Source organism: Schistocerca americana, chromosome 8 (assembly GCF_021461395.2).
Source record: "Schistocerca americana isolate TAMUIC-IGC-003095 chromosome 8, iqSchAmer2.1, whole genome shotgun sequence".
In the NCBI taxonomy this organism is placed as follows: Eukaryota; Metazoa; Arthropoda; class Insecta; order Orthoptera; family Acrididae; genus Schistocerca; species Schistocerca americana.
The window spans coordinates 55,954,040-56,197,832 of NC_060126.1; the positions used below are offsets into that span (position 1 = coordinate 55,954,040).

Sequence of the window (243,793 nt, forward strand, 5' to 3'; positions counted from 1 at the left end):
GTTGCTCGAATATGCAGTCACCTAGGGTAGTCTGATTTCGTTGAGATTAGGCACTCTATCTACATATACGTCTGGGAAAACCCCCTCCCTAGTCACAAGTGGAAACTTTTCCTCGTCAGCATATGCAGCTCGAGTTGCGGCGACGCGGTTCCCTTCATTCTTTACCTGCACCTACCAGTGAATTCGTTGCATAACATCGCCAGTAGGAAAGCCGAGCAGAAACCTACATCCTGCAACTCGCACCAGGCTGCATACAACGTAACTATTCCAAGGAGCGGGAAAAGGTCTTAATTTTGAATGAAAGGTGGAAATACTAGAAACACTTTGGTATATTATGAACCTTGATAATGTACACATTCACTGTCAAGCCCTTGCTAATCTTAACACAGTCATGCCCAAACCCTTTCATTCACATTAGATATTTTATTGTAACTTATTTCCCGAAATCTGAACAGCTACTAGTCACCGATTGATCTTAAATGAAAATCCTCGTCATACTATTAAGTTCACCAGTGTCTAATCCACACGACCGAACCATTGAAAGCTGGCTCCGACTACTTATACAGCTGTAAGAAAAGACACTTGAATAATACTCCGTTCTGATTGGTCAATTTTCTTTAAGGCCAATAGAAAAATATTAGTCTCTCGCGTTAGTCCACGTCTTTCATGATCAACCAATCAACAAATAACACACTTTCGAACTGTACTTTTTCCCGAAATAAATATTTAACATTCTGATATTTTATTTATACTTTACATTATTAACTATTTTCACTTGCACTCGAATTAGTTTTCCTTTTACCATAAACTTGCTTAACTTATTATGATCAAAATTCCCCCTCATCTCCTTTCACATTTTAATTAGTCACACTAGTTTGTACAGCGTTTATCGGTAGAACAATGATCTACATATTTACTTTAGACCACATTCACGCATCATTCACACTGCTAAAAATATATAAAAACTGTGTTGTTGTTGTTGTTGTGGTCTTCAGTCCTGAGACTGGTTTGAGGCAGCTCTCCATGCTATTCTATCCTGTGCGAGCTCCTTCATCTCCCAGTAACTACTGCAACATACATCCTTCTGAATCTGTTTAGTGTATTCATCTCTTGGTCTCCCTCTACGATTTTTACCCTCTACGCTGCCCTCCATTACTAAATTGGTGATCCCTTGATGCCTCAGAACTTGTCCTACCAACCGATCCCTTCTTCTTGTCAAGTCGTGCGACAAACTTCTCTTCTCCCCAATCCTATACAATACTTCCTCATTAGTTATGTGATGTACCCATCTAATCTTCAGCATTCTTCTGTACCACCACTTTTCGATAGCTTCTATTCTCTTCTTGTCTAAACTATTTATCGTCCACGTTTCACTTCCATACGTGGCTACACTCCATACAAATACTTTCAGAAACGACTTCCTGACACTTAAATCTATGTTAACAAATTTCTCTTCTTCAGAAACGCTTTCCTTGCCATTGCCAGTCTACATTTTATAGCCTCTCTACTTCGACCATCGTGAGTTATATTGCTCCCCAAATAGCAAAACTCATTTACTTTAAGCGTCTCATTTCCTAATGTGATTCCCGCAGCATCACCCGGTTTAATTCGACTACATTCCATTATTCTCGTTTTGCTTTTGTTGATGTTCATCTTATATCTTCCTTTAGAGACACTGTCCATTTCGTTCAGCTGCTCTTCCTGGTCCTTTGTTGTCTCTGACAGAATTACAATATCGGCGAACCTCAAAGTTTTTATTTCTTCTCCATGGATTTTAATTCCTACTCCGAATTTTTCTTTTGTTTCATTTACTGCTTGCTCAATATACAGACTGAATAACATCGGGGATAGGTTAAGACCCAGTCTCACTCCCTTGCCAACCACTGCTTCCCTTTCATGCCCTCGACTTTTATAACTGCCGTCTGGTTTCTGTACAAATTGTAAATAGCCTTTCGCTCCCTGTATTTTACTCCTGCCACCTTCAGAATATGAAAGAGAGTATTCCAGTCAACATTATCAAAAGCTTACTCTAAGTCCACAAATATTAGAAACGTAGGCTTGCCTTTCCTTAATCTGTTCTCTAATATACGTCGTAGGGTCAATATTGTCTCACGTGTTCCAACATTTCTACGGAATCCAAACTGATCTTCCGCGAGGTCGGCATCTACCAGTTTTTCCGTTCGTCTGTAAAGAATTCGTGTTAGTATTTTGCAGCCGTGGCTTATTAAACTGATAGTTTGGTAATTTTCACGTCTGTCAGCACCTATTCCTTTTACTCTTACAGGGCTGCTCTGCTGTCTCATTACGTTCTGGAGACTTGCAAATACCGAATTTGCCCCCAGGGGCTCAGCATTCAATTGCTGGGTACGGGCTTGGTGACCCTAGGGTCCCTGAGCTGGGCACTGGTAGGCACCACCAGTCCTCTATCCCCATAAGCTCTGAGCATACTTCAGCGACCACCGTGTGGCGCGGCGGTGGAACGTTGTGTGTCTCAGGGAATGGGGATCTTGGCTTGACCGCCCGGATGGCGATGATGGAATAAACCTCTATAAACAACCCCTCAATATCAAGGTGTGCTGCGCACTGATGAGATGCATAGCTGTTGAGGTGGAACAGTCGTTAGCAGGCAACCACTGGGGTACCTACCGCACCTCAGTTGTATAAGGCTTGCCTAGGCACGTGGGGCTCTGTCTAAGTGTAGTTGCCTAGCTGCTCGTGGGACCGAGATGGATCCTTTGAAATCCTCTTTTCCTCCTCCCAGCGGAAAGGGTGGGCCGCTGGAAGGTTCTAACACCCTGTCTCTCAAGAGAGCTCGTGCAGTCAGTCCCACTGACTCCGGCACTTCTTTGACAAGTAAGCTCTTTGGTAATAGAACGCATTCTGGTAATCAGAACGTGTTTCTCATTGTGAAACGGTAGGAGGGTAGTTTAGAAAAGGTTTCGTCCTTCTATATACAAAAGGGTTTGGAGGGAATCGGTGGCTCCTTAACATCAGTGAAGCGCTTGCGTAATGGGACCTTGCTAGTGGAAACTTCCACTTCCCAGCAAGCAACTAACCTCCAATCTGCTAAATGTCTTGGTGAGTATGCCATAGACACTGAACTACCTAGCACCTTGAATTACAGCAAAGGTGTTGTGACATGCCGGGATCTACTCGACATTCCCAGGGACGAACTGCAATGCGAGTGGGCACCAGAAGGTATTGTTGACGTCCAACATATCATGTAGAGGGTTGATGGAAATCTTGTCAAATCCGACTCCTTTATTCTGAACTTCAGTAGCATGAAATTTCCTCAACATCTTATAGCTGACTTCCTTCGCCTTAGTGTGAGGCCTTGTTTCCCGACACCAATGCGCTGTTTTAAATGCCATCGTTTTGGGCATACCACCTTAGGGTGCAAAGGCGAAGCGACTTGTGGCAACTGCAGTAAGGCTGCTCATGAAGGAGTTGGTTGCTCGTCTCCAGCCAAATGTATCAATTGCTCTAGGAACCATGCTGTATGGAGTAGGGATTGCCGAATATTTTTGGAGGAATGCAAAGTCCAGGAAATAAAAACAACCAAGCTTATCCCCTATGGTGAGGCCAAAAAGATCTACAAGTCGATGCAACCTCCCACATTTGCTGCGTCTTTTGCATCTATGGTTCAGAAGCCTACTCCAAAAGCCAATGTCTCTACACAGACAGAGGTGGTAAGTGTTGGCACAAACACCTGCCGATGTCAGTGCACTTGCAATGCAGCCAATGTTTCAGAGCCTGTAGCCCCTACTCGAACGACAGACAAAGGTACAGTGAAGGACTTGGGCCAGCCCCTGGCGCCCCCAACAGCTGAGGCTGTTCCGAAGCCCAGTACAGCCACTACCACTTCCACGTCAGCTCCCCCAAAGCCCACCAAACCGCAGAAAGCTTCTATACAGCAGCAACGGAGGGTCAAATCACGTGGTAAACCGTCTGACCATGCAGATGTCGTTTTACGTGAGGCTTCATCTGACTCTTCACCAGAGCTGATGGAGTACTACGTATGTGTGGGGCAATCATCTCGCCCAACACCTGCCCTTACACCTGCTGCAGTCTCCTCACCCCATCGGGGAGACAGGATGAAGGTGCTACCCCCGTCATAGATGGCTCCTATACTTCAGTTGAACTTACAAGGGTTCAGGACGCATATGGAGGAACTTTGTCTACTGTCTCAGGGTAGACCACTGTGTCTGTGTCTCCAGGAGACTTATTTCCATCCATTGTACTCCCCTGAGCTACGAGGCTATACACTCCACAAAAAGGACGACCTGCGTGGAGAGAGCTAGAGGAGGCATAGGTATTTTCGTCAGGATGGACTACCACTCCTCGCCTCTCTCGCTTACGACGACTTTACAGGCCGTCGCTGTGTCCGTGCACGTAAGTCATCCATTGACTGTCTGTTCGTTTTACTTGCCCCCACATGATGCATTTGATGAAGCGGCCCTCACCGACCTTCTTACACAGCTCCCCCAGCCATTCATTATTTGTGGTGATTTTAATGCCCACAATGTGCTTTGGGGCTCTGCAATTACCTGTCCAAGGGGTAGAGCAATTGAGAGTCTTTTCCTGTCATCCTGTGCCTACTTTCTCAATGGGGGGCAGAGCACTCACTTCTGCACAGCGACTGGGTCGTTCTCTGCTATTGATCTCTCGCTTTGCTCTCCAGCTCTTGCCGCCAGTGCTCACTGGGACGTGGTTCCTGACTTGCACGGCAGTGATCACTTCCCAGTCTGGATTCACCTGCTAGATGGCGTGGGCCCCGAAAGGAGAACACCAAGATGGGTGCTCAGTGGAACCGACTGGACACTTTATAGCCAGTTGGCCAGTTTGAACACTGTGCAAATGTTGAGGCGTGGGTGAATCATATTAGCAAAACGGTCCACCACGCCGCTGCAGCATCCATTCCACAGTCCACAGGCCACTGGAAGAGGCAACCTATCCCTTGGTGGAGTGCTGAATGCCGCTCTGCAATCAGGACCAGGCGTGCTGCTCTGCGTCGGTTCCAGTGTCGGCTGACTGCTGAGAATCTTGCAGCCTTACGGGTAGCGAGGGTAAAATGTCGCCACATTATTCGAGAGAGCAAGAAGAGGTCGTGGCAACAGTTCCTGAACACCATTAATCGTTCCAGCAAAAGTTCCATTGTGTGGGAGACCATCATGAAAATTTCTGGGAGAGAAGGGAGGTGCCCCATGGCTTCTGTAATGAACAACGGCACTCTCCACACGGATCCGCGAGACATTGCCCAGACTATGGCAGCGTATATTGCCATGGTTATTGTAACAACCAGTCAGGATCCGGGTTTCAAGCGCCATAGAGCGGTTAATGATAGGTGTAGTCTGGACTTCCAGTCCACCTCTCATGAAGTTTACAACTGCTCATTTTCTATATGGGAGCTGGATTCTGCATTGTCTGCAGCTTGTGACGCATCCCCTGGTCACGACAGAATCCATTACAGTATGCTACAGCACCTCACAAGGCTAAACAAAGATATCGTCCTAGCACTTTTTAATGCCATTTGGGTATCAGGTCACTTTCCTGACTCGTGGCGTGAGGCAGTTTTAATTCCTTTTTTAAAAGACGGCAGGAGCCCGAGTAGCTACCGTAGTGTTGCCCTCACTAGTTGCATGGGAAAGACGTTGGAGCGGGTGGTCAACCACCGCCTTGTCTGGATGTTAGAATCCCGGCAACTCCTTAGTCGCTTTCAGTGTGGGTTCAGGAGGTTTCGTTCCACCTTCGATAACCTTGCCCTCCTGGAGGCGGCTATACAACAAGCTTTCCTTCGCCGTCATCACTTTGTAAGTGTATTTTTTGACATCGAGAAGGCCTACGATACCACTTGGAGGCGTCTCATCCTGGAGCAGCTTCACGAATGGGGTTTTCGTGGTTGTCTTCCTCTTTTTATTCAGTCTTTCCTCTCGCCATGATATTTTAGATATTGAATTGGTGACGTCCTGTCTGACCGCTTTGAGCAGGAGAACGGTGTCCCTCAGGGTAACGTTTAAAGTGTGACTGTCTTTGCCATCGCTATTAATAACATTACCTCCATAGTGAAAAGTCCTGTCCAGTGTTCCTTGTTTGTGGATGATTTCTCTTTGTTTTGCTCTTCTTCAAGCCTTGCAACGACAACGCGTCAGTTGCAACATACTCTTAGAAGTTTGGATGACTGGGCGCAGAAGAGTGGTTTTACGTTTTCCACCGAGAAGTCCGTATGTGTTCTTTTTCACCGTTCTCGTTCGATTTTAACCTTTCCTGAGTTGAAGATGAGGGACACTATCCTTACTTTTAAAGACACGGTGAGATTTCAGGGTCTTATTTTTTACTCGAAGCTTACGTGGTTACCTCATCATAAAGACCTGAAACGACGGTCCCTTAAGGCCTTAAGCATTTTAAAATGGCTCAGCCACAGTACATGGGGAGCTGACAGGACTTGTCCGCTCGAGTTTTACAGGCGTTTGTGCGATCTCGGCTCGATTATGGGTGCACAGTGTATGGGTCCGCTAGGCCTTCTTACTTAAAGATGTTGGACGTTGTGCACCATGAACGGCTCGGTTGGCCACTGAAACATTCAGAACTAGCACAATACCAAGCCTCTTTGCTGAGGCTGGTGAACCGCCACTTCATATGCGGCGGCGGCTACTTACGGTGCTCCAGGCGTATAAAACTTTGTTCACACCATACACACCTGTAGACCATACCGTTGCTCAGCTTCCTCTGGCACTGCTATTTCATAACCGGCAACGAGCGACGCGGCCCTATAGGACTGCCTCTCTGCAATGGATATGGCTGGTCTTCATGTTTTCCGTCGCGGTTGGAGCAGATTTTCACCTTGACTCCTCCAGACACCCAGACTTATTTTACATTTGACTGATTTTAAGAAAGATAATACTCCAGATTTTACATTCCAATCTCTGTTTTTTAACATTTTAGATGTGCATCAAGGTTTTAGCTTCGTTTACACTGATGGCTCCAAACAGGAGACTTTCCTTGGCTGTTCTGTAGTGTTCCCCTATCATGTCACCCGGATTCACCTCCCTGATGAATATACCGTTTTGGCGACGGAGCTCTATGCTATCCTGAAGGTACTGGAGCGGATGAATCGTGTTCGGCGCAATCGATTTCTCCTCTGCTCCGATTCTCTTAGCGCCTTACAATCATTGCAGAATCTGTACCCAACTGAGGAGATGGTCCAGATGATATATGACCAACTGTACTTGCTCCAACGGCGGGGTAAAGAGGTATCCTTCTGCTGGGTGCCTGGTCATGTCGGCATATGGGGCAATGAACAGGCTGATCGGGCTGCCAAGGAGGCCTGCAGAGAGCAGGATGTGGTTCAGTGTCCTATCCCCTTGCAGTCAGTCATCGCTGCACTCCACAGGAAGTGCATGGAGTTGTGGGAGGACGAATTGCTGGCGGTGACGGCCAATAAACTGCAGTCGGTAAAGTCAACCACTCGGCCGTGGCGTTCCTCCTGCCGGCTGCTCAGGCGGGAGGAGGTGGCCCTCACACGTCTTCGGATCGGGCACTGTCCTCTCACACATAGCTTTCTATTACGGCGGGAGGATCCTCCGTTTTGTGATGCTTGTGGTGTGCAGATCTCTGTCCGCCACATTTTAACAGACTACATTCTATACCGTGATGAATGGGCAGAAGCACAAGTTGATGGGGATCTGCCCTGTGTTTTAGCTAATGATGACACGCGTGTGTTTAGGATTTTAAAGTTTTGTGATGTCTCTGGACTCTGGTCTAAGCTTTCAGGCTGGAGGTTTTAGTGTATTGCAGAGTGGCTGGCTCCTCCCTTTTTTCTTTGCGGTCAGCGAGCCACTTCCGACTACTACATTGTTTTAGCTCCCTCTACCACTTTCTTCTGTGTTGTCCATGTTTTACTGCTGACGGTATGCTTCGTCCCACGCTTCGGTGTGGGTACGCACATATTTTTCCAAGCTTGTTACCTGTGTTTTACGTTCTGTTTTATCTTACTGGTCTGAGTATTTTCATTTCACCCGTCTCAATCTGTTACTGAGCGGGCGCTGAAGACCTTGCCGTCGCGCGCCCCTACAACCCTCTCCATCGATCCATCCATCCAAATACTGAATTTCCTCCAGCTGCCTATATAGGTCGGCTAGAACTGTCGCTATATATATATATATATATATATATATATATATATATATATATATATATATATAGATACTTCCCTCTTTTTCTGAAAACTTACGTGATTGTTGGCGCCGTGTATTTGCTGCTGCTGAAGGCGGTTCCACAGCGTGGGGCTGATGTATTTCTCCAACCTCCAGCAGTGCCTCAATATCCTTCCGGATTTCCAGTATGTGAGCTATGTATAACACGAATAAGAAATAAACCGCCGATATATAAAAACTATTACGCTACTACTAAAATTTTTTTTCTTATACTCAAGTAGCAGTCCTAGGCGCTGGCTTTCCACATGAGAAATTCGCTGTGGTCCAGCCTCTTCTGCCTTCGCCTCCCTTCTACCCTCGCGGTCCAGCATGAACTCCTGTAATGGCACTGGAAAATAAAACTGCGTTACGAAAGGGAATGCTTTTTGCAATATACCAGTTTTTTTCCCAATTTAAGCCCTGTAAGCCTTAAATGGTAGTTCTTATTCTCCTTCTTCTTCAGCCTTTCTACAAGGCGTACTGCAACCACTGACGCTGGTGCTGGTGGTGCTACTGCTGCTGATCTTATTGATTGATTGATGAGAGAGAGAGAGAGGGAGAGAGAAACACACAGACGCAGACACAAAACTATACAAACGAACTGACGATGTCTGAATGAGACCTCGGGGGGGGGGGGGGGGGGGGGGGCGACAGGGTTCACATAGACTCACCGTTTTGACGGGAAGCAATGAGCAAGAGCAGTTGATAGGAACTCCTGAACAATATTTTCAGCAACTAATAGGCGTGCAGCCCTCTACCCCATCTGCAGGTGAGTGGTGGTCTGAGCACGGAGGAGAAGTTGGTGCTGGTCTGGCCGGTTACAGGTTTCGCCCGCTCGTGGATACAGCCGGAAAAAATCCTGGTTCCGGCCACCACTTCACACTGTGGGCGAGCTGCGGCTGCTATTGGACGCACGTCGCTTGGCAGGTCCAGAGTTAGGACCGTGTGTCGTGTAGCAATCTGCTGTGATTGTGTATTTAACAATATTTTTTTAACTTCAGCGTTTCAACGTTGTGTATTTGAGCTCATTTATTTTAGCGATGAATTTTTTTCGAGGGTGTTTTGGCATAATGTATTTCCGTTTCATGTGCACCTAGAACACAATGTAGTGTTTTGTGTGCGACTATATTTGAAATTTTTTCAACTTTTGCAACATACCACCACCGCCACGCTTGAACACGGACTAAAAATCCAACTGAATATGTCTCTAAATCCATTTTCAAAAAGATCTCTGCACAGTAGTTTGCTTCAATTTTGCTCTCTTTACCGCCACACTTGAACAAAGACTCTAAGAAAAGCACGCACACTTGTGAAACCTCTCAGTGTTCCTCCACTACTCTGGAACAGATTGGTTGATGTTTTTAATCAACCAATCTGTTCCAGAGTAGTGGAGGAACACTGAGAGGTTTCACAAGTGTGCGTGCTTTTCTTAGAGTCTTTGTTCAAGTGTGGCGGTAAAGAGAGCAAAATTGAAGCAAACTACTGTGCAGAGATCTTTTTGAAAATGGATTTAGAGACATATTCAGTTGGATTTTTAGTCCGTGTTCAAGCGTGGCGGTGGTGGTATTCGTCAGAAATGGGGAGCAGAAAGAGGAAAGCTACAAGCGTTTACAACACGACAGGAAGTATATGGCCACTCCTGTGGCTACCACGTTGCCGCGCCGTGAGCTGAAGCGTGGGCCCTGGGGATGGGAGCACATGCAACAGAATAAATGTCTTTCCACTTGTGCTTTGGAAAACTAACTGGACTTCTATCGAATAATGTACAGTTACAGCACATGCATTAATCAGTATGAATTGTAAAGTGTAACTTAGTCCCGCCCTGCTGCATCTTCATTATTTCATGAAGCGTATTCATCTTCACCAAATATCATTGCTATCGACACAGCCCTCAGACACATGATTGCAGCTAATATGCATGTTAAGCTCATAATTCTCCTGCACAGACATCTCATCCGTTGAACACAGTAAGCAGCTACATCCATCCTCCTTGTCCAGCAGCTAGATAAGACTGAGTCCTTTTACTGCCATTTTTCCCCAAACCTCCATCTTGGATTACATCATAGGTGGGCAGAGAGGAGTGGACCGACAGTGCCCTCTCGTGGTGATATTGTGAACTACGTACGTCAGTTAGACTCCAGTCCTCTTGATGAACACACTTGATGGAGCTGCTGTCTATGACAAATTGTTTAAATGAACAACGCATACTTTTGTCCAGCCCATCCAGCAGCCCAGCATGGACTGAGCCCCTTTCCCACCAATTTCCAGGTGGGGGAGGGGAAGGGTTGGGAACAATGCATGTAAAATAAATACTTATGTCCACCAAATCCGGCAGCCTGGCACAAACTGAGTTCTTTTCCTGCCAATTTGCAAATGGTGTGGGAAGGAGGGAGCAGAGGGGGACGGAAAGGGGGAGAGGGGTTAGGTTAGCGCCAAACTTTGAACTTGCCACCATGACGTCACTATGATGTTGCCACCTCTATGGCCGCTACCTTGGATCCGTCATCTGGAATAAATTTGTAAACAATGCAGAGGGGGGCCATATGAAGTTTGCACTACAACTGATGGGACCATCGGGATTCGACTGTCGATCAATTGAAACGTGTCGGATCTTCGGGTGAATGACATTTTTTTTGTACTAGGTCGATGGTCGTCTTCACACGGTCATGGAGGTGAACGGCAGCTTGAAGCGGGCAGTGCGTCACGGACACAGGCGGTTGGGAGCTGTGTCATGCCATATGAGACTGTCTCTCGTGCTTGCGTGCGACCTGTGGCGCTGACGTCTCCAAACCGCCTGTCTCCCTTCACGCTTGACGTCTTCCCCGACGGCGATGTCGTCATTCAGCAGTGTAATTACCCGAGTCTCGGAGCCAGAATCGTGCTACAGTGGTTTGGGGAGCGTTTTAGTGAGCTCACATTGATGTTTCGGCGGCCAGATTCACCTAATGTACATCCTATGGAACCCAAATGGATCGCTGTCTGGCGCTATCACTGCGTACGCAAATCAGCGGCCCGTTACTTACGCCAATTACATGGCGTGTGCATAGACATATAATGTCAGATACCTCCAAAGACCCACCAACAAACTGTCGGATCCCTAATACGCAGAAGTAATGATGTATTTCTTTCCAAAGACAGATAAACAAGCTATTAAGCAGTTAGTCAAATATTTTGGCTCGTCAGAGTAGATGTGGGTGTGGAACGCCATGTAACTGCAATGAATGTGGGCCGTTTCTGCTCACTACGGGTCACATATTCTTTAAGTGCCAAAGCGAGAGACACAGTTTGTGTGTGTGTGTGTGTGTGTGTGTGTGTGTGTGTGTGTGTGTGAAAGAGAGAGAGAGAGAGAAAGAGAGAGAGAATAATGATTTTGGAACGCTACAGTGATCGTAACAATACAGTATCACGTTAGAAAGTGTATAGACAAAAATGGGAAACAATTGTTCTACTTGCGAGTTTACACCTGTAGATAACGTTGATTGACGGCTGTCTGACAGCGTAAATCGGAATGAAAAGTTGAGACAATAGCGCGTGTCCATGAAGTCCACAAAAGCCGGAAATGACGCAGGATATACACCGCGATTCGGGCCTTGTGGGGGACGTGGGAAACTGCTTCATTGTAAGCCACACTTAATTGACTGTGTAACAGGCACTCGCGACCAGCGAGTGGAGAAAGAAGTCAGTGGGCCTAGCAAGCCGAGAGACTGGCTTTGTAAGTGAAGCTGATCTTGTAGTCGTTCACAAGAACTGAATTTACACAAAATTCAGCCATAGTTAGAGTTTACTGAACAATGAGGAGTTCTCGATGGATGTAGATTATAGTCATTCCGTCATTGTCCTGATTTTTATTCTTTTGCGTAATACATTTTAAAGAGGTTTTATTTAAATAAATTTCAACAGCTCTATTGAGTAATTCTTTCATTTATTCAAATTTTATTGTACACATAAAATCTGAAACTCTGTAACTGCGTGCTAGTACGTATTTGCAAGCGACTCACTGAGCCGCAACCGTAGGAACTGCTAAGCAGACCATTACCGTCCGCAATGCTACCAAGCGAGCAACTCCTCCCAACACAAAACTTCGTTACAGCCATTACCGCAACAACTCCTGACACAATGTAAAGCAAAGACTTATCTTACATACGAAGAAAGTGCAATACAAAAGATTACTTGTGTTGATATAAAACAATACTTTTTGTTTCTAGGTTTTTTTATACCTGTGCAACAATTTGATATCAAAAAACTAATTTTATGAAATAGAGTAATTATTCAGGAAGATTAGTATTCGATTTTGTAAATATACAAGGTAAGTGAATAAATACTAATAACTGGCTTTTGTCTACGAGAGTGTCGTATGTATTATCTATGCCAAACTTACACCAAAAAGAAATGAACACCTGGGCAGAAATTTTTACTAGGTACACATAACACAGTGGACTATTATAAACTAACAACTGTCGTTCTACATTTGTAGAGCATCTTATGCACATGGAACAGAGCCCAAGACACATCAGTACCCACTTGAAAATCCTCAAATGCACGTCGCAGAGGCTTTCAATAACTTACCTTGCTGTGACATTCAAATAATAACGGCGGTAAAATTCAATGAAACTTACGGCCCCGTAGCATATAAACGTTGGCTTTTTAAAGACAGATAATAGCATTCATGTTATACATGTCTATATGTGTCACTGTAAGATAGCCGACAATTAAATGTCTCCCGTGTACGGGAATGTACGTAAAGAATATACAAGTGTAGTTTGTAGACAAGTGATAAAGCGGCGGCTCGCGATAAGCGGGCAATCCGGGTTCGGGTTCCGGTCCGACATAAATTTGCACTGTCGGTATACCATTATAAAGCTGATGGTTGTCCATATTCGCAACTGCGAATACATTTCATGTATTTCATAAGGCTTTAGTCGTCGAAGTGCCTGTGTTCCTTCCGATATACACTACTGGCCATTAAAATTGCTACACCACGAAGATGACGTGCTACAGACGCGTAATATAACCGACAGGAAGACGATGCTGTGATATGCAAATGATTAGCTTCTCAGAGCATTCACACAAGGTTGGCGCCGGTGGCGACACCTACAACGTGCTGACATGAGGAAAGTTTCCAACCGATTTCTCATACACAAACAGCAGTTGACTGGCGTTGCCTGGTGAAACGTTATTGTGATGCCTCGTGCAAGGAGGAGAAATGCGTACCATCACGTTTCCGACTTTGAAAAATGTCGGATTGTAGCCTATCGCGATTGCGGTTTATCGTATCGCGACATTGCTGCTCGCGTTGGTCGAGATCCAATGACTGTTAGCAGAATATGAAATCGTTGGGTTCAGGAGGGTAATACGGAACGCCGTGCTGGATCTCAACGGCCTCGTATCACTAGCAGTCGAGATGACAGGCATCCTATTCGCATGGCTGTAACGGATCGTGCAGCCACGCCTCGATGCCTGAGTCAACAGATGGGGACGTTTGCAAGACAACAACCATCTGCAGAAACAGTTCAACGGCGTTTCCAGCAGCAGGGACTACCAGCTCGTAGACCATGGCTGCGGTTACGCTTGACGTTGCGTCACAGACAGGAGCGCCTGCGATAGTGTACTCATCGACGAACCTGGGTGCACGAACGGGAAAACGTCATTTTTTCGGATGATTCCAGGTTCTGTTTACAGCATCATGATGGTAGCATCCGTGTTTGGCGACATCGCGGTGAACGCACATTGGAAGCGTGTATTCGTCATCGCCATACTGGCGTATCACCCGACGTGATGTTATGGGGTGTCATTGGTTACACGTCTCGGTCACCTCTTGTTCGCATTGACGGCACTTTGAACAGTGGACGTTACATTTCAAATGTGTTACGACCCGTGGGTCTACCCTTTATTTGATCGCTGCGAAACCCTTCACTTCAGTAGGATTATGCACGACTGCATGTTGTAGGTCTTGTACGGGCCTTTCTGGACACAGAAAATGTTCGACTGCTGGCCTAGCTAGGACATTCTCCAGATCTCTCAACAACTGAGGACATCCGGTCAATGGTGGCCGAGCAACTGGCTCGCCACAATATGCTAGTCACTACTCTTGATGGTGGTATCGTGTTGAAGCTGCATGGGCAGCTGCACCTGTACACGCCACTGGGTACTGATTTCTCAGGATCTATGCACCCAAATTGCGTGAAGATGTAATTACATGTAAGTTCTAGTATAATATATTTGTCCAATGAATACCCGTTTATCATCTGCATTTCTTCTTGGTGTAGCAATTTTAATGGCCAGTAGTGTACATGAATCGCCGAAGAAATAGTGCATCGTACTTCTGGACAACACAGGCGCTGCAGTATCGTACGTTTCTACGTCGTGTGAGATAAGACGTTGCCAATGTTCAGAAGGCTTGCTGCTATTACACACTGAGCAGCACAGTTAATCGGTCACTTTCTTTGAAACCCCGTCATTTTCTCCCAGTGCGACACAGAAGTTTCAAATTTGGCTCGAAGGTGCCTGCAGCCTTTTTTTGTAATGGTGCAAAAATGTAGCACCCTGTGACGTCAGCCTCGAGCTCTGCAACGCTTCAAACGGCAGTATGACGACACATGTGAAGGAAAGGCCACACCTCAGTTCATGTGATCTATAAGGTGGGGTAATGCTGTCACATTGCGGACAAATTTCACCACAATTCTGACGTAGGCCACGGCGGGCTTGGCACGTGACACACCCCCTCTTACCCACGTTTCACCTCTTCTTTCGACGCCTCTGCGGTGGAAGTAAGGACAGAGACGTCGAGCATTGAACTCACGCTGATTCCTCATGGGTGATGGAGAAAAACATTGCAGACAAACCGCCGCTCTGAATTAACACGAAAAAAACTCAGAATGTCGCACAGAGTGCGTCAATAAAACTACCCCTTTCGTTGAGGAGTCCATTTACAAATATTTCGCGGTTTAAGATGACAGTTTTCAGTGCGATATGCAAGAGAAAGACGTTTTTGACAACCTGAGACACTACTGAAACCACCCGGATGACTCAACTCTAAGAACATACTAGGGCTGCAGTTCCATTGAACCTGACCTGTCTCCTTTGGAGTTCAATGCGACCGCATTTTTCCTGTAGTAGTCTAGGTGGAACTCCAAGGAACGTTCACAACCGTATGACGAAATTTGAACGCAATACGAAGCAGCAAAGGGTGTTGGCCTTTTCAGCCTTCCTGTTTTGCGCACTGCTGTGGCATCATTAGACGGAGGTGGGGCTGCAACATTCACAACTACATAAACAAACGAACAAATATCCCCTCCCCCAGTCTGGCAACATCCTCATTGCCACCCACGAACCTTTGATGAGCACTTGAAAAATATCCCTCTAGAGACATGTGTGTTCAAATGGAGCAAATGGCTCTGAGCACTATGGGACTTAACATCTGAGGTCATCAGTCCCCTAGAACTTAGAACTACTTAAACCTAACTAACCTAATGACATCACACACACCCATGCCCGAGGCAGGATTCGAACCTGCGACCGTAGCAGGCGCGCGGTTCCAGACTGAAGCGCCTAGAACCGCTCGACCACACCGGCCGGCCATATGTGTGTTCACTGACGACTATGTGCTAGAGGACTGTTACCTCCTGTGGCCTTACCGTGTTTATACTGTGCGGCAGTGTGTCTGAAATGTTTTCGTCCTCCATCCACAAGAAAATCATCAAATTTCAACGCTATGCGCCACCGTTCTGACCTCCACTGCTGAAGCGTGAAAAAAAGGGTTGGGATGTGGACAAAGAGGTGTGTGACGACCTTCACCTAGAGTGAGACGTCCGTGATGACGTTGGGCAGAATTTCGGTGCCAATGTGACAGCATTGGCCCACCTTACACTTCACGTGAACTTGTGACCTCTGGTCTTCTTCCGCACGTGTCGTGTCGACGCCTTGCTGTTTGAAACGACGCCGAGCCCGCGGGTGTTGCAGTGGGACGCCACGCTTCTGCACCATCACAGAGGATGGCTGTAGACACTTTCGAGCCAGATTTCTAACTTACGGGTCTCACTGGGTGAAAATGACGGGGTTTCAAATAAAGTGATCCTCCAGCTGTGTTGCGCTGTATAATTCTTACATTAACTGCGTGACACGCATACTTCTGAAAGTTCTGGATGTATATTTTTCAAATCCTGTTTTTCTGTGAGCTGCAATTTCTTTGACGTTGTGCAGAAACGATGTACTAAGCGATGAAGTATGATATTGTTACTTTCACGTTAAAACATTTTGTTCTTATTATAAATTAGCAGTTAATTATAAATCTGTTAGATTGTTCATTTATATTTTATTGCTTTTGTTATTAAAATCGTAGGTGTCTTTGGCACATTGCATATGGGCACTGACTACAAGTGATACACACTTGAAGCTGAAGCTGTTAACTGACACAACCAGCATGAGAAACCAAGCGGGACAGACACTGCTCTATACCGCTAGACAACTTCTTAGTGTTCTTCTACGGTAGACGCAACGTTCATACGTCAGAGACCACGCTGTTCGCTCCTCAGTACACGGAAAGGTCACGAAATACGGAAAGGATGTGCCGAGCTTCTCTTTCGACTCGAAATAGGTGCACTTCCGTGAGAATTGATTCAGTACCTCCTCATTAGTTTTGCGATCAACTCACCCAATTTTCAGCATTTTCCTCATTGTCATGTAGCACCACAATACAAAAGCTTCTGTTCTCTTTTTTGCGTCCACTTTTCGCTTCCATACAAGCCTACGCTGCAGACAAATAAATTCAGAAAAACTTCCTTGAATTTGATGTTATCAAATTCTCTTTTCAGAGTTGCATTTCCTGCTGTTGTTAGCCTGCATTCAACAACCTCTCTGCTTTCTTCCAGTGCGAGTTATTTTGCTGCCAAAATAGCAAAATTTAACTATCCCATTTAGTGTGTCACTTTCTAATTTTAGTCCCTCAGCATCGCCCCATTTGGTGCTACTACTACGTTCCATTACACTTCTTTACATTCGCTGATGATCACGTTATAACTTCTTTTCCAAAAATTCTTCTTTCTATTCAACTACTGATACAAGCCCTTTGTTCAAAAATGTTCAAATGTGTGTGAAATCTTGTGAGACTTAAATGCTAATGTCATCAGTCCCTAAGCGTACACACTAGTTAACCTAAATTATCCTAAGGACATACACACTCACCCATGCCTGAGGGAGGACTCGAACCTCCGCCGGGACCAACCGCACAGTCCATGACTGCTGCGCCTTAGACCGCTCGGCTAATCACGCGCGGCTTACAAGCCCTTTGTTTTGTCAACAAATTTACAGTCTCATTGGCGTATCTCAGAGTTTTTATTTCTTCTGTCTGAAATTTATTCTCCTTTCTGATGTTCTCTTTAGTTTCACTCACTGCTTTCTCCATGTACGAAATGAAAAACAACTGGGATTATGCTTCAAACTGTCTCATTCCGTTCTCAGCTACTACTCCCCTTCGTGTCTTTTCACTCGTAAAATTGCAGTCTGGTTTCTGTTCGAGTTGTATGTTCGAGTTGTGAGTAACCTTTCGCTCCCTGTATCGTATCCCTGCCACCTTCAAAATATCAGACAGTGTATCTGGTCAACACTGTCAAATGCTTTCTATAAATCTACAAATTTTGTAAGCGTAAAATAAGTAGTAGTATCAGTATTGCTTCATGCGCTCCTACTTTTCTCCAGAACACACACTAATTTTGTCTGCTAAGCATCACCGAGCTAAACATTTACGATTTTTAAAGGGCTAGTGCATCACTCTCTTGGTCTCATGAACACGATATTTTAGACTCACACACACACTGCGCGTTTAACCTTAAGGGAATACAATGAACTTCTTGTTTGGAGAAATTATTTTCTTGTGTGGTTCGAGTAGGAATAAGTACAATAAAAGATTTACATTCCCATGCTGTTAGTAACGCTATCGCTTCTCGTTTTCCAGTATCGTGACTGCAGTGCGCCTCTGCTATGTCGCGCTCGCAACATTCAGTTTTTCTGTGCGCTGCGCATTAGCGAACCATGAACATGGAGAAGACGGTGTGAAACCTGGGCTTCTCCCAGCGGGTCCACTTTATGAATTGTTAACAGTTGCTTTCCTCTACAACCACTGATATTTCGAGGGGAGAACATTCCAACATTTTCGAAGCACAAAAGCAATGAGAGATTGCTGCTAATGGCAGTTTCAACCCACATTGGACTGGATTCTGCCGACGCAAAACCAAAATGCAGTGTATTGAAACGAAACTGTTATTATAAGAAGTATGCGATGCAAAGAATCAGTGTAGCACCCGATACATACGTATTTCTCGATAATTTAGATTCTTTTTCGAAATTTCTTACATTTTCGTGAGGTTTTACGTAGATACTCGACACTTCTGGTTAATACGGGTAATAGGGGGATCTTGCTTTATCTTGTAATTATACATCGTAATTGGCGCAGTTAATTATATGCAGTAATTACTTCGTGACAACAAAAGAAAATTGACGAACACAACAAAAGCATCTTTGCTCTACAGCTCCAAATGTAGTTTCGTAGTTCTTTGTACATGGTGTAGATCAAAACATGAAAGTTCTCAGTTTCCTTTTCAACAATGTAGGATACCTTCCACATAAGTACGAGCGAGAATGTGGTAAGTTATCGATTTCAGATAGTTGCATGAATCTTACGACATAGGGTAGAGTGAGATAATATTATCCATCACCTAAGCCTTTCACTTTCACTTCTTATTTAATATCCTGTAACTGCCAGAATTTTACCGTATTCATCCCTCAACTAACTTTTACTTGATGGACGTACATAACTGTGAATTCCAGTATAGTCTGAACCAGGTGTTTCGTTCTCACACTAGTTTTGAAGAGACTCATCACCACATCTCAGCTTCTGTGGTCGATTTCCTTGGAAATCTGAAAAAGATACGCATATTAAATGAAATTATTTCCACACATGTTACGCGATTCTCGGTGGACGGTACTTTATTGTCATTTTAATTGCTTGAACTCTGGCTTCTTGGAGAAACATTGTATAGCCTATTAAATAAAGAAACACTATTTTCAGCATTGTTTCACAAACTATATTGTTACTATACAACCTAGGTTTCGGGTTATAAGGCCATTTCCTAGTACACAACTAATTCCAAAACTGTGATCCAGAAAAGATAAGCTTGATTTAAAACTCTAAAACTCATCTCCGTTGACAGTTATGACCTACCTGGAGAGGTTCCATGCGGTGGCCATAGCCGAATGCCAGCGCCGGCATCGTAGATATGCAATAGCAGAACAACAATGTTCTCGAAGCATATGCAATAGTGAAGAACCCGTCAGATGGAGACGCAGTTCCTGAGGGCAGCATTAGTGTCTTTTAGAGACATCGGCAGAAAGCCAGTAGTAAGCAATGGTGAAGCAATTTCTGTGTCCCTTCGTCAATGAGAGGGTGCCAGTGTTACTGTATACAAGCAGCAGTGCATAGGTTGCAAGCTACTGGACACCCAGGGGATGTTCCATGCCGTGACAGTAGCCGAATTCCAGCGCCAGTATCATAGATATAATTTACCAGAATGACTCTAAAATGTCCTTGGCGCATATACAATAGCGCAGCAGCTGTCTCACAGCAAGGCAATTATTGAGAGCAGCATTGGTGTGTCGGGAGACGTCTCCAGACAGCCAGTTGTACGCAATGGGGAAGCCATTACTGTGTCGCATCGTTAATGTGACGGTGTGGGGGTTCCAGTAAACCGGCAGCAGGGCATCTGTTACAACCTACTGGACACGCAGGATAGGTCTGTTGCAGTGACCATAGCCGGATGACGGTGCTGGTACTCACTAACAGAATGACTAAAACAATGTCCTAGAGCCATTTGCAATACCGCAGCACTCGTTTTATGGGGATCCATTTCCTGTGGGGAGGGTTATTGTCTTGGAGAGACGTCGGCAGAGAGCCTGTAGTATGCAATGGCGAGACAATTTGGGTGTCCTATCATCACTGTGAGGGTTGCAGTAAACCGGCAGTGATGCATCGGTTACAAATGAGGAGAGGTTCCAAGAGATAACCGTATCTGAATTCCAGCGCCAGTATCATAAAAATAAACGAGTAGAACGACTCCAATAAGTCCTCGAGGACAATAAAATATCACAGCGTCCCACTAATGGCAAATGAACTCCTCAGGGCGGTATTAGTGTCATTGAGATTCATCGCCAGAGAGCCTGCAGTATCTAATGGAGAAGGAATTTCTGTGCCCCATCGTCAACGTGAGGGTGTGAGGGTTACTGTAAACTGGCAGCTCTGCATTGGTTATAACCTACTGGACACCCAGGAGATGTTCCAATGTCATCGCCAGTATCACATTGATAAACTAGCAGTGTGTCTCCGACCATGTCCTCGAGGCACATGCAATAGTGTAATACCCATCTCATGGAATTTCAGTTCCTGAGGGCAAAATTATAGTGTCTCAGAGCCACAACCACAGAGAGCCTGTACTATGCAATAGCAAAGCAATTTCTGTACCCCATCGTCAATCTGAGTGTGTGAAGGCTACACCTAATTGGCAATGGTGCATCAGTTAAAAGATACTGGACACCCAGGGAGGTTTCTTGTGGAAACCATAGCCTAGTGATGGCGCCAGTATACACTAGCACAATGATCCCAACAATGTCCACAAGGCATATGCAATAGCGCAGCACTGATATGATGCTGATGCACTTCATGAGAGTAGCAGTAATGTAGCAGTAGTGTCTTGGAGAGACCTTGGCAGAATGCCTGTAGTATGCAATGGAGAAACAATTTCTGTGTCCCATCATCAATTTAAGTGTGCAAGAATTACAGTAAAAATGCAGTGATGCAACGATTACAAGCCTCTGAACACCAAGGAGAGGTTCCATGCGGTGAATGTAGCCGAATGCCAACGCCAGTATTATACAGTAGTTATACACTGGTAGAATGACTCCAACAATGTCCTCAAGGAATTTTCAACAGTGCAGCACCCGCCTAATGCTGAGTTAATTCATATGGACAGCATTAGTGTCTCGGAGAAACGTCGGCAGAGAGCATTCAGTATGCAATGGCGAAGCAAATTCTGTATCCCCAGTCAAGTGCATGTGCGAGGGTTACAGAAATCTCACAGCATTGCATCAGATACAAGCTACTGCATTCCCAGGCAGTCTCCATGTGCTAATCTTTCCGAATGCCAGCACAAGTATCATAGATATACACTAGCAGAATGACTAAAAATATCCACAACTCATATGCATTAACGCATAAGCTGTCTAACAGGGAGGCAGTTCCTGAGGGCAGCATTAATGTGATTGAGACATGTCGGCAGAGATCCTATAGTATGCAATGGCGAAGCTATTTTTGAGATCCAGCCTTGAAAGTGAGGGTGTGTGGGTTACAGTACTCTGGCAGTGGTGCATCGGTTACAAGCTACTGTCCATCCAAAAGAGGTTGCATGTCATTGTGGTAGATGAACACTGTCGCTACCATAATATATATAAACTAGCAGAATGTCTGCGACAATATGCTCAAGGATTATGCAAAATTGCAGCAGCCATATGATGGAGATGCAGTTCCTTTGGAGAGCATTAGTGTAGAGACGATGGCAGGGAGTATGCAATGGTGAGGCAATTACTGTGTCCCATCGTCAATGCGAGGGTTCGAGGATTTCAGGAAACCAGCAACGATGCTTCGGCTTCAAGGTACTGGACACCCAGGAGAGGTGCTATGCGGGTACAGCCATCGAATGTCATCGAAAGCATGATGTCTCCGACAATGTTTTCGGTGGATATACTGCAGTGGACCAACCTTCTGATAGAGATGCAGTTCCTGAGTTGCGCATTAATGTCTTGCAGAGACGTTGGCTAAGAGACTGTAGTATGCAAAGGCGAAGCAATTTCTGTGTACCACTGTTAATTTGAGCGTGCATGTGTTACAGTAAACCGGCAGCTGTGCATTGTTTGGAAGCTACTGGACATCTAGGAGAGGTTCCATGCGGTGATTGTAGCCGATTGCCAGATCCAGTATCATAGATATACAATAGCAGCATCATTTCAACAATTTCCTTGAAGCATATGCAATAATGCAGCACCTGACTAATGGCGAGGGTCAGCATAAATGTCTACGAGTGACATCGGCAGAGAGCCTCTAATATACAATGGTGATTCAATTTCTGTGCACCACTGTTAATGTGAGTGTGCGTGTGTTACAGTAAACCAGCAGCTGTGCATTCGTTATGACCTACTGGACGCCCAGAAGAGGTTCCATGTGGTGATCGAAGCTGAATACCAGCCCCAAAATCATGGGTATACACTACGAGCATGACATCAACAATGTCATCTAGGGCTAGGCGGAGTGGCCGAGCGGTTCTAGGCGCTATAGTCTGGAAACGCGAGACCGCTACAGTCGCAGGTTCGTATCCTGCCTCTGGCATGGATGTGTGTAATGTCCTTAGGTCAGTTAGGTTTAAGTGGTTCTAAGTTCTAGGGGACTAATGAGTTCAGTAGTTAAGTCCCATAGTGCTCAGTGCCATTTGAACCTTTTTTTTTAATCATCGAGGCATATGCCATAGCTTAGCTCCTGTATAATGGTGAGGCATTTCCACAGGGCAGAATTAGTGTCTTACAGAGATGTCAACAGGGAGCCTATAGTATGCAATGTCGAAGCAATTTGTGTGTCCCTTCACCAATGAGAGGGTGCCAGTGTTACTGAATACAAGCAGCAGTGCATAGGTTACAAGCTGCTGCACATCCAGGGTAGGTTCCATGCCGTGACAGTAGCCGAATTCCAGCAAAAGTATCATAGATGTACAATGGCATAATGACTCCAACAATGTTCTCAGGGCATATGCAATAGTTCAGCACCCATCTAATGGCAAGGCATTCCTGTGGGGAGTATAGAAGTCTTAGAGAGACGTTAGCAGAGAGCCTGTTGCATGCAATGGCGTAGCAATTTCTGTGTCCCATCGGTAATGTAAGGGTTCGAAGGTTACACTAAACTGGCCATGGGGCTTAGATTACAAGCTACTGGACAAACAGAAAAGGTCTGTTTCAGTGACCATAGCTGAATGACGGCATTAGTATACACTAGCATAATCTCTCCAACAACGTCTCCGAGACATATACGATAGTGCAGTACCCGCCTGATGGAGATGATATTCATGTACGCAGCATCAGTGTCTTGGAAAGACTCCATCAGAGAGCCTGTAGTAATCAATGGTGAAGCAATGTCTGCATCTCATCGTCAATAAGAGGACGCAAAAGTTACAGTAAACAGGCAGTGGTGCGTCAGTTACAATTTACTGGATACTAAAGAGAGGTTCCAACTGATAACCACAGCAGAATGCCAATTCCAGTCTCATAGGTATACAGTAGCAGAATGGCTCCAAAAATTTCTTCGGGGCTATGCAATAGAGCAGCACCCTTCTAATCACTAGGCAATTTCTGAGGGCACGATTAGTGTCTAGTATAGACATTGGCAGATAGCCTGTAGTATGCAACGGTGAAGCAATTTCTGTGTCCCATCGTCAATGTGAGGGTGCGAGGGATACAGTAAACCCCCAGTTTTGCATCAGTTACAAGGAGAGGTGCTATGCAGTTACTTCCTTGAATGTCATCGTCAGAATAGTATCACCAACAATGTCCGCGAGGGATAATCTATAGCAGACCACCCATCCGATGGAGATGCAGTTCCTCATGGCAGCATTAACCTCTTAGACAGATGTCAGCAGTGAGCATGTAGTATACAATGAGGAAGTAATTTCTGTGTCCAATCGTCAATGTGAGATTCCCGATGGTTACAGCAATCTGGCAGTGGTGCATCAGTTACACGCTACTGGAGAGCCAGGAGAGTATTCATGTGGTGACTGTGGCCCTATGCCAGCGTCAACATCATATATGTAAACCAGCAAGATGTCTCCGGCAGTGTCCACAAGGTAGAGCAGCAGCTGTGTGATGAAGATGCTGATCCTGATAGGTGTGTTAATGTCATTGAGACACGTCGGCAGTGAACCTGTAGTATTCAATGTTGATGCAACATGTGTGTCCCACAGTCAGTGTGCGGATGCGAGGGTTACAGTAAATTGGCAGTGGTGCTTCGATTACAAACTACTGGACACACAGAAGAGGTTCCATGTGGTAACCTTAGCCAATTGCCAACGCCAGTATCATAGACATACACTAGCAGAATGACTCCATGTCCATGAGGCATATGTAATAGCACAGAACCTGTGTAATGATAAAGCGTTTCTGAGGTCAGCATTAGTGTCTTCGAGAGACATCGGCAAAGAGCCTGTAGTATGCAATGGCGAAGCATTATCTCGTCCATTCGTCAGTATAAAGATACAAGGTTTACACTCAACCACCAGCAGTGCAGCGGTTACAGACTACTGGACAACCAGGAGAGGTTCCATGCGGTGACCATAGTCATATGCCAGTTCCAGTATACACTAGCAGAATGACTCCAAAAATGTCATTGAGGCCATGTAATAGAGCAACAACCTTCTAATGGCTATTCAGCATAGGTGTCTTGCAGAGCTGTCGGCAGACAGCCTGTAGTATGCAATAGCGAAGCAGTTTCTGTGTAGCATTGTCAATGAGGGTACGAGGACTACAGTAACCTCTCAGTGGCGCATCAAGCTACTTGACACCCAGCAGTGGTTCCATGACGCAACCATAGCCGAATAACAGCGACAGATTTACTCTAGCAGAATGACTCTAACAATGTCCTCCATGCACATACAATAGCGAGTACCCATCTAATGGTGAGGCAGTTCCTGAGGCCAGCATTACTGTCACAGAGAGAAGTCTACAGAGAGCCGGTAGTATGTAATGGCAAAGCAATTTCTGTGTCCCATTGTCACTGTAGGGATGAGAGGGTTGCAGTAAACCGGCAGCGTTGCACCCGTTACAAGGTAGCGGACACCTAGGAGAGGTTTCATGTGGTGACCATAGATGACTAGCAGAATGACTCGAAGAATGTCCTTTAAGACATATGCTATAGGACAACGTCTGATGAAAATGCAGTTCCTGAGGGGAGCGTTAGTGTCTTGGAGAGACATCGCACTGAACTTGTAGTATGCATTGACGCAGCAATTTCATTGCTACATCGTCAGTGTGAGGGTGCAAGGATTACACTAACCTGTCACTGATGCATCGGTTACAAGGTACTGGACATCCATTGAGTAATTCCATGAAGTCGCTGTAGCCGAATTTCATCGGCAGTCCGATATACGCTAGCAAAATGTTCCTACTATGTCCTCGATGTATATGCAACAGTGCAGTATCTGTCTAATGGCGAGGCAATTCCTAAGAACTGGATTAGTACGCTAGAGATACATCTGCAGACAGACTGTAGTATGCATTGGTGTGACATTTCCTGTGTCCCATGTTTGTGTGAGTTGCAGTGAACAGATAGCAGTGCACCGGTTACAGTCTACTGGACACCGAGGGGAGGTTCCATGCGGTGACCACAGCCGAATGCCAGCGCCAGTAACTTAGACATACACCAGCAAAATAACTCCATCAATGCCCACGAGGCATATGAAATAGTGCAGCACCCCTCTAATGGTGAGGTAATTCCTGGATTCAGTATTGGCATTGGTCAGAAAGCTTGCAGTATGCAACGGCGAAGCAATTTCTGTGCCCCATCATCAATGTCACTGTGGGAGTGTTACGCTAAACTGGCAGCAGTGCATCGGTTACAGCTTACTGGACACCCAGGAGAGCTTGAATTCAGTGCTCCAAGAAGCATATGCAGTAGCGCAACAGCCGACTAATGGAGATGCAATACATGAGGGGAGCATTAGTTAGTAGAGACGTCAGCAGAGTCCCTCTAGTATGTAATGACATAGGAACTTACATGTCACATCGACAGTATGAGGGTGCGAGGGATACGGTAAACTGGCAGTGTTACATTGGTTACAATCTACTGGACACCCATGGGATGTTCCATGCAATTACCGTAGCCATATGCCAGTGCCAATACCATACTAGCAGAATAACATCAACAATGTCCTCGATGCATAGGCAACAGCACAACACCCATCTATATGCGAGGCATTTCCTGTGCTGCATGACTGTCGTGGAAAGACGTCAGAAGAGAGTCGGTAGTTGGAATGGCAAAGCAATTTCTGAGTCCCATCGTCAATGTAAGAGTGTGAAGGTTCCACTCAACCAGCAGCATCGGCTAGAACTACTAGACACTGAGGAGGGGTTTCATGCGGTGACCATATCCCAATGCCAGAGCCAGTATCTTATATATACCCTAGTAGAATGTGTGTGATTATGTGCTCAGAGCATATGCAATAGCGCATCACCAGTCTCAAGGAGATGCAGTTCCTGAGGAGAGCATTAGTGTCTTGGAGAAACGTTGGCTATGAACCTATACTATGCAATGTCAAAGCAATTTCTGTGTCACATGTGACGATGCAAGGGTTACAGTAACTTCTCAGAAGTGCATCGGTTATTAGCTACTCCACTGCCAGGAGTGGTTCCAGGACGTAAAGATAGTCGAATCCCAGAGATAGTATCATAGATATACACTAGCAGAATGACTCTACCAATGTTGTCGTGGCATATGCAATAGCACTGCACCCATCTAATATGTTGTGGAGAGAAGTCAGAAGGGAGCCTGTAGTATGCAATGACCAAGCAATTTCTGTTACCCATCGTCAAATGTATTGTGAGAGGGATATAGAAATTCGGAAGCTGTGCATTGGTTACAAACTAGTGGACACCCAGGAGAAGCTCCATGCGGTGACCATAGCCGAATGCCACCGCCAGTAAAACATACATTTGCAGAATGTCTCCTACTATGACCTCAATGCATATGCAACAGCGCACCAAGCGTCCGATGTAGATGCAATTATGAGGAGAACATTTGTGTCGTGGAGAGACCTAAGCAGGGAGCAAATTCTATGTCCCATCGTCAAAGAGAGAATGCGAGAATTAGATAGTGTACGCTGACAGCGGTGCATCGGTTGTAGGGCAACTGGACACCGAGCAGAGTTTACATTCGGTGAACATAGAAGAATTCCACAGCCTCTACCATAGATATACACTAGCAGAATGTGTCAACAAGACCTCGAGGCATACGGAATTGCACAGCACCCATCTCATGGCGATGCAATTCCTAAGGGCACTGTCTTCCAGAGACATCAGCAGAGATCCTTAGCACATTGGCAATGCATTTTCTGTTTCTCATGTTCAATCTGAGGGTGCCAGGGTTACAGTAAACAGGGAGCGGTGCATCGGTTACAAGCTACTTTCTACTCAGGAGAGGTTCTTGCCCAGCGCCAGTACCATTTACATACACCAGCAGAACGATACGAACAATGTCCTCGAGACATATGTAACAGCACAGCACCTGTCTCATGGAGATGCAATTCCGGACTTTGGTGCATTGGTGACTTGGAGAGACGCAATATGGAAGCAATTTCTGTGTCCCGTCGTCAATGTGTTGGTGTGAGGGTTACAGTAAACAGGCAGTGGTGCGTTGATTACAAGCTACTGGACACCCAGGAATGGTTCCATGTGGTTACAGTATCCGAATGGCATCACTAATATCATCTATATATACAAGCAGAATGTCTCCAACAACGTCCTCAAGGCATATGAAACAACGTCACACCCATCTGCTTTAGATGCAGTTCCTGAGGGGATCATTAGTGTCTTGGAGAACCTTCGGCAGTAAGCCTTTAGTATGGAATGAGGAAGCAATTTCTGTGTCACATCGGCAATGTGAGGATGCGAAGTTTACAATAACCCACCACCAGTGCTTTGGCTGCCAGCTACTCGACACCCAGGAATGGTTCCATGACGTGACCATCGCCAAATGCCAGTGAAAGTATCATAGATGTACACTAGCAGAATGACTCCAAAAACGTCCTCGGGGAATTTGAAACAGCGACGCAATCCTGAAGGACGCATTTACGTCATCGAGGGAAGTTGGCTAAGAGTCTGTAGTATGCAAGGGCGAAGCAATTTTCGCTTCCCAAATTAAATATTATTGCGCAAGGGATACAGAAATCCGGCAGTGGTGCACCGGTTACAAGCTAGTGAGCACTCAGGAGAAGATCTACTCGAAAAACGTAGCCGACTACCAACGCCAGTATCGTAGCTCTGCGCTAGAAGAATGACTCGAATGTCTTAGAGGCTTATTCAATAGCGCAGCACCCGTCTAATGGCAAATCAGATCCTGAGGACACCATTAGAGTCTTTTAGAGCCGTCGGCAAAAGCTTGTAGTATGCAGTGACGAAGCAATTTCTCTATCCCATCGTGAATGTGAGGGTGCGAGGGTTACAATAAACCAGTAGCGGTGCATCACTTAAAAGCTACTGCACACCCAGAAGAGGTACCATGTGGTGACCATAGCACAATGCCAGCAACAGTATCACATGACTCCATTATTGTCGTCGCGCACATGCAATTCTGCAGCTACCGTTTAATGTCGAGGCAGCATTAGTGTCTAGGATAGATGTTGGCAGGGAGCCCGTATTACAAAATGGTGACATAATTTCTGAGTCCCGTTGTCAATGTGAGGGTGAGAGGGTTACAATAAATCGACAGCGGCGAGTACTTCACGAGGTACTGGACATGCAGGAGAGGTTCCATTCAATGACCGTTGCCGAATTCCAGCGTCTGTAACATTTACGTACTCTAGCAGAACCTCTTTGACAATCAGCACGAGGCATATGGAATACTCCACCACCCGTCTGATGGAAATGCAATTTCTGAGCGGAACATTAGTGTCTTGGAGAGACGTCGGTCGAGAGCTTGTAGTATGTTATTGCGAAACAATTTCTGTGTCCATTCGTGAACGCGATTCTGCAGGGGTTAACCAGGTGTAGTGCGTCGGTTACAAGCTAATATAAATGCAGATGTTTCATGTGGTAAGCATACGTGAATGCGAGAGCCAGGTTCCATGCGGCAGTATACCATAGCAGAATGACTCCAACAATTTCCTCGATGTGTACATAATAGCGCAGCACCCATCTAAAGGCTAATGGCAATTCCTGAGGGCAGCATTGGTGTCATGAAGAGTCTTTGCCAAGGAGCCTGTAGTAGACGATGGCGACACATTTTCTGTGAGCCATCGTCACTATGAGGTTGCGAGGGGTGCAATAAACTGTCAGCTGCGCATCGGTATAAGCAACTGGACACCCAGGAGAGGTTCAATACGGTGACCGTAGCAAAATTCCAGCACCATTATCAAAGATATACGGCAGCAGAATGACTCTAACAATGTCCTCAAGGCATATGGAATAGCGCGGCACCAATCTAATAGCGAGGACGTTCCTGAGAGCAGCAGTAGTACCTTGGAGAAATGTCAGCAGAGAGTCTGTAATATGCAATGGCGAATCAATTTCTGTGTCTTGTCACCAATGTGAGGGTTCGAGGGTTATAGTAAATTGGCAGCACTGCAATGGTTACAGGCCACTGGACACTCAGGAACGGTTCCATGCAGTGACCGTAACTGAATGCCAGCGAATATTAACTAGCCGAATGTCCCTGACAGTGTCCTCGGGACATATACAATAGCGCAGCACCTGTCTGATGGAATTGCAGAGGGGAATATTAGTGTCTTGGAGAGACGTCGGTATAGGGCCTGTAGTATGCAATATCGACGCGATTTCTGTATCCTATCCCCCATGTGGGGGTGCGAGGGTTACAGTAAACCAGTAGCGGTGAATCAGCTAAAAGGTTCCATGGTGTGACCGTAGCTGACAGCAAGTACCAGTACCATAGATACAAACTATCAGAATGACTCGAACTGATTTCTCGAGGCAAATGCAATAGCGCGGCGCCAGACTAACGGCGAGCTGTTCCTGAGGGCAGCATTAGTATCTTGATGTCGGCAGGGAGCCTGTCGTATGTAATGGCGAAGCAATTTCTGTGTCTCATCGTCCATGTGAGGGTGCAAGGGTTACAGCAAACCAGCAGCAGTCCATCGGATACAAAATACTGGAAGCCCAAGAGAGGTTGCCTGCGGTGACTGTAGCTATCCGTATGTCAGCGCCAGTAGCATAAATACACACTAGCAGAATGACACCAACAATGCCCTCGAGGCATATGCAACAGTGCAGCAGCCGTCTAATGGCGATTCATTTGCTGAAATCAGCATTGTTGTCTTGGGAAGCCGTAGGAGCTTATAGAAACAATGGCGAAGCAATTTCTCTATCACGTCGTCAATGCGAGCATGCGAGGTTTACAGTAAACCGGCAGCAGTGCATAGGTTACAATCCATGGACACCCAGAGGAGGTTCCATGGGGTAATCGTAGCCGAATGACAATGCCAGTATCATAGAATAACTCCAACAATGTTCTCGGGGCATATCCAATAGTGCAGCTCCAGTCTGATAGCGCAGCAAGTTCTGAAGGCAGCATTAGTGACTTGTAGAGAGGTTGGCAGAGAGTGTGTAGTATACATTTCGAAGCAATTTCTGTCTCCCGTCGTCAATGTGAGGGTGCGGGGGTTGGAATGAACCAGCAACGGTGCATCAGTTACAAGCTACAAAGCACCTAGGAGATGTTCCATGCGGTGACCGTAGCCGAATCCCAGCGCTAGTATCATAGATATACACTAAAAGAACGACTCAAACAATCTCCACAAAGCATGTGCAATAGCGCAGCACACGTATAATGGTCCGACAATTTCTGAGGGCAGCATTAGTCTTTGGAGAGACGTCAGCAGGGAGCTTGTAGTATGTAATGGCGAAGTAATTTCGGGGTCCCATCGTCAATGTGAGGGTGCGGGGTTACAGTAATCCGACAACGGAGCAATGATTACAAGCTAATGGACACTCAGGAAAGGTTCCATGCGGCAGTATACCATAGCAGAATGACTCCAACAATTTCCTCGATGTGTACATAGTAGCGCAGCACCCATCTAATGACTAAGCAAGTCCTGAGGGCAGCATTAGTGTCTTGGAGAGAAGTCGGCAGAGAGCCTGTAGCATGTAATTTCGAAGTAAATTCTGTGTCCCATCGTCAATGTGAGGGTTATAGTAAAACGGCAGCAGTGCATCGGTTACAAGCTATTCGACACCCAGGAGAGGTTCCAACACGGTAACCGAAGCCAAATGCGAGCACTAGCATCATATGATATACACTGGCAGAGTGACTCCAACACTATCCTTGACGCATGTGCAATAGCGCAGCACCCATCTAATGTCGAGGCAATTCCTGCGGGCAGCATTAGTGCATAGTAGAGGCATCGGCATGGAGCATGCAGTACTCAATGGTGATATAATTTCTGTGTCGCATCGTCAGTGTTAGGGTGAGTGGGTTACATACACTAAACTTGCAGTGGTGCATCGGTTACAAGCTACTGGACGCTCAGGAGAGGTTGCATACGACAACTATAGCTGTAAGCCAGTGCAAGCATCCGTCTTATCGTGAAGATATACCTAAGTGCAACTTTAGTGTCCTGGGGAGATGTCGGGAGAGACCCTGTAGTAGGCAACGCTGAAGTAATTTCTGTGTCCCATTGTCAATATGAGGGTTACATTAAAATGGCTGCGGAACTTCGATTAGAAGCTACTCGTCACCCAGGAGAGATTTTATGCGGCGACAAAAGCCGAATGCCAGTGTCAGTATTGAAGTGTTGGCAGAAGAGCCAACACCGTGTTGCTAGAGGAGGCCGAAATGCTCGCTTTTAAGCTCACGCAGATTGGCGTGAGGTCTGGAACAAGGTAAAGTAATTATCCTATAAAGAAAAGAACGTAGTTCCTGGAATACTTAACTTTAATCCACAATTGGAGAACATCGCTCTTGTTTAGACATTAATATAATCTCAATATAACTGGTAATGGCGCCTTGCTAGGTCGTAGCAAATGACGTATCTGAAGGCTATGCTAACTATCGTCTCGGCAAATGAGAGCGTATTTGTCAATGTAGCATCGCTAGCAAAGTCGGCTGTACAACTGGGGCGAGTGCTAGAACGTCTCTCTAGACCTGCCGTGTGGCGGCGCTCGGTCTGCAATCACTGACAGTGGCGACACGCGGGTCCGACGTATACTAACGGAGCGCGGCCGATTTAAAGGCTACCACCTAGCAAGTGTGGTGTCTGGCGGTGACACCACATTCCTCCCCCGCAAATCGGCGTACGGTTGTGTTATAAGGCTTCCGCCCGCCGTGGGGAGGACCCCATGTTGACGTATGCGACGAGGTGGGGAGCCTAACAACAGGCGAGGCTGTGCCACCCGCACCCGGCCATTCGGTCCGAAGGGAGCTAGGAAACGCCTGAAAACCTAGTCCAGGGTGCACGCCAACATGCGGTGTATGCGCCCGTAAAGAGACAGGAGGGGCCGAAGATTCGACCTCCATCGGGGCGGGGCAGCCGACGGGCGAAGACGATCTGGTCCGGAGCGGGCAAGAGGTTTGTGTCGGAGGACAGCTGGTCACGGGAAGCGATCGGCGGCGCGTGACCCAGGGAGGCGCTTGGCGGCTGCAGCGAAGCGTCCACTGCGGGCGTCGCCGGCGGGAGAACAGGCGGCGGCGGCGCGTCGCCATGGGGCAAAATGGAAGGCAGCGTCGGTAACACCTGGGACTGAGGCGAGCCAGTAGATGGGTTCCCAGGGCGCTGACCGGACGGCACCGTCGCTGAAAGCAGACGGGGAGCGGCAGAACCCGTGCGACGACAGAGGCGCAGCTGATTGAGATGCCGACGCACCTCACCAGAGGCCCCCAAAACCAGATACATAGCGCGGCCGAGGCAGCGAAGAATGCGCCCTGCGAGCCAACGCCGTGAACCTCGATAGTTGCGATAGCATACAACGTCGCCTGGAGCAAAAGCAGGTGGCTGCCGCTGCACAGGAACCTGATACGGTGGATGTAGCAAAGACATCAAGGTTCGATGAGGACGACCGTGGAGCAACTCAGCCGGCCAGCGACCATCTCGGGGCTGAGAGCGATACGAGGACAAAAAGAGCAATAACGCGTCCTCCCAAGAATGCGACTCTTTCAACTTCAACATCTGTGACTTGAAAGTCCGGACCAATCTATCAGCGGCACCGTTTGACTGAGGCGAAAACGGCGCTGATGTCAGATGTTGAATACCATTGGCCTGGCAGAATGACTGAAATTCTACGGACATGAATTGTGGGCCATTGTCGGAAACAATAGTCTCTGGAAGATCTTCTATGCTAAAGATAGCAGATAACGCTTGGATGGTGGCAGATGACGTCGTGGAAGACATACTGACAACAAAAGGAAAATTACTGAATGAATCGACCACAACCAACCATCGAGCATTCCAGAATGGAACAGCAAAATCTATGTGTAAGCGTTGCCAAGGGGAAGTGGCTTGTGGCCATGCAAAGAATTTCCGCGGTGGTGCGGATTGTTGTTTGGCACACGCCATCCAAGAAGAGCACATATTCGTAATCGCAGCATCGATTCCGAACCAAGTACAGTGCTGACGAGCAAGTTGTTTCGTTCGCACTATACCCCAATGTCCTTGGTGGAGAAGCCGTAAGACAGAGGACTGTAATGAACGTGGGACCACGACCCGGGACTGATCATTATCAGAACGCAACAGCAAAACACCACGTTGCACAAAAAGTCTCTCCTTGTGAGCAAAAAATCGGCGAACCAACGGATCCCCGATCTGTGACTTTGACAAGGGCCATCTAGTAGCAACAAAACGCAAAACGGTAGCAAGGACAGGGTCAGCAGCTGTGACTGAAGCTATACGACGAAAATCAATCGGAAACGATTCGACCACGTCATCGGTTTCCGCATCAACGAACAGGCAAGCAAGTTCGGAAGAATCGAATGCTCTATCCTCAGCAACAGGCAAACGGGACAACGCATCGGCGTTTCCGTGCTTAGCAGTGGTCCGATACAAGATATCGTAGCGGTACTGCGAGAGGAAAATAGATCAGCGAATGAATTTCTGTGCTGCACGTGGAGGTACAGGCTTGTTCGGATGAAAAAGTGACTTCAAAGGTTTATGGTCTGTGATGATGGTAAAGTGACGACCATACAAGAAATCATGAAACTTTGTAACACCAAATACGAGAGCCAAAGCTTCTTTCGCGATCTGTGAATAATTTCTTTGCGCAGACGAGAGCAATTTGGACGCAAAGGCAATAGGGCGATCGTGCGATCCATCTTTGTGCGCAAGCACAGCACTGATCCCGAAATCCGATGCATCCACCATCAACAAAAGCGGTTTCTGGGGATCGAATGGCGTAAGGCAAGTATTGGAAAGCAACGCCGATTTCAACTGGCGAAAGACGCGTTCGCATTACGTCGTCCAGACGAACGGAACACCTTTACGGCGCACGCGATGAAGCGGAGCTGAAATGGAAGAGGCATGGCGCACATAGCGACGATAATAATTAATTTTTCCCAGCACACTCTGTAGCTGCTTCAAATTCTGCGGTGAAGGCAAGCCTTGTATGGCACGGAGGTGTTCTGGACTGGGATGTATGCCCTGGGCATTGTGTACATGGCCCAGATAGGGTAAGTCCCGAGCAAAAAACACACATTTGTCCTTCCGCAATCGAAGACCATTTTGTCGCAAGACCTGAAATAATGTTCTGAGATTGGCTAAATGTTCGTCTTCTGTCTTTCCAGAGATCACAATATCGTCCATATAGTTTGCTGCAGTAGGAACCGAGGCACAAACAGTTTGCAGATATTGCTGAAACAATGCAGGGGCGGATGCACACCCGAATGGTAGTCTTTTGAATCGATACAAACCAAGATGCGTGTTAACCACCAAGACGCGCTGGGATTCGTCGTCCACTGGTATTTGCAAGTACGCATCTGCTAGGTTCAACTTCAAAAAATATTTACCTGGGCACAGTTTGTGAAAAAGATCTTCCGGGCGGGGTAAAGGAAAAGTAGCCATAACTAGTTGTGGATTCACTGTTGCCTTGAAGTCCACACAAAGTCTCAATTTTCCGGAAGGTTTTAGCAAAATTACTAAGGGTGATGCCCAGAGAGAAGCCTGCACACGTTCAATTACACCTTGTGATTCCAAATCGTGTAATGTTCTTGCGACCTCATCACGCAACGCGTGGGGAACATTGCGCGCTCTTAAAAATTTCGGTTGCGCGTTTACTTTCAGTTCCAAATGTGCTTGATAGTTCGTAGCGCAACCAAGGCCCGGTGCAAAAATGTCTGCAAATTCGTCACAGAGACGAGAAACACTGCCTGAAGGCACAGTCTGGTTCATGGATAGGACCTGATTGACTATAGACAAGTTAAACAACTGAAATAAATCTAAACCAAACAAGTTCACTGCAGAAGAAGAACGAAGGACGTAAACAGACACAAGTTTTGTTTGTCCCTTGTATGTTGCAAGAAGGCTGCACCATCCTAACACAGGGAGATTCTGACCGGAATAGCTAGTTAACTCAACATTTGCGGCACGCAACGGAGGTGTGCCCAGTTGTTTGTAAGTGTCTTTATTGATCAGAGAAACTACAGCTCCGATATCGAGCTGGAATGGTAACACGTGGCCATGAATGTCCAAGTCTACAAAAAGTTTATTGTCCTGCTGAAGACAAGAGCGACTATCTCGTGCAATTGGAACTGACACTGGTACAGAATCACTTGCGACTTGACGTGATTTCCGTCGATGTCGATGCACACTATTTGTGGGACGAACATAGTCACTGTGAGAGAGAGTGGCACTGGGCGGAGTGGAGTGAACTACATGAATTTCCATGGGCGAAGGTTCGCGAGCCTGAGTATTCTTGGTTCAATTCTGACACGAAGCAAAGGGCCTGGAATGGTTGGGAGTGTCCGACCGGAGCTTTTTCAGGCAAACGCTCTGAACATGTCCTTTTTTATTACAGAAAAAGCAAATAGCCTGACGTGACGGGCAATTCTCACACGAATGTCTAGTAGCACACCGCGGGCATGATTTTAGCATTGCATTTGCTTGCTGGCGCGGCAAACGTAGCGAAGAGCTTGGCGACAGCTGCGCGCCCGGCGCGAGGGCTGTTTACTGTTCTGTGCAGCGCGTCCGGCGGGCCGGTTAATGCGACACACGGCTGGCGAAGTTTCAAACGATTCCTGAGCAAAGACAAGTGTGTCCTGCCTATCCAATATGTCCATCACTTGTTGAAGGGAGGGATTGACTAGTTTCAAAATCTGTTCTCTTATACGAACACCAGAAACGTTCTGTGCAATTGCATCACGTACCATTGTATCTGAATAAGGGAGTCCACATTCACACTCAAAAGCACAATCCCTAGTAAGGCCTTGCAAAGTTACAACCTACTCCCAATTAGTTTGACCTGCCGTACGTTTTGTACGAAAGAAGGTATACCGTTTTTGCGACTACATTGACTGATTCTTTGAAATATGCATCTAATGCAGACAAAATTTCGTCGTAGGACAGAGTTGCTACGTCGCGTCGGGGAAATAATTTCACTATCACACTGTACGTTGGAGCCCCAACGGATGCTAACAAAAAAGGCTGCCGCTCATTACCTTGAATTCTGTAGGCGGCGAGATGGAATCCAAATTGGCGGGACCACTCCGTCCAGCTTTCCAGTGCTGCATCAAAAGGACGAAAAGGTGGTGCAACAGCATGTTGTGGCTGTGGTAGCGGTTTAGCGGCGGCTGCCGCATCGTTTAGCATTGCACGTTGACCCTGGACGAGCTGTCCAAGGGCATCCAATAAGGCCTGCGTCTGCTGATTTCGCAAGCAATAAAATTCAGACAGTACATCTGGAGATTGTGGCGAAGCCATGACAAGTAATTTAGGCAACATCAATTGGTACAAACTCGATTTAGCTCGTCGCCATATGAAGTGTTGACAGAAGAGCCAACACCGTGTTGCTAGAGGAGGCCGAAATGTACGCTTTTAAGCTCACACAGATTGGCGTGAGGTCTGGAACAAGTTAAAGTAATTATCCTATAAAGAAAAGAACGTAGTTCTTGGAATATTTAACTTTAATCCACAATTGGAAAACATCGCTCTTGTTTAGACATTAATATAATCTCAATATAACTGGTAATGACGTAGCTGAAGGCTATGCTAACTATCGTCTCGGCAAATGATAGCGTATTTGTCAGTGTAGCATTGCTATCAAAGACGGCTGTACAACTGGGGCGAGTGCTAGAACGTATCTCTAGACCTGCCATGTGGCAGCGCTCGGTCTGCAATCACTGACAATGGCGACACGCAGGTCCGACGTATACCAACGGACCGCAGCCGATTTAAAGGCTACCACCTAGCAAGTGTGGTGTCTGGCGGTGACACCACAAGTATCATATATATATACTAGCAGACTGTCTCTGATAATGTCCTCGAGGCATATGCAATAGAACAGCACCCGTCATACTTAGATGCAATTCCTGAGGGGAACATTAGTGTTTCGGAGTGATGTCAGCAGAAAGCCTATAGTGTGCAATAGCGAAGCAATTTCTGAGACCCATCGTCAATGTGAGGGTGGCAGTAAGCTGGCAGCAATTCATTGATTGCAAGCTACTGGATATGCAGAAGAGGTTGCATGCGGAGACCACAGCCGAATGCCAGTACCAATATCTCAGATATGCATTAGCAGAAAGACCTGAACTATGTCCTTGCGGCATACGCAATAGCTCAGCACCAATCTAATGGCGATGCATTTCTTGATGCAGCTTTAGTGTCTTCGAGAGACGTAAGCAGAGAGCATGTAGCAAGCAATGGCGCAGCAATTTCTACAGCCCATCGTCAATGTGAAGGTACGAGTATTAAAGCAAACCAGCAGCAGTGCGTCGGTTACAAGCTACTGGATACCCAGGATGGGTTCCATACGGTGACAGTAGCTGTATGCCAACGCGAGTATCATAGATATACACTAGCAGAATGAATCAAACAACGTCCACGAGGTATATGCAATAGTGCAGCAAATGGCTAATGGCGAGGCAGTTTCTGAGGGTAGAATTAGGGTCTTGGAGAGACATCTGTTGAAAGCTTGTAGTATGCAGTAGCGAAGCATTTTCTGTGTTCCATCGTCAAAGTGAGGTTGCGAGGGTTACAGTAAACTGTTAGCGGTGCATTGGTTACAAGCCTTGGGACACCCAGGACAGGTTCCATGTGATGATCGAAGCCATATGTTAGCGCCAATATCACAGGTATACACTAGCATACTGGCTCCATCTATGTCCACGTGGCATATGCCATAGCTCAGCACGCATCTAATGGCGGGGCAATTCCAGAGGGCAGCGTTAGGGTCTTGGGTAGATGTCGGCAGAGAGTCTTCAGTATGCCATCCCGAAGATTAGATTAGATTCAGCTTTCGTTCCATAGACATAAAAAATGTGGGAACACGTCAGAGAGTATAACATAAAAATGTAAAACTTTTGAATATAATATTTACTACCCTGATCATTTGTCAGGAGATTGTCGAAATAAGTGAATACAATGCGCCAGACTGGAAAAGCTAATATTTACAGAATTAACATGATGTCAGAATGAAACATTGTTATGCACTATTAATAAATTTATCATACACTAAATACCAAATCTTGACTGTTGTGACCAAGTGCTGTCAAAACTGAAATATAACAGACATTTTTACTTAAGCTGGCTTAACAGTCTCTGTTAAGATATTCATCTATAGAGTAGAAGGAGTTGCCTGTCAAAATGTCTTTAAATCTCTGTTTAAGCCGTGCTTTATCTGAAACCAAGTTTTTAATTGTTGCTGGCACATTATTGAAAATGTGTGTTCCTTAATATTGGACCCCTTTTCGGACCAAGGCTATTGATTTTAGGTCTTGATGTAAATTTTTCTTATTCCTAGTATTCATTCTATGATTTGAGCTATTGGTGGGAAATAGAGATCTATTACTTGCTACAAATTTCATTAAGGAATAAATATATTGAGAAGCAGTGGTTAGAATACAGCTTTCCTTGAACAGGTTTCTACATGATGTTTTTGAATTTTCACGACAAATGATTCTTATCACACACTTTTGCACCATAAAAACTTTTGCTCATTTTGATGAGGCACCTCAGAATATGACCCCGTATGACAATAGAATGAAAGTAAGCAAAGCATGCAAAGTATGACATTCTCACTGCAAATACATACATGTTCAGAAGCTTAAGCAATTCTGTGGTATACCCTTCCCAACTGAATTTATTATTAATTTGTAATCCAGGAATTTAATACTACCAACCTCTTCCATCTACATGTCTTTATATGTTATACATATGCTACAAGGAAATCCATTACAGGTTCTGAACTGCAAATATTGGGTCTTCTAAAAGTGCAATGACAGTGAATTAGCTTTAAACCATTTATTAATGATAGCAAAAATTTGATTAGCAGCTATTTCTAAATCTGAACTTCTCTTGCTACTTATTGCAGTGTTTGTATCATCTGCAAACAAAAAAACTTAGCATCTGGCAATGTAACAGACGACAGGTCGTTAATGTACATAAGAAAAAGCATATTCACTGGAATACGTAGATTTTAAGGATTTTATGATGGATGCTACTTCTTTTACTGAACTTATTTTTAAAGACTGCTCTGAGATATTCCATTGCACCATTCACCAAACCTGATACCCCCAAGCTGTATGTAACAGACATGAAGTACCTATTTAAGAGGTTTGCAACACTGAAGATGGCCTTGTAAGCCAAAAACCGGTTAACAATAAAAGTAATATTGTAGAACAAAAGCAAACTGGTGCTTTTCATTTATTAACAGTAAAAGCATTTGCTACCAAAGTCGCATTTAGTTTTAGAGATATCTGTTCCTCTTCCTTTTTGGCCCCACTTGTCTCTGTCTTCACTATATCCCATACAGTTTTTATTTTGTTGCCTCAGGTAATAATCTTTTTCTCATGATAAAGCTGCTTCGATTTATAGATTACTTCCTTCAATATTTTGCAGTACTCTTTGTAATGCATGCAATTCTAACACCAGATAGTAGATACAGTCTCCTTTTTGTCCCACATGATGTCTTTATTCCATGTGTAATGCATGCTTTACTTTTTGACTTCTGTGTGGTTTGCATTACCTTTAGGTGAAAACAACTTTCCAAAGAGGAGGTAACTTTATTAATGAATGCTTTGTATTTTCCATTTCAGTCAGAAGTATTGTAAACATCAATCCAGTTCATGTCATTGAGCGATTTCCTGAATTTCTCAATTTTTGACTAATTTACTATCGACCTGTGTTCAGCTTTAATAGATTTTTTATCCTGACAAGTTTCAACATTTAACACAAGATGCTGCATGCCAGGTTCAAATGGTTCAAATGGCTCTGAGCACTATGGGACTCAACTGCTGAGGTCATTAGTCCCCTAGAACGTAGAACTAGTTAAACCTAACTAACCTAAGGACATCACAAACATCCATGCCCGAGGCAGGATTCGAACCTGCGACCGTAGCGGTCTTGCGGTTCCAGACTGCAGCGCCTTTAACCGCATGGCCACTTCGGCCGGCTGCATGCCAGGATCAGATATCCCATTTACTATTGGTTTTGTGGTATGACTTCTTTCCCTACATTTGCCTACAAAGATATTATCAATAAGAGTCATGGAGCATTTATGTAACCTATCTGCAAAGTTCACAGTAGGAACTAAATTGAATGATATTGTTACTGACTGCAATAATTGTTCAGTGACAGAGATTTTCAATAAATCCACATTAAAATCACCTGCAACCACTATTTCCTTGTTTTCTACCATGAGATGGGACAGCAGAGCTTCCAGATTTTTTAAGAAAAGGTTAAAATTTCCTGAAAGTGATTTGTATATATGTGCTATTGTAAAGGACTTATTATGAAATACTACTTCTGCTGCACAACCAGCTAAGTACTGCTCTGAGCAAAATTTATTACTATCAGGATTCTTGAAATCGAATCAGTTTTTGACATATGTTGTAACTCCTCTTTCTCCATATTTTCTCTACAGAAATAAGAAGCTAACTTGAATCCTATAACATTTAACATATCTATACCAGTGGTCACGTGATGTGAGGCAGATTATATCAACTGGTTTGTTCAACTCTGATGCAATAAGGCTAACTGATTTAATGTACTGATTGAATTACAACTGGATGGACCTAATTTTCCTATCAATTTTTAAGTATCCCTAGTTTCAATCAGAGGCTGTCAGCATCAATTACATACTTTAAAATGTGCTTTCTAGGTGCCTGTTTTATCAATGTGCATGTCATTTTCAGCCTGTCTCTGAACATTTTTTGTTTCTGCCCTCTCTACCTCAAAAAAACCACTGATTTGTCACTTGTATCCACTGATACTTTACCACTTGTAACAGTGCCCCTCCTTAAGTTATTTTCTATTAGCTCAGACAGTTTCCCTTCCCTTTCCCGTTGAGGTGAAGCCCATGCCTAGTATAGTCCCACCTGCTGATAGAGTCAATAGGAACCACACTGATATGAGACCCCATACCTGATCCAAGCAGCCGTTTGACCTCGAAATTAACTCTCCTAACAGAAGAGTTCAAATGAGACCAGTCATGACGCCTTAGAAAAGACATAAGCCCAACACTACTACATCTCGCTGCTGAAGCTATCTTTACCAGGTCACTCTCAATTGAATAACTATGGTTCCTATCTGTGCTGCTGCCTGCCCCACCCACTATTTTCAAGGTGTCTTCTTTTGTGAAGTCTTTCCAAAATGAACCTACATCCTCCGCCACCTGACCCAGTGTGCAAGGTTTGAAAAAACTTGTGACCTGGTAACCCGACCCTAGTTCATCCTGCAACAGTTGGCCAACACCTCTCCCATGTGTACTACATAACAACAAAACTTTCTTCTACTTCACAACTTTTCCTGACGTCTTGCTTCTCAAACACTTTTTGAAAGTTTGTTGTGTCCTGTATACTGATACATCTACTTGTGGCTCATCAGTTTCCAGCTGTGACAACAAATCGAACCTGTCCCCTACATTCACAACCACACTGTCTGAGAACGTTCTATTCCTATTTCTTCTATAACCTGTTGTCACTTCCGACCTCTCTTTTCCATTCTCACCTCTTAACCTTTCCAGATCTTGTATCACTTTATATAGTTCCATCTGAAGAGCTGCAATCTTCTCCTCCTATTCCACTATCTTCCTATCTCTACAGCAAATCCAACACAACCAATGAGCCTCGTTTATTTCCCCAATTCCCACGCCACTGCAGTCACCCACATGAAAGAAACTGCAACAACCCTCTCACCACACCCCAGAACTAGCAATCCTACGGTGAGTCATACACTTCTCACTTATGGCAAATTAATTTTAGTTTTAGATTAGGGTAAAATAAAAATAACTTTATGGACTACTTAATTAATATATTAAATTTTTGGAATGTTATGGCCTTAAGTATGTATACTAATTCAGAACTTCTAGAGAAACAGAAACGATTTAACCTGTATTGTTTACATAATGAAACAAAAAGTAAAGCTGTTCCTGTGCCCCATCATCAATGTGAGGGAGCGATGGTTACAGTTAACCGGCAGCTGTGCACTGGATGCTCAGGAGAGGTTCCACGCGGTGACCGTAGCCAATTTCCGGCTCCAAAAACATAGCTGTCCACTTACAGAATGACTCGAACAATGTCTTTGAGGCATATGCACCCATCCAATGCCGAGGCAATTCCTGCAGGCAGAATTAGTGTCTTGGAGAGACGTCAACAGTGAGCCTGTAGCATGCCTTGGAGAAGCAAATTTGAGCCCCATCGTCAATGTGAGGTAGAGAGGGTTACAGTAAACTGGCAGAGGTGTAAAGCTTACAAGCTACTGAACACGCAGCATAGGTTCCATGTGGTTACTATAGCCAAATGTCAGCGGCAGTATTAGATTAGATTAGATTAGATTTACTTTCATTCCAATTGATCCGTAGTGAGGAGGTCCTCCTGGATGTGGAACATGTCAGAAAAACAACAATACATGACAAATATTTACAACTAAAACAAATAAACTAATGTACCATTCCACAGGTCCCAAGTGGAATGATCGTCATTTTTAATGAACACTAAGAGTCATTTTACAAATACTAATGCACTGAATTTAAAATAAAAAACGTTTTTTATTTATTTATAAGGTAATAAACATGTAATACAACTACTGTAATACTTATTTACAATGAACACATTACTGCACTGAAATGGTGCAGAAGTTAGATTATACTTACACACACACACACACACACACACACACACACACACAAATTTTCAGTGAACACATTACTGCACTGAAATTGTGCAGAAGTTATGTTGTACTTATATACAAATCAGTTGGTTTTACTAAGAAATTCATCAATGGAGTAGAAGGAGTTGGCCACCAATAAATCCTTTAGGCTTCTCTTAAACTGAATTTCATTGGTTGTTAAGCTTTTTATGGCTGCTGGCAAGTTATTGAAAATGTGTGTTCCTGAATAATGCACACCTTTTTGTACAAGACTAAGTGACTTTAAATTCTTGTGAAGATTATTCTTATTTCTAGTATTGATTCCATGAATTGAGCTGTTGGTTTGAAAAAGTGATATATTTTTAATGACAAATTTCATTAAGGAATAAATATACTGGGAAGCTGTAGTTAGTATCCCTAGTTCCCTAAACAGGCTTCTGCAGGATGTTCTTGAGTTCACACCACATATAATTCTTACTGCACGTTTTTGTGCCCGGAAAACTTTAGCTTGGCTAGATGAATTACCCCAAAAAATAATCCCATATGACATTATAGAATGAAAGTAAGCATAGTATGCCAGCTTTTTCATTTTTATATCCCCTACGTCTGACAAAATTCGCATTGCAAACAGAGATTTGTTAAGACGCTTCAGCAGTTCTGTGGTGTGCTCCTCCCAATTGAATTTATTATCAAGCTGTAATCCCAAGAATTTAACACTGTCCACTTCTTCTATCTTCTTGTCATCATATGTTAGACATATACTCTTGGGACACCCCTTACAAGTTCTGAACTGCATGTAGTGTGTTTTTTCAAAGTTTAGTGACAAAGAATTGGCTAGGAACCAGTGATTAATGTCCACAAATATTTTATTGGCTGATCTTTCTAAGACTACACTTGATTTGCTATTTATTGCAATGTTTGTATCATCGGCAAACAAAACAAACTTGGCATCTGGTAATGTTACTGATAAAAGGTCATTGATATACACAAGAAAAAGTAAGGGCCCCAAAATGGAACCTTGTGGGACCCCACATGTAACTAGTTCCCAGTTGGATGATGCCTGATAGACATGTATCAAGCTCTTTCCTAATAACACCCTTTGTTTCCTGCCAGAGATATAAGATTTGAACCATTTTGCAGCATTTCCTGTTACACTATAATATTCTAGTTTACTTAAAAGGATATTGTGATTTACACAGTCAAATGCCTTTGATAGATCACAAAATATACCAGTTGCCTGCAATTTTTTGTCTAATGAATTAAGCACATTTTCACTGTAAGTGAAGATAGCCTTCTCAATATCAGAACCTTTTAGAAATCCAAACTGTGACTTTGACAGTATGTTATTTGAGATAAGATGGTTATAAAGACGACAGTACATTACTTTTTCGAAAATTTTTGAGAATGCTGGTAACAGTGAAATTGGACGGAAATTTGATGCTATTTCTTTATCTCCCTTCTTAAACAGTGGCTTAACTTCAGCACATTTCAGCCATTCAGGAAATATTCCACTGATAAACGACTGGTTACACAGATAGCTTAATATGTTACTTAGCTCAGAATCACATTCTTTAATTAACTTTGTTGATATTTCATCATACCCACAGGTACACACTAGCAGAATGACTCAAAAATATGCTTGAGGCATATCCAATAGCACAGCACCCGTCTAAAGGCACGGATATTCCTGAGAGCAACATTAGTGTCTTGGTGAGATGTCAGCAGTAAGCAATGGCGAAGCACTTTCTGAGCCCCATCGTCAATGTGTGAGTGCGTACAATACAGTAAACCGGCAGCGGTGCATCAGATACAAGCAATGGGATACCCAGAAAAGATTCCAAGCAGGAACCGTAGCGGAATGCCAGTGACTGTATTATATATATATATATATATATATATATATATATATATATATATATATATATATATATATACTACCAGAATGTCTCTGACAGTCTCCTCAAGATATATGCAATAGCGCTGCACTGGTCTGATGGGGATGCTAATCCTGAGAAGGGCATCAGTGTTTTGTGTGGGCATTGCAAGACAGCCCTTTGTATGTAGTGGTGATGCAAGTCCTGTGTCCTTTCATCAGCGAGAGGGTGCGAGCATTACAGTAAACTGGCAGCAGTGCATCGGTTATAAGCTCCTGGACACCCTGGAGAGGTTCCATGCAGTGACCATAGCGGAATGCTAGAGCCAGTATCATAGTTATACCCCAGAAGAATGACACCAACAATGTCCTCGAGTCATATGCAATAGTGCAGAACCCTCCTAAGGGCGAGGCTGTACCTGTGGGCGGATTTGGAATAAATTCGGCAGGAAGCAAGTATCCAATGCCAAAGAAATATCTGTGTCCCATCATCAATGTAACGATGCGAGGGTTATAGTAACCCGGCAGTGGTGCGTCGTTTACAAGCTACTGGACATCCAGGAGAGGTTGCATGCAGTGACTGTAACCGCATTCCAGCGCCAGTATCGTATATATAAACTAGTAGAAAGTCTCCTACAATGTCCTCAAGCAATATGGAATAGCACAGCACCCGTCTCATGGAGATGCATTTCCTGAGGGGGGCAGTAGTGTCTGGGAGTGACGTCAGCAGACAGAGTATAGTATGCAATGGCGAAGCAGTTTCTGAGTGTACGTGGATAACAGTAAACCAGCAGCAGTGAATCAGTTACAAGCTACTGTACACCCAGAATAGGTTCAATGTGGTAACCATAGCCAAATGCTAGCGCCTGTAACATATATATATATATATATATATATATATATATATATATATATATATATACTAGCAGAATGTCGCCAACAACGTCCTTAAGACATATGCAATAAAGCTGCACACATCTGATGGAGATGCAGTTCCTGAGAGGAGCTGCGCCTATGTGGGTGCAAGGGTCACAGTAAACCAGCAGTGTTGCCTCAGTAACAAGTTGCATGCAGAGACCATAACCAAATCCAAGCGGAAGTATACACTAGTAAAATGACTCCAACAATGTGCTTGAGGAATATGCAATAACTCAGCACCTATCTAATGGCATGTCAATTCCAGAGTGCAGCATTAGTGTCTTGCTGAGACCTCAGCAGACATGCTGTAGTATGCAATGGAGAAGTTATTTCTCTGTCCTTTCGTCCATGTGTGGTTATGAGGCTTACAGTAATCCGACTGCCGTACATCTGTTGGAAGTTACTGGACACTCATAAGAGGTTCCAAGTGGTGGCGTAAGCCGCATGTCTGCGCCAGTACAATATACATTAACAGAATGTCATCAACAATGTCCTCATGGCTTTTGAAATAGCGCAGCTACCATCTGATGGAGATGCAATCCCTGAGAGGAGCATTAGTATCTTGGACACACGTCTGCAGAGCGCCTGAAGTATGCAATGGTGAAGCAATTTCTGAGTCCCATTGTCAATATTATCGTGCGAGTGTTACAGTAAACTGGGTGCGGTTCATCAGTTAGAAGCTACTGGACACCCAGTGAGGTAGCATGTGGGTACCGTAGCTGAATCACCAGTATCATATGTAACAGAATGTCTCCGACAGTCTCCTCAGTGCACATGCAACAATCCAGCACACATCAGATGGATATGTAATTCCTGAGGAGTGCGTTAGTGTCTTGGAGAGGCATTGGCAGAGAGCCTGTAGTGTGCAATGGCGAAGCAATTTCTGAGTCTCATCATCACTGTGAGCGTGGAGGATTACAGTAAACTAAGAGCAGATCAACAGTTACAAGCTACTGGACACAAAGGAGAGGTTCCATGCAGTGACAGTAGCCGAATCCGAAGGAAGTATACCCTAGCAGAAAGACACCAACAATGTCCTCAAGTCATATGCAATAGCACAGCGCCCATCAGATGCAGACACAGTTCCTGAGGGAAGCGCTGGTGTGTTGGAGAGACGTCGGCAGAGAGCCTGTAGTATGCAATGACGTAGCAATTTCTCTGTCCCATCATCAATGCGAAGGTGTACAGTAAACTGGCAGTGGTGCATGGGTTACAAGCTAGTGGGAATCCTGGAGAGGTTCCACGTGCTGAATGTAGCCGATGCCAGCGCAATTATTATTTATATACACTAGCAGAATGACTCCAACAATTGTATCGAGGCACTGGCAATACCGCAGCACCCCTCTAATGGCGAGGCAATTCCTGAGGGCAGCATGAGTGTCCTGTAGAGACGTCGGCAGTGAGCCTGTAGTATACAATGCCGATGCAGTTCCTGTGTCTCATCATCAATGTAAAGGTTAAAGAGTTTCAGTAAACCAGCAGCGGTTCATCGGATACAAGCAACCAGACACCAAGGAGAAGTGGCATGCTGTGACCGTAGCTGATTCACAAGGCCAGTATCATATATGTAAATTAGCGGAATGTCTCCAACAATGACCTCGAGGCATATACAATAGCACAGTATCCGTTTGATGATGATAGTATTCCTGACTGCAGCGCAAGCGTCTTGGAGAGACTTTGGCAGACAGCCTGTAGTAGGCGATGGCGAAGCAATTTTCGGTTTCCTATTGACGATGTGAGGGTGCGAGGGATACAGAAACCTGGCAGCAATGCAACAATCACAAGCGAGTGGCAGGATAAGTTCCATACAATGACCTCAGCCAAATGACTGCGCTAGTAAGATATTCCCTACCAGAATATCTCTGACTATGTAATCCATGCATATGCAATATAGCAGCACCCATCTAACGGCGAGGCAATTCCTGAGGGCAGCGCTAGTGTGCTGAAGCGACTTAAGCAGGGAACTTGTATTAGGCAATAGCGAAGGAATTTTTGAGATCCAACCATCAATGTAAGGGATTGTGGGTAACAGTAAACTGGCCATGCTGCATTGTTTACATGCTGCTAGAAACCCAGAAGAAGTTCCATGTGGTTACGGTAGCTGAATGCCAGTGCCAGTATCATTTACATACTCTAGCAGAATGCCTCCGATTGTGCTTGACGCATATCCAAAAGCGCAGGACCTGTCTGGTTGAGATGCAACTTCCGAGTTCGGCATTATAGTCTTGGAGAGACGTCGGTATAGGCAGCCTGTAATATGTAATGGCGACCAATTTCTGTGTCCCATAGTCAATGCGGCGACGTAGCCATCAGAAAGAGCCAGTATCAGATATATAAAGTAGCAAATCGTTTCCGACAACGTCCTCGAGGCATGTGCAATAGCGCGGCACCCATTTGATGGAAATGCAATTCCTGAGGGGGGCATTGGTGTACTGGAGAGGCGTCGGTAGAGAGGAAGGTTGTATACAAAGGTGAAGAAATTTGTGTGTCCCTTCGTCAACAAGTAATTGCAAGTATAACCTGCAGCAATGAATCTGTAACAAGGTACTGGACACCCATTAGACATTCCATGCGGTGACCATGGGTGAATGCAGAACGACTCCTACAATGTCCTCCTGGCATATAAAATAGCTCAGCACCCGTGTAATGGCAAAGGCAGTATTAATCTGGAGAGACGTCGGCGGAGAGTCTTAGAATGCCTTTGTGGAGCAATTGTGTTCCATCATCAATAAGAGGCTGAAAAGGTTACAGTAAACAGGCAGCGCTGCATCAGCTACAAGCAACTGGTCACTCAGGAGACGTTCCATGTGGGAACTGTAGCCGAATGCCAGCGCCAATATCATAGATATACACTAACAGAATGACTATAACAATGTCCTCGAAGCATTTGCAACAATAGCGCAACACCTGTCTAACGGAAATAGAATTCATGAGGACAGCGTTATTGTGTGGGAGAGACGTCGGCAGAGAGCCTGTAGTATACAATAGCGAAGCAATTTCTGTGCCTCAACGCCAATGAGAGTGCTCCAGGGGTACAGTAAACGCAAAACAATGCATCAGTTAGAACTCATGTTAGATGTTACAGTTACATGCGGAAACTGTAGCGTAATGCCAGTGCCAGTATCATACACAAAATGTCTTCGACAATGTCCTCAAGACACATGCAATTGCGCAGCTCCAGTCTGATGGTGATACAGTTCCTGAGGATATCATTAATGTGTTGGAGGGACGTCGGCAGCGAGCCTGTAGTATGGAATGGCGAAGCAATTTCTGTGTCCCATTATCAATGTGGGGATGCGAGGGTTACAGTGAAACGGCAGAGATAAATCGGTTACAAGCTACTGGACACCCAAGAGAGGTTCCACGCGGTGACCATAACTTTGGCAGTGTCAGTATTCACTACCAGAATGACTCCCACAATGACCCTGAGACATATGCAATAGCGCAGCACCCGACTGATTGAGAAGCATCTCCTAAGAGGAGGATTCTTGAAGACAAGTTGGTAGAGAGCCTGTAGTATGCAATGGCAATGCGATTTCTGTGTCTTATCATCTTATCCTCTGTGAGGGTTACAGTAACCCGGCAGCAGTGCATCGTTTAAAAGTTCCAGGAAACGGTCCATGTAGCGACCATAGCCGAATGCCAGCGCCAGTATCATAGATATCACTAGCAGGATGACTCCAACAATGTCCTCGAGTCATACGCAGTAGTAGCTCAGCACCCGTCTTATGTTGAGACAGTTCCTGATGGCAGCATTAGTGTCATGGACAGACGTCGGCAGAGAGCCGGTAGAATGCCTTGGCCACACAATATCTGTGTCCCATATTCCATATGATGGTGCGAGGGTCACTGTAATTCGGCAGCCGTGCATTGGTACACGTAACTGAGCACCCAGGAGAGGTTCCATGCGGCAACCGTAGCCGGATTCCAGGGCCAGTATTTTACATATAAACTAGCACAATGTCTCCAACAATGTCCTCGAAGCATCTGAAATAGTTCAGCACCAGTCGATGGGTCTGATGGAGACACAATTCCTGGAGGGAGCAGCAAGCCTGTAGTATGGAATGACGAAGTAGTTTCTGTGACCTGTCATAAATGTGAGCGAGTGGGGGTCACAGTAAACTGAAACTGGCAGAGGAGCATGAGTTACAATCTACTGGACACCTAGGAGTGGTTCCACACAGTGACCATACCCAAATGCCAGCGGCAGTGTCATTGATGTACAGTAGCAGAATGACTCAAACAATATCCTCGAGGGATATGCTACAATAGCGCAGCTCACGTATAATGCGAGGCGATTTCAGAGGGCAGCATTAGTGTGATGGAGAGACGTCGGATGAGATCGTGTAATATGCCTTGGCGAAGCAATTTCTACGTCCCATCTTCAATGTGAGGGTGTGAGGACTACAGTAAACTGGCAGCAGTGCATCGGCTTCAAACTGCTGGAAACCCAGGAGAGGTTCCATGTGGTGGGGTAACCGAATGTCAGCGCCGTTATCATAGATATGCACTAACAGAATTTCTCAAACAAGGTCCTCCAGGCATATGCAATCGTGCAGCACTCATCTAATGGCGCAGAAGTTCCTGAGGCGGGCATTAGTGTCTGGGATAGACGTCATCACAGAGCCTGTAGTATGACATGGAGAATCAATTTCTGTGTCCCATCGTCAATGTGAGGTTGCGAAGTTTACAGTAAACCGGCAGCAGTGCATAGGTTACAAGCTACTGGACACCCAGGATAGGTTCCATGTGGTAACCATAGCCGAACGCCAGCACCACTATCATAGATTAGCAGAATGACTCGAACAAAGTCCTCGAGCCATATGCAATAGCGCGTCATCCAACTAATGGCGAGAATGTTCCTGAGGGCAGCATTAGTGTCTTGGAGAGATGTCGGCAGGGAGCCTGAAGTATGCATTGACGAAGTAGTTTCTGTGTCCCATGTTCAGTGTAATGTGGCAAGCGTCACAGTAGCGGTGCGTAGCTTAGAAGCTACTGGATACCCAGTAAAGGTTCCATGTGTTGACTGTAGCTGAATGCCAGCTCCAATATCATAGATAGACACTAGCATAATTACTCCAATTATGTCCTCGAGGCTTGTGCAATAGCGGGGCACCCATCTGATGCAGAAGCAATTTGTTTCTTTTTTCCCACTTACCCTCTCTTTCACTCCTTTCTCTCCCCTGAGTCCACTTGCTTTCCACTCCACTGCCTTTCCTACTCCTCTCGCGTGCGCCTGTCTCACTCCTTTTCTGTGTCCTCTCCCTCCACCGACGCCCCCCTTTGCATTTCCTTTCCTCCCCCCTTTCGCTCCCTCTCCTGTCTGGGTCCTCCTCCCCGCTCCCATCTGCCTTCGTGTCCACTCTATAGTACAGTGTTTAAGTGATGTGTCAGTGTTGTGGGTCCCGCCGGCCAGAGTGGCCGAGCGGTTCTAGGCGCTACAGTCTGGAACCGCGCCACCGCTACTGTCGCAGGTTCGAATCCTGCCTCGGGCATGGATGTGTGTTAGGTTTAAGTAGTTCTTAGTTCTAGAGGACTGATGACCACAGAAGTTAAGTCCCTTAGCGCTCAGAGCCATTTGAACCCGTCCCGTTTTTCTTTACGTGTTGTGTACAGACAGCATCCTGTCACTTGGTGTGTTTTCTAACTCTCGCGAACAGACAGTCCCCGATATTTTAACGCTGTCTGTCTAATTATTATGTGATTTAATCAGCATCACCAATCCAGTGTTTTTATAATTTCACTCCCGCAACATTTCGCCATGTTCCAGTTTTAAACACTCACCGTTTTATCTCCTGTTTTTATTGTTTGTTTCTCTACTCATTATGTTTTTAACACTTCTGTGGGCTGCAGAGAGGCATTTTATCTGCTGCCAGCCCTTCCTGAGGGAGGGAATCTAAATTCAAAGCAGGAAGAAAAACCGAGAGGACTAGTGCACCAAGTTTGGGGACTGGCGGTAGCGTTGCTCCAAGAGGCGGTCACGAGGTCCGTGTGGCCGAAACCATGAGCTACGCAAGGAGGGCCTGCGCAGAGGGAAGATACCGGAGTACTTCACCGGGGTCAGCGTCTACTTCAAGCAGCAGGCCGACATCCCGTCGGTTGGTTGGCAACGTTTGTGTCGATAAACCACTCGTGGCCTGGCTGCCCTCTTCTATCTGGCTGTCATGGCTGTACGAGGCTGTACGAGGATGCCCCGCACCAAGGACGCCTCGCGCTGAGAAACGACGCCAGGCGCGGGCGGGGTCACATGCTCGGAGGCAGGGGTTGTGTAGCCGTATACAGGCAGCCACCGCGCGTACCTTATCGTTTGTTTGTGCGGCTGTAGGGTACGAGCCGTTGTGTGGCTTACTAAATTCAGGCAGCTCTGTGTCACTCCTTAATTACGAGTAGTTTATTGAAAATGGACACTTATGTAGATTATCTCCAGTACGTCCCTCGATTGAGAAATGTTGGGTGACCAATGGCCAAGCGTTCAAATGGTTCAAATGGCTCTGAGCACTATGGGACTCAACTGCTGAGGTCATTAGTCCCCTGGAACTTAGAACTAGTTAAACCTAACTAACCTAAGGACATCACAAACATCCATGCCCGAGGCAGGATTCGAACCTGCGACCGTAGCGGTCTTGCGGTTCCAGACTGCATCGCCTTTAACCGCACGGCCACTTCGGCCGGCGGCCAAGCGTTGCCTCTGTGTGGGGAACTGCAGGGAATTATTTCCGTGTGTCAATTTTCATTGCCTGTCAAGTTTGTGTTAGTTAAGGGACTGGTGTCTGACGTAATTCTGGGGCATCATTTCATCCGGTATGGTGCTAGATTTTGATACCCGGACCTTATATTTCAGATTTTCCCCCAACGATAGAATAGTCTTTTGTTCATGCGCTCATGTGGGGATGGGAGGTGACACCAGTAGTAACACGTGCCTGCTTGGGGTAGACCACTTCTCTAATCAACAAATGAAACAGTTAAGCGAACTTCTGGGAGACTTTCCTGACATACTTTGTGACAGGTTGGGAGTTACAGACGTCATTAGATACTATATTCATGTCGTGGATGACGTGCTGGTTCGCCAGTCTCCATATCGCTTGTCACCACCTAAGGTAAAGATATTGCGGCACAAAATTGAGGGCTCGTTGAAAGACGGAGTCATAAGGTCGTCCACCTTCCCCTATGCTTCCCCCATTTTCTTAGTACCTAAAGATCAGGGACAAAATTTTCGACCTGTGGTTGATTACAGGCTTTTCAATAAAAAGGTGATGTGGGAATCGGTGTCACTGCCTGATCTCCACAACTGTTTCACCTAGTTTTCTGGAGCATCTTGGTTTACGGTTTTATATCTTAATCAGGCTTATTACCAGACACTCTTAACGGAGGAATCTAAGCATCTCACCGCCTTCGTCACGGACTGGAATTGATGTGAGTCCAGTCGGGACCCGTCCGGTCTGTCAACTGGTGAAGCAGTTTTAACCCGTTTATTGGATAAAATATTAGGTGATTTAAAATTTAATTGCGTCTTAAATTATTTGGACAATGTGGTCATATTTAGTGCCTCCTTTGAAGAGCATTTAGAGCACATATAGAAGGTACTATCCAGGCTCAGGGATGCGGGGCTGACTGTGAAACTCTCAAAGGTAACCTTGGCTAAGCTCCAAGTGTCAGTTTTGGGTCACTTGGTGTTCGGGGACGGAATTAGCATTTATCAGGAACGCACTAAGGCGTTGAGGAATTTTCCGCAGGCACGAAATAATTGGGAGATTGCCCGATTTCTAGGAATGTCTAATTATTTCCGCAGATTTGTCCCAAACATGGCCCAACTTGCAGCTCCGTTAAATTTGGTACGCAGAAATAATGCGAAATTCATTTGGGCTGAAAGTCAACAGGAAGCTTTTGAAGGAATTAAAATTGAGATTGCCAAACCACTGGTTTTATTTAGCAGCACCTGACTTTAAGAAAAAATTTGTGCTCCAGACTGATGCTTGCAATACAGGTTTGGCGGCAGTTCTTTTACAGGAATATCAAGATATCAGGCGTCCATTAGTATTTGCTTCCCGATGTCTGGAGGGGTCTGAGCTCAATTAATCGGCATATGAGTGCGAAGCATTAGCTGTGTTATTTGACCCGTAAAAATTTCGGTTCTATCTCGAACATCGTGAATTTGACCTAGAGACAGATAATCAGGCCCTTAGTTGGGTCCTAGGAAGACAGGGCGTATCGCAAGATGGGCGGTCCGCAATTTGGCCCCTCATTTTAAGGTTCGGCACGTTAAGGGATCTGATAATCAGGTTGCTGACGCCATTAGCAGGATGTTCCAACAGCACGACCCTGATGAGGATATGCCGGACAGTCACCTAGTATGTACGATTCTTACGGAGGTACCCCAACTGTTTAATAATTCGAAAACCGAACAAGAACAAGACCCATTGTGGAGGCGCCTCAGGAAGCATACACTAGTTGGACAGGGATCCAGTGACAATTTTCTGAGCCGCGAGGAATTAGCGGAGAGGTCTCAGGTGCTGCAGTCATTGATAGCGTGGCTGGTCCCGGCGGAGGTTCGAGATCTCCCTCGGACATGGGTGTGTGTGTTTGTCCTTGGGATAATTTAGGTTAAGTAGTGTGCAAGCTTAGGGACTGATTTCACACACCTTTGAACATTTGAACAATCTTCTGAAGAATGGCATTCTGTGTAACCGCAGGGGTATATCTGGGAAAGCTAGAATTTGTCTCCCGCGAACCTTATTTATTCCGGTACTTCTCCAGTAGGAGGGCAATTAGGTCTTTATAAAACCTTAGAGAAGGTCAAGGAGCAGCTGACCTGGCCAATACTTTATACAGAGATTTAGTCAAACAGTGCCGAGACTGTAAGAAGGAAAAACCAAGTAACTCCCTGGCAAGGCGATTTCTGCAGTCAGAACATGAAGAGCATCCGTTGGACAAATTGTATGTTGATTATGTGGGCCCGCTTCCCCGGACGAAAAGGTAACTAACATTAGTTGCCGATGCCAACCGACAGCGTGGTGAAGAGATGCCGGGGCTGGATTTCAGCTAAGTAATTTTGTTCGACATGGTACCACGGCATTATAGATTTCAATTTTAGTGTTGACTGTGCTTTACTCTGGCATGTTATAGTAATTTTACGCTTCTGAAGAAGGCTAGATTAATTTAGCCGAAACCTGGTAAAGACCAAAAAAAAATTTGTGCAACTGAGGCTGATTCCGAAAAATATCAGTTGGTGACGGGGCAAGAATATGCTAAAAACGAAGATTAAATTCCATCGATATATGAGTTTTTATAAATCTGTTAAGGTGCTCCACAATACTTGTTTTCATGTGGGAGAGTGCTGAAGAGTGCTTTATTCCATATCGCTCCATAACCAACTCGAATCACTTGTTGTAAAATATGCCTCCTTGGCCAATTTACAGGATGTCGGGACATCATTTTGTTCAGTCTGCTACAATTTTTCAAGTACCAGTGCAAATTTCTTCTCAGTCTTTTCCTTCAAAGGAAGGGACCAAGCGAATATGGAATACATATCTATGATCATTAAAACCTTTATGCAATTGTACGATTTTTACCCTCCACGCTTCCATCCAATACCAAATTTGAGATCTCTTGATGTCTCAGAATGTGTCCTACCAACTGATCCCTTCTAGTCAATTTGTGCCACAGATTCCTCTTCTCCCCAATTCTATTCAGTACCCCCTCATTAGTTACCTGATTTGCCCATATAATCCTCAGCATTCTTCTGTAGCACCACATTTCGAAAGCTTCTATTCTCCTCTTGTCTAAACCAGTTATCGCCGATGTTTCACTTCCATTCATGTCTACACTCCATACGAATACTTCCAGAACACATTCCCTGACACTTAAGTCTATACTCGATGTTAACAATATTTTATTCTTCAGAAACGCTTTCCCTACCATAGCCAGTCCATATTTTATATCCTCCCTACTTCGACAATCATCAGATATTTTGCTTCCCAAATAGCAAAGTCCATTTACTACTTTAAGTGCCTCATTTCCTAATCTAATTCCCCCAGCATCGCCTGATTTAATTCGACTACATTCCATTATCCTCGTTTTGCTTTTGTTGATGTTCTTCTTATATCCTCGGTTCAACTGCTCTTCCAGGTCCTTTACTGTCTCTGACAAAACTACAATGTCGTCGGCAAACCTCGAAGTTTTTATTTTTTCTCCGTGGATTTTAATTCCTACTCCAAAGTTTTCTTTTGTTTCCTTTACTGCTTGCTCAATTGAATAACATCGGTTATAGGCTATAACGTTATCAACTACTGCTTCCCTTTCGTGCCCATGGACCCTTATAACTGCCATCTGGATTCTGCACAATTGTAAATAGCCTTACGCTCCCTGTATTTCTGTATTTCACCCTTGCCACCTTCAGAATTTGGAATAGAGTATGCCTGTCAACATTATCAAAAGTTTTCTCTATGTCTACTAATGCTAGAAACGTAGTTTTGCCTTTCCTTAACCTATCTTCTAAGAGAAGTCACAGGGTAAGTATTGCCACGCGTGTTCCTACATTTCAACGGAATCCAAACTGATCTTCCCCAAGGTCGGCTTCTACCAGTTTTTCCATTCGTCTCTGAAGAATTTGTGTTAGTATTTTGCAACCGTGACTAATTAAACTGACAGTTCGATAATTTTCACACCTTTCAAAACCTGCTTCCTTTGGGATTGTTATTATCGTATTCTTGAAGTCTGAGGGTATTTCCCCTGTATCATGCATCTTGCCAACCACATGGAAAACGTGTGTCGTGGCTGGCTCTCCCAAGGCTATCAGTAGTTCTACTGGAATGTCGTCTACTCCCGCGGCCTTTCAGTGCTCTGTCAAACTGTTCACGCAGTATCTTATCTCCCATTCAATAATATGTATTCTCAAAAGTCCACAGTGGCTGATATCATTTCGCTTTTATGGGCTGTATTCCTTGTGGTGGCTCGTGCCGTGAACTGTTGTAGTCATTCCATGATTTCTTTGGGGTCTTCATGATATGTATTACATTAATACAAGAATATTACAATTAATGAAGTAATGTGTTCAGCATAATAATGAATGCCAATGTCATCGCCTTCACTGCGCACGCGGGTTAACACTGCTCTGGTAATGTTAATGTGATTCCTACTGTTTGTGCTTTTTGGTCGCCCTTGTCGAGTGTCATCTGGTCTGTGAGCATTAGTCATATGTAGTATTTAGCATATGTTGAATTATTCCTGACCAACTAGAGTATTCTGTGCCTCAAACAGAAGATGTCAACTTTCATCTGACAGCCAAAGCAGAACTATTTCCGTATTTCATCATTGTTTTCCACCGCAAAATTGGAAAACACGATTATAGTGTTGTCTTTACTTTTCCATACGGTGGAATATCGCTACTATCGCTGTGTGTCTGGTACATTACTCTCCTGATGCTTTGCAAAATCTTCTGCAATAGCTGGCATCAGGGCTGGAACAGGTTTTTTGAAAGAAATATCTAGTGTTCCATTCAGGTCGTCTAACGATGTGTTAACAATGATAGTCATGTAAGGTTATGGTTAGGTGGTTTCTTCTTCTATGACTGAACACAACTGTGTAAGCTCTAATGACATTGTTTAATTTTGCAATCTTGTCACAGAAATACACGCTTTTACACGGTTCACAGTGTGACAATGTTAAGATAGTTGACAAAATGACGCATTTCGTCCTCTGAAAGTGAGCTAATCCTAAACACAACAGTATTAAATTTTAACTCTCAGAAAGTTAAATAAACCTAAACACAACATTATAAAACTTTAACTAGAAGTTTCATTACAAAATTATTCTTAATATTACGTTATGATTTTGGCCAGTACTACGATAAATCATCCGATTCCGGTTCAAAGTTCGGTACTGTTTTTAGGATGACAATCAAGTCTATGGAGGATGGTTAGTTTTGTGACAAGTTGAACAAAAGATTACCCAAGTCCGCTCGAGCTTACATTGGATGCAAGCTGGTGAACCAACAAGTTTACACCTCTGCACGCAGTATTTAAATGAGCTGTCATCTGACTGACTGCTCTCCCCTCTGAAATTCCTATAAGACTAATTAAACCTTTGCTGAATTTTCCAGCAGAAACTCTTCCTATGTTTCTTGATATGTAAGAAAACATGAACTCATCCCTACTCTCAGACCATATACATGTGCATGGCTGGGGCAGCGTGCATATCATATGTCCTCTCAGTGCTCCCAAGAACTGACTGGTTCGTTTCTCTAAAGTTGGAGCTGACATCCAGCTAATATTTAGCTGGATGTCAGCAGCTGTGAACGCAGTGTTCACACAAATTTCTCCGCTGCGTTGCACAGAGCGTTATGCTCCCTATTCTGTACTAGATGCCAGTTCAGAGAAGAGTCCCCCCAAAATTTCCATCTTATCTATATCATAGTGACAACTTAATAAAGACACCTACAGCTGTCCTTATCATTTTATTTTATTTTGTTACTACCAGTTCCAACGTTTCAGTGCTTCATCTTAAGGCTGTCTTTGATGCAATACAGGTTGATATGATCCGCACGCGTACCACATCTGTTGCCAGCATTACTGGATAAGCAGACAATGTGTCAGCATTCCAACCATCAACTGCCAAAATAAAATAAAATCATAAGGATGGCTGTAGGCGTTTTTATTTACTTTTCACGATAGTAAACCACTGTTGTCCCAGAGACCTCCTGCTAAGAGAATGGACATACAAAAGTTTGTCTTTCTCATAGTCGAACTGTCTCCCGACCCGTGTTCTTTCGTACTCCACATCACGGGTTTTTCGACCAATAGGAGCGTTCCTCTTATTTTTGGAAACTCTCTGTGTCAATTGCAAGGGTCCTACCACTAAACTGTGTCGAAATCTCGGCACTTTACTTCTTCCCAGTGCGTTTCCGATAGTCGGACGCTTCGTGCCTGCTCCAGATGCCTAAAAAGTTAGATGTGTCTATCACGTGTGTACCACTTGCAATTCATGTGATCGAATGCATCACTGGTTTTGTTTTTATCCATTTGGTATTCTGAATACAGTTTTCTAAAGAACTTCTAATATTGCAGCACGTCAGCATTCGTGAATAATTTAATGATTACAAAGAATCCGCCTCGACTGCAAATAGAAACCAGGTGTTGACCTAGGTTTCGGCGTGGATAACCACACTTTCCACGTGTTCCAATGAAGGCGTGGTTATCCACCCCGAAACCTAGGTCAACATCCGGTTTTTATTTGCAATCGAGCCGGATTCTTTATAATCATTACAATCATTAGTTTTCTAAAGCTTTTTCTGTCCTCCTCCGCCGGCTGGTGTGACCGAGCGGTTCTAGGCGCTACAGTCTGGAACCGCGCGACCGCTACGGTCGCGGGTTCGAATCCTGCCTTGGGCATGGATGTGTGTGATGTCCTTAGGTTAGTTAGGTTTAAGTAGTTCTAAGTTCTAGGAGACTGATGACCTCCGATGTTAAGTCCCATAGTGCTCAGAGCCATTTGAACCATTTGTCCTCCTCCTGATGGCCCGACCCGTTACTCTCTCTGCCATCCTAGTCACCTGGTCGATAAAAAAAAGTTTTCAACTAGCAATAATCGCACCTCGGATAAACCTCATTGGTTACGATATTGCCACTGCACGAAGGTTGGTCGGTTAGTCGTTGACTCTCAGCTGGGACGCCCCTTAAGTGGTTTGTGTGGTGCATACTGTGGCACAGCGTTCGCCTCTGTCCGCCCTTGCTACCAGACCAAAACGTTCCCTCTCACTGCTTGTTCCACATTCTGCTCATAGACATGCATTATATAGAACCGGTGTGTTAGTAACATCGATTGAGTGTCATACCTTTTTGCATTACATACTGATAGGCAAATTTGCTCATTACCACCGAATTAAGTTAGGTATCATATACACCTTACCATTGCGATGTATAAAGTCCTTATGTAAGGTGTGAAAATGACCTTCATTTATTCGGCCACCTTACATATCCGCCTCCTTCCGCATTCAATTTTGCGATGGGTCAATCAGACGCTGAGAAACTGATTGAAGTCAGTGCAAAATTGTTTGCAACTTCTGACTGTAGCAATTGACATATTCACCGAGCAACTTCCTATTTTAATATTTTGTATACCTTAAACAGTGGTTCGACCTAGTCTCCTTATCTTTTTATTTTATATTATACTCGATTTCCTGTCTACAGATTAGAGCCCTTAAGTTATTCCCTTTTTTCTTTTAAAATTTAACATTCATTGACTGATCGGCTTTTTGCTTATCTAATTTACGTTAAATTTTGATGAACATGTATTGAAGTTGAGGAAACCTTCATTTAACATTATTCTCACCTGTTTTATAATAAATTTTACTTTTCCCGAACATTCATATCAATCATAATCTATGAAATTTTCATTTCTTACCATCAAGCTTTTAGATTCAATTCTAAACTCAACCTCCCATAACATTACTGACATATTTCTATTCATAACCATGTATATATTCCCCAAAAATCTTAACTCTATACATTATAACTTTACAAAAATTTTCAAATTTGAGTTTCACAAACATATTAAATTACTAGTAACACTAATTACTTTACAAAATTTACATTGACATCATGCAAAAGCTAAACCCTCTCTTCAAGAGAGGGTGGAAAGCTACAAACAGCACCAACGTGAGCTGCAGCATGGCTCACCATCCATATTTGTCTCTCTTATATTATTGATGGACACATTACACACTCGAGTCTCAACCTCTCAGAAACGTTAATATTAGGTTTTCTTCATTTAAACGTGGTGAGAAATATAAAATACAAGGAAATATTATTGATATGTCAAGATGAAATTTCAAAAAAAGACATCGTTAATAAAGATCTATTGCTAACACATAAAAGTATTCAAATTCAAATATTTTTAAACACAATCAAAATTATCTTTTTTCAGTTTGTTCTGATTGTAGTCTGTTACAGACACTTCTTTCAGCTATATCTTTAACATGGTTCACTGAAATTTTCACTTTTTATTCATGCGTTTCGAAGTGTCTCCGTCGTAGATGGAATGACGGTCGCCTGTGTGCCTCGCCGCTTTTCCGTTGAGCATGGAATGACGGTCGGCATGCGGTTCGCCTCGTTTTCGCTGACCATGGAATGACCGTCGGCAGAGATAGAGGTTGCTGAAGGTCTGAGCGTGTCGTGAATGCGTGGTTGCCTTTGTTCCAGGTTCCATATGCCCATGGTGACGTTGTACTGGAGATCCATGTTTGGCAGAATAAAACTTTTCTTCATCATTCGTCGAATCTTTATGCCGGTTCACCGTTAGTCAATTCATCTGTAGGTACCCTTTCTCGCTATGACATTTGAAGGTGTTCCAATTTTCCATAAGGGATTTCGGGTATTTATGCTGTTATAACAGTTAAAGTGGATTCTCGTTGGTAGTTAAATGCAATAATGGTTTTGTATGGGAAGGGATTTGAAAGGGTTTCTTGATCCCTTCTGGTCCAGACTCCTTTGAAATCCTCTGCGTTTCATCTTCTGTTCTTGGAGCATCTTGCTGTCTTCTCACTTGTGTCTTCGTTCTTCTCTGTACCGGGAATTGGGATTGAAGACTTGTTTAACCTCGTTATCGTTAATCCGTTCTTATGGCGTCTTCTTTGAAATTGTTGCGCATTTTTTATTGCGAGCCATTGTATCTTTACTTTTCGAACTACCCTCGTATCTATTTCCCTCATATCACTATTTCAGTATCAGTTTGTGGTACCCTCCACAAATCATATATACTTCACATATTCCCCCACAATATCTCCTCAATTGTTTGTTCACCGTGCTTGACGGAACAAATTATACATGACTATCTCCTTCTCACCTAATTATCCATTTCCTTCTTACTTCTTTATTTCCTTTCGCCCACAAAACTCAATTTACTCCTCCTTCACACTACGTCTATAAGAGAGAATCTACTACTATTTCGTAAAATTGTCCACATGCTAATGTCTATCTTCCTTCTTTGTTTTGTATTTTTCCCCAGAACACATTTCGTCCGCATAAGAGTTACTTTAATTCTAACTTTCCTGTCTTTTCTATTTTCATTCTCCTTTCATCTTCCTACTAAATTAATTTCATTTAGTTAACCTGGATAAGTACAAGTTAAAAGTTTTATCTAGGTGCATTTTATTATCTTTCATGCTCTTTGATTTCTGGACATTTAATACAGCTAAATTCTAATGTGGAGTTACTCTTTTCTCTTCTGTATAGCCTTTATATAATTTTAAATGACTCAACATGGTGAAAACATAGTCATTTTCCTGTTTTTGGAGTAATCATTTTGACTGCATTTTCATGGACTACTTTATTCACTTCCGTGGGGCCTTTGTTAATAGAAAAGAATTTATGGCTCTGGTGTTTTTTCTTGCTAGCGAGAGGGTGGGTTTTTACTAGTACATTTTGTCCTAGTGTCCGCTCGGTTCTTTTTCTTTAACGCAGCAGCTTTCAAATTGCTCAGTGATAATTTTACTAAATGCTGATGTTGTACTCGGGGTAATGGTGGGAATTTAATTATTTCTCGGATTTTATCTGGTGCTGGTTTATTTTTGAGAACGATGATTGGAGGTAATAACGTACTGCTATGTGGCATTTCGTTTATAACATTTTGAAAATCAGACAAATGTCTGTCGCACGTATTATGCTGCTTGCTAAAATACAGAGGATTCCCAAATCCTTCATCGTTCGTTCAGCTCGTCAGTTGTGTCTCTTACCTGGGTTTGGTGGCCTCAACTCGACTTCCTGTACCGCTTCATTTCGCCTGTCTTGTCCTGCTGAAGCTTAATTTTCCCAACCTTTCTGCATTCTGACCATCGCATTTCCGCCTGCATAATCTGTATTTTGCTGCTGAAAATTTCTAAACTTTCTGGCTTCGTTTGCATGGGGGCTATAACTCGGATCATAGTTACCTTCATAGTTTCTAGGACCAAACCATAATTGTTATTTGACCTCTGTGCGTTTCCAAAACCATAATTATTATTGTTATCCCATGGGCGATTATCACTCCTTCTAAAACGATTACCATTTCCTACGTTATTATTGCCGTTGTAACTATTATTAAAGCCTGATCGGTTGCTGTTATTCTCCGTACTATTGTTTTCTCTCACTGTACGTTGTTTCTTCGCGTCATCTTCACTGAAAATGAATTCAAGTCCTCTTAACATTCCTTTAAATGTTTGTATATTATCTCCTCTCTTACCAACCAATGACTGCTGATAACGTACGGTAACTTCATTGTGCATATTCGTATCAGTTCCCCATCACTGTATGGATTATCTAAACACTGATTCTTTTTCCTCATTTCTTCGAAAAATCTAGTTTCTTTTCTCCTGAATTTTCGAATGACTCTTTCTGTAAGAACTCATACTTTGTTCTATTTTGGGTTTCTGTGGACCAGTATCGCTCCAAAAATGCGGATTTAAATTGCTCATACGATTGACAGTTTGCAGCTATTCTTTCCATGGTTTCCGCTATTGCGCCGTCCATATGCCCACAGATGGCAGTGGCCAATGCTCTGGTAACCCGATCTGGTGTTGATTTATGAACGTGCGTGGATGTAAGCCGTTCCTGCTTTCTTTGTAATGTTGGAATTTTCTGACTGCCAAAAAGTGATCATTGTCAAACTTTCCTCTTCCACCATACAGCGTTTGTGTTTTCAGAACATTAACCGTTCGCTTCAACAGTGTCATTTTTTCTGGTATTCGTTCTACCACATTTGGGTCTTGTGATGACGTATTTACGTCCCATATAGCATCGTATCTATGCAGTGGTGTGCAGTCATCTAAACCGTGCCGTTCCTCGTGTATCGGCCTGAAAGATTCATTTACATTTCCCGTTACTGGTTCAGTGTTTTGCCTTCCTATTTGATTCATATTGACTTAGGGTCTATAACCTGTTGCAACGTAACTTGGAAACGGCGGAATTTCTACATGTGTGAATTCTCAGACAGTAGTACCAATCGCGGAACTACCACCATTCCCTCTGCACTATCACTACGTTCCATTCCGTCACTCGCACTCGATACCTTTTGTTGAACATCAATCTCTATCCTGTCAATATCTTCAGTTCGACGTATCTGCGATACTCTCCGTTCTTCCGCCATCTCCGATCGTCTAACTAACATCTGTCTTTCTCGAACTGCGCGAGTTTGCGCTCTCGTCTTACACGTTTCCAAAATATCACAAAAAGTTTCTTACACTATGTACACATCATTATCAACGCTGTTCACTGTTTGTAGAATTTCAACCTAACTCAACACCGCCGTGGAAAACATGGAGTGCGTCAGCAAGATCATGCACAAGCTACTTTTACACCATCACAAACGGTATCCTACTTGTTAATACAGCTTTTCTACACTTCGGAACAAACATTTACTTACCACTATACATTTACATACATTGGGTAACCTCGCCACAAAAACAACAATAACAAAAAAATTTTCGATCTAAATTTTAATTTCTCTTTCAAATTTGACTAATTGCCAACTTCGCAGACCAGTTGCCATCCCAGCAGGGTCGCGATTTGCAAGGTTTTGATGAGATGGTTTCTTATTCTGTGGATGAACACAACAGTGTAAGCTCTAATGACATTGTTTAATATTGCACTCTTGTCACGGAAATACACGCTTTTACACGGTTTACAGTTTGACAATGTTAAGATAGTTGTCAAAATGACGCATCTCGTCCTTTGAAAGTGAACTAATCCTAAACACAACAGTATTAAATTTTAACTCTCAGAAAGTTAAATAAACCTAAACACAACATTATAAAATTTTAACTAGAAGTTTCATTACAAAATTATTCTTAAGATTACGTTATGATTTTGGCCAGTACTACGATAAATCATCCGATTCCGGTTTAAAATTCGGTACTGTTTTTAAGATGACAATCAAGTCTACGGAGGATGGTTAGTTTTGTGACAAGTTGAACAAAAGATTACCCAAGTCCGCTCGAGATTACAGTGGACGCAAGCTGGTGAACCAACAAGTTTATACCTCTGCACACAGTATTTACCTTAGCTGCGATGAGCTGTCGTCTGCCTGACTGCTCTCGCCCTCTGAAATTCTTATAAAGCTAATTAAACCTTTGCTGAGTTTTCCAGCAGAAACTCTCCCTATGTTTCTTGATATGCGAGAAAACATGAACTCATTCCTAGTCTCAGACTATGGCGACATACACGCGCATGGCTGGAGCAGTGTGCATATTATAATGCCCTTTCACTTCTCATCAGAACAATTAACTAACTGGCTGATTCATTTCTCCACAGTTGAAGCTCAAGGACGCTACAGCTAATATCTAGCTCGATGTCAGCCGCTGTGAACGCAGTGTTCACACAATTTTCTCCCCTGCATCGTACAGAGCGTTATGCGCCCCATTCTGCACTAGACGCCAGTTCAGAGAAGAGTCCCCCAAAAATTTCCATCTTGTCTTTCTCCTAACCGAACTGTCTCCCCACCTGGGTTGTTCTACACGTCACGGCTTTTCTCGACCAATAGGAGCGTTCCTCTTATTTTGTGGAAACTCTCTCTACCAATCGCAAGGGTCCTACCATTAAACTGCGTTGATATTTCGGCACTTTACTCCTTCTCAGCCGGACGTTTTGTGCCTGCTCCACACGCCTAAAAAGTTACACGTGCCTATCACATGTGTACCACTTGCAGTTCACGTGATCGAATGCGTCACTGTTTTTGTTTGTGTCCATTTGAAATTCAGAAATGCAGTTTTTATAGGCTTTTCCTGTCCTCCTCCTGGTTGTCCGGCCCATTACTCTCTCTCCCGCCAAGTCACCTGGTCAATCGGTCATTGACTCTCGACTGGGTCACCCCTTAAGAGGTTTCCATCGTGCCCCCTGTGGCGTGGCATTCGTCTCTGCCTGTCCTTGCTACCAGACCGAGACGTTTACTCTCGCTGCTTGTTCCACCTTCTGCTCATAGACATGCATTATACGGGATCGGTGTGTTAGTACCGCCGATTGAGTGCCATCCCTTTTTGCATTACACACTGATAGGCAAATTTGCTCATTACGGCCGAATAAAGTTAGGTGTCGTATTCACTTTCCCATTACGATGTATGAAGTTCTTATGTAAGGTGCGAACTGACCTTCATTTATTCCACCACCTTAGAGTCATACCACAATCTGACATTCCGACACAAAAAGTATTTATAGTATTGGGAATTAAAGACCCATACTTTATCTTCTTCTTCCAATTTCCCTTACCACTGCAGGACCAGTCTGTTACTACAAGACTCTTGTAATGAGGTTGCTTCTTCCACTCTGTCATGACGATGACTATGCACTTGCATTGGCATACATGGTATTTTATCGAGAACACACGTATGTAGATCATAAACATTTTGTTAATACACTTATATATTTCTGGATATAGAAACAGACTTGCCTATATCTGGCGTGATGTTCTCACACATATCTACTTCTAAAGATGTACAGCATGAATTGTAGTCATGTGAGTGTTTCTTCCAATGAGTGTAGAGTTTGCTGAGCTAATCCCAACAGTGTACTCTACAGTGTCTCGTACGATTAGCGAATGTTCGATTGCCACCTTAGTCGACATTCTACAGCATATTTTATAGCGCAACTTATCAGATTCTTAAATGTCTGTTCCTCTAGATTTATGCACTCTCTGCTGTGAACCCTTTTACCTGTTCCAGGAAAGTTTCCTGCTGTGACTGTGTGATCTCCCAGAGACCTGACAGAGTGTGGCTCTTCCTGTGGAATAAAGTAGAAGTCTGCAGTAATGTCTCACATAGTCGAACCATTCATCCATGTTTAATATCACTTTAGCATCACTAAATTATCGACTTTCAAATACAATCACCAGTTAGAGCTCCCAGTGTTGTGTTGGCCGAAGAGCCAACACCGTGTTACTAGAGGAGGCCGAAATGCACGCGTTTTAGCTCACGCAGGCTGGCGTGAGGAGGGAAGAACTACACTGACATGAGGTCTGGAACAAGCAAGGAATTAGAATTCAGAAAGCGGACGAATTTAGGTTGATACTTAACTTTAATCCATTAATGATGAACGTCGCTCTTGACGGTACATGAGTCACAGTATTATCTGTTCAGAACAGTAACTGAATATGGCGCCTTGCTAGGTCGTAGCAAATGACGTTGCTGAAGGCTATACTGAACTATCGTCTCGGCAAATGAGAGCGTATGTAGACAGTGAACCATCGCTAACAAAGTCGGCTGTACAACTGGGCGAGTGCTAGGGAGTCTCTCTAGACTAGACCAGCCGTGTGGCGGCGCTCGGTCTGCAGTCACTGACAGTGGCGACACGCGGGTCCGACGTATACTAACGGACCGCGGCCGATTTAAAGGCTACCACCTAGCAAGTGTGGTGTCTGGCGGTGACACCACACCCAGTCGGACAATATGCCCACACTGATGCATCTGGTGTTGTGTAAACTGTAGCTAATGTTAACATAATTACCACATCATGTGCCTTCTTCACCTCACTTGCTATGCGCCCTGACATCTTCACTCATTGCTGGGTCTCCCATGACTGGGTTAAATATTTATCGAACACTGTTAATATACGTTATTTGCAACAATGTAAGCAATATTTTTTAAATTATTAACTTTGGTTGCAGTTAAAAGCTGAATACGCTGATTTTTACTGCCAGTTCTCATCAGAACGAACGATTTTATGATCCTTTGCAGAGCGAATATGCTTCTCATTAATTTGTGTGAGGGTTAGTGAATGAATATTATAAGTTATATCTGCTGGTGTGTCAGTCCTCATCTCGCTACTAAGGAAGAACAGTGACTGCACAACTTTGCTGTATTCAAGAAACTGACTTGACTCATATGTTTTGGATATTCCTAAATATATTACAATGCATCAGCTGCAGGACTATGGTTTCCACGAGGAAGACGACGAGTGGCTGAAATGACGAAATACTTGTAATGTGCTTTCAAACATTTATAGAAAACTTACTGAAAGATGTCCCACTTCGAATGCTATAAACTATTGTTTGTTTCCTACGCAGCTTATACCTTTGCTATGTGACATTTCACTCAGAATTAACTTGCTGCTTCAAGTGTTGAAAAATTATACGCTTCTTTCTGTGTGTGGGTCCTATTATGGACATTGTGATTTAGATGCATAATGCCAGATTGATGAGCCTCAGCTAATAAAGTGCACTGTACTGGAGAAAAAAGACAATTTTGCAGTTTTAAAGTAATATGTGTAGGCAATGCAGATCAGCAAGTACGTTGGATTATGGCACAGTTTGGAATCAAAGATGCTACCCACTAATCCATAGTGTCTACATCTTTTCTTTAACACTTATTTCATGCTTTAATAAGGAGGACGCGATGTAGCTGAGTGTCAGCCCATCTGTTGATTTGTTGTGATTGGGCTGTGTGCCTATGGGTGACTGCTTAACCAACTCCCCCTTCCATCGCCCCCCCCCCCCTCCTCCCTCACCGCCATTAAGCTGTGGACCCGCGTTTCTCTGTCGACAATGCAACCTCTTATTGCACACTCAACCACAGGTGTTCTATGAGATTGGAAGCAGTAGTTGAGGTAAGAAGCTTATATTTTTTATAGTTAGTTGCAAAGGTCATGAGGGTGTGAAATAACAACAACAAGATTTATGCTGTGTTGTATTGGTTTATACATATTATATTATTCATAGATGTTATTTATGAGAAATTGTCGTATGTATTTCATAATCAAATTCAGTCCTCAGCTGCATAGATATTTTTAGCTCACTTTACTGGTTTCAAATATATTACATATAACTTCCTTATATGCTATAGACATACTTTTATATGCTCTTATATATCTTCCTTGCTGGTGACACAACAGCTTGACATGTACATAGATGTGATTCATTTATTGTAGATTATCGATCTGTCCATCTATGTTTACAATAATAACATACAATATGTACATTTTTGGACACATTATAGCATTATGCTTAGATGAAGAAGGTATTGACACATACTAAATCAATACTAAGTAATTTCAGTAATACATTTCCTATATTTTATGTAAATATGTATCCTAGCTCCAAAAATTTGCAAGATCCCTAATTTTGTAGGCTTCTGAAGACGACAAACTATTTGTCGAAACTACTAAAGTGAAATGAAAATAGCAACTGAAGAACAGTATTTTGATAAAGGCTGTATTTTATAACCCTTAAATTCGGCCTTTCCTTGAACTCAGTCTCAACAGACTTCACAGATTGCACACTTATGCATTTTGGTACAGGGAGAATACCGACACTGATACACTGTTCCAATTTGCACGTAGTTATACAATGTTTGAACAGATAGTCAACAGTCGCATAATACTCCCCTGTTACATATACACGCTAGCAGCAAAGTCTGCCTGTGGCAGTCCAAAACCCACTGTAGAGATATTTCAATTTTAGTATACTAGAATATTTTACGTAATTGTCGTGTCCCACGAGGTTAACTGAAGTATCTCCTCGCCATACATGTCAACAACAGAATCTTTCCAGCCATACATACGACTGTCGGTAGGAGTATGGATTGGATCTTATTCCTCTGTCATTTCCCCCGTATACGGGGCGACTCACCTAAAACTTGCACAGCAAATATTGTGGAAATGGAAAGTGCAATCGATATGCGGTTTTTAGAGTATCGATTAGTAGTCAGCGGCTCCTATTGTTAGCCCATAATAAAAAGATTTTCATAATACTTCGAAAATGTACTTTTTTGTGCAAACATATTCTATTTTAATTTTTTTATTTGCCATTAACAAACTGAATGAAGGGTAAGTTACAATGCTAGTGGTGTTTGTTGCACGTGTCTACCGCGAGTCGTTTACGAGATATAGTATTTTGATAAGCTTCCGAATAGACACTTGCACAGTACCTGTGTTAAGACACACTCAAGAACACCACAAGTACATACACAAGGTATGAGGAACCCACCAGTTACGAGACAACTGACCCTCACAGGTTGTGTTTAAAATGACCGCTGGCAGCGGTAATACATGCTTCCAGTGTGGTATCGAATAAATGATGCCGGACATGTGCTAGCATTGCGACGAGGATGCACTATAATGCTTCAGTAATATGTCATTGCATAGAATTGGGGGCAGTAAATTTGTCTTTGTAGGCAACGTCTATCAGCTTTCCCTACAGGAAAAAAAGTCTACAGGCGGCAGACCTGGGGAACATGCTGGCCAAGGCTGAATTCGGAAAATTCGTAAAGACATGCTGTAACATTTCGTTCACTATAGCCTGGACATTCAATATGTTTGGATCATACGTTCCTCTTAGCCCGCAGAGAAATATCTTGTAGCATCAGTGGAAGATGGTCTGTTAGGATGCTACGATACTTCTGCACGTTCAGTGTTCTGCCCATGAAAAAGAGGCCCATGAGTTGGTGGTTCACTATCACACGCAACATTTACGCTTCATAGGCGCTAACGTTCCTCCAGACGAAGCCAATGAAGATTGTCAACAAACCAATAGCGCATGTTTCAGCGGTTCACCTCTCCATTATTGGTAAATGTAGCTTCATCACTAAACAAGATATGTGGTAATTTGGAGTATCCTGTTTCAATGGCCATGTACAGAAGTTAACACGATTCACATAATCTCTCCCATGCAGCCCTTGATGGAGGGAAATATGATAGGGACGGGACCTATGTCACTGAAGAATAGGTAGGAGACATGCTGCTCATGCCAGTTCCTCGTGCGATTTCACGGGAGTTAATGTGTGGGTCAACTGCAACAGCAGCAAAAGCATTAATTTCCCGTCTTCTGTCGTCATTGTTTCCTTCTGTCACATTGTCGATATATTACACTACCACTTTCACGTAACTGATTGAAGAGGCTGATAAATAACTACCAAGATGGTTGACATCTATTGGGATATCTTACCGAATACACCATACAGGAGTAAACTGTATTCTTTATATCCGGCCGAAGTGGCCGTGCGGTTAAAGGCGCTGCAGTCTGGAACCGCAAGACCGCTACGGTCGCAGGTTCGAATCCTGCCTCGGGCATGGATGTTTGTGATGTCCTTAGGTTAGTTAGGTTTAACTAGTTCTAAGTTCTAGGGGACTAATGACCTCAGCAGTTGAGTCCCATAGTGCTCAGAGCCATTTGAACCATTTGTATTCTTTATAGGCTCTCCCTACATAATGAGCTTTTCGGCTGCTTTTGCATTGGTAGACCCCATCCTCCACTCAACACCTACTGCTTGGACTGTCACACTCTTTTCAGAATACGATATCTCGTAAACGACTAGCACTAAAATACTTCAACAAACACCACTGAGATTCTGATTTACCCTACTTTTAGTTTCTTTATGTCAATAGGCGTTATTCAATTTAAAAAGTATATGTTTGGAAAAAAATACAGTTTCTAAGTATTATTACAAATTGATTATTGGCTGAAAACACGATACCCAGACTATCAATCGATTCTGTGAAAACCGCACATAAGTAACACTTTCCATTTCCGCAGTATTTTCGGTGCAAGTTTCAGGTAACTCACCCTGTGTACTGGATCATGTTGCTCAGATATTCCCACTCGTACCATGACTAATTGACATTGGTAGCGAAATACTGCGCATTTTCAACTTCAGGCACCACACCAAAGTCATTATTTATTGCTAGGCCTACATTAGAGCGCTTAGCTCCATTTAGAATCAAGTTATAAGTGTTGGCGGACAGTGATACCCTGTACGACTTGCCTGCAGCTCGCTGAGCTGTGGTAGTTTCGAGAGCAGTGGCTGCTGCAGCTGTGGCAGTACAAACACCATGCCAATAAATCAGGAAGACTGCCCATGGGTTGTTGAGGCAGTGTGGCCAGGAGTACGTGAGTTTCCTCGTCCAGCAGTTCCATCAGGGGGACAGTGTGCTACTGGAAAAAAATAACAAAACTTAGGTATAGCCGAATATATTTATAGAATAACACTACTGATAATTGTAAGATATTATTAATAGATACTTACCTTCAAATCTAATAGTTCTCTTGTTATTATGCCTGGGGGTGCTAGTTGTGCTGATCCCTGCTGGCACTTCATCCATTCACTATTAAGAAAAGGCTTCAAATGGCAGCTGACTTCCTAATATAGTAAAGGGGTCTTCCCACTCAGCTGAGTGGTCAGACCATCTGACTGCCACACAGTGGGCTCGGTTTCGATCACCAGCTGGGTTTTAGATTTTCTATATTCAGGGACCCAGTGTTGCGTTGTCTTCATTATTTCATCACCGTCGACACGCGATTCGCCCAATGTGGCTTCAGCTGTCTGCTGTCAAAATTCCCCAGGTGGGCCACTATGGCCATCAATGCGCTATGGTCACTTCACAGGGCAGGGAGTAACTCAGTTCCTCTGGTCCCACACAGGTGTGGGAATAGCAGGGGACTAGAGGAGGGATCAGAGAGAAGGGAAGGGATGGGCGAGTCTATGGTCAGTCGCCGGTGGTTCCTTGGGAGGACGGGAGTGGGGCTAGCTCTGAAAACCGCACATAAGTAACACGTTTCATTTCCGCTGTATTTTCGGTGCAAGTTTCAGGTAACTCACCCTGTGTACTGGATCATGTTGCTCAGATATTCCCATTCGTACCTTGAATAATTGACCTTGGTATCGAAATACTGTCCACTTTCAACTTCAGGCACCACACCAAAGTGGGAGTGGGGCTAGCACAAGTGTGTAACCTGACAGTCCTTATCTTATCTCTCAAGAACAAGGTCATCTAGAACTTTCCCTCATAACCTACTAAAAGTGTCTGGTGGATTCAACAAAACAGCTTACTGTACATATGGGAACGAAGAAAATCAAGGGTACCAAAACAGCTCTGAGGTTTGTTCCAAACCTGTACGCAGCTGATTCATAGGAGTATTACACACTGCCAGCGGCCTCTCAAAGCACCTCATGGACAACGTACCACTATGTGTAGTAGCTATTAGCAACCATGCAGGCTGTTACGTATTTTGTTGTCCTGTTTCGTCGAAGTTTCTGTTACAGAACGATTCTAATCGCATGTCGTAACCACTATTCTATAGTAAATATCGGGCAATTAAACACGTTAATCCCTTTCGAAATTTTGTTCAGGATATATTTTCCCGTTTTTTCACTATGCAAAAAAGTTTATGTTCTAGGCATGACAGTAAGACAAGAAACTGGCATGAAGCATCTCCTCATTTGTGCCTTTAGCTGTGGGTCGCGTTGAATAAAACGGTTTGAGCTGCTGAACATATTCACCGTCAGGTGGCTTGCGGAGTGTGGATGTAGATGTAGAGTTTCTCATTATATATCTGCACAATGATTAGATGAACATTAAAGAAGAAAAAGGATGGCCGTGGAATGGAGCCTAATTGAATGAGTATGCTCAGTTGATCAGATCGGGAAATGGCAGACTGAAAGTGGTAGAGGAGCTGATGCTATCTGGACAGCAAAATAGCGAAAAATGATGGAAGTAAGGGGGATATAAAGATGTTGCTTTTCTGTAAAATGGAAATACTTTAACAGCCAATATGAATCTGGGTCTTAGTAAAACTATTCTGAAAGCATTCGTCTCGAGTGTAGCTTTATATGGAAGTCAAAAGCGGAAAATAAGTACAGGCAGGAACGAGTATGGAGGCTTTTGATATGCGGTGCTAGAGAAGGAACATATCCGACACATAATTTATATAGTTTTTGTTATATCCTAGCCAGTAATGCCACCCGAGCCCGCTGCCAAAAGGTTGGCAGCATCAAAGTCCGGACGCCGTCCGCATAAGCAGCGCCAGCGATACAGGAAATCGCACCAAGTCTGCGCGCGCCACCGCTGGCTTCTGGGTTCTTAAGCGCTGGAGTCGCGAGCGCTAGGAGAGTTCTGTATTCGCCGCTCAGTTGTATACTCGCCACCGATTTGTGTACTTGCTAGTCAGTTGTGTGTTCATCGCAGCAGAGTTGTTGTTTGTCGTCAGCCGACGCTGACCTAGCCGCTCCGACTCGAACTAGACAGATTTCTGTAGACACGGAGTTCACTACTGTGTTAATAAAGATAAGTACCGACTTTTATTTAATCAGAGTGTTTGGGTTTCATCTTTCTGTTCACTGTTCCGGCGGACCGGTCGGCCCGCTATTAAAAGTGTGGCGGTGACTTCGTAAGCCGTTTCTACAGCGAATTGCTTGTCGCTACGAACGCCGCCACAAAAGTTTTAATGGATTACTAGTGGACAGATATTGAACTAAACTATAGAAGAAAACAAACGCAATGTCCAGCCTAACTACAAGTAGGAGCTCCTTGGTTGCTGGGAGACATTCCGAGACGTTAAAAAGTAGTTAATTTGGCAATGGACTGTAGTGTAGGGGTTAAAAGTTGGAAGGAAGACTGAAGAAAGAAGCAATATTAGAGTTTTATCGTTTCTCTACCTCTGCCAGTGATTTGTTGTTGTGAAAATTCGAAATCACACTGTGCCTCGAAATCCAATTCAAAGTTCGGTAGTAGGCAACGAAATACCATGTGTAGTAGGACCATGCCGAATAAATCAATGTGGTGTTCAATTCCAGTTAACAGCAGCTCTCTATTGATCTTTCCTATTCTCCAGCATGAGTGAGCTCGAAACAGCCACATTATTGCTCCTAAGCCAAATGATGTAAAAACGAATCCTCGTTGGAGAAGGAAGTCTGGGAGTGGGAGGATGATGTTGGGTTGAAAAGCGGGACGTGTAAATGGAAGCTGGAAGAACGAGTGAGACTGGGTCAGGATGCTGGGAGAGCTGCTGTAGCCATGATCTGCAGAAAAGATATTGCGATCGTAGGACAGTCAACGAAAATCGGAAAAGGTCGACTGGTGGAACATTCATGTAGCCGCAGACTTTCGTTCAGTGGTATGGGGAAGTGTCGTGAACAACAGACTGAAAATCCTGCTCAGTGAGATGTAAGGGTGGAGTTGAGGTAGAGCGTTTGAAGGTCACTTTTTTATATATATTTATATATTTTTGGATATGTCGAAAACCACGGCTTCTATCGAAAATATTTGTCAACACAATATTGGTGTACTGTAAATTTTCTATAAAAATATCCCATTCATTTTCTCTCCAGGACTAACAGTTTCTGCGTTGCGGGGCAGAAATATGGCAGCTTATGAAAAACAGTGTTTTAGTTTTATAAAATTAACGTTTATTCTTAAATAAGGAGAGCTTCAACAAACATTAAATGTATGTACCACGTCTAAATGCAGTATAGTCGTATTAAGGGCTTAACTGTGGTCCGGGGGTGTAACAGAGTGGAAGGGGCAAGGCAGTGGAGATTAGAAGTGTGAGGGCAGAGATGTCGCCGGATTGTGGTCATGGACTTACCTTGTTTATACGAGAGTCATTCCGAAAGAAATGCACACTTTTCTTAATCCTTCTTTTATTCTACATGTATGAAAGTTTTGCAGTGTGTAGATACATCCTTTAGGAGCAATATTTTCATTTATCCACATAATTTCCATCCCTCTCAACTGCTTTACACGATCTTGGAACCAGTGTCTGTATACCCGCACGGTAAAATTCTGGACCAACCTGTTGGAGCCACTGTTTGGCAGTGTGCACAAGTCATCATCTTCAAACCTTGTTCCACGAAGAGAGTCTTTCAGTTTCCCAAAGAGATGATAGTCACATGGAGCCAGGTCAGGACTGTAAGGAGGGGGTGTTTCAGTGTTGTCCATCCGAGTTTTGTGATCGCTTCCATGGTTTTTTGACTGACATGTGGCCGTGCATTGTCGTGCAACATCAAAACATCCTGCTTTTGCCAATGTGGTCGAACACGACTCAGTCAAGCTTGAAGTTTCTTCAGTGTCGTCACATATGCATCAGAATTTATGGTGGTTCCACTTGGCATGATGTCCACAAGCAAGAGTCCTTCGGAATCGAAAAACACTGTAGCCATAACTTTTCCAGCAGAAGGTGTGGTTTTGATTTTTTTTTTCTTGGGTGAATTTGCATGATGCCACACCACTGATTGCCTCTTTGTCTCTGGTGAAAAATGATGGAGCCATGTTTCATTTCCTGTCACAATTCTTCGAAGAAATTCATCTCCACCATTCTCGTACTGCTCCAAAAGTTCGCTGCATACCGTTTTTCTTGTTTCTTTGTGAGCCATTGTCAGCATCCTGGGGACCCACCTGGCACAAACCTTTTTTAACGCCAACACTTTCAGTATTCTGCAAACACTTCCTTCCCCTATCGTGACAATTCGTTCACTGTTATGCATCTGTCAGCAGTCACCAATTCGTTAACTCTCTGCATATTGTGTGGAGTGTGTGCAGTACAAGATCTGCCGCTGCGAGGACAATCCTCAATATTGCCGTGCCAACTTCATCACGTAACCTGCTTGCCCACTAACTAACTTTACTGCGATCGACAGCAGCATCTCCATATACCTTTTTCAACCTCTTGTTCATGTTTCCACTGTCTCATTTTCACAGCACAGCACAGCACAGCACGTTGCTTCTGACGAACGTCAAGTGTAGCAGCCATCTTGAAGACATGCTGTGACGGCGCCACTCACGGGAACAGGTTGAACTAAATTTGAAAACAAGCAGGAAGGATGTATCTACGCATTGCAAAACTATCACGCATGCAGAATGAAAACTGTATTTTTACAAAAATAGTGTGCATTTCTTTTGGAGTGACCCTCATGGGTACACAAATTAAAGATCGAACAGGCAATTCCCCCTCTTTGTACCGTACTACGTTACACAATGGTGTTTCACGAAGCCCACCCAAAGCTCGCCTTAAGAATCAGTGCAGACATGCACAGATGTGCGTTAACACTATGTGGAATGCAGGTGTATATTACTAATAGCATAACAGAAGGAAAACATATGGGCAGAAACCATGTAAATCTCTGAGCACTGTTCTACAATGCTACGGACCCACTGGTTTACGGCAGGTGTAGAGTTGTTCAGGGACAGACAGCTTCCCCCACCAACAGTGCTAGTAGTCTGTCAGTTTAGAGACAGACTATACTTCTCCACTGTCTCCTGTCCAGCTCTGCTGTGTGATTTGAGAAAAAAACGTCACTGAGATTCATTTTACGCGTTATTCAATATAGCTTTAATTCACTTTGTGATCGATGGGTATATCTGCAAACTAGTTGTCAGTTAGGCAACCACTTCGACACACTTTAGGTGGGATTTGCGTTCCTTCAGGCGCTATAGCAACAGCGAGACTGCACTGTTGTCAAAGTTTCAGACAACAACATTTTTAATGTGCACAACAGAAGGTGCACGTGTGGCATCGACGGGTTTGCAGAACTGGGGGGTCTCGGAGGTATCCATTGCCGGTTTATTCATATGTTAATGTTGCATCCCCAAGTGATCGTGGCACAGGGGGGGGACGAAACAGTAGGGCTTAAAAGGCAATGCCGGCCGCTGTGGCCGAGCGCTTCTAGGCGCTTCAATCCCGAACCATGTGGCTGCTACTCTCGCAGGTTAGAATCCTGCCTCCGACATTGATGTGTGTGACGTCCTTAGGTTAGTTAGGTTTAAGTAGAATCATGCTCATAAATTAAGTATAATGCTGATACATGGTGAAACAACGCCCTGGTGGGCGGTTTGCGGGTTTCAATCACCTCGGGGAATGACCATGCGGTGTATTTGACCTGCAGTCGTCGCACGGTGGCGCTGGCAGCAGTTCACATATGCAGAGGTGTGTTGGTGCATGTCAGAGTACGGTGCAGCGAGTAAGTATGCAGATGTTTTCAGACGTGCTAATGGTGGCTGTGTGTTGAAAATGGCTCAAAGAACACATATTGATGACGTTGTGAGGGGTAGAATACAAGGGCGACTGGAAACTGGTCAAACGCAGCAGGTCGTAGCACGGACCCTCCGTGTACCACAAAGTGTGGTCTCAAGGTTATGGCAATGATTCTAGCAGTCAGGAAAGATGTCCAGGCGCTACAGTACGGGACGTCCACAGTGTACAACACCCGCAGACAGCCACAGAGTACTGCAGGTAACCTTGCTCGGGACCTTACCGCAGCCACTGGAACAGTTGTCACCAGACACACAGTCTACAGACGACTGAATAAACTTGGTTTATTCGCCCAGAGACCTGAAATGTGCATTCCTCTGACCCCCTGTCACAGGGGAGCCCATAAAGCCTGGTGTCAAGAACACAGTACATGGTCATTGGAACAGTGGTCCTAGGTTATGTTCACGGACGAGTCCAGGTATAGTCCGAACAGTGATTCTCACTAGATTTTCATCTTGTGTGAACCAGGAACCAGATGCCAACCCCTTAATATCCTTGAAAGGGACTTGTATGGAGGTCGTGGTTTGATGGTGTGGGGTGGAATTGTGATTGGTCCACGCACATTCCTGCATGTCTTTTGACAGAGGAACTGTAACAGGTCAGATGTATTGGGACGTCATTTAGCACCAGTATGTCCGCCTTCTCAGGGGTGCAGTGGGTCCCACATTCCTCGTGATGGATGATAACGCAAGGCCCCACCGAGCTGGCATCGTGGAGGAGTACCTTTAAACAGAAGATATCAGGCGAATGGAGTGGCCTGCCTGTTCTCCAGGCTTAAACCCCATCGAGCACGTCTGGGATGCTCTCGGTCGACGTATCGCTACACGGCTTCAAACCCCTACACTACTTCAGGAGTTCCGACAGGCACTGGAGCAAGATAAGGGAGGCTATACCCCAGCAGCTGCTCGACCACCTGATCCAGGTTATGCCAACCCGTTGTGTGGCCTGTGTACGTGTCGTGTGCATGGTGATCACATCCCATATTGATGTCGGGGTACATGCGCAGGAAACAGTGGCGTTTTGTAGCACATGTGTTTCTGGACAGTTCTATCGACGTATCACCAATACCGGGGACTTACAGATATGTGTCGTATGTGTTCGCTATGTGCAATGCTATTAGCGCCAGTTGTGTGTAGTACCACGTTGTGTGGCACCACATTCTGCAATTATCCTTAATTTATGAGCATGAGTGTAATTCTAAATCTAGGGGACTTATGACTTTAAATGTTAAGTCACATAGTGCTTAGAGCCATTTGAACCATTTGAACTTCAAAGGCATGTGTATCCTTTGCTGCTTCGTGTCATGTCCAGGTTTCATCGAATAGTTTTTTACGGTTCCTAGGCGTTCCTCCTGGTATACCAGGGAAAAATTGCGGTCGCACTATACTCTAAAGAGGTCAGATTACGCTCAATGCCGATGCAGCCCGACAACATCCTTAAAGTTGGGCTGAAAAGTCCGAGGGTGCCAGCAGTATCCAAAGATGTCACAAGGTCATCCTGCCGCTCATCGCACTGCGAAATGTCGAAAACGATATCTGGGGGAGGGGACCAAACAGGGAAGCCTTCGGTCCCATCGGATTAGCGAAGGATGGAAAAGGAAGTCGGCCGTGCCCTCACGAAGGAACCATCCCGGCATTTGCCTGGAGCGACTAGGGAAATCACGGAAAACCTAAATGAGGATGGCCAGACGCGGGTTTGAACCGTCGTCCTCCCGAATGCGAGTCCAGAGTGATGACCAATGTGCCACCTCGCTCGGTGCGAAATATGAGGGAGCCAACGCCCCAAGTGAAGGAGGGTTTCATTGATGCACGTTACGACGCTCCCTGAGGACTTTTCGTGTAGATTCGGCCACCCATAAGAAAACCGTGCTATTTCAACGCTGGACTTTGCGGTTGTAATTCCATCAAGAAGGGGTGAAACGTGCGCAAAAGGGGATGTGAAGACCTTTGTGGTGTCACCGCCAGACACCACACTTGCTATGTGGTAGCCTTTAAATCGGCCGCGGTCCGGTAGTATACGTCGGACCCGCGTGTCGCCACTGTCAGTGATTGCAGACCGAGCGCCGCCACACGGCAGGTCTAGAGAGACGTCCTAGCACTCGCCCCAGTTGTACAGCCGACTTTGCTAGCGATGGTTCACTGACAAATTACGCTCTCATTTGCCGAGACGATAGTTAGCATAGCCATCAGCTACGTCATTTGATACGACCTAGCAAGGCGCCATTATCAATTGCTATATATATATTGTGATGCATGTACCGTCAGACCGATGTTCACCAATTATGGATTAAAGTTAAATATTCCAGAAGCTACGTATTTTATTTGCTATTCTCAAGACATTGTCCTGTTCCAGACCTCACGCCATCCTGCGTGAGCTTTAAGAGTGCCTTTCGGCTACCTCACAGTGGCTTGGCTGTCTGGCCAAGTCACAACAATTTGACGACGAGGATTTTGCGTTCGTATTGATACAGACTAATTTACTTGCGTCATGGGTTCGCCACAATCTCCAGATGTACTGTCCGAATTTTATCGCCTTCAAAATCAGCAGACGCAGGACTTACTGGATGCCCTTGGACAGCTCGTCTAGGGTCAACATGCAATGCAAAACGATGCGGCGGCCGCCGCTCCACCGCTACCACAGCCACACAACGCTGTTGCACCACCTTTTCGTCCGTTTGATGCGGCACTGGAAAGCTGGACGGAGTGGTCACGCCAATTTGGATTCCATCTCGCCGCCTACAGAATTCCAGGTAACGAGCAGCAGCCTTTTCTCCTTTATTGCGTCGGAGTGACCACGTACCGTGTGATAGTGAAATTATTTCCCCGACGCGACGTAGCAACTCTGTCCAACGACGAAATTTTTTCTGCATTAGATGCATATTTCAAAGAATCAGTCAATGTAGTTGCAAAAAGGTATACCTTCTTTCGTACAAAACGTATGGCAGGTCAAACAAATAGCGAGTGGGTTGCAACTTAGCAAGGCCTTACTAGAGATTGTGCTTTTGAGTGTGAATGTGGACTCCCTTATTCAGATAGTATGGTACGTGATGCAATTGCACAGGACTTTTCTGATGTTCGTATATGGGAACAGATTTTGAAACTAGTCAATCCCTCCCTTCAACGAGTGATGGACATATGGGATCGGCAAGACACACTTGACATTTCTCAGGAATCATTTGCAACTTTGCCACCCGTGTGCCAGGTTAACCGGCCCACCAGGCGAGCTGCACGGAACAGTAAACAGCCCTCGCGCCCGTCTGTGCAGCTGCCGCCAAGCTCTCAGCTACGTGTGCCGCGCAAGCAAGCAAATGCAGTGCTAAAATCATGCCCGCGGTGTGCTACTGGACATTCGCGTGAGAATTGCTTGTCTACATCTACATCTACATTTATACTCCGCAAGCCACCCAAAGGTGCGTGGCGGAGGGCATTTTACGTGCCACTGTCATTACCTCCCTTTCCTGTTCCAGTAGCGTATGGTTCACGGGAAAAACGACTGTCTGAAAGCCTCCGTGCGCGCTAATCTCTCTAATTTTACATTCGTGATCTCCTCGGGAGGTATAAGTAGGGGGAAGCAATATATTCGATACATCATCCAGAAACGCACCCTCTCGAAATCTGGCGAGCAATCTACACCGTGATGCAGAGTGCCTCTCTTGCAGAGTCTGCCACTTGAGTTTATTAAACATCTCCGTAACGCTATCACGGTTACCAAATAACCCTGTGACGAAACGCGCCGCTCTTCTTTGGATCTTCTCTATCTCCTTCGTCAAACCGATCTGGTACGGATCCCACACTGATGAGCAATACTCAAGTATAGGTCGAACGAGAGTTTTGTAAGCCACCTCCTTTGTTGATGGACTACATTTTCTAAGCACTCTCCCAATGAATCTCAACCTGGTACCTGCCTTACCAACAATTAATTTTATATGATCATTCCACTTCAAATCGTTCCGCACGCATACTCCCAGATATTTTACAGAAGTAACTGCTACCAGTGTTTGTTCCGCTATCATATAATCATACAATAAAGGATCCTTCTTTCTATGTATTCGCAATACATTACATTTGTCAAAGTTAAGGGATAGTTGACACTCCCTGCACCAAGTGCCTATCCGCTGCAGATCTTCCTGCATTTCGCTACAATTTTCTAATGCTGCAACTTCTCTGTATACTACAGCATCATCCGCGAAAAGCCGCATGGAACTTCCGACACTATCTACTAGGTCATTTATATATATTGTAAAAAGCAATGGTCCCATAACACTCCCCTGTGGCACGCCAGAGGTTACTTTAACGTGTGTAGACGTCTCTCCATTGATAACAACATGCTGTGTTCTGTTTGCTAAAAACTCTTCAATCCAGCCACACAGCTGGTCTGATATTCCGTAGGCTCTTACTTTGTTTATCAGGCGACAGTACTGAACTGTATCGAACGCCTTCCGGAAGTCAAGAAAAATAGCATCTACCTGGGAGCCTGTATCTAATATTTTCTCGGTCTCATGAACAAATAAAGCGAGTTGGGTCTCACACGATCGCTGTTTCCGGAATCCATGTTGATTCCTACATAGTAGATTCTGGGTTTCCAGAAACGACATGATACTCGAGCAAAAAACATGTTCTAAAATTCTACAACAGATCGACGTCAGAGATATAGGTCTATAGTTTTGCGCAACTGCTCGACGACCCTTCTTGAAGACTGGGACTACCTGTGCTCTTTTCCAATCATTTGGAACCCTCCGTTCCTCTAGAGACTTGCGGTACACGGCTGTTAGAAGGGGGGCAAGTTCTTTCGCGTACTCTGTGTAGAATCGAATTGGTATCCCGTCAGGTCCAGTGGACTTTCCTCTATTGAGTGATTCCAGTTGCTTTTCTATTCCTTGGACATTTATTTCGATGTCAGCCATTTTTTCGTTTGTGCGAGGATTTAGAGAAGGAATTGCAGTGCGGTCTTCCTCTGTGAAACAGAGCCCATGTTCAAAGTGTTTGCCAGAAGAAGCTCAGATTGGACACTCACAATCATTCCAAACCCTTTGCTTCGTGCCGGAATCGGAAACGAACCAAGGATATTCAGGCTCGCGACATTTCGCCCATGGAAATTCATGTAGTTCATTCCACTCCGCCCAGTGCTACTCTCTCTCTCAGTGACTGTGTTCGTCCCACAAATAGTGTGCGTCGACATCGCCGGAAATCCCGTCAAGTCGCAAGTGATTCTATACCAGTGTCTGTTCACGTTGCACAAGACAGTCGCTCTGGTCGTCAGCAGGACGATAAACTTTTTGTAGATTTGGACTTTAATGGCAAAGTGATCCCATTCCAGCTCGATACCGGAGCTGCAGTTTCACTGATCAACCACGACACGTACAGACAGCTGGGCACACCTCCATTGTGTGCCGCAAATGTTAAGCTCAGTAGTTATTCAGGACAAGCAATCCCTGTGTTAGGACAGTGCAGCCTCCTTGCAACATACAAGGCACAAACAAAACTTGTGTCATTTTACGTCCTTCGTTCTTCTGCTGGAGTGAACTTGTTTGGTTTAGATTTATTTCAGTTGTTTAACTTGTCTATAGTCAATCAGGTCCTATCAGTGAACCAGACTGTGCCTTCAGACAGTGTTTCTCGTCTATGTGAAGAATTTGCACACATTTTTGCACCGGGCCTAGGTTGCGCTAAGAACTACAAAGCACATTTGGAACTGAAAGTCAATGCGCAACCGAAATTTTTCAGAGCGCGCAATGTTCCCCACGCATTGCGTGATGAGGTCGCAAGAACATTACACGATTTGGAATCACAAGGTGTGATTGAACGTGTGCTGGCTTCTCTCTGGGCATCACCCTTGGTAATTTTGCAAAAACCTTCCGGAAAATTGAGACTTTGTGTGGACTTCAAGGCAACAGTGACTCCCCAACTAGTGATTGCCACTTTTCCTTTACCCCGCCCGGAAGATCTTTTTCACAAACTGTGCCCGGGTAAATATTTTTCGAAGTTGGACCTAGCAGATGCGTACTTGCAAATACCGGTGGACGAAGAATCTCAGCGTGTTCTGGTGGTTAACACGCACCTTGGTTTGCACCGATTCACACGACTGCCATTCGGGTGTGCATCCGCCCCTGCATTGTTTCAGCAATATCTGCAAACTGTTTGTGCCTCGGTCCCTACTGCAGCAAACTATCTGGACGATATTGTGATCTCCGGAAAGACGGAAGAAGAATATTTAGCCAATCTCAGAACATTATTTCAGGTCTTGCGACAAAATGGTCTTCGCTTGCGGAAGGACAAATGTGTGTTTTTTGCTCGTGACTTACCCTACCTGGGACATGTAATCAATGCCCACGGCATACATCCCAGTCCCGAGCACCGCTGCCATACAAGACTTGCCTTCGCCGTAGAATTTGAAGCAGCTACAGAGTGTGCTGGGAAAAATCAATGATTATCATCGCTATGTGCGCCACGCCTCTTCCATTTCAGCTCCGCTTCATCGCTTGCGCCGTAAAGGTGTTCCGTTCGTCTAGACGACGGAATGCGAACGCGCCTTTCGCCAGTTGAAATCGGCATTGCTTTCCAATACTTGCCTTACGCCATTCGATCCCCAGAAACCCCTTTTGTTGATGGTAGATGCATCGGATTTCGGGATCGGTGCTGTGCTTGCGCACAAAGATGGATCGCACGATCGCCCTATTGCCTTTGTGTCCAAATTGCTCTCGTCTGCGCAAAGAAATTATTCACAGATCGAGAAAGAAGCTTTGGCTCTCATCTTTGGTGTTACTAAGTTTCATGATTTCTTGTATGGTCGTCACTTTACCATCATCACAGACCACAAACCTTTGACATCGCTTATTCATCCGAACAAGCCTGTACCTCCACGTACAGCGCAGAAACTCATTCACAGGTCTATTCTCCTCTCGCAGTACCGCTACGATATCTTGTATCGGTCCACTGCTAAGCACGGAAACGCCGATGCGTTGTCCCGTTTGCCTGTTGCTGAGGATAGAGCATTCGATTCTTCCAAACTTGCTTGCCTGTTCATTGATGCGGAAACCGATGACGTGGTCGAATCGTTTCCGATTGTAGTTACGGCCACAGCTTCTGACCCTGTCCTTGCTACCGTTTTCCGTTTTGTTGCTACGCAATGGCCCTTGTCAAAGTCACGGATCGAGGATCCGTTGGTTCGCTGATTTTTTGCTCACAAGGAGAGACTTTTTGTTCGACGTGGTGTTTTGCTGTTGCGTTCCGATAATGATCACTCCAGGGTCGTGGCCCCACGTTCGTTACAGTCCTCTGTTTTACGGCTTCTCCACCAAGGACATTGGGGTATAGTGCGAACGAAACAACTTGCTCGCCAGCACTGTGCTTGTTTCGGAATCGATGCTGCGATTACGAATATGTGCTCTTCTTGCATGGCGTGTGCCGAACAACAATCCGCACCACTGCGGAAATTCTTTGCATGGCCAAAAGCCACTTCCCCTTGGCAACACTTACACATCGATTTTGCTGGTCCATTCTGGAATGCTCGATGGTTGGTTCTGGTCGATTCCATCAGTAATTTTCCTTTTGTTGTCAGGATGTCTTCCACGACGTCATCTCCCAACATCCAAGCGTTATCCGCTATCTTTTGCATTGAAGGTCTTCCACAGACTATTGTTTCCGACAATGACCCACACTTTATGTCCGCAGAATTTCAGTCATTCTGCAAGGCCAATGGTATTCAACATCTGACGTCCGCGCCGTTTTCGCCTCAGTCAAACGGTGCCGCTGAACGATTGGTCCGGACTTTCAAGTCCCAGATGTTGAAGCTGCAAGAGTCGCATTCTCGGGAGGACGCGTTATTGCTCTTTTTGTCCTCGTATCGCTCTCAGCCCCGAGATGGTCGCTCGCCGGCTGAGTTGCTCCACGGTCGTCCTCATCGAACTTTGATGTCTTTGCTACATCCGCAGCATCGGGTTCCTGTGCAGCAGCAGCCACCTGCTTTTGCTCCAGGCGACGTTGTATACTATCGCAGCGATCGAGGTTCACGGCGTTGGCTCGCAGGGCGCATTCTTCGCTGCCTCGGCCGCGCTATGTATCTGGTTTTGGGGGCCTCTGGTGAGGTGCGTCGGCATCTCAATCAGCTGCGCTCCCCGTCTGCTTTCAACGACGGTACCGTCCGCTCAGCGCCCTGGGGACCCATCTACTGGCTCGCCTCAGCCCCAGGTGTTACCGACGCTGCCTTCCATTTTGCCCCATGGCGACGCGCCGCCGCCGCCGCCGCCGCCGCCTGTTCTCCAGCCGGCGACGCCCGCAGTGGACGCTTCGCTGCAGCCGCCAAGCGCCTCCCTGTGTCACGCGCCGCCGATCGCTTCCCGTGACCAGCTGTCCTCCGACACGGAACTCTTGCCCGCTCCGGACCAGATGTCGTCTTTGCCCGTCGGGTGCCCCGTTCTGATGGAGGTCGACCCTTCTGCCCCTTCTGTCTCTCTGCGGGCGCATGTTGGCGTGCACCCTGTACTAGGTTTTCAGGCGTTTCCTAGCTCCCCTCGGACCGAATGGCAGGGTGCGGGTGGCACAGCCTCGCCTGTTAGGCTCCCCACCTCGTCGCATGCGTCAACATGGGGTCCTCCCCACGGCGGGCGGAAGCGTTATAACACAACCGTACGTCGATTTGCGGGGAAGGAATGTGGTGTCACCGCCAGACACCACACTTGCTAGGTGGTAGCTTTAAATCGGCCGCGGTCTATTAGTACATGTCGGACCCGCGTGTCGCCACTGTCAGCACTGTCAGTGATCGCAGACCGAGCGCCACCACACGGCAGGTCTATAGAGACTTACTAGCACTCGCCCCAGTTGTACGGACGACTTAGCTAGCGATGCAACACTGACGAAGCCTCGCATATTTGCAGAGAAGATAGTTAGAATAGCCTTCAGCTAAGTCAATGGCTACGACCTAGCAAGGCGCCATTAACAGTTGCTATTATTTATACCGTACCGTCAAGAACGATGTATACAAATGATGGATTAAAGTTAAGTATTCCAGCAGCTACGTACTTTTCTTTATAGCATTCATTCCGTATCCTGTTTTAGACCTCACGCCAGCCTGCTTGAGTTTAACGCGTGTATTTCGGCCTTCTCTAGCTATACAACAGCATGTAGACCTATGTTCACCAATTATGGATTAAAGTTAAGTATTCCAGAAAGTACGTACTTTATTTGCTATTCTCAAGACATTGTCCTGTTCCAGACCTCACGCCATCCTGCGTGAGCTTCAAGCGTGCCTTTCGGCTACCTCACAGTGGCTTGGCTGTCTGGCCAAGTCACAACAACCTTCCCATCATGTGATACATGTAAGGTGGCGCAGAGCAGCGGTTTGGTGAAATTTGATGCCAATACGACTTCATTAACCCACCTTCAGCTCGCATGAACTTCTGTCGCCTGTGACGACACCTTCCTGTTTGTCGCCGAGCCCGAGGGTGACGTAGCATGGACCTACGTTTTTGCATCTTTACACAGGATGGTTGTAGGCAAATTTCAGTCAAATGCAAAATTATGTGTGGGAATTGCCGACAGTTATGGGATTTAGAAAAAGTGATCATTTAATTATGTTGCATTGCAGTATAATTTTGTTACGGTAAACGTTTTCGATGGAAGCAGCTGTTTTCAAGAAAAACATGAAAAAGTCGCCTTTAAAGCTCCTTGCCCTCTCCCACCTCGACCAACCAACGCCAAGCTCATAACCCATTGATAATGATGTTAATAGACTGTTAATTACAGTCTCCCCCACTACTTTACAAAAATTTGCGTCAACGCGAACTTTTTCCCCTAATGTTCGTTCCTTGACTGGAATAACGGGGAAGGGTCGATGCCAGGCTTGCTCGAGTTAACTTTCTGCCGCCACTCTACTGACCTCGTCCGCAACGTTTACATTGGCACGGCCTAGCCAGACCAGTCCACGCGTCAGGGCCTGACTGTCACCGCGTTGCGCGTGCGCCCCGCCACTTAATGCTAATGATATGCTCCGTGTGATTTACGTCCGGCCGCAGCTGTTAGCTCCGGACGTGAACGGCCGCCGGTGGGGGTGGCGACGGACGAGTCAGTTTGGTCAGTCCTACAGACCGACCCACGGCGCAGAAACAGCTCGCGCACTCTTGTCTGCAGGCAGCTCCGTTAGTAGGACACAGGTCGAGAACAACCCTTCTGGTAAGAGCAACGTACCTCGGTAAGCTCTTAGATAAATTATCTGTAAAAAACTAAAGCAATCATTGACGTTGGCTCAACGTACTCTATCTTTACGAGAAGTTAAGCAAACATTCCCGTTGGCTCAAGGTACTCATAGCTTTACTAGAAGTAATCCTGATGTGTTTGATGTTTGCTTATGTTCCAATAATTTGCCTGTTCTTTTGATTGTGAAGGTAAATGAAGATGAAAATTACACCTTCACAGCTTTCATGTACTGTTCTTTTTTTTTAAGAATTACAGTAACGTTTTCCGAAATACTAAAAACTGAATTTTATTATTAATCTTCTACGTGTTAAGCTCCATTGCAACTGTTTAGAAAACACTTGTTGTTGCGTCTGTAATTGTGAAGACTGGCATACCTCTACATAGTTTTTTTATCCTTGCTTGACGATTCTTCTACTGCCTTCCCTACTATGTACATTTCAGGGGTTCTCTTGTACAAGAGGTTGAAAAGGGCTATGCAGCTAAAAACCGTTGAGTTGGTGAAAGCAAAATGAAAGAGTATTTTAATCCAACTACTGGCAGCCAGCACGGAAGTTTCGTTTGGCTGTGTACCTTGCGAGGTGCCGGAGCTAGCAGTGTATTTAACACTAAATTCTTCTAGAATCTACATATGTAAATGATGCTCTAAGCCCCCCCTATTCTAACTCCGACTTTTGCTGTTGCACAAGGATTAAAAAAATTACGCGAACTGACTCTAATCAACCCTGCCAGTGGAGTAGAAGAGAGTTAGGCACCTGCAATAATTTAATTTGATAAATAAGTTAAATAAACGAAGAATTCATTAACATAGTGAGGAATGATAGGGTTGCTCTACCGATTAACAGAATGAAAGTTCTGTCCAAATGTCGGCGTCTGGAAAGCATTCACTCGACTCCCTCACACCCTTTCAAAATCAGCAGAGCCCGCCTGTCACCGGACCACCCGGGTGACGAGAGACGCTGCGTGGGAAGTCCGCGTGTGAAGGAATAGCAACTTTCCACCGCATGCAATTAGAGAGGAGAATCGTAAGATAGCATTTTAGATTGTAATTGGTGAGCGGTTGGCTCACTTAGGAGCAAGGTAGTGAGTCAATCGCCCAAGAACAATCTTGCAGACTGACTCCACATGCCGCCCTCAATAAAGAAAACCACTGCAACTGTAAAATGCAGCTCATAGAGGGAGGATTATTTATGATGTAGCCAACTTCACCTTCTTAATATGGAACTCTAACACTCACATCACACATCCATACCCAGGGAGCCCCTTCCAAACATCGATTCACACAGACTTTCACGCTCTAAATATGGCCCGGGCATGTGAGCCAAATATGGAGCAGTTTATTCTTTGCAATCAGAGTAGGAGCGCTCCGCAATTAAATGCCCAAGATGTTACAACAATTTGTATCATTAAACTAACCTGAACTCACTCACACATGATACTATTTAACTTAACAATCTCTTTGTGAGCTTTCAGAATCTAATTACAACCTCCGATTCATTCTGTCTCCCTGCAGCAAGAATAACCTTTACAAAATGTTCCCTGAACTGATGGTCCATTCACAATGACAATGGTGGTATTTGCTTCAGTTTATGGGGACTTCAGGCACACTGTTTGCATACACACAACAATAAATACAAAAATACAAAAAAAAAACATGGTGTGGAGAACAATACAGTAATTTGTAATTTGTGCGCCCTACTCTATCACTTACATAAGAATTACAGTGTAAAACACAAACACACGTAAGGTATAACATACATTACAAAAACAACAGTAGAGAAAGAAATTTAAGAAAAAAAACAAAGTTCATGGGGCATCAAGTTGTGCGTGCACATTGCACAGTCCTCACGACTGTGCTGAGAATGAGGCACTAAATCACATTGTTAGAAATATTCGAAGCACTTCACAAATTCCACAGTACTGACATCACATAGGGCTAAACGTCGGGTGTTGTTGCTACGTTGTTGCAACAGCAATAGGGTGTGCTGGAGCATCTGCAGTACTCTGTTGAGATTGCAGCAACACTCACGGATATGATCACGGCAGTACGGTAGGAAGACACAGTGATAGGTTCTCCTCACGTCGATTAATTGTCTCTGAGGTCTACTTGTTGGGATACATCACTAGTCTAGGTCTCTTCTCTCGCTGGACAGTACTTTACGTTTCCCAATATTGCAGTTCGACGAGGGATGATGGCACGTGGAGTGACTCCACAAGTGTGTGAGGTCATCCATACAGGATCGAACTAGTAGCGACGAGTGCTATAACTGCTCTCTAATAGAGAGGAGAAGTTAGAAATGAGACAATACATTTGTTAGAGTTTGTGGCACGATACTGCTTTGTGTATGCAGATCGGCCAATGCTAGTGAGTTGTATAAACCCAAACAGGTGAGTATATAGCGTCCCTTTCTGTCCTGAGGCACATGAGACGCCGGTTATGACACCATATGTTATCTTCTTCGTGTACTCACGACAACGTGGTCTGCCGCAGGGAATCCCTCCAAACAGCTGCCGCATCCGGAGAGCTAGCTGGCTGTCGCGTGTGGGTCGCATGTCAGTGTCAACGGCCAGCCTCACTTTCGCTTGTGGCCCGGCGAGGGCTATCTGCCGCCTAGTCCCTCAGGTATACGGCCCGGTGACTGTCGGCTTGTAGGACCGGATGCTCTCGCGCCCTTCGCGTCAGGTGGCGCGCTTACGCTCTCCTTGCAGGTAGCTGATGACCTCTTGTTTTTGCTCCGCCTGGCCTCTGCATTGCCACGATTCCCGTCATCTGCGCAGTTCTGACAAAAATCTTATGCCTAACTTTTTTCCCATGACCTTCTATGTTATAATAAATTTACATAACGATACATTGATGGTCTGTCATTTCAGACACTTACACTCCTGGAAATTGAAATAAGAACACCGTGAATTCATTGTCCCAGGAAGGGGAAACTTTATTGACACATTCCTGGGGTCAGATACATCACATGATCACACTGACAGAACCACAGGCACATAGACACAGGCAACAGAGCATGCACAATGTCGGCACTAGTACAGTATATATCAACCTTTCGCAGCAATGCAGGCTGCTATTCTCCCATGGAGACGATCGTAGAGATGCTGGATGTAGTCCTGTGGAACGGCTTGCCATGCCATTTCCACCTGGCGGCTCAGTTGGACCAGCGTTCGTGCTGGACGTGCAGACCGCGTGAGACGACGCTTAATCCAGTCCCAAACATGCTCAATGGGGGACAGATCCGGAGATCTTGCTGGCCAGGGTAGTTGACTTACACCTTCTAGAGCACGTTGGGTGGCACGGGATGCATGCGGACGTGCATTGTCCTGTTGGAACAGCAAGTTCCCTTGCCGGTCCAGGAATGGTAGAACGATGGGTTCGATGACGGTTTGGATGTACCGTGCACTATTCAGTGTCCCCTCGACGATCACCAGTGGTGTACGGCCAGTGTAGGAGATCGTTCCCCACACCATGATGCCGGGTGTTGGCCCTGTGTGCCTCGGTCGTATGCAGTCCTGATTGTGGCGCTCACCTGCACGGCGCCAAACACGCATACGACCATCATTGGCACCAAGGCAGAAGCGACACTCATCGCTGAAGACGACACGTCTCCATTCGTCCCGCCATTCACGCCTGTCGCGACACCACTGGAGGCAGGCTGCACGATGTTGGGGCGTGAGCGGAAGACGGCCTAACGGTGTGCGGGACCGTAGCCCAGCTTCATGGAGACGGTTGCGAATGGTCCTCGCCGATACCCCAGGAGCAACAGTGTCCCTAATTTGCTGGGAAGTGGCGGTGCGGTCCCCTACGGCACTGCGTAGGATCCTACGGTCTTAGCGTGCATCTGTGCGTCGCTGCGGTCTGGTCCCAGGTCGACGGGCACGTGCACCTTCCGCCGACCACTGGCGACAACATCGATGTACTGTGGAGACCTCACGCCCCACGTGTTGAGCAATTCGGCGGTACGTCCACCCGGCCTCCCGCATGCCCACTATACGCCCTCGCTCAAAGTCCGTCAACTGCACATACGGTTCACGTCCACGCTGTCGCGGCATGCTACCAGTGTTAAAGACTGCGATGGAGCTCCGTATGCCACGGCAAACTGGCTGACACTGACGGCGGCGGTGCACAAATGCTGCGCAGCTAGCGCCATTCGACGGCCAACACCGCGGTTCCTGGTGTGTCCGCTGTGCCGTGCGTGTGATCATTGCTTGTACAGCCCTCTCGCAGTGTCCGGAGCAAGTATGGTGGGTCTGACACACCAGTGTCAATGTGTTCTTTTTTCCATTTCCAGGAGTGTATTTTAATTTTATAGTTATCAATCTACGGCTATACCTTCGAGGACAGTTCAATAAGTAATGCAACACATTTTTTTTCTCGTCCAATTTTGGTTGAAAAAACCGGAAATTTCTTGTGGAATATTTTCAAACATTCCCGCTTCGTCTCGTATAGTTTCATTGACTTCCGACAGGTGGCAGCGCTGTACGGAGCTGTTAAAATGGCGTCTGTAACGGATGTGCGTTGCAAACAACGGGCAGTGATCGAGTTTCTTTTGGCGGAAAACCAGGGCATCTCAGATATTCATAGGCGCTTGCAGAATGTCTACGGTGATCTGGCAGTGGACAAAAGCACGGTGAGTCATTGGGCAAAGCCTGTGTCATCATCGCCGCAAGGTCAAGCAAGACTGTCTGATCTCCCGCGTGCGGGCCGGCCGTGCACAGCTGTGACTCCTGCAATGGCGGAGCGTGCGAACACACTCGTTCAAGATGATCGACGGATCACCATCAAACAACTCAGTGCTCAACTTGACATCTCTGTTGGTAGTGCTGTCACAATTGTTCACCAGTTGGGATATTCAAAGGTTTGTTCCCGCTGGGTCCCTCGTTGTCTAACCGAACACCATAAAGAGCAAAGGAGAACCATCTGTGCGGAATTGCTTGCTCGTCATGTGGCTGAGTGTGACAATTTCTTGTCAAAGATTGTTACAGGCGATGAAACATGGGTTCATCACTTCGAACCTGAAACAAAACGGCAATCAATGGAGTGGCGCCACACCCACTCCCCTACCAAGAAAAAGTTTAAAGCCATACCCTCAGCCGGTAAAGTCATGGTTACAGTCTTCTGGGACGCTGAAGGGGTTATTCTGTTCGATGTCCTTCCCCATGGTCAAACGATCAACTCTAAAGTGTATTGTGCTACTCTTCAGAAATTGAAGAAACGACTTCAGCGTGTTCGTAGGCACAAAAATCTGAACGAACTTCTCCTTCTTCATGACAGCACAAGACCTCACACAAGTCTTCGCACCCGAGAGGAGCTCACGAAACTTCAGTGGACTGTTCTTCCTCATGCACCCTACAGCCCCGATCTCGCACCGTCGGATTTCCATATGTTTGGCCCAATGAAGGACGCAATCCGTGGGAGGCACTACGCGGATGATGAAGAAGTTATTGATGCAGTACGACGTTGGCTCCGACATCGACCAGTGGAATGGTACCGTGCAGGCATACAGGCCCTCATTTCAAGGTGGCGTAAGGCAGTAGCATTGAATGAAGTTTACGTTGAAAAAAAATGTTGTGTAGCTAAAAGATTGGGGAATAACTTGGTGTATTTCAATGCTGAATAAAACAACCCCTGTTTCAGAAAAAAAATATGTTGCATTACTTATTGAACTGCCCTCGTATAACCAAATCTTGGTGTATCTAAGCTAGACATGGAAATAATCTATCTTGATATTTGTGTAGAGACCGATCTCACTACTGTACATGGTGTGTGACGCTATACTGGATGAACAATTAAATGTGCGGGCCCGCACTAATATTACTATTAATTATATAGATCGACAGTAGACATGCTCAAGAATTAACTACCATTTGCCAACGATCTACATTCTATGTCTTTTAATTAAATTATGTTGTTATGCAGGTCTAAGTTTTACTGTGCTATAAAGAACATGCAACTATTCTACTTTCGCTCGCCCGTCGTCCCTCCATCTCGGGTCTGTGGTTTGGTGACCTGAAAAATAGCATCCCAACAGGCGCGCGCCAAACACTTGTGGTAGAAAACCGCCACAATATTAACGATCTAGTTATTGTAAAATCCTAAAGTTTAATTTATCCTAGTATATGGTACTCTCTCTATTTATTTTTTTTTACCTTATACAACACTCTTACATAATTCCTGTTACGCTGAGATGTCTCGCTGCTCGCCGCTATTGACGACAGTGATGTGCGCGCCGTACGACATGGCCTCCGAGTTCTCACTACGCCTCACTGAAACTCCAGAGACTGGGTTAGCCATGGCTATACAAGACAATAAATTTATAGTTGCAACTTCTTTTTCTATGTTATGCAGTATTCGCGATCAAAGCACACCCTTCCAGAGGCAACGTAATATGACCAAGCCAGGACTGGTTCCTGTTGAGGATTCCGTCGCTCACCACACACCAGCTACACAGTATGTCACGAATTTCCAAGTATAATTCCTTGGTTATTCATCTGTGACAGTCACAAGCACGAACTTCTTTGTGTGAGAGATGTGGTGGAGTCCTATGGACTAGCGCCAATCCCTTGTCATACTCCCCCTTCTCTGACGTGCATTAGGATTTGCAGGTTAATTTCAATCCCCTGGTTCTCCTGCTGTCCTTGGTTTCGCTCTCTCCAATTACGGTCGCTTTGCCGTTCGTTATTCCTCCTCTCCCAGATTCCTTGTCTAGCATGACCCTGTTCCCTGACGTTCTGGTTTCCGTGTCTCTGGTTTCCATAACCTTGAATAGCGTAACCTTGATTTCCATAAGCCTGGTTTCCTAACTGACCAGTGCGATTATGCGATCTGTTGTCGCCTTCTTCCTGTCCTTTGCGTCTTGTTTATCAAAGACTACTTCGAGTTCGTGCAATAGACTCTTGAATGCTTCTATTTCACATCCACACTTCCCGACGAGTGTCTGTTGATACCTAACTGGCAATTTGGAAAAGCAAAATTTGATGACTTCTCCATTGCTATATGGACTATCTAAAAACTGATTCTTCTTGAGTAAATCATCAAAAAATTTGGTAGCGCTCCTATGCCCGGACACTTACAGTTCAGGACAAAATATTATTTTCTCTTTAATCCTGTCTTGCGTTTCCTTTGACCAGTAGGTCCTCAGGAATGCACCAACAAATTCCTGATAAGTCCGACACGTCGCTTCCACACCCCGCATCTTTTCCGCAGCTTGGCCTTCGATGTGTCCACACATGAATTCTAATTTTGCCTGGGTTGGCCATGACGACGGTAATAAATTTGTAAACTACATCACCCAGCTCTTTGGATGCATCGACCTTCCATTATCTTTGAACTTCTGGAATTTTAGTATCGACAGGAAGTGATTCTGATCAAAATCCTCTCCGATCCCCGCATTGGTGTTGTCACTCGTTTCCGATACTTGCACGTCTGTTGAGTGTCCTGATCTATCTTGCTGATAACTGTGATGTGCTACCTCTGTATCACAGTGGAAGTGGCACTCAGAATTCACTCTCCTAAGTGGACTACCATTATTTGAACTATTACTAGGTGTTTCTGCGTGTGCATTGTTAGTTCCGCACTCTGTCACTGGGCTGGAGCACGGCGGGCTTTTCCTCGGAGACACAATTCTGTGTACTCCATCATTGGTATCCGAACGCGCAGTACTCGTGTGCCCGTTTCGCTCTAGTTTTGCTATTCGACTCTCTAATTCTTTCATTCGTTTCGTGATGTTCGTAACCGCGATACTACCTCGGGTTTTTAAGAACGCTAGGGATTTTGAGTGGGCTTGTGTCGCACGTCGCAAGCGACCTGCGAGTTGAGAAGTTACTTTTGCGACTTTCATTGCCCCTGTTGCTGCCGTTTTGGCTAGGCCTGCTCCTTTTAGTGCTACCAGTGACATTTGTTTTGCTTCTCCACATTCTTTCTTTATTGTTAGTAATTCCCCACGAATTTTCCCTATATGCGAAATTATTGCCTGAGTGTCCTTCTTACGCTGTTCGTCAGCTTCTTCCTTCTCCTTCTTACGTTGTTCGTCGGCTTCTTCTTTCATTGATCGTAGGAAGCTTAGTATTGGGTTAATGTCATCACTTTGATCCTCGTCACACCTGGGTGATGTAACTCTGGACACCTGGACACTAGAGCTCTGACGTGACCGAGCTGGCCTCTGTCTGCACTCGTTCGTTTGATTATAAACTTCTGCTGCCGTCTCGACCTGTGTGCCTGTCTCTGTTTCATCCTCTACCTCACTATCATGGTCGCGACGTTGCTCTAGGATCGCGTCCAAATCACCTTCCTCATCAATGACCCTGTCGTCCTGTGCTGCTAAAAATATGCCCATCTCATCTCCGAACCTATCCTCGTCAGTAACCTGCCCCTTATCCATTATGCTATTCTCTTTTGTTTTAGTTTCGCTCGCTAATAGTCGTGCGTTACTTCTCGTGATCATTCTTAAAAAAACAAATTTATCTAAAACTCACAATAAAAATCATCTACTCCCAATATTTTTCCACATAGACATAAAATTTCAACAACGCCGTTCCAACATTGTAACTACAAACACAATTTGATGTGGTACAGAAACCGCACACAAATCCGACAAAGTGCGATGTGGTACGGACACCACATCAACGAAACACAAAAAACAATGAACAAAAAAAATATATACACGGAAAACAAAAACTGTAATCATGCGCCGCTACTTAAAAACTAATCGCGGAACTACAAGAAAAAGAACTTGGGTATTAATTATTAAAAAAAAGTAGAGAAAAAAAAATTGAATGTTCCTACTAAGAATCCTGTTTGCTTATCAGTGATTCACAGGAAAGATCCGAGGCTAAGGGTCGCCATTTTATGCGAGGTGCCGGGGCTAGCAGTGTATTTAACACTAAATTCTTCTAGAATCCACATATGTAAATGATGCTCTAAGCCCCCCCTATTCTAACTCCGACTTTTGCTGTTGCACAAGGATTAAAAAAATTACGCGAACTGACTCTAATCAACCCTGCCAGTGGAGTAGAAGAGAGTTAGGCACCTGCAATAATTTAATTTGATAAATGAGTTAAATAAACGAAGGTTTCATTAACATAGTGAGGAATGATAGGGTTGCTCTACCGATTAACAGAATGAAAGTTCTGTCCAAAATAACAATATGATTTATTAAGACTAAACACAAAATAATAAACAAAACCACATGAAACATTTATAATACATCAAATTGGCTCAAATTGGATACTCAAACAAACACTGTGAAGGTGAAATTGTCCCTAAACTAGATTGTGAGGTTTAAGACGAAGTGGTATGTGGAGCCAATTCCTTGCCACTCAAATCTTAAGAGGGACACACAGCTAACCCAACATTAATTGCTGCTACTCAAGACAGAACAAAGTTAGAAAAAGACGAACAGCCACGCTCTGCTGAGCTCTGATTACCACCTAGGAAAATCCCTATCTGCCGGTGCTGCGGACATACATTACCAAACTGTCTTCTTATCTGCCAGAACACGTTCTGGCGTACCGGAGGCGATGGCTGGTTGCTTCGACGTCCTCGACCGACAGGCGAGAGCCGACTACTCTAGAGTACCCGTACATGCTGAACACCGAACATTCCCGTCCCCACGACAGTGGCTGTGGTTAAACGTTCCAATCAGCAACTCGAAAACCGGCGGAAATTTCCACTCCATTGCCGGAGCACTACCATTCCACCAATGGAAATTCTTGGCGCCAATTTCTGATTTTGCTACGTCACGGAGCTATGCCCTGAGCAAGCCAATCACAGTTACTATTTTGCAGAAAGCGCGGGAATTTTCCCGCCACAACTGCCTGGGTACACAAGTCATTCCCACGCCTCGTTGGTAGCCCGCCAGAAAGTGTTTTCACTAAGTTTCTGCAAAGTAACGGAACCTCTAGCGCAGCTGCTACTTCAGGCCCCTCCGGGCGTGTCTTTTGACAATGTCAGCGTCTGGAAAGCATTCACTCGACTCCCTCACACCCCTTCAAAATCAGCGAGCCCGCCTGTCACCGGACCACCCGGGTGACGAGAGACCCTGCGTGGGAAGTCCGCATGTGAAGGAATAGCAACTTTCCACTGCATGCAATTAGAGAGGAAAATCGTGAGATAGAAATATGAGAGGGGGCTCATGCCACCTCTCAACCTCATTGCAACTAAAATGTTAAATATTAGATAACATCCTAGGATAATTCATATTTGAAGTGCAGAACACAAAGTTACTGATATGCCCTTTATCACTGAGAGATATTTATTTCATTTTCTTCCTTCATCTTTCTTCGTTAGGGTCATCTAAGGACCACGCACCAATTTTAATGCTTCCTTCTTTGTTGATCTTTCTTTTCCTCCAGGATTCATCTTTTCACAATGTATCTTTTTCTCTCCTTGGACCATTTTGACCCTGTCTTCTTCTCCCTCCTGCCTTGGAATACTTCCATTTACAAGACCTTCCCTCTTTCTGTTGCATTTGTTTCTTTCCAAATCTTCCCTAACTTCTTAAATCCAGGCTATTGTTGACTTCTTGTCCCAAAGATATTTAAAAATCTTTTTGGTTAACCTGTTGCCGTTCATTCTGTATAAGTGTCCAAAAAATACCAGTCGCCTCTTTCGTAGTGTCTCATTTATGTTTTCTATGTTGCGATAAACTTCTTCATTGCTTCTTAATTTCTATACCTCTGTATTTTTGGTGGCCCACGTATTTTTCGAATGATTTTTCTCTTTAGCACTTCTAGTTTGTGTAATTTGTAGCTCTGAACTAAACATTCACTTGCATAAAGACATTCTGGTTTTACTACCATGTTGTAGTGCTGTATCTTCAAATTTTTAGACAGTCATCTTTTGTTGTAGACATTCCTAGTTATTCCATAACCTCTCTCCATTTTATGTACTCTTTCTCTTACAGCGAATTTTTCTAAGCCTTTTTCTTGAATAATTTCTCCCAAATATTTAAATTTATTTACGTTCTTTACCTGGCCAATATCTGTTTCTAGGTATTCCGAAACATTTTTTCATATTTGTCAAATGTTTTGTTTTTTCTACAGATATTCTTAAACCTGCTTTGTTGCCTATTTCTTCGAAGAGATTGATTTATATTCCAGCACTTGTTAGGTTTTCAGAAAGAATGGCAAAGTCATCCGCAAATGCTAAACAGTGAAGTTCAATCCATTTGTTTTTAGTTCCCAGTCCGATTGGTGATAGCTTCTGTTCTATTAGTTTTTGTTTCCATTCTCTTACTATTTTCCCCTATTATGCAGTTAAAGAGGAATGGAGACAGGCCATCACCTTGCCTTACACTTGTTTTTATGTTGAATGCCTTCGAAATTTCACCCCGAAACTTTACTTTTGATTTGGTTTCTGTGAGCGTTTCACGAATAAAGTTCGCTAATTTAGATTTGATGCCAAATTCTTTGATCGCTTTATCTAGTCTTTCCCTATGAACCAAGTCAAATGCCTTTTCAAAATCTATAAATGTTACAAGCATATCTTTGTAAACCTGTGACGAATTATGGACTTTAGGTTGAAAATCTGTTCTGAGCAAGATCTGCTCTTTCTAAATCCACTCTGATATTCTCCCAAATGGCTATCAAGTGTTGCTTCTACCTTGTTTAGTAGTATTGTTGCAAATATTTTATAACCCACTGCCAATAAATGTATACCTCTGTAGTTATTTACATTTTGCTTATCTCCGTTCTTATGCAAAGAATGGATGAGAGACACTTTCGAGTCTTCTGGTGTCTTTTTAGTTTGCCATATTTCTTCGGCAGTCCACAGTGGCCGAGCGGTTCTAGGCGCTTCAGTCTGGAACCGCACGACCGCTAAGGTCGCAAGTTCGAATCCTGCCTCGGGTATGGATGTGTGTGATGTCCTTAGGTTAGTTAGGTTTAATTAGTTCTAAGTTCTAGGGGACTGATGACCTCAGATGTTAAGTCCCATAGTGCTCAGAGCCATTTGAACCATATTTCTTCAAACGTGAGATGAAGGTTAGTTATGATCTTTAGTTGAGACCATTTAATACGTTCAGCTATAATAGCCTCTTCTCCACTGGCTTTGTTGTTCTTCAGGTACTTACTCATTTTTTAATTTCTTCAGCTGAAGGTGGTGGATTTGCTTCTGTATTTTCATGGAGATCTGGAAATTCTATCTTACAGTTTGCTTCTTCACAGTTCAATAATTTTTCATAGTACTTTCTTAGTACTTCGCAGTTCTGCCTGTTGTTTACCATTTTCATCTGTCAAGCAAGTACTTGGAGCTTCGTTGCCCTTTAGATGACTTTTAAACATCTGTTGGAAATTCTGGGAGTTATTTTTTACAAAGTTGTTTTTATGTCAAGAAGCTGTGGTTCCTCAAAAGATATTGTAACAGTCTTTATTATTCTTGCTGTTTCTTCCTTTGCATTCTAAATTCATCAAGGTGTTCAGGCTTCCCAGAACATTTCAATTTCTTCGACTGTTTTGTTCTTTCTGTAACTGCTTCTTCACAGATTACATTCCACCAGATCTTCTTCTTCATTTTTGTTGTTCCAAACACTTTTTCGCTGCCCTGTTGATTTTGTTCGATATTTTTTCCCATTTCCCTGATTTAGTTACTTTAATTTCTTCCTGAAAACTTTTTATTACCTCTTTGGTGATGTTGAGCCTGCCTGTATTACATTTAATTAATTTTTGCTTTCGCTTTTGGGGTTTCTTTTTTGTGGAGAAGTTTAAAATTAAACTGAAACTTCTCTGACTAAAAATAGTCAGGTAATGATGAGAATCAAATTCCCTGTATCTTGCTACTTTTAGATTCATGATTTATTTAAAATTGCATTTAGATATAGCCACGTGATCTAACTGGAACTACCTTAGCAATGGATTCGGAGAGATCCATGTTTTTGCTTTTCTTGGTAATTTTTTGAAGAAGGCTGACACTACCTTCAACTGAAATATTCTACAAAGACTGATTAGTCTTGTGCCATTCTTCTTTCTTATTTTATGGGCTGGATAGTATCGTACTAATTTTCGAAACGATTTTTCCCTCCCCATTTGCGCATTAAAATCCCCCATTAGTATAACAACATTTGAGTTTGGAATTTTTGATATTTCTTCTTCTACAAGCTTCCAGAATGCTTGTACTTAACTCATTTATTACATTTTATTATTATTATTATTATTATTATTTGGCTTTAGTTTGACGAGATAGCGTGTTCCTGATTGTTTGCACAGGGTTACTAGTTGAAAGTTTCATTTTAAAAAAAATGGAAAAATGAAAATTAACCTTAAGGAAGAATCTACCATGCCTATTGTGTGAGGCACATTGGCTACTGAGATTTTTTTTTCTTTTTTGTTATTATGTAGTTTCATCAGGGGCATATTTATAAGGAGCTATTAAAAAGTTTCCGTTCGAAGGTCGTACAGTCCAGAATCGGTATTTTGATCAGACAAAATCTTGGTAAGCATTGAGGCAATCATCCCACCGGCGCACCAAGTTGAAGATACCCGTTTGGTCAAACACCGTGAAGAAGTCCTTAACTGCCTGCTGCACATCCTTGTCCGACAGAAATCGTGGACCCTCCAAGTCGAACGCATAATAATCGCATCGGGAGTGATGAGAACTGTTTGGAGGTTGATCGAGCGCCCCACATTAGAGTTGGCGTAACATTGTGTTACAATATTTGCGATATGGAGTGGTGCTCTGTCATGAATCAGCAACCTTGGCGCACCATTCCACAACGGTGATTTGGCAGACATGATGCCCCGTAAACAGTCTTTACTTTCTCCCAGTGTTTGTCCTCCGGCAGGCAAGGAAAGAATAACAGCAAGTTGGTCCCATTTGGACGTACTTTGTAACAACGTCGCCATAGGTCACGTTTCCGTATTTAGCGCACGCACATCGGAAGACATGGATGCAATAATAACTCCTTCCATACATGCAGGTGCTTATATGCTTGCATCAGAGTAACGCTGCGTACATCGTTTGCTGCAGCAACTTCCAAAACGGAAATAAGTTGTCCGTCCCCTATAATATAATTCTAAATAAAGACTGACGCTTAATATTCGTCGACGGGGATATTATTACACTCAGAGAACAAGGTAGGATTTGGAGAAGTGTCCTATGTAAAATCGCTAAGCGGGTCCCTTGTCGACCAGTCTGGTGTGACAGTTGAAGATAGCAAAACGAAAGCAGAAGTTTTAAATGTCACATTCAGGATAGAAGTCCCAAGTGACTGGAAAAAAGCGCAGGTGACTATAGTATATAAGAAGTGCAAAAAAAACGGACTGCAAAACTACAGACCAATATCCGTAACTTCGGTTTGCTAGAGAATCCTCGAACATACTCTCAGTTCCAATGTATGTCTGTCTTGAGTTGAACACGCTTATATACACGAATCAGCATGGTTTTAGAAAGCATAGCTCATATGAAACTCAACTTGCCCTTTTATCACATGCTATATTACGCAATATGAACGGAGGACAACAGCAGATTCCATATTTCTAGGTTTCCGGAAAGCATTTGAGTCGGTGCCCCATCGCAGACTGTTAACGAAGGTACGAACATATGGAATAAGTTGACAGATACGTGAGTGGCTCGAAGACTTCTTAACTTACAGAACGCAGTATGTTGTCCTCGACTGCGAGAGCTCACCAGAGTCGAGGGTACAGTCAGGAGTGCCCCAGGGAAATGTGATAGGATCGCAGTTGTTCTCTCTATACATAAATGATTTGGAGGACAGAATGGCCAGCAATCTGCGGTTGATTGCTGGTGATGCTGTGGTTTGTGGTAAGGTGTCGAAGTTGAGTATCTGTAGGAAGATACGATTTAGACAAAATTTCCAGTTGGTGTGATGAATGGCAGATAGCCCTAAATGTGGCAAAATGTAAGCTAAAGTGGATGATTAGGAAGAAGAAACTTCAAATGTTCGGATACAGTATCACTAGGGTCCAGCTTGACACAGTCAAGTTGTTTAAATGTCTGGTCGTAACGTTGCAACAAGATATGAAATGGAATGAGTATGGGAGAACTGTGGTAGGGAAGGGGAACGATCGACTTCGATTTATTGGGAGATTTTAGGAAAGAGTGGTTCACCTGTAAAGAAGACCGCAAGTAGCACGGTGGTGCGACATGTTCTTGAGTACTGCTCGAGAGTTTGGGATTCGTGCCAGGTCGAGCAGAGGCGGGCTGCAATATTTATTAACGGTAGGTTCGAACAATACTCAAGTATTACGGAGATGCTTCGCGAACTCAAATGGGAATTCCTGGAGGGAAGGCGACTTTCTTTTCGAGAAGCACAATTGAGAAAATTTAGAGGACCGGAATTTGAAGCTGACTGCCACATGATTCTACCACCGCCAACATATGTTCCGCTTAAGATAAGATACGAGAAATTAGGGCTCATACAGAGGCATATACAGTGCCGCTTTTCCTCGCTCTATTTGCGACTGCAACAGGAATGGACACGACTTGTAATGATATAGGATACACTCTGCCACGCACTGTCCGATGGCTTTCGGAGTATTGTATGTAGATGTAGAAGTATGGGTGAGGAGATCGGCGTTATTCTTTCAATGAAACCGTCACAGTATTCGACTTAAATAATTTAGGGTAACCACAGAGAATCTAAATCTTTGCGGCCAGACTGGGATTTGAACTGCCATCCTTCTAAATAATGATCCATTTTTCTACCACTGTGCCAGCTTTTCCGATATTATGCTTCTATTAAAACGTGTAGTAACATTGGTAATCCGCAGAACGGATAGTTGCTGGCTGATAGAGGTTACAAAAATCCACCATACTTCTTGTTAAGAGGGTTGCCCAGAAAGTAATGCACTGCATTTTTTTTTTTTCAGTCGAAACCAATGCTACGAATGCGAAACGTTACGTATGTATATTTGATGCCTCCTGAGTGAGCGCGCCAAGTTTACGTCACTTCCGATAGACAGCGTAGCTGCAGGACAGTTTCAAAATGGCGTCTGTAGGTGATGTACGCTGCAAGAAATATTCTGTCACTGAACTTCTAGCTGAAGGGAAACAAAACGCTCGTGCTAAGTCTATGGATCATCTGCTGCCGACAGAAGTACAGTTAGTCGCTGCACACGGAGAGTGACATCATCAGAAGGAGCTCCACGATTTGCATCGGTCGGGGAGACCATCCACAGCCGTCACACCTGACACCCCTGACCTAGTCTCTCGGCCTTCCACTCGTTTGGGCCATCAGAGGATGACATTCATTTAGAATTTTGAGGACGAGGAGGAGGTGATTCACACAGTGAAGAACTGTTTCCACATCCAGGACAAGTATTGGTACTGACAGGGCATACATGCCCTTGTTTCGCGCTGGAGGAAGGTCATAGAACGGGGTGGAGACTACGTGAAAAAATAGGGTGTGTAGATAATACACCGTTCTTTCGTGATTGTAATTCTCATTATGTTCAATAAAGAATTTTTGAAGAAAAGAAATGCGGTGCACTACTTTCAGGGCAGCCCTCGTACCAGGTGAAATTTAAAGAAATAATAATAATAATGCAAGTTTTTGAGAAGCGATATACTAGTAAGGAACAACAATGTGATTTCGTTTCTCCCTTTACAGCAGATATTTATGTACAAATGGTTCAAATGGCTCTGAGCACTATGGGACTCAACTGCTGAGGTCATTAGTCCCCTAGAACTTAGAACTAGTTAAACCTAACTAACCTAAGGACATCACAAACATCCATGCCCGAAGCAGGATTCGAACCTGCGACCGTAGCGGTCTTGCAGTTCCAGACTGCAGCGCCTTTAACCGCACAGCCACTTCGGCCGGCATTTATGTACAATCCAATATAAAAACTAAACGACGTACCACGAAGGAATAATTCGAATGGAGCTGAAATCGGTAGATGTATATGTATGCACTGATGGGAACAGCCGAATAAATACAATCGACTCAGTCGGACGTTGGAAAACAGCCGACTCGTTCAGTAGTAGTTTTACGTATCGGGTGAATCTACTATTCAGTCGTTTCTTTCACGTAAAACCAGTCTCTGGAAGCAACCGAATGAAAACGGTCGACACGATCCGGTGCTGTTCTGCGTACCGAGTAATTCACTCTTTCGTTTGAAGTGAAATGAGTCTTCAGCTGTTCTGTGAGTTGAAGCACGTATTCATTCGTTCATTCAACTATTTAGTGGTTTTTCTTATTGATCTCAAACCTAAGCTGTTTTTTATCAACAACTAGACAAACACTAGTCGCATTTCATTTACATCAGTTTACAATAGGTAACGAGCTACTAGACAGTTAATTTCGAGGATGTTTTTACTCATTAGTGATTTGATGTTCGTTGGCAAGGGAATCCGCATTTTTTCGTGTTTTTCCCACCGTTTATTTTGCATTTTGCCGACTGGTGTGGCCGTGCGGTTCTAGGCGCGTCTGTCTGGAGCCGCGTGACCGCTACGGTCGCAGGTTCGAATCCTGCCTCGGGCATGGATGTTTGTGATGTCCTTAGGTTAGTTAGGTTTAAGTAGTTCTAAGTTCGAGGGGACTGATGACCACAGATGTTGAGTCCCATAGTGCTCAGAGCCATTTGAACCACCGTTTATTTTGGTGTGGAGTATACTTAAAAGATGCCAACTCGAGGTGGTTAAGATCTATGTCGCCTTCTGGGTGTTCGCTGCATTTGGGAGAGTCTGTGACTCGGATGCTACAGACGGTTGCAAGGAAACATGCTTTTCACAACCTTATTTGAATAATTAATGTTACTCGTCCTCGCAGTTTCGTTAGGACAGAGCGCTGGACTGAAGCGAACGAGAAGCACTTTTCCCTCCTGCGATATTCGCCACTGATGTTCCCATTGCTCGTAGCCTCTTTTCTTGAAACGTGCAGAAAGTCGGAGCTCCCCCCCCCCCTTTTGATGCTGCCTTCCGTAAGGCCATATGCTACTTCATTCACCCGAATATATGAGTGCCCCTTAAGTTACTCTACATGGTGGTTATTTTTGGGTTTCATTAATTCCACTGGCCTACAATAATCCAAAATGAATACATATTTCATTGAGACTTGTTTTCTGATACTCGGCTAGAAAGATACTTTTCATCGATTCCTAATCATAACGCTACAATGAAAGCGTACAAAAAAAGCTGTTACGTAGTGTAGCACTGAGGGAAGACGGGCAGGCAAGCGAGACTCTTTTAGCCAGCTCGGTTTGAGCACGGCTTGGTTCGGAAGTGAGTAAAACAGGTTGCCCATTCTATATTCTATGGACAGAGTGCTGTGGCTTGCCTTTCCTGATAACAGGCAAGCAAGGGCAGGTTAAAAGTGGAACGTGTACACCTCTGGTCCGCTTCGTCTACCAAGTTGACGGCGGTGTTAACAATGTTCGTACTGTCTTGAAGAAGCATATACTTTCGTATCTGTATGTTGGTGGCATCCAGAAATCGCACAGTGGGCAGCCCCCACTCCGTCCCAACCTTCGCTCTTTTTGCAGGTCGACTGAGCACTTGCTGGCAAAGTGCAGTAAGCGCAGGCCGGCGCAACTTCGCGAAGCGAGCCAGACGCTGCCCCCAGTAGGCACACAGCTTCGCTGCGGTGCTCTCGTACGGTGTTCTGGTTGACGCGGCTGACACTGCTAGAGCTCCTACGTAACAGGCCGAATCGTCCGCCATTTTTCCCCAATCTGAGGATTCGGCAATGTTTCCCTTGTGGGTGGTTAACCTATTCACGAACTTTTTACAATATTTCCTATAATAAATTTGACACTGCATGTACTGAACAGTAACTGATGTGTATAGAGATATTTAGAACGACCTTTTGATATAACAGAAAAGTTCAAACATAATATTACACAGCTATAGAAGTGTAGGTTCGAAACTTGCATGGTAGTTTGAAAATATTAAATTTAACGAATTCGGCTTCAATGTCTTTAAATATGAGTGTTGTGCAATAACAACATGTGCCTATTTTTTATCCATAAGTAGATAATTTAAGAAATGCGCATTTTTTTACAAAGCTGGGAAAGTATAGTTCATGTTACAATGAAAAGACGCGCTGCTTCTTGGACTCGGGTAGGCGTGCCGTCCCCGGATCGAATCCGTCCAGCGGATTAATGACGAGAGCCGGTGTGCCGGCCAGCCTGGATGTGGTTTTTAGGCTGTTTTCCACATTATAATAGGTGAATACCGGACTGGTCCCCATGTCCCGCCTCAGTTACACGCTTCGCAGACATCTGAAAAACGTTCGCTCTATTTCATGATTTACACTGGACCCAAACAGCTGGGGTACACTAATTCCGTCCTGGAGGGTATGGGATGGAGACAGGAAGGGCATCCGGTTACCCCTTAAAATTAACCATACCAAATCCGACCTTAATCATGCCGACGCTACGCAAAATGTGGGCCAGAGCCACTAGCAAAAGAAGAAGAAGAAAAGAGTTTTTGTTAATAGTTTCATCTATAATTTAAGCAGTATTCACTTTGAGTTCTTAATGATTTATTTGTTGTATTGAGGTAAAAACTTTATTCTTTGAAGATTATGTTACTTGTGCAGGTTCCTTCGCAATGAGCGATCCACCATACAAATATCTTAATCATCACTTATCTTACCATACTTCTATAAGAAACGGGGATTTGTCTAGTTTGTGTAGGCGTGTTTATGATAACGACGTATAAATACATCACAAGTACTCCTCACCATTTTGCCGATTGCTAAAATATCCCTGGAATCTAAGAATTTTGAGACAAACAGCTTCAGTATAGCTTTCGAATGGGGAAGAAATGCAATTGTATACAATTCGTATCATGTTTAAAACTAATTTTATTAATGTATATACATACAAGAGCCAAAGAAATTGTAGGGTCCCCGCGAGCACGCAGAAGTGCCGCAACACGACGTGGCATGGGCTCGACTAATGTTGAAGTAGTGCTGGAGGGAACTGACAACATGAATCCTGCAGAGCTATACATAAATACAGCACGTTCAAGGTATCTCAGATATGTTCAATAATGTTCATGTCTGGGGAGTCTGGTGGACAGCGGAAATGTTTAAACTCCGAAGAGTGTTCCTGTGTTCCTGGAGCCACTCTGTAGCAATTCTGGACGGGTGGGATGTTGCATTGTTCTGTTGGAACCCCCATTGGACATCAATGGCTGCAGATAATCAGACATTTGATAAATAACGTGATATGGACTGAAGAATCTAGCTTCACTCGTGAAGGTATTTTCAGCCTCAGCGAGAGCCATTATTGGTCGGAACACAACCTACATGCAACCGATGAAGGGGGTTTTCAGGCATGCTTTGGCATAAACCTGTGGGCTGGAAGCGCGGGAGGATGCTTTTTGGCTCTTACGTATTGTTGGACTAGTTGACTGTGACCCTGAGTCATATGTGTCCTTGCAATACTTTATCTGACGCATTATAAAACGTTCCATTGGTGTTTGGTGACAGCTGGGGTTTCAGTATGATAATGCCCTGTCACACTTTGGAAGGAATGTGCGTGACTCTTTAAATGAAGCGTATCCAGGGAAATGGATGGTTGCGGTGGTCCAATGCTCTGGTCTCCATGTTCCCTGGGATCTTCAACCACTAGATTTTTATTTTCTGGGACACTTAAAGGAAAACGTTTATAGTACCCCAGCCATGGATGTACACTGCCTAATAGCTCGCGTGCATGTTAGTGTGTTGCATAGGGTCCAGCAGAGTATAATGTTTGTAAACGCAGGGTGGCCGCTTTGAACATCATCTCTAAAGCGAACGTTGCTCGTGCTTGTACGTACTGGAAATATAAGCGTCGACGTCAAACATACAGAATGGAATTGTTGTGCCTAGCATACATCTACATCTACATTTATACTCCGAAAGCCACCCAACGGTGTGTGGCGGAGGGCACTTTACGTGCCACTATCATTACCTTCCTTTCCTGTTCCAGTCGCGTGTGGTTAGCGTGACGAACGACTGCCGGAAAGCCTCCGTGCGCGCTCGAAACTCTCTAATTTTACATTCGTCATCTCCTCGGGAGGTATAAGTAGGGGGAAGCAATATATTCGATACCTCATCCAGAAACGCACCCTCTCGAAACCTGGACAGCAAGCTACACCGCGATGCAGAGCGCCTCTCTTGCAGAGTCTGCCACTTCAGTTTGCTAAACATCTCCGTAACCTTATCACGCTTACCAAATAACCCTGTGACGAAACGCGCCGCTCTTCTTTGGATCTTCTCTACCTCCTCTGTCAACCCGACCTGGTACGGATCCCACACTGATGAGCAATACTCATGTATAAGTCGAACGAATGTTTTGTAAGCTACCTCCTTCGTTGATGGACTACATTTCCTAAGGATTCTCCCAATGAATCTCAACCTGGCACCTGCCTTACCAACAATTAATTTTATATGATCATTCCACTTCAAATAGTTCCGTACGCATACTCCCAGATATTTTACAGAACTAAATGCTACCAGTGTTTGTTCCGCTATCATATAATCATACAATAAAGGATCCTTCTTTTATGTATTCGAAATACATTACATTTGTCTATGTTAATGGTCACATGCCACTCCCTGCACCAAGTGCCTATCCGCTGCAGATCTTCCCGTATTTCGCTGCAATTTTCTAATGCTGCAATTTCTCTGTATACTACAGCATCATCCGCGAAAAGCCGCATGGAACTTCCGACACTATCTACTAGGTCATTTATATATATATCGTGAAAAGCAATGGTCCGATAACACTCTCCTGTGGCACGCCAGAGATTACTTTAACGTCTGTAGACGTCTCTCCATTAAAAACAACATGCTGTGTTCTGTTTGCTAAAAACTCTTCAATCCAGCCACACAGCTGGTCTGATATTTATTTATCAGGCGACAGTGCGGAACTGTATCGAACGCCTTCCGGAAGTCAAGGAAAATGGCATCTACCTGGGGGACTATATCTAATATTTCCTGGGTCTCATGAACAAATAAAGCGAGTTTGATGCCACACGATCGCTGTTTCCGGAAGCCATGGTGATTCCTACAGAGTAGATTCTGGGTTTCCAGAAATGACATGATACGCGAGCAAAAAACATGTTCTAAAATTCTGCAACAGATCGGTGTCAGAGATATAGGTCTATAGTTTTGCGCATCTGCTCGACGGCCCTTCTTGAAGACTGGGAGTACCTGTGCCCTTTTCCAATCATTTGGAACCTTCCGTTCCTCCAGTGGCTTGCAGTATACGGCTCTTAGAAGGGGGCAAGTTCCTTCGCGTACTCTGTGTAGAATCGAATTGGTATCCCGTCAGGTCCAATGGACTTTCCTCTGTTGAGTGATTTCAGTTGCTTTTCTATTCCTTGGACACTTATTTCAATGTCAGCCATTTTTCCGTTTGTGCGTGGGTTTAGAGAAGGAACTGCAGTGCGGTCTTCCTCTGTGAAGCAGCTTTGGAAGAAGGTGTTAAGTAATTCAGCTTTACGCATGTCATCCTCTGTTTCAAAGCCATCATCATCCCAGAGTGTCTGGATATGCTGTTCCGAGCCACTTACTGATTTAACGTAAGACCAGAACTTCCTAGGATTTTCTGTCAAGTCGGTACATAGAATTTTACATTCTAATTCACTGAACGCTTCACGCATAGCCCTCCTTACGCTAACTTTGACATCGTTTAGCTTCTGTTTGTCTGAGAGATTTTAACTGCAGTGGAGCTCTCTTTGCTTTCGCATAATGTGCAATCTTATGTAGTCTACCGGTTGAATAGAAACTGTATCCACTATTATTTTCTGTTCGCTTTATGTCATGGACGAAACAAAGTGGTCTGTCAGAAGTACACGTTACGTCTTAATATTCAAATAAAGGTAATGTAGCACAGGATACGGCACTGTGAAGGTGTAAATGTTTGATGCTTTAATTGGCAATGTATATATATATATATATATATATATATATATAAAAGAAAGATTAGCACCAACGCGACTGGAGCATCGGAGACTGCATATCCATTCCTTATACCAATGCCTCGTCAACTATTTTTTTTAAATATATGAGTTATCAAAGGAGAGAAGGTTTACCTGTCAGGCTGACCGCATACTACACTTTTTTTGTGCGGTGGGGAGGCATGGATAGAAGGGCAGAGGGGGCAGAGTCCTGTCCACAATGTCCCCCTCGCTGTGAAGGTATTAGGAATGCTGAGGGGAATCAATGGTAGGAAAGGCCTTTTATTTTTTTCGTGTGTGTGTGTGTGTGTGTGTGTGTGTGTGTGTGTGTGTGTGCGGCCGCGCTTCGTACACGATGCAGAAGAGTCCGCCGCTACTCTCCTTGCATTTCACCATCCAGGCAAGTCTTCAGACATTTCGTATGTTATTCCACCGATAGTTAATCGTTTTCTTGTCAGCTCAGTCAGTGGGTATCTTCTCCTACCTGTTGATGATCCAGCTGCGGGGAGAGTCGCGTAGGGCACTCCCTAAGTGATTAGAAAAATGTTGCCTATATTTTGGGTTCTGTACAATCGTGCAGTGTAGATAGATCAAAAAGTCCAATACATGTTTAACGTCCGCCGTGCAATAAATATTACATCGCGTGTCCACGGAGCGCGGAAACACAGTTCATTCGGAAAAAGTGCTTCAGTCTGGAACCGCGTGACCGCTTCGGTCGCAGATTCGAAACCTGCCTCGGGCATGGATGTGTGTTATGTCCTTAGCTTAGTTAGGTTTAGGTAGTTCTAAGTTCTGGGGGACTGATGACCTCAGCTGGTAAATCCCATAGTGCTCAGAGCCATTTGAACCGGAAAAATTAGAAGCGGAGATGCGATACGTTCCGGGGTACCCGTAGCAAGTACAACATAATTTGTCGCACCAAGTGCCATACGTATTCTACCGCGCCAAATCTAAGACGGTGCTCGTCTGTGATTGGTACTCCGCAGTCTGCACAAGGAGGCGAGTCCGCCATATTTGTCTCGTGGAGGGGTGACCAGATTGTCTGTTTACCATTGACTGTAATATATCATGCTGATTGGACGTCTGCATCTAACAGTGCAACCGCCACACCACCTTCCTTGGCCTCCACGACGTTTGGTTGACGCCTCTGCTGTAGGACGCGATATATCTCCCATGCCGTCCATGGTACTGCGATACGAGCATAATTGTGTCGAATGTAAAAATTCCCAAAGTACTGGAAAGTTGGGATACGTCCTGCGTCATCAGTGGGCGCGCAGTGGTCGTCGGAACTAAGGACTCCAGCAGCAAACCCCTCAAATTTTCCGGGCAGCTTGATGTGCGAGCTGACAAACAGGGCCACCGCTCTGTCGTGGACATGGACCAGGCCAAGGCCTCACTTTTCTAGGGGGACGGGTTAGCCACTAGTAACTGACTTTGAAGAGCATGCCTGTACTGACGTAAGCTCCAAATGCCGCTAATATACGTCGACACATCAGCAACGATACTGGAAGGACACGCACTATGTGCGGAAGGCGCGATGCTAGGTAAACATTAACGAAGTGTGTCCTTTGAAGAATGTTGAGGGTCCGCAGACGAAAGTTGAAAATCTGGACCTGAATTAGTTGTAATGAACGGCGATAATTAAGGGCCGTAATGTGCCGTAAGTCCTCGTGAAACTCTCCTCCGAGACATCTGACAGTGCCACTAAGCTGTAGGGGGTCGACACACGCAGGGGTCATCCCGTCTCCTATGCTCATGCCGACCGATTTGGTGATGTTGAGGTTGAGACAGCTGCCTGAAGCCACACCGTATGTGGTAATCCATTCTAGTGCGCTCGTTACATCGTCGCGATCGCGTAGCACGAGAATCAGGTCGTCTGCATATGCTGTAGAGCGAAATTGGTGAGTCGTTGACCGAGGCCGCAGAGGGGTGGTTTCAGGGCCAGAGCATAGAGTAAGATTGACAGGGGGCAGCCTTGACGCACCGATCTGTAAATCTGGAAGGACTGCGTGAGACTTCCATTTACGAGCACCTTGGAGGTCTCCCCTCGGAGAAGGCGCTTCACGACGTCTATGAGTTGCTGTGGGTACTGCATGTCTGAGGGAACGGAGGTCAGGTACGCGTGATCCACACAATCAAAAGGTTGGCTAAAATGTAGTGATGCCATCGCTCCCGGGATGCGGCGTGCCTCGCTATTGCGATTTTGTCACGGTGTAAGTGCTGCGTCGATATTATTGATACCCCATAAGGAAGCCTGATCTGGTGAGATGACGTGAGGCAAGGTCGGTCGCAGCTGACGAGTGTCAACGGGCGGTAATCACGTTTCCGAGCGCCACCTGTCGGTTTGTGAACCGGTATAGCCATTCCTTCTATGTAGGCTGGTCGGAGCGGCACCGCGGGGGACAAACATCCCGACAGATGTCTGTCAACTTGGGAGCCAGTAAATACTGAAAAGTTCTATAAAACACCACAGGGACCCGTCGGGGCCAGGGACTTGTTCGCCGCTCCTTTACCTATGTCGTCGATAACTTCGTCTTCCGTAATTTCGTTCAATAATTCAGTTTGTAAGTCCCGTGTAACTGTGCCATGAAACAATCGTGAGACACCTGTCACCGGAACATTGAGCAAAATAAAGTCGTCCGTAATTATCGAAGAAGGTTGTGCCAATACCGCATTGTGTGGCGTGGCGAAAACCGTCTGCAGTGGTGATGGCCTGTATCATCACCCATCTTCGCAGTTTACATTCACGAATGACGTGATACGTGGTGGGTCGTTCCGTTGCTAGCCTAGCCTGTCACGTGTTCGTGTTCGGACAATCATCCCGTCGAGGTGACGGCGCGTATGGGGTACGATCTGTGATTTCATACGCTGTACTTTCATTTGTCCTTCCTGTGTGGGTGGAAAGAAGGCACATTCGCGAAAGACGGTGAAATAAAAATCGAGAGTGTGCCGCCTCCAAGCAGCGGTCTTCCGACTATACGTAATCAAGGTTCTCCGTAGGCTTGCTTGGCGCAGTTTAACCACCAACTGACGAATGTAGGGTACGTTGGGAAGCGGCAGACGCACGAACTCGCGTCCTTGATGGCGCGCCGACTATCTGGGAAGCGAGATGAGCAAGGTTTAGCGACCAGAGATGTCGGGTGACGGCACACATGTAGGCCTCGTGATCTCGAAAGGCCACTGGCTGCACCTCCGCGTCGCTCACTGTTGCCGAGAGAGAACGGGAGCCGTAACAAATATCAATGCTACTAGACGAGTGACTCATAAAATGAGTGAATCCCGGTCGTTTTCCTTGGACATGTTCCCACGTATCAACCAGCTAGACAGCGCCAATGAGTGTTCCAAGTCTGGGTGGCGTGGCAGCTGATCTTTAGGTGCCTGGGTGCTACTGAAATTGCCTGCAAACACCAAGTCGTCGTGCCTGCCCTAAAAAAAGCGGTGCTACTCCGAGTGAAGAAGAGCGATCGGTCGCGACGGCGATTCGTACCTCTAGGGGCGTACGCATTGACAAACTGGACGCCTAGCACCGTTGCGGTCTTTCCTCTAGCACCGGGAAGATATCGTACTTCGTCCGCCTCGAGTCCCTACCTGAGGAGAACTGTGACGCCAAAGTTAGTTGGTGATTCGTTGGTTTGGGGGATTAAAGGGACCAGACTGCTACGGTCATCGGTCCAGTTAGTTGGTGAGGCGTAGGACACATACCCGGGAAATCGTCAACGAAGATCTCTTGGGGAGAGTCGATGTCAACATCTGCTGCACTGAGCATGTCTTGGAGCAGCCACAAATTCGTACGTGTCTGAATGGTGTTAAAATTGATGGTCGCTAAGCGATATGTCTGTAGATCGTCTCCTGCAATGGGGGCCGCCGTCAGCTTCGACGTACATGTTGTGGTCTGTCATCTGCAGGATGCTTCCACGTCGTCATCTTCTGCTATTCGGGAGGGGCCGAAGTGTCTGAGACCCCTCTCCTCATCCACCACAGCGGGCATAGGATCGTCTTTGGTGTCATCCGCCCAAGGTCCGTAAGTTAACCGTGGCTGCAGTAGGAAACTTGTGAGCTGAGTGACCAAGGGTGAATCTGCAGTTGTTTCTGGCTGTGTACCGGTGGTTGGCGCTGTGCATGTGATCTGTTTGTCCGAGAGAGTGGAAACGTGTGTGTAGTAGTCAGGGAAAGCAACAGATGAAGACGACCTGCGTCATCTATTTTTCCCGTCTCGTCGGCCGTTCCTTGGTCACCTGTCGAAGGCGTCCGCAGGAGTAAATCATCTAAGGGTGTACGACGTCGGTTTTTATGTTTCCTCGGTGACCTCTGTTTGGGTTTCTGTGCCCGAAAGAGCTTGAGGTTTCCGTACCGTCTCCACCACAGGGGGAAAAGCAGAGATCGGTGCAACCCTAGCGTCGATTTCCATTCCTTCGTCCGAATCTCTCTGTTTAGTCTATGGGCGACTTTCTGCAATCTCTGTCAACTTTGCAAATGGTGTCACCGAACCCTAGACGTGCTGCGGGTGTGCAATCTAACGTTCCCCGTCTTCCAGGTGGTCTTCCGTCTGCCATGACGGTCGTCCGTGTCACCCCTGCGGAGCTGAGGGGAGAGGGCCATTATCGTAAGGGGTTCCGACGTGTCACCTAATGAGATTTGTGTAACCCCGACGTTGAATACACACCCAGCGTGCATGACCCACATGGCTGCAGCCAGAACAAGTACGAGGCTGTCCATCGTATATGACGATTGCTCGACATCCATATATGACTAGGTCGGACGGCACGTATTTTGTTAATTTGACTTTGACTTCTCGAGCGCCGTTGAGGACAGTGTACATTTCGGCCACGTGGATAATTACTGCCCCATACGTCGGAAAGCCGCGAACGGGAGTTCTAAGGCTCGTAGTATGTGTAAGCCCAATCCTGTGGTAACCGCCCCGATGTGACCATCGGAGTGTTTTAACTTGAGAGTGTTCGCGAATGAACATCTTGACGTAGACGACGCTATTCATGGTGGATCCCCGGCCGCTGTGGCCGAGCGGTTCTAGGCGCTTCAGTCAAGAACCGCGCTGTTGCTACGGTCGCAGGTTCGAATCCTGCCTCGGGCATGGATGTGTGTGGTGTCCTTAGGTTAGTTAGGTTTAAGAACTAAGTCTAGGGGACTGGTGACCTCAGATATTAAGTCCCATAGTGTTTAGAGCCACTTGTGGTGGATTGTTGGTTACCGACGGTGTGCTGTGGTGGTACTTGAACTTCATCAAAGATGAATCGTTCAATTTCAAAGGCTTGTGGTCTTACATGGTCGTGCTGAAAGCTAATATTGATGGTAGCTTTTCTGTATGAATGAGCCATAGCGACTCAATGTCGACGGACCCGAGTACTAACTGCGGCGAGGAAGTAAACGTGCTACGCGCATCGCAACTCTGCGGACGAAACGCAAACAAGACGTCCTCGCCTTTTATCTGCAGAGAGCAGATGCGTCTTTTGCCAGACACAAAATGTTTGCTAATACTACCCAGTGGCACTAGACATCCTTTAGAATTCGACGGACGTGGAATGACGAGGTTTCACTGACCTCGCAGGATGTCCTAATCAAGTGTGCATCGTACTACCTAGTCCAGTAAACTGGTGAAATGGTTTCTACCTAGAAAACAATAACAGCGAGTGCCTTAGTGGGGAAAGATATTTTAAAATCGAATAAGGAACTTCAGTTTTTCTCGGTTTACTACCTTTCATGTGCAGCAGATGACTGGATGATAGCCGGCCGGAGTGGTCGTGCGGTTCTAGGCGCTACAGTCTGGAGCCGAGCGACCACTACGGTCTCAGGTTCGAATCCTGCCTCAGGCATGGATGTGTGTGGTGTCCTTAGGTTAGTTAGGTTTAATTATTTCTAAGTTCTAGGCGACTGATGACCTTAGAAGTCAAGTCGCATAGTGCTCAGAGCCATTTGAACCATTTGAACCATTTGACTGGATGATAGGCAACATGCATTGCATACAAACACCGTCGACTGCCAACGCCCGGCTGTCTCTCAGGGGAATAACTAGTCTTAAATGACACAATTAGTCGCTGGGAACTGTCACCAGACATTCTGTTTCTAAAAAAAAATTGTTCCTCGTAAGATGGTCTATCACAACTAGACAACTATTGCGTAGACTTTGATATAGGATTTAGCTCTTCCTATGAAATCCCAGTTACTGAATTGTAAAATTATGAAGTATATGTGTATGAGATATGATCAAAAACTAAGAGGAATTTTTCTTTTTCTTGAGGAGTCTTTATTAATTCATCAACTTGTCCCCTTCAAAGCACTCCCCCTTAGATATAATACACTCGTCACAGCGCTTTTTTCAATGTTGGAAGCATTTCTACAACTCACTTTTATGTTTGCCAAAAGCAAACATTGAGGCATGTGCGGAAGAGGTTTCCACGAGTTGTTTTGCCACAATTCCGGTTGTTTTCTTCGGTTTCCACCACACAAATGGCGCATAATTTCCAGATAGTATTTGTTATTGACCTTACGACTATAAAGCAGCATTTCATAATGCGCTGTGCCATAGTAATCGAAGAAAACAGTGAAAAGAACCTTCACATGTGATCGAACTTGCCGATTTTTTTTTCTTGTCTATTCAGGCAATTTCTATTTGGACGTTAGGGGGCCTTGGCTAAGACGTTATTCCCTTATACCTATGTTTCATCATCTTTTATAGACTTCTTTAGAAGTCCTGGCTTGCTGTCGACTTCATTCAACAATTCCTGAAAGGATCCTGGCGACGTCGTTTTTGGGCGAAATTCGACTTCGGGAACAAACTTTACTGCTACACGTATCATGCCCAAAACATCCGGAAAAATTGTTTGCCATGGGCCAAAGGAAATGCTGACATCATCAGCAATCATTCTGTTCGTGATTTAGCGGTTTTCCAGAACCATTTTCTTTACTTCTTCCACGTTGTCGCCATTAATTGACGTTCTATGGCGTCCAGGACTGTCGTCGTCTTCTCGACACTCTTTGAAATATTTATACCAGTCTTAAAATCTTGTCCTGCTAATAATAGATTCTCCAAAAGCCGCGGTCACCATTTAGAATGCGGTACTTCACTTTATTTCATTTTACAAGCAAAATTTAATGTAAATGCTTCTTCTGTCGTTTTACGGCCGAGCGGTTCTAGGCGCTTCAGTCTGGAACCGCGCGACCGCTACGGTCGCAGGTTCGCATCCTGCCTCGGGCATGGATGTGTGTGATGTCCTTAGGTTAGGTTTAAGTAGTTCTAAGTTGTAGGGGACTGATGACCTCAGATGTTAAGTCCCATAATGCTCAGGGCCATTTGTCGTTTTACAAGTAAAAATTCGCCGAGCACTCGAAAACATGTGTAACCTTTTCCACTTTCAACAATGAGGTAAATATTCAAAACAGCTCAAAAAGCGAAAATACATCAGGAACATGTCTACCAACAAAATAAACAAATTTGAAAGTCTTATGTATAAAGCCCGTGAAATTAAAAATTTCCCGATACTTTTTGATCATATCTCGTATATAAAACTATTGTTGGTACACAAGTTCTTGACGTATGTTTGCATTTGCAGCCGTTTTGAGTATTTAATTTATTGTTGACAGCCTGAAAGGTTATACATGTTTTCGAATGCTCGGTGAACTTTTTTTTTACAAGGTGTGGACAACGATTCAACTTTGTAGGTGTGCAAATGTAACAAACACTTTTCACTGTCATTTTTGAACATTTTTACATATCACCCATGTTATCCCAAACGCCATCTTTATGGGGATCTTATCTCCAGGAATATTTTTTTTTTTTTTTTTTTTTTTTTTTTTTTTTTTTTTTTTTTTTTTTTTTACAAATAAGGCCTCATATGAGTACCAAATTTGTTTTAAATGGCTCCAGCGTTCCTAAGTTATACCTTCATGTCTCTCTCTCTTTACCACCAACCTCACCCCCCACCTCTTTGTGAGGTAGGTGATGGTTCCTATACCTACTGTATTTATTTCCAGATAGTAAGTGACACGTATACCAAGGTCAGTTCAATTCTACGAAACATATATACATACATATATACAACGATTTGTATGAATGTGTGGACAAGACATTTGTGACGACAGGGAAGAATAAGTAATTAGCTCTTCCTATTGGATACTGGTTACTAAGTTCTAAAATTGTGAAGTCCAAGCACAAATAAGTAACTGACATTTATTTGCATTTATTTATGGTGTGCAGTAAACACAAGGACAGTGCAGTTTCACACGCCACTAAATTTGAGAGAAATAGTTATTCATTGTTGCCACAGTATTATACATTTCAATTTATCTACATGAAGGGGCCATTAACACGTAACACACGATCACGCATCGTGGCCGAGATCTTTCACGCCAGAGCGCGCTCTCATTCTCGCAGTGGTTTCCTTTGTGACAACGGCGTCCACAACAATGGTTAAATGTCTACATAATTCTTAACGATTTCTGTTGAAAGCTACCCCATCCTAAGAGCGTATTAAGGCAATGCGAAAGCACTGGAACGTCACACATTTCTTCCTAGCAGGAGTATGGTTGTCACAAGTGTCAACTGTAGTTCCAAATTAATTTGATGAAAAGTTTAAGTACAGAAATCAGACACAAAGTGTGCGTGCGAAAGAGAGGGAGAGAGAGAGAGAGAGAGAGATGCGTGTTTCCTTGACTGCTTTAAGCATGTAGATATTTCTAATTAACGGCTTTCTACGGCACGATCGGCGACATTAAAATACACAAAGGGCGGAAGTCTGACAAGGAAACGGATCCAAGCTACAGGTCACGACAGCGGCTCCGATTGTGAAAGGCGTGGGAAACTGCGTCCTTGAAAGCTCTGCTGCATTGATTTCGGTGCACACGTTCACAGACTAAATAGTACGTCTAGTGATCAATGTCATCGAAATCGCCAGCCTACCGTGGGTCAGAATTCCAAACTAGAGGCCAAAATTGGAAACGAAATTCAGAGTTAGGAAACTGGCGCTAATATATCAAGTGCAGAAATGTCTGAGTTGTTAATAGACCCGCGAAAGAGTTGTAAAGCGCTAGCGGTTTCACCTGCTATCGGAAGCTCGCTTCGATCCGACCACACACAAACACACACATACACACACACACACACACACACGCCGGCCGCGGTGGTCTAGCGGTTCTAGGCGCCCAGTCCGGAACCGCGCGACTGCTACGGTCGCAGGTTCGAATCCTGCCTCGGGCATGGATGTGTGTGATGTCCTTAGGTTAGTTAGGTTTAAGTAGTTCTAAGTTCTGGGGGACTGATGACCACAGATGTTAAGTCCCATAGTGCTCAGAGCCATTTGAACCACACACACACACCAACGATTCACCAAGCAACTTGAACCTAAGGGACCGATGACCGTAGCAGTCTGGTCCCTTTAATCCCACAAACCAACCAACCAACTTGAGCCAATGTTTCGCACTCCACTGTGTAGTGAACTTTTTCTATGGAAATCGAATAACTACTTTGAGCACCTGATCTCAGTATATCGAGTAATAGTTGCCAGCCGGCTTGAGTGGCCGAGCGGTTCCAGGCGCTACAGTCTGGAACCGCGCGACTGCTACGGTCGCAGGTTCGAATCCTGCCTCGGGCATGGATGTGTGTGTTGTTCTTAGGTTAGTTAGGTTTAAGTAGTTCTAAGTTCCAGGGCACTGATGACCTCAGAAGTTAAGTCCCGTAGTGCTCAGAGCCATTTGAACCATTTGAATACTTGCCAAATATAAATAAAAAATCGGGAACTGAAATTTTTAAATTTATTTTCGCAGGCTTTTTTATAATTGTAAGCCGTGTATCTCATTCTACATTGAGACGAAATGCGTTGCTTACATCTTTCCAGCCGATATTTCGTAAATATATATAAAATTAGAGTGCAAGGTTTCGCGGCGATACGTACTAATAAGTCTCTCGAGTTTCCAGTTGCTTCAGGTACATTAACACTCACGAGCTCTCGGTCGAGTACTCCTGGGCCATTGTCTAGTGGTGACTGTCTTGGTTGCTGTTACCGTCCTCATATAGCCACTCTGCCTTCTGCGACGTCACTGGTGCCCGCTCCAGCGCCGTGTAGAGTACAACGAGGTTGCGCGCCCTCTTCAACCTTCCTGTGGACGGATCCCAAGCCGTGCTTAGCTGCAGAGCACCATCCTCATTGACGGTGTTTTCACAAGCTTTCATCTCGATCGTTTCTTTCATTACTCTCTCCCAGAAACTGTTAGTCCGTGTAATAACAGATGTCTGGTCGAATGCAATAGGATGTTCGTTTCCTAGAGCATGCCCTACTACCGCTGATTTCTCAGGGTACCGAAGGCGAACTCATCTCTCGTGTTCTACACAGCGTTGTTCAACAGTACACACAGTCTATCCGTCATAAAACTGTACATGCTCACAAAGTATTTTACACAAGCATAGTGTTCTGTGGCGTACATCGTCTTTCACAGGCCTCGTGAGCGGTCGAATTTTTGCTGGAACCCTGAAGACTGAATCGATTTTATGCCTCTTTAGGCGCCGGATAATCTTCTCTGTTACTGAGCCACCTTCTTCCTCTATATCATTCTGCTTACGTGTTTTAGGAAAGATAGGTTGAGAAATCTGGCGGTTGTTGTAACCATTGTCCCTGAATACTTCCCGCAATGGGTTCAATTCCTCCGGGAGGTTCTCAGCGTCTGAGACTGCTTCCGCTCGATGCACCAAGGTCCTCAGAACACAACGTTTCTGTGAAGGATGGTGATAGCTCCTAGCGTGAAGATTTCATTCCTTGTGGGTGGATTTCCAGTAAACGCTGTGGCTGAGACACTCACTTTCTTTATGACGGTCGAGGACGTCATGGAACGGAAAGACGCCATGTGTCTCCACCTTCATCGTGAATTCGACGTTGTCATGGATATTGTCGATGTGGTCCACAAATTCTCCCAGTCTTTCAGGATGAGAACAGACAACGAACGTGTCGTCGATGTAACGATAAATGCAACTAGGCTTTGCATTCTATGAGGTAATCGCATTTTTTGTATGTTGCAGAATATTTTAACCAGACGCACGGCGTCTCGATAGGGAGCCCATTAGTTCCAGTTACAGCCAATCTGTTTATGGTTTTGGGAACAATACAAAGTTCCATCAGGATTGGGTACATTTTAAAGAAGCTCCGCATCTTCCTCTAACATCGCGAGTCAACTCCATTGCAGTGATAGGCGATATTCAACACGTCTCAACAGCGCCATAGTTCACAGGCGGGAATCCGGAGTGCCTATGGTAAAACTAGAGCCCACGTCACGTAGGACGGCCCTTCCACTCATAGAGGCGGAGCGATAGGGACGCGTGGAGGGGATAAGGTTTGCGCACGCGTGGTGGCAGATATCGGGGAAACGAAGTCCGTTTTGCCGAAATGTGTTGTTGAAGACAACAAACAATTTCATTTGCCTTCGGTACATTGCATCATACGTTCAAATCTGTGGGGGAATAATACATCCTAAAACCGATTTAGAACAACCGTCTAAATGAGTTTTCAAAATGTCAAAAACAGAAGTATCGCTTTCAGATTCACATTTGAAAAAGTTATAAATACGGGACATAAACCTCCTCTACTGCTTGTGAAGCACTTACATCTACATGATGACTCTGCAGTTCACAATTAAGTGCTTGGCAGAGCGTTTATCGAACCACATTCAAGCTATTTCTCTACCGTTCCAACCTCGAATACCGCGCGGGAAACACGAACACTTTAATCTTTCTGTATGAGCTCTAATTTCTCTTATTTTCTTGTGATGATCATTCCTCCCTGTGTAGGCGGTTGACAACAATTTTTCCAGTCTGAGGAGAAAGTTAGAGACTTAAATTTCATGAGAAGATCCTGCCACAATGAAAAACGTCTTTGTTACGATGACAGCCACCCCAGTTCGCGTATCATATCCGTGGCAGATTCTCCCCTATTTCGCGATAACACAAAACGAGCTGCCTTTCTTTGAACTCTTTCGATCAATCCTATCTATAGTACTCCAGAAGAGGGCGGAAAAGCGTTGTGTAAGTAGGATCTTTAGCACAGCTGTTACATTTTCTAAGTGTTCTACCAATAAATAGAAATGTTTGGTTTGTTTCACACACAATGTTATCCATGTGATCGTTGCAACTTACATTATTATTATTCCGTAAGTATGTAGTGGAATTTACAACCTTTAGATTTGTGTGTTTTATCTCGTAAACCGAAATTTAGCGGATTCTTTTCAGCACTCATGTGGATGGCTTCAGACATTTAATTATTTAGAGTCAATTGCCGTTTTTCTCACGGTACAAATATCTTGTCTAAGTTGTTTTGTAACTTGTTTTAATCATCTGATGACATTATAAGAAGGTAAATCACAGTATCATCTGCAAACAATCTAAGAGGGCTGCTCAATGTTTCATAAAACGTTTATTAGATCAGGAACAGAGGAGCGTCTATAACACTTCCTTGCAAACGCTAGGTCTCACTTCTGTTTCAATGATTTTCCGTCGATTACGGCAGGAAATCACGAATCCAGTCCCTCAACTAAGAAGATACTCCATAGGCAAGCAATTTAATTAAAGTTGGTTGCGAGGAACTTCACTTGTATTGCTGTCATCTGACATATGCATTTGGAAATCACACTGAAACGTTTAAAAAACATACTCAGAGCTATACTGCTACATCAACATCTGAATGAATAATTCGGCGGCTCTGCGAATGAAACTGCATCGACGCGAAATATGGCAACAGTGTAGCATGCGGGAGAGAGATTCTCGCAGTCTAGTTTGTAACTCATGGCTATCCACTCGGTAAGAGAATGAATCTTATTGGCTGCTAGCAGTTAATGGTGGTGGATGCACAGAACGGCTGAAAAAAGGACGGCCATCCTACATGACGCGAACTATAGTTCGGCATATTAAGCTAACAGAATATGGTAAGATTAAATTCTACTGGGAAAAATTATGACCATAAAAAATTATGATCATTGTTCAACGAAGAGCCCTCGTAGGTTTAATAAAATCGAAGCATTAATGACAAATATTGCTTAAATGAACAATATCTATGAAAAATATTGCATTCAAAAATTTAAATGTGTCATTGTAAGTTTAGTAAATAAATCACAAAATATATGAACTTGAGACGTCCCTTTAGAACAATTATACATGACTGTGCTTAAACTGACACACAATATTTTTGGCGCAACGCAATCTGACTTTCAAAAATCCCTACAAAAGAATGGCCCTGACTAACATTAACCTATACCTTTCACAAATCACTTACCTCACCAAAAATCTTCGTTACTCGAACTACTGCAATACAGTGAGCGCCACTACTGCCGGCTAAATAAAAGATTCAAACTACGGAAGGCACTAACTACTGATAGGCATAGTTAGCAAATGAAAGATTTTAATAGAGAACAAACAATGTATTTACCTTAATAGTCATAATATATATAGCAGTTCATGACATTCAGTCTTACAAATTTCAAAACTCCGCCATCTCTCTCCCCACATCCACCACTGCTGACGGCTCACCTCCAACTGCACAACTCTACGCGCTGTTAACATCCAACTGCCCAACACTACAATGGCAGACAACATTACAAACCAGCCACTGACTGCACACAGCACAGCCAGTGACTTTCATACAGAGCGCTACATTGCGTTACCAATGAAGAAAACCTAAACAGCCTACTTACAAACTTTCTAAAGAAATGAAAGTGAAACAAAATCTATATTGTATTATTTAATGGTTTTATATATGGTTTATATATAATTTATACACTCCTGGAAATTGAAATAAGAACACCGTGAATTCTTTGTCCCAGGAAGGGGAAACTTTGACACATTCCTGGGGTCAGATACATCACATGATCACACTGACAGAATCACAGGCACATAGACACAGGCAACAGAGCATGCACAATGTCGGCACTAGTACAGTGTATATCCACCTTTCGCAGCAATGCAGGCTGCTATTCTCCCATGGAGACGATCGTAGAGATGCTGGATGTAGTCCTGTGGAACGGCTTGCCATGCCATTTCCACCTGGCCCCTCAGTTGGGCCAGCGTTCGTGCTGGACGTGCAGACCGCGTGAGACGACGCTTCATCCACTCCCAAACATGCTCAATGGGGGACAGATCCGGAGATCTTTCTGGCCAGGGTAGTTGACTTACACCTTCTAGAGCACGTTGGGTGGCACGGGATACATCCGGACGTGCATTGTCCTGTTGGAACAGCAAGTTCCCTTGCCGGTCTAGGAATGGTAGAACGATGGGTTCGATGACGGTTTGGATGTACCGTGCACTGTTCAGTGTCCCCTCGACGATCACCAGTGATGTACGGCCAGTGTAGGAGATCGCTCCCCACACCATGATGCCGAGTGTTGGCCCTGTGTGCCTCGGTCGTATGCAGTCCTGATTGTGGCGCTCACCTGCACGGCGCCAAACACGCATACGACCATCATTGGCACCAAGGCAGAAGCGACTGTCATCGCTGAAGACGACACGTCTCCATTCGTCCCTCCATTCACGCCTGTCGCGACACCACTGGAGGCGGGCTGCACGATATTGGGGCGTGAGCGGAAGACGGCCTAACGGTGTGCGGGACCGTAGCCCAGCTTCATGGAGACGGTTGCGAATGGTCCTCGCCGATACCCCAGGAGCAACAGTGTCCCTAATTTGCTGGGAAGTGGCGGTGCGGTCCCCTACGGCACTACGTAGGATCCTACGGTCTTGGCGTGCATCCGTGCGTCGCTGCGGTCCGGTCCCAGGTCGACGGGCACGTGCACCTTCCGCCGACCACTGGCGACAACATCGATGTACTGTGGAGACCTCACGCCCCACGTGTTGAGCAATTCGGCGGTACGTCCACCCGGCCTCCAGCATGCCCACTATACGCCCTCGCTCAAAGTCCGTCAACTGCACATACGGTTCACGTCCACGCTGTCGCGGCATGCTACCAGTGTTAAAGACTGCGATGGAGCTCCGTATGCCACGGCAAACTGGCTGACACTGACGGCGGCGGTGCACAAATGCTGCGCAGCTAGCGCCATTCGACGGCCAACACCGCGGTTCCTGGTGTGTCCGCTGTGCCGTGCGTGTGATCATTGCTTGTACAGCCCTCTCGCAGTGTCCGGAGCAAGTATGGTGGGTCTGACACACCGGTGTCAATGTGTTCTTTTTCCCATTTCCAGGAGTGTATAATGGTTTTAGTTGATGTAGCTGATCAATGAAATGAGGATGCAGAAGGAAATGGAAACCCCTTGTAGTGTAACGACATAAGTTTTGTATGAATGATTTTCTTTTGCAATATGACCATGTGCAGACTTTATCACCTACGTCAGTTACAACACACTTCAAAATTATTTAAACTCTTTTTAAATTGTCTCTGAATGGTTCTTGACCGAAACTGTAATTAAAACATCATCATTTGAGTCGTATGCGCAGAATTACGTCACTCAGTCCAATTGGTTTGCGCAAACTTTTTCAATTTAGATGTCGTTTGTTTCTTCTCAGAAATTATATTAATGCAAGTGATCTTATTTAATAAATATTACAACCACAGTGAATAAACTTTCAAGAATCAAACTCGCCATGAACGCTGTCAAAAATTAATAATCTTGTCAAATAAATTACTTAACATAATTCTTCATAAATAAATTCTCGGAACACGTATTTAAACTTTTGTAGGATCCACTAGTTTATTATCTTCCTACATATAAACGTGAACCTGAGCCTTGACAAGATAGAACTGAACATTTACAACATGATTAAACTTTCTACGACGTCATTGTTGTAGAAACATTACAAATTCTTAATTTTCAATTTTTAGAAGCACAACACAACAACTCGGTTTCAGGATCTTCTGTTGCTCTTTGGCTGTCGACCCGCGACGTATAGTGGCCAGCAATTTTCTCTCTGGTCCCGGCAGTTAAGATGCTGTCTCCGTTCGTTGCGCTGCCCTCTCCGTACATGAAACATAAAAAATAAACACAAAACTTTAGACAATTCACAACCATTACAAATATTACAAAAATACATAAACAAAAAACTAAATTAAACTTATATTCACCTGCAAACTGGGCTGACACTGGTGGATGGGTGACGCTTCAATTTCGCGTCCCACTACACCCTGCATTAAAGACAAATAATATGTATAAACAGGACATGTGAGCTGAAACAAAAAAGTACCATAACAATATCTCCATTGGCAAAAGATTCTGAACTAGTCCCCCATTCAGAACTCTCGGAGGAGACGAGCACCAGGGAGGTGACAAAGAGAAAAAGATTGAGTAGCCAGCGAGAGGACAACAACCTATGACTCAGTGTGTGGAATGTCAGAAGTTTGAACATAGTAGGGAAGCTAGAAAATCTGAAAAGCGAAGTACTAAGACACAGTCTAGATATAGTTGGGATCAGGGAAGTTAAGTGGAAAAAAAGATAAGGGTTTGGGTCACCCCTGAGTATAGGGTAATATTGTAACACACCACCTGTTGCTTGTCCGGATTTTGCGTGTGTTCGATAATGTTAGATTTCAATGTCGCCCAGTCACCCCTAATTAATCTGCAGTGGTAGTTTCGACGATAAATCACACCTATTTTCAATTCCAAACATGAACCATAACGAACACTTAGGGGGTTCAATGATATCAGACAATTACACGGAAATAAAATAAAGCAAAAGGTTAATTCAGGATCAAACTACTGAAAGTAAAAGCTCTACTGAATTAATAAATTTATTATCAGCTTCAGGCCGATGCTGAATAAAAAAAACAAATGAACCATTTACAAAACCCTCCTAGCTGGGATTAGCAGTGAATTGTGTCACAATCGGTACAAAACGCAGTCTCTCATAAATTGGCTGACCAACTGACATCGACACAAAACGAAAAATAAGAAGAATCACTACACCCCGAAGCATCGCGAAACCTCAGTGGAAACAGCAATTGCACGTGATCCAGTTGTTTAACGCTGCTCCTAACGCAGGCCGAAGCAGGAGCGATCTCACCATACTACTTGCTGCTGTGGCTGCGGTCTCCAGTGGACGATGGTACGGCTGTGGAATGTGGGTGCGGTGCCTCGCAAATCGCACTCCTACAATACTTGGACAACAGACTGCTGTCCGTAAACTTATCAAATTGCGACAATCTTCCCATGAGCACCTCTACTGTTTATCCCCTGTATGGAGACAGTGAATACGACTCACAGTCCCTCACTCTTGGTGTTTCCTATATGCTGGCGATGATTTACTGGCAAGCGAACAACGTGAAGACCTCCAGGAACAGATGCAGCAACGGTAACCCTCTGTATTTGCTCTAGTTTCTCTGGTTAATTTCTCTAATTTCTCTGGTCAATGTGAGAGATGTGTGTGTGTGTGGGGGGGGGAGGGGGGGGGGGAGGAAGTAATGTGTTACCTTACTCGTCCTGAAAAGTGCTTCATCATAGGCAACACTTGGTTTAAGCATCATGAAAGAAGTTGTATATATGGAAGACCCCTGGAGACACTGGAAGGTTTCAAGTAGATTATACAATGGTAAGACAGAGATTTAGGAACTAGGTTTCAAACGTAAAACGTTTCTCTGACCACAATTTATTGGTTATGAACTGTCGACTAAAACTGAATAAACTGCAAAAGGTGAGGATTTAAGGAGCTGGACCTGGATAAACTGAAAGAACCTGTGGGTTGTAGAGAGTTTTAGAGAGAGCATTAGGAGACGATTGACAAGAACGGGGGAAATAAATACAGTAAAGAAGAATGGGTAGCAGTGAAGGCAGCAGAGGGTCAAATCGGTAAAAAGACGAAGGCTAGTAGAAATCCTTGGGTAACAGAAGGGGTACTGAGTTTAATTGATGAAAGGAGGAAATCTAAAAATGCAGTAAATGGAGCAAGCGAAAAGGAATACAAACGACTCAAAAATGATATCGATAGGAAGTGCAAATGGCTAAGCAGGGATGTCTACTTCCCCCCATGAACCATGGACCTTGCCGTTGGTGGGTGGGTAGGCTTGCATGCATCACCGATACAGATAGCCGTACCGTAGGTGCAACCACAATGGAGGGGTATCTGTTGAGAGGCCAGACAAACGTGTGGTTCCTGAAGAGGGGCAGCAGCCTTTCCAGTAGTTGCAGGGGCAACAGTCTGGATGATTGACTGATTTGGCCTTGTAACACTAACCAAAACGGCCTTGCTGTGCTGGTACTGCGAACGGTTGAAAGCAAGGGGAAACTACAGCCGTAATTTTTCCCGAGGGCATGCAGCTTTACGGTATGGTTAATGATGATGGTGTCCTCTTGGGTAAAATATTCCAGAGGTAAAATAGTCCCACTTTCGGATCTCCGGGCGGGGACTACTCAAAAGAACGCCGTTATCAGGAGAAACAAAACTGGCGTTCTACGGATCGAAGCGTGGAATGTCAGATCCCTTAATAGGGCAGATAGGTTAGAAAATTTAAAAAGGGAAATGGATAGGTTAAAGTTAGATATAGTAGGAATTAGAGAACTTCGGTGCCAGGAGGAACAAGACTTTTGGTCAGGCGAATACAAGGTTATAAATACAAAGTCAAACAGGGGTAATGCAGGAGTAGGTTTAATAATGAATAAAAAATAGGAATGCGGGTAAGCTACTACAAACAGCATAGTCAACGCATTATTGTGGCCAAGATAGACACGAAGCCCACGCCTACTACAGTAGTACAAGTTTATATGCCAACTAGCTCTTCAGATGACGAAGAATTTGAAGAAATTTATGATGAAATAATAGAAATTATTCAGATTGTGAAAATGCAGTAAGTGAAGCTGGCAAAAAGGAATACAAACGTCTCAAAAATGAGACCGACAGGAAGTGCAAAATGGCTAAGCAGGGATGGCTAGAGGACAAATGTAAGGATTTAGAGGCTTATCTCACTAGGGGTAAGATAGATACTGCCTACAGGAATACTAAAGAGACCTTTGTAGAAAAGAAAACCACTTGTATGAATATCAAGAGCTCAGATGGAAACCCAGTTCTAAGCAAAGAAGAGAAAGCAGAAAGGTGGAAGGAGTATATAGAGGGACTATACAAGGGCGATGTACTTGAGGACAATCTTATGGAAATGTAAGAGGATGTAGATGAAGATGAAATGGGAGATAATATACTGCGTGAAGATTTTGACAGAGCACTGAAAGACCTGACTCGAAACATGGCCCCGATAGTAGATAACATTCATTTAGAACTTCCTTTAGAACTATTGACAGCGTTGGGAGAGCCAGTCATGACAAAACTCTACCATCTGGTGAGAAAGATGTATGAGACAGACGAAATACCCTCAGACTTCAAGAAGAATATAATAATTCCAATCCCAAAGAAACCAGGTGATGAGACATGTGAAATTTACCGAACTATCAGTTTAATAAGTCACGGCTGCAAGATACTAACGCGAATTCCTTACAGACGAATGGAAAAACTAGTAGAAGCCGACCTCGGGGAAGATCAGTTTGGATTCCGTAGAGATGTTGCAATAGGCGACGCAATACTGACGCTACGTCTTATCTTAGAAGATAGATTAGGGAAAGGCAAACCAACGTTTCTAGCATTTGCAAACTTAGAGAAAGCTTTTGACAATGTTGACTGGAAAACTCTGTTTCAAATTCTTAAGGTGGCAGGAGTTAATATACAGGGACCGAAAAGCTATTTAAAATTTTGTACTAATACCAGAGGGCAGTTATAAGAGTCCAGGGGAATGAAAGGGAAGGAGTGGTTGGGAAGGGAGTGGGACTGGGTTGTGGCCTATCCCCAATGTCATAGAATCTGTATATTAACCAAATAAAGGAAACAAAAGAAATCTTTGGAGAAGGGATTAAATTCCATGAAGAAGAAATAAAACCTTTGAGATTTGCCGATGACATTGTAATTCTGGCAGAGACGGCAAAGGACCTGGAAGAGCGGTTGAACGGAATGGACAGTGTCTAGAAAGGAGGATATAAGATGAACATCAACAAAAGGAAACCAGAAAAATTGAATGTAGTCGAATTAAATCTGGTGATGCTGAGGTAATTAGTTTTGTTACTCGGGGAGTAAAATAACTGATGATGGTCAGAGTAGAGAGGATATAAAATGTAGACTGCAATGGCAAGAATGCGTTTCTGAAGAAGAGGAATCTGGTAACATCGAGTACAGATTTAAGTGTCAGGAAGTCGTTTCTGAAAGTATTTGTATGGAGTGTAGCAATGTATGGAAGTGAAAAATGGGCGATAAATAGTTTAGACAAGAAGAGAATAGAAGCTTTTGAAATGTGGTGCTACAGAAGAATGCTGAAGATTAGACTTTTAGATCACGAAACTAATGAGGAGGTATTGAATAGAATTGGGGAGAAAAGTAATTTGTGGCACAACCTCATTAGGAGAAGGGACTGGTTGGTAGGGCACGTTGTGATGCATCAACGGATCACCAGCTTAGTATTGGAGGGAAGAGTGTAGGATAAAAATCGTAGAGGGAGATGAAGGCATGAATACACTAAGCAGGTGTTGGACGTAAGTTGCAGTAGTTACTCGGAGATGAAGAAGTTTGCACAAGATAGGGTAGCGTGAAGAGCTGCATCAAACCAGTCTCTGGATTGAAGACCACAACGCAATGAAAGGTAAAATATTCGTCCAGATGAGACGACATTACGCCATTGTTATCTTTATAATTTTTCAATTCATTTGAATGTGGAGTTAAGGTTTTTGAGATCCTGGTCTTCAATTCTTTCGACACGCTTACAACTTTGCTTGCTCACGGTCATATTTTGGTAGTTACAAATGCATGTTATTGCACGACCACAGCTAATGATGTTTTCCAATGCGTATTCACCTTTTTTCACATTCTGATCGATATGATATCTTATAAGCATTAACATATTTTGCACTACACTGTTAAGTGGATTTATCAAATGTTCGCTTTGACTTTAGAATTGGCTCTCCATTACTTTTGCCCAGACTTTGTGTAGTGTCTTGTATTCTGCTTGATTGTACATATTTTTCTTAAGCTACGTTTCGTCCAAATATTACCAGTCTGAATTGGATTGCAGATAGCATCCGAAACAGTTGTCGACTTCCATTATGATAGGGAAATGTTCGCCTAGGCGCTAAAAGCTCTTCGCTTTAAAACATTCTTTATTTAATAAACCGCATTAAGACCGCCGTGTCCTCCTTGACAATGTCAGGCTTCACTGTCAATTACTTGTAACAATTCAAGGAAAAAGCCGTTTTCCTATAGTGTGAAATTCCTGAATGGTTTCTGAATGTCAAAGATTCTGCACCACAGACAATCGATATATTATGAAGAAAATTTCATTTCGGACGTGGGAAGGTTCACGAAGTAGTCTCTGGTAGTCGTATTCTACAGTGCACAGAGCCGTACTATGAGTTGGATATAACTTCAGCAAAATGGTTGATGGAAAAGTCACCCCCTTCAGAGGATGGGCTCAGCTAGTGTATCTTTGTAAGTGATGGTGAATTGTATACACTCAGTTATTCCACATGAGTCATGTGTCATCATGAAGGGCTTCGAGGAAGTGAAGTGTACTAAAGACTAGACCTATTGCCAAAATATAACGTGCATCATGTTGAGAAGGGCTTCCCTCACTTCCTGCAGTCTGATCAAAATATGTGTCGACAAATATGAGCCAGTAACTCCTGAGTTAAATGTGAAGTTCTTGGAACAGTGGTCGCACGACTGCCATCTGCGAGATTTTGCAGACAACTTCAGTGAGAGCATTGGGCCTTCTTTTTGAATATGGAAGAAAATTAATGTTTTTGTATAATAAAAGTTTTTCTGTACTCCGACTGAAAACATGTGCTGACACGTTAACTATGATTTCAGGGTGTCAGCAATAATATGATTTATTGTTTGAAAATTCAAATAAAATTTACGCCTAGGGTGTTTTTGTTGCGTTTTCCCATTTCCCTTTGTAAATTAATGTTGATGCCTCGTTCAAGTAACGATTACTGAGAGATAGGGATAAGTGAAATTTCATACACACATTTTACTACAGTACGATACAGAGATAAGAAATTTACTGATGGGGCAGTAACGTATTTAGCACAAAGCTTGACAGAGAGAAACTTACTTATGAGATAATAGTTTAGATGCTTGTGTAATTTTGGAAACTATTACAGATGTGGAAATACAGTAAATTTTTGTTTGTGTGTGTGTGTGTGTGTGCTTGTTTGTCTTTAAATTTACTGCCCACTATCAACTCTAATATATTTATTTTTTAAATGTCCTACCAATATTTCCAATATTCTACATTCATCTCTCGATGGGTTCATCGAAAATATTAGTGTGCCATATGACCTCAAACTCACTGCGTCATCAAAAATGAGATATGCATTGATGACATCGTCGATAGGTCAATGACTGTCTGTGAAGGTCAGTGACCTAGGTTATGTAATGTTAACAATGTGACTAAGATGATCCAAAACTGACATAGCTATACTGTTTAACTATATTAATAACTATTGCTTTCACTTATTATTTTGTAGCTTAGTGGGAAAAATACCTATCTGAAACACACTGTATGAAAATTCTCGCTTCCGACTGCAAGTGATGAGATTTTTCTTTGTGGCAGGTGTCAGCAATGCGTACAGTGGAAGGAGAGGGCACCGACTCAAGTTCCCAGGTGGCCCAGTGGTTCGCCGGCAGGTCGGTGCTGGTGACCGGGGCCACCGGCTTCCTGGGCAAGGCCATCGTGGAGAAGCTGCTGCGGTCTTGCCCAGACGTCGGCACCCTCTACCTGCTGGTGCGGCCCAAGCGCGGACAGGACCCACACGCGAGGCTCGAGGCCTACACCTCAGACGTTGTAAGTCATGCAGACGGGCCAGGCTAGTTCAAGCCAACATTGTGTTGCGACATTTGTCTCTAAGTCGAGGATGTTAGCGCCCTGGGAGCAGAGGCGTTTCCCATCAAAAGATGCGTCAGCAACAGCTAAGTCTCTGGAACAATTTCTCTACTAATCCAATTACGTCATTTAGTGTTGCATTTTTTGAAAAGAAATTTTGCTGATGAGACATGCAGCGTATTTGGGCAACAAAGAGGTCACTGTCTTGGCATGCTCTGCTAACCCAGCGATGTTGGAGGTACGGACTTAGCATGGTCTGTTTACGCAGGTGTTAATAATTTCAGTGCTTATTTGGCGTAGCCAATAATTCCAGTTCTCATTTGTCGTAGCTTGACACTAAGCTAGGGAAGTAAGTACTGTGAACTATATTGAACATGGAAAATGAGATCGATACTAGGTCGATAGATGGAATTGAAGAGAAAGTGAACCTTACGTCTACATATAATGTGAGCCTAAATCATTATAATGAAGAAAATACAGAATCGTCTTATATGAAAACCAGACATCCAAAGGCGTTCCAGAATCATAGTCAAAGTTCAGAAAACGAGGTATTAGCTATATTCGGTAATCCACATATCTATGACTTTAATATCAAATTACAAACTAGTATATCTACCAACTATTCTGAGTATTTATTCACATTCGAGGGTTACTACTCATCTCCAAGTGACATTCTTACCATGATACTTCTGGTTTCAGCAGTTGGAGTCAGAACAATAAACTGTACAATCAGCCCCTTTCTCTGAGTCAGCCTTCATATCGCCTGTGCTGTGGATATTTCATTCCTCCTCCCTCTAACTAGCCCGAAAGGCCACTAGTGTCTGCAGGGGAATCAGGACCAGTCAAGTATGGGGCAGAGGAGATGGTTGTCACTGTCAGCTGCTCTGTGACGATTGTTGTTGTGGACATGGTACCAGTGACTTGGTCCCCAGATGGGAATGCGGCTTCCACAGCTGGTGGCAAAAGTATGACCTTCATAGGCGCCTCATAGTTCACAGCTGATGGTAGCAGTTTCAACTCCATAGTTGCTTCATAGCCCATAGAATGTGGTGGACATATTATGTGAGAGGTAGTCGCAGTGCACGTGAGGAGCTTCAATGGGTAATGTGTTGACATATGGAGGATAGTGGTCCCAACCTGGGACTTCCGAGAACACCGTCAGTAATTTTGACAGCCTCAGATGGGCACTTGAGGCCAAACAATGTAGTATCAGATAAATCCATCACGGCTGTCATTTCCCAATCACAGCCACAGCTGATTTTGATGCACCACAAGGTGCTCTTGCCCAGTTGCTATTTCAAACATTTGATTCCTGCTACGACCAGTGATGACCACAGGTCAAATCTGGTGTTTGTCCATATCTATGATTCCAGGTTACAGGGCCCATGCAGTAGGTAGTATGCGCTGGTGCAAAAGATTGGAAATTGCACACAGCCTGCGACCATGCGGCATTTTGGTCAGGGTATGGTCGTGTACAGGGGTGGATCTATAAAAGTGAGGTTCCTCAGAGGTTGACATTATCACCTTCAGTTTCATTTGAATGTTCTGGCCTCCTACTATGCTTTCAACTTTGATACACTGTCGAAATGATACACAACACACCTTGACAATGCCTTTCTTCTTGATATCCCCCTGAATGCGAGGATCTGAGACTTCAGTGTAGTCAAAGTATAAAGAGCCTTCAAATGAAAAGGTAGGAAACGTCGTAACAACCAAACTGGTTGAAATTCAGATATGTTACTTTGCGATAATGTAGTGAGACATCTAGGGGCGTGAATGCAAGATCTGGCGTGGTTGTACGTCTGTACATATTGAGAGGCCAATGTCAAAATACCCAGACTCGTGAAAAGAGGTCGATATGAGGTTCGTGAACTCACACCACTTTTTGCCCGAACCGCCCGTTTCTGAGCCAAAAATATCCTTCTAGAATGGGAAGAGTTACCCCAAAACATAACACCATACGACATAAGTGAATGAAAATAAGCAAAGTAGACTAATTTACTTGTCGAAATATCACTCACTTTCGATACCGTTCGAATAGTGAAAATGGCAGTATTAAGTCTTTGAACAAGATCCTGAATGTGGGCTTTCCACGATAGCTTACTATCTATCTGAACAACTAGGAATTTGAACTGTTCAGTTTCACTAATCATATGCCCGTTCTGTGAGATTAAAACGTCAGGTTTTGTTGAATTGTGTGTTAGGAACTGTAAAAACTGAGTCTTACTGTGATTTAACGTTAGTTTATTTTCTATAAGCCATGAACTGAGGTCATGTACTGCTCTACTTGAAACCGAGTCAATGTTGCACACAACATCCTTTACTACCAAGCTAGTGTCATCAGCAAACAGAAATATTTTAGAGTTACCCATAATACTAGAGGGCATATCATTTATATAAATAAGGAACAGGAGCAGCCCCAACTCTGATCCCTGGGGCATCTCCCACTTGACAGTACCCCACTCAGATCCCACATCACAGCCGTTATCAACATTGAGAATAATGACCTTTGGCTGCCTGTTGCTACAGTAAGAGGTGAACCAATTGTGAGCTACTCCCCTTATTCCGTAATGGTCCAACTTCTGGAGTAATATTGTGTGATCAACACAGTCAAATGCCTTTGTTAAATCAAAAAATACGCCGAGCGTTCGAAACTTTTTGTTTAGCCCATCCAGTACCTCACAGAGAAAAGAGAATATAGCATTTTCAGTTGCCAAACGACTTCTAAAGCCGAACTGTACATTTGATAGCAAATCGTGTGATGTAAAATGATCAATTAAGCTTACATACACAGCCTTTTCGATAACTTTTGCAAACACTGATGGCATAGAAATAGGCCTAAAATTAACTACATTATCCCTTTCTCCCTTTTTATAAAGCGGTTTTACTACTGAGTACTTTAATTGCTCAGGAAACTGACCATTCCTAAAGGAAAAATTACAAATATGGCTAAATACAGGGCTAACATATGCAGCACAGAACTTTAATATTCTACTAGACACTCCATCATAACAATGAGAGTCCTTAGTCTGCAGTGATTTGATTATTGTCTCAATCTCCGTCTTGTCTGTATCACAGAGGAGTATTTCAGACGTCAATCTCGGAAAGGCATTTGCTAAGAAATTTGTATGATTTCCTGTAGATACTAAATTTTTATTTAATTCGCTAGCAATGCTCAGAAAATGGTTGTTAAATACTGTACATATATCTGATTTATCAGTAACAGAAATATTATTACTGAAAACTGACTTTATATCGTCAACCTTGTGCTGCTGACCAGACACTTCCTTCACAACTGACCATATGGTTTTAATTTTATCCTGTGAATTAGCTATTCTATTTGCATACCACATACTTTTTGCCTTGATAATAACATTTTTAAGCACCTTACAATACTGTTTGTAACGGGCTACTGTAGCTTGATTGTGACTACTTCTAACATTTTGATATAATTCCCACTTTGTTCTTGATCCCACTAGTCAGCCAACCAGGCTGTCCATTACTACTAGTACCCTGTTTAGAATGTTCTAATGGAAAGCAACTCTCAAAGAGCATGAGAAATGTGTTATGGAAAGCATTGTATTTATCATCTATATTATCAGCACTATAGACATCTTGCCACTCTTGTTCCTTGACAAGTTTTGAAAAACTCTCTATTGCTGTTGGATTAACTTTCCTACGTAGTTTGTAATTAAATACGACATTGGTTAGAGTACAAAAACCTTTTAGTGTTAAAATTTGTGCATCATGGTCTGAAAGGCCATTCACCCTTTTACTAACAGAATGCCCATCTAGTAATGAAGAATGAATAAAAATATTGTCTATGACTGTGCTACTGTTCCCCTGCACCGTAGTTGGAAAAAACACAGTTTGCATCAGATCATATGAATTTAGGAGATATACCAACATCCTTTTTCTTGCACATTCATGTACAAAATTAATATTGAAGTCACCACATAGAACTACTTTCTGGTACTTCCTACAAAGCGAATCAAGAACCCTCTCTAGCTTAAGCAAAAATGCTTTGAAGTCAGAGTTAGGGGACCTATAAACAACAGCAATTAGAAGTTTAGTTTCACTAAATTCAACTAATGCTGCACAACTTTCAAATATCTGTTCAGTGCAGTGTCGTGATACGTCTATGGACTCAAATGAAATACTGTTTTTTACGTACAGAGCCACTCCCCCACCCCGCAAGGAACTCCTTGAGAAACAGCCAGCTAATCTGTAGCCCACTCACTGATTTTTTGACGATGAGGGCGATCACACAGGAATTTTCAAATGACTCTGTGACCAATGAGCGGATTTCTGTCACTAGAAATTGAACAATTAGTAGAAAGCTTGTAACACCTCCGTTCTTATCCCGACCTGATCTGATCGAATAGCAGCCCAATATTTATTATTAACATGACCGTGAACCTAATGGGGCTGGTAATCGGAATTGACTGCTACAGAAGTTGTTACTTTCCAGTTCGTCCTGTTCAATACTATAATACTGAATGTATGGTAATAAGGAACACCAACACAGTTTTACTAATTACGAAGTTATATTCTTCTCAAAACACAAAAAGGAGACAGCCACTGCATTCGTCATACGTACCTAATTACGGCTAATCTCAGCACAGGATTTCTTCATTTTCTATTGTCGTCACACGCTAATCCATCACTGCATCCAACACTGCAATCCAAGGTTAGACCGGCGCGGTAGACGCGAAACTAAATATCGGCACTAATAACGTCACTGATCACTTTTATAAAGATACTTCATCACTTTCCCGGTATTTATTAATTATTTAGGGGTCTAACCACAGCGATGGTGACACCCTTCTCGGTTGAAAACCCTGTATTCCAATAATGGCCTCCACACACACACCATTCCCGCCAACCACTCTGGCGCATCTCGACACTCGCTCTCGCAACACGTCACAATCGATTGTTCGCTCTATCGACCTGTGCCGGGTGCAGTGTTATAGTAAGGGCCTACAGACCCCTTACAAGCTCCAACCGTTATTTACAGGGACTTGGAGACTATGTTGAAAAATAGCAGATGTATCTGCATCACTTTGAATTGTAGTGCAGCGTTTAATAATACTGTGCAGCTTACTTTTTAAGCCTTCTCATAATATTTTTTCACATGAGAAAACAATGAACTTTTTGATATAAAAATAAGTAATAACAGACGGTGTCTCCTTTTCTATTGAACGATAATTCATCTGAGCAGCTGTTGCGAGTTTTAGTCTTTTATAGAATTGGTTGTTGAATGTCATTTCAATAATTGCTAGGCAGCATTGTGCCAGTGCCATAGTGTGAAGCATCTGCCATGAGGACTAAATGTCTGACGAGGGTAAATGTGCTCCACCGGGAAGCAGAATCTTCCGAAACCCCCAGCTACTTATCCATCACCCTATATGTAGCTAGTCGCTGACAACTCGCCAATAAATATTTTGGATAATAAATTGGTAGTTATTTATGTACCGTGACGATTAAATCTTTATGACTGGATCTATGTTTTATTATTATTATTTTAGGTGCATATGGACTCAGAGTTTCCAATTAGCTCTCATTTTTTCTCCATAGTTTCTTTTTCCATCTTCAGGCCACTTTGTCCCTGGTCTGGTGGTGACTTAATTCTCTGACAGCACTTCGCAATTGCTAAGCTTTGGTCTGTATAAGTTTCTGGATCTAAGATATGGCTTTAAGTTGTGTGCACGTCGCACTTTCGAGACTGCGTTTGTTTGGAGGGGGGGGGGGGAGTCTGTACGTATGCTAATGTGCTAATAATATTTCAGTCATGTTTTACTTACATCTGCCATGAGATTCGCTAGTTTTTATGTTGTTTTTAGAGACCGTCCTCTGTTCTTCTGCTCTTTTCTGGCCGAATGTCTTTGTTAGAATTCCGCGTTCTTCTTTTAGGATATCATCCACATCATGTCTGCTGTGGAGTGTAGCCGTTTTGTTAGTGTACAAGCCTACAGGACTGATAACTGTGTTACAGGCTATTATTTTCGGGCTTATGAGCATTCGTCTTTTGTTGTAGATGTTGCACATTTTGCCATAACTCGCATAAGTTTCTCCGTCCGAATTTTCTGTGCCATTTTTTCTCCCTCTGTTGCTGTTGTTGCTGTGGTCTTCAGTCCTGAGACTGGTTTGATGCAGCTCTCCATGCTACTCTATCCTGTGCAAGCTTCTTCATCTCCCAGTACCTACTGCAACCTACATCCTTCTGAATCTGCTTAGTGTATTCATCTCTTGGTCTCCCTCTACGATTTTTACCCTCAACGCTGCCCTCCAATACTAAATTGGTGATCCCTTGATGCCTCAGAACATGTCCTACCAACCGATCCCTCCTTCTAGTCAAGTTGTGCCACAAACTTCTCTTCTCCGCAATCCTATTCAATACTTCCTCGTTAGTTATGTGATCTACCCTTCCAATCTTCAGCATTCTTCTGTAGCACCACATTTCAAAAGCTTCTATTCTCTTCATGTCCAAACTATTTATTGTTCATGTTTCACTTCCATACATGGCTACACTCCACACAAATACTTACAGAAATGACTTCCTGACAAATCTATACTCGATGTTAACAAATTTCTCTTCTTCAGAAACGCTTGCCTTGCCATTGCCAGTCTACATTTTATATCCTCTCTACTTCGACCATCATCAGTTATTTTGCTCCACAAATAGCAAAACTCCTTTACTACTTTAAGTGTCTCATTTCCTAATCTAATTCCTTCAGCATCACCCGACTTAATTCGACTACATTCCATTATCCTCGTTTTGCTTTTGTTGATGGTCATCTTATATCCTCCTTTCAAGACGCTATCCACTCCATTCAACTACTCTTCCAAGTCCTTTGCTGTCTCTGACAGAATTACAATGTCATCGGCGAACCTTAAAGTTTTTATTTCTTCTCCATGGATTTTAATACCTACTCCGAATTTTTCTCTTGTTTCCTTTACTGCTTGCTCAATATACAGATTGAATAACATCGGGGAGACGCTACAACCCTGTCTTACTCCCTTCCCAACAACTGCTTCCCTTTCATGTCCCTCGACTCTTGTAACTGCCATCCGGTTTCTGTACAAATTGTAAATAGCCTTTCGCTCCCTGTATTTTACCCCTGCCACCTTTAGAATTCCCTCTGTATTTCATCTAAATACTTGAAGTGTCGAACATTCTAGATTTTTCCATATTCTGTGATCACGTTTTGAGTAGAATGTTTCGAGCAGGTGTACTTATATTTTTTGGAAGGATATTTCGAGGCTACCTCTTCAAGTAGATTGAATGAGAGTTTATGTTTAATTCTTGACGTTTCGTTGTCTGCTACTATTGAAATATCGTGTGAAAAAGCCAGCAAAGAAACTTGGATTTGACTTTTAGGTCCTTCAAGTCAGATGGGTTTCCAATACTTTAGGTTTTTGAGTTCTTTTTCTCACTCACGGATGACTTGGCCAAAACCCGATTAAGGGGAATAAGAGACACACCGCCGCCATATCAAACACCGGTTTGGTCGCTAATGGTTCTGATATCCCACTCATGGACTACGCTTTCTAGATTGCGTTGATGACTTTTTTCTTTGATGAGATTTGGGGTTCTCAGCTCGAGTCCTAGTTCTTCGGGAACGATAAAAAAGGGCTGCCAATCGACTGAATCATACGCCTTCTGAAGTCCACAAAGTAGTGTATGATTGGGCTATTCGTGATAGCTTTGTATTTTAATGTTGTTCTAAATTGAATGCTTGTTTTCTAAAATTCCGATCGGTGGAAGCCGGCTTGGTATTCGCCTGTTTTGTGAGCGAGCTGCTCCTGCGCTTTTTTGAGGATGCGTGTTGACAGTTTTGTCTGTAACTTGCGGAAATGAGATTTTTCGATAGTTATTTAAATCTGTTATTTACATCTGTTTGGTCATACTAGTTTGCACGGTAATTTATTCAGAGTGTGATGGGTATATGTGCTGACTTTTCTATTAGTCACTTAGAACGGTGTACTGAACAACGTTAAAGATTGGTTATACCTCCAAATACATGTGACAAGAGCAAGCCATTAATGCTCATTTTTCCTGGACAGCAGGTCAGGTCCCGAAGTGTGGACACCTGCACACCAAACGGTCGGTCTATACTGACAGGCGTAGTCCACGTAGTGGTGCAGTAACGACCATACAGGAAACCATCAGGTAGCAAAATACAACAGGTTTGTGGGATGACTGTTCACCACAGATGTGCGTACCTGTTAAAGGTACCACATATAAAAATATCTACACTTATACCCACTACACGTCGTGTACAACGACAGTCAGGAGGAAAGGTACTTGCTCTGAGCGGTCATAATATTAGTGGTTCAGAACAAAAACGTCATATGAACATTTGTCCTGTTCTTGCCAGGATATGAGAAAACCAATAAAAACAAGGGGGAACAGAACAAGTGCAGCTGACAGCAAATTTAACATTGTGATCTAACGTTTTGTTCAGTTGTGTACATTTCTCAGAAAAGATGTTGGAAAAGTTCGCTATCGACTACAGATAATTTTGCTGCTCTTGTAGACAGCTGTTGTGTTATTGATCTCAGCTCATTTGTATAGTCGTTTACTTGAGAACACACACTTAAGATAAGAGCCCGAAGTGTGCACTGAAATAGTCGGTAAAAATGATCATTGAAGACAACACTGTGTCGGTTAATGACAGTTCGATTGTATTCACATGTGAGTGCTGGTAAAGGGCATGAAACTGACGCCTATTCAGACAGCTATAGGTTGGATACGGTTAAGAAGAGGGCGTATGTTCATTTGAAGTTTGTTGTTCAGAATCACTAACACTATGACCTCCCAAAGAATATACCTTTCCTCCCAATTCATCCCGTACGTTGTAATGTTAACTTACTACACATGTCAGGTTAGATATAAGAGAGGGTTTATAACCCCCAATCATGCCTAATGAATAAATGTTGTTGTTGTGGTCTTCAGTCCTGAGACTGGTTTGATGCAGCTCTCCATGCTACTCTAACCTGTGCAAGCTTCTTCATCTCGCAGTACCTAATGCAGCCTACATCCTTGATGCCTCAGAACATTTCCTACCAACCGATCCCTTCTTCTAGTCAAGTTGTGCCACAAACTCCTCTTCTCCCCAATTCTATTCAATACCTCATCATTAGTTATGTGATCCACCCATCTAATCTTCAGCATTCTTCTGTAGCACCACACTTAGAAAGCTTCTATTCTCTTCTTGTCTAATCTCTTTATCGTCCATGTTTCATTTCCGTACATGGCTACACTTCATACAAAGACTTTCAGATACGACTTCCTGACACTTAAATCTATACTCGATGTTAACAAATTTCTCTTCTTCAGAAACGCTTGCCTTGCCATTGCCAGTCTACATTTTATATCCTCTCTACTTCGACCATCATCAGTTATTTTGCTCCACAAATAGCAAAACTCCTTTACTACTTTAAGTGTCTCATTTCCTAATCTAATTCCCTGAGCATCACCCGACTTAATTCGACTACATTCCATTATCCTCGTTTTGCTTTTGTTGATGTTCATCTTATATCCTCCTTTCAAGACACTGTCCATTCCGTTCAACTGCTCTTCCAAGTCCTTTGCTGTCTCAGACAGAATTACAATGTCATCGGCGAACCACAAAGTTTTTATTTCTTCTCCATGGATTTTAATACCTACACCGAATTTTTCTTTTGTTTACTTCACTGCTTGCTCAATATACAGATTGAATAACATCGGGGAGAGGCAACAACCCTGTCTCACTCCCTTCCCAACCACTGCTTCCCTTTCATACCCCTCAACTCTTATAACTGCCATTTGGTTTCCCTACAAAGTGTAAATAGCCTTTCGCTCCCCGTATTTTACCCCTGCCACCTTCAGAATTTCAAAGAGAGTATTCCAGTCAACATTGTAAAAGCTTTCTCTAAGTCTACAGATGCTAGTAACGTAGGTTTGCCTTTCCTTAATCTTTCTTCTAAGATATGTCGTAGGGTCAGTATTGCCTCACATGTTCCAACATTTCTACGGAAACCAACCTGTCTTTCCCCGAGGTCGGCTTCTACCAGTTTTTCCGTTCATCTGTAAAGAATTCGCGTTAGTATTTTGCAGCTGTGACTTATTAATGAATAAATACATAACTCAACTAAACAAGTATTGGAATGTACTATAAATCTGCAGTGCCATTGTCTCTGAGAATTACATGGCTGCGCTGCTGGTGGGTGCCAGCAGTCAACATGCCCTGCCCCAGCACGGTTTTCAGCATGTTTTTGCCATGCGCACCAGCAGTCAGTGCAGAGTACCGTCGGCGTTCCACAGGTGTTCTCGAAGCTGCGGGAGGAGCGGCCCGACTTCGCGCGCCAGCTGTCGGTGGTGGCCGGCGACCTCAGCGCGCCGGACTTCCGGCTGGCGGAGCAGGACATGGCAGCCCTGCGGCGTGACGTCAGCGTCGTCTTCCACAACGCCGCCAGCGTCCGCTTCGACGAGACCCTGCGCCAGGCCGTCACCACCAACGTGGTGGGCACCAAGCACATGCTGCAGCTGGCCGAGCAGCTGCCCAACCTCCAGGTGTGTCACCAGTCACCAGATGAGATGATGTTGGCTGGTCATAGAAGCCAGACATTTAAGGTTGCCGTTGCAGCTGAACGTCGCAAATGTTCTTGTCAGTCCCCTAATATCTTCTATACTTGTGTCCCTTACACAGCACTTAGGCTAAATGTACAAAAGAATGCACAGTTCCAAAGAGAGCGCAGCTTGTGTTCCTGACTGTTCACTAAACTGATCAACTAGCCACTGACGTAGTTGTGTTCAGAGTGGTATCAGAAACATCTGGTCGAAGTTGTGTGAAGAAATCCTGTGTTTCCAAAGTGAAACAGGTAAGAATCATGTTTCAGCTTTCTCGATGTATTTCTGGTACTTTGTGTGGTGTGCATACTGTAAGACCTTCGGTACACACACCATCAGATTATTTGACTTGTAGCTCTAATGAAGTAGGCGAGTGTTAGCAATATGTCTCATGGTCTTATTGTGGCGTGTTTATCTTCTGCCGTTAGGTCAGACGATAGAAATTCCACTTGCACGCTTAGAGTAGCAGATTGACGATGACCAACTTCAAACAGAACTTGATTGATTTTCACACACATTTATTAAAGTAATAAAAAGCGTAGATATTACGTAACTTGATTCTGGATGCTGTTTACAATTGATAATCTGAAGATCATTTGGCCTTGGTACGTTAATCTTATTCTCACATATCTCTGATACTTGACAAAGTGTCTATACATTTCTCTTCACGGCTATGTACAGGAATATGATAATCTTATTAGGTGCAGACTGAAACTTGACTATAGACTAATGCAGACTGATGCAGACTGACTAATCAGAAGTCTGTACACTCGTTATAATACCTCGAGCATTCAGGTATCACTGCGCGAGTGTGATCCGCGAGGAGAAAAGGTTCTACGTTGGCAGCAATCTCATTGGCTGCGTTACGTATGAATACGCGGATCGGCTGAAGCAGAATTTGGTCCGTCTCCAAGACAGCGCCATCTCGTAGTGCGGAGATGGACGAGCGCTGCGCCTGCGCTGTTGTGCTTAGCGGGGCGCGCTCTAGTGGGAAAGTTGTGTACGCGCTGACTACGCGGAAATATGTACACAACACTTTGTTACAACACTGTATCCAGTACACACGAGCAATAGCCTTTAATTCCTAACTGCATTTTGAAACGCTGGCTTGCAATCCATCATGCTGCATCCACATGTTTTGCAAATGTGACGTGTACTGCCATCTGTTGACTCCGCTTGGAATCATTGTTTCTGTACGAAGGAGCGTGCGTATAATGTCCCCAAAGAGTGCGTTTGTTCCTTTTATGGTTGGTTGGTCGGTTGATATGGGGGAGGGGACCAAACACCGAGGTCATCGGTTCCATCGGATTAGGGAAGGATGGGGAAGGAAGTCGACCATTCCCTTTCAAAGGGATAATCCCGGCATTTGCCTGAAGCGATTTAGGAAAATTACAGAAAACCTACATCACGATGGCTGCATGCGGGTTAAACCGTCGTCCTCCCAAAGTCCAGTGTGCTAACCACTGCGCAACCTCGCTCGATCTCTCTTTAGGGCAAAACAAATTTGTACCTCTTGAGTGTGCTCTGGAGTTTCAAGGATAGGTTTTTTTTCTGACTGACTTGAAATTAAATCGGACAGAGAGCTCATTAAACTGAAGAGCTGCTCAGTGAGGCCAGACAATGAATTGAAAATGGAGGAAGCAAACAAAGGTTGCCGCTGCTCTTGGTGCGAAGCAGTCTGCTTTAAGGAAAAAAACTGAAAGCTGTGAATAGCGAACATAAATTTTGGCGTATCCGGATGACTGGATCCAGTGCATCCAGATGGGGGCACGAACAGTGTTCTTCATTTGAGAGTGATATTGAGTTCATTTGTGACACCTGCTAAATGCCTACTCTTTGGGCATGTTTTGAACACTCTTAACCGCAGGTGAATGAAAGAGTGGGCATTTCCGGTTTTTTGTATTTTTGAAAAACTAAAAGTTATTAGCTCTCCGTTGCTATAGTTTTCTGAACACACGATTTTGTGTTAATAAATATAAACCTAAAATAATTTTGTTTTTCTGTTGATAATAACCCAGATATTTACGGTTATTCCTTAACTGCGCACTCTTTGGTATGGTTCCCCTATCACATGGTCATAGCTCTGTTGATAAGAGTCACCCTTGCTATAATGAAGATCACTACGATTTGAACAATTATGAGATTTTAGAGCTTCCAAAATATTTTTCATTAACTGCTATTGTGAACTGCGTACCACACTTAATCACAAGCAATATGAAAATAATGACATAACTGAAATAGAGTAAGCCACACTCTCATTCTACATACACCTTTCTTCCTCCGCGTCCACCCTCAGATATTATCTTCTCTGTCCTCAAATGTTAGTCAGTCAGAGGTCAGCAAAGACAACAAATTCTTACAATGATAAGCTCCAGACAGCCAGTGGTAGACGACAGAATGTATTTCTCAGTCGCTTCGTGTGATCAGCTATGCATCCAGTGCATGAGCACAGTGCAGTACGTTCTGCCCAGCTAACTTTATACCATATTGCACAATGTTACAGTTTCGATATACTGCGTTCTCTGGCACGACTAACTGTCTGCCAGTAAACTAACATAATTTCTGAGATTTATCAGATAACAACATAGGACCAGTTACCCAAAATATTATAACTTTCTGAGAGGGATATGACAGTTCTGTGCCTAAACAATATAAAATACACATTAAAAACTTTATGCTTGAAATTGAATCGTAAGGGAATAGTTGTAAATTAGAAACTAATTTGACTCGAACTACACATTCCCTTAATGCACTGAGTTGGTTTGATAATAAAGACTAAACTCTAGTTTTAATGTATAAATATTTACTGAGAATTTTGGCTCAAATTGTGACCTTCTAACTTGGACCTGTAACTATGCACAACAGCTGCTCTGTGAAAGTGTTCCACGTCTCATCGACTCTTGGAGCGACGAATTTACCTTACATGCTGAAAGAAAATACTGATGTTCGCAGTATGCATAGCATTAATTGTAGCAAATTATGCAATTACGAGTTTTTGGGACGATTGAACAGAAGATGTAGTATATTATTGGCTTAGGTCGAAAAACTGCTAAATACTCTTATGTACACTGTACTGTAAACAAAAATAATCAAAATCAATGGGGGCTACAACTGCAGATGTACACAAGGCCGACAGCTGAAGGCACACAGTGCACTGTGTTTCTGAGGCACCAGTCACACCAGGCTATACATCAGTCATAGTTAGAAAAGCACCAAGGGAGAGAAAGTATAAAGAAAGAACACAAGAACCAAGGACATCCATGTCGGCCTGAAAACTGTTAAATTACTAGTCAGCTGCTAACTAGGTTATGATTTAATTACAGAACTCACAGACACCAACTAATCCCAGTTCCACATCTATAATATGAACAAATCGTGGCTTTAGTTGTGGTCGTTAATTAACACAAAGAAAAGTGGCCAATACAAAAGATGCTGAATACACGAGACATTTACTAGTTCGAGAATACAGCCCATGGATTTGCCATGAAACAGCTGTAATATTTCGGTATCCAGCTCTTTGGACACTAGCCGACCTTTGACCTTTGGGTTCCCTACATTCACAGGCAGCTCTGTGGGAGCAAGAGTGGTGGCGTTGAGATACTTTTGTCAGAAACCTCACAGCTTCATCAGCACATACACGCACTATTTCACGCACAACCACCTTTTCCTCTTCCAATCACCAACCAGTATTTTACCATCATAAAAAATGAAATTCCAGTTACTATGTGCTCCTGGGCTACTATCTTGTTTTAATAGTTAACATTCACAAAACGCAAGAAGCTTCATCAGCAGCACATGCACATGTCCACACACACACCAACAGACACCCACACAAGACGCACACACACACACATTTTGTTCTTCATTAACAGTCCAATATTTACCGCCATTAGAAATGAAACGATCAGTATGCATTGCAAACTTCTCTGTTCCCAGTACCCCACTTGGCATAAAAACACTGGTTCAGTCTTTGTTCACACTTGGTACAAGACACCTCTGTCCCGCACATTAAAAATCGCATTATTTCCAGCTCTAAATTGTCTGTACTTAGGCAACAGCCTTCCCACAATGGTAACACTGGTTCCCGTGAGATTACCGAAGTTAACATCTGCAGTGGCTGGCTAGTCCTTGGGACCATCCAAGTCTGCTAAGCGCTGTTGGCAAGTGGGGTGCACTTAGCCCATCTAAGACTAACTGAGGGGCTACATGAGGAGTGATGGCTGCAGTCACAAAAACTGACTAAGTCCAGGAGAGCTGGGTGCTGACCACATGCTTCTCCACATCTGCATCCAGTTAAAGCAATCGGCTGAGGCCGACACGACGGTCGGTCGGTATCTTTGAGCACTCCAAGGCCTCTCGAGATGAGACCAAATTGACTGCAGTATTGTTCTACAACTGTACAGAACACATGTGGCTCACTTAATGGCACTACAGATTAAGTCACACTTGGCAATGTCTGTAATTTGATATATGTGCAGACGTAAAAAGCGTCCTTTAAAGAAATAGAAATTCGTCTGCATTATTTGCCAAAATACGTAAAGATTTGTTCTAAAACAGTACAGACCATGTGTGGCTCACTTATCGTGTATGAAGACAAAACTCAACTGTCGTTCAATCATTGTTCCCACTTGATGCATGGCACAATGGACCTTTAAATTAAGTGCCACAATGTTATTTCACATACGTAAATTGGCTGCATTTTTTATCAAAGAATCGGCTTAGTTTGGCTAACACCAACACAGTACCTGCCAGAGCCAGATGATCAGGAGGAGGAGGAGATTAATGTTTAACGTCCCGTCGACAACGAGGTCATTAGAGACGGAGCGCAAGCTCGGGTGAGGGAAGGATGTGGAAGGAAATCGGCCGTGCCCTTTCAAAGGAACCGTCCCGGCATTTGCCTGAAGCGATTTAGGGAAATCACGGAAAACCTAAATCAGGATGGCCGGAGACGGGATTGAACCGTCGTCCTCCCGAATGCGTCAGATGATCAGGGCCGGCATATGTGGTGATCAGTATACCACGGAACTGGAGTCTGTACAATGTTGGACACTGCTTCTACCCAAGAACATTCGGTAATTTTAATTTTGAGTATTATTTTCCATATAGTAATATTGTTACGACATTCTACATTATCGTGGGTGTAAAATGCCAACTCTTCCCCATATTATACCGGAATTTCCATTTTCCTTTGGTAAAATAATCGAACGCCAGTGATCACTATGTGTTCCTTAAACCCGTTAGATCAGTATCGCAAGCAAGTGAGCCACATGTGATCTGTACTTTTATAGAACAACAGTACAGACTATTTGCGCCTGGGTATAATGTTTTGACATTCTATTTGAAGGTCCATTGCATCTAGCACCAAGTGGGTACAAAGACAGAAGAGCAGTCTTTTCTGAATTGCAAGTGGCACACAGAGACAGGACAGCTTTGGAATACATAATAATTGTCTGTTAGGTTTTAAGGGAAGTACAATTCTCTGCTGTCTTGTGAGTGAGCGAAATATATATATATTTGTGTGTGTGTGTGTGTGTGTGTGTGTGTGTGTGTGTGTGTGAGAGAGAGAGAGAGAGAGAGAGAGTGTATGTATGTATGTGTACTGAAGAAGTTTTGTAGATTTTGTGTATGCTGATGAAATAACCTGCTGTTGCTACTCTCTTTGCCACAGCCCTGTCCCTCTTGTAGAGAACCCGAAAGTCAGTTTTTGTCTGAAGAGTAGGTTGCCCTCTTACTAACTACACTAAACAGTTGGTGAATTCTGTTTGTCCCACAATAAGATGCAATGCTTGCATCCTAAAATTAAACGAGAGGTATACTGTAGACCATTCGCAACGTATTTAATAAGTAATGAATGTTTCTTCTAGCAACATCACAGCTAGCACTAATTCCCCTCTAACATACTTAGAACAGCTGTCCTCTCAATGTTGGCCACCAGAAGAATGAGTGTGTGCATGTTCATATGAAAAAATCACGTGTATTTTCGGTAAAATCGCGTTCGCTAAACACCTTCATACGAGGAAACCAGGAATGTGAATCATGCATGGCCTGGGCCGAAAGACTTTCCTATTTCAGATGTATCGATAGACCATCTCGGTGTTTTGGTGCATGAGGACAACATTCACTACTGCCAATTACTTCTTCTCCCATTCCTTTTATCACAGTGAAGGCTACCCGCTATTTTCAACAGATTGGGAGCTTTCTTAGCTGGTTCATGACTTGGAACTTAGCCTAGACGGATAAGAGAGTCCTAAGCTTGTTCGGAACTGAAGACAGCCCCCGAGCAGTTATTTAACCGAGCGAAGTGGCGCCGTGATTAACACCACTGGACCGCACTCGGGAGAACGACTGTTCAAACTCGCGTCTGGCCTTCCAGATTTAGGTTTTCCACGATTTCCCTAAATCACTCCAGGCAAATGCCTGGATTGTTCCTTTGAAAGGGCACGGCCGACTTCCTTCCCCATACTTGACACAATCTGAGCTTGTGCTCCGTTTCTAATTATCTCGATGTAGACGGGATGTTAAACCCAATCTTCGTTCCTTCCTCCCGAGCAGTTAGAGGACAATGAATTTGCTGTGTCCCATCTCCGCGCAGCAAGCGTGCTGGGACGGCCTGCATTTCATAAAAACAGCGCTGTGTGACACGCTAGGAAGAATCCTTTTCAGAGAGAAAAAAATCTGAAAAGCCAGAAGTGGGAGTGGCCGTTATCCACGGCCATGACACAAGAAATGTTCGCTTAAATCCGAGTAACAGAGACTGATTAGCTCACAATAATTATTTCAGCAGAAGGCACGCTTTCCACTGTGTCTACCTGCAAGCACTTTGGTTGACCGGGGTTAGAAACCTGTCATGTAATGGGAGAAATTTTCTGTCATACTTCCCACATCAGACCATCCGCGAGAGAAGAAATTTGTTAAACTTATTTACGAAATTATTATTAGTCAGGACTCATGCTTTTTGAAATTGGTTGGTGAGGTTCCTACGCTGGCAGAACCAGCCACTCTTTCGAAAAGTAAAGTCAGACCACAATTGCTGCCAAGAAGAAAACACTTCCTTCAGGTAATTGCAGAGAAATGCAGAGAGGGAAGACTCCAACTTAGAGCAGAATACAGTACTTGAGGTGGACTTGGAATTTCCAGCCGTTGCTGTTGCTGTCTTCCACACTTACACTGTTTAAGAGTAGTAAGCATGAGATGGTGATTCTTTCACTGAGCTGAGGGGTACATGAGGCGATTGACTTACATCTGGGTGTAATTACACAGTTTTGACAATTGCGTCCAGCTAACTGCTATCATCATGCACTTTACGAATCTCCTGGTGTTCGCACTTACTTTCCCGGATTCTTTCCTCTTAAACAACTTTTCGTTTTCACAGTCACTGGCATAGTTTCATGTTGTGCTTTGATGTGTGTCTGGGCCAAGGTTATATTTCGTAATTACAGTATTTTGTCGACTCATTAAATGTTTCATGCTTAGTTGAATAGGAAATTCACTTGTTTGATGTGTGATGATATATCTGTGTGGGCCAAGGTTATATTTCGTAATTAAAGTCTTTTGTCGACTCATTAAATGTTTCATGCTTAGTTCAATAGGAAATTCACATGTTTGACGTGTGATGATATATCTGAGTGGTGAGTGGTGTTGAATTGGGTCACTTCTAGTAGTTTTCTTCCAATAAGACGTTATCTATTGTGCTACAATGTTCTTAAATTTGCATCATCTTATTGTGAGCTTCGCTTTCCTGTAAATCACTGGGGATCGGACCTATAGATCTTGGAGCAATGCTAAACAGTTCAATCAACGGGTCACGATATACACAGCTAAATAATCGGATAGATTACGACATGGTGGCACCTATATCACTTGATAATAGCTTAACTAAAGCTGTGAGGGTGTGTCGTGAGTCACTCTAGTGTATAATCCTGACGAAAGCCAGCCCACGTGACAAGGATCCCACCGTAAATGCGCAAAGGAAATCAAATACTCGTTCGGCAGAGATGGAGCCTGAGGATAGCGCTAATGTGCTGCTGAAACTAGTCGTGTGATACAACAAAGACGTTCTAAAAATACAGCTGTGATGGTAGTTTTTCTCATACATATCATCAGCTGAAGTACTACGTCAATGCAATAAGATCGAAGTCTGTAAAACTGTTCAGTTTGTTTTCAACTTTTACTTTGCTGTCTGTTAGAAGTTTTATATCACTGGGTAAGTGATCAAATATTTTTGTTGCAGTGTTTTGTACCCCGTTTTCACGCTAAAGACAAACTTAAGGTAGAGTAATGAATATCATTTTTTCCTCTGCTATTGTAATTATGTACATCATTGTTCCTTTTGAACGGTGGTGGATTATTTACCACGAACTTCATGAGGGAATAAACATACCGTGAAGCAGCCCAACTCCTGAAACAGGTATCTACAAGATGATGCGAGTCAGTACCACATATTATTCTTATAGCCCGTTTATGAGCGATGAAGGCTTTTTTACTTAAAGAGGAGTTACCCCAGAACATTATCCCATGTGACATTATTGAATGAAAATATGTTAACTTGCTGATTTATTTCTACCCGAGATTTGCAATGATATTTTACTACGCCCATGTTAACAGAGTATTCTAGTTCGATGATCTTTATGTCAGAAATTAACTTATTCTTCTACACATAACTATCGCAATTGATGTTCCCAACCAGGGAAGTTCAAACTTCTTTGTTCCAGGTATTTATGTATGTATCAACCTCCTTCTGTCATTCGGACCAGCCAGTGCTTGAAGAGAGGCTGTACCCGGCAAAAGCAGACCCAGAAAAGATAATGGATATAGTTTCATGGATGGACGACGATCTTCTAGAAGCTTTAACACCGAAGTAAGCCTATGCCATGATCATTTCTCTCTTCCTCTTCACTACATGTTTACAGGAATTAATCAGATCACATGCATTTAACTTTATGGTCACAGATCAAAGGTTATCATGGACATGAAAAGGATGGTGTGATTGTACATGTCGCTGAGGAATCTAACGCAAATACGAATTCAAAAGAGCTGACTAATACATTGGTCATTATAGGCTCTATACTGAACTGTTGCACCATGTTTAGAATCTGTAGAGGCTACAGATTCCGAAATAAGATTCCTATTATGGCTGCTAGAGGAGTATCTTCCAAATATTCTTGGACAAGTTTCTAGTTTAACCCAGAACAACAGAGCAGTCAGAAGAATTTCGACTGGCCCAGAAACGGCACAGTTCCGCCATTTTACATTTTTTTAAATTCTGCCACTTTGTATATCCGGTAACTGGTCTATGTTAGAGAGGGAGCAATCTGGCAACAATGCGTGACGTCACCGACGACATAAAAGGGCGAGGTGACAATTGAGAGTGGAGTAGACCTGTCTCTATAACACTATCACTGCTACCCCAACAGCTTACAGCATCTGAAGTATTGGTTATGCCACAGGTGATGTTAGGACATGGGCCACACATAAATGGTCGTGCTACCACCTCTCGTCGGTCAATCTGTGCAGTGGCAGCTGACAATACGGGCGTCGATTCGAGGTGTGTTTTAACAATCAAACAGATGTCAATTGCTTGCTCTCAGAAGAATTGCCGAAATTCGTCTTGTTGTGTGCGTATGCCGTTGACATCCCACAAACAGGCGACAGGTCCTCAGCAATTAACAGCCACGGGAGCATTTCACTGTTTCTTGATGACTGCCTCGATGACGTATTTTATTGCTGCAGTCAGTTGCTGCAGAAATTGTTTCAGCTCCAAAACCATGTCCAGGATCACGGTCATCATCATGTTAACGGACTTTTATTATCCGGTTGGTGAGTCTGCAAGATAGGAGGTGGCTGTATCTACAGTATGGGGCGGTACAGGGAACTGAAGCGTCATTACTGCCAGCATGAAGACAGATGGCGTTGTTGCAGTTGCGCAGCTTGGCCCATAGAGATGACATCATGGAGCTGTAGAGGTGCCATGGTCTGGAGGAGCCCGTGGCGCTGTGCTATGCTGGTTTCTCCACAGGCTATATGTTTGCGTTAAGGCAGTCTTCTGGCTACTTGTGGAGGATACATGTTACAAGGGAAACTTCCCATCGCACTCCCCTCAGATTTAGTGGTAAGATGGCCCAGTAGACAGTTCGTCAAAACCTGAACACAGATCAAGCATGAAAACATGAAGGTATACTGAAATGTGAAAAGAAAACAGTGAACGATCGAAGTGCAATATAGAGCAGCCTAAGAGACCAACGGCGTCCTGTTTAAGTGATCACAGTGTTGGAATGCCATTCGAGCGAACCGTGTTCCAACCTCTTCCATGTTACTTTTCTCTTTTTTCTTTTCTCGCTGTTCGCTGTATTCAAATTTGTGTCTGTGTCGTGATGTAACGTCCGTTTGCAACAGCGAGGCGTAGGGAAGGGACAGTTGATTCTGCACAACTACTATATTAGCAACCGAATATAAGTGGCTTTCGAATGGGAACCGCAAACTTTTGATGACAAGGCGAAAAGTCAACCGCATCCTCCATCGAAAAACACGCCTGATATGTCGGACACGGCATTAGTGACAGTGTGTCATATGGCGGAAATCTCTTACCGACGCACTTAATTTGTACACCTGGTAAGCGAGTGAGATATGCCTCCTTGTCCGATTTAGGTGTTCACATGAATGTGAATGTGATCACTATCAAGGAGACGATGAAAACGTAATTTGTCACGTAAGATGCAACAAATAAACGCAACTCTTTCACAATCACACAGTTTCTCTGTGCTCTGTCAAAACATATGTTCTTGACGTTTTTGAAGTAGCTTTCCGTTTTGGAAGTTTCGACTCTTGAACTCCTTTGTTGTAACAGAATTCAGACCCGTCTATTTGTTGTTTTCATTTCTGTGATACGTCTACGTCGTATTCGCCAGCTATCACAATCGATCACGTTTACTTGCGACGGTAACGTATTCTTATATTCTGTACTCAGTGTGCAGTTTGACAACTGCCAATACTACAGAATGAGAACAAAAGTTTCAATGACTGGACTGACAGTTTATTATGTTGTGAAAAAAATAAATAAATAAATTGCACGAGAGAGATATGAACAAGACTTATTCGCATGGCAGTCCAACGCCGTGACTACTTAACCACGACGCTATTGCTCGCTTGCACTTCTTGTCCTTCGACCGTTCGCTGTTTCTATTTTGCTCTTTTTTTTTCTTTTTTTACAGTTCAACATACGTTGTTCCTGTTTTCATGCTTGATCTGCGTTCAGTTTTTGGCGGTCCATCTTACCACTAAATCTAAATCAGGGGGGAGCGATGGGAAGATTCCCTTGTTGGCATAGCATTGCCGCCGAGAGGTGGACGTGATGCCTCGCGGCCCTGGAGCGGCGTGCAGGAGGTACACCACGACCGCATTTTGTGCTTTACTAGAGTGAGCTTATTGTCTTTCACTTCCCATCACTCATGCTGCCATCGTCTCATGACTGCGCATCACAACAGCAAGGCAATAACATGCAGGGAGATGGCATGCCGAACCAACTGAGGATCGTGACATGCCTCCGTAGCTTCCACATATTTCCGCGCAATACACGTGCGTCTTGGCACCCAGCGGAATTACTCCTCTTTCCCCAGTCTTTGCAGTTGGAAGAGGGTGAATGTTCTGAACGACTTTATCTACTAGATACAAACCTTGGAGAGAGTGAGGGGCACTCACACAAGGAATTTAACATCGACACACACCTCATTTACTCCAGTGCTCGCAATATCACTTATAAAAAATGGTTCAAATGGCTCTGAGCACTATGGGACTCAACTGCTGAGGTCATTAGTCCCCTAGATCTTAGAACTAGTTAAACCTAACTAACCTAAGGACATCACAAACATCCATGCCCGAGGCAGGATTCGAACCTGCGACCGTAGCGGTTGTGCGGTTCCAGACTGCAGCGCCTTTAACCGCACGGCCCCTTCGGCCGGCTATCACTTATAATTCCGCGTCGACGACAGTAATGTCTTAGGCCAACCGAATCTTGAGGACACGATCAGGGAAAATAACAGAGCAACCTACCGAGTCCCCCTGTTTAGATCCATCTGTAAATACAATTACAGCGTTGTGGTGCTTAATAAGTCAGAAAAGTGTGTATTAAAAACATATGCATGAGTGCAACCTCTCCTGTACTGCACTAAATCTAAAATATTCTGGGCGCCTGCAGTATGTTTAAAGCCCCGTATTTGAGCCTGTGTATGTCCTACACCAAGGTACTCCAAGACACACTTTGCCAGGTAACAAACAGCCTCGTTACCCGTGGATAATTCGTAAAGAGGCGCTCCGTAGCAGGACGAGCAAGGGCGTGATATGCTGGGGAAGTGGGAGTAGCGAGGAACACCCATGAGAAGCTGCCTCCAGATCGTAAGTGGCGGTTCCCTAGCCTCAGTGCGACGCTGGGTATGGGGCAGGCTTTGTAAAAGTGCCCGTAGCCAGCCTGCATAGTGTACGGCGTCAATGATCTTCATGTATGAAGGCCTCACTGACCCGTACTCTGTGCACCCATAGACCATCCGTGATCGCACGAAAGCCCAGTGAAACTGGAGCAGATGCTCCCTGTCCGCTCCCCAAGACCTCCCCAAGACACATCAAAATTTTCAGTCTCTTGCTGAATCTTGCGTTCAGGTCCTTCATGTATGGTAACCAAGATAGTTTGGAGTCAAAAATTATAGACAAAAACCGCACAGCGTCTTTAAAAGGGAGAGTGGTGTTCCACATATGCAATTCACATAAATTAAAAATGCGATGAGAACGATTAGAACGAACACACACTCCTCTGCAGAAAATGTAAAACACGTGATTGCAGCCCATTCCTATATCCTCTGCGCTGTAAGTTGCCACTGAGAAGTTGCTGTTGAAGTACTGAAGGAGGAAAATTGCAAAATCGTCCAATGGGACAAAACGTTGTACGGGATTGTGATTTATGTGTGTCTCGAGGGCGAACGAAAGATTCGGAACAGACAGTAGTAATTCCACGATATATAAATATTGTTCGTAATTTTTGCCTCTCCTAATTGCAGTTAGTTCTGAAACTGGTATTTTTCACAAAGATGGCGTTTTCGTTGTGAGGGATACCTTTGTACTATGTTTCAGTGGTCCTTCGAGCATGAATACACCAAAGAGGCAGACCTGACTGTTAGAAGAAGTCAGTGCGACCTGGTGCAGTCATGTAACCCGCTCAGAACTGCTCAAATGAGCACAGTTAGGTTGACTACGAAATGTAGTACCCTCTGCGAAATTGGAAGTTTTTTTCAAAACCTACCAACGAAAGAGCTCTGCCTCTCTTGGACTGGAACTTGGACGGAGTCACAATAATAGACACTATTTTGTTCACTGGTGGCTAAAATATATCCTAACGGTTGTCGAAACTTCGAACATTTGTGGATAGTTAATCTTAGAGAAAACCAGTACTCCGTAAACAAAATGGGAACCAAGTGCTCGTGACTTGCATACGTGTATGAGGAAATATACTGATCAACCAGAACATTATGACCACCGACCTGGTACCGATATAAACCTGTCCAGGCGATAGCAGTGTGGCAAAGACTGACTGCTAGACCGACACAAACACGGTGCGTGTAGTATCATTGAGCATACTGTCCGTGTGCAGAATGGGGAAGTCGCGCGATTTATCTGAATATCTGAATATGAGCGAGGGCAGATTGTGATCGTCTGGAGGTTCGGCACGAGCAATACGGAAGCAGCCTACTTGTTGGGTGTTCAAGGAGTGCTCTGGTGAGTGTCTTCAACACATGGCGAAACCACGTGCAAACGTCGGGGGGTTGCGTTTCCAAATCCTATTAGAAATGTCGAATGTCGTAGGCTGAGGTGGTAAAACAGGAAAGGTAGCGAATTGTGGGGGGGGAATAACATCAGACTTTAATGCTGGGCCCAGTACAAGTGTGTTTGAACACACCATGCACAGAGCAATCCTAACTATGGGCCTCCGCAGCAGACGACCCATGCATGTCCCAATGTTAACATCACGACATCGGCAACTGAGCCTGGAATAGGCACGCGACCGTCGGCACTGGACGTTGGCACAGTGGCAGAGCGTTGCGTGGTCTGACGAATCCCGATACCTTTTTCATCATGCTCATGGGAGGGCGCGAAGCCGTCGTCTTCCAGGGGAACAGCTCCTTGGCACCTATACTGCGGGACGGATACAAGCTGACGGCGGCTCCATTATGCTCTGGGGACCATTCACATGGGCATCCATGGGTAGAGTACAGCTCGTGCATGGCACCATGACGGCCAAGGAGTATCGTACACTGGTTGCAGACCCCTTAATGATGATCATGTTTACCAGAGGGAGTGGCGTTTTTCAGCTAGATAATGCGCCATGTGACAAGGCCAGGAGGGATGGAGTGGTTCAAGGGACTCAGTGATGAGTTGGAATTGATGTTCTGGTCCACTAACTCGCCAGATCTGAACCTAATGCAACACATCTGGGCTGTGATTGAACATGGGGCCAGAGCTCATCACCCTCCTGCCCAGAATTTACGGGGATTAGGTGCGTTGTGTGTGCATATGTGGTGCCAACTCCTCCCACCACCTACCAAGGACTCATTGCATCCATGCCACGACGCGTCGCCGCTGTTATCCATGCCGAAGGTGGACATAGTGGCTATTAGGTCGGTGGTTATAATGTTCTGGCTGATCAGTGTATGTATGTGTCGTGCTCCTAAAAACGGCATTATACCGTTCCAACACAAGGTTAAACTTTGTTTATTTTTTAATACAGACAAGAAACTGGAAACATCCCCCAGGCTGTGGCTAAGCCATGTCTCCGCAGTATCCTTGCTTTCAGGAGTGCTAGTTGTGCTAGTCTCGCAGGAGAGCTTCTGTAAAGTTTGGAAGGTAGGAGACGAGATACTGGCAGAAGTAAAGCTGTGAGGACAGGGCATGAGTCGTGCTTCGGTAGCTCAGATGGTGGAGCACTTGCCCGCGAAAGGCAAAGGTCCCGAGTTCGAGTCTCGGTCGGGCACACAGTTTTAATCTGCCAGGAAGTTTCTTTACGTTACTATATGTTACCCGTAACAAGGACCACACACGAAGCTTAAGATAATTTAAACGGACGGATCGTGGCGGAAGATCTATTAGAAAGTTCTTGGAAGTTCTGCCTACACGTAAAATTAGTTAAAGAGTCATAATATTACTTTAAATCTCTTCTGGACGAGGTTTGGTGTCGAAACTGAAGACAGCAGACAGAAAGCAGAAATAATTAAAATCCGCATATAGGAAAGTGCGGGTAGGACCAGCGCTCTGACGGTTCCGCACAGACGTAACTACGAGTATAGGTAGGTCAGCTAGAAATTTTGATGAGTGGATCAGCGAGTATCAAAATATGTGACATAAACGGTTATGTGTTTTGACTGCACTGACGTACAACTTTCAATTTCTTACATCGCCAGGGGATCACAGACTGTAGTATTTTATATAAATGTCAACTTCGTACATCTATCTGTTCGTAAGAAAAAGGGTCTTAAACACTGACAGACAGACAGACAACAAACTGATGCTATTACGGTTCCGCATCTCATATTAAAAATATAGCGATTGCTTATCCATATTTAGTACCTTATACATAAAACTATAGCAAATATTACTACCAGTTAGTTAAAAGTTGTGAGCGTGGGATTGATCTGAGATTCTGTTATTCTGCGCAACAGATTAATCTGAGATGTACCCTTTACCCTGTGGCTCCTGCAAGATGCAATTTCCACCCCTACACTACTACAGAAGTCAGACAGACGCTCCTAACGTTCTAAAGAGAAATGCCTGAAAAACTCACAGCTATAAATACACTACTGGAAATTGAAATAAGAACACCGTGAATTCATTGTCCCAGGAAGGGGAAACTTTATTGACACATTCCTCGGATCAGATACATCACATGATCACACTGACAGAACCACAGGCACATAGACACAGGCAACAGAGCATGCACAATGTCGGCACTAGTACAGTGTATATCCACCTTTCGCAGCAATGCAGGCTGCTATTCTCCCATGGAGACGATCGTAGAGATGCTGGATGTAGTCCTGTGGAACGGCTTGCCATGCCATTTCCACCTGGCGCCTCAGTTGGACCAGCGTTCGTGCTGGACGTGCAGACCGCGTGAGACGACGCTTCATCCAGTCCCAAACTTCCTCAATGGGGGACAGATCCGGAGATCTTGCTGGCCAGGGTAGTTGACTTACACCTTCTAGAGCACGTTGGGTGGCACGGGATACATGCGGACGTGCATTGTCCTGTTGGAACAACAAGTTCCCTTGCCGGTCTAGGAATGGTAGAACGATGGGTTCGATGACGGTTTGGATGTACCGTGCACTATTCAGTGTCCCCTCGACGATCACCAGTGGTGTACGGCCAGTGTAGGAGATCGCTCCCCACACCATGATGCCGGGTGTTGGCCCTGTGTGCCTCGGTCGTATGCAGTCCTCATTGTGGCGCTCACCTGCACGGCGCCAAACACGCATACGACCATCATTGGCACCAAGGCAGAAGCGACTCTCATCGCTGAAGACGACACGTCTCCATTCGTCCTTCCATTCACGCCTGTCGCGACACCACTGGAGGCGGGCTGCACGATGTTGGGGCGTTAGTAGAAGACGGCCTAACGGTGTGCGGGGCCGTAGCCCAGCTTCATGGAGACGGTTGCGAATGGTCCTCGCCGATACCCCAGGAGCAACAGTGTCCCTAATTTGCTGGGAAGTGGCGGTGTGGTCCCCTACGGCACTGCGTAGGATCCTACGGTCTTGGCGTGTATCCGTGCGTCGCTGCGGTCCGGTCCCAGGTCGACGGGCACGTGCACCTTCCGCCGACCACTGGCGACAACATCGATGTACTGTGGAGACCTCACGCCCCACGTGTTGAGCAATTCAGCGGTACGTCCACCCGACCTCCCGAATGCCCACTATATGCCCTCGCTCAAAGTCCGTCAACTGCACATACGGTTCATGTCCACGCTGTCGCGGCATGCTACCAGTGTTACAGACTGCGATGGAGCTCCGTATGCCACGGCAAACTGGCTGACACTGACGGCGGCGGTGCACAAATGCTGCGCAGCTAGCGCCATTCGACGGCCAGCACCGCGGTTCCTGGTGTGTCCGCTGTGCCGTGCGTGTGATCATTGCTTGTACAGCCCTCTCGCAGTGTCCGGAGCAAGTATGGTGGGTCTGACACACCGGTGTCAATGTGTTCTTTTTTCCATTTCCAGGAGTGTATCTTCTGGAGTCGTCCGCTGTAAGGAAATGACACAAAAATTCACAAAATTTCTTATGTAACTAGTGGGATACTTGGGTACTGGAGTAGTGCTAGTTAGTGTAAGAAAAACATGAAACTAACGAAAGTTATAATTTATTATGCAAAAATTCTGAGAAATCACAATGGCACTTTTAGTTATGAATTGAATAAGTTGTATCCTGGTTCTTTTCGGAATGTGAAGTTACCTCTCAAGGATAGGATTCGCTAATGAAATTTCTATACAAAGTTTAAGATTGTTGTTGACTTGGCAGAATGGCTGAGAGGCACGCCTCCTCAACTTGAATAATTATCCTTTAGAATTTTACTAGGTACGATTGAAGCTGTTGCATTTGAAATGCAGTGAAGTGTACTGCTTTGGATGAAATATGGAGCTCGCAATAGCTGTAGCGCACAATACCATAAGCTGCAATGACTGCTGTCTGCGCCGCTCGCTGCTGACAAATAAGATAACTCTCGTTCTATCTGGATTGACCTTCGCCAATCAAACTCTCCCTATGCCTTGATGAAGTCAAGGATTCCCATTCGCCCCTAGTCTAACTATTGGCGTGGTACACCGGTCAGATAACAAGTCCACCGCGATGCCACTCAAACATTCGCTGGCAGACGTTTAACTATAACTCTCTCCGTTCACACCGCATAATAAGTGTGACAGTGAACAACGCTTAATCACAAGGACTCAATATAGAGAGTCGCACTTCGATTCGCTCTCGACAAGAGGTGCTCTCCCAGTGAAGTACTGAGGAGAGACTTGTTCCTTGCTCCAAGAGCGACAACAGAATGGCGCCTCTCCATGCCATATGTGAAGGGGTATATCTTTCGGTCTCTTCCATTACTCCTTTAGCTCAAGTCATCAGAAATATCATCTGCCAATCAGCATTGCTCTTCTAAAATGGGAGAATCATGTTTCGTTTAAGGCGACCAATCCGGAAATCTGTAGTATCGGCGTTTGGAGTTTGCTGTCTCCCTGTGAAAATCTCTGAAACTGCATGCTATGTGTAAAGAATGTGTAGGCTGGCCGCTCCCACACAATGTAGCAGAATTTGCTTTTAAGCCGAACACGGGGTCAATCCTTCTTTCCCTCGGGCGAACGCTGTCCACTCCACGGGCGGCCACCGGCCGACGTAGACGGGTTGGGACTGGCCTCCTAGCGTGTGGTTGCCTCTCTCGAACTAAAAGCTCTTGTCACCATCGTGTCTGGAATGTATGTGTGTACGCCAGCCTGGAGTATTTCAACCACTGTGCGCACTTGCGATTTATTAGTTATTTGCGTATCGTTTACATGAATTCATACAACATTGACTTTATCTTATCGAGTTTGGGTTCGAATGAAGCGTCTTGATGTGCGGAATATGATTGTGAGGGCGGAATATGTAAGCAATGATGGTCAGGAGACCACGATGTCTTACAAAGTCCAACAACGTACTCCCAACTACTTAATGATACCTGGTGCTAATGAAGCATATAAGCACTCGGCAGCGGAGTGTGCACTGATATCATTCTGGATATAGTAACGTAGCATCATTAATTTTTATACTTCTCTGTGGGCGACTAACCGCAGTTTAATGTGTAAATACTTAATTGAATTCGCAATTTAATATTTCACATATTGGTAACAAAAAAATCTACCACCACTGGCATTATCAGTTCCGACATGAATCTCAGGTCAATGGTGACTACACGGTCGAGCGTTAGCTACGGAGTTCGACAGCGATATTCTCAATATTTTTTGTCAATAGTTTTGTATTTTCCTGGCGTTTCTGTTATTTTTTCCTTCCGTTGTGGAAAGCAGTAGATTATAGAAATATAACAGCATGTAAATGGTTGTTCCTCATACTTTTCAGTTGGCAACAACTTTTGAATGAAATTCATCTGAGTTAGCCGCTACTTTTACATGGTGAAATTATATTCCCAAGCTTCGATGGTAAACGAACTGTCAGCAACATGTTGTTGTCAGGAATTTGTTTTCCTCGATTTTGTGCGTGTTTGCTGTTTTGACCAATAACAACATTGCTTGCATATGAGAATCGTGGCGGTTAAGTTGTACAGATTGTTGATGTTATAGCAGGAATTAGGCACAGTTTGTGTTTTTTGACATATTAAATAAGCACCGTTACCCGTTTAGAATTTATAAATTCATCTTCAGACGGTTTCCGTGTTTTCCAAACGTGTGGATGTAGGAGCAAAACTGAGTTGCCGAGAAATGACTACTAGAGACATTTGTTCTTATCGTCTCTCTCGAACGGATGATACTTACGTTGTTCATAATGTTCACACATACACTCACTCCGACCTCGATTTTTATTCAACTTTGTTGGACGACACGCAGAATATTTTGGTTCAGTATGTGTTTTGACCATCTTATAGCACATGGAAATAAATCGCTTTGCAAATCAAAACACTTGGTGTCCTTTTACTAAAGTAAACTAAAACCAAATGGTGACTGGTTGCTACTGTGCACCATCAAAATTTTATACCTTTCAGCTGCCGATCATTTTCATTATTTGTTTCTGTAGCAAAAGAGATTAAAATTTATAACAAAGAATACTCAGAATTGACTGACTTCTGGCTGGCAAAGGGCCATGTTACAAATGTGGATAATTACTAAAAAAACATGTCCATAGACCAGAAACGCAGTGTTGCACAGTGAACACCAAGTTTAGCTATGAAAGGAGAATATACATAATGTCCTAAGGCAAAAATCACATTAACTCTTTATGAATGTTTGCGTCACAACCTTAAAGAGAAACTCAAACATTACATTTATTTATGTGGCAGATTCTGAGTCAATAGAATGTTCTGGAGAGATGTAACTTCTGAAGTTTTTTCTCTTTTGTATAGATTCTCAAAGCACTGCTAGAAAAGTGTTGTAAATATAGAGAAATTTAATTGCTGTTAGCTTGTTTTGATATCTGATCTGGCGTCGTAGTAGTCAGAATGTAGATTGAGTAAAATAATTAATTTAAATGGCTAAGCTCTGGAAGCAAATAGCGCATGATTGTACCTTTAACGCGGAAAAGGTAATTTCTTGTGAGGACAACCTGTGAAAAAAGAATGTTTGTGCTCTCTGTAGTTACTGAGTAATTGAAAAAAGTGTACAGGCATCGAACTTGGATAACACGCCTCCACTCGTCTATCTACGAGTGGAAAAATCTTGAATGTTTGACACATTTTTGGCTGCCTGCACAGGACTGACCGAAATCTACTCCCAGCTCATATATAAAAGTTCGAATTGCACACAGTCATAGCAACATTAACTTACGTCTAAGAAATGGTAAATTATAAAAAAAGCAACAAAAATAGATTTGGTGCTTTGGGAGGTTGTAGCTGAGAGCTTTTACAAAAATGGCATGGGGGTGCGGTTATGGAAAGGAAGATCTGCTATTGTGTTTCTGGAAAATTCGCTTATGAGACAAAAAGTAATTTGCTCATATAGGTATATTTACGCAAGGTATTACTGACGCGGACACTGATGGTGCTCTCGGTAACTGGCAATCGAACTGAGATTGCCAAAATTCAATATACTATGTAAAACTCAGAGAGAAACGGCAAGAGAAAAGATTTACGAAACAACATCAGAATAAATTTTCAATCTAGCATACAAAGCAGTTATGAAGGCGATGTGCAATGGGAAAGCAAAGATTCCATTCACGTACTCACCGATCGCGCCAAAGCGTTCCGAAGTAAAATTTACACAGTAACTTCAAAAATATCATCTGCAAACGGGCTCCATTTGAAAGATGCTAATTAGTTGGGATATGTATTTCCTCAAGCAGCCACCTCTTGTAAACCCATTCACAGAACGACAGAATTCGGGCAACCACCCCTTCTAGAGTGTCTATCGATGTTTCGAACACCAAACGCTTCATCTCCCGGCCACATTAAGAGTAATGTCAGGAGAAACCGATGGTCACAGTAGTGGTGGTCCCCTCGAAATCCAACAACAATGACCAAATGCTCTCTGACGTCCAGGGTCTCGTCGGTCTGGAAACGTAATCCTTGCCTGACTGCACTGACACTCCAGAGGGTCTGGTTTGCTAGTCTAAAGCTTCAGCCAATATTAGTGAAGAACCTGATTGTTTTGAGTGTGTTAGACAAACATTAGTGCGCAGATACCAGCTGTGCATTAATGTAAACAGACGACACTTTCAGCAACATCTTTGAAACAACGTTCATCACACGGCAGTTTGAATACCGTCTCTGAATGTCAGTAGCGTCAAAACAGTCAGCGAACACACGTGGCGAAACGGTGCACCTAGTTTCGTTACGTAAAGAAATGTCTCCCCTAAACACTCTCTCATTTTCTTAAGATTTCTCTGTTGACTTATGTGTTTTGGTTCTGCCAACAGATTACTGGGAAACTTGCCTAACACGTACGTGTTATCCAAGAACCTTGCTGAGAAACTTGTAGCCGACTACGCCTCCAGACTACCAATTATTATTTCCAGACCGTCCATTGGTAAGTATACGCTCGCATTGCTAGGCCTGTTTAATATACAGCATATTAAAAAAGATATACATCAATCATTCGCAGAAGTGTATCCGTGCAGAAGAATCAGCCACTGACAGTGCTTCCACATTCTATTCACGGTGCGTGTACATCAGGGTCTCGCATAGCACTCCTCAGTCATGTGGTGGACATTACTTGCTGCAGCCATTTGTCTCACGCTGACGCCAGGGTTGTCCTGAAAATAAGAAGAAGTTCCTCCTCAGCTGAGGCACCCTCGCCCTTTTAACCCTTTCCCAGTCACCAGTAGTGGGTTCAAAGGTCCCATCGTCCTTAAGGCGACGATGAGTTGCTTCAAACAGCTTTCTATAGGGCCACCGTCGTTATGGAAATCTCTGCACATGCCAATGTTGAGCGCCACAGATTTTACCATCCGTTAATCTGTACAGCGAATGAATATCTGGCAGCTCTGTGTGTAAGTACACTTCCATTGCAGTGTACGGGAAGCTACGTTGGTGGATGATATGGGCTTGATGCTGGTAGAGCGTGTCAAAATGAACAATGACGTGAATCACTTTTCAACATTACCTTCGTTCCTACGGAACCACAAATACTGACGCTGAACCTAAGAATTACAACTGACTGTACATTCTAACCAGTCGTAGATAAGACGATATTTTGAACACTTCATGTAAGAAAACATTTCACGTATGGGCTAGTGCTTTCTGTTTCTGTGTCTTTCCCATGATTAATGTGATTATGGAAAGAAGTATAAAATAAGTACTGACATGGAAATAAAGTGTTTAAGGGCAGATGTCGATATAAAATATTGTATTTCTTCATTTTTGAGGAATGTTGCCTGGAAGTTTGGCCATTCCTTTTCGTTACACCCTGTCTTTGCATTCTGCGCATGACGTGCACCCAACTTTGCGTTTTAATCTACACGCTGCTCATTCCTTTATCAAGTGTGGAAGAAAATGTAGCTAACTGACACAGCAACAGCCTCGACTGCAAAAGTGAATTCTCACTCCCCCTCTTGTAATGACACATCCCAAGTCATATTTCCGTACAGGGTTACATATGCGAAGCGCTTCACAGAAAATTCATCTCAGCATAGGTTATCAAAGGAGGGGTTCTGCAAAAAGTTTCTGTAAAGCTGTTCTTACAACGAACTGATTGAAAATCAATGCGCTGTTTGTCACTATATGCCTTCTGGCGAGTGTGTGAAAATCGTAACATCTGAAATATAGGACAGTTTAGTGGGATTCTGTGCTGGGGATGAAGCGCTAATGAATCAGACCGCCAAACGAAATATTTGTATTTTCTGTTTAGTGTTTACACAGTTCGGTACCCTCCAGGTTAAACAATAGAGAGAAAGTGTAACTGCAAAGGTGAACGCCATTACTAACTAACGCGGCACATGTAAAACGTGGAAATATCACGATAATAGCAGTGAAATTAGATACCGTGAAACGGAATGAATAGAAACAATAGGGTAAATAGAAACGAACTTCCAAAGAAGTTTTATGCTATTGTATGGGACAACAGATGGAAATATCATTCAAAGACTTGTTTGTCTAAGTTGATAGTGAACCAATCTTACATGGAAATTACGAACTTCAAACACAGTCTGCTGATGTTTACTCTAGTGCAAACGTCGGATGTGGTGCTGACTCTGCTTACTTCGAATTTTATCTACAAAATGCAGTCAAAATTGTGTTGTTTTAATTGATTTCTTTATTTGACCTGATCTGATTAGAGCCATCAGACCCTCTCTTACGTCGGATCAGGGTTTCACAGATACTGTACTTTTTTTTACATCATGGTTACCTAATAAACAGCAATTTTAATGTGAAAAATGTCATTAAAACGATTTGGATGTTTATAGTGACAATATGAGTAAATGATACCGACTGCGAATTACTAAAGTTAACACTGAGAGTAATTGTACTACTGCCGTTGCTGCCACTAATAGTGGCCATTGGAATAATAATAAGACAATAAGATGCAACAGAAAGAAATATTTTCGAGAGGAAAGTGTTAAAAATGGAAGGATTCCAAGGCAGGAGGGAGAAGAAGACAGGATCAAAATGATTCGAGGAAAGAAAAAGGATACATAGTGAAAAGATGAAAGAATACTGGAGGAAGAAGAAAGAAAAACAAAGAAGGAAGAATTGAAATTGGTGTGTGGTCCTTAGATGATCCAAACGAAGAAATAAAGAAGAATGACAATAACAACAATAATGATAGTGGCAGATAAAAAATAATTTTTAAGTGTAGAAAATAGATTTTTTCTGATATAGTGAGTTCTGAGGAAAGGAAATTCAAAGAGACAGCACTAGCTAAGGAAACTAGGAAAGGACCAAGATCTGGTCGGAAAGATGGGTGTACAAGGGTAACGAGTTCGTACAGAGAGAGTGGTAATCCTTATTGTTGCTACAGTAGATATGTCAATAAATGTCCTCTGAAGCTGAAGATGTTATTCAGTTCTCTAACATAATGCTGGTGGTTGTTTCAGAGTCGCGTTTCTGCTACTGATAAGGACTTCGAGAAATTGGCTGAACGATGGAGTGGAACAAAAAGTTTTTGTCCTCATGGGAACAGGTGTTTCAGCCATATTGTTCAGACAAGAGCTGTAAGGGCGACGAGAGATATGACGAACGGTGTTTGTTGATAGGACAATAGGCAAGACAGAGGATATGGAAATTCTTGCTCTACTCTGAACGCAGCCAGGATAATTAACTGTGCATATGATTGTGAAACATGATCAAGGTGTCTAACATCACAGATATGACGAACACAGGCAACCACAACCAGTTCCAGGTGCAGTGAGCTTTCCTAAGAAAGGCCTTGCGTGATAACATCGCTGTAATCAATAACTGGAAGTATCAGGATAACATCGCTATTATCAGTAAGTGTAAGTGTCTGTACAAGTTTATTTTTCAGGTGAAGATGGAAAAGCTTTTTATGTTTTTGTAGGGCATAATGAGATGATGATGCCTTCTTGCACATTAAATTGTCAGTCCACTTTATATTTCCGTCTTTTATTACTCATAGACTTTGCTGTAGGAGGGATGTTGATATAAATCTCATTTAGGGTTAACTATGCCGGAGATACCCGATAATTCGAGCTAATGTGCCTGCAATGACCAACCATTACCGCTTGGGTTTTGGAAGATTTGAACTTTCACCCTATCTGCTGCACCCCTTTCGACCTTTTGACAGAGGACACACATCGGTATTGAGATTCTAGATAGCTGTCTTGATGTTTATTAGTTTTACACTTGGATACAACTGGAGGTCATCATCTTACATGTGGTATTTGCAGTAGGATAAAAGTGATGACACGTCGTTCACACAGTATGGGAACAGTATAGGACCCAATACCGAACCCTGGGGGGACGCTGATACTACCTGCCTGCATTGCGACTTTGTGGTGCTGCAAATGAAGCAATACTGGCGAGACGTCAGGTACGAGCGATGGCATTGCAGTGCACTTGGCGAGAAATTTAGGCTGCTAAATTCACTTACACTTCCACTTACTAATAATAGCGATGTTATCCTGATACTTCCAGTTATTGATTACAGCGATGTTATCACGCAAGGCCTTTCTTAGGAAAGCTCACTGCACCTGGAACTGGTTGTGGTTGCCTGTGTTCGTCATATCTGTGATGTTCGACACCTTGATCATGTTTCACAATCATATGCACAGTTAATTTGCTGAAGTCAAAGAAGCACATGATAATCGCATCTTGTGCAACCATGGCAAGCTTCAGATTATCTGTTACCTTTAGTAAGGCAGAAGTTGTGCTGCGATGTTTTTCCGTAACTTGATTAGTATTAGTCTGGTAGGTTGTTTGTCGTTAGGTAGTTCGTTACCTCGTCGTGGGCTATACATTCAAAGGCTTTGGACAATGTAGGATGAATACAAATACGTTGGTAATCAGAGTGGCTTAACCAGTTCCTATTTCTGGACCTCCGGGTAAACACTTGTGGTTAAGTATATGGAAAGCAAATTTGCAATTCCCTTTCGTTAACCAAAAGTCCAGTTTTAATGTATACTTTAATTCGACTTTCGCTTCAGCTGTCTGAAAACATGTGGCTACTTTGCGAAATTTGTAGGGTGAACAGAACCATTAACCAACAATATCTGCTCAGAAGAAGGCTAAGAATTTGACGGAAATGAAGAACGGCATGGCACTTTTCTCAAACCAGGAGACAACGCTGGGATTCAAATATATCGAAAAAGTGAGCAGTCGTTTAGACTGTACGCACGTAAATTTTGTTATGTAGAAGGAAACGTTTTTGTTACGCTCTTTTGGAATGATTCAAGGCGAATTAAACAGGTCTATTTTAACAGATGAAGAGTCATTTTTTAGTCAGTAAATATCGTGAGATGACTGACATCACCTACGTACCAAACACTAGGAGACACTACTTTCAAAGATGATCTACAGTGGTGTGCAACCTCAGTGGAAATGAAATTTACGTGATCACAGTTGTTTAGCTTTATAGTCCTAATAAGTCGAAGCAATTAGCAATATCACCGTATGTACTGCATCCAGTTTGTCAGAGTGATGGTTCTCGTACACGTCTGTGACGATGGAAGAACTCCAGCCACAAAATATATAAAAAAAAAACTCGTTTCCTCTCTGTGTTCTACAGACGAGAAACGCGAACTTCCCAGCCACAAAGGCAGAGTTCAGGTAAAGTCTCAAAGTGAGTATAGGCAGAAGGAGTGCTCTCAATCACTGAACACTGCGCACTCAACGACGACTTCCTACCCAGAGGCGAAGTCCAGAATCGTATAAGTTCGTAACAGTACAGTGCCTAACCGTTCTAACTATAAACTCTTCTGAGAACAAAGACAGAAAGTTCGTCTGTAGCAACAAAGTTGATACTGAGCGACCATCAGACATGGGCGCTCAAAACGGAAGACCTCTTTCTCACAACCGCTGGCTTCCCAACAAAGCTCTGCTACCCTCCCTCATAACTCCACAAGGCGAATCATACTCTCGAGACCACGGAATATTCTCCCTCTCTACAGATTCTTCCGAACGCTGGACAACCGTATTTTAGTCTTTTGTCGTTCAGCGCGGAAAGTCTGCGAGGAAATATCTACCCCCGTTAATTAGGAATTCATATAACGTTACGCTTCTCAGAGTAAAAATCCTCGGAAATAACCCAGCCTGCGTGATTTCCAAGGTAACGCTTCCTTGTTCCTCTCTGCTGCCTCCAAGATTTTCAGAGTTTCCGGCTATCCTTCAGGCCTAGCTACAATACCTGCCAGCCGCCACTCTATTGTGCTTCAGCGCTCAGGTGCCTCGACCGTCCGGCTAGGGCAACTTCCTCTGTTAAGCAGGAACAACAGACCTGTGCGGGCTTTTCCACCCAGGGCCTGAGTTACCCCTACCGTTTCATTTCCACTGGCGTTCCAACCTCCACTAGTATAGGCAGTCATTGATTACGTCGGTTTGATAATAAAGACACTCCATCACCTTTCATGCAATAAGCGTTAACAACTATTTACAAGGTGTACGTGACAATGTCAGTCTTCTTTAAATATTCATACAGGGTGTTTCAAAAATGTCCGGTATATTTGAAACGGCAATAAAAACTAAACGAGCAGCGATAGAAATACACCGTTTGTTGCAATATGCTTGGGACAACAGTACATTTTCAGGCGGACAAACTTTCGAAATTACAGTAGTTGCAATTTTCAACAACAGATGGCGCTGCAAGTGATGTGAAACATATAGAAGACAACGCAGTCTGTGGGTGCGCCATTCTGTATGTCGTCTTTCTGCTGTAAGCGTGTGCTGTTCACAACGTGCAAGTGTGCTGTAGACAACATGGTTTATTCCTTAGAACAGAGGATTTTTCTGGTGATGGAATTCCACCGCCTAGAACACAGTGTTGTTGCAACAAGACGAAGTTTTCAACGGAGGTTTAATGTAACCAAAGGACCGAAAAGCTATACAATAAAGGATCTGTTTGAAAAATTTCAACGGACTGGGAACGTGACGGATGAACGTGCTGGAAAGGTAGGGCGACCAGGTACGGCAACCACAGAGGGCAACGCGCAGCTAGTGCAGCAGGTGATCCAACAGCGGCCTCGGGTTTCCGTTCGCCGTGTTGCAGCTGCGGTCCAAATGACGCCAACGTCCACGTATCGTCTCATGCGCCAGAGTTTACACCTCTATCCATACAAAATTCAACCATTGCAACCCCTCAGCGCCGCTGCCATTGCTGCACGAGAGACATTCGCTAACGATATAGTGCACAGGATTGATGACGGCGATATGCATGTGGGCAGCATTTGGTTTACTGACGAAGCTTATTTTTACCTGGACGGCTTCGTCAATAAACAGAACTGGCGCATATGGGGAACCGAAAAGCCCCATGTTGCAGTCCCATCGTCCCTGCTTCCTCAAAAAGTACTGGTCTGGGCCGCCATTTCTTCCAAAGGAATCATTGGCCCATTTTTCAGATCCGAAACGATTACTGGATCTCGCTATCTGGACATTCCTCGTGAATTTGTGGCGGTACAAACTGCCTTAGACGACACTGCGAACACCTCGTGGTTTATGCAAGATGGTGCCCGGCCACATCGCACGGCCGACGTCTTTAATTTCCTGAATGAATATTTCGATGATCGTGTGATTGCTTTGGGCTATCCGAAACATACAGGAGGTGGCGTGGATTGGCCTCCCTATTCGCCAGACATGAACCCCTGTGACTTCTTTCTGTGGGGACACTTGAAAGACCAGGTGTACCGCCAGAATCCAGAAACAATTGAACAGCTGAAGCAGTACATCTCATCTGCATGTGAAGCCATTCCGCCAGACACGTTGTCAAAGGTTTCGGGTAATTTCATTCAGAGACTACGCCATATTATTGCTATGCATGGTGGATATGTGGAAAATATCGTACTATAGAGCTTCCCAGACCGCAGCACCATCTGTTGTTGAAAATTGTAACTACTGTAATTTCGAAAGTTTGTCTGCCTGAAAATGTACTGTTGTCCCAAGCATATTGCAACAAACGGTGTATTTCTATCGCTGCTCGTTTAGTTTTTATTGCCGTTTCAAATATGCCGGTCATTTTTGAAACACCCTGTATATACGATGTACAACCTGTCAAATGATATCTAATTCCGGTTGTAAATCAGGGCAAAGTATGTAGATGAGTGCTTGTAAGGTGCGAAATTATAGCCACCTTACAACAATATTTTAAGGTGTAACACTCTCTTTTTGGAAACAAGAATTAAAAAAACACAGTTTGTGCCATATTCTTGGTTTCCACGGAATAAAACTTCTTTTAAACCAGATAATTTTTGTTTCTTAACCGCACGGGATTATCCGAGCGGTCTTGGCGCTTCAGTCATGGACTGTGCGGCTGGTCCAGGCGGAGGTTCGAGTCCTCCCTCGGGCATGGGTGTGTGTGTTTGTCCTTAGGATAATTTAGGTTAAGTAGTGTGTAAGCTTAAGGGCTGATGACCTTAGCAGTTGAATCCCATAAGATTTCACACACATTTCAACATTTTGTATTTTATTCTCCTGGAAACAAAATAGATTTTGACATTCCCTATTCATCCAAAGGATGAATAAAAAGAAACGTTAAAAAGATTAACAGCGCCGTTTTTATTCATCTCTCTCTGAAGGATGAATAGGAACACCAATTTTATAAATTTAGAAATATTAGGGGCTGAGACAGAGAGTAAAATAATGAGAAGCGCACGTAATTCACTGACGGAAAAGAGATCACAGCACGAAAACTTTTAAAATAGTAATGAAATTTCGGGAATGCATTTGGTTAGGTAACATGTTTAAGTGATTAACATTGCAAGATCACAGGTTAATGTAAGCACGAGATAAGCCATTTCAAATGTGAAATGCTGGTACAATTATAACCGGTATAATCGCCAGAATGTTTTATGCAAGGATGCAAATGTGCGTACATTGTGTTGGACGGGTGCCGGATGTCAATTTGTGGCATGGACGTCCGTGCCTATTGCACAACTTGGTCGCTCAGTAAAGGGACGGTTAATGTGCTTATGGATGACGCTCGAGTTGTTGCCCATTAGTGGTCGATTGGAGACAGAGCAGACCAAGGCAACATGTCGACACTCTGTAGAGCACGTCGGGTTGCAACAGCGGTGTTTGGGTGAATTTCATCCCTTTGGAAGACACCTCGTAGAATACTGTTCATAAATGGCAACACAACAGGTCGAATCACCAGAGTGACGTACAAATTTGCGATCACAGTGCGTGGGATAACCACCAACTGCTACAGCTGACATACGAAATAGCATCGCAGACCGTAACCTCTGGTGTAGGTCCAAAGTGCCTAGCACGTGGGCATATTTGTTGCAGGCTTCTCAATTGGCCTCCTCCTAACCGACATACGGCCATCATTGGTACCGAGGCAGAACCAGCTTTCATCGTAAAATGCAGCAGACGGCAATCCTTACCTACAATGACCTCTGGCTTCACGCCACTGAAGTCGCAAACGGCGATAGTTTGAGGTCAGTTGAATCTACGTTACAGGGCGTTTGGCTCGGAGCTGTCCTTGAAGTAACCAATTTGTAACAGTTCGTTGTGTCACTGTGGTGCCATCTGCTGCTCATACTGCTACTGCATATGCAGTATGATGCGCCAGAGCCATACGCTGAACCCGACGGTCTCCCCACGTGATAGTAGCCCTTTATTTAGAGCGACCGTAGATCCTCGTAGCCACCGCTGCCAGCAGTCATGTACATTTGCTACATTCCTGCCACTTATGTCTGCAATAGTACAGAAGGAACATCCAACTTCTCGTAGCCCTTTTACACCACCTCGTTCAAACTAAGTGTGTTGACAATGGCGTCTTTGTCGCCATAAAGGCGTTCTTGACTAACGCCAACTCATCGCGTGAAGTCTCAAAGGTAACTAACGCTCACGACCGTTACAGCTTGTATTTAAACAAACGTGATTTGCATCCTGATAGTGACTCTACTAGCACCACCCTTATTCGACAGCCGTGACATTTTATTAGACATCATCTTTCAGATATACAAACTTTCGTTTATATTGCCCAGATCCTTTTTGGTGTTACGATTTTTTTACGTTAGGGTATGTTTTTCACTCTGGTTTATTTAACTTCAGTTCAGCCAAGTCCATCTGTATTGCAATAATTCCTTGATACAAGCAAGTTCGCGTTAGACAATATCAACAGAGAGGTGAGGCTAGCTAGTAGGCTTCGAATGCGCAGAGTTAACCTCACTATCAGACTCTTGGCGTCGGTGCGGTCGCTTCTTAAATTGTGAACTGGCCTCGTGTGCTGCTGAGGGCGTCCTAACCGGCCGTGGATTGGCGGGGCAGTCGCACGATTTACTGCCGACTTCTTGATGTTGACTGCCTTGTGTGGTGTCGAAAGTGTACGACACTACAATAAAATCATAAGTTAGATCCATAATTAATTACGGGTTTAGAACTTAGAAAAGCTTTGGAATACTTAAGATCGAATAAAGCAGAAGTGATAAATAACATTCAACCAGAATTTCCAAAATCATTGGGTGAGTGGCAGCAAAACAACTACTCATGTTGGTGTGTATAATTTGTGAGACTGCCGATATACCATCTAGAATGCAACGGGAAAACATCATCCACACAATTTCGAAAATTGCAAGAACCGACAAGTGCGAGAATTATTGTCCGATAAGTTCAACAGCTCATGCATCCAGCTTGCTGACAAGAATAATATACAGATTAATGGGAAAGAAAATTGAAGATATGTTAAATGACGGCCAGTTTGTCTTTTGGTAATGTAAAGGACCACAGAGGCAGTTCTTACGTTGCGGCTGATAACGGAAACAAGACTAAAGAAAAATCAAGACCCGTTTATAGGATTTGTCAACCTGGAAGAAGCGTTCACCAATGTCAGATGGTATAAGATGTTCGAAATTATGAGAAAAATAGGGGTGAGCTATAGAGAAAAATGGATAATACACAATATTTACAAGAGCCAAGAGTGGAGGACCAAGAACTACGGACTCTTATTAAAAATGGTTTAAGGCCAGCGTGTAGTCTTGAGCCCCCAGAAAGTAATTGAGCATGTGAGTTGCAAGCGCTACTCTGAGATGAAGAATTTCTCTCACAGGAGAGAAATTAGTGATGGGCACGAAACACGTAATCCCATCCATATTTTACGGCGTAAGAACGTAATGCCCCCGCAGAATTATTCTCGACTCCTACCTATCGATGCCACGCTATTAACCCTTTCCTAGTTAAAATTTATGTTACAACTTATGATACGTATATTTGGAAAATAAAATTTATCTGCTGTCTTGCATTATGACCAGTAATAGAATTTCGCTACCAGAACAAAATTTAAGCCTCTCGATTTTGAAATTCATTGTGGTGGAACACATGTGTCCATCCTTTTATTTGGACCTAGGATTTTCGAAGTTAAATTTTTGTTTGCAGAGCGATATTATCAACATGGCAGTATTGTAAAAAAGGTACACAAACCAGAACAAACTTATTCTCGTGACAATTGAAGACATAAAATATCGCACATAAAGTTACAACATAATAATACTAATGTTTTCCAGGTTCTATTTAGTTTGCTGGGTCGTATACGCCCCGATAAAATTATGTAGGTTCTACAAACCAGCAGAATTACTAAGGCGTGTAGTAATGTTTCAGAATTATGTTTAATACGTGTGAATCTGATATTCGCGAAACAGACATACTGTGCCACCCCAGCTGATGGCTCACAGCCTTCTATGAGGGTGTCTCTACCGCATCATGGCCTGTTTCTATAGGGTCCTGTGTGGGCGTGGGATTCATTCTCGCTGTTTGTATCTCCGAGTTAACAAAGAGTTTGTGACTAGGGGGTGTCTCTCAAACGCCTGTTTATAAATCATAACAAAGAGACGCGTTCGATAACAACTTACTAGACTTCCAACTCCTTTGTTATTTGTTACGCTATGTAGGGCCGTCTTAGCGAGACACCATGGTTACTGTCAATGGATTTTCGTTCCGCTTTATTAGAAGTATGTGCAGAAAAGTAAATTGCAATTCGAAATCGCAAGATGGTCGTACGGCACCTATGATGAGCTTTATACAGGACGAAAGCTATTTGTAGGGTAGTTTATCAGCGGCGAGCGTATTGGGCCGAAGATGCTGCTGCTCGAAGTGCTTTTACTTTTTTTTTTTTATTGAAGACGCGAATTCAGGTGTCTCATGCACTGCTAAGGTAGAGCGCAAGCTTCGAACAGAGCCTCTCGAATTTTCAGCGCCAACAAATGGAAATGTAATCTGTCGAAAAAATACATTTTATAAGTAGGTCAAATTTCAAAGTTCGTCATACATTCATTAAGAGGAACGGCGAGACATTCCGCAGTTTCTACTACGGTAGCAGCGTTGCCTTAAGTATCTGTAGCTTTCAACTGATCATCTCGAATCCTCAGAAACGGAAAAGGTTCACCAATATTAGGGTGCAAGACATCGTTTTTAGAAGGAACATACAAATCCACAGGACAAACACTGGAACTCTAAAGCAGTTTTCGTGACAGTTTAACAGAAATTTAAAAAACTAACATCTCTTAATTAATATTCATTCTTTGAAATTTAATTTTCGTTACGTTTCATGTATGGCAACGTTTTATGCTCGGATTGTACGTAGTATATGCGTTTCGGATTCCTTACTGTAGTGCAGAAACAGCTATAAAACACGGAGTAATCTTTAAAAGTCGGGTATTCTTTTCCGCTGACATTTGCTTGGCTGTTATGCTTATATTGTTCACGGTACTATTTCCTGTAATGATACACTCGTCATGGACACGAACAGGAAATGCATGCTTCCGGTATATTACATTAAATACAAATCGGCACGAGAATTTGTTTTTTGACACAGTTATACGTCATATTTTCTAAATGTTTCTAACAATTGTCTAAAGTTTAAAACATCAATACGACAAGAATTTAACCACAGAAATTTCGACATCAGTTTTTATCAAAATTTTTCACACTTAAATCTATTCCGGCCTTTCAAAAAAATGGTTCAAATGGCTCTGAGCACTATGGGACTCAACTTCTGAGGTCATCAGTCCCCTAGAACTTAGAACTACTTAAGCCTAACTAACTTAAGGACATCACACACATCCATGCCCGAGGCAGGATTCGAACCTGCGACCGTAGCAGTCGCGCGGTTCCGGACTGAGGCGCCCAGAACCGCTCGGCCACCGCGGCCGGCGAATGTTTTATGACCCATCATCCAGGAACTAAGAACTCTTCAACGACAGCGATTCCGGAACAAATGAGATACAATAAACTGACGAGCCAAAACATTACGACCATCTGTTTAATAGCTTGTTTGTCCGTCTTTGGAACGAAATACGTAACATCAGAGTGAAGTACAAAGGAGACGCTATATTAAAACGTACTCCATTACTGTTAATTTCAAATTCACAACCAGTTATTTGTTCTCACCCAGATTTTAAAGACATTGGTGTACATACAATTAGGTGGAGAAAGTTTGATGAATTAAAAAATGCTTGTAAAAAGCCGTATCCTCTGGGTTTCTTTCAATTACTTCAAATGTATAATATTGATTATTGAAATGAAACACTGTTCTAATGTAGTAATTCATTTATTTACAATTTTGTACAATACAAATGTTTTTTACAATAAATACAAGATATTATATTCAAGCTTGTTTAATTTCATATTGTCCCTTGTACACGGATGATTCATGATTCCTTTTCACATTTGACGTATAAATCATATCAGATACCTGAACATTTGGTACATTTTCTCTGGGATAATGAGTTTCCAAACCATCTGAATAAACAGAACATTCAGCAATAACTTCAAACAACGTTTGAGTATCAGTATATTTAACAATATCATTATTTAAACTGCCAGTGTTTAAAGCATATGTAGGGTTTATGCCTACATGAAGACTAGGTTGGACATTTGTATCATGGAGTCTAATATTGTACCCAGCAGAAGCAATATCTGCCTTTTCTATTAAATCATCATATCCAGAGAAATCATCATTCGTTACTGGAGTAATAGCTTGCACTAATTGTTCCTGAATTTGAGCTGGTTGCAAAGGTGTTTTTGAAAAATTGTCACATGCCATAAACGGATTACAGTGCTTGTCACCACTAATTGTATACCGTTGAGGTACTCCTTGTGCAGTAGCTGCAATAGGGAATATATCAACATTTGCAACTTTTGGTATTTTGATAAAACCTAATGTTGGTTTATAGTCATAGATAACAATAACACTGCCATTATGAGAATCTGCATCTACCTCAGAAACAGACGATTGAACACATTTCCATCCCCAATTATGCAGTCCTTCTACCTTTGTACTAGACACACGGGCATAATAATATTTCAAATTAATGGGTTGTCCGAATTCATGGGCAGGTACTGTAGTTACAAACGATTCTTCATTATACTTATACGCATACCACGATTTCCAAATTGGATTAAAATTACGTTTATGATCTGTACTACTTGTTTCCATAGGAGCTGATGAGCCAAATGCAGTAGGCGTAACATTAATACCAGGTATTTTTAAATTGATACCCACAGAAGTAATCATATTCTTATTTTGATTTAAAGTTGCAAGTTCAGAGTCACTTGAATTTGCTGGGAAAGCAATCCTGGGATTACGTGCAATCACTTGTGCAGAGCAATGAACAATTCTACTACCATGTGGTAATAAATCAAATTCAGAGGGGGTCATGTACAAAAATGGTCGATCAACAGGAATTTCTGCCAAACCCAGATGGGTTCCACATGAGTAACATCAACCGAGACATCAACGTGAGTTCACTATAGTGTTCCTTAACCCACTGCTGCAAGCTACTGGCTCCGTGACATGGGCAATGACACTGCTGAAAGATGACATCGCCGTCGGGGAAGACACTAGGCATGAAGGGATGCAGGTGGATCGCAGCTGTCAGCTTGTCTTAGATCACTACCACAGGTCCCATTCAAGAGCAAAAGAATGTCTCCCACAGCATAATACTGGTCCCACCAGCCTGCGTCCGTGGCGCACTGCACGTTTCGAGCCAACGTTCACCTCGATGTTAGCGTTTGTGGAGACGACAATCGACGTAATGCAGGAGAAATGTAATTCACCCGAATAGCCGACACGTTTCCATTGATCGACGGTCGAATCCCGATTGTCCCGTGTCTACTGCAGTCGTAATTGATGATGTCGTTGGGTCAACATGTGAACACATAGGGTGCTCCGCTGCGGAGCTCTATGCTCAACAATGTATAATGAGTGCTGTGCTCCAAAACAATTGTATGTGCGCCAGCATTGTGGTCTTTCGGCAGAGATGCCACAGATCACCGCCTCCGAACCCGACGTTCTGTGAAGAGTCGTGTATGTCGATCCATTTAGCAAATACTAGTAATTCCACTGTCCTTGTATCGCTTTACGTAGATGCTCACGACAGTAGCACGTGACCATTCAACCTGATGCGCTATTTTCGACATACTCGTTCATAGGTTAGCGTAATAATAATCTGCCCTTTGTCAAAGTCGCTTATCTAATTGGATTTCTCTATTTGCAGCCCACATCTTCGCTAGAGTGATCGCCCGTCCATGTATGCTCCGCATACATACTTCTACCACGTCACATGCCCGCAAGGGCATCAGGCAGCATTCAATGTTGCGGTGGGCCGGGGTCATAATGTTTTGGCTCATCAGTGTATAAATTGTGATTCATTCCGTGTAACTTCATTTTAGGTAATCTCACATCGTTTTAAAAGAATGGATGTGGGGTACATTCAAAATAAAAGGTCAATATATGAACAGTGGCCATGGGCGTTTGAATACAACCACCAACCCATGCCAAGGAACAGTAAAAGTAACAGGAAAAGTAAAGTAATGAAGGAAAGGAACACAATTTTCAGTGCTGATGTGTACGTCTGAAATATCCAGTACGCTGGAAAGAAAAAATCACATTTCAGCCAATCACGAATGGCAGGAGGTGGCAAATGGTGAGGGAAAACAGGGCGATCCCTTTTCTGGTATGATCTTTAGACCTTGTTTATTGTGGGAGCCGTGTAGTGCTGATGGCAGTGTCTTGTGAGCGCATCCCAGCTCTGCACTGGTGTCTTGTGAACACCACCTTGCACTGACTGTGGCACCTTGTGAGAGCCACTTAGTGTACTGTGAGTGCTGCATAGTGCTGTGGGCTGCACACCACTGACAGTGGTGTTTTAATGAGCGAGATCTACTGCTAGCCAAGTGCCTTCTAGCTCTTGTCATGGTGTCTTGTGAGAGCTGCCTAGCACTGGCCATAGCATCTTGTGAGTGCCACATCATGGTAGCCATGATGTCTTCTGAGTGCCACCTAGTGCTAATAACCACAGTGTCTTGTTAACACCTCCTAGCTCTGGTCATAGCGCCTTATGAGAGCTTCCTAGCCCTGAACATAGTTTCTTCTGAGTGTCTCATAATCATGGCCATGATATCTTCTGAGTGCTGCCTAGCGCTATTATCCACAGTGTCTTGTGAACACCTCCTAGCTCTGGTCATAGTGGGATATCAGAGCTGCCCAATACTGACCACAGTGTGTTGTGAGTCCCTCATCATGGTGGCCGCGATGTCTTGTGACTGCTACCTAGCGCTACTAGCCGCAGTGTCCTGTGAACACCTAGCTCTGGTCATAGTGCCTTATGAGAGATGCCCACCACTGACCACAGTGTCTTCTGAGAGCCTCATCATGCTGGCCATGGTGTCTCGTGAGTGCTTCCCAGTGTCTTGTGGGTATCTCCTAGCTCTGGCCATGGTGTCTTGTGACCTTTCAGCACTGACACTAGCATCTTGTGAGCACTGCCTAATGTTGGCCACAGTTTCTTCTGTGTACCTCTTTGCGCTGGCCACTGATATCTTTTAAGTGCAGGTTATTGCTGGCCTTGTCATCTTTTGAGCACTGCGCAGCACTGGCTGTAGTGTGTTGTGAACACGACCTGGGGCTGTCCACAGCTTCTTTTGAGTGCTGCCTACAGCTTCCCACGGTGTCTTATTAACGCTATCTACTGCTGGCTGCAGTTTATGAGCACCACCAAAAAAAATGGTTCAAAGGGCTCTGAGCACTATGGGACTCAACATCTGAGGTCATCAGTCCCCTAGAACTTAGAACTGCTTAAACCTAACTAACCTAAGGACATCACACACATCCATGCCCGAGGCAGGATTCGAACCTGCGACCGTAGCAGTCACGCGGTTCCGGACTGAAGTGCCTAGAACCGCACGGCCACCGCGGCCGGCTATGAGAACCACATTTGCTGGCCATGTTATCTTGTGAACACCAACCAGAGCTGGTCACTGTGTCTCGTGAGTGACGCATAGCGCAGGCTGCAGTGATTGCTGCGTCTGTGTGACCTCCGTACTCGTGTCCAGTTCAAAACCTAAGTTCATGTTCGTGCGTGATAAGAGAGTTTTCACTACTGCAGTTTAGTGAACTGTTGACATATTCCAATACCAGCTGTGTAACTGACATCATTGGTTCTGCAGTGATTCCGACGTACAAGGAGCCGATGCCGGGCTGGGTGGACAACACGAACGGCCCCGTCGGAGTGCTGCTGGCCGCCGGCAAGGGTCTGCTGCGCTGCGCCTACGGCGACCCAGACGCCAACGGTGACCTCATCCCAGTCGACTGCACTGCTAATGCCATCATCGCCCTCGTCTGGCATTTCGCCCAAACCAAGTAAGTATTACAACATATTTTTAATTTGCTTGTAGCCTATCTGGCATAACACTAGCTGCCACCCAGCCATTCACCACATGCTAAAATCACTCTTTCATTCTGAAGCAAAATGTGCACTCTTCACCAAGAGCAGGCATTGTCTGCAGGGGCAGCGACTGTTAAATCTAAGTTTTCTAAAACAGCCACAAGTCGTACTTTGTATATTTTTATTAAGACCAGTTTCGCTCTTCAAATGACCAAGAGTATCATCAAAATATACAGTTTAAAGTTGTCTGACAGCATTCAAGATTGATTATAGAGTTGGCTGTGGAATGGTACTTGAATTACGTAACCATTATGGTACCTCACCTGAACCTCTCGATACCAGTAATATTCTACTGTATTTCTGTTAACTACTTATCATATTTCTGAGACAACATTCAGATTTGATTTCACTTTTGATACATCGATATGTTTATATTGCAATGATATTATTCTTATGTGTATTCTTTCTTTTGTCAGTATTGACGTACTTGTAACTCTGATTTTTGGGCGCGTAAGCGATTATTAGTTAGTTGTTAACTTGTTAGAGAGTCGGACCTCGAAAAAGTCAAGTCGTAGACGTCATGTTGGAAAGACGAATATTGTCGTCAGCTTATGAAATGTGAACTTTAACAGTGACTGTGAGGAAGATGTTTTCAAGTATGTTTTCTATTGTGAAGTGATGTTTTGTGTGTTACGTGATATTGCAATAAAAGCGATTAAAAGGAAGTGTAACTTAAATTCGGAGTGCTGATTATTTTTTTCCATCACTATTGTGCTAACTTTGAAATGTTTAATCTCCAAGAATGGTTTGAGAAGCGCATCTACAAAACTTTTGAATATAGCAGAATAAAACCTAGGCCTCTTTGCATCCGAGCTTAGAATCATAATCACCTAGATTTTCAACGATTGAGGCATCATAATACGAGACCAGCATTGGAAACACAAAAAGATGAGTGCCTAGTTTTCTCATTATTACATAAAATGACTATTAACTGTGCTCTAATGACACCTGCCACATAATATGACTGATGTTGCCCGAAAATGCAGTATTTAGCAACGTGAGCAACACCACAATCGTTATTAAAATTTTGATCTTTGTTGTGGCAGGGTTGTTAGAGCTGACAGCTCTAAAGATTAATTTGGCTATATTATAGCACTTAAACTTACATTTAAAGTACAGTAGTAAATGATGACATCCTTGCAGAACTAGCACTCCTGAAAGAAATGATATAGTGGAGACATGGCTTAGACACAGCCTGGTGGATGTTTCCAGAATGAGATTTTCACCCTGCAGCCGGAGTGTGCGCTGATATGAAACTTCCTGGCAGATTAAAACTGTGTGCCCGACCGAGACTCGAACTCGGGACCTTTGTCTTTCGCGGGCAAGTGCTCCACCAACTGAGCTACCGAAGCACGACTCACGCCCGGTACTCACAGCTTTACTACTGCCAGTATCTCCGCTATATCCTTTCTTTCAGGAGTGCTAGTTCTGCAAGGTTCGCAGGAGAGCTTCTGTAAAGTTTGGAAGGTAGGAGACGAGATACTGGCAGAAGTAAAGCTGTGAGTACCGGGCGTGAGTCGTGCTTCGGTAGCTCAGTTGGTAGAGCATTTGCCCGCGAAAGGCAAAGGTCCCGAGTTCGAGTCTCGGTCGGGCACACAGTTTTAATCTGCCAGGAAGTTTCAAAGAGTCCAGTGTTTCAGATAGCCGTTGGCCTAGCTATATTTTACGTAACTATTGGAAGAACGTGCATTCTGTTGCTGTCCTATTGTGCAGGGCCAAATCTTAAATATTACACACTTCCTTCAGCCTGCGAAAACTGAGCAGCTCAGTTGTTTATTTGCATTAGGTGCGGTCTAGCGTGGACTTCAAATGGCTAGGAAAAATATAATTTACTTATAAGTAATTCCTGATAAAACCGCAAAAAGACATCACTTATGGGTACCAAAAGTACCAATTGTGGTTACGGCCATTTCTATAATTCACATTCTGGACAAACTGTAAGAGTTTTTTATGTATGCTCATAAGATGATCGCTTCAGTTGAAAGTTTTTTCGATATCATTATCCGTTAGCGAGATGTATACGTCAGATGTTACCATACATATGCATGTAACATATGCAAGTAATATAATGTCCGAGACATAAATGTACAGGGTGTCCATATGTGAAGTTTCAATTTCAAAACGACGTCAAATTTGAATGGCGAATTACTGGCACAGGAGAAACAAATTAACGAAAATTTTACCCATTGATGGCACTGAATGCGTCAGCAGGTGGAAACCAACAGACGCGCAGTGCGCGGCTGTTCCTCAGTTTGCATCCGAGACGCTGAACATGGCTCTCTCCATCAAGGATCGCGCTGTTAGTAAAGCTAGAATAGTGACTGTACGCCAGTAGTCCTGCAGAAGTTCCGGACAATTGAGGGTATGAGAAAAGGCATTGGTCCGATGTCTGACAAGTGTCTGTAGAAAATAATTACAAAATTCGAAAAGACAGATTCTTTTCAAGTGCAGTCGAGGGAGGAAAGTAGTTGGCCCGATATCTGTTGAAGATGTGGCCACAGCATTGCAGGAAGTGTTGAGCGGTGGTGTGGAAACATGCAAACATGCCTGAACGTTGAACATGCCTGCAAGCACAGCGCATAAAATCCTACAAAAAATCCTACATTGCTATCTGTACAACATCAACCATTTTCGGGTGTTGTTCAGTGCTGATCTACCAACAAGACAAACTATCACTCGAGAATTTCTTACTCGTGTGGAAATGAACAACGAATGACCATGGAACATTCTACGGACAGACGAAGCCCATTTCCATCTCCAAGGACATGTGAATGAGAAGAATTGCAGAATATGGGGGGTGAAAAATCCGCACACACACACCAAAAATAATTGTGTGATTTTGGTTGATGGTGTCGTTTATTGTAGGGCCGTATTTTTTCTTGGGGAAAGTCCTGCGGGTCCTGTTGCCTGTACCTTCACTAGTAATGGCTACGAGTGTATTTTGCACACCGACATCGTTTACACCCTCCAATAGTTTGTATATGTGGGGAGGATCATTGTTATGACAGATGGCGCTCCTCCGCACATTGCTCTGGCAGTGAAGCGGCTGCTGCAGGGGCATTTCGGATATGCTAGAATTATCAGCCTTCATTTCCCTACAGCTTGGCCGTCCAGGTAACTCGATCTTAACCCATGTAACTGGCTCTGGGGTTATCGGAAAGATGTGGTGTTCAGTCCTTCAGTTACGAATGTAGCTGAATTGAAGGCAAGCATTGTGCAATGCATTCTTAACGTGACCCCCGAGACACTCTGAACTGTAGTGGAACATGCTGTTTTCCGATTTCAACTTGCCACAGAAAACAATGGACAGCATACTGAATATATTCAAAAAGATTTCGGGCTTGCAGCCGGTCGTCGTTAGCTTCCATCCACGATATTTCGACTGGACAACTGCCAGCCATCCGCAGGTGAGCCATCGAAGACTCAGTCGAAATATCGTGGATGGAAGCTAACGACGACCGGCTGCAAGCCCGAAATCTTTTTGAATATTTAGTCCGCGGGGAAAATTTTAAATTTCACCTACTGAATATGTTCTGCGCTAGTCTTGCGACAGTTAGTAACTGATGTCATATTCCTTTTTATACGGTTTTTGGCAAGAGGACATTTAAAAACCAATGTCATTTTGCTTTTTATCCTGTTTTTGGCCCAAAGACAAAACTGGTGTCATTGTGTTCTTTGTGCGGTATTTGGCGTTAGGAGAATTAAAAATCCATTTTTCCCATCCGATGTGGTAAGATTTTGCAGTCATGTATGGGCTCACCTAACTACCAGTGCTACAACAACTGACTGCTAAACTTGTGCAGACGTACACTTTGAACATTGCAGATTACGTAATGTGAGACTCAAACCACAGTCGTCGTATTACGGCTCGTCTGTCATCTATAACCCCTTACTTACATTGAAACACAAATTTGTAATATTTTCGTTAATTTTTTTTTTGTTCTATGACGCTCCCCCTGCGTCAATAATATGCTGTTAAAATTTGACGTAATTCTGAGGAGTTGTTCTCTTTGTACAGCGTTCTGAAACAGGAACATTATGGACACCCTGTAGTTTTCATCTAATGCAGTGAACACATGGAAAGTGTTGTGGGGATATCACAAGGTTTCTGTGGTCACCAAACTATGTTTGTAGTCTCTATTTTTAGTGTACCATGTGGTAGCCTAAAAATTTTGTGCATTTTTATGTAAAGTACTGTTTAGTGAACTTACATTGCATGGAAAACTGTTTTGTGTTAACTTTATATTTTGTGCACTTATTTGTTGTTTATGTGTGTCAAAGTAAGTAAATTTGTCGAAGTATAGACAGGGTGACAATTATTGAATAAAATGGTCATAACTTCTGAACGGTTTGCATTAGGAATTTCAAACTGCCGCGGGATATGATGAGAAATAGTATACGCTTGAATGGTTTGGTTTTGCGACAAAGTCAACTTTACCCATAGGCCACTGGCATGGGCCTCGATTGGCCGCCATATTCTCCGGATCTGAACACATGCGACTCCTTTTATGTGGGGCATATTAGGTGTACAGCAATAGCCTCAAAACCATTGCTGAGCTGAAAACAGCAATTCAGGATGTCATCGACAGCATCGATGTTCCAACACTTCAGCGGGTGATGCAGAATTTTGCTATTCGTCTGCACCACATCATCGCCAATGATGGCAGGCATATCGAACGTGTCATAACCTAAATGCGAATATCTGTGGTGACTTTTACATGTTGAATAAAGTGGTGCACACCACTGTTTACATCTAATTTACGTTGTTTTTTTTTCATGTAGTTCAATAATTGTCGCCCTGTAAATAAACTGTCAAACTTAATGCTGACTGATCGTTTTATATAAACAGCACACCAAGGTGTACTTTATGAAGGAATAAAACTCAAAGCAAACTCCGTCCAAACAGGCCTCAGAAGGCCCAACGGTACTGACCGACCGACGTGTTATCCTCAGCCGTTGGTGTCACTGGATGCGGATATGGAGAGGCATGTGGTCAGCACACCACTCTCCTGGCCATTCTCAATTTAAATGAATCAACGGCATAAACAGAGTGCAAAGGATGGAGTATGTGGCAAGGGAGAGCGATGGGATCGCCAAATGAAAAAACGTCACTTCTTGCCACAATGGCGTCGATCGAGACAGACAATGAGGTGCTGGTGGCTTTTTAGCTTGGCCATTAAAATTTGTCCGTCGAACAGCTCTCCCACCACTTGGCTCAGAATACCAACTCAAGTGGGGATGACCTGAAAGAACCAACCCTGACTGTTATCCTGGCCAGGCCAAGGGCAAAATCCTCCTCACATTGGCAAGCGGATGCACCCTGTGTGCTGTAATCTTGGCGCTAGCCTGCAGGGCAACATGGTATACCTACAGCTAATGTTCAAAGTTGGCGACCTTCCTCTCTCATTCAAACTTTTTGTGTATCTGTCATCCCCTTATTCCCAACTTCATTGTTGAAATGTGCCACTGATGTCGCACTCAGTTGGACAAGAAAGTGTAGAACAATTTAGTAAGGTGATTAGCTCTTGAGGCAGTTTAATATTTTTATATTTAATGGACTGATTAAATTCCATACTCGAGGGGAGAACCATTTAAATTCATTATTTCACACAAAAAGTTTCATTATATGCTACCCATTCATTCCTCCACGTCGCAATAACCTGTTAATCAGTATACAGGTTGTAATGGGTATAAATGCAGATATTTTTATATGTGGTACTTTAAAATGTACATACATCACTGTTTTTTCCTCTGCATCGAACAGTCTTCCAATAAACATTTCACGTAATTTACTACCTGGTGTTTGCTATACAGTCTTCATTGCACCACTACGTGGGCTACTCCTGTCAGTATAGGCTAACAGTTATGTGTCCATGTACTCACACTTCAACACCTGACATGCTGCCCAGGGGAAAACAAGCGTTAATAGCTTGCTCTTGCCACACGTACTTGGATGTACCAACCGACCTAAAAACGTGCTACTCTAACAGCTACAATTATTAGCGTGCAAATCAAGTAAATACTGTTTAATGTTGTTCTGTACACCGCTCTCAGTCACCACTAGAAATATAGCTATTACAACTTCATATCTTTTTAAAGAGAGGAGCGCAGCAACAGTCTCTCACAGTCGTCTTCGAAACGAAATGTTAATAGTGGGCCCACAGTCACATAAATGCTGTAGGATTGCCCATTAGACGAAACAAGTAGTTACGTAGTAAATATTTAAAATTCGGTCCTCAGGACACTGGGCCAAAGACTGTAACCAAAAGCAAGTAAAAATTCGTTCGTCAGGATACTTGCCCAAAGACTATATCGAAAAGCAAGTTGTTCTTAAAGATAATAAGCAGTGAAGTTAACTACTTCTTTTCACAAGAAATTTTCATTTGCTTTCAAAATGTTTATGGCCTCTTCGAAATTAAGAAGTGCAGTTCGCAGATTGCAGGAAAAACACATATCTATTTTTTTAAGAATGTTGTTGGCATTTCCCACATCACACTTCAGGCCAGAATTACTGCACCACTGGTAAATTGGCACTACCTAACACAAGTCACATCTGTGTGCAACTCTCGTGAAATGTATTTTTATTTTACTTAATTGGTGAATACACACCAAGCTACATTGCTGTCTGAAAATAAAGGTATAATCGTTTACGTATGTGATACATATCTGTCACTAGAAGCAATGATATGTCTTCAGACAGGAACAATAATAATACCGACAATCATTGTGGTATATTCATGCGATGTATAATAAGCAATAGTGATAAAGTGAGCATTTACAGCCGCGCGGGATTAGCCGAGCGGTCTAAGGCGCTGCAGTCGTGCGCTGTACGGCTTATCCCGGCGAAGGTTCGAGTCCTCCCTCGGGCATGGGTGTGTGTATTAGTCCTTAGGATAATTTAGGTTAAGTAGTGTGTAAGCTTAGGGACTGACGACCTTAGCAGTTAAGTCCCATAAGATTTCACACACATTTGAACATTTGAGAATTTACGTAGCGATACAATCATGTCCGCATCGCAGATACAGTGTGTATTCTTCAAACCAGATGTAGCCCTATATGACTCCGATAGGTACGTGAATGCAATTTATCCACAGAGCAAATGATAACTGCACTACGACTTCTTGTTACTACAGCTTGCAACGAATGTACCACGATGATTATCATCACCATGACTGTTTCTTTTCGAAGAAACATAATTCGTTCTAACTGTACAAGTGGTTAGTGGCAGATTAGGAAAAACGAATGACAAGACTGGGGCGCAGTACGGACACTTCCAGTCTTAGCCAGTTACGCCACCGCTGCTTCTCGATATTTGGCGCTCTATTATAGTATTCAATAGCCTCATAAAACTTTGAATCTCAGTATCTCGAAATCGCTTGAGAAGCGCTACTTACTAGGTGAGCTTTCGTTACACGTAAGTATGTACTGCAGTCGTGCAAAAGATGAGCAAAATTGGTGACCCGTTGGAGTGTATTCTTCCCCTATTAGTGCAGTCCTAGGTGGTAGTTTCCAGAATGATCATTCCAGTTTACAAATGGGCTTCTCTAATATAAAACTTCCTGGCACCTACCGGGTTCGAGTCCCTGTCCGCCTCATAGTTTTAGTCTGCTAGGAAGTTCCACAACAGTGCACACTCAACTACAGCGTGAAACATTCATTTCGGAAGTAGTCTCTCAGGCTATGGCTAAGTCATGTCCCCCTTTCTTCCAGCAGCGCTGGTGGTCGCACGAGGTGTACAGGAGAAGTCCAGTCCAAAGTGGAAGCAAGAATATACGTGATGGCGGAACTACAACTGTGTGAGATTTGCGGGTGGGGGGGGGGGGGGGGGGGAGCAGAGGGAGCGTGGGGGGGGGGGAGGATGGGAGCGGCGGGAGGGGTGAAAGAGAGGGTTTAGCCAGCCGTACCTGGCTAGCTCAGCCAGTAACAGCTGTGACTTCCAACACCAAGGCTCCGGATTTCAGTCCCTGTCTTGCACACAGATTTAATTTCTCAATCTCTCAGGAAGTTTCAGTCAGTATTCAAGAGTGCTTGTATTATACAACTGTAGACTGTCTTTGAAATTCAGAAGGTAACAGGGATAAAATGTAGGGAGCGATAGATTATCTATAGCTTGTTTAGAAACCAGGTTGCCATTACGAAAGCTGAAAGACGTGGTAGGGGAGCAGTATCTGAAAGGAAAGTAAGATAGTGTTGTTACATAACTCCCTCGTTATTTAGTCTGTACATTAAAGAAAATTCACTAACATTTAGAAGAGGAAATGGAATTAAAGCCAAGGGGAAAAGAACTATAGGGCACAACTTGACGGAAAGCGAGATGATACAAAGACGAGCAGTTCATCACTTATGTCCACAGACGGTACACATCTGTCTCCCTGGAGATCGGCAACTACCAGTACTGGTCTCTCTGCTCGTTACCCATACCACAAAGTGAGCAGCGGAGGCGGCACATATCAGGTTTAGGGTGATACCAACATGACTCGTGCACTGAGGTTGCAGGCTGTCAACGAAGGTACGAGCGTATGGAATAAGCTCACAGATATGTGAATGGCTCGAAGACTTCGTAAGCAATAGAACCCAATATGTGGTCCTCGACGGCGAGTGTTCAACACAGACAGGGCTATCGTTAGGAGTGCCACAGGGAAGTGTGGTAGCATCGCTGTTGTTATCTGTATACATAAATGATTTGGCACGATAGGGTGGGCAGCAATCTGCGGTTGTTTCTGATGCTGCCGTGGAGTATGGTAAGGTGTCGAAGTTGAGTAACTCTAGGAATATACGAGGGTAAGTCAATTATTATCCGCTTTTAGTTATTTTTTGTTTATTTTGATGGTACTGTCGTTTTACGTTGATGACGCATACTCTGTTTATTTGTTGTTATATCTTTGAAATTTTCAAGCTGCTAGGTTATTTTCGTTATCGCTGCCGTGCTGTAATCATGGCTGCTCCGCAGTCTATTTACACCAAAGAAGAGCAATTTTCAGTGATCCGTTTTTTTTGTGATCGGAAGACGTATCAGGGGCAGAAATTCATCGAAGACTTTTGGTACAGTACGGGAACAGTGTTTTGCCACAACGGAGTGTCTACGAATGGATTTAAAAATTCCGAAATGGTCGCACAAGTATTACGCACGATTAAGCAGCCAGACGACCGTTTACTGCCACAAGTGAGGAAACCATTGAGCGTTCTCGTGAAATGATCTTCTTAGACAGACGATTAACTATTGACGAGGTGGCACATCGTCTGCAAATTAGTCACGGTTCTGCCTACAAAATCATCCACAATAGAGTTGGGTTTCATAAGGTTTGTGCATGATTGGTCCCAAAACAACTCACACAATTGCATAAACAAACGCGCTTGGACATCTGCAAATAACATTTGGATCGCTATGGTAGGACAGGATCGCTTCGTAGACAGGGTCAGTACTGGTGACGAAACATGGATCCATCATTACGAGCCGGATAGTAAACGGCCGTGCAAGAAAAAGTTCAAGACCTAACCGTCCGCAGGAAAACTAATGCTTGCAGTTTTTTGGGACGCACAAGGTCCAGTACTGGAACATTATGGGGAAAGGGGCACAGCAATAAACAGTGTACGTTACAGTGAGATGCTTATTGCCAGGCTGAAGCCAGCAATTCGAAGCAAATGCCGAGGATTGCTGTCAGAAGGTGTTGTGTTGTTGCACGACAATGCCTGTCCACATACTGCTGTCCACGCTGCTGAAACGCTCCAGAAACTCAAATTTGAAGTACTGTATCATCCTCCATATAGTCCTGATCTTGCCCCTTCTGACTGTCACTTGTTTGGTCCACTCAAACAGGCCTTAAGGGGGCCGTCGATTTGCGTCGGACGAAGCAGTGAAAGAAGTGGTCCATTCTTGGCTCGCAGCTCAACCTTATTTTATGAGGACATCAGGAAGCTTGTACAACGATGGACGAAGTGCGTTGAAACGCAAGGAGACTATGTCGAAAAATGATGTTCTTGTAAGCTTCCTATTTGATTACAATAAAATTTTATAACTACTTTGCGGATAATAATTGACTTACCCTAGTACATCACGACCTAGAAAAAATTTCCAGTTGGTGTGAGCCAGCCGTAAATGTGGCAAAACATGAGTTAATGCTGATGAGCAGGAAGATCAAATCAGTAATGTTCGGATACAGTATGTCCTGCTTGACACAGTTAAATCTTACCGTTGGGCGTAACGTTGCAAAGCAATATGAAACGGAACGAGCATATGAGAACTGTGACAGGGAAGGCTAGTGGTCGACTTCGGCGTATTGGGAGATTTTTAGGTAAGAGTGGTTCCCCTGTAAAAGAGACCGCATGCAGGACGCTGGTGCGACCTGTTCTTGAGTAATGCTCCACAGTTTGGTATCCGTACCAGATCGAATTGAAGGCAGTCATCGAAGCGGAATCGGTGGAGGGAAGGCGACGTTCTCTTCGAAAAACACTATTGAGAAAATTTAGATACCGGCATTTGAAGCTGAGTGCCGAACGATTCTATTGCCGCCAACAAATATTGCGCGTAAGGACCACAACGATAAAATATGATAAATAAAGGCTCATACGGAGGCGTATAGATAGTCGTTTTTCCCTCGCCCTATCTGTGAACGGAGCAGGAAAGGAAATGACAAGTAGTGGTACAGGCTATCCTGTGCCACGCACCGTATGGTCGCTTGCGGAGTTTCTACTGTATGAAGACGTAGATGCAACATATCTATGAAAGAGACTGCCGGCATTACGCTTTTCCACCCACTCCTGGAGTACTGGTGCGTGGTGTGGGATCCTTACCACAAAGGATTAACAGAGTACGTCGATAAAGGTCAAAGAAGGACAGCACATTTTGTATTATTGAGAAATAGGGGAGAGAGTGTTATGAACATGATACAGGTTCAGGATGGGCACAATTAAAGGCGCTTTTCGTTGCAGCGGGAGCTTCTCATGAAGTTTCAATCTCCGACTTTCTCCTCTGAATACGAAAATATTTTGTTGGCACCGACCTACATAGGGAGAAACAATCATGATAATAAACTAAGGGAAATCAGAGCTCGCACAGAAAAAGATAGGTGTTCGTTTTCGCTGCAGACTGTTCGAGAGTGGAATAGCAATGAACTATTGTGAAGGTCGTTCGATGAACCGTCTGCCAGGCACTTAAGTGTGATTTGCAGACTTTCCATGTATGTGTAGATGTAGATTTAGGATCCAAAACGCTAACACCGTGTTCGTCCACCACTGGAATGCATTACAGCAGCGATACTACTTAGCATGGATCTGACAATTCTTGGTGGGCTTCAAGAGTATGCGTCACCAGATGTCTACGCATAAATCAGGCAGTTAGGGGACGGTGGTCTGTGGGCCCAGGGCTGGTGCGTGATAAGGTCCCAAACGCGCTCCATAAGATTCAGATCAGCAGCATGTGGTGGGCAAGACATCCAGGCAAGTTCACTCTCATGCCCCTCAGACCACTGCAGCACCAGAAAATGCAGAGGGTTGGAGGTATAAATGCCGATATTGTGATTATTGTTACCTCAATATGCAGCCGCTCCAGTTCAGAAATGTTCAAATGTGTATGAATCCCTAAGGGACCAAACTGCTGAGGTCATCGATCCCAAGACTTACACACTACTTAAACTAAATTATGCTAAGAACAACACACACACCCATGCCCAAGGGGGACTCGAACCTCAGGCGGGAGGCACCGCGCAATCCGTGACATGGCGCCTCAAACCGCGCGGCCACTAGCGCGCCTCTGCTCCAATCTGTTAGCTGTTCATTCTCTGCGTCCAACATTCTTCCCATAAACACGTCACATAATGTACTACATGATGTTTCTTGCACGATCGTAAACGAGCCAGTAACTGGATAACACCTTTCAGAAAGGACTAATAGTTCTGCGTCAATATGTCCACTGTTCACCACCTGACCTGCCGCCTGCGGGAAAATAAGCATTAATGGCTTGCTCTTAGCAGAGGTAGTTGGAGGTACTAACCAGTCTAGTAACATACGAGTGCTATTCGGAAAGTAAGGAACGATCGTTCGCGAAATGGAAACCACAGTTAAAAGCTTTGCTTGGATGTGTTCGGCAGCATCTCTTGTATTACCATAGATGGCGTCACGTCGCTCTTCTCAAATCTGAACGCAAAGGAAGCACATTAACATGCCTAGAACAGTGTCTAACGCCAAGTATGGATGCCTGCCGAGAGATTTTGCCTGACTTCGTGCAACCACACATAACGTAGCTGTCATTCGATTCCTTCTGCACGACAGTTCTCAGCCGCGCACCGCCTGGTCAATGAGGACGCACGTACAGCATTTTCGATGGGAAGTGTTTAAATGAAACACTGGCGATGAAGACAACGTTTTGTCACAGACAATGAGCTGCACTACAGAAAATTGTCGAAAAGCACAGAAAGCTGCCTTCTATGATGAGGGTATTGGAAAGTCGGTACAAAGCTACGACAGATGTTTAAGTCATACGGCGACTATGTAGAGAAGTAGCTGGAAGTTGTAGCTAACAGCTGTAGGAAAAACAGTTTTGATTTTCACTGTGGTTTCCATTTCCCCTCGTACTACTCTTAATAACTATAATAATTAGTCTGCAAATGAAGTAAAATTCATGTAATGTTGTTCAGTGCATGGTTCTCAACCATTATGTATGTGGCATTAGATATCTACACACAGGTCACGTAATTCGCGTAAATCACGGGCCGCTGGTTTGCGTACGCGGTGATGGCCCCCGATGGGTTCCATAGGCGAATTTGGTTGTCGAGACATCGATGTGAGTTCGCTACAGCGTTCCTCAAACCACTTTGGCCCATTACTGGCTCTGAGACGTCAACAGTGATACCGCTGAAAAATGACATCGCCGTCGGGAAAGACGCCAATCATGAAGGGATGCAGGTGGTTCGCAGCTGTCTTCGATTACTACCGCAAATCCCATAAAAAGGCAGGAGAATATCCCCCATAGCATAATACTGCTCCCTCCAGCTTGCCCGTCTCGAGCTCACCTTGTGGAAACGTCCATCGACCTATTGTAGCAAAACTGTAATTCACACAAAAAGCCGATACGTTTCCATTGATAGACAGCAGAGTCCCGATGGTCCCGGAACCAGTGCAATCGTAACTGACGATATCGTTTGGTCAACATGTGGTCTCTATGTTCAACAATGTATGATGAAAGATGCGCTCCAAAACATTTGTGCAAGCACCAGCATTGTGCTCTTTCGGCAGAGATGTCACAGATCACCATTTATCTTGCTTTACAGAACAGACAAGCCTCCAAACCCCTTGTTCGGCGAAGAGTAACGGACGTCCAATCATTTAACGAATAGTGGTAGTTTCACTGTCCTACCTCTTCCAGTAGCATATGAACATTCGATCAGCTTCACCCTTTGCGAGATACTTATTCACAGGCTCACTGTAATAATAATCTGCCTTTGTCAAAGTCGCTTATCTCAATGGATTTCCCCATTTGCAGCCCATATCTTCGACAGGGTGATCCCCCGTCCGTATCTGATCCGCTTATATGCTTTTGTTCCAGCATTACGTGCCAGCAGCGCCAGCTGGCGACATCCAAAGTTGCTGCGGGCAGTTTTGGCTTATCAGTGCATCACTTTCGTAATATAACTCTTGAAATTCTGTAAGATGATATGCATGGCATAGTTGGTGGCTGTCTACAAGCACGGTGGCGTCCATATTAACCTTCTTGTTGAGTACAGTTTTAACTTGCGGACCTCAGTTGTACTTCGTGATAACAGCTGTAATGAGTCTCGGAACGTGGGTTGAAACCACTGGCCGACTGTGGCTCTGGAACAGACAGAGCACTTTGATAACCTGGGGCTCCTGTCAATCCCAGCGTGCCAACTACATTCAGTCCGTCACGAAGTTTCAAATATCGTGGCGCTAACTATACACGAATATACACTGCTCAAAAGAAGTATGAGAACAAGACTCTGAGCGTCATACCTTCACCTGTCACAAATTAATAAACATAATTATATCCTCAATAGCTTACATAAAAAGTACTGATATATTCGACAGGTGCCATCCTCGGTGCTTTTCATTGGACTTTGAGAGTTGCGATGACACGTTTGCCCTCCATGAGCGTTTATCACTGCCTGACACCTACGTGGTATACACTCCGTATGCATCCACTGAAGTCACCCTTTGGTATTCGTTCCCATTCTTCAATGAGAGCGGCCGGTCGAAGTGGACGTGCGGTTAAAGGCGCTGCAGTCTGGAACCGCAAGACCGCTACGGTCGCAAGTTCGAATCCTGCCTCGGGCATGGATGTTTGTGATGTCCTTAGGTTAGTTAGGTTTAACTAGTTCTAAGTTCTAGGGGACTAATGACCTCAGCAGTTGAGTCCCATAGTGCTCAGAGCCATTTGAACCATTTTTCAATGAGAGCACATGAGAGTTCTTTCAGAGTTTGTGGTGAAACGGGATCCGACATACACACGATGAGGCTTAGGTCGTGGCTCCCTGCCGGCCATTCCATTAGTTCTATATCCAGGCTTAGCAAGACATCCCTGTTGACGCCCGCCACATGGGCGCTGGCACAAGATGGAATTCATGGGCATTACCGAATGCAAAACCCACCACACAGTTTAACTGGACCTGTTCGATGTGCTGTCTGGCGGTAAAGCGACCATGGCTGCAAATCTGAAGGCTCCCCACGACGTCACAGAACCTTAGAAGCCTGTTGATTTTCTGGACAACATTCGGCAAGGATCGCTCACCACGGGTCTCTACGTACGAACTCGACCATCAATTGCGTTAGAGGTTATCTGGAACCGTCTGCGAATAGCACATTCCGCTAGCGACGAAGTTTCCAGTTTATATGGGAATAGCAGAAATGAAGGAGAGCTACAGCATGTTGTGGTGTCAAGTGGGGTACTCAGACAGGACGTATGAATCGTACAGCTCTTTCTCGTAACCAGTTCATTACAGTCTGAGCAGACGCAACGGCTCCAGTGGCCTTCTGAGAGCGTCTTTCAGTGCTCTGGTGCTATCGGTACGACACCGCAACTCAGAGATGGCGAGGTATCGATCATCAAGTGGGGCTGTAATGCGTCGGTGACCTTCCCAACTCGCCTCGTGTACTGGTCTCCTTGCAGCGTGTCCACAGTCTATGGATGACACATTGAGAGGCATTGGAATCCGCAGTAACACGACCGAAAGACCATCTTTTTTGGATCAAACAGATCATCCCTGCGTCTTACACTGCATTTTGATGTCACATTGCATGAACTTGGTTGAATACAAGGTCCACAAATGACAACTGCCATTTGTGTACGTCACTATAAAACTCTCGAACTCCGGTACTCATTTCCTTCTGAGGGATGATCTGACTCTGTAATGCGTAACACAGGCAAAAGTCGGCGAATGATTTCAATTGTGGCCTACATTAAAAGTGAAGATCTCAAGTCTTGCAGTAAGACCACAGGTTCAGAATGGATTTAACATACAAGACGTCGATACGCGTACTCCCCTAATTCTTTTGAAAAGTGTTCCTACTTTGCTCTGAACTGAATTTTTTTTCCGCACAGGCCACAGAGCCCCTACGTCTGCAATGTGGCCAGTGGGGAGAGGCATCGCGTCACCTGGGGCCAAGTCCTGCAGGAATACAGGAATACACTGAAAGAAGTTCCAGTGGAGCCAGGCGTCTGGTACCCTGCAGGCTACTTCACGAAGAGCGTTGTGATGCACAAGCTGGTCCACATTTTCTTAGAGCTATTACCTGCCTACTTGCTTGACTTCTTAATCATGCTTTCTGGGAGGAGACCTTTGTACGTATGGACATTTATTTATAGATCTTTTCTTTGTATATTTAACCAAGACTTTACACATATAGTATTTTTACCTAATAATTATATAGAAGAAATAACTGCTCTTTAATATGATGAATAGTATTACAATCGTATTAATAGAATTACATGCGAATTGAATATGTCCAATAACAGAGTGGATAACGGTATTGCTTAAGAACTAATAACATTAATACAACCGGTACTACTGCAACTGCAACTGCTAATAGCAATAATGAGAAGTAGATAGTGAATACAGGCCAACTGGACAAGTCATGAAGTGCCATCAACCAGAAGTCTACATAAACCTAGGCATTTCGCAGTTGGACAGTTTCAAGCTTGGATACGTAAAGTGTCTGGTCAGCAAAGACTGCACCCAGAGGGACGAAAAAAAATTTACAAAGAAAACTGGATGGCTGCAGAGTCATCAAGGCAGTCAACACCTAGGCCATACCTGTCGTCAGATACACTGCACGGCGTTGTGAACTGGCCACAGCCAGAGCCGCATAATCTGGACGGAAAACAACAGAAAAGGTGCCAATTCACCACAGATTCCACCCTCGCTGTGACATCGACAGGCTGTCCTTGCCCACAAAAGGAGGCTATAGAGGACTCTTGATAGTGAGGCAGACAGTGGAACACCAAAAGAATGCATTCACAGGCTATTTAAATGAAGGCCAAGAATCGGCTAAGATGTAAGTCAAAAACAGAAAGCTTCTTGAATCCTGTGCCCTTGGGTAACTTGTTACGGTACGTACGTAGATGCCCAAGAAGACTGCAAACTATCATTTGTTGCGGAAGAATTTTTTATTAACCCAAAATTATGGCCCCACAGACTGTATGGGATGGCAGACACTGTAATTTAATTTTCTAATCAGGTGAGATACGTATATAATAAAGGTGAAAGTTACCGTAAGTTCTATTGTCTATTATAAATCCTAACACAAAACAAATGCAGTAGTTGCACTGAAGTATAACACGAACACGTTTAATAACATCCTGTTCACTTAAAAACTATTACAAGAACATGAAACAGTTGCAAGCAACTAACGATGGCTGAGATTCAAGACAAGGAGCCGATAGGTAGGTTACTCCATGAGTAGCACACTGATCTGTTCCGCGATCTAACGACAGTGATTGCCAAAAATCTGAGTTCGTAATATTATTCATGCCAGAAGGGCGTCTTCCTCCTGCTCATTAACACTCTAACGTACATTGAGACCTATACACGCCGAGATCGATTGCGGATCTTACCATTTTTCTTAACAGCGTCGTTTTGTTGTCCGTCAGAGCTGCTGTCTACGGCCGCTGTGTCAGGAGACGGCTATGAATCCCGAAAAGCTACCTACCGCAAACCTTGCATCGTGCTCCAGTTGGAGCTACAAAGAGAAATGACTGCTTCTCACTCTGAATCCTGACAGCAGAACTCTAAGTAATTCTCTCACTAGCGGCGGACGAAGTGTCGCCTTGGCGCCTCCTGTCTCTCCCCGTAACATTCGTTTCTTCTTTGAGAGCCAGTCCTAGTCCCTCACGAGCAGTCATCCAATGACAAGTGCCATTGTCCTGGAGCGTCTTTCCACTTCTCAATAATTTTCCAAAACTGCTACGTCAGACCTGGTTGACCAATGAAATTTTCGCATTTTAGCGCCCAGAGGCCTACAGCTAAAGAAAGGAAGTTTTGGCTCTGACCTGTCGGCGCCTGAAAGGAGCGGCTGAGCATGTAGCTTCCTAAGATTTCTATCTGCCTAATACACTGAAGCGCCAGAGAAACGTATAGGCGTGCGTATTCAAATCCAGAGATATGTAAACTGCCAGAATGTGGCGCTCCGGTTGGCAACGCCTATGCCAGACAACAAGTGTCCGGAGCACTTGTTAGATCGATTAGTGCGGCTACAATGGCACGTTATCAAGATTTAAGTGGGTTTGAACGTGATATTATAGCCGGCGTACAAGCGAAGGGACACGGATTTTCCGACGTGGTGATGAAGTGGGGTTTTTCCCGTACGACCGTTTCACGAGTGTAACGCGAATATCAGGAACCCGGTGAAACATCAAATCTCCGACATCGCTGTGGCCGGATAAAGATCCTGCAATAACGTTACTAACGACGACTGAAGAGAATCGTTCAGCGAGATAAAAGTGCAACCGTTCCGCAAATTGCTGCAGATTTCAATGCTGCACCGTCAACAAGGGTCAGCCTGTGAAACATTCATCGATATGGCCTTTTGGAGCTGAAGGCCCTCTCGTGTACCCCTGATGAATGCACGACATAAAGCTTTATGCTTCGCCTGGGCATGTCAGCATCAATATTGGACTGTAGATGACTGAAAACATGTTGCCTGGTCGGATGAGTCTCGTTCCAAATTGTATGGAGCCGATGGACGTGTACAGGTATCGAGAAAACCTTATGAATCCACGGACTCTGCATGTCAGCAGGGGACTGTTCAAGCTGGTGGAGGCTCTTGAATGATGTGTGGCGTGTGCAGCTGGAGTGATATGGAACTCCTGATACGTCTAGATACGACTCTGACAGGTGAGACGTACGTAACACCCTCTCTGATCACATGCATCCATTGATGTCCGTTGTGCATTTCGACGGACTTTGGAAATTCCAGCAGGACAATGCGACATCCCACACATCCAGAATTGCTACAGAGTGGCTCCACGATTATTGCTCTTCTATCGGCAGACGGGTGCCGTCTTCTTTGCATTCTCCACCTAAGTCTCATTGTTTCCGCCTTCCGGGAACTTTATTGTACGTTACAACGTTCTCACAGCAGAAAAACGCTTTAGGAAAGTGGAAGCTGCGGTAATTTCGTGAAAGATTCCAAGGCTCCTCTGCGGCCTTCCGGACGACCGCGGTGTTACCTGCTGTCCACATTGTGTCGACTCGCCACGGCTGTCCTCCGTCCTGACCAGCACACAGAATAGCAGTAGCCGAACGATGTCCTACCTGGCGTCGGCGTCAACTTTTACAATCTGGGATAAGTTAATGGTGCACTTTGACCGACATTTATCTGCTGTCTGTATGTGAAGCTGCCAGCTCAGCCTAATATAACTGTCAAGAATACGCCAACAGGTACATCATCTATTGGCAATCTCTATCGGACAATCTTTAATAAAAATAAAGGAATTCGCTATATACGGATAATGTGAAAGTCGACGAAACCGTCATTTTCACAGTCAGTTTCACCGTCTTTCAAAAGTACAGAAAACAAGGAATCAAAAAAGGAAAGCTGTACTCCAATTTCTGAATGACATCTTGCGTAATGAGGCAGGAAAATTAGAGATAGGCAAACTTTTAAAGATCGAAAAAAAAATGTATAACGAAAAATATTTTGAATTTTGCTGAGCAACGAAACCCTAGGAAGGAAACTTGAAGGACTGAATTTTGCAGCACAGGGAAAAGCTATCAGAACTAACTCCACCAAAGCAAGAAACGAGAAATCGGCAGAAGACCCAAATTACGAACTGTGCGAAGAAACTGAAAAAACAATCGGCCACATCTTGAACTTTTGCAAACTGATTGCACACTGATTGCAAGCAGAACAATAATACTGGTCCACAAATTATCAAAATGGTTCATATGGCTCTGAGCACTATGGGACTTAACACATGATGTCATCAGTCCCCTAGAACTTAGAACTACTTAAACCTAACATCACACACATCCATGCCCGAGGCAGGATTAGAGCCTCTGAAGCGCCTAGAACCGCTCGGCCACACCGCCCGGCTCACAAATTATCCATTGAAATTTGTGCCACAATTACCATCTTCCAGTGACAAGAAACTGCTGCAACACAAACCACAAAAAACTGTATAAAACGAACGTGCCAAATTACCGTTGGACCTACAACTACAGACACATCGAATTCTGGAACACAATAGACCAGACAACACGACTATGGAGAAAAAAGGTGTGATAACTGACATCGCCGTATCCGGTGATAGCAGGAACGGTGAGAAACATCTGCAAATACGAGAAATTGAAAATCGAACTATAGCGACTTACACGTATACGTCTGCCGATTTCAAAAAGTAGCTTAACTGAAATTTGCACATCACACAGTTCTAGACGCTTAGGAATTATCAGGCCAGTGATAAAATACGATGTCCAGCACGGTGACCTCGTTTGCAGAGTTTACTATTAAAAATAATATCAGGAAGAATAATCATAATAATAGCAATAATAATGGTGGTGATAGCAAGTGCAATGTATTCTGAAGGAGAGAGATTTAGAAAGCGTGTTAATAGTTGTGGACTTTGGGAAATGAAGATCTATCAGAACGAAATTTTCACTCTTTAGCGGAGTGTGCGCTGATATGAAACTTCCTGGCAGATTAAAGCTGTGTGCCGGACCGGGAGCACTTGCTCGCGAAAGACCAAGATCCTGAGTTCGAGTCTCGGTCCGGCACACACTTTTAATTTGCCAGGAAGTTTCATATCAGGGCACACTCCGCTGCAGAGTGAAAATTACATTCTGGAAGCATCGCCCAGGCTGTGTTACTTCTGCAAGGTCTGCAGGAGAGCTTCTGTGAAGTTTGGAAGGTAGGAGACGAGGGAGTGCCGGAATTGAAGCTGCGAGGACCGGTCGTGAGTCGCGCTTGGGTGGCTAAAATGGTAGAGAAATAGCTCGAGAGAGGCAAAGATCCCGAGTTCGAGTTTCGGTCCGGCACACATTTTTAATCTGCTAAGACGCTTCAATCGATATCTGGTTGGAAAGAAGGTTACTTATTGTGACAGAGTAACGGGTGTGTACAGGAACGAGGTCAGTCGTTATTGTTGACTTAATAGATACATAGTCTTTCGAAGCTGGATATGTTACGCAGTTCTCTGGTAGAGTAAGGGAGGTCATTCCACAGCTGGGTTTCTGCTACTGAAAAGGACTTGGAGAATGAGGCTGGACGATATAGTGGAAAAGAAAGCATTTTGCTCCAATGAGAGCGTGTGTTCGTGCTGTGTTGTTCAGACAATAGTATTAAGGTTGAGGATAGATATGACGACCATATATGCTGATAAGATGGTAGAATAGACAAGATGTGTGTGAATGTTTACGTTTGTTTGCACGTATGCGAGATAGCTATGCGTAAGATGGTGAAATATGTTCAAAAATTGGAAGTTCACAGCAAAACCAGTTCCAAGAGTCGCGATGTCTGCAGTATATTCTAAATGTAATCTCTGCTTGACACAATCCATGGGAGGGGTGATATAGTAGTCCTTTGGTAATGGGGCCATTAGAATGCACCTACTCTTCTAGACCACATCATAACAGAGTATGGTGAAGTATCTTAATCCACAGTCTGATTAAAATTCTATAAGCAGTGGAAAAATATGGATTGTATGCATGTAACTTCACTTAGATTCATTAATGAATGTTTCACTGCACAAAGTAAGACACTGTTCAGTACAGCTGCTCGTAAAAAAATGTACTGTTTTAAGTGTGCTCCAAGGAACTTTAGTTAAAGTTCTTTTGACGTCATCAACACATCACAGACGTTCATTACCCGTTCTAACAGTCGTGTTACTTACCATTTAGGAGATACACACAAGGACGCATTTACGAGCAGGGGGTCTAGCCTGGATTCTACAGGGGAATCAACGAAAGAAGATCCTTGACAAGTGGCCGCGCTGTTGTCAGAACTCGCCTGAAAACCGCAAATGCTGCAGGCGAAAACAACAGTCCTCTACAGAGCTGCGACTACGCTGAGGCTTGACCATAGGGGCACGTACAAAATTTGCGTTATGCGATGGTTCAGGTAGACGCGGTATGCAGCCGCACCAAGTGTACTGCTTCTGTCACATACCTTCTCCTTCCCAGCCTACGAGTCCGACATCTGCAATGAGGGATCGGCACCCTACCCCACGACGTCTGGTATAGGAGCCTGCACCACAAAATAATCCACACCACGAAAATTTAAAATAAAAAAAATGTTTTCGTTTTAAAAGAAAATTGTAGTACGGGACTTCTTGTACACTGATCAGCCAGAACATTATGAACACCGATGAACCGTGGATTTACTTCCAAAATCTTTTCTTAAAGAATTTACTTTATTTACTAGTGATTTATCAAGAACATAAACACATTCAATCACACTATGTGATCGTGGAAATGTTGCCAGTGGGTAACTGATGAAAACAAATTTCTTTCAACAAACGGAAATTTTATTCCTAAAAACCCTTTCCTTTTTTTTTAAAAAAAAAAAAAAAAAAAAAAAAAAAAAGAGATTTAAAAGTTACAATCAGAAAGCACCCACTAAATATCAAGCTACAATTTATTCAGAGGCAGAAATAACAATTTTTTTTTTATTTTTTATTTTTTGGCTGAATGAGCTTTCGGGCTGAGAAGCTTGCCGCTCCCTTTCAACACGGCCGTTGTCACGACCGCTCACAACAACCTCTGAAAGACTACACTGGTGCAAATCTGCAACACACCAGATTACTTTAAACTAAAAATTTTAACTCACACAAACACATGAACTGTACACGCCATACGAGGGATGGAAATTGTACAAAACACCCACATTTTAAAAAAAAAATTACTTGCCATCGAAAGAGCAACTTGTTTTTTTGCTTTCAAAAGAAAACTCTTGCGGTGGAAGGGTGGCAACTTTATATACTAAAATGACCATTTAAATAAAAACCCATGAAATTCAGTCTTACATAAAATGTACAAACATGCTCTACATTACACTATACCGCCTCTCAAGATGATAGGCAAGATACAAACATATTTCAGGAATTCGGCCTTTACACCTTAAGCAATAAATTCGTTAACACCGGATCCGACAAACATGACAGAGGCAGATATTGACGTACGGCAGACCGACAGACAGACACTAACTGCCTAATAAATGCGGACGAGAGACAGACGAGCAAGCTGGGGACGAGAGACTGACGATGAAAATCAGTAGAATTTAAAAAGTAAATGAAACAACATATCACGAACGACTTAACTTCTAACAAACTGCGATGTCTGGCGAAGACCTGGCGCAGCACCCCCAAAACGCTCTCCCGAACCGTCCGCTGCCAGCCGCTTCAACGGACGCAGGAAGGCGCGCCGATCTCCCGTCTCACGGCGTCACAGCTCGTAACGGCCAGACCGACGTCGTGGGTTGACTCCTGTTGCTCTCGTGTCGACCGCGAAGCCACTACCCGTCGCTATACGACGCGGCCCACTGGACTCACGTGGCGACCTCACCTGCGCCGACGCTCAAGTCATCTGGTGTCTCAGTGCGCTACCGACCAACCGATCGATCCAACCGCCAATGACCGTTGCCTGAGCAAACGAGCAGACAGGCGGCCTAACACATACCAGCACTCCCGACGACAGACAGACACTGACTGCCCCACACTGACCCGGCTGACCAACTGGCCAGACTCGCCGAAACTGACAGAGTGCCTCCCTGCCGAGCTCATAGCGCCCCTTAAATGCACGTGAACAGGCAACTTTTCCCCTTTCCCAACAGAGGTAGACACCAAAGCTGCGATTGCCACAGCGGCGCCACCGCCAGAAACGGAAGGCGACTACTTTACACTACGCGCTGCGGCGCGCTCTTCAAAACAGCAAATGTTACCACGGCTCAACCGACTTACTAGCGATATAAACCAGTCCATGCGATAGCACCTTCTCTTGCTGAGGAACGAATGCTAGCCTGACACACACACGGTGCATGTGGTACTAGTGGGCGTACTATCCGTGTGTAGAATGGGGAAGGCGTGCGGTCTGTCTGAGTTTGACCAGTGTCAGATTGTGATGATTCGGCACGAGCGTTTTGGAAACTGCACAAATCGTCGGGTGCTCCAGTAGTTCTATGATGACTGTCTTCAACACATGTCGAAACTGAGGTGAAACCACATCCAGACGTCGTGGGGTTGGGTGGCGATCCCTCGTTGTAGATGTCGGACGTCGTAGGCTGGGCGGACTGGTGGCGAACTGTGGGGGAACTAGGAGACATCAGACTCTAGTGCTGGGCAGCGTACAAGTTTGTCTCAATACGCAGTGCACCAAACATTTCTAAAGACGTGCCTCCGCACAGCCCATGTATGTGCCAATGTTAACACCAGGACATCAGCAACTACGACTGAAATGGGCACGTGACCAACGTCACACAACATTGGCCCAGTGGCAGAGCGTTTCATGATCCGATAAAACCTGAAACCTTCTTCATCGTGGAAGGGCGCGAATCCATTGTCTTCCAGTGGTACGGCTCCTTGACACATGTACTGCAGAACTGAAACGAGCTAGTGATGGTTCCATTATGCTCTGGGAAACATTTGCGTGGGCGTACATGGGTCCAGTGGAGCTCGTGCAACGCACTATAATTGCCAGGGAGCATCGACCACTGGTTGCAGACCACGTACACCCTTCCATGACGATAATGTTTCCCAACAGTAGTGGCATTTTTCAACAAGATAATGCGCCGTGTCACAACGCCAGGAGTGTGATGGTGACGTTCGAGAAACACAGTGGGCAGTTCCAACTAATGTTCTGGCCTCCCAACTAGCCAGATCTGAACCCAGTCGAACACATACGGGATGTGATTGAATGTGGCATCAGAGCTCATCACTCCCTCTCCGGCATTTGCTGGAATTAGGTGACATATTTGTGCAAATGTGGTGGCAATGCCCTCCATCGACCTACCAAGGCTTCATTGCTTCCTTGCCACGACGAATCGTCACTGTTATCTGTGCCAAAGGTGGTCATACTGACTATTAGATAGGTGGTCACAATGTTTTGGCTGATTGGTGTAATCGACGTAGATGTAATTGTTTTGTACGGCCTTATTCGGCTGAAAAGTTCGATGGTCAGGTGATATGAATTTACTCACCTCTCAAACGCAGCAACCCATCGCTTCAAAATCCCTGAAGTACGCAGTCAAATGTTTGGCACATGAGCCGGCAAAACCACAAACATTTTAAATAAATATGTGATATAATTCTGGAAGTTGCAGTTGAGTTAGATTTCGCAAAAAGGCGATTTCTTCCAATGTTTAGAAAACTTTATTCATTAAAGGGACACTGTAGGAATCGAAAAGATTTATGAAGATGAACTGTGTCTGAGAGATTGGTTATTAACTCAAGACGTTATGGCAACGTGAAATGATAACAGTTAACATTCCTGGTTTCACTCACTATCAAAAGCTATCTTTTAAGACAAGTAATTTCTGAAGATATTATACGTAGTTTCATTACTATGTCAAGGCACAAGTCAATAGGAAATGAGATAAATTCATTTGAAGTCTGATTGACTGGGAAAGCTTTATAGTTGAATTAAAGTTAAAAAAATTGATTCGTTACATTCCTTGCGTTATCTTCAATATTGATTCTTCTTGGATATGAATATCAACTTTTTGATGTTTTACTTAAATCTATAATTTTTTGTAGCAGTATTACTAAGTGAAGTTGAATACTTTTATGATTCGTGTTCTTTCCATTTCTTAATCTCATAAATTCATTAAAGCATAAATTGTGTAGTAAATTTTATAGAATTAAACAATAGACATAGATCTTTAATCGTATCATTGCTGTAAAACAATACTTTTGCAGATTAGTTACAAAAATGTTTCCCTAGGTGGGCACGACAGCTCAAGTTCAGTGGAGAGGTGAACATATCCTAAATACAGCCCTACAAACACACACACACACACAGGCAGATGGTAAAATTTAAAAACACGCGTCACGCTCGCCCCCCGGAGAGACTTGTCATTGCTCACCCACATGTCTCGTCATCCACTCAGTGGTCGAGTACGTTGTGCAGTCAGCAGAATGATACGTGATTACTGCTTCCACCACGCATCTTACTGTAGGTTATTATTATATGGATTTAGATTTTACAGCTTTTCCGGAAACAAGTATTTTTCGCTTTAGCTTTAAATGCCACAAATTATCTATGAATAGGTATACGTCAAGAGTGTGTAAGACATATGTTATTTACCAGTGACTGCGTGGCCAAATGACTTCTCACATACTCCCGAAATGTCAACCAGGAACAAGCAACATATAGCAGCTCAGGCAGCCGTTATTACAGCTTTGAGTCTTCTGTGAAGGCTCTCCAGTAAAAAGATGACCACATGGAGTGCTTTGCTCTCTTTAAATATTTCCTTACCCATAAAATTTGAAAGTCTGTGCCTGTGCATCAACTTTCTAAAGCAATACGAAGCAATCACCACAAAAACTCGTAACATCACCTTTGAAGATTAGATGGTTTCAGAGCAGTGTGAGGTACAAAACATTTTAAGCAGTTGAGTGCGTAGAGTTTAGATCTAATTAATGCAAGGTCCTCGGTTCTGTTCTCGCTTTGAGGTATTCATTTAACTTTAATTTAAATTCTACATTTTTTTACCAAATAGATATATTAAATAACAGGTATTGAATAATATTTTTAAAAGTACAATAGATATTAATTTTTAACTAGCTGAACACCTGGCATTGCCAGTGCATGTATTTATTACAGTATTCTATTAGTTTATCTCTTCCTTCCTCCTCTCTCTGCCCTCCTTCACCCATTCTTTGTCGATTTCCTCCACCCACTCTGTCCACCTCCTCTTCTTCCTTTCTCTGTCCAACTTCTTCTGTCCCCACCCTCTCTCTCCTTCATGTCCCACTCTTCCCTTTCTCTGTCCATTCCCTCCTCCCTCTCTTTCTCTGTCGTCTCCACGTGCCCCACTCCCTCCGCCCATTTCTTCCTCACTCTGTCTCGGTCCATGACCCTGTCCATCTTCTCCACTCCCCTCTTTCTGTCAATTTTCCTCTTCCACTTTCTCTCTGCCCACATCCCCAAACCTTCTCTCTGTGTCCATCCCATGGTTTCCCTATCTGTGCCCATCTGCTCCTTCTCACTTACTATCTGTCCATTTCCTCCTCCTCTCTCCACGTTATTATGCTCACCCGGACAGGAAACTAGTGGTTCTTACCCCACAGTACTTCTTTACAAACCATAACTAATATGTGTACCAGATGTGGCTGGAATCGCTCGAAGGTTAAGGATGAGCTTTCTTCCCATTGCTTTGTAAGCATACGCCAGTCTGCAGATAGAAGAGCAACATTCCTGGAGCCACTCCGTAGCAATTCTGGACGTGTGGCGTGCCGCATTGTCCTGTTGGAACTGCCAAAGTCCGTCGGAATGCACAACGGGCATGAATGGATGCTGGTGATCAGACAGGATGCTTACGTATGTGTCACCGTTCAGAGTCGTATCTACACGTGTCAGGAGTCCCGCATCACTCCAACTGCACATGCCCCACACCATTAAAGAGCTTCAACAGTCCCCTGCTGACATGAAGGGTCAATGGATTCATGAGGTTATCTCCATACCCGTACACGTCTATCCGCTCGATACAATTTGAAACGAGACTCGTCCGTCCAGACAACATGTTTACAGTCATCTACAGTCCAATTTCGGTGTTGACCGGCCCAGGCGAAGCATAAAGCTTTACGTCGTGCAATCATCAAGGGTACATGAGAGGGCTTTCGGCTCCAAAAGGCCATATCGATGATGTTTCGTTGAATGATTCACAGGCTGACACTTCTTGACGGCACAGCAGTGAAATCTGCAGCAATTTGCGGAAGGGAGGCACGTCTATCGCGCTGAACGATTCTCTTCAGTCGTCGTTGGTAACGTTATTGCAGGATCTTTATCCGACCGCAGCGATGTCGGGGATTTGCTGTTTTACCGGATTCCTGATATTCGCAGTACACTCGTGAAATTCTAGTACTGGAAACTCCCCACTTCATCACTACCTTGGAGATGCTGAGTCCGATCGCTCCTGCGCCGACAACCACACCACGTTCAAACTCACTAATTCTTGTTAACCTCCCATTGTAGCAGCAGTAGCCGACTGTGCCAGACACCTGTCTTATATAGGCATTGTCGACCGCAGCGCCGTATTCTGCCTGTTTCCATATCTCTGTATTTGAATACGCATGCCTATACCAGTTTCTTTGGTGCTTAAGTGTACGAGTCACACGCTGCATATTCAGTTACTAGCGAAGCTCGTAACTTTCGATAATTTTTATCCTTAAATCTGTTCAGAAAAATTCTAATCTTGAAAGGTGATTTCTTTCCGAGATCTGTTCTCTTTTATAAACGTGTCGCACTGGTTTAGGAAACTGACGTCGCGTTACGTACCAACAAATTCTGTGAGTATGAAGAAAATCGAAGAGGGCAGAACAGTCGTCGAGATTCTGTTGTGAATTGTGACAGTGTATGCAGCGTTCACTTCCATTCTTCCCGAAGAATGTTCAGCAGTTATCACTAGGTTTGTACCATTCAGTCTGGGAACATACTATTACACTTTCGGACAACTATCGTCCACGCAATACCGAAAACAGCGAGAGAAGATAAGTGAGAGAACTACAGCACTATCAGGTAAACAGCTCGAGCATCCAAGTTACAGACAAAAATAATATACAGCGAATTGGAAAAGGAAATAGAGAATGTGCAGATGACGATCTATTTGGCTTTAGTAGGGGTAAAGTCACCAGAAAGGCAAATCTGACTTTGCGCTTGATAATGGAACCAGGACTCACAAAAGACACTTGTATACGATCTGTCGACCTGCAAACAGAATTCGGCCACGTAAAGTGGTGCAAGACGCTCGACATTCTCAGGGAAATAGGTTTGAGGTGTAGTTAAAGCGGGTAGTACAGACTAGGACCAAGAGGGGGAAAAAAGAATGCAAGACCAAGATCGAAGTGCTCAGATCCGAAAGACCTTCTCGCAAGACAAGGATGTAATCTGTCGCCTGTGCTATTCCATTATATACCGAAGAAGTAATGACAGAAATAGGAGAAACATTCAGGAACAGGATGAAAGCGCAGTCTGAAAGGATATTAGCAGGATGGCTACCAACTATCCAGCTAACTTTACACTTACATGACGTTCAGGCTGCCTGCATGCCAGAGACCAGAACATCATTAAGTTGACGGTGGCTGGGAATTGCAAAGTGCAGCAGGGTGCAGACGGGAGATTTAAAAATAGGCAAGATGGCAATGGTGGGAAATTCTTTTAAAAATATAAAACAATACTGATGGAAAATTTAAGAAAAATGTTTAGCATCTATTAAAATGAAACAGCCAATCACAGTGCAGTATTTTTGTCTAAAATGAAACAGCCATTTAGCCAGTAGCACGTTATGTAACAACCAATTACAATGTAGCCTGACAGCCGCTTTTTAATCTCAAAAATGTTAATTATTTATCAACAGTATGTAAAGACATTGAAAATGCTGCAGTATTTCCGTGTCTAAAATACGTATGTTTCGTTCAGTAACACACACAGTCACACACAAGTATCCAAACGACTTATATTAATTATGAAAGCAGATAAGCACGTAAATTTTTGTCATATTAAAGAGGATCAAGCTGTCCATCTCTCTCTCTCTCTCTCTCTCTCTCTCTCTCTCTCTCTTCGTATTCATATTTCACCAAAAAAATTGCTTGTACCACATACTGTACTCTATCATCAGTAAATTCCATCCCACCTCTGCAAATTTTATTGAAAATTGTATACCATTCCTAAGGAATATGAGAATGAGCATTATACATGCTCACCATAAATAGTTAACAACCAACATTGGTTCATGTCCTGTAATTAATGAATTAGACATACGTTATTGCCAAAGATCAGGTTTACTTCAATTACCATTCAGCAAATCTTCAAAATAAGAAATATGAAGAACTGCTGTGTTATGCTACTGTTGCTTGTAATCTCCAACAGCTGCCACCACTCGTGACCTTCCATAGTTATTTCTCTTAACTGTAGAGGGTGTAAGGGAAAATGGACCCCCAAAATTAAACATTCCTACATCTGAGTTGTTCTATAAAACACATTCTCATTGCCAGATGTCAAAATGTTGTTTCCAAGTCTAAAACTTCCTCAAAACTACGTGGCTAACAGAAAAAAATGACAAGTGTCAGAAAGATATTTACAACACACAAGCATGAGGTGCTCCATTCCAATTAGAGCAATAGGACTGTTTACCACTGTAGGAATGGTCAGACTTGGCTCTGCAAAACATGGCACACACTCACACACACACACACACACACACACACACACACACACACACATACATACACACACACACACACACACACACACACACACACACACACACATGCATGATGAACTCTTAAATTAAGTGCCATCATGCTATTTCCATGTCTAAGTATGACAAGTTGTAAACCGCATGTATTCTGTTAAAATAATATGCTATGTACGCAGTTAACACTTGTTTTTAGGCGTAAACCGGGCGATGTACAAAAATCAAGTTTCAAGGAAGGCTGAGACATCTACCAGCTACCAGTCAAAATACCCGACCCTCTAATCGTTTACATGCTATATTTCCACAACCAATTACTAAATAACACCAAAATCTAATCGAAATGCTTCAAAATACGGAATATGAAGAAGACAAGTTAACCAAAGACAAACGAAATGGCTAATCACCATTTTAGGAGGGTAAGAAGGCGTTTTGATGAGATCTGTATTATGTTGTATCACTGCTGATATTGATAATAAGCAAGGGGACCTTCATATTTCGTGGAATACGAATTTTCACATGGCCAAAGACTATGGTGGACAAGATTCCACATACAAAGGTGAAATTTTTGGTAACTCAGAAATACTACTTTTCCACCACAGATTTCTGATCACCAGCGAACATTCGACCTTGGACCAAAGTAAAATTATTTGAAAACGTTTTTGAGCACAAACCACAAACAGTTTGCTGATGTAAAACCTAACTATGGTTACAGATCTGTGTTTTTAGAAGACAATTTGAACTTTATACCAAATAAAATCGTTATATTTCTGAAAATACCTAGTATTGTGAGTCAAAACACGTGGCACCGCAGTTTTATTTTCATTGTTCTGTAACATAAAAAATACACCTGACCTCCACAACTGATAAAACTGGCAGACTAAAGGACACTGGCAACGATGAAAGTTCCATTATTGTACCGCGCTTAACAATTCTCAGTGGGCTCTCGGAGTCAATATTTGCACCTCCAAATTGCCTGTATTACGTACGTATCACTGAGCAAGGTGGTACCGTGACTCAGATTCAGAGGAACAACAATTCCAATCTGTATTTGACTATCCACATCTGTGTTCCACGATTTCGCTAAATCGCTCCGGGAAAATTCCAGGGTGGTTAATTTGAAAGTGTGACTGATGTTCTTCTCCCTGAAGCGCCACTTCTGTTTTGTGGCAAATCTGTGGGACAATAGAGGTAAAGCGTTGCAGCAGCAGCTGGCAGCTGGCAAGCATCAGGTGCTCCGTTACAATTAGAGCACAGGACAGTTTATCATTTTGGGAATGGCCAGACTTGGCTCCGCAAAATTTGTCAGTACAATGGTGAGACACATTTCTTGCAGTACAGGCAAGAGGATTTCTGCACCGATGGGTTTCAATGGTGTTATTAATAACATGGTTAAAATCGGCTGCCGGCCGGAGTGACCGTGCGGTTCTAGGCGCTACAGTCTGGAGCAGAGTGACCGCTACGGTCGCGGGTTCGAATCCTGCCTTGGGCATGGATGTGTGTGATGTCCTTAGGTTAGTTAGGTTTAATTAGTTCTAAGTTCTAGGCGACTGATGACCTCAGAAGTTAAGTCGCATAGTGCTCAGAGCCATTTGAACCATTTAAAATCGGCTTATCAGCATAACAGGGTTGCCGCTACTCGCTATAAAAAAAGCTGCGCTTTTGTGCATAATCATTCGCAATCCAGCAGTGCTGCTAGAAGAACATGGGGGCTTTGCCAGATGACGGGACTACAAGGAGGTACCAGATGCAGCCACGAGGTATCACCATCACTCTACCACCACCCCCCAGAACTTGTGCCACGGTGCGGCAGGGGCATCCTTGTCCACAACATCACCAAGCTTGACTCCTGCCAGAGGGGTCAGTAGGTCGAGTCAAAGGCACAGCATCTGCCTTCTCGCACAACGGAGTAGATGCCACTGCCCTCCCTCCATCACGTGTCAGGACACAGCCTTTTCCAAGTATGTGGCACGTGACCTGGATATAGGAGTCCTGCAACAAACACACGGCGTCAGCAGTACTAGGGGACAATCAAAAATCGTGTAGTAACCATCATGTTGTTGGTTGGCTGTGTACTGGCAGGTGATGATGGAGGCATGCCACCGCCTGCTCTGGTGGTGGCAGAAGGTAGCTGCTATGTCTGGCATTCGAGCTGCTGTTCCCCTGGGTAGCAGTCACGCTTGCTGATGAAGTGGGGCTGAGATATCCCTTTTGCGCTATGGCAACATCTCAAGATAGTGCGTGAGGCATGGCAGTGGCGGCTCGTGTCAACCCCTCATTCGTTCACGTCCTAGTCATACTGCTGGACTGTGAATGAAAAAAAAAGGTTCAAATGGCTCTGAGCACTATGGGACTTAACTTCTGAGGTCATCAGTCCCCTATAACTTAGAACTACTTAAACCTAACTAACCTAAGGACATCACTCACATCCATGCCCGAGGTAGGATTCGAACCTGCGACCGTAGCAGTCGCGCGGTTCCGGACTGAAGCGCCCAGAACCGCTCGGCCACACTGGCCGGCTGACTGTGAATGATTCTGCTACAAAATGATAGCTGCTTTTATCAGACAGCAGCGCGTCTGTTATGCCAATGCGCCGCCCCCAGTCACGTTGTTGACAGCACCACTGAAGCCACTCGGTAGGCAGCCTTGCATGTACTGCAAGAACTGTCTCTCTCCACTGTTCTAGCAGGTTTTGCAGAGTTGGGCCTGGTCCATCTCGCAATGGATAAACAGCCCTGTTACTGTTGGTGGAATGCCAACACCTCACACTTCCCAGATGCAAGCGGCTGCTGCAATGCTTTGCCACTGTACTGCCACATATTTGCCCACAAAATAGTAGTGACAGGTCACTATCACTTTCTACGAAGACCTTGTCCCTCTCCTCCAGCCCCTCAATGCCCGCACATAGCCCCAGTCTACATCAGAGGTTTCCAATGTCAGTGAATATCGTACCACATTTTACAGAACACGCTTCCACAACGATAGTGTCTTGCAGCTTAAATCTTACTGTTCTGAGACTGCATTTAACCTACTAAGGTTATTCACTAGACTTCTTCCTACACTGCTAGGCTGCTAATTTAACACTCCACTTAATAGCCTATTATTTATCTTGAAAAACGTATGACGTTGTGTCTTTACTTTTTTATCGTGCTAGTGATGTGGCCTTGGATACTCACTCTCCATGTCCTCACACTGCGATCCGAGGCCCCGTATCCTCCTAAACTCTATGGAATACGTTTCTCTACTCACACTACGATGTCACACACGCACTCACTATTTGTGTCATCGCCCTGGAGTCCCTCTCTTACAACATCTCTCAAGGGCACCATGCTCTGCTCATTCTGTTAAACATGTTTCATTACTAGGCAACTTGCCATGTATATGTACACACATCTTCGAGCTATCCATCCAGTACTCACAAAAAAAAAAAAAAAAAAAAAAAAAAAAAAAAAAAAAAAAAAAAGCACTGGATAATTCTTTCTCTCTCACTAAATTAACCTTAGCAATACATGGTCTGGTTCCATTAAACTCTTGTGTTTGGCATATCGCTTGTCTATCAGGAAGTTTTTAACCCTTTGACTTGGAACATCATTCGGAACTAGTCCCTGTGACAATAGTTGCCCTTATGCTTTCCTAGAAACCATCTTCCTAAATCTATCCCCTTACATGAATGACATATGATACCACTGCTCACTATACTTACAAGGGAACCTCCCCATCGCACCCCCCTCAGATTTAGTTATAAGTTGGCACAGTGGATAGGCCTTGAAAAACTGAACACAGGTCAATCGAGAAAGCAGGAAGAAGTTGTGTGGAACTATGAAAAAAAAGCAAAATATACAAACTGAGTAGTCCATGCGCAAGATAAGTAACATCAAGGACAATTACAGCTCAGGAGTGCCGTGGTCCTGTTGTTAGCGTGGGCGTCTTCGGAAAGAGAGGTCCTGTGTTCAAGTCTTCCCTCAAGTGAAAATTTTAATTTCTTTATTTTCGCAAAGTTATGATCTGTCCGTTCGTTCATTGACGTCTCTGTTCACTGTAATAAGTTTAGCGTCTGTGTTTTGCGACCACACCGCAAAACCGTGCGATTAGTAGACGAAAGGACGTGCCTCTCCAATGGGAACCGAAAACATTTGATCGCAAGGTCATAAATCAACCGATTCCTCCACAGGAAAACAACGTCTGATATATTCTATACGACACTGGTGACGGCATGTGCCTCACATGACAGGAATATGTTGTCGACCTACCTAACGTGTACACTTGGTGAATGGGTAAAAAGATTCTTCTACCTTGCCCGATTTAGGTTTTCTTGTGGATGTGATAATCACTCCCAAAAAAGTGATGAAAACATAAGAGTTTGTCACATAAACTGCAACCAATGAATGCAACAATTTCACTGTCGTACGGTTTTCCCTGCGCTCTGTCAAAATATATGTTTTTAACGTTTTCTAATCCTACATATGTCCAAGCAAATCTGAACATGTCCTGGAATTTTTGAGAGCGAAGTTAATTATGCGTGAGTGCCTGAACTTTGATAATTGTCTGAAAACAAAAAATTAAACTTTTCACCCTAGGATAGACTTGAACCAAGTACCTCTCGTTCTGTAGCCGCTCACGCTAACCACGGGACCACAGCGCTCCTGAGCTATAATTGTCCTTGATGTTGCCTATCTTACGCATGGACTACTCAGTTTGTATATTTTGCTTTTTTTTCATAGTTCCACACAACTTCTTCCTGCTTTCCATATTGACCTGTGTTCAGTTTTTCAAGGTCTATCCACTGTGCCAACTTATAACTAAATCTGAGGGGGGTGCGATGGGGAGGTTCCCTTGTTAGTAGTGCCACTTATTTCTCCTTCTGTAGGTCTCATCGCAGACTATCCAAAATACTAGGCTTCCTGGTACTTCTGCTTACCCAAAGCAACATCCTGGTGCCTAGTGGCATTACATCAAACGAATTAAGCCTTTGCGTGTTCATACGCAGTTTAACTGGTTTGTCCCATGTGACAAACGCACATCGCGGTAGCTGCTCACTTGCAACAGTCTACCAGCTCTGAAGGTTAATTCAGGAATGATGTTCGGTCAGAAAATCTGCTCTCATGTTTATCTCGCATCCTTCACCTGCATTAAACTCGCCATGCAAATCTGAATGTGGCTTCGTTGTAAACAGCTTGCAGTACGTGTTAGCAGCTTGCTCTGCAAGGCTGTGAGTTACTACTTGTGTTATCATTTCCTTCCACTTCTCTGGCAAACCAGCGGTTTCCGCCTTGTCTGCTTCACCACTAGCTTTACAGACTCTTCTGTTGTTCCTTTTCCTCTATTCTGCCTAATTCTGAGGAGATAGGTGCACCACTTCCATATCGGTCACATCATAACTATCAATACCTTCTTGTGCCTTTCTCGTAGTATCGAAAATAATAACATCGTCAGCAGTTCAACTCCGCACCCGCGCAAATCATTGGCACATGTACTTCCCTGTGCACCTGGCCGAGGCGCCACGGCCTCTAAACCTCTCACTATCCCCCAACGCGGCAGATGCTGCTGCCCTTGCAGCACCCATGTTGTTATCCACACACCCACACACTCATTCCTGCTATCCTGGACTGCACATTTCCACATAATATCGGAGCTCGTACTTCTGTGTTGCTCTCCATGAGTTTAAAAACGTTATTATTATAAACACTTTCAGGAATTCGCATAGCATCACCACGCTAATTATCTTCAAAATGGTTCAAATGGCTCTCAGCACTATGGGACTCAACTGCTGAGGTCATTAGTCCCCTAGAACTTAGAACTAGTTAAACCTAACTAACCTAAGGACATCACAAACATCCATGCCCGAGGCAGGATTCGAACCTGTGACCGTAGCGGTCTTGCGGTTCCAGACTGCAGCGCCTTTAACCGCAATTATCTTCATATTCCAACTGAACAACATATTCTGGCAGTCGTCAAATTCTGTTGTACCCCTTACCAGATTGACAGGTATGTATTGGGGGAACAGGCAAACTATCTGTCGGCTTCTTACTCTCATTTTCCATTTTCTTCTTCTCCCTCCTCTTTGTTTCCTCTCATCCCCTATTTCCACCCTCTCAAAGATATTTCTGTTCTCATGACCCAAGTCCCGTTTTTGATCCAACGGTCGTCAAATATTCTCTGCCTGTCATCTGCATACTCCAGAGTTTTATGACAAACAAATTCATTCTCGTTGTTCCGAAGGCCTTCTGGTCTCATATACAGCTCTGAATTGTCCACTTGTAACTTATCCCCTACAATTTTTAAAAACTCCTCTGTGGTAACCCTCTGAGTTATTGAAAAATTCATTTCCTATAATAATGACAACATGAATAATTTTTATCAGTTGCACACACAAACGACAAGGACGCCTAAACGAACTATTATTTCGTATTTCTCACTACTTCAGCTGCTTACATACCGAGCCACATTCCTTGTTATAAACCACTGCCCATTGCAAACGGTACACATTACCATGCGTTCCCTATGATTCTCAGATTCTGACATCATGAGAACTCCATTCAGTAAATAGAACAAAACAGCAAAACGAAATCAATTTACGAGAACACTATTACATTATTTCCTATTGTAACTTACTCTTGCCTGAGTGGCTGTTCATATTTATTATTTACTCACCGTAACAATAACTAAGCTTTGTCTCCTCAATCATTAACCATAGTCACACCTTATATATTAGTAAATAGTGAGGCACATGTCTTGCTTATCATAATATCCACTGCAGAAACCGACTTTCTCATTACCATATCCACACAGTTTTCAACATTTCGCGGCCCTGTCGGCAACTGTATAAATATTAATCTTAATTTTAAAAACCAACAGCCTCAGTTGCAAAGTTTATCTCGATTTACGAAGGTTTCAGTCGGGATTTACGCTGCTAACCTATACAATAATGAAATATTGATTAGGTAACTGAATATTCCTATATAACTAATAGACACCTTCATAGGTGGGTCCAATTTTTTTTTATTTCACTTTACTAGTAAATTCAAGGTCAGGAGTTAGGTTCGCGTCTTGTACCAACAAGTACCCATCACAAGATATTGTGTCTTCCTAGGCGGGCCTCATGACGCTACGGTCGGTTCCAGTACAGCACTCGTGGCTGCCGCATCGCGGTCGCGAAATGGGACCTAGACATTTTCAGATACGTTTTAACAGTCTGACGATAGTTTATGGATTTCTAGTTTTAGCTTGACGATGTCCACTACGGGCAAACGGTAATAACTTTTAGTCTGAAGAAGGTTGGGTTATCCCGACTGAAACCTAGGTAAATCTAAGTAAACTTTGCAAATGAGGCTGTTGGTTTTTTAAATTAAAATTAATATCTACACAACCTTGTCTGTGTTTGCCTGCCACATACTGAGCCCATTAATACTATTACATAAGAACCAATCGCTTGCCATGATACTAAAACAAAACAGACAGGCTGCACTCACTGCACTGTATGTAGACGAAACTGCATCCCACAGAAGTCTAGTCATCTACATCATCCACAGGTAGCGATTATAGGCTATGATGCTCCTCCTGCTGTCACCAAGTGATGTTGTGAGGGGTTCGAAGATCCCACACTTCTGACCCCGACTAAAGCCAACGGAGGGCGTGGTTGGGTGGTAGGTAGTGGGTTGGCTTCAGTTCAGGATGGTAGATGGTAAACTGTGGTGGGTTTGCACATCGGTAGTGGCACAGGGAAGCTCAACTCTCACTTTATTTTACTCTGGCATTTGCACTCCGTCTGTGAGGGAGAGTGATCAAGCCCATCTCAGTAACTGGTGCGGGTCATATGACCAGTGATGTGAAAGCAACTGCCCTGCTAGATGGCTGCAACACACTTGCCCAGAACTGCTGCCAGTGCCTAGTATGAGGCATGTGACCCAGTTATGTGATTCACACTAAAAGTACACAGTGTCAGCAGCGCTTGGGTACAGCCGGAATTATTGCAGTAGTAGCCAACTCCTGAGTGGATGGCTGCAACACAGCAGGTGATGGTGGGATGCGTGGTGGTGCCCACTTAAGCACTGGAGACAGTGGGTGCTATGACTTGGACTCGTGCACCCTTCGGCAGGAGTCAGGGTTGCTGATGGAGTGGACCTGAGATAGACTTGTCATACCATGGCACCAAGTCTGGAAGGTGGACTTAGTGAAGGATACAGGTATGGAGAGAGACAGAACCAAAATTTTCACTGCTACTGATGTCCACATATGTCCGCTTAGTCTGGTCCAGTGTCTGTGCCCTATTAGTACCGATGGGGAGTAAATAGTTCTGCTACAAAATGACATTATTTGCAATGGTCAGCAACGCACCTGTTATTCTAGTGTGTTGCTTCTTGTTACATTCTTAACAACACCAGTGAAACCTGCTGCAGGAAGATCCCCCCTTGCCTGTGCTGCAAGAACCGTATCTTCCCACCATGCTGGCAGGTTTTGCAAAGCCAAGCTTAGTCCATCTTGAAACTGATAAACAGCCTTGTTATTGTAATTTGAATGCCAACATCTCAAGCTTACCAACTGCCAGCGGCTGCTGCAATGCCTTACCACTATACTCCCACAGATGTACCCTAAAAACAGTAGTGGCGCCTCGCCATCGTTAAATAAATTTTCTGAGCTTATGCCACATCTCTAATGGCCTTGCTGTTAACAGAACATTAAATCATAATCTTTCTTTCTTTTCCTTTCTAATATTTATCAAGATACATATGCCTCACATACTGGCGTTAATGATACAACTTACAAATTAGTCAATGACTATAGTTAGAACTTCGCACCATGCATTACGGAAACCAATATCCACATATATTTATTCTACAACATCACAAAACACACTACTGCTGATCCAACTTACAGCTTAATGTGCAGTTATCGACGATAAGAGTTTGATCTTCGCGCCAAAGTAAACACTGTTATTACCACATCCCAATTTGTCAAAAACTCTTTAGTTACAGTTCGACTAAAACTGACATCAAAGTCGCCCAAAACATTAAAGTAATCCGAAGGCTAGGATTTTCATCTTCTTCTCATAATGCTGACTTACACTGTCACACAGTAGTAACTACATGACATTCCGGTAAAATAGCATACTGAACAGTAATAACAAACATTTGTATATGCGAGAAATTTAGTACGCTTTCACCCACCAACTTTCAAAATCAGCCAAACATTATAGTGGCTCCATGGTGGTATATGAACTTGCAATACAAAAATGTTTTCCATTTTGTGCTGATAATGCCAAATAATCCTATCACATAGTGGAAACTACAATACTAATCAGACACAGACAGATAAGCATATTATTCTACCACAAGAAGCTGTCAGCATATGTGCCGTAACTTGATTGGGTGTCAGGTATATGGGAATGCCAGCTGTTGGTGGTGAGTCAGCTGCTGAGGATGCCAGATAGTAGGGGTGTTCGTTGCTTAATCAGTTACACATAAGCATCAAAGAAATTGTCACATACACCGCCAATGTTACATGAAATTGTAATAAAGTACTCCGGTTATAGCAAAAATTCTAAAAAATTATCCCTCTATATCGCTATATTGCAACAAAAATTGTAACAAATTACAGCAACCATTGACATGTTACAGCAAATTTGTAAAACATAGCCCCCATTAAACAGCAATATTCTAAAAAAATTGAGTTGCGCATTGCAATTGACAAACGAAATTCTAACAAATTGCGTCTGTAATCCCAAACCTGTAACAAATTTTCGCTGTACATCGCTATGTAACAGCAAAAATTACCCCAAACATCAACATTGTTACACATAATTATAAATTCCAGGGTGAGTATTGGTGGATCACAGAAAATTAGCAATTTTACAATGAACACAGTTGTGCTTCTTGAGTTTCTCCCTAGTCCAGGGTGCACGTCAACATGCGGTGTATGCGCCCGTAATGAGACAGGAGGGGATGAAGGGTCGACCTCCATTGCGTCGGGGTACCCGACGCGCGATGACATGTGGTCCGGAGCGGGCAAGAGTTCCATGGCGGAGGACAGCTGGTCACGGGACACGATCGGCGCCGCGTGACACAGGGAGGCGCTTGGCGGCTGCAGCGAAGCGTCGAATGCGGGCGGCGCCGGCGGGAGAACAGGCGGCGGCGGCGGCGGCGGCTGCGGCGGCGCGTCGCCATGGGGCAAAATGGAAGGCATCGTCGGGAACACCTGGGGATGAGGCGAGCCAGTAGATGGGTCCCGAGGGCGCTGACCGGACGGCACCGTCGCTGAAAGCAGACGGGGAGCGGCAGAACCCGTGCGACGACAGAGGCGCAGCTGATTGAGATGCCGACGCACCTCACCAGAGGCCCCCAAAACCAAATACATCGCGCGGCCGAGGCAGCGAAGAATGCGCCCTGCGAGCCAACGCCGTGAACCGCGATAGTTGCGATAGAATACAACGTCGCCTGGAGCAAAAGCAGGAGTCTGCCGCTGCACAGGAACCTGATGCGGCGGATGCAGCCAAGACATCAAGGTTCGATGAGGACGACCGTGGAGCAACTCAGCCGGCGAGCGACCATCTCGGGGCTGAGAGCGATACGAGGACAAAAAGAGCAACAATGCGTCCTCCCGAGAATGCGACTCTTTCAACTTCAACATCTGTGACTTGAAAGTCCGGACCAATCGTTCAGCGGCACCGTTTGACTGAGGCGCAAACGGCGCGGATGTCAGATGTTCAATACCATTGGCCTTGCAGAATGACTGAAATTCTGTGGACATGAATTGTGGACCATTGTCGGAAACAATAGTCTGCGGAAGACCTTCAATGCAAAAGATAGCAGACAACACTTGGATGGTGGCGGAGGACGTCGTGGAAGACATCCGGACAACAAAAGGAAAATTACTGAAGGCATCGACCAGAACCAACCATCGAGCATTCCAGAATGGACCAGCAAAATCAATGTGCAAGCGTTGCCAGGGGGAAGTGGCTTTTGGCCATGCAAAGATTTTCCGCGGCGGCGTGGATTGTTGTTCGGCACACGCCATGCAAGAAGAGCACATTTTCGTAATCGCAGCATCGATTCCGAACCAAGTACAGTGCTGACGAGCAAGTTGTTTCGTTCGCACTATACCCCAATGGCTTTGGTGAAGAAGCCGTAAAACAGAGGACTGTAACGAACGTGGGACCACGACTCGGGACTGATCATTATCAGAACGCAACAATAAAACACCACGTCGAACAAAAAGTCTCTCCCTGTGAGCAAAAAATCGGCGAACCAACGGATCCTCGATCCGAGACTTTGACAAGGGCCATTGCGTAGCAACAAAACGCAAAACGGTAGCAAGGACAGGGTCAGCAGCTGTGGCTGTAGCTACACGACGAAAATCAATCGGAAACGATTCGACCACTTCATCGGTTTCCGAATCAATGAACATGCAAGCAAGTTCAGAAGAATCGAATGCTTTATCCTCAGCAACAGGCAAACGGGACAACGCATCGGCGTTTCCGTGCTTAGCAGTGGACCGATACAAGATATCGTAGCGGTACTGCGAGAGGAAAATAGACCAGCGAATGAATTTCTGCGCTGTACGTGAAGGTACAGGCTTGGTCAGATGAAAAAGCGATGTCAAAGGTTTGTGGTCTGTGATGATGGTAAAGTGACGACCATACAAGAAATCATGGAACTTAGTAACACCAAACACGAGAACCAAAGCTTCTTTCTCTATCTGTGAGTAATTTCTTTGCGCAGACGAGAGCAATTTGGACGCAAAGGCAATAGGGCGATCATGCGAGCCAACTTTGTGCGCAAGCACAGCACCGATCTCGAAATCCGATGCATCTACCATCAACAAAAGGGGTTTCCGGGGATCGAATGGCGTAAAGCAAGTATTGGAAAGCAACGCCGATTTCAACTGGCGAAAGGCGCGTTCGCATTCCGTCGTCCAGACGAACGGAACGCCTTTACGGCGTAAGCGATGAAGCGGAGCTGAAATGGAAGAAGCACGCGGCACAAATTTATGATAATAGTTAATTTTACCCAACACACTCTGTAGCTGCTTCATATTTTGTGGCGAAGGCAATTCTTGTATGGCACGGAGGTGCTCTGGACTCTGATGTATGCCTTGGGCATTAATGACATGTCCCAGGTATGGTAAGTCACGAGCAAATAACACACATTTGTCCTTCCGGAAGCGAAGACCATTTTGTCGCAAGACCTGAAATAATGTTCGTAGGTTCGCAAGATGATCTTCTTCTGTCTGTCCGGAGATCACTATATCGTCCAGATAGTTTGCTGCAGTAGGGACCGATGCACAAGTAGTTTGTAAATATTGCTGAAACAATGCAGGGGCGGATGCACACCCGAACGGCAGTCTTTTGAACCTGTACAATCCAAGATGCGTGTTAACCACCAATACGCGCTGGGATTCGTCGTCCACCGGTATTTGCAAGTACGCATCGGCTAGGTCCAACTTTGAAAAATATTTTCCCAGGCACAGTTTAGCAAAAAGATCTGCCGGGCGGGGCAAAGGAAAAGTAGCAGTCACTAGTTGTGGATTCACTGTGGCCTTGAAGTCCACGCAAAGTCTCAATTTTCCGGAAGGTTTTGGCAAAATTACGAAGGGTGAGGCCCAGAGAGAAGCTTGCACACGTTCAATTACACCCTGTGATTCTAGATCGTTTAATGTTCTTGCGACCTCATCACGCAATGCATGGGGAACATTGCCCGCTCTGAAAAATTTCGGTTGTGCGTTTACTTTCAGTTCCAAATGTGCTTCATAGTTTTTAGCGCAACCTAAGCCCGGTGCAAAAATTACTGCAAATTCGTCACACAGACGAGAAACACTGTCTGAAGGCACAGTTTGATTCACTGATAGGACCTGATTTACAATAGACATGTTAAACAACTGAAATAAATCTAAACCAAACAAGTTCACTGCAGTAGAAGAACGAAGAACGTAAAATGACACAAGTTTTGTTTGTCCTTTATATGTTGCAAGAAGAGTGCACTGTCCTAACACAGGGATGAGCTGTCCTGAATAACTTTTTAGCGTAACATTTGCGGCACGCAATGGAGGTGTGCCCAGTTGTTTGTACGTGTCGTGATTGAGCAATGAAACTGCAGCTCCGGTATCGAGCTGGAATGGTATGACCTTGCCATTAAAGTCCAAATCTACAAAAAGTTTATTGTCCTGCTGACGACAAGAGCGACTGTTTTGGGCAATTTGAACAGACACTGGTACAGAATCACTTGCTAATTGACGTGATTTCCGGCGACGTCGACGCACAGTTTTTGTGGGACGAACACAGTCACTGTTAGAGAAAGTGGCACTGGATGAAGCGGAATTAACTACATGAATGTCCATGGGCGAAGGTCCACGATCCTGAGTGTCCTTGGTTCGATTCCGGCGCGAAGCAAAGGGCCTGCAATGATTGTGATTGTCTGATCTGAGCTTTTTCTGGCAAACACTTTGAACATGTCCTTTCTTATTACAGAAAAAGCCAATAGCTTGGCGTGACGGGCAATGTTCACGCGAATGTCTAGTAGCACACCGCGGGCATGATTTCACTGCATTTGTGTGCTGGCGCGGCACACCTGGTTTAGAGCGTGGCGGCAGATGCGTCGAAGTGCGCGAGGGCAGGTTACCGGGCCGCGCAGCGCGTCCAGCGGGCCGGTTAATGTTACACACTGCTGGCGAAGTTTCAAAAGATTCCTGAGCACAGTCAAGTGTGTCTTGTCTATCCAATATGTCTATCACTTGTTGAAGGGAGGGATTAACTAGTTTCAAAATTTGCTCCCGTATGCGAACATCAGAAACGTTCTGTGCAATTGCATCACGTACCATTGTATCTGAATAAGAAAGGCCACAGTCACATTCAAAGGCACAGTCCCTAGTAAGTCCTTGCAATGTTGCTACCCACTCCCTATTAGTTTGACCGGCCGTACGTTTGGTACGAAAAAACGTATACCGTTTTGCAACCACATTAACTGTTTCTTTGAAATAGGCATCTAAAGCAGACAAAATTTCTTCGTATTACAGAGTTGCTACATCGCGTCGGGGAAACAATTTCACTGTCACACGGTGGGTGGACACACCGACACAAGAAAGCAAAAACGGCTGCCGCTCACTACCTTGAATTCTGTAGGCGGCTGGATGAAAGCCAAACTGTCGGGACCATTCTGGCCACGATTCTTGCGCTGGATCGTAGTGCCTAAAAGGCGGTGCAACTGCGAGTTGTGGCTGTGGTAGCGGTGAAGCGGCGGCTGCCACATCGGTTTGAATGGCACGTTGACCCTGGACGAGCTGTCCAAGGGCATCCAATAACGCCTGCGTCTGCTGATTCTGCAAGCGATAAAATTCGGACAGTACATCTGGCGAAGCCATGACACAAGTAAATGTAAGCAATCAGAAAGAACACTTCTCTCGTCGCCAATCTGTTGTGGCGTAACAAGCTAGTTACGCCACTCTGAGAAGGGAGCCGAAAGGCATGCGTAACCACACGCCGACTGGCGTCAAGTCTGGAACAGGATAACTATTGAATGGTAGCAAGAAAAGTACGTAGCTGGAATATACTTAACTTTTAATCACTCCTTGTGATACATCTCTCTTGACTATACCAATGAGACTCATAAGATACATGAACTGTTACAATTGGCGCCTTGCTAGGTCGTAGCCATGGACTTAGCAGAAGGCTATTCTAACTGTCTCTCGGCAAATGAGAGGAAAGGCTTCGTCCGTATTGTCGCTAGCAATGTCGTCCGTACAACTGGGGCGAGTGCTCGTCCGTATCTCGAGACCTGCCTTGTGGTGGCGCTCGGTCTGCGATCACACAGTGGCGACACGCGGGTCCGACATGTACTAAATGGACCGCGGCCGATTTAAGCTACCACCTAGCAAGTGTGGTGTCTGGCGGTGACACCACACCTTACATAAAGCTTTCACTAGGCATCTAAACAAGAAATACGAATCACAATTCATGACTGAACGAACCAATGCTCATATGAAAGATATCATTGTTATTTTCGCGTAGCTGTCTATATGTAGGCTACGTCACATGACACCGTTTGAAAATCACGAGTTGCATCCATGGTAGAGGCCTCCAAAATGGCCGCTCCTTGTTGGCAACAAATCCTCACATGCTGTCCCCCCCTCCTCTCCCTTTCCTTCTCACACTTCCTGACTATATTTGTATTTCTTTTCCTGTTTCTGTTGGTTCCACGCACATGGACTATCCTACACTGCTATTAACAGCTGTGCACAACCAAAGCGCCCGACTGCATGCAACTTTTCAGATCATCGTGAATGGAAACGGATCACCGTGTTATTCCCAGAAGTCCACAGTTGTATTTCTGAAGATGGCGGTGGAAACAACAGTCGAAAGTTTTATAATTGTATGTAATGGGACACATTATGGTTAGAAGCACCATCCACCACGCGCTTCACAGTGGTCTGCAACTATGGATTTTGATTTATATGTAGATGTAAGTGTAGATATAGGCTCTTGAGCAAAGAGATTATTCTGTTCATCATGTTGTGTGTCCTTGTACAGTCAAACTCCGATACTGTTAGTTCCGCTGTGTCATCAGCTGAAATTCTGTGTTGGACTATTTATTTTCTGTTCAATACGAAACTTATATAATCTTTTGTACCGATTTAGCTTGGTGCACATCCAGAAGCGCCTGCAAACGGGCCAGTTAATGTTAAATTACTACATGTTCCACGAGTGGCTTTTTATCAATAAGGAGATCTTTTCGCTACTCGAATACATGTCACCACAGGACCAGGAAACGTTTTACTTTGATACCTCGGAGATTGATAGGGTCGACTACACGAGGAACACTGTAATTGGAGCAAAAACATACTTGCTACATGAGGATATGGCAGATATATCTGGAACTCGCAAACGACTCAACAGGTAAGCACTTTATTCTCATTTACTTTTAGAAACGTAAATTTAATGAAATACACTGTAAATGCAGCAGAAATAGTTTTTTTATATGCAGTGAGGGTATGTTCACAGGGTTACACTGGTTGTTTGAAAAGTCTCCCTGTTGTCGAAGGAGAGAGGGTGGGAGGGATTGCCTGTCTGACCAGCAATTTCTGTTTCTAGAAAAACGTTTCCTATAACGACCCACAGGCGCCAGCCGTATACTGTTCGCACCAGGCCGCAGCCACAGCTGACTAGCCACATACCTCGTTACCTTACGAATTACCCACTGTATGCTCTGAACCCATACACAAAACAAACTAGTCATATAATAACCGTTGTTGATTTTAGTTATTTTTGATTATTAATATTTAATAAGTGGTGTTAATATTACATCAATAGTATAATAATATAATTAATGTTAGCATTCATTGTTTGTAATTAATTATGTTCAATCTTGTTAATTATTTATATCAATAATTAATAGATTTTTATTTAGTGCCTGGCAAACAGAACAAACATAACAGAAGGAAAGAGTAAAAGTCGACATATAAATAACTAAAAAGAAAAAAAATACTTTTCGTGTGATATAAGTTGAAATTAACCATCTTCGAATTTTTTCCTTCACTTGTACTGTGAAACCTTGGTGTTTGCCAAATTTCATCTTTATACCTCAACGGGACGTACAATGTGGTTTTTAATGAGTAAGTCTGCGAATATCAAAATATGTGACTAAATAGCCGTATCTTCTGATTGGATTGAGTTGAAGCTTACATTTCTTATCTCACCAAGAGATCGTAGTCCTTACATGTGACATAAATTGAAACGTCTACCCGTTGCTGAGAAAGGTGCGGAACGATAAAAAGCAACCTAAAGGACTCTCCACGTGCGGCCGCGCCCATGTTTCCGTTGATTTCAACATCAGATGTTGCCATTAGTCTCCCTTTCTAGAGAAATACGTGTGTGCCTAAAAAGTTCGGTGAATACTAGCAGACAACAAACAGAACGAAAGATACAAACAAATGTTATTTATTTCCCTTCGAAATAGTCGCCAACCGCTACAACACCTTATGACAGCGTTCGTACAGCTTCTGGAAAGCTATCAGCAACAAAGAGTTAAAATTTCATAGAGTGGCTGAGATACTAGTTACAGCGCTCCTAGCGGCAACCAACACTAACTCGGCCGCCATGTTCTCCTTAGTCAAAACATTAGGAAATTAGGAAAACGTTACTGTTGTTTGTGTTGGAAGTGTGTCAGCTGTTGTGATATTACTGCAATACTTAACTTTTCTAGTTGACTTTTTTGTTACAAAATATAAAGTCAACATGCCTGCAGTGTGTTCAGCGTTCAACTGCACAAATCGCAGCGATAAAACAACAAATATTTCAAATTATAAGTAAGTATATTAGCACCGAAATACGACACACGGTTTTTAATGTTTATTAAAGAGTCATTTGCATTGGAACTGTAATTATGCTTAAGACAAATGCAGGAAAGTAATTTATTTATCGTTGATTACAGATTTCCTTCAAAAGATAAGGAAATTACAAAAAGATGGGTTATAAATATGAAGCGAGAAAACTGGTTTCCTACTACAGCCAGTTACCTCTGTTCAGCTCATTTTGAAGAGAAATATATGTACCACACAAATGTCCAGAGGCGCCTTTTGTCAAAAGCAGTACCTACTATCTTTAACTTTCCACCACATTTACAAAAGCAAGATAAAGTATTACGACCACAACCCAGAAAGCGATCTTTCGACAATCTGCGAGATAGTGCTGTTACAGTGACATCATTAGCACATTACTTTTCTTGTAGATTATTATTATTATTGAATTACTATGCTTGTGTTAACTACTTGTAAGACATATTTCAAATAAATTCTCGTTCACAGTGTACTGGTTTTTGAGGCTTTGACTGTTTACTTTGAAATAGCGACAAAAATATCGCATTTCTGCGCCCGTTACTGTTTCTAATAGTTAACCACAGCATGTTTAGAAGTTTCACCGTAATATTCTGGTGGTACCTGCTCTAATTGCATTAATTTATGGGCAACAAGTAACGTTATAGTGGATGGACAGACTTATTTGAGTTGCCTTGTAGTGTTATCTACATCGAAAAGTTTAGCCATATTTCGACAAAAACATCCCTTTCTGCTGTCAGTGTACACTGAAATCACTGCTGTCTATTGCTTGTTTTAGAAAAAATAAAGCTAGTATGGGCTATTTCAAGTAAGTCAAACGCAGTTACAAGGGGGCGGGACACAGCAGACGAATGCCTTGACTAAAGAAAACATGGCGGCCAGAACTTCAATTTGCTTCAAACATGGCGGACCTATAGCCACTCTATGAAATTTTAACTAGTTGATCAGCAAAGGCCTCCTGTAGAATCGATTGCAGAACGGTTCTCACACAATCTTTGATGGCACTCACGTTCACCTTTCATGGCCCCCTTCAAACGGGGAAACAGGAAGAAGTCCTCAGGTGCCAGCTCAAGGGAGGACAGAGGGTGCTGGAGAACAGTTACCACCTTCTGCGCCAGGAATTGGCGCACGGATCGCACAGTGTGCAGGGGCATTCTCATGGAGCTGCATCCATTTCCCAGTCCTGTGCAACTCTGGCCGAACCCGCCCGATACGCTATAGCAATCTGTTCAAAACCGACTGGTAAAATGCAGTGTTAATGGCTTGATCTGAAGGAACAAATTCCTAGTGGATGATGCCGTTCTTGTCGAAGAAGGCGATCAACAGTGTTTTCACCTTGGATGTTTGCAGACGGCTTCTTTTTTGGTCGCGGGGTAGACGGTCAAAAGCGTAACATCGATTGCCGTTTTGCTTCCCAATCGAACTGGTAGCACCAGTTCTCATCTTCCGTGATGATGGTGTTGAGAAGCACTGGATCCTGGTCACACAAGGAAATGAAATCACCAGTAGTTTCCATCCGCTTTGCTTTCTACTCCCGTCTGTGAGCTTGTGCGGCACAAATCGGGGGCAGATCTTCCGCTTACTCAAATCATCGCGGACGATGATGTGCACCGTGTCCTTGCTAATTCCCGATTCTCCCGCAGTCAAAGAGCCCGTCGCCGATCTTGTGCCAGCATTTGTCGCACTTTCTCGATCTTTCCTGGTGTTCTGCTTGTCGATGCCCGACCTGAACGTGGTTCGTATTCAGTTGTTTCCTTTCCTTCACGGAAGCGTTTAACCCATTCGTAAACACCTTTTCTGCTCATGGCACCACTCCCGTACACCTTCACTAACATTCCATGTGTCTCCGTTGCAGTCTTTCCAAATTTGTAACAGAGCTCGATGTTTACACGTTGCTCCATTGCGCTGGACACTTCCTCACTGACTACGTTCACCTGGTCGCAGTGTGTTTACACAGCCTGTCACTTGCAGTGCATGCCGTGTTTCGGTTCTCTCCAAGTCTCTGAAGACCCATGCCCATGCACACATGATCCAAGTTGCCGTTCAGATATGGCACCGTTCACAGAACTTTTTAGACACACCTCGTACGCTACACCATTGTTTTTCGATTTGGAAGCCATGTTAGAAGATACGCTTTGCTCTGCTCTTATGTTTTCCGTTGTGTATCTATGAGTTTAGAGCGTTGGTTTGCTTGTGCACTGAGGTGACAAACGTCATGGGACAGTGATACGGCCGGCCTGTGTGACCGAGCGGTTCTAGGCCCTTCAGTCTGGAACCGCGCCACCGCTACGATGGCAGTGGTATCGCGTGCACAAGGTATAAAGGGGAGTGCATTGGTGGAGGTGCCGCTTGTACTCAGGTGATTCATGCGAAAAGGTTTCCGACGCGATTGTGACCGTACGACAGGAAATAACACAGTTTGAACGGGGATTGGTAATTGGAGCTAGACGCATGGGACATTCCATTTCGGAAACCGAAATTCACGCATTACCTCTCACCATAGACAACGCATTGGCCGATGGCCTTCATTTAACGACCAGGGCAGCGGTGTTTGCGTAGTGTTGTCAGTGTTAACATACACGCAACACTGCTTGAAACAACCGCAAAAACCAATATGGAACGTACGCCGAACCTATCCGTTAGGACATAGCGGTGAAATTTGGCGTTAATGAAACAATGGCAGCAGACGTCCGACGCGTGTGGCATTGCTAACAGCACGACATTGCCTCCAGCGCCTCTCCTGGGCACGTGACCTTATGGCTTCGACCACAGACGGCTGGAAAACCATGGTCTCGCCAGATGAGTCCCAGTTTCAGTTGGTAAGAGATGACGGGAGGGTTTGAGTATGGCACAGACCCCATGAAGCCATGGACCCAGGTTGACAACCTGTTAACAGGGCACTGTACAAGCTTGTGGTGGCTCTGTGATGGTATGGCTGTATTAGATGGAATGCACTGGGTCCTCCGGTCCAATTGAACCGATCATTAACTGGAAATGGTTGTGTTCGGCTACCTGGAGACCATTTGTAGTCATTCATGGCCTTCATGTTCCCCAAAAACGATGAAATTTTTAGGGATGACAGTGTGCCCTGTCACCATACCACAATTGTTAGCGACTGGTTTGAAGAACGTAATCAAGAGGTCAGTTTGTGCGCAAAATCCTGCACCGGCAACACTCTGCATTTTTGCGTGGGACTTCCAACGACTAGTGGAGTCCATGTCACGTCGAGCTGGTGCACTACGACAGGGTGAAGGAGGGTCCGACGCGACACTCGGATGTATCCCATGACGCTTCTCACGTCACTGTAAAATTTTTCGTAATTTCATTTGTTGCTGTTTTGACATTCTCGAAAGTTATTGTCCCATAAAAAGTATTTTGGTACTGGAAAAAACAAGTTATTTGGTAATCGGGTTATTTCGCTAGAGAGTAGGGACTGTGCAAGAACATCTAAAAACCGACTAGAGATAGGTCGACTTCATCAAGTGCCTCGAGAGAGAAGCTCAAAAGTTTGGAGACCTAGAGTGACACTTCTAAGAAAACTGATGAAGACATTATAGCCGAATGTAGTTCCGCAATTGCTGAAGTGAGTGCTTTGTGTTGGTTTCTAAAGGATGTTGCTGTCTGTGCGCTCTGTAGAAAAGGTGGCACTGAAATTGTAAAAGATCCTGAAGGCAGCAAATGTGCGGCCAGTATGCTTAAGATGTTTTGTGATTTCTGTAGAGTAACTAAAACTGGTTATTCTCCAGGACTGTGCAAAGGAAGAGCTTATAACTCAAATATTAGACTAGCTTATGGAAGGAGAAGGTTAGAACAGCAGCCTGAGCATTTTGTGCTATCGTAGATTGACCACCACCTCCAAGACATGAGAAACACCGTTACCACTTGAAGGCCATAGTCTAGTAAGTACCACTTCTATGAAGTAACCATCGGAAGACACTTGGTGTGCAATTGGAAGTATCTATTTAATATTGATACTCTTATTTAAAATATTTGCACACCAAAATCAAGACCACGTCTTTGCGTAAGAGGAAAATAATGCAGTACCTCTCCTTGGCGTAGCTATTACTGAACTCCAGTCTGTTACCGACGAGGTATCTGAAATTGAAACGTCCCTTTGAACAATTATACATGACTGTGCTGAAACTGACACAATATTTTTGGCGCAACGCAATCTGACTTTCAAAATTCCCTACAAAAGAATGGCCCTGACTAACATTAAACTATACCTTTCACAAATCACTAAATCACTTACCTCACAAAAATCTTCGTTACTCGAACTACTGCAATACAGCGAGCGCCACTACTGTCAGCTAAATAAAAGATTCAAACTACGGAAGGCACTAACTACTGATAGGCATAGTTAGCAAATGAAAGATTTTTATAGAGAACAAACAATGTATTTACCTTAATAGTCATAATATATATAGCAGTTCACGACAAATTTCAAAACTCCGCCATCTCTCTCCCCACATCCACCACTGCTGGCGGCTCACCTCCAACTGCGCAACGCTACGCGCTGTTCACAGCCAGCTGCCTAACACTACAATGGCGAGTATTACAACAATGCAAAGCAGCCACAGACTGCACACAGCACAGCCAGTGATTTTCATACAGAGGTGGCGTTACCAATTAAAAAACCTAAACAGCCTACTTACAAAATGACTTAGACAATATTATTTCTTTGACCTAGAAAATTTGTTTTCGCATCTTTCCCACATATCTGGACAACAGGAGCCCCCATCGCGTTAAGTGGAAGGTGGAGATTAGCTGCCGTATTGTGGGAAAATCGAATATCAGTGAAATAATAATTTCCTCAAATAAAGCAATGGCCGTGACGCAGGTTCGTGCTACTCATCCATCCTACACCTATCACTACGGTCCACAAACTGCCGATAATAATACATGGTGACATGAAGAGAAAAATTACTAGAATGATGCTCACTCTCATACCTTGAAATTATAATTATATTCTCCAATAATACAGGGTGTACATAAAGTCCGGGAACACTTTCAATTATTTATTGCACAGGAACCAAATATTGTACAGATATCATACATATGTCGTTTTGAAGTTTGATAATTTGCCGATAGTCACCGCTAGTCGCAAACATGGCAAGTTCATGTGCGGAGCGAGCTTTCGGTGTGTTGCAGTTCGACAAAAACAAGCGTGCTACAGCTGTTCAACGGATGTTTAGAACCAAGTACAGTTAGAAGCCACCATCAAGGAAGGCCATTTACCACTGGCACAACAAATTCTGTTACGACGGGTAGCTTGTGCCCGGCAAAGAGAAGCGGACGTCCCAGTATGATTGAAGTGAATGTGGAGTGCGCACGAGAGACTTGGACATGTTGCAGCAACGGCTGATGCCTCAAATGCAATCGGATTCTCCGTTCATATTTCAGCAGGAAGGAGCTCCACCCCATTTTCATCGTGAAGTTCCTGGGTACCTGAACACGGAGTTGTTTCATCGATGGATCGGCAGTGCTACAGAGGGGGACCTGTTTCATGGAATGGCCTCCCCGATCGCCAGATCTCACTCCGCGTGACTTTTTTCTGTGGGGACACATTAAAGATCTGGTGTAAGGACCTCTACCACGTGATGTAGCAGATCTCTGGGAGAGAATACGGGAAGCGACTACCACAGTCGACGATGCCATGCTGGAACGGGTATAGCAAGAATTCGATTACCGTATTGACGTCTGCCGGGTCACTCATGGTTCGCATATCGAATGTTTGTAAAAAAAATTTCAGAGTTTCTCTTGAAAATGCAATATGTACGACATCTGTACAATGTTTAGTTCTTGTGCAACAAATAATTGAAAGTGTTCCCAGACTTTAGTACACACTGTATTTCTACACTTTCCCTGTCCCTTGACGTCAGTTGCTACTGAAATCTGGTCCACATACGTTTTATATTTACTGGCGACTACAACAATGCTAGTTGTTGGATAAAAATTACTCCCAACCGTTCTCCCCCACGTCCCGAACAAGAGCTTTTTACCCTTTGTTCTTTTCGTATTATGATAAGTTTGTCGAATAATGCCGTCGCAACGCAAAGAGCTCCTGCCTCTTCAGCTGTTTACATAAATTATCGTTGGAGCACAGGTCTTGCTTGACGTAACATTATTAAACCTATTTATAGTATTCGAAATATATTATACAAAAAGAAACAGCGCAGAAAGGGACCGAAGGTGGCACTAACACAAGTGCGAATTTTGAGGGGACGGGGCAGAACCGGGATCACGTCACTGACACAGCAACATCCATAGAAAAGGGAACGCTGATGGGCATCCAAAGTTTGACAAAATATTGCTACAATGTTGGAATGGAACCTGAGGTAGTTCTCAGAAGCTTTCTAAGGTCAAAAGAGAATTGTGGTGTAAGTTATGTGAAGTTCCCTGGATATGGAGACTCGAAAGGATTTGTAAAGTGTTGTAGAGTATACCGTATGAGAACACTGTAAAAATTGAAAAGCTGAAGCGTGCAAAAAAGGCTAGAGACACGTTTACGAAAACTAATAAAGTACATGAGAGGCAAAGTTCAGTGCTGGCTAATCCGTGGGTGGTCGCAGACGTCTCACTGTGGAATAGGCCGACAAGCTGCGACTCTATTATGACTTGCCATGGAGTGGAACACAACGGGGCGTAGAATATCGTCGAGGCATCACTGTGCTGTGAGGCTGCCGCAGTTAACAACCAAGGGGATCTTGCTGGGAAATGAAATGGCATTCCAGACCACCACTCGTGGTAGTTGGACTGTATGACGGTCGGCAGTCAGTTTGGTATGCCACCGTTCTCCATAGTGTCTGCAGACACGTCTTCACTAATGGTCGGGGCTGAGTTCAAAGTGGGACTCATCACGGAAGACACCACTACAGACGAGCTGATTGGGGTACAGAGATCAATGGAGTCGGTGCAACGAGCGCTTTCAGCTTGGCTCCCTTTCTGTGATCCTTGTGATTACTGTAGGACCAGTTGCATGTCGGATCGATGGTGACAGTGAACCAGGGACTCTGAGTGCCCCTCTAATGACTGATCGGTCCTCACGTCCTGTCGTCTCTCTAGGTCGTCCGCTTCCTTCTCGACTCTGTGTTCGGCCGTGGTTCACTCATTCCTGCCAACACGGTCCAACAGATGCATCGCTCCTATTCAAATGTCAAGCGGTTCGCCGATTACTCTAACCAGTTTCTTTGAACCCAACTACACGTCGTCTCTCAAATACTGACATCTGCGTATATCATTCACGAGCTTGCCTTATCAGGCATAGATACAGTCCAAGTGAGTACACGGAATGCAATTCATAAAGACTTTATGCCCTCCGGTGTAAAATTGCGCCGTCATACATTGATCCATCGACTGCCGAAGTTTACAGTTTTGTATTTTCCGTCGATACTTCTATGAATAGATGTGTGTCACCAATTTGAGTTGCTCTTTCGTGATGCATCCTTTTTTGTCGTAGAGAATATTAGAAGCACTAGAAGTGGATCATAAATTAGATCCATAAAGGAAGGAAGATGACTGTATTGACGTAATATAAATTAATAAACATATGTCCATCAGCCTAGGCTTGGTACTGAATGAGCAGACACAGTTCCCTAACTCGCCACTTCTAAATACTACTTATAATCCCATCCAGGCCATATTGTAAACTATCCTTCTTACTCACATGCCTCATTTTCCTTTATTTCACTTACTATAAGTTCTCCTGTTGTGTTAACCCTTTACTCTCTCAGATAGCACGAACATTTTCGAACTCGCTCTCCAACGCCAGTTGTGGTGGAATTCTTCTATACTCCACCTACCCTCCTTAAATTGCCAAGCGTTACCGCCTTCTGTGTTTGTTGTTGACACGTGTTATTGATAGGTGTTGGAGTCTCCCAGACCGCGCCTCGTGAACTAGCTACCTGTTTTTTTCAGTACGACACGGTATAGTATAAAATTTGTTGGCACAAAAGCGTCATTTTTAACTTCCCCGAGTCTGATGAAATTGTTAGTCAGTCTCTGGAGGGAGGTGTCAGTGGTATAGATCAAGAAATAAACGAAAAAGACGACGATTTTACATTCTCCAGTGATCACAGTACTGCTATCGAACAAGAGTATCATTCAGAGGAAGAACTTCAGGAACGCTGTGCTGGGGATCTCTTCAATGAATACTTAAAGTGTCTGCTAAAATCGAATGTGTTCTAAGCGATGATAATAAAAATGTAGTTCCCAGCAATGGATATCAATTACACAGACTTACTTTTGTACCTATCTGGTAGAATTTTTATGCGCAAATTTAAACCCTGGAATTCAGTTTTATTTGGAAATTTACTTGCTATAGACATTATATAATTTTTCAGTACTCTCGCAATATATTTATGTGTACTATTTAAAAGAACCACACAAAATTGTGTGCTTTTGTATGATAAGTAGTAAAACTCTGCAGACCTTGTTTAGTGCAATCAAATAAACTAGAAGCATTTAAACAACAGGTAAATAATCGTAAAAATAAGTGTTATATAGCATAAATTAAGAACTTCAACTGATTTTTGCCTTAAATCTCGGTTTAAATATAGGGATCCCAGAGACCCCACCTCGTGGTATACGTTACAGAGAAATCACATAGCGAGTTAAGGGTTAAAAAAAAATACTTTGCATAACCACAGCTGCTTCACTTACTTGCTTAATCGCACTAGTACATCTTATCTGTTTGTACTTTAGGACGAAATTATTTTTCTCAGCCACACGTTTGGAACACGTTACCCGAGTTAATTTTGTAATGTAGTTACTTCAATGAACAAGTTTTGTAATTTGTAAATAGTTCATTAGTTAATGTGTCACATGTTTTACCTTAGTTAATTAGTCTTGCATTGCGTTTACAATGAAATAGACCTTCATGTTTTGTTCCTAAATCTAACGTTAACAACTTCCATCTCTGGAAATGGGGATACTCCGCAGTTTAAAATCTTTGATCTAACAAATTTTCACTGCACCGCATCGTTATCTTTGTTCCTCACGATAGCGTAACATCCTAAAACCGTTTTGTGAAAGAAATACACCAGTGTTTTCTGTGTTTTCATCCGTAAACAACAAACATATCTCTGAATTGAATTTCCTGAGAATGAAATTTTCTGACATTTTTTTTATTTTACACAGAAAAATCTAGAGTCTGAAATGTTTCGGAATGTTGCAGTATACTATTTGAAGGAATGTAGAGAACAGAGACTAACGCACTATCAACAGGAAGAAAATAAGTACCGATTAATTACCAAAAATTTACCTAAACTTTGATTATCGCATACAAACATTTATAGAATAAAAACTTCTGGCTTAAATGATACGATTGTACTGTAGGCTTTCCACATGTTCATGTTGTTAATGTGTAGCTAAAGCTTCAAGCATAGAAGTAAGATAGTCAGTGCGTAGATTCCAAGTATGGACTGGCAAATAAAAACCTAATTTACGGATCTTCAGAAAAATTTAGTAAAGTCAGTATGATAATTAATGTGGTTAATCGCGTATTAAAGAGTTCGTCAAGAAAAATGCCTATTTTTCTATAATTCCCATCCTACTAAGAGTTCACATTCTTTGTTACACTCTTGTAAATTAAGTATAGTTGTCAGCATTTTTTATGCGTTCGCAGTACCCTTTTAGATGGACTTATTCCTGCTGCCATAAAAGCCTATAGCCCTCCAGAAGCACAGTGTTCGGCAATAGAGCACGCAGTCGTTCAGAAGATGGCATAATTTTTGCAACACCTGTACGGTTCTGATGGAGTCGACACGCGATTGGAAACAGCTGTTCGGCTTGTTCCAGAATGTACTGGCTGCACTGCACGGCTAAGGCCGTGTTCTACGCCTTCCCCCTCTGGTTGCTGTACTCGTGGTCCGGGCCGCTGCTGCGGGCGGCTGCCGCTGTCTTCGGGGGTCCTGGCTTCAGATCCCTGTCCACCGGCGCCACGTCACTGTAACGGCAGGCCCGCGTCCATCCCGCTGTCACCGCGGAAGACCGCCCATGTTGGCGAAGGGTCCACGCCGCTAGTCATGAGAACACCAACAATTGAGAAGAAGTCTCAGCCACATGTGCATTACACACATTTTCATACTCCTTTCCATCAATTTTTTGTTTATACAGCTATACCACTTACTTCTAATAATCCATACCCATAAATCAAAATTATCAAATAACTAGAGATTCCCAGCAACATATTTGTTACGTGGATATTTACAGCTGACAAATGCCCATTCTCGTCAGCTGCAACTTGTATAAATTAGAATGTGGAACTATCAGAGTGGAGAATAATTTCTTCATTCATAACATGACAGACATTAGCTCAATTACCATTTTAATTTGTTTTATTTATCTTGCACGCGACACAATCTGGCAAAGTAATTCAGTGGGGAATTACTCATCTGCGTTTTTTTTATATGATCACACCTAAGAGGATGCTTCTATGAGCTTCTACAGCTTTCGGGTATTTCCACCTTTATGTAAAAAAGTGAAAATCACTCTGTGGTGTTTCCTTTGATATGGCCACTATAAACTATTAAACTGCGTTGTGCTACAGACTATCACTTTCTCAGCGAAGGCATCTTTTAATAAGCAAAAAAGAAAACAAATTATTTTCTCATATTACACTTACATGAAAAATTTGTTTCTACACATTAGTGTTTCAATTTTATTTTATTTAAAAACATTGTCGATACTTCTGAATAAATGTTCTAATCCACATCAGGTTTTTTCTTACTTTCTTTCAATGCAAAAAGGTCTTCAGTTCTGACACAAAATGTTTTTATTCTGTTTGTTTAACCTGTTGTGTCTTTCACCATTTTGTTGTACTTTGAGACATGTGTTCTGCTTTACATATGTGTGTGGTAATTGGTGATCTTCTGGTCGTGTGAAAGCCTCAAAACGTCCGTAGATCCGTGGTGAGGAGATCCTTGAGGTTACAGAACATCACAGAAAAATAAAACTACGTAATACATACGCACAAAACAACTGAAATTGTAATATCCAAAGTGCTGTTCATTTTTAAAGTTATTTAATAATTATATAGAATATTATCTTTATAATACAACTTTCGCTGGTGGGCTTAAAATTAAGAAATTATAACACAGCCATTATTTTTGTAATTTAAGTAAAGTCATTTATTCAGTAGAATGAAACAGTCGATTGTGGAAAAAATCTAGATTTCGTGTTATTAGCCCACGTATAGCAATAGTGGAAAAGATGTTTTTGTGCTAATGGGACTAACGTCAACAGCAAAGAATTTACAATCATTAAAGAAATTTAGTGTTACTACTAAATACAGAAGCAATAAATTCAGTATCATGAGGCAAAATAGCCTGTGTATCCATTTGTAGACGAACACAATTTAACAAAACTTTAACGGGTAACCAGTCAGGATTAACAGCATCAAGAAGTGTAGAGCAACTGAACTCTGCTCATTCTGGAGTTTTCAGGATGGTTCTTGTAGTCTATCTTGATGCCCACTATTTCAGGCTGTGACAGTTCCTGTCCATTGTGCACAGAGTGCAATATGTGTATGTCTACTACGTAACTGTACCTGGCTTTCAGACAATGCTGCACAAAGGCGAAGTAAGTTTCCTTCAACTTCCATCCCGTGTGGTGAGCCAATGTTCGGAAGAAAATTAAATATTCAGAGACCACAAGCAAAAATTGGTTTAATCACCAAGACAAACTCTCCCCAATGAACGAAAGTGCAATCCATAAGATCATCTGGAAAGAATGTGGCTCGTAATACGTACGAAAAACACATAGGACAGCGTGTAGCCCTCTGTAAGAGCACAAAAGAAATTAGAAGATTCGCAGAAACTGACGCTGCTTGAAATACTGGGTATCAGATTTTACCATGTTTCCGATGATCTTATAGTATTGACATCATCATCGTTTTGGATCTGAGGTTCGCCACGTCAAATTACACGAAACATTCTTGCAGCAAGTATGAGGAAAACATATAAACATACACATATTTTACATGCCTTGAAAATTAATCTTCTCAATAGTTCAAAGATAAAATTTCAACGCACATACGTATCCTGGTATCGGCGGATAAATGCGATATCACAATGCCTGTGATGTTAATGAATAAGATGTCATGTTCCTTCGGACGTTCCTGCATGTCCGAAGTAACACAGGATAGTAATTCCAGACAGTACAGACACTGCAGTATCGTAATTCATTCGCTCGCATTGGTCAGAGAACTTTCAATTAAAATGTCTCCTCTTTATGGGAATATACATAATGAATTTATGAGTTCCTCCTGTAGACACATGGCTGACGACATATGGATGTTTGGCTCTGGTTGTGAAGCGTGCTCGGATAGCCTAATGGTAAGGCGATCGCTAGCAATAAACACTCGAGTCCCAGTCTGGCACAAATTTTCACTATCGTCATGCCATTGTACTTGTGTCCAACTTCGCGAGTGCGGCTACATTTCGTGTAGTTGATGGCGGCTCAAGTCGCCGCAGCGCCTGTTCCTTCGGAAATGGATGCGTGTCGAACGGATCACTGCATCGTATTTCTTAACAATACAGGCACTCCAATATCGGCTTTATCCGCCGATACCAAACAACCACTTTCAATTAAAATCTGTTCCCTCTGTACGTGAACATATATAAATGGTCTTGTGGTGAGCAACAATCTGCGATTGTTTGCTGATGATGTTGTGGTGCACGGGACGGTATCGTCGTTGAGTGACAGCAGAAGGACACAATACGGCTTAGACAAAACTTCTAGCTGATGCGATGAAGGGCAGTTGTTCTAAATGTAGAAAGATGTAATGCAGATAAGTAGGAGAAACAATCCCGTAACTTTCGAATACAGCGTTAGTAGTGCGCGGCTTGACACACTCACGGGGAATAAATATCTGGGCGTAACACAGTACACGGGTGTGAAACGAAACGTTCGTATAAAGATTGTAGTAGGGACTTCGGTTTATGTGGAGAATTTTAGGAAAGTGTGGTTCATCGATAAAGGAGACCACATATAGGACACTATATTACGTCCACCGTAAGAAAAAACTTTATTTAAACATTACACAGCGCGTTCTCCCGTGCCTGCTGGAATTCCATTGGATTTCGTTTCTCTTGGAGCGGATGCCAAGCTGTCTTTAATAACCTAACAAGGATACGCTTTCACTACGGTCGCAGGTTCGAATCCTGCCTCGGGCATGGATGTGTGTGATGTCCTTAGGCTGGTTAGGTTTAAGTAGTTCTAAGTTCTGGGGGACTGATGGCCACAGATGTTAAGTCCCATAGTGCTTAGAGCCATTTTATACGCTTTATGTTGTGCACTACGCGCGTATCGACTCAGCATTAACACCGGACAACAGCTTTACGTGCGCATTTAACTCGGACAGCACAGCCTTTTCAGCTGGTGTAACTAACCTACAGTAATGTGAGCAGTTCCATTTACTACGTAAAAAGCGACGAGCGAAGAAGGAATATAGCTTCGAATGTCATTTAATTTTTTAAAAAAATGAAGTAATATACAGCAAAACTTCGGTAATACTCTTTGTTGTGTCTAGACAAGACAGCCTAGACACAATGAGAGGAAGCCGAAAGGCACGCGCTAAGCCAAAGCAGGGTGCGTGAGGTCTGAAACAGGATACGTAATGACTGCTATAAAGAAAAGTACGTAGCTGCTGGAATACTTAACTTTAATCCATCCTTGTGGCACATCTGGAGATTGTGGCGATACAAGTGAGACTCTTTAGATACATGCAATGTTACTAATGGCGCCTTGCTAGGTCGTAGC

General features: G+C 43.9%; 1 protein-coding gene, 1 non-coding gene and 1 pseudogene across 2 annotated transcripts; 2 read left to right on the forward strand and 1 right to left on the reverse strand.

Annotated features, from left to right (window-relative positions):
- Positions 1-59,619: 59,619 nt before the first annotated feature.
- LOC124546255 lies at positions 59,620-59,705 on the reverse strand (annotated as a pseudogene).
- Positions 59,706-87,904: 28,199 nt separating this feature from the next.
- On the forward strand, positions 87,905-239,984 carry LOC124545525 (fatty acyl-CoA reductase 1-like). The gene is made up of 9 exons (XM_047124473.1): positions 87,905-87,991; positions 133,433-133,663; positions 144,012-144,260; positions 153,029-153,174; positions 165,956-166,065; positions 182,589-182,781; positions 198,417-198,656; positions 228,339-228,596; positions 239,831-239,984. The coding sequence occupies exons 2-9, from the start codon at positions 133,442-133,444 to the stop codon at positions 239,982-239,984; spliced, it is 1,572 nt and encodes a 523-aa protein (XP_046980429.1). The 5' UTR covers positions 87,905-87,991; positions 133,433-133,441.
- Trnas-cga lies at positions 184,387-184,461 on the forward strand. The gene has a single exon. It is a non-coding gene; the product is annotated as a tRNA-Ser (tRNA).
- Positions 239,985-243,793: the final 3,809 nt, after the last annotated feature.

What these genes read in the sequence shown, in the direction of transcription:
- LOC124545525 (XM_047124473.1), top strand. Translation starts at nt 133,442, where the DNA reads ATGCGTACAGTGGAAGGAGAGGGCACCGACTCAAGTTCCCAGGTGGCC. An exon ending in CTAGAAGCTTTAACACCGAA is followed by an intron (nt 153,175 to 165,955) that starts GTAAGCCTATGC and finishes TTCTGCCAACAG; the next exon opens with ATTACTGGGAAACTTGCCTA. An exon ending in CTTTCTGGGAGGAGACCTTT is followed by an intron (nt 198,657 to 228,338) that starts GTACGTATGGAC and finishes GTACCGATTTAG; the next exon opens with CTTGGTGCACATCCAGAAGC.